This window comes from Pleurodeles waltl, chromosome 6 (assembly GCF_031143425.1).
Source record: "Pleurodeles waltl isolate 20211129_DDA chromosome 6, aPleWal1.hap1.20221129, whole genome shotgun sequence".
NCBI lineage: Eukaryota > Metazoa > Chordata > Amphibia > Caudata > Salamandridae > Pleurodeles > Pleurodeles waltl.
Window position 1 is genome coordinate 404887490 of NC_090445.1, and position 288358 is coordinate 405175847.

The 288358-nt window shown below is 46.7% G+C and overlaps 1 protein-coding gene across 1 annotated transcript in view; it reads left to right on the forward strand.

The window, feature by feature from the left end:
* The first annotated feature begins 287930 nt into the window (after positions 1–287930).
* The window catches only part of LOC138301603 (uncharacterized), a 51254-nt gene continuing 50826 nt past the window's right edge, over positions 287931–288358 (forward strand). The window contains exon 1 of the mRNA XM_069242120.1: positions 287931–288047. Within this exon, the coding sequence (XP_069098221.1) occupies positions 287931–288047 (117 nt within the window). The remainder of the gene's footprint in view (positions 288048–288358) is intronic.

Consider the following 288358-nt stretch of genomic DNA (forward strand, 5'->3'; position numbering starts at 1 on the left):
ATCTCCCTTACATGTTGTGCTGTAGCTTCCTGTCCCTCATGCAGCTTGGACATGGTGTGATTGAGAGACACCAAATACCTGTGCATTAATCTCATGTGTTTACATTGCAGGAGCTGCACTTTCAACATGGATGCCTCAAGATCATCGAACCTTCTCTGTGCTCTGTCTGCCTTCTTCACAATGCCTCCTGAGGGGAGTAGACTGATGCCGGAACAGGGACTGCTGTCTGTGGGTGCTTCTACCCTCTAAAGGTGGTGTGGGTACACCTTCCTGTAATTCATCGGAGTCCAGATTAAACTCAAGGAGGGGTTCCTCTCTTGCCCTGCGTCTGGTTGGTGCTGGTATGATGGACTCAATGGTGTTTGAATCAGAGGGTGGGTGACTTTCTTCATTCCCCCTTGTTCCAGTTTCTGCTGCATCAGGGCCCAGAACATCTGCAACAACAGTGTGCAACTTGTCATTCATGATGTTCTCCTTGCATGTGTAATTTCAGAGTTACTTTATTTCCCCTCGCATAGTGTCTCTAATTATCTGTTGTGCTGTTTCTCTGTTTGGTTTTACACTGTACTGCTATTTTTGTAGTAGATGCACTTTTGGGGTATAGACTTCCACTCCCATAAGGCATTGTTGTGTTGAATGGAAAATGTGGCATGGACTATTTATCATGGTGCCACTGCAATGTTCTAAGGGACATTTGTACATGCGCATATGGTGATTCAAATCATTACTGCCTTTTCCTTTGCTGGTGCCTGGTGTGCCTCAGGTGACTATGTTAGTGACCCCACCTATTGCTTCAGGCAGCAGTGTTGAATCCACCATGTCTTCCAAGGGGGTGGATTGTGTCTGGATGTGTGGTCCACCACCAGTGCTCCTTGCTTCCTTCAGCCTGCTTGCTACCCTCTCCTTGGCACGTGATCGCAAGTCGTACCAGCACTTGCGTCTCTCCTTAATTAAACGATGTGCAACACCTGTGCAAATTTTGGTCTGGATGTCAGTACACATTTTCCTTTTCTCACTTTCTGGGACATGTAGTGAGTGTTTGCCAAATAACTGGTCATGGTTCCTGACTATCTCTTCTGTGAGCACCTCAAATTCCTGCTCACTGAATTTCAATTTTCTTTTTCTCCCTCCTGTGTCCTGGCCATTTCCATCAGTGGCCATTGTCTTCACCTGGTCCTGGCTGACTCTCCTGAGTGCCTTCCTGGTGCTGTGCTGGGTTTCCTGCTCCTGTGGCTCAGGCTTCTGGAAACAACATGCACTGACTCACCTCGTGTTTGTGATGTCATCATGCTGCTCCAAAATACAAAAATCGCAATTTGCGATTTCCAAATACCTATTCTCTATTTTACCGAATCGCTGTTTGGTACTCACTATTTGCGATTGCGAATTTTAAGAAATCGCAAAAAAATCTGCAATGGTCTTGTCACATCTCATTTTGCGCATCCTGGTTAGCAATTCGGTAAAAATCTTTATACATCTGGCCCATAGTTCGTTAAAATATTCTCTATTTGTATGAATCAGAGTGGGATTTTTATTGTGTTGTGTATTTAACTTTATAACTGTCTTGGTACTTCTAAATGCTTTACACATTTTCTTAAGTTAAGCTCTGCACCAAACTACCAGGGATTGCGTTCAGGTTTAAATTGCTGAAACCTTTACTTGATCTAGCAAAAACAGTGACATTTTGAATTCTGGTAGACTACCATCCACCCCAACTAACAATCCACTTTCTCACAGTCTAGAAATGCGTTGAAGGCAATAGGGAAGGTGTTGACATCAGATATGATGGTGAGGGATGTGTTTGAGCTTTAGGCTGTAGTCAAGAATGATGTTAATATCACAGTTTTTGCAGTGTTGATTGGTTTATGTCATGTAACTGCCCCTGGTGCCAGTTCACACCATGCGAAGAGTGTGATTTTTACTCTTCTGAACCTATAAAATGTGTTATTTTTGGCATGTGCGCCAAAGCTTTTTCCCTGTTCTCCAGATGCAGACATTTCAGTCCTCTTTCTAACCTTATATTTAGACATTTATCTATTTTGAGATATTAATGCTAATTTCAATTGACTAACCATTTGCCTTTTGCAATGACTGTTAATTTTAAATAAGCCTTCATGGTTTGGACTTAGAATCTTGCCTTGTGGGGTGGTTCCTTTATTTGTCTTGGACCCAAATCCTGTGAAAAATTAAGCCTGTCAAGCAGTACCAACAAATTAAAATTGAAGAACACATCACAAAACAAATCCCAGAAGAATTTACAAAGAAAAGACACCAAGATTATTAAAATTAAAGTTCAGGAAAATGGAGATATGAGCTTTTAGAGTTTAGAGACAAAAACCACAAAGAAAAAGTAAGGTGCTAATCAAAAATAATAGTTCATGGATACCGGGACATAGGAGCAGTTTAAAGCCAACCACAATGCAGTGGAGGTTGATACACCAAGTGGGTTGTCTTGGTCAGAGTTTTTTCCTTGGAACTTGCCTCTAAATTGGAAGTCATAATTTTTTCAGCAGGGCAAGGCCCAGGACAAAAGCTGGTGATGATCCCTCAAAGTTGGATATGCTGTTATTGAGCACCAGAGGAAGCCATTGGTTTGGCGCCAGAAGCTCAGAGGGAGACAAACCTGGATTTTGTGGCACTGAGATTGCTTTGTGAGTCAAACAGACTTGCCACCTTCTTTGATTCTAATGTTTTACCTTCAGGCTTAGTCGCTTTTTTCGAAAGAACAATCTTCCAGCAGGGCAAGGCTGTAAGTTATAGCCAGACATGGCTCAAAGAGGACAGATAACTTTGCTGTAAGGTTTCACTAAATAACATTTCAGCACAGCAAAAAGCATTGGATAGGGTAAAAATGTTTTTTGCACACCTTGGTACAAACCTCCTGGGTACCTTCTCCTGGTCTGCCAGGACTGGAAAAAATGACTAAGGGGGTCATTCCAACCCTGGCGGTCGGTGTTAAAGCGGCGGCCAACCCGCCAACAGGCTGGCGGTCCAAAAAATGGAATTCTGACCCTGGCGGGAACCGCCAACACAGCCCGCCAACTTAACACTCCGACCGCCACGGCGGACAGACAAACAGCGCGGCGGTCACCGCCAACAGGCAGGCGGCAGACAATGTACCGCCCACCCTATCACAACTCACCAATCCGCCACCTTTTCCGGGGCGGGAGCCCGCCGATAAAAACACGGCGGAAACAGACTACGAACGGGAAAACGCTCACCTCTATGCACTCCACGAGGACAGAGAACAGCATGGAACCCAAATTAAACATCCTATCAGCTATTGTCTACCTGCTCATCTACCACGAGTACGAACTCCGGCGCAGAAGACAACGGTGAGTACTGCACCTACGACACAGGGGAGGGGGGAGGAGGAAAGGTTACGGGCACACACATATGTGCCCCCCCTCTCCCCCAAACTATCTACACACCAATGCAGAGCACCAAGTCACAGTGACACCACCCAAACCCACCGGAATAATGCAAAGACATAATTAAAGTGAGAAACAAAATTTATCTATAAAATAGGTTCTTTGAAGTCATGGTAAAATAGCAAAATGAAATGTAAAAAAATCAAGTAAGAACATTGCGAAACCGATAAATATAGGCAATAAGACCTGCACAGTCACTTAAATTTCCACTGTCCGTGGGCCAAAGTGTATCAACACACGGGCAAAGCCCACACAGGAGACCTGAGTCCGTTGGAGAGAACACTGCTGGGGCATCAGATGACAAAACTACAGGCACCTCAGGGGGAAGGGAAAGGGGGTCACCTCAGCCACATGAGTCCACGACGCCAGATCCACGAAGGGTCCACCATGCCCACTGTTCCATCCTGGGGAGTGCAAAGCCACAGTCTCTCAAGTCTGTACAGTGGGTGGACTGCCCACTGTGCCATCCTGGGGAGTGCAAAGCCACAGTCTCTCAAGTCTCTACAGTGGGTGGGCTGCCCACTGTGCCATCCTGGGGAGTACAAAGCCACAGTCTCCCAAGTCTCTACAGTGGGTGGGCTGCCCACTGTGCCATCCTGGGGAGTACAAAGCCACAGTCTCTCAAGTCTCTACAGTGGGTGGGCTGCCCACTGTGCCATCCTGGGGAGTACAAAGCCACAGTCTCTCAAGTCTCTACAGTGGGTGGGCTGCCCACTGTGCCATCCTGGGGAGTACAAAGCCACAGTCTCTCAAGTCTCTACAGTGGGTGGGCTGCCCACTGTGCCATCCTGGGGAGTACAAAGCCACAGTCTCTCAAGTCTCTACAGTGGGTGGGCTGCCCACTGTGCCATCCTGGGGAGTGCAGACACATAGGCCATCAGGTGGATTACAGACTCCACAGGTATTGGAGGAGGCATCGTGCCCAGAGTGCAGCGTGAACACTAGCTCGACACCGAACCGGCACTGTCAATGGGCCAGCAGTGCTTGACAGGAAGGGCCCAGCGGAGCGGTGCTTGAGACGGCGGGGCCCAGCGGAGCGGTGCTTGACAGGAAGGGCCCAGCGGAGCGGTGCTTGAGACGGCGGGGCCCAGCGGAGCGGTGCTTGACAGGAAGGGCCCAGCGGAGCGGTGCTTGACAGGAAGGGCCCAGCGGAGCGGGGCTTGACAGGAAGGGCCCAGCGGAGCGGGGCTTGAGACGGCGGGGCCCAGCGGAGCGGTGCTTGAGACGGCGGGGCCCAGCGGAGCGGTGCCTGACAGGAAGGGCCCAGCGGAGCGGTGCTTGACAGGAAGGGCCCAGCGGAGCGGTGCTTGACAGGAAGGGCCCAGCGGAGCGGGGCTTGACAGGAAGGGCCCAGCGGAGCGGTGCTTGAGACGGCGGGGCCCAGCGGAGCGGTGCTTAAGACGGCGGGGCCCAGCGGAGCGGTGCCTGACAGGAAGGGCCCAGCGGAGCGGTGCTTGAGACGGCGGGGCCCTCTTCAGCGGTGCCCTTCTGCACGACGGGGCCCTGTTCAGCGGTGCCTATCTTCACGGCGGGGCCCTCTTCAGCGGTGCCCTTCTGCACGGCGGGGCCCTGTTCAGCGGTGCCTATCTTCACGGCGGGGCCCTCTTCAGCGGTGCCTATCTTCACGGCGGGGCCCTCTTCAGCGGTGCCCTTCTGCACGGCGGGGCCCTCTTCAGCGGTGCCTATCTTCACGGCGGGGCCCTGTTCAGCGGTGCCTATCTTCACGGCGGGGCCCTGTTCAGCGGTGCCTATCTTCACGGCGGGGCCCTGTTCAGCGGTGCCTATCTTCACGGCGGGGCCCTGTTCAGCGGTGCCTATCTTCACGGCGGGGCCCTGTTCAGTGGTGCCTATCTTCACGGCGGGGCCCTCTTCAGCGGTGCCCTTCTGCACGGCGGGGCCCTGTTCAGCGGTGCCTATCTTCACGGTGGGGCCCTGTTCAGCGGTGCCTATCTTCACGGCGGGGCCCTCTTCAGCGGTGCCCTTTTGCACGGCGGGGCCCTGTTCAGCGGTGCCTATCTTCATGGCGGGGCCCTGTTCAGCAGTGCCTATCTTCACGGCGGGGCCCTGTTCAGTGGTGCCTATCTTCACGGCGGGGCCCTGTTCAGCGGTGCCTATCTTCACGGCGGGGCCCTCTTCAGCGGTGCCCTTCTGCACGGCGGGGCCCTGTTCAGCGGTGCCTATCTTCACGGCGGGGCCCTGTTCAGCGGTGCCTATCTTCACGGCGGGGCCCTCTTCAGCGGTGCCCTTTTGCACGGCGGGGCCCTGTTCAACGGTGCCTATCTTCACGGCGGGGCCCTGTTCAGCGGTGCCTATCTTCACGGCGGGCCCTCTTCAGCGGTGCCTATCTTCACGGCAGGGCCCTCTTCAGCGGTGCTTGTCGTGTCTTTCAAGGGAGCCAGACCTGGCCAGGACTCCCTGCTTAGTCGCCCTCCGACCGTGCAGTTGCTGGACCCTTCTGTGACGGAGTCCTGGGCCCGTGGGTGTCCTCCGTCACACCCGGGATGGGGCTTGTGGGGCCCTCCTGGTCCGCGCCCCTGCGGGCTGACTTCTCCGCCCTGCTGCCCTTGCCCTCCTTAAATGAGGCTCTCTGGCCCTTGCCTCCCCTGAATGTTGTGGCAGGTGATGGCCCAGGACTTTGCTCCTTGGGGGCAGCCGTGTCAGCCTTCTCGCAGCGGCCCTTGACTTTACGGGTCCTCTTACCAGGGGGGGGCTGGCTGTCCCCTTGCTGCTGGCCGATATGTCAGTGCTGGGAAAGGGTGGACTCCAAAACCCATGCACAATGTTGAGACTTGAAGCAGGGCTGGTGGTGGCTGAGGTGCTCTTGGGACTCTTCCCAGATGGAGGTGGTGGGTCAGGTGGGGCAAAGAGGTTAACTGTGGAGAGGTAAAGATTTTTAGGACCAAGGTAAAGGGTAGGTGTAGTGGTTATGGGAGTGGAGGAAGAGGATGTGGTTGTAGGAGAGTCAGGTGTGCTGTCTTTGGGTGCAGGTGCTTGTGACGTAGGCTGTGGTGAGGTGGTTGGCTGTTGGGTGGGTGGCGGCCTGCGTTTGTGTGTCTTGGAAGAGGGGGTAACAGACACAGTGGGAGAGGACACAGGGGACGTGTAAATGGCAGTGGGAGTGGTGACTGCACCTGTGCGGACTGTACTGGAGGGTGTGCTGGTGGTGGAAGTACTGGCTGATGGTGGTGTGCATGTAGGTGTGAGTGGAGACGTCACAGGGAGGGAGGAGGGAGACGAGGAGGAGGGGGACACAGAGGTGGTAGTGACTGTTGCCATGTCTGCATCTGGGTGTTGCTTGGGTGAATGCTTGTGGGATCTGTGGTGCTTATGTCTAGATGAGCTGCCCTTGGGTGTTGAGGTGTGTGCAGGCTGGTCAGATGGTGTGGATGGGATAGGCTGAGGAACAGGAGACAGAGACAGGGTGGAGGCAGTTAGTAGAGGGAGGCTGGAAACGGGGACAATGGCTGCCGTCAGTGCTGAAGCCAGAGCATTGAACGATCGTTGATGGGCAGCCTGACCCGAATGAATGCCCTCCAGGTATGCATTGCTCCAATGCACCTCCCTCTCTACCCCCTGGATGGCATTCAAAAGGGTAGACTGCCCAACAATGATGGTCTGTAGGAGGTCAATGACCTCCTCACTGAGGGCAGCAGGGGTAAGAGGGGCTGGGCCTGAGGTGCCTGGGGCGAAGGAGATGCCCGCCTTCTTGGGCGAGCGGGCACGGAGCGAAGGCTGAGGGGCTGCTAGGAGGGCGGAGCTGGTGCGCTGGGTGGCGGCTGTACCTGTTGAGGCGGGGGGCCCAGATTTTGCCGCCACCGCTAGGGAGCTCCCATCCGAGGACGTGTCGGTGTCGCTGGTGTCACCACGGGTCCCCATTGTGAAGCTCCCCTAGCCCTCCGTATCACTGGTGACCTCGGTGTCTGTACCATGGCCCACCGGGGCCTTGTGAGTTGCAGCTCCCTCGTGCTCCGATGCCAATTCTCCTCCGCCTGATGATGCTAACGCACACATGCACAAGAAGATAAAGAAAAAGGGTGGGGGGAGACATAAAAAAAGGTTGAGTGCATGCATTGTCAACACCGTTGGCGGAGAGGACAGATACAGTAGCCTCATGCACTACGCCGCGCAATCGGGGTACACTACTCAGTACTTGGGACTAGGCCAACAGGTCAATGGACAACAACTGCGCACATGGGTAATGCTGGACCATCGATTGCTGTACTTGCCACCCTACAGAGGTTGGGGGCGGGGGCACAGGGCCATGCCTAATGGAGGGGACTACACTACAGAAAGCGCCCTGGCCTAATGTCACCCACAGCCCTCCTCCCCCACCCGGATGCCTCCACTGCGTGTAAAGATAGCTGAATGTACTGGTGCTCACCCCCTTGTGTCTGCTGTGATGTCCTCACACGCCCATCCAAATCGGGGTAGGCCACCGCCAGGATCCGGGACATCAAGGGGGTCAATTGTCTGCTGGCACCCCTCCTACGTTGGGAGGCCATCCCCAGCAGAGACTCTGCGGTCTTCCTGGTCCCGCGGCGGATGTCCTCCCACGTCTTTCGGCAGTGGGTGCCCCGTCTGTTGTGGACCCCCAGGGCCCGGACGTCCTTGGCGATGGCACGCCAAATGTCGACTTTCTGATGGGCGCTGACCTATTTGACATGTACAGGGTGGAAAAGTAAATATCATTAATTCTCTGCATGTTAGATGTGATTGCCCCTCCCCCCAACCTTGCCATGTGGCACATGCTCTCATCTGTCGTGCCTTGCACTCCTCATTCTCTCCCCACCCCACCATCTTACATCCACCATACAAAACCCAGGCATAGCCCATTCAACGTGCACCCAGTGTACTTACCTGTTGGTCTGGAGGACCGTAGAGTAGCGCATACTGGGGCAGGACCCCATCCACAAGTTTCTCCAACTCTTCTGAAGTGAAGGCAGGGGCCCTTTCCCCAGTCGCAGCAGCCATTGTCTCTTCCAGACCGAGTTCACAGCAGCACTTGCAGTATAGGTCCTCTCCTGTGGATGATCAGGTCTCGAGTGATTAATCAGATAGAAAATGGCGGTCACGCCCGCGGCGGTGCGTACCGCCGCGGGGCGTACCGCGGCCGCCGGCGCACCTCGTCATTGGCTCCTGAAACCCATAGGGTTCAATGTTAACCAATGCGGCTTTGCGCCGCGGTCTTCGACCGCCTACCGCCACGGTGTGCCACGCCAGCGCATTGACCTCACATCCCACTGTCACACTTCTCAGGTCAGGCAGCCGCCATTTCAAGGGCCCACATGACTTAATTTCTACTTCGTCACACAGGCCTTGCATTGCCACTCATACAAGCCATTCAATGCATAGCGATTCGTGTACTGTGCAAGCTGTGGTTACGTACCTGTGGGTTGCTTGACTCTGTAGTCCATGTTGTCCTTCCTAGGCACCGTCCGCTGGGACTTGCGAGGAGAAGGAGGAATCCTCCCGTGTACCGACCGCTGGTGGACCTGTCGACAATGGAGGAACGTCATATAATACTGCGATACCGACTTGACAGAGCCACTATACATGAACTGTGTGCCCAGCTGGAGCCAGCCCTGATATCCCCCATCCGCCAACCCACTGGAATTCCCCCTCTGGTGCAGGTTCTGTCAGTCCTCCATTTTTTGGCAAGTGGGTCTTTTCAGACAACAGTGGCCATGTCATCAGGGATGTCTCAGCCTATGTTTTCAAAGATTTTGTCCAGAGTGTTGTCTGCCCTGATGAAATACATGCGGAGCTACATTGTTTTCCCTGAAGAGGGTGATTTGGCCACTGTGAAGGGTGATTTCTATGCCCTTGGACATATCCCCAACATCATTGGTGCCATTGATGGGACCCATGTGGCCTTAGTACCCCCAAAAGACGATGAGCAGGGGTACAGAAACAGAAAAAATTACCATTCTATGAATGTGCAGGTGGTCTGTTTGGCTGACCAGTATATATCCCATGTAAATGCCAAGTTCCCTGGGTCAGTGCATGACGCGTATGTGATGCGAAATAGCAGCATCCCCTATGTGATGGAACAGCTACAGAGACAACGTGTGTGGCTAATAGGTGACTCTGGTTACCCCAACCTGCCTTGGCTATTGACCCCAGTGAGAAATCCCCGGACCAGGGCAGAGGAACGGTACAATGAGGCCCATGGGCGATCTAGGAGGATCATAGAAAGGACCTTCGGCCTCCTGAAGGCCAGGTTTAGGTGCCTGCATATGACAGGTGGATCCCTAATGTACTCACCAAAGAAGGTGTGCCAGATCATCGTGGCCTGCTGTATGCTTCACAATCTTGCATTGCGACGCCAGGTGCCTTTCCTGCAGGAGGATGGTCCAGATGGTGGTGTTGTAGCAGCTGTGGAGCCTGTGGAGAGTGAAGAGGAGGAAGATGACGGGGACGACACGGACAACAGGGACACAGTTATACAACAGTATTTTCAGTAGCACACAGGTAAGAATCCCCCACGCCATTTTACATTTACTTCAGGCCTCCTGCATCTCTACTTTCTGTGTTTCCCCCCAGTTCCTTTAAACTGAATTGTGACTTTCCCTTCCCTTTACAGAGCTGTATGACCCACTGCGTGACTTCTGCTTTGTTTGCCCATGGAGTAAAGCACATTGACATTGGTATGTTGTCATCACAATGTAACTGAACATTTTTGAACCGTTATGTGTAATACATTTGTTAAGAATACAAGCAGACTCCTGAGTTTTTTAAGTGCAATTAGTGATTTATTTTAAGTGCTACATATAGGTCCATGATAGTAACACGGTGAGGGGTGGGGGTGGGGGTGGAGTAACTGGCAGAGTCCAGTTCTCAGTCGCACAGGTGCATTGTCCATATGCCTGTGGAAGGATGGAGCAGGGGCAGTTCAAGGTTGGACAGGGTGACAATGTGGGACAGTGGAATGACATCAGGGGGTATCTTATGCTGGCGGGGGTCTTGGCATCCTACTCTGTCTTCCTTTGTGATCTCAGGTTCCTCTTGCGGGGTGGTTGATCTTCAGCAGGAGGTGGGGTTCTGGTGGCCTGTCGTTGTGTGGGGGCCTCCTGTCCACTAGCGCCGGCGGAGGTGGTAGGCTGTTCCTGGTCCAGGCTGGTGACAGGGGCCCTTTGAGGTGCCACATGGTCCCGCAATGTGGTGACTATTTGGTTGAGGGCCAGGACGATGTTCCTGAGTTCGTTTCTGAACCCCATGTACCGTTCCTCCTGCTGTGCCTGGATCTCCTGGAACCTGGCCAGTACCGTCGCCATCGTCTCCTGGGAGTGGTGGTATGCTCCCATGATGGTGGTGAGGGCCTCTTGGAGAGTGGGTTCCCTGGGCCTGTCCTCCCCCCCCGTCGCACTGCAGCCCTCCCAGTTCCCCTGTTTCCCCGGGCCTCTGTCCCCTGGACGGTGTGCCCACTACCACTGCCCCCAGGTCCCTGTTGTTGTTGGGGTGTTGGGTCAGCCCGGGTGCCCTGTAGTGGCGGACACACCACTGATTGACGCGTCCTGGAGACAGAGGCATGGGCCCGCTGGGTGGGAGCTGTGCTGATATTCCCAGAGGGGGTTAGGTCTGCTGTGGCCTGTGTCTGTGTGTGGGGAACCGACTGTCCAGAGGTCCCCGATGGTCCGGGCTGGTCATCAGGTTGTAGGTCGACAGAGCTGCTGTCCTCACTGGGGGCCTGTTCTGGGGGTGGGATGGACAAATCTGGACCCTCCTGGCCGGTGTGTTGGCGTTCGGGCCCTGCAGGGGTAAAAGAGTATGGTTATTGCTTCTGTGTGTTCCATGGCGTGCGATTTGTGGGTGCCCTTGTCCCCCAGTGCTGGCATTCCCTTGTGGGAGGAGTTGTGAGGGTGGTTTGCGGGGGGGATGGGTCTGTGCAGTGGTCATGCATAGGTGATGGGTGTCCATGGTTTGTGTTGGCATTCAGGGTTTGGTTTTGGGTTGGGTGGGTTGTGCTGGTGAGACATTGGCAGGGAGGATGTGTGCTGGGGGGTTGGGGGTGGGGGTGTGGGTTGGCATGCTGGTGGTTGGGGGGGGGAAGTAGTTGAGATTACACTTACCAGAGTCCATTCCTCCGCCTACTCCAGCGAGGCCCGCAGGATGCAGGATGTTCAAGACCTCTTGCTCCCATGCTGTGAATTCGGGTGGAGTGGGTGGGGGTCCGCCGCCAGTCTTCTGCACAGCGATGTTGTGTCTTGAGACCATCGACCGTACCTTCCCCCGTAGGTCGTTCCAGTGCTTTCGGATGTCTTCCCGGTTTCTGGGATGCTGTCCCACAGCGTTGACCCTGTCGACGATCCTTTGCCATAGCTCCGCCTTCCTGGCTATTGTGGTGTGCTGCACCTGTGTGCCGAAGAGCTGGGGCTCTACCCTTATTATTTCCTCCACCATGACCCTGAGTTCTTGGTCCGAAAACCTGGGATGTCTTTGGGGTGCCATGGGGTGGTGTGGATGAGGTGTGGGGTGGTGTTTGTGGTGATGTGAGTGGTGGTGTGTGGTGATGTGTGCGTAGATGTGGTGTGGTTGATGATTTTGGGTTCCTGTGTGTGTTGTGGTTTGCGTTCCCTGTGCTCTCTATCTGTGTATTGCGCCTTCTCTCAGAATTTCGATTTGTGGGGGTTTGTGGGTGATGTGGGTGTGTGTTTTATATTGTCTTGGGTGTATGGGAGTGTTGTTTGTATGTGTATCAGGTGTGTGTATTTTGAATTGTCCAATGTGGCTGTGTTTTGTAAAGGTGTGTGTATTTTGAGCGCGGCGGTGTGTACCGCCAATGGAATACCGCGGTTGAAAGACCGCGTGGATTCGTGGGTCGTAATGGCATGGGCGTGTTTGTGTTGGCGTGGCGGTGGAGGTTTGGTCATCTCCAGTTTTTCGCTGCCCGCTGATGAGGCGGCCTTCCGTGGATGTCGGGTTTTTGGCGGTTTGGCAGTTGGAGGTCAGAATGACCGTGGCGGTTTACCGCGGCCGCAGCGGTATGTTGGCGGGCTTCTGACCGGCGGTAAGGGCCTTTTACCGCCGAGGTCAGAATGACCCCCATAGTCCCAACTTTTTCCAAGTGCTGGAAAAGCTTGCCTACTCAGACGAGGCATCAGGCACCTGGTCAGTCCAGACGCCAGGTATTTCTCTAGTCAGGTCTCCTGCAGGCTCCAGTACTGGGTCAGCTGAGCTCTCTTGGGTCGGAAGTCCTTCTGTTTTGTGTCTCTGAAGCAGGAAAATAGGAGGCCAAACACTTGACCCTTGGAGAACAGGTCCAGTCCCGGGCTGCCAAGAGGAGTTATGAGCCCCCTTCTTCCAACAGAACTCAAGAGTTAAGAGTCTTCTTCCAGCAAGACATTCGTCTTCAGATGGATCCTCCCCAGGTCCAGGAATGTTCTAAGAGGGATGTTGTTGAGGGGCTTGTTTTATCTTGTGGAAAAAACAGTGATTCTACCACCCAATTCTAAATATCTTCTCACAGTCCTTCCACCTCTTTTAGCAACACTTCCTCTTCGCTTTACTTTAAAATTACCCAGGAGTCCTTGATTTGAGATAAAGAACCCACCCATCAGCAGGCAGGCCTGATTTCAGCTCCACAACATATTTAAATGAGCTCGACTCACATCTGACAGTGTCAAAAATGTTCTCTCTCCCACTCTGACTGGAGCAGCTGTTTGGGTGGGGTCCTAGGAATGAACACAAGAAGCCCTCTTTGGCATCTACAAGTCAAAAGGTTGTACTAAGGTTGTCCTTTGTTCTGCCAACTGTTCCTGTCCACTCCAATATAGCTAATCCCTGCTAGGGTATCATCAATATATGCTTGTTTGCCCATCCTGAGCTCAGAGGTAAGCTACTCTCCCTTTACTCAGAGGTGTTAACTTTCTCAGACAAGAATGTGCATTCCAGCTCTGGAGGTTTAATGAGAGCAAAACCGGTTTAAGCCAGTTCTGTCTCAGGCATCCTAAAGTACAGTTTTACAAAGTTAATTTTCAATTTATGTAATCAAAATATGATTTCACAATTAAAACAATTTTCAAAAATTAAGTTGGAAATAACCTTGAAGCGAAGAACACAAATAAAGATTTTAATTCTATTTAGGGCCTGTTCAAGTAAAATCTAGAAAGGCCTACACCATGAAATACCTTTTGGATTCTATTTCACTGTGAGTGCACAGTAACCTAAATATGTAGTGTGCCTTATTTTCATATATTATCACCCTTTTTTGGGCTTGCAGGTTACATTTTAATGGTGACTTATGAATATATAAAAATACGATTTTCTTACATGGAAATGGTACTTTTCCTTGCCATGTGTCACTGCAGAGCACTTATACTTCAGACCAGCCAGAGCACAGTGGTACTCCTGGCAAACATATGTCATATGTGTGGTTGGTGTAAATACACACTGCATTGACATTTAACCCTGCAAGCCATAAGTGCCTTTTAGGTTCCATTTACAATGGACCTATAGGGAAGTTAAGTAGGCTAATCAGAGTGTTCTAATAAATAGCATGTGTTTTTGGGGGGTGCAGGCTCTTTTCTACTGTTTAACAGTGGTAAAGATCACAGTGTGCAAAAGGTGGCAAAATGAAAAAGGAAATAAATGGGGGAACCACAGAAAGACAGGTATCATTTCTCACATTTGTTGATGAAGAAGTCATCTATTAAAGATGGCAATTCTGAAGAACCACTTTTTCAAGTACACAACATTCATCTCCAGCACTTCAGATTCACCTGCCATTAGAACAGAAAACCAAGCAGAAAGAACCTGGGAGGCAAGCAATGAATTCCATCACCATCTTAATATGTTCTTCGCACCCTCTTATCACACAGGTGCATACACGTTTTGTAGTAGCTTTAACAGACCTTTTAATAAGCCTGCTTGTATTATGTTCACGGGAGAATCGAATATCCGCGGACAAACAGTACACCCAAAATACAGGCAAAAGTAACTAGTGGTGGCCAGTCAACCTTTCTGTAAGGCTTTCCACTGCACATCAACACATGCTGCTTCATGTTCAGTAACTCTTGATCCACTGGAGCGGCAAAATGTGGCAAATGCAAATCCATAATGATGCAAAAAAGGATGGGACAGTGGCACTACTTATTAGTGGGGACAGGCTGTTTTAAAAAATGGGCCCCCAGACAGCAGTCCAGATCAGAATGAGGAAAATGTCCCTGGCGTCCTGTTCTAGCTCATAAGTAAGGAGAGCTAAGGCCCAAGCACTGATGCTGCCTGTGGATCTGTCATTGAGCATTGGCTTCAGGGTAATAGCTCGGCAATAACATCATGTCAGACAGTTCTCTTACAGTCTATACTCAGGCAGTGGTGCAGAGCAGCCTGTCATTGTGTTCCTCTTCCTCATATTTGCTCTGTGGCTGCATTTGGCTAGAGCAGGATATGCACACTACAGAAGGGACACACATAAGGTGCATTATCCCCTATGCCTTTGACGGACAAGGAGTATTGGGTGCTAACCTCTCATAGCTCACTTCAGAGAAGGCCCTTGTGTGCCTGTTGCCCTGTGTGTTTAGTAGATGGACACGCAATAGACCAAAGAGGCAGTTCAGCTGAATCCAGATGAAGCAGACTTTAAGCACAGATGGAGCAGACGTCATATAAATATATTGTAGAGGTAATTTACAGACAGTTGATTTATTGCACCGAACTAGAGCTGATTCCGTGGTATACATAGAGAGTCAGTTCACATGCTGAGTTGAGCTATTTCATTATTCATTCCAACAAGGTAAAATCTGATCTCTGTGGGTATTGCGATATGTGGCACCAGCTCATTTAGTGGAAGTACCACAGACCTCTTTTCCAGGTAAGTCTCTAACATGAAAATAATAATAAGATATTCTTTTCGGGAATCAATTAACCAGGCTTCCAATTTAGAGGCCTGGAATGCTTCTGATTACCAGGAGCATAAGCTTGTAGAAGCAAGTGCCCTACCTGCCCTAAGGTGGCATGCTTCATTGTCGGGCCTGCTCCTCATTGGACTGGTGCTGCAATGCCCAAAGGGCCCTTCAAGGGGACCTTCTGCCGGAGCTCTTCGCTGTTTGCCAAAGTAATACTGGGGAGATGTCATATATCCTAGTATAATGGTGGGAAGATTGGAGAAAGGTGTTATCTAAAATTGATTACAGATATTTCTAAAGATGTTTTTATACAAAAGACAATTTCTATGTCAAGGTTAATAAGGTGGATGAAGCTTGGGGATATAAGGATCCCTGCTTCTCCTGGATGGAAATGGTGCAATCCAATGAACAGTTATTAGTGTGAGGTCAACATGTTTCATGCCTATATCATCAAGCTGGATCGAGTGGCATTTCTTCAGGACCAAAAACTATATAGTTGTACCTAATCTTCACTCCGGTAGAGCAAGGGTACTCTGCAATGATTTGTTACCCCGTTGCAGTGTTTGGTGTGTAGTGTAACTTACACCGAGATGTGTATGCTATTAAAATCGGTGACCCTCCTTTTGTAAGGTATAGGCCCCATGGTGATCGTGGTTGTTGTAGCTTGAGTGATTATGCTGAGGCAGAAACAGTGGCCTCTTCACCTACTCTATATACACAATCCTGACAGGAAGTGACGAGAAGGTGGGAAGGAGAATGAAAGTGAGAGAGAAGGGATTGATTGAAGAAATTGTGGAACAAGATGGAAGAGATATAGAATAGTGAAAAGAGAAGAGATATAGAATATTGAAAAGAAGAAAGTGAAAGTGTGAGGGAAAAGAGGAGAAAGAAATGAGAATGTGACTGAGACAGCAAAGGAGAGAAGAGTGTGAAATGGGAGATAGAGTGAGTGATGTGTGAACAAGCAGCACAACAATGATGCTAAGCAAATTATACAGCACATTTCACAAATTCCCTTTGCTCCCTACTTTACCGGAAATCTGGATCTCACCTTATGAGTGGGTGATGCCGGTGCTGGCAGTGAATGTCACAGGGACCAATTTCCAATTTAAAATGTTGTACACCAGCACCTTGACACTTGGAGATCTGGGTTTGAATCCAGATTGGCACTTGACTGAAAATTGTGCAGTTCTGGGCAAATCACTTAACCTCATTTTGCCTGAACTTTAAATTTGTGCAATGCTGTTAACATTTGTGAACAGGTATTCCACTTTCTCTGCTTTGTGAATCCCCCTATCACTTGAGTTCTTGGATACCTATCCTCATTTTTGACAGCCGGTATGAGCCCTCCATAATTTTATTAATCCCAGTACATGCTCCATATCATTAATGGAAATCAGATAAGTCTACCACTATGTCTGTCTGAGCATATTAATGTGCTTGTTGGGATTTCCTCCCACAAACATCTTCTTCTTCCATAGAAGCATTTGTTCATTATGTGGCTTATGTTGCTGTTGGTAAGAAAAGACACCTTTCCAATAAGGCTTGAGTGTTTTCAGTTCTGTTTGTCAGACATGAAGACCAGACACAAGATTTGCTTGGTACCATCTTGCAGACATCTGATGCTCGCAGGTCTGGTGGACACTCCTGAAGCTCCAGTGATGCTAAATGTCTCAGGAGAAAGCATGGGCAAAGCCAATGGATCTGGCTTTAAATTTAAAAACGGGCATGCGTAAATGCTGTTTGCATGCATTAGTACACAAAAGGCAAAACTGTTGGCTTTGCTTATGTGTGTTCGCATACTGGCTCTGAGGATGCCTCCACCCCCATTGCATAAAGTGGTAGGCATGACGTGAGTTAATCACTAGAGCGAGTGCAGTGACATGGTAACTAGTGAGTCATTTATACTGTCTTTTCCAGAAATGTTCTGATGTTAATTAATTCCTTCAGGGGTTATTGTTATTTTTTTTTTTTTTGTCCTCATATTCATCACCCCTGCTTTGGTTAAGTGAGAAAAGCATTGGCACGACAAACCACAGCAAGCCACCAAGTACATAGCCCAAGCCTCAGTAGCCTCAGTAGATCATCCCCTCTAATCTACTAATTCTACTTTCTCGTACGGGTGTCATTGATCCAAAGCTATCACTTTCAATCATAGCCAAAGCAGCTCCTCCAAAGAGCGAGGGAGAAATATTAATCATTGGACTTTTATAAATTCTAAAGTATGAGGAGCTTATATGACAAAGAAATAATATGTTATTGATATACATTTTCCCAATATAACCAAAAATTATCTTTTCTAGACAGGGGGCCCCGTTGTTCCAGTGTACAGATTCGATTTACAGCTGTCTGCCAATCCAACACACGAGGAGGAAGAGGATCAATCCATTTACGACAAATTTCTCGCCTAGCTAGAAGAATTAATATGAACAGCAAATGTTCCTGCTGAACTGACAATTTCTGATAGTTTGTATCCTGTTCCCACACCCCAAACACCACTAATGCTGGATTTACCACTAAGTTTACATTAAAGATTACTTTAAAAATACTCTCTATGTCCCCCCAATATTTCAACAACTTAGCGCAATGCCAAAACATATGGATATCATCCGCCTTATCATCCCCGCACCTTGGACAATTTTTCTGAGTTTTCCCAATAGCTGTTAATTTGGCCGGAGTCCAATAAACCCTATGGAGTGTGAACAAATGATTTTTCTTCAGCCCCGCAGGACTGGTAGTAAGCCACAATATTGAACAGGACTTTTGCCACAGTGTTGTAACATCTAAAGTCGGAAAAGTCGCTCCCCACTTCGACAAGGGGAGGGAAGCGCTATCATCTGATGTTTCTAACAAAGCGTGGTACCACAATGCAACCTCTTTATTGATGGTTCTCTGATTTAGCTTCCCTTCCCATATACTCCTCCCCATTTCTCCAATTCAACGGGACTTTACCCAACTAGATATTTGAAGATACTTAAATCTAGAAACTGTCCCACCAGTACCCTCCTGAAATGCGCCCCAACTTAACACTTCATCTCCTTCCATCAACTGGCCCCATCTTTCCACCCCACTTGTTCTCAAAGGAGTTGATAGTTTGTCTATAAAGCATTCCGGAGTGCCAGGCGAATCCCAAATAGGAGCTGAACTACAAAAATAAGGTATCTCTAACGCCCTCCGAAAATGCATCCAAACGTTACATGCATGTCTGGGGAGTTTCAAGCGAACTTTCTTGAAGTAACTGGGATGTCCAAATTTATATAAAAAATGATCTGCTCCTTCTTCAAGGTGAGCCGTTAATGCTCCCCAGACTGAATCATGCTCAGACTTTTTATTCAATAAAACTCTAATATTTTTTAGATGAAAAGCCAAATAATACTTCAAAAGGTCTGGAGACGCAATACCTCCCCATTCCTTCAGGGGTTATTGTGTGTATAGTCCTCTCTCCTCACGTAACGCAGAATTTTTGGCTGCTTTGCTGCACTTCGCGCGAATTCTCCAGGTTACTTAGCCAAACATTTCCCCTGAAACATCTACCAGATAAGCCTACGTGCTACGGACTGGGCTGGTATTCAGTACAAAAAATTTAGGGGTTAACGTCTCTTATTTTCTCCCTAAATGCTGCATCTAGTAGTACTGTAGTGGGAAAATACAAGACATGGTACCCTTCTTCTTAAGGACCGGGAATGTCGAGGGTCATTTTCACAGATAAGTCTTATGAGAAGGTCCTGGCCAAATACAGGACCTCCACAGTTGCAGAACTGACATCTTTGGGGTTCACCGTGCAGTAAGGATGCCGAAAGGGCATGCTGTGCGCTGCTGAACAGTGTGCAATCACGAGTGGCCGGATGCCACAGATTTATCAGTGCATTAGCAACTGATGCAGAGGGGAGCTGTGCAGCACTCATCTATTTAAAGCAGGCTCTGGAACTGCATTAGTCTCCATCCCAAGTTACAGAGCGCCTTCCTGCCAGAGTGAAGGTTGCTACTACATCTTGAAAGAAAGAGGGACAGACTACGTTTGGACTGTTCGTGTTGACTACCGTAGTGCGCTTACAGATCACTGCACCACCAAGTAACGCCCTACAGGGTCCATATGTATACTACGCGGATGGAAGTTAATCCCACATCCCAGGTTGGCAACCCCGTTACATGGTGCGCCCTCCCCCACCCACATAGGGCCAAGTGTTGTACAGACACACACAATCATATTCAAACAAACTCAATGTCCATTCCCAAAAGGTATAACCTCTCAAGAAACTCAAGTTTCCTCGCCTATAGAGCACGAGCCTAACATTTACTGGCATCACCTAATCAGGCATAATGAGAGAGTCAAATCTTTTAACCCCTTCGCTGCCAGGCCTTTTCCCCCTCAAGTGCCAGGCCTTTTTTTGGCTATTTGGGGCAGGGCGGGCTTAGGCCCTCATAACTTTTGATCCACATAAGCTACCCATGCCAAATTTGCGCCTTTTTTCCCCAACATCCTAGGGATTCTAGAGGTACCCAGACTTTGTGGGTTCCCCTGAAGGAGGCCAAGAAAATAGCCAAAATACAGTGAAATTTTCGTTTTTCTTTAAAAAAACAAAAGGGAAAAAAGGGCTGCAGAAGAAGACTTGTGGTTTTTTCCCTGAAAGTGGCATCAACAAAGGGTTTGCGGTGCTAAAATCACCAGATTCCCAACTTTCAGGAACAGGCAGACTTGAATCAGACAACCCAATTTTTCAACACAATTTTGGCATTTTACTGCGACATACCCCATTTTTACGATTTTTTGGGCTTTCAGCCTCCTTCCAGTCAGTGACAGAAATGGGTGTGAAACCAGTGCTGGATCCCAGAAACCCAAACAATTCTGAAAGCTAGACAAAATTCTGAATTCAGCAGTGGGTAATTTGTGCAGATCATACAAGGGGTTCCTACAGAAAACAACAACTGAAATAAAAAGATATTGAAATTGAGGAGAAAGAAACTGCAATTTTTCTCTATGTTTTACTCTGTAACTTTTTACTGCAATGTCAGAGTTTTGAAAGCAATATACCTTTACGTCTGCTGGACTCTTCTGGTTGCGGGGATATATAGGGCCTGTAGGGTCATCAAGAACCCTAGGTACCAAGAGCCAATAAATGAGCTGCGTCTAGCAGTGGGTTTTAATTCTATACCGGGTACACAGCAATTCATTTGCTGAAACGTAAAGAGTGAACAATAGGATTCAAGAAAACCTTTGTATTTCCAAAATGGGCACAAGATAAGGTGTTGAGGCATCAGTGGTTATTTGTACATCTCTGAATTCCGGGGTGCCCATACTAGCCTGTGAATTACAGGTCATTCTCAAACAGCCGTCTTTTTTACACACTCTCTTATATTTGGAAGGAAAAAATTTAGAGAAAGACAAGGGGCAATAACACTTGTTTCGCTATTCTATATTCCCCCAAGTCTCCCGATAAAAATTATACCTCACTTGTGTGGGTAGGCCAAGCACCCGCAACAGAAAATGCCCCAAAACACAACGTGGACACATCACATTTTCCCAAAGAAAACAGAGGTGTTTTTTGTAAAGTGCCTATCTGTGGATTTTGGCCTCTAGTTCAGCCGGCACCTAGGGAAATCTACCAAACCTGTGCATTTTTTAAAAGTAGAGACCGAGGGGAATACAAGATGGGGTGACGTGTGGGTTTCTCACCAGGTTCTGTTACCCAGAATCCTTTGCAAACCTCAAAATTTGGCTAAAAAACACTTTTTCCTCACATTTCGGTGACCGAGAGTTCTGGAATCTGAGAGGAGCCACAAATTTCCCTCCACCCAGCGTTCCCCCAAGTGTCCCGATAAAAATGGTACCTCACTTGTGTGGGTAGGCCTAGTGCCTGCGACAGGAAATGCCCCAAAACACAAAGTGGACACATCACATTTTCTCAAAGAAAACAGAGGTGTTTTTTGCAAAGTGCCTACGTGTGGATTTTGGCCTCTAGCTCAGCCGGCATCTAGGGAAACCTACCAAACCTGTGCATTTTTAAAAAATAGAGACCGAGGGGAATACAAGATGGGGTGACTTGTGGGGCTCTCACCAGGTTTTGTTATCCAGAATCCTTTGCAAACCTCCACATTGTGCTAAAAAACACTTTTTCCTCACATTTTGGTGACAGAGAGGTCTGGAATCTGAGAGGAGCTACAAATTTCCTTCCACCCAGCGTTGCCCCAAGTGTCTGGCTAAAAATGGTACCTCACTTGTGTGGGTAGGCCTAGTCCCCGCGACAGGAAATGTCCCAAAACACAAAGTGGAAACATCACATTTTATCAAAGAAAACAGGTGTTTTTTGCAAAGTGCCTACCTGTGGATTTTGGCCTCTAGCTCAGCCGGCACCTAGGAAAACATACCACACCTGTGCATTTTTTAAAACTAGAGACCGAGGGGAAGGCAAGATGGGGTGACTTGCGGGGCTCTCACCAGGTTCTGTTTCTGCCCAGGATCCTTTGCAAACCTCAAAAATTGGCTAAAAAAAAACGTTTTCCTCACATTTCGGTGACAGAGAGTTCTGGAATCTGAGAGGAGCCACTAATTTCCCTCCACGCAGCGTTCCCCCAAGTGTCCCGATAAAATGGTACCTCACTTGTGTGGGTAGGCCTAGTGCCCGCGACAGGAAATGCCCCAAAACACAAAGTGGACAAATCACATTTTTTCAAAGAAAACAGAGGTGTTTTTTGCAAAGTGCCTACCTGTGGATTTCGGCCTCTAGCTCAGCCTGCACCTAGGAAAACATACCAAACCTGTGCATTTTTTAAAACTAGAGACCTAGGGGAATCCAAGATGGCATGACTTGTGCGTCTCTTGCCTGGTTCTGTTACCCAGAATCCTTTGCTAACCTCAAAATGTTACTAAAAAACACTTTTTCCCAACATTTCGGTGACAGAGAGTTCTGGAATCTGGGAAGAGCCACAAATGTTCTTTCACCCAGCATTGCCCCAAGTGTCCCGATAAAAATGGTACCTCACTTGTGTGGGTACGCCTAGTGCCCGCAACAGGAAGTGCCACAAAACACAAAGTGGACACATCACATTTTCTCAAAGAAAACAGAGGTGTTTTTTACAAAGTGCCTACCAGTGGATTTTGGCCTCTAGCTCAGCTGGCACCTAGGGAAACCTACCAAACCTGTGCATTTTTTAAAACTACAGACCTAGGGGAATTCAAGATGGGGTGACTTCTGGGGCTCTCACCAGGTTCTGTTACCCAGAATCCTTTGCAAACCTCAACATTTGGCTAAAAAAACACTTTTTCCTCACATTTCGGTGACAGAGAGTTCTGGAATCTGGGAGGAGCCACAAATGTCCTTCCACCCAGCGTTCCCCCAAGTGTCCCAATAAAAATGATACCTCACTTGTGTGGGTAGGCCTAGTGCCCACAACAGGAAATACCCCAAAACACAAAGTGGACACATCACATTTTCTCACAGAAAACAGAGGTGTTTTTTTGCAAAGTGCCTACCTGTGGATTTCGGCCTCTAGCTCAGCCTGCACCTAGGGAAACCTACCAAACCTGTGCATTTTTTTAAACTACAGACCTAGGGGAATCCAAAATGGGGTGACTTATGGGACTCTCACCAGGTTCTGTTACCCAGAATCCTTTTCAAACCTCAAAATTTGCCTAAAAAAACACTTTTTCCTCAGATTTCGGTGACAGAGATTTCTGGAATCTGGGAGGAGCCACAAATGTACTTCCACCCAGCGTTCCCCCCAAGTGTCCCGATAAAAATGGTACCTCACTTGTGTGGGTAGGCCTAGTGCCCGCGACCGGAAATGCCCCAAAACACAAAGTGGACACATCACATTTTCTCACAGAAAACAGATGTGTTTTTTGCAAAGTGCATACCTGTGGATTTTGGCCTCTAGCTTAGCCTGCACCTAGGAAAACCTACCAAACCTGTGCATTTTTTAAAACTAGAGACATGGGAAATCCAAGATGCAGTGACTTGTGGGGCTCTCACCAGGTTCTGTTACCCAGGATCCTTTCCAAACCTAAAATATTTGGCAAAAAAAACACTTTTTCCCCACATTTTGGTGACGGAGCATTCTGGAATCTGAGAGGAGCCACAAATTTCCCTCCACCTAGCATTCCCCCAAGTGTCCCGATAAAAATGGTACCTCACTTGTGTGGGTAGGCCTAGTGCCCGCGACAGGAAATGCCCCAAAACACAAAGTGGACACATCACATTTTCTCACAGAAAACAGATGTGTTTTTTGCAAAGTGCCTACCTGTGGATTTTGGCCTCTAGCTCAGCCTGCACCTAGGAAAACCTACCAAACCTGTGCATTTTTTAAAACTAAAAACCTAGGGGAATCCAAGATGGGGTGACTTGTGGGGCTCTCACTAGGTTCTGTTACCCAGGATCCTTTCCAAACCTAAAATATTTGGCTAAAAAAAACACATTTTCCTCACATTTCGGTGACAGGTGAGTTCTGGAATCTGAGAGGAGCCACAAATTTCCCTCCACCCAGCGTTCCCTCAAGTGTCCCGATAAAAATGGTACCTCACTTGTGTGGGTAGGCCTAGTGCCCGTAACAGGAAATGCCCCAAAACACAAAGTGCACACATCACATTTTCTCAAAGAAAAGAGAGGTGTTTTTTGCAAAGTGCCTACCTTTGGATTTTGGCCTCTAGCTCAGCCGGCACCTAGGGAAACCTACCAAACCTGTGCATTTTTTAAAACTAGAGACCGAGGGGAATCCAAGATGGGGTGACTTGTGGGGCTCTAACCAGGTTCTGTTACCCAGAATCCTTTTCAAACCTCACAATTTGGCTAAAAAAACTCTTTTTCCTCACATTTCGGTGACAGAGATTTCTAGAATCTGGGAGGAGCCACAAATTTACTTCCACCCAGCGTTCCCACAAGTGTCCCGAGAAAAATGGTACCTCACTTGTGTTGGTAGGCCTGTTTCCCTGCGACAGGAAATGCCCCAAAACACAAAGTGGACACATCACATTTTCTCACAGAAAACAGATGTGTTTTTTGCAATGTGCCTACCTGTGGATTTTGGCCTCTAGCTCAGCCTGCACCTAGGAAAACCAACCAATTTTGAAAACTAGAGACATGGGGAATCCAAGATGGGGTGACTTGTGGGGCTCTCACCAGGTTCTGTTACCCAGGATCCTTTCCAAACCTAAAATATTTGGCTAAAAAACACTTTTTCCTCACATTTCGGTGACAGAGATTCTGGAATCTGAGAGGAGCCACAAATTACCCTCCACCTAGCGTTCCCCCAAGTGTCCCGATAAAAATGGTACCTCACTTGTGTGGGCAGGCCTAGTGCCCGCAACAGGAAATACCCCAAAACACAAAGTGGACACATCACATTTTCTGACAGAAAACAGAGGTGTTTTTTGAAAAGTGCCTACCTGTAGATTTCGGCCTCTAGCTCAGCCGGCACCTAGGAAAACCTACCAAACCTGTGCATTTTTTAAAACTAGAGACCTAGGGGAATCCAAGATGGCATGACTTGTGCGTCTCTCTCCTGGTTCAGTTACCCAGAATCCTCTGCTAACCTCAAAATTTGACTAAAAAACACTTTTTCCCAACATTTCGGTGACAGAGAGTTCTGGAATCTGGGAAGAGCCACAAATGTTCTTCCACCCAGCATTGCCCCAAGTGTCCCGATAAAAATGGTACCTCACTTGTGTGGTTACGCCTAGTGCCCGCAACAGGAAGTGCCACAAAACACAAAGTGGACACATCACATTTTCTCAAAGAAAACAGAGGTGTTTTTTACAAAGTGCCTACCAGTGGATTTTGGCCTCTAGCTCAGCCGGCACCTAGGGAAACCTACCAAACCTATGCATTTTTTTAAACTACAGACCTAGGGCAATTCAAGATGGGGTGACTTGTGGGGCTGTCACCAGGTTCTGTTACCGAAAATTCTTTGCAAACCTCAACATTTGGCTAAAAAAACAACTTTTTCCGCACATTTCGGTGACAGAGAGTTCTGGATTCTGAGAGGAGCCACAAATTCCCTTCCACCCAGCGTTCCCACAAGTGTCCTGATAAAAATGTTACCTCACTTGTGTGGGTACGCCTAGTGCCCGCAACAGGAAGTGCCCCAAAACACAAAGTGGACACATCACATATTCTCACAGAAAACAGAGCTGTTTTTTGCAAAGTGCCTACCGGTGGATTTCAGCCTCTACCTCAGCCGGCACCTAGGAACACCTACCAAACCTGTGCATTTTTTAAAACTAGAGACCGAGGGGAATCCAAGATGGGGTGACTTGTGGGACTTTCACCAGGTTCTGTTACCCAGAATCCTTTTCAAACCTCAAAATTTGGCTAAAAAAACACTTTTTCCTCAGCTTTCGGTGACAGAGATTTCTGGAATCTGGGAGGAGCCACAAATTTACTTCCACCCAGCGTTCCCCCAAGTGCCCCCGATAAAAATGGTACCTCACTTGTGTGGGTAGGCCTAGTGCCCGCGACAGGAAATGCCCCAAAACACAAAGTGGGCACATCACATTTTCTCACAGAAAACAGATGTGTTTTTTGTAAAGTGCCTACCTGTGGATTTTGGCCTCTAGCTCAGCCTGCACCTAGGAAAACCTACCAAACCTGTACATTTTTGAAAACTAGAGACATGGGAAATCCAAGATGTGGTGACTTGTGGGGCTCTCACCAGGTTCTGTTACCCAGGATCCTTTCCTAACCTAAAATATTTGGCTTAAAAAAACACTTTTTCCTCACATTTCGGTGACAGAGAGTTCTGGAATCTGGGAACAGCCACAAATGTTCTTCCACCCAGCGTTGCCCCAAGTGTCCCGATAAAAATGGTCCCCCACTTGTGTGGGTACGCCTAGTGCCCGCAACAGGAAGTGCCACAAAACACAAAGTGGACACATCACATTTTCTCAAAGAAAACAGAGGTGTTTTTTACAAAGTGCCTACCAGTGAATTTTGGCCTCTAGCTCAGCCGGCACCCAGGAAAACCTACCAAACCTGTGCATTTTTGAAAACTACAGACCTAGGGGAATTCAGGATGTGGTGACTTGTGGGGCTCTCACTAGGTTCTGTTACCCAGTAACCTTTGCAAACCTCAAAATTTGGCTAAAAAAACACTTTTTCCTCACATTTCGGTGAAAGAGATTTCTGGAATCTGAGAGGAGCCACAAATGTCCTTCCACCCAGCGTTCCCCCAAGTGTCCCGATAAAAATGATACCTCACTTGTGTGGGTAGGCCTAATGCCTGCAACAGGAAATACCCCAAAACACAAAGTTGACACATCATATTTTCTCACAGAAAACAGAGGTGTTTTTTGCAAAGTGCCTACCTGTGGATTTTGGCCTCTAGCTCAGCCAGCACCTAGGAAAACCTACCAAACCTGTGCATTTTTTAAAACTAGAGACATGGGAAATCCAAGATGGGGTGACTTGTGGGGCTCTCACCAGGTTCTGTTACCCAGAATCCTTTGCAAACCTCAACATTTGGCTAAAAAAACACTTTTTCCTCACATTTCGGTGACGGAGAGTTCTGGAATCTGAGAGCAGCCACAAATTTTCTACCACCCAGCGTTCCCCCAAGTGTCCCGATACAAATGGTACCTCACTTGTGTGGGTACGCCTAGTGCCCGGAACAGGAAGTGCCCCAAAACACAAAGTGGACACATCGCATTTTCTCAAAGAAAACGGAGGTGTTGTTTGCAAAGTGCCTACCAGTGGATTTTGGCCTCTAGCTCAGCCGGCACCTAGGGAAACCTACCAAACCTGTGCATTTTTTTAAAACTACAGACCTAGGAGAATCCAAGATGGGGTGACTTGTGGGGCTCTCACCAGGTCTGTTACCCAGAATCCTTTGCAAACCTCAACATTTGGCTAAAAAAACACTTTTTCCTAACATTTCGGTGACAGAGAGTTCTGGAATCTGGGAGGAGCCACAAATGTCCTTCCACCCAGCGTTCCCCCAAGTGTCCCGATACAAATGATACCTCACTTGTGTGGGTAGGCCTAGTGCCTGCGACAGAAAATGCCCCAAAACACAAAGTGGACACATCACATTTTCTCAAAGAAAACAGAGGTGTTTTTTGCAAAGTGCCTACCTGTGGATTTCGGCTTCTAGCTTAGCCGGCACCTAGGAAAACCTACCAAACCTGTGCATGTTTGGAAACTAGAGACCTAGGGGAATCCAAGATGGCATGACTTGTGTGTCACTCACCTGGTTCTCTTACCCAGAATCCTTTGCTAACCTCAAAATTTGACTAAAAAAACACTTTTTCCCAACATTTCGGTGACAGAGAGTTCTGGAATCTGGGAAGAGCCACAAATGTTCTTCCACCCAGCGTTGCCCCAAGTGTCCCGATAAAAATGGTACCTCACTTGTGTGGGTACGCCTACTTCCCGTAACAGGAAGTGCCACAAAACACAAAGTGGACACATCACATTTTCTCAAAGAAAACAGAGGTGTTTTTTACAAAGTGCCTACCAGTGGAATTTGGCCTTTAGCTCAGCCGGCACCTAGGAAACCTACCAAACCTGTGCATTTTTGAAAACTACAGACTTAGGGGAATTCAAGATGGGGTGATTTGTGGGGCTCTCACTAGGTTCTGTTACCCAGGATCCTTTGCAAACCTCAAAATATGGCTAAAAAAACACTTTTTCCTCACATTTCGGTGACAGAGATTTCTGGAATCTGAGAGGAGCCACACATGTCCTTCCACCCAGCGTTCCCCCAAGTGTCCCGATAAAAATGATACCTCACTTGTGTGGGTAGGCCTAATGCCTGCGACAGGAAATATCCCAAAACATAAAGTGGACACATCATATTTTCTCACAGAAAACAGAGGTGTTTTTTGCAAAGTGCCTTCCTGTGGATTTCGGCCTCTAGCTCAGCCAGCACCTAGGAAAACCTACCAAACCTGTGCATTTTTGAAAACTAGAGACTGAGGGGTATCCAAGATGGGGTGACTTGTGGGGCTCTCACCAGGTTCTGTTACCCAGAATCCTTTCACACCTCAACATTTGGCTAAAAAAACACTTTTTCCTCACATTTCGGTGACAGAGAGTTCTGGAATCTGAGAGCAGCCACAAATTTCCTACCACCCAGCGTTCCCCCAAGTGTCCCGATACAAATGGTGCCTCACTTGTGTGGGTAGGCCTAGTGCCCGCGACAGGAAATGCCCCAAAACACAAAGTGGACACATCACATTTTCTCACAGAAAACAGATGTGTTTTTTGCAAAGTGCCTACCTGTGGATTTTGGCCTCTAGCTCAGCCTGCACCTAGGAAAACCTACCAAACCTGTGCATTTTTTAAAACTAAAAACCTAGGGGAATCCAAGATGGGGTGACTTGTGGGGCTCTCACTAGGTTCTGTTACCCAGGATCCTTTCCAAACCTAAAATATTTGGCTAAAAAAACACATTTTCCTCACATTTCGGTGACAGGTGAGTTCTGGAATCTGAGAGGAGCCACAAATTTCCCTCAACCCAGCGTTCCCTCAAGTGTCCCAATAAAAATGGTACCTCACTTGTGTGGGTAGGCCTAGTGCCCACAACAGGAAATGCCCCAAACACAAAGTGGACACATCAAATTTTCTCACAGAAAACAGAGGTGTTTATTGCAAAGTGCCTACCAGTGGATTTCAGCCTCTACCTCAGCCAGCACCTAGGAACACCTACCAAACCTGTGCATTTTTTAAAACTAGAGACCTAGGGGAATCCAAGATGGGGTCACTTGTGGGACTCTCACCAGGTTCAGTTACCCAGAATCCTTTGCAAACTTCAAAATTTGACTAAAAAAACACTTTTTCCTAACATTTCGGTGACAGAGAGTTCTGGAATCGGAGAGGAGCTACAAATTTCCTTCCACCCAGCGTTTCCCCAAGTGTCCCGATAAAAATGGTACCTCACTTGTGTGGGTAGCCCTGTGCCCGCAACAGGAAATGCCCCAAAACACAAAGTGGACAGATCACATTTTCTCAAAGAAAACAGAGGTGTTTTTTGCAATGTGCCTACCTGTGGATTTTGGCCTCTAGCTAGGCCGGCACCTAGGGAAACCTACCACACCTGTGTAGTTTTGAAAACTGGAGACCTTGGGGAATCCAAGACGGGGGGATTTGTGGGGCTCTCACCACGTTCTGTTACCCAGAATCCTTTGCAAAGCTCAAAAAGTGGCTAAAAAAACACTTTTTCCTCACATTTCGTTGACAGAGATCTGTAATCTGAGAGAAGCCACAAATTTACTTCCACCCAGCGTTCCCCCAAGTGTCCCAATAAAAATGGTACCTCACTTGTGTGGGTAGGCCTAGTGCCCACGACAGGAAATGCCCAAAAACACAAAGTGGACACATCACGGTTTCTCAAAGAAAACCGAGGTGTTTTTTGAAAAGTGCATACCTGTGGATTTTGGCCTCTAGCTCAGCCGGCACCTAGGGAAACCTACCAAACCTGTGCATTTTTTTAAACTAGAGACCGAGGGGAATCCAAGATGGGGTGACTTTTGGGGCTTGCACCAGGTTCTGTTTCCCAGAATCCTTTGCAAACCTCAACATTTGGCTAAAAAAACACTTTTTACTCACATTTCGGTGACAGAGAGCTCTGGAATCTGAGAGGAGCCACAAATTTCCTTCCACCCAGCGTTCCCCCAAGTGTCCCGATAAAAATGGTACCTCACTAGTGTGGGTACACCTAGTTCCCGCAACAGGAAGTGCCCCCAAAACACAAAGTGGACATATCACATTTTCTCAAAGAAAACAGAGGTGTTTTTTGCAAAGTGCCTACCTGTGGATTTTGGCCTCTAGCGCGGCTGGCACCTTGGGAAACCTCCCAAACCTGTGCATTTTTTAAAACTAGAGACCTAGGGGAATCCAAGATGGCATGACTTGTGCGTCTCTCGCCTGGTTCAGTTACCCAGAATCCTTTGCTAACCTCAAAATTTGACTAAAAAACACTTTTTCCCAACATTTCGGTGACAGAGAGCTCTGGAATCTGAGAGGAGCCACAAATTTCCTTCCACCCAGCGTTCCCCCAAGTGTCCCGATAAAAATGGTACCTCACTAGTGTGGGTACACCTAGTTCCCGCAACAGGAATTGCCCCCAAAACACAAAGTGGACATATCACATTTTCTCAAAGAAAACAGAGGTGTTTTTTGCAAAGTGTCTACCTGTAGATTTCGGCCTCTAGCTCAGCCGGCACCTAGGAAAACCTACCAAACCTGTGCATTTTTTAAAACTAGAGACCTAGGGGAATCCAAGATGGCATGACTTGTGCGTCTCTCACCTGGTTCAGTTACCCAGAATCCTTTGCTAACCTCAAAATTTGACTAAAAAACACTTTTTCCCAACATTTCGGTGACAGAGAGTTCTGGAATCTGGGAAGAGCCACAAATGTTCTTCCACCCAGCATTGCCCCAAGTGTCCCGATAAAAATGGTACCTCACTTGTGTGGGTACGCCTAGTGCCCGCAACAGGAAGTGCCACAAAACACAAAGTGGACACATCACATTTTCTCAAAGAAAACAGAGTTTTTTTTTTACAAAGTGCCTACCAGTGGATTTTGGCCTCTAGCTCAGCCAGCACCTAAGGAAACCTACCAAACCTATGCATTTTTTAAAACTACAGACCTAGGGCAATTCAAGATGGGGTGACTTGTGGGGCTCTCACCAGGTTCTGTTACCGAAAATCCTTTGCAAACCTCAACATTTGGCTAAAAAAACAACTTTTTCCGCACATTTCGGTGACAGAGAGTTCTGGAATCTGAGAGGAGCCACGAATTCCCTTCCACCCAGCGTTCCCACAAGTGTCCTGATAAAAATTTTACCTCACTTGTGTGGGTACGCCTAGTGCCCGCAACAGGAAGTGCCCCAAAACACAAAGTGGACACATCACATTTTCTCACAGAAAACAGAGCTGTTTTTTGCAAAGTGCCTACCGGTGGATTTCAGCCTCTACCTCAGCCGGCACCTAGGAACACCTACCAAACCTGTGCATTTGTTAAAACTAGAGACCGAGGGGAATCCAAGATGGGGTGACTTGTGGGACTTTCACCAGGTTCTGTTACCCAGAATCCTTTTCAAACCTCAAAATTTGGCTAAAAAAACACTTTTTCCTCAGCTTTCGGTGACAGAGATTTCTGGAATCTGGGAGGAGCCACAAATTTACTTCCACCCAGCGTTCCCCCAAGTGCCCCCGATAAAAATGGTACCTCACTTGTGTGGGTAGGCCTAGTGCCCGCAACAGGAAATGCCCCAAAACACAAAGTGGGCACATCACATTTTCTCACAGAAAACAGATGTGTTTTTTGTAAAGTGCCTACCTGTGGATTTTGGCCTCTAGCTCAGCCTGCACCTAGGAAAACCTACCAAACCTGTACATTTTTGTAAACTAGAGACATGGGAAATCCAAGATGTGGTGACTTGTGGGGCTCTCACCAGGTTCTGTTACCCAGGATCCTTTCCTAACCTAAAATATTTGGCTTAAAAAAACACTTTTTCCTCACATTTCGGTGACAGAGAGTTCTGGAATCTGGGAAGAGCCACAAATGTTCTTCCACCCAGCGTTGCCCCAAGTGTCCCGATAAAAATGGTACCTCACTTGTGTGGGTACGCCTAGTGCCCGCAACAGGAAGTGCCACAAAACACAAAGTGGACACATCACATTTTCTCAAAGAAAACAGAGGTGTTTTTTACAAAGTGCCTACCAGTGAATTTTGGCCTCTAGCTCAGCCGGCACCTAGGGAAACCTACCAAACCTGTGCATTTTTGAAAACTACAGACCTAGGGGAATTCAGGATGGGGTGACTTGTGGGGCTCTCACTAGGTTCTGTAACCCAGTAACCTTTGCAAACCTCAAAATTTGGCTAAAAAAACACTTTTTCCTCACATTTCGGTGAAAGAGATTTCTGGAATCTAAGAGGAGCCACAAATTACCTTCCACCCAGCGTTCCCCCAAGTGTCCCGATAAAAATGATACCTCACTTGTGTGGGTAGGCCTAATGCCTGCACAGGAAATACCCCAAAACACAAAGTGGACACATCACATTTTCTCAAAGAAAACGGAGGTGTTGTTTGCAAAGTGCCTACCAGTGGATTTTGGCCTCTAGCTCAGCCGGCACCTAAGGAAACCTACCAAACCTGTGCATTTTGTTAAAACTACAGACCTAGGAGAATCCAAGATGGGGTGACTTGTGGGGCTCTCACCAGGTTCTGTTACCCAGAATCCTTTGCAAACCTCAACATTTGGCTAAAAAACACTTTTTCCTCACATTTCGGTGACAGAGAGAGCTGGAATCTTAGAGGAGCCACAAATTTCCTTCCACCCAGCGTTCCCCCAAGTGTATCGATAAAAATGGTACCTCATTTGTGAGGGTACGCCTAGTGCCCGCAACAGGAAGTGCCCCAAAACATAAAATGGACACATCACATTTTCTCAAAGAAAACAGAGGTGTTTTTTGCAAAGTGCCTACCTGTGGATTTGGGCCTCTAGCTCAGCCGACACCTCGGGAAACCTACCAAACCTGTGCATTTTTGAAAACTAGAGACCTAGGGGAATCCAGATGGGGTGACTTGTGGGGCTCTCACCAGGTTCTGTTACCCAGGATCCTTTGCAAACCTCAAAATTTGGCTAAAAAAACACTTTTTCCTCACATTTCGGTGGTGGAGATTTCTGGAATCTGGGACGAGTCACAAATTTCCTTCCACTCAGCATTCCCCCAAGTGTCCCAATAAAAATGGTACCTCACTTGTGTGGGTAGGCCTAGTGCCCACAACAGGAAATGCCCCAAACACAAAGTGGACACATCAAATTTTCTCACAGAAAACAGAGGTGTTAATTGCAAAGTGCCTACCGGTGGATTTCAGCCTCTACCTCAGCAAGCACCTAGGAACACCTACCAAACCTGTGCATTTTTTAAAACTAGAGACCTAGGGGAATCCAAGATGGGGTCACTTGTGGGACTCTCACCAGGTTCAGTTACCCAGAATCCTTTGCAAACCTCAAAATTTGACTAAAAAAACACTTTTTCCTAACATTTCGGTGACAGAGAGTTCTGGAATCGGAGAGGAGCTACAAATTTCCTTCCACCCAGCGTTTCCCCAAGTGTCCCGATAAAAATGGTACCTCACTTGTGTGGGTAGCCCTGTGCCCGCAACAGGAAGTGTCCCAAAACACAAAGTGGACACATCACATTTTCTCAAAGAAAACAGAGGTGTTTTTTGCAATGTGCCTACCTGTGGATTTTGGCCTCTAGCTAGGCCGGCACCTAGGGAAACCTACCACACCTGTATAGTTTTGAAAACTGGAGACCTTGGGGAATCCAAGACGGGGGGATTTGTGGGGCTCTCACCACGTTCTGTTACCCAGAATCCTTTGCAAAGCTCAAAAAGTGGCTAAAAAAACACTTTTTCCTCACATTTCGTTGACAGAGATCTGTAATCTGAGAGAAGCCACAAATTTACTTCCACCCAGCGTTCCCCCAAGTGTCCCAATAAAAATGGTACCTCACTTGTGTGGGTAGGCCTAGTGCCCACGACAGGAAATGCCCAAAAACACAAAGTGGACACATCACGGTTTCTCAAAGAAAACCGAGGTGTTTTTTGAAAAGTGCATACCTGTGGATTTTGGCCTCTAGCTCAGCCGGCACCTAGGGAAACCTACCAAACCTGTGCATTTTTTTAAACTAGAGACCGAGGGGAATCCAAGATGGGGTGACTTTTGGGGCTTGCACCAGGTTCTGTTTCCCAGAATCCTTTGCAAACCTCAACATTTGGCTAAAAAAACACTTTTTACTCACATTTCGGTGACAGAGAGCTCTGGAATCTGAGAGGAGCCACAAATTTCCTTCCACCCAGCGTTCCCCCAAGTGTCCCGATAAAAATGGTACCTCACTAGTGTGGGTACACCTAGTTCCCGCAACAGGAAGTGCCCCCAAAACACAAAGTGGACATATCACATTTTCTCAAAGAAAACAGAGGTGTTTTTTGCAAAGTGCCTACCTGTGGATTTTGGCCTCTAGCGCGGCTGGCACCTTGGGAAACCTCCCAAACCTGTGCATTTTTTTAAACTAGAGAGCTAGGGGAATCCAAGATGGGGTGACTTGTGGGGCTCTCACCAGGTTCTGTTACCCAGAATCCTTTTCAAACCTGAAAATTTGGATAAAAAAACACTTTTTCCTCACATTTCGGTGACAGAGAGTTCTGGAATCTGGGAGGAGCCACAAATTTCCTTTCACTCAGCGTTTCCCCCAAGTGTCCCGATAAAAATGGTACCTCACTTGTGTGGTTAGGCCTAGTGCCCGCGACAGGAAATGCCCCAAAACACAAAGTGGACACATCACATTTTCTCACAGAAAACAGAGGTGTTTTTTGCAAAGTGCCTACCTGTGGATTTCGGCCTCTAGCTCAGCCGGCACCTAGGGAAACCTACCAAACCTGTGCATTTTTTAAAACTAGAGACCTAGGGGAATCCAAGATGGGGTGACTTGTGGGGCTCTCACCGGGTTCTGTTACACAGAATCCTTTGCAAACCTCAAAATGTGGCTAAAAAAACACTGTTTACTCACATTTAGGTGACAGAGAGTTTTGGAATCTGGGAGGAGCCACAAATTTCCTTCCACCCAGCGTTCCCCCAAGAGCCCCGATAAAAAAAGTTCCTCACTTGTGTGGGTAGGCCTAGTGCCCGCGACAGGAAATGCCCCAAAACACAAAGTGGACACATCACATTTTCTCACAGAATACAGAGGTTTTTTTTGCAAAGTGCCTACCTGTGGATTACGGCCTCTAGCTCAGCCGGCAGCTAGGAAAACCTACCAAACCTGTGCATTTTTTAAAACTAGAGACTTAGGGGAATCCAAGATGGGGTGACTTGTGGGGCTCTCACCAGGTTCTGTTCCCCAGAATCCTTTGCGAACCTCAAAATGTGGCTAAAAAAACACTTTTTCCTCACATATCAGTGACAGAGAGTTCTGGAATCTGAGAGGAGCTATAAATTTCCTTCCACCCAGCGTTCCCCCAAGTCTCCCGATAAAAATGATACCTCACTTGTGTGGGTGTGCCAGGTTCCTGCAACAGAAAAAGGCCAAAACCTTGTAGAAATTTAGGGGATAGCACAGCGAGTTGATAAGCATATATTCTTCTTTTATCCATTTTTAGGTTGACTCTGCTTTGGGGACCCACACAAGTGAGGTGTCATTTTACTTGGGAGACTGAGGGGAACTCTGGGGAGTAGGAATTTTGTGCTGGATTCCTGATCCTGCAAAGAAAAGTCAAGAAAATATGCTTTTTTTAAGCACATTTTGGGGTTTGCAGAGTAGTCTGGGTAAGAAAATGTTGGGGGATCCACGCAAGCCACACCTCCCTGGACTCCTTGGGGAGTCTAGTTTAAGAAAATCTCTGGGTTTGGTAGGTTTCCCTAGATCATGGGTACTCACAAACTTTTTCTCGGGGGCCAAAATTGCAGTATGGTTTGCGGCCGAGGGCCGCACTGACGTGACAGCGGGGGGCGGGGCTTAGAGGGGGCGGGGCTTAGAGGGGGAACAACCACCCCACCCCCTTTTTCAAAACAATGCCCCTACCCCAGTAACACACACAGCGCACACACACAGCGCCATCTGCTCTCACGCCTACCCCAGTAACACACACAGCGCGCACACACACAGCGCCATCTGCTCTCACCCCTACCCCAGTAACACACACAGCGCGCACATATACAGCGCCATCTGCTCTCACCCCTACCCCAGTAACACACACAGCGCGCACACATACAGCGCCATCTGCTCTCACCCCTACCCCAGTAACACACACAGCGCGCACACACACAGCGCCATCTGCTCTCACCCCACCCCAGTAACACACACACACAGCGCACACACACAGCGCAATCTGCTCACACGCCTACCCCAGTAACACACACTACATTAAAAACAAATAAATAAATAACCAAAGAGCCTTACCTGACTCAAAGCACTGTAAAGATGCCACAAATCTGGAACAGCAGGCAGGCAGGCGGGCAGCAGACGTGGAGCCGGTGACAGCAAGCAGACGACCAAAGCCCCGTAAAAGTTAGCTGCAAGCGCTGACTTTTATGGGGCTTTGGCTTCCACGATCGTCAGGGCAACGCAATAAACAATGGCCGCCGTATGTAAACATAGAGGAGGGCCGCGGGAGCATGCTCCCGCGGCCCTCCTCTATGTTTACATACGGCGGCCATTGTTTATTGCGTTTGGTGTGCGTCTCGCGGGCCGCCAAGTTAGGTCCGTGGGGCCGCTGGCGGCCCGCGGGCCGTACTTTGAGTACCGTTGCCCTAGATGAAGGCCGCACCCAGGATCAAAAACGTAGGTGCCACCTCCCCCCGATACAGGTAGTTTTGCAGTATATCATTTTGATGTGTCCACGTATGTCCGTGATGTGCCAAACACTAAAATTGAGAAAAGAAACACACTTAGGTTATGTTAAAAAGACCCCTCACCCACCAACCAAGTTGGTGGCATGCTTTATCATCCGGGTCCCACCTGAGACACCTAGCGTGTCACAAGTGTGCTGCGACGCCTGATTACAGCGGAGCAGGTTTTGTCATTTGTACCACAAATACTGGTTGGCTTTGGCACGAGGGTGAGTGATGGTTCAGTAGGTCAAATTTTATTAACAAGAGATTTCACAAAAGTGAAATGCACTACTAATAACTGAAAGGCCAAAAACTGAACCAATGTCTCACAGCTCGTGAGCTGTAAAGCCGCGTCAAGGCACCAAACGTTTTACAGTCCATTCACCCACCTTTCATACATGACATGCACAAGACCATTCCTGCCGCCAGCCACGGGCTCAGCACATTACAACACTCGCATCGACAGACAGCGCCACTCAAAGGCTCATCTTTTACATACGCCCACATACCTGATACAGCAGTCACACTAGCTGATGGGTGTGTGTGGACTGACGTTTGGCTGGCACCGCCAGCCAAGCGCCACCCCACACACAGCACCAGCCAAGCGCCACACCAAGCACACTGCCAGCCAAGCGCCACCCCACACACACTGCCATCACTTTTTGTTGTTGTTTATAAACAACAAAGAAACCACTAACTAATTATAAAATAAGTACAACTCTACAAACACAAAAGCTCTAACTAAATACATGACAGTAATGCCAGCCATGAAACTGAGCATATGAAAATATAAAATAGGCAGTTTACGCTCACGGTATTTCCCCCAAAATTTTCTTTGTGTGGTTATTTCTGAAACAGCCGGCCACACATAGCCCAGGCTTTGAAGGGCAATCGGGAAGTACATCCGGCTCTCCCTCCGGATACCTCTTCGGGGACATACTCTACATTTCTTAGTGGGTAAGTCTTTTTTGGGAGTGGGAGGTGGGAGGAATGTGATCTCGAAAGTGGCGATCTTTCAATCTAGCAACATCCTCCACCATCGCTACTCTAGGAACTCATGCCTGTTCCATCACAATAAGGCTCTCTATCACTGACTCCTGAAATTTAACACATTTCATCCTTGACTCAGGTGAACAATCCTTGAGCACCATAAAAGCATTAAAAGTTGCCAAATGAAATAAATGTAGGGCCAACTTTTTATACCACACATAAGACTTATGAAGAGCAGTGTAAGGTTCCAACCTCTGATCTACTCTATCAACACCACCCATGTGCCCATTGTAGTCCAAAATGCACGCAGGTTAGCGCACTTTGGCAACCTGACCCCAAACAGTCACAGGGGAAGTACTCTCATCATGGATGGTAGATAGCATGTACACATCCCTCCTGTCTGAAAATTTCAGAGCTAGCAGCTCATTATTCCTCGAGGCACTGCACTGTACCATCTCAAGTTTTATGAGTATAACGTAGTTTACTCTCCAGTAACATAGCAAACATAGGAATGGAAATCTTAAATTCAAATATACAACATACAATATATTTCAATTTAGATATTTATTATAGCTAATTAAACATTCAGTTCGCACATAATATAATCAACATAGAATCAACCAAAAAAATTATAATACAACCCCCTACCCTAAATGAAACATACATATATGAAAACATAAATAACATACCAGTAAATACGCAAAAATAAACAAATAACACAGAACCAACAAAATCACAAAATAATATACATACAAATTTACAACCGCCTAATACATGAGAGGATATTTAAACCGCACAATAAAGTTACTGCTTTGATGCTACAATTATGCGTTGTAGTTTGGATTGTATAAATTTCAACATAATAACAGCCAATTCTAGGTTATAATTTCCTGATTCAAATTCTCGTGTTACAGGCCTGATGGTAGCCAATCCTGGTCAGGGCTTCAAATTTGCCAATTTCAAACACTTCATGCCAATGTTCAAGACATGCCAATTTACAAGCCGACGCGCGTTTCGGTGAGTGAAGAAAAATATAAATACACCTTCATCAGGACTTTATGATTCAGTATAATTGGCATACGTACATCTTGTAATCTGCCTATCAAAGAAACATCAAAATTATTCATTACAATTCTTTGCATAGGGGGAAGGCTCGAATCATGTCAGATTTGCAACCAGACCAACTCAAGTGACTTAATTAAGAAAAAACACTGATAAAGTCCCCAAGATCAAAATCTATAAAACCAATGCTTAATAAAGGTAAATAAATCTAAAGATCCAAGGAAAGCACCATTAGTGTCCAGCAAAATACTAGATAAAGTGCAGAAAAAGAATCACCTATAGCCTAAAAGTGTTGGATTACCACCGAGAGAATCTAGTCAAGAATAGTAAAAGACTAGTTTGTTTATATTAAAATAAGATAAAATACCTTAGATATGAAAGAACTTAGATATCCCTTACAGGCTGGATTAAACACTCTCCAACTTCAAATTTGTAGTCCAAAATGAAGGACTAACACATGGATATAGCTAAATGAAGCTATGCTTTCTCACTCTAAAAGCAAACATAATGAAATCATTAGCTTGCAAAGGGCATTATTCCTCGAGGCACTGCACTGTACCATCTCAAGTTTTTTACAGACAAGCTCCCTTGGATAGCCTTTCCAGTTAGAACGGATTGTGCCACAAGCAACAGTGTCCACTCCTTGAACAACTGCACTCCAGTGTAGAAATTATCTACGTACAAATGGTGACCTTTGTTAAACATTCGTCTACCAAGTTCCCATACAATTTTTTCGCTAACTCCAAAAGTGGCCGGACAACCAGGAGGGTCAATACTGGAATCACTACCAGTGTAGACCCGAAAATTATACACGTATTCTGTACTGCTTTCTTACAGCATATACAATTTAATCTCATACCATGCCCTCTTACTAGGAATGTACTGCTTAAAAACTAAACGCCCCTTGAAAAGGACCAAATACTCGTCCACACTTATCTCTTTGCCTGGAACATAAACCTCTGAAAACCGATCTACAAAATGATCAAGGAGAGGCCTAATCTTAAAAAGACGGTTACAATCAGGGTGATCTTGTGGCAAGGCTAAAGCATTGTCTACAAAATGCAGCAAACGAAGAAGAAGCAAATAGCTATTACCTGTCATAGGTGCAGGAAATATAGCCGTTGCCATCAAGGGACTAGTAGACCAATAAGAAGCCAGTGACGGCTTCCCTATCAACCCCATCAATGAAGTCAATCCTAAAAACGTTTTCATCTCTTCCAGATATGTGGGAACCCACTGAGTAGCTCTAGACTGAGGCCTAAGTCTGGCAGCGTTGTCGCTCAAATATTGCTCCGCATAAAAATTAGTCTGCTCCACAATCTCTTCCAAAAATACATCATGCATAAACAAGTGAAAGAAATTGACAGGCTAAGAGTTTTGCGTATTGACTCTACACCCTGGGAGACCAGTAAATGTAGGTAACTGTGGCTGCTCCATGTTTGGGGCAATCCAAGTGTCAGGTCTTCTAATGGGGAACCCTTCAGCCCCAGGCTCCTGCACTCTTGGCACATCAATGTCCTTCTCTAAAACAGGCCCTTCATTTGCACTGAGAGTGGCTTCCTCATCAGAAGAATCCTCTCGGATAGAAAACTCACTGCCAGAATCTCTCACTTCATCCTCTGCCTCAGATGCAGAGTCAATCTCGTAATCATGGTCTGAAGACGACTCAAAAAGCATGCCAACAACCTGCTGAGCGGTCACTCTGCGGCTAGCCATGATCCCCACTAACAACAAATGGATTGCCAACAACAACCAGCACTAAACTAAGTAACAAACAAAGTGTAGCTTTATCACAAAGAGTTATGTACTAAAAAACTATACCACTCACTTGCCTCAAAAAGCTACTCACCAGCAACTACTCTGCACAGACACAGCAATCACCAATGATATCCCACTAAAAAGAAAAATGAAAAAAGCAAATAAGACATATGACAACACAAATATCATTCGGCTCAAATCTAAGGACATTTTCACACACAATACTGCATTTAGTACACCACCTACAAACATGTCATTCATGCATGTCAACAATACTCTTCTGGAGTAAATTGCTTTCACTTACCTAAAGCATGCAACTATGCAAACCTCAGGACAACTACTGCCAAAACCGCAAGGATCCACAGCAAAGGAAGCAAAAGCTTTGAACTAGAACAAAAAGAAGAAATAAACTGTTACAATCACAAATACAAATACTTCGCCAGTTGACAAACACCCCGCCACCAAGAACTTAGAAATTGTCCCTTGTGCCTAAGTGGCTTCTGCCCCCCTTGGGGGCAGATCGGCCTAAAAGAAATAGGCCGATCTGCCTCCAAGGGGGGCAGAAATGGCCAACAGCTCTGTACCCTGTTTGGGGGGACGACCCTAGAAAGGGCCCCCCCCCCAGCACAAAAAAACTAAGGGGAGCAAAAAAAAAAAAAAAAAAATCCCTCATGTCTTGGTGGCTTCTGGCCTAAAAAAAATTGCCCAATCTGCCCCCAAGGGGAAGCAGAAATTGTCATCAGTAATGTGCTCCCCTTTGGGGAGCGATGCTTGCCAAAGAGGCAACCCCCCACCCACACAAAACACACACACTCACAAGATCCCTGGTGCCTAAGTGGATTCTGCCCCCCTTGGGGGCAGATTGGCCTACAAAATAGGCCAATCTGCCCCCAAGGGGGGGCAGAAATGGCCAACAGCTCTGTGCCCCCTTTCTCCTCATTATGCCTCCCTTACACCTCCCCTGGAGAGGCGTAGGCTTTTGACACATTTCCAGGTTTATGCAATCTTGTAAATCTGGGAATGTGCCAAATGCCCTGGGTGTTATGTGGGAACACCCACCGTAACACCCATGGCACCCCTCCATATTGCGGTGTGAGGAAAGGCAGTGACTTGTGCTGTGTTGCCTCAGTCCATATCTACAAGACCATGAAAAGCCATGCAGGGGGGCTTTAAGTGGCCTTCTAGACTCTGGCTCTGCAGTGTGCGTCATCAATTTCACAGATACAATGTTCACCTATGTCAATGCATGTGAATTGCTTATCCCCTCTCTTCTTCATTTGGTCCATGCAAATTACCAGACAGTCTATTTTGCTATCAACTGATGTAAGACTTTTTTCATACTAAGTTGCAAAGTTACAAGAATTGTTTCTTCTTCCATCTCCTGTTTCTCTTACATTTGCTCTCAATGGATAGCCTGATACCAGACCATTGCTTTTATGGTTCTCTTTGGGTCAAATGAGATCTCAGGATGTCCTGGTCCATCTTCCCCGGCGTGCCTGGGGCTGATCACGACATCTAACACTCACTGCCATTCAGTCCACACAGTTAAAATAGTGCACTGTGCCTGCTCCATGGTGTGGCTAGATGACTCTCTTTATATCTAGCTCACACACCCTCCCGTAAGCGTAGTACATCGATTGCCATCCACCTTTGCACAGTGTACCTCCACATCAAGTAACGGCGACAGGAACAGGTCCCAAACCAGTAAATCAACCAGTCCTCAAATGGGAAAAGGGTCACACCAATGCCATTCAGTCCTTTTTCACAGTGTTCATTAGGTTTGATTTATTAGTGTTTGGGATTCTGCAGGTCTCCCTCTTTCATCCCAGACTCACTTGCAGTGCAAGAGTTATGGCAGGATTAAAAGTAGTCCCTGACCTTGACAAGAAATGGCCACTTGATGAGCCTGATTTTGTCCCGGGGCTTGCTAGGTCACACTCTACATTGGCAGTCACCATTTGGCTACCACAGTTTTTTACCTGCTCCAGTTGCTGCACACATCCTACAGCAAGCCACTCCATTAGTGTAAGAGCGGAGTAGCAGAGGCCTCACATGCGCAGCCTGGCAGTAGGGGCCAGGGAGGGCCACGATCACCACACAGCAGAGGGCCTACAGCCAGATGCGAGTACCTCTGGGCACTGGCTAGCAGAGACCCTGTTTGCCGAGGATTAGTAAGGCCAATGGCTCCAATATCCTCACCTCCACACAATCCAATGCAGCCAGTCTCACTGTACAGCCCCCCATTAGGCTTCTATCTCACATTTGGCAACAAGCATGTAGTCTCAGCAAGTCAGCAGACAAAAGTGAGGAATCCACAACCTCTTTGAGCCACCCACTAACTTACACAGTGTGAAATATTCACAGTGGCAGCATCAAAAACGGATACTGCATCCCTGAGGCACAGCGAGTCCCTGTATTTCTAGTCAGGACGTTTATGGGGTCCAGGGGCTCCCCGCAGCAGGATTCTAACAGATGGTCACACAGAGAAGAGATAGAAAGGCTACTTGTAATCCTAGTTCTTCACCATGGGCTTGCTTTGAATTCCCTAACTGTGGAACACAGCACAGTGTGTCTGATATCCCAAAACACAACTTTTTAAAATAATGGTATCCAGTTAAAACAAAGAGAACATATGCTGCATTTAATGCTTTCTCTTCCTTGCCAAGTACCACAATATAAACATTGGTACTATAAATAATAAGCTGTTTTTAAGTTGTTGCTTGGTGAGCAGTTGTGCAATAGATATTACTGAAACTCTGTTAAAGTGTTATGACTTGTTTTATGAGGAAGGCAATATACTGTGCTGTTATTGGTCGTACTATAAAGTGATGAGTACTGGCCCATTTAAAGCACTGGCTACATCTAGACCTTTTCAAGTGATATTTCTACTAAACTCACAAGGAATTAGACACTTTGGCCCTCATTACGACCCTAGCGGATAAAGTGGCGCCAAATTATGACCATGGCCGTGATATCTCCCACATACAGCCAATATACCACACCAACCACAAGGGCGGAAACAACAGCCACCACGGCGGTAGCCGGCAACAGCCAGGCAGAAGTCAAAGTTCAACCCACCATAGTTTGACCCTGCAAACCGCCACCTTTTCTGGGGCAGTACCAATGCTAACAAAAGCCTGGGGGAAACAGAGCGCAGACGTGAAAGGATTCACCAGTGAAGACACAGGGAAGAACCACGCTGCCATGGAACCCGAAGTGCAAGTTTTCCCAATGATCTTCTACGTCATGCTCCACCATGAACACCAAAGCCGACGAAGACGAGGACAGTGAGTACAGCCGCCTAGTACACAAGGGAGAGTCGGAGGAAAACGAGATGGATACAACATTCACACACACCATACACACACCCAACTGCACTACAAAGAATTTGACCCTGAAAATCGGCAGAATTGTGCAAGGACAAAGGAATTGACTAAAGTGATTGTAATCAGTTCAACATCAAAATTAATAAAAAACAATTGGCAATGAAACAAATATGTACACATGTATAGAAAAGGGACACTGCCCAGTCCAAAGTTCAAAGGGCCCACATGGCCACAGGGCACGTCAAAGACCCAACTCGAATCCTGACCACATCCGGATAGAACACTGCAGGGGCATCAGTTTGCAAATAGGCAGACACCTCGGGGGGGCACCTCAGCTGGATGCGGGAACAAGTCCACTGGTTCTGGAGGGGGCAACATGCCCATTGCACTTTGTCCTGGGGAGTGAAAGGCCACAGTCTCTCGAGTGGGTTTTTTGGCCACTAGTTCTGGGGGGCGGGGTAACATGGCCATTGCTTTGTCCTGGGGAATGCAAGGCCACAGTCTCTCGAGTGGGTGTCTTGCCCACTGGATCTGGAGGGGGCAACATGCCCATTGCGCTTTGTGCTGGGGAGTGCAAGGCCACAGTCTCTCGAGTGGGTCTCTTGCCCACTGGTTCTGGAGGGGGCAACATGCCCATTTCTCTTTGTCCTGGGGAGTGCAAGGCCACAGTCTCTCGAGTGGGTGTCTTGCCCAACGGTTCTGGAGGGGGCAACATGCCTATTGCTCTTTGTCCTGGGGAGTGCAAGGCCACAGTCTCTCGAGTGGGTGTCTTTCCCACTGGTTCTTCGAGTGGGTGTCTTTCCCACTGGTTCTGGAGGGGGCAGCATGCCCATTGTTCTTTGTCCTGGGGAGTGCAAGGCCACAGTCTTTCGAATGGGTGACTTGCCCACTGGTTCTGGAGGGGGCAGCCCGCACAGTAGCCCCTGGAGGGTGGACTACATGGTGTCCGCCGACAGTGATGGCTGCATACTAGTGGTGGTTGGGGGAGGCTCCTGGGCAGCCCCTGCCCTCACTGATGGCTGCATGCTGGTGGTGGTTGGGGGAGGCTCCTGGGCAGCCCCTGCACTTACTGATGGCTGCATTCTGGTGGTGGTTGGGGAAGGCTCCTGGGCAGCCCCTGCACTCACTAATGGCTGCATGCTGGTGGTGGTTGGGGGAGACTCCTGGGCAGCCCCTTCACTCACTGATGGCTGGACATCCGCGGCTGGCGGTGGGGGCCGTGACAGCTGGTGGTGGTGGCGGTGTTTGCCTGACAGCTTCCGCTGGTGTAGAGAGCCTCTTGTCCCCTGGTCATGGGTTGGGGATCCCTTACCCTTCCTGGCAGGGGTGAATGGGCTCTTACCCTCTCTGCCTGGTGGTGCAGGCTCCTTCCCCTTCCTCACAGCTGGTCCCAAACTCTTCCCTTTCATCCCAGTTGGTGCAGGCTCCTTTCCCTTCCTCACAGCTGGTGCCAGACTCTTCCCTTTCATCCCAGGTGGTGCTGGCTCCTTCCCCTTCAGTGTTATTGGTCTGGTATCCCTACTACCACGAGTAGGTGGTGCTACCACTGTCCCTGTGGACTGTTTGGCTGAGGTGCTGGGCTGTGTCCTTGGTATCCTGCCCATATGTGCAGTACGGGGAGGGTAGGGAAGAGGTCAATCTGGGAAAGGAAAAGTCTTTTAGGGACGTTGGGGTGGGAGGAGGGAGGAGTAATGGGAGTGGGGGATGAGGGAGTGGTTGTTGGAGGAGTATGTCTGCTGAATTTTGGGGCAGGTGCATGGGCTGTATGCTGTTGTGAGGTGGATGGCTGTTGGGTGTCTGAGTGCTTGCGTTTGTGTCCTTTGGGGGGGACAGACACTGTGGGAGAGGACACAGGGGACGCATGCATGTATGTTGTGGAGGTGTCTGCCAGTGAGGTGTGTGTTCTGATTGGTGTGGTGATGATGCTGGTAGTGGATATTGATGTGGTGCATGCACGTGTAAGTGTGGACGTAACTGGGTGGGAGGTGGAGGAGGAGGGGCAGACAGTGTAGGCAGTGGATGTTGTCGTGTCTGCAACTGTATGGTGTTTATGTGAGTGCCTGTGGGATGAAGTGTGGTGCTTGTGTTTGCCTGTGGTACTCCTGTGTGTTGTCTTGTGTGCATGCTCGTCTACCTGTTTGCTTAGGATGGGTTGGGGTTGAGAAGAATGGGACTGGGAAGTGGAAGTTGGAGGGGAGACGGTTGAAACAGGGACAATGGCTGCCATCAGAGAGGAGGCCAGAGCCTGAATCTATCTCTGTTGGGCCGCCAATCCACCGTGAATGCCCTCCAGGAGTGCATTGCATTGCTGCATCTGGTATGCCAGCCCCTGGATGACATTCACAATGGTTGATTGCCCTACAGAGATGGATCTCAGGAGGTCAATAGCCTCCTCACTCAGGGCAGCAGGGCTTATTAGGGGTGGGCCTGAGGTGCCTGGGGCAGGGACTGGGGTGCCTGGGGCGAAGGAGATGCCCACCCTCCTGGGTGAGTGGGCACGTGCAACTCACTGAGGGGCTACTGGGAGGGCATTGCTGGTACGGGGTTGGAGGCTGTACCTGCAGCTGGGGTGGTCACAGAGGTGTCCGCCACCATCAGGGAGCTCCCATCGGGGGAGGTATCAGCGTCTGTGTTGTCCCCTCCAGTCTCCGCCATGGTGCTCCCCTCGCCCTCCGTCCCATTGGTTCCCTCGGCATCGGTGGACTCTGCCTCCAGGGTCCTGTGGGATGCAGCTCCCTTTGTCGCCGGCAGATGATGCTAATGCACATAAGGACAGGATGACAAAACAAGAAAGGGGAGAGAGAGATAAAGGATACACTGGGTCAATGACTGCACCAATACCACCGTTGGTGTGCACAGCACCCTCACACACAGGGAACAGGCCCACGCACTATGTATTGCACTACCAGTGAAATGGCTAGTCACCAAGGCATGAGGAGGGGCACACACCACTAACTGCAGCACACCTGGGACCCACGCAGCCCTACCTAGAAGTGAATACTAACAAGCTAGGTAACCAGTATTTTCCATTCAACCCTTAGCCTCCTGAGGACCTACGCTGCTATGTCTGGCCTGGTCTTAGGGGCACCCAGTAACACACAACCACCACGCGGATACGACTCCATCAGCCATAAGTTGTAATGATAGCCTCTGTACTCACCCCCTTGTGGCTGCTGTGATGCCCTCAAGCACCCATCCAGCTCAGGGTAGGCCACTTCCAATATGTGGCCCATCAGGTGAGTCAGGGTCCAACGGTCTCCGTTGGAAGGCCATCCCCAGCTGAGCCGCCGCAGTCTTCCATGCCCAGCATTTCAGGTCCTCCTACCGTTTCTGACAGTGGGTGCTCCTCCTGCCATAGACCCCCAGGGTCCACACGTCCTTGGCAATGGCACACCATATTCCCTTCTTTTGATGGGTGCTGACCTGCAGAGGCAATACAGTCCAATCTGTCACACAAATGGCCCACCATACCCATTTCCATCACCATTGGCACACACATAGCCCAGCGCACACCATGTACAACGCCAAGAGGAAATCCACCCCCTTACACAATGCCTTCACACACAGCTCCATGCATTCATGCCACATGCATTGTGCCCACAGTGTACTCACCTGTTGGTCTGGAGGCCCATACAGCTGTCCGTACTGTGGTAGGACCCCATCCACCAGTCGCTCCAATTCCTCCGAAGTGAAGGCTGAGGCCCATTCCCCAGTCACACGGGCCATGGTAGGTTCCAGATAAGAGGTCACAGCAGCACATGCAGTGTAGGTCCTCTCCTCTGGAAGGTCAGGAAACAAGTGAGGAATGTGAAATGAAATGTGAATGTGAAATAAAATGGTGGTCACGTCCGCGGCAGTGTATACCATCACTGCCGGCGTAGATCCCCATTGGCCACTGTACCCTCATAGGGCCCAATATAAACCAATGAGGAATTGCACAGCTGTTCACGGCCGCCTACCGCCACAGTGCACAACGTTGGTGTAATTACCTCACTTACACCTGTCCCCCCACACAGGACAGGTGGTTGCCATTTCAGGGGGGGTGAACAGGCCTATCGATAATTTCTGCATCACAGGATATATAGGCACATACTTTTAAATTACACTGTCCCAAAATATGATTGCACGATTTGGACTGCTTTTGTCGTATAGTTGTTCAAATTGTAGCAGCCTACTCACTCTTGTGTCCCTTAGATACCTACCGCTGCAGGTGAATAGGAGATGGAGACATACCCCCGTGTACAGACCCCTGGTGGACTTGGCTACTCTGGAGGACAGGCACATTATATTCACCTATAGACTGGACAGGGCCACAATCACAGAGCTGTGTGCCCAGTTGGAACCTGACCTGATCTCAGATATCCGTCATCCGACTGGGATCGCCGCTGTTGTGCAAGATCTATAGGTGCTCCATTTCCTGGCAACTGGTTCTTTCCAAATGATAGTGGGCTTGGCAGCAGGAATGTCACAGCCAATGTTCTCAATAGTGCTGGCAAGAGTCTTGTCTGCCCTGATAAAACACATGTGCATGTTAATTGCTTTCCACCAGGTGGAGGATTTGGCCACTGTGAAGGCCGGGTTTTATAGAATGGGACATATCCCCAAATTGGGGCGACTGATGGAACACAAATTGCGTTTGTCCCCACCCCTGCAAAATGAACAGGTCTACAGGAATCGTAAGAGTTTCCACTCCATGAATGTGCAGATGGTGTGCCTGGTGGACCAGTACATCTCTCACGTCAATGCTAAGTATCCTGGGTCGGTGCATGATGCCTTTGTCCTAAGGAATAGCAGCATCCCAAATGTGATGTCCCAGCTACAGAGGCACAGGCTGTGGCTAATAGGTGGGCTTTGGTCCACACCCAGTGTATGTTGGTGTATGCCTATGCTGTTGGCCAAATAGGATAGTGTGTGGCTAAGTGTTGTCCCTCAATATTTACAGGTGACTCTGGCTACTCAAACCTATCGTGGCTGCTGACCCCTGTGAGGAATGCCAGGACAAGGGTAGAAGAACATTATAAAGAGGCACATGGACAAACCAGAAGGATAATTTAGAGAACCTTCGGCCTCCTGAAGCCCAGGTTCAGGTGCCTCCATCTGAGAGGTGTATTCCTGTCCTACTCACCCAAGAAGGTCTGCCAGATAGTTGCACAACCTGGCCCACAGACGCCATGTACCCTTTCTGCAGGAGGAGGAGACTAGAGATGCCCCTGTGGCAGCAGTGGACCCTGAGGACAGTGAGGATGAGGAGGCAGAGGATGAGGATGTGGACAACAAAACAATAGTGATCCTTCAGTACTTCCAATGACACACAGGTGAGACAATGAAACTTTACATTTCTATGACTATTGGTGTATTCTGTGTGGCATTGGCATGCTGGCATTACCCACTTCTTTCCCCTACTTACTGTTACCTATGGATATCCATTTTACAGATGTTGGTGATATGACAACAGTGTCCTGATGTGATCACAACAGGTCATTCATTCTATGTTCACACTATATACAGTTCATTTGCAATGGTTGTAGCTGTTTCAATCAATACAAATTTGCAATACATAAAATACTAGCAGTCGAGCTTTAAAAAAGGGTGTTTATTGTTGTGCTAAAATATAGAGGGGAAAGTGAATGGAATGGGGTGATGATGGAGGAAAGTCCAGGGTATTGTTCCAGTCTGTTTGTAGCACAGGTGCAGTGTCCACGGGGAGCAATGGAAGTTCAAGGTGGACAAGGTGACTGAGTGGGACACAAGGGGGACAATCAGGAGAATCTCATTTCCTGGTGGTGGTCTTGGCAAGTGTCTCTGGCTTCTGTCTGGTTTGCAGGGAACATTTGCGGGGTGTTTCACCTTCTGCAGGGAGAGGGATGCTAGTGGCCTTTGGGTCCTGTGGGGCCTCCTGGCCACTAGCGGCAGCGGAAGTGGAGGGCTGTTCAGATGACTGGCTAGTGGTAGGTGCCCACGAGTGTGCTGTTGCCTCCCTCATGATGTTGGCCATGTCTGCCAGCACCCCTGCTATGGAAATTAGGGTGGTGTTGATGGCCTGCAAGTCCTCCCTGATCCCCTCATACTGTCCCTCCTGCAGCCGCCTGTATTCCTTTACGTTGTCTAGGATCTGGCCCATCGTGTCCTGGGAATGTTGATAGGCTCCCAGGATCTTGGCGAGTGCCTCCTGGAGAGTCAGTTCCCTGGGCCTGTCCTCCCACTGGTGCACAGCAGTCCTCCCAGTGTCCCTGTTGGCCTGTGCCTCTGTCCCCTGAATTGTGTGCCCACTGCCACTGATCTCAGGTCCCTGATTGTCTTGTGGGCGAGGTGTGGCCTAGGGTCCCTATACAGGTGGGCACACTGCTGATTGACGTGTCCTGGGGACAGAGGCGTGGGTACGCTGGGTGGGTGCTGTGGTGTTGGTTCCTGATGGGGGAGGCTCTGTGATGGTCTGTGAGTGGGCTTGGGTGACCGGCTGTCCAGTGGTCCCTGATGGGCCAGGTAGGTCTTCCAGGTCCAGAGTGCAGAGTTACTGTCATCACTGGGGGCCTCTTCTGTTGGGGGACTGGATTGTGGTGGCACCTCCTCTCCACTGACATTGGCTGGGGATGTAAATGATGTATTATGCTTCAAGTGTATGACATTTGTACTTCTGTAGCTTCCCCTCTATGGTTGGTGTTACCCTGCCAGCTTTTGCTTGTGTATGTTGGTGTATTGTGGGATTGTTAGTTTCTATATGTTGTGCATGCTTTAGTGATGGGTGTCCATGCAGGGCTGGGCGGGGTGTCCGTGCATTGGTACACCATGCAGGGCCTGGCATTGGGATTAGTGAGATGTGTTGGTGGAGTGTGTGGGATGTGGTGGAGTGATTTGAGTGAGGGTGAGGGTGTGTGATGGCATGCTAGTATGGGGGGGGTGATAATTGTTAAATGTTGACTTACCAGTGTCCAGTTCTCCGGCAACTACAGCAAGTCCCTCAGGATGCAGTATTGACAGTACCTGCTCCTCCCATGCTGTGAGCTGTGGGGAGGAGGTGGGGGTCCACCGCCAGTCCTCTGTATGGCCAGCTGGTGCCTTGCTGCTATAGAATGTACCTTCCCCCGTAGGTCGTTCCACCTCTTCCTGATGTCGTCCCTTGTTCTTGGGTGCTGTCCTACGGTGTTGACTCTGTCCACGATTCTCCGCCATATCTCCATCTTCCTTGCTATAGATATTTGCAGTACCTGTGCTCCAAAGAGCTATGGCTCTACCCTGACAATTTCCTCCACCATGACCCTTAACTCCTCCTCAGTGAAAAGGGGGTGCCTTTGTGGTGCCATGGGTGTTGTGTGATGTGTGTTGGTGAGGGTGTGTTGGGTAATGTGGTGGGGTGTGTGATGTGGAGTGCGTGGGGGGTGTATGTAGTGTGTGTCTAGTTGTCTCTGTGCTCTTCTTCTCAGTCTCCTGGTGGCAATTCTTGTTCATAAGGGGTTGTGGGTAATGTGGGTGTGTGTTTTATAGTGGTGTGGGTGTGGTGTGTGTATAAATATCAGGTGTGTGTATTTGGTATTGTCCAATATAGTGTTGTTTTGTATGGGGGTGTCCATTCTGAGCGCAGTGGTGTGTACCACCAATGGTTTACCAACGTTGATTCGTGAGTCATAATGTGATGGACGTTGTTTTGTTGGCATAACAGTATGGGCTTTGGGACCGCCACTTTATCACTGACCTTTGGTCTGGCGGATTTGTGTATGTGGCTGTATTCTGTCGGATTGATGTGTGTGTCATAATACGGTGAACGGATATTCGCCAGGCTGCGGTAAGTTGCCGGCCGTCCGCGTGGCGGTAAGCAGGATTTACTGCCAATGTCATAATGAGGGCCTTTATATTTAAACCCTAAGTATAACAGAAATGTGTCCTTCCATTATTTCTCACCAAGACAAACTAGACATGTTGCACAGTAGCGTGGGCTGCTGTGCAACATATCCTAAAGTTTTTTTTTAAAGTACAATGACGCAGCCAGCGGCACCTGATGTCACCTGAGACCACGCATCAGCCTGTGAGAGACACAGGAGGGTCATAAAGAGTGCCAGAAGTGAAAGGGTGCGATAGAAGGGAGCTTAAGAAGATAACCGGCGAAGGAGAGGTAGAAGACAGGAGAGAAGAAACATGAGTTAAGGCAGGAGAGAAAAGGAGAGTGAAAGACGAGCATGGGGAGACGAGTTAGGGAAGGAAGAGGGCATAAGAAGGACAAAAGATTAATGTTAAAAAATAGGAGAACTGAAGGAGAGCCAGGCGGATGGTTTAATTAATAAGGAAGAGAGGAAGGGAAAGAGGAACATAGGAGAACAAAACAGATTGATGGAGGCAAACAGGATGGAATAGAAAGAAGAAGAAGGGACAGACTAAAGGCAGACAGAAAGAAGAAATGTACAGGAGGGATGGGGAATGAGAAGGGAGGAGAAAAGAGTGGGATGAAGGAAAACGTCTGGTTTGGAAAAGTAAATTAATGAATCATTTTTTGAAAGGTGACATTTTTTATACACAGGTGCAGCACTGTTTCTTTCTTCAGGATGAAACACTTTACAATTTCACCTGGGCGCTTAGCAGTCATACTGTGTAGTGGAAGAAACCAAGCCCACATTGCAAGCCTGACCGTTATTTTTTTTAATAGAAACAAACCTGTTAATTACGATTTTAGAAATACATCTGAGCCAGAAATGTTCCTTATGCGCTGGTATGCCTCTGCGCACTGCTCAGTGTTAGTGCTGCCATAGTGTTCCCTGTTGGCCTGCCCTTCCTTCAAGAAGTCCCCAAAAGTGGTTATGGCTACCACAGACCAGACTTCTCTTGCCGACATCGATTCAAACTTGATGCTCTAGAAGAGGCAAACTCGATGCACCAGAGGAAGCAATCTCGATGCACCGGTTGACGCAATCTCGATGCACCGGTTGACGCAATCTCGATGCACCGGTTGACACAAACTCGATGCACCGGTTTATACAAACATTAGGCACCAGTTGATACAAACACGATGCACAAGCTTGAGACTCTGGTTAATGCACGTTGTATGTATCAGTTGGTTAATACAAGTTATATGTAATGAGATACAGTGAGGGGGAGAGTAAAGATGTGGTGCCAGAGGGTTAGCGACAACCAGTGTGGCAGAATAACAGTTATTAAAAGCAGAGTGTGCCAGTGTGACAAAGAGAAGAGAGAGAAAGAAACAAGCAAACGTAATATAGACAATTTTTGCTCTAAACTGAAATGTAGTAAAGTGATCTTAATATGACAGTCTAAATCAGCTGTGATTCGATATAGGGGTAATGTGAGTAAGCTTCCCTGAACTAATGCAGAGCAACAACAGCAACCAAAGAAGCTTTCCAGCACAACATACATGACTACTGTGAGGCATTATTCATTCATGTAAAACACAAATCCTTTCAGATCATCTCACGTTAAAAATGTAATACCTGTTCCTCGGGGGCTAACAAGTGTCCTTGCCTATCCTTTAATATTTTAGCCTCACTGGAATTGCTATTCATGCTTTCAATTTAGTTTTTCTTCATCGTAATGCACCCCATCACCATAATTGTGTAATAGCGCTATGTAAAAGGTTGAATGAATGATTAAAAAAGACTAGGGTATTAATTTAAAAAAGAGAATGAAAACCAATTTAAACTCTTTTTTGATGGTACAAAGCGTGAACCAACCCCAGTGAACACGTCCCAGGTGCTTCAAAGAGGCCCCCTCAATACCACCATTATTAGAAAGGAAGACACCTTCTTCACATTCCATGCCACCAGGAATAAGCCCTAGTCAGCCACAGTGTTACATAAAACACTCTGGGCTATATTTATACTTTTTGACGCAAAATTGTGCTGATGCAGTTTTGCGTAATTTTTTTTACCGCCGGTTAACGCCATTTCTTTGCACCGTGCGGGCGTCAACTTTATACTTTGATGCACGCGGCACAAACCACAGGTGTGAGTCTTTTTTTTTTTACTCAAACCAATGCGTCATGTTGTAAAGAAAAACAACATTAACGCAGCGAAAATGACTCTGAGCCGGTTTATAACGTTGCAGATCCGAAACGCACTGTTTTTTTGACGCAATAGCATCAAAAAGTGTCGCAAACACAGCAATATGTGCTAAGGAGAGCCAAAATGGATCCCAGATGCTTGCACAGACCCCAGGAAGATGACAACAGACCAGGAACCAGCCAGGAGTACCCACACAAGACCCAGGACAGGGAGAAGAAGAAAATAAAGTGTTGCTTCAGTGCAGAGGAGCAGGAAATTCTGGTGAAAGAGGTGACGGAACATCAGCACCAACTGTTTGTCACCTCAAAGTTGCCAATTAGTAGGAGAGAGGCAATATGGCAACAAATTGTTGACAAGATCAACAGTGTAGCAGAAGTACGGAGAACAGTCATCGAGTGCAAGAAACGCTGGCATGACTGCAAGCGCAGGACCAAGGAAAAGATGGCCATGAACAGGAAGGCAGCACTGCAGACTGGAGATGGGAGTCCAGCACCGCAGGAGGCCCTAGACACATGGAGGAGATGGTGGCAGCCGTCATCCCAGAGAAGAACGTCACAGGGATTTAAGGACAGGACAGCGCAGACTACCAGGATACAACACAGATGCAAGGTAAGTGTCATGGGGAACAAAAATGCCTAATTGTTAACTACAACGGGGGGGACATACCTACTACACAAAGCATATAAGCCATGATAATCAGGAAGTGGCAAGGGCAAAGGGGCATAGCACGGGGGCATGGGCTGTGCAGGGCAAACCAAGGGCACAACACTACACCAACAACCTTTCCATCAGGGTATGCTGCCATGCCAAGGATGTTGGAAAAGCAAAGCCAGTCCAGAGGGGTAGGGTACAACGTAAAACTGCCATGCTCTCACACAGCAGCTGGTATTGTCGCTACATGAACTAGGACTCAATTAACAGTCTCAGGCCATATCTGCAAGTGGTATTTAACATTGACAACAGTTGCCACTACCACCTCTGCTGTTTGTGCAGGTCAAGTAGCTAATGGCGTTGCGTTCCCATGGATCAAACACACCCAAATTAGAGGGTTCAGGATGACAACGTTATCAATCCCCTGTATTGAATAAAAATGTGCAAATCTTGTCAAATGCCCATGTCCATAGTCGCTACAAACATCAGCTATTGTCATAAACATTATAAGGTACACAGCAGTAATGTCATACCCATGCTGCACATGTCCGGGTCTACTCTGTGCCTGGGTCACAATAGCTGCAATGCCACCATGCAACATCTCAAGTGTCATAGTGCTAAGACAACAGCATTGAGGGGGAGGACTTATGTGTCTAGCTAGTGAAACACACCTGCACAGTGATAAGAGGAAATGGAACACTGCTAGGACCATCAGTGCAATCCAATGTAGCACACATTCCCCAACATCAGCAAAACACAATACCAACGCTGACACCCGTATCATGCCACGCCAATGCTATACATAGTATATGCTAGGTCTCAGCAACATATAGGTGGATGTGAAATATCTGAGACTGGGTCAGTTTCTGAATTTTAAGTGTGGTGCAAGTGCCATGAAAACTCCCACAGCCAGTACAAGGCCACACCATGATAATGGAAGTATACGGAGGGTTGAGTAGGACAAGATGGTGGCAACATACAATTTGGCCAGAACCTACACCTAGAGGATGTGATGCAGACAAGTCCCCAAACTGCCCACACTACATGTGACATGCAGGTGGGGCATAGGCCTGGGAGAATGCTAATCTTAATGACAGGAATAATGAACAGGAACCAAGATCACAATGTGCAACTAATAGGAAGTCATGCACGTCACATTACAAATGCCACAACACAGACCCACTAATTGTATAATATCTCATTGCAGAGGACAAAGGCTCTCCTGGGGATATGCCTGTCCTGGAATTCCCTGATGACATGGATGACGAGCTGACAAACATCAGCCAGCAGACCCTCCAAGATGTCCTTGGGACCCTCCAGACCCCACCTTCAGTCACAAGGAGGAGCACAGAAGTAGCAGCCATCACAGAGGACCCACAAACCACCCCAGTTGTACAACCTGCCAGCTCCAACCCAGCTGAGAACTCTGACGACACTGGCACCAGCTTTGAGAGGACTGAAGTTGGAGTACAGCTGGAGCTGGCCAAGGAGGTGCGGTGGGGATGTAAAATATGGCAGCCAGCCTTAAGGGTGTGCGTTCGTGCATGATGTCATCTGCAGAACAGGCAGAAGCCATTCAAGCGCGAACATCTATCCTGCAAAAACTTCAACAAAGTGTAAAGGAAATCAGCACTGCAGTAAGGGAGTTGCCACAGCACCTTGCACACCAAACCTTTCACTGCGTGCACAAATGCAACAATGACACCCTCAGGGCCGACCTGGCTGCCTACCACAGTGATATAGCTGCTATACTTAAGAACCAGCAGCTCCTCCTTGCTGCAGTATTGTCCTTAAAGCCCCACAGTTGGCAGCTACCGGGATTTCCGACTCCACGTCTTCAAACACTGAAGTGTGTGTTGCCCCTTCTAACCCTCCAACACCAAGGGCAGAGGAGACGACACACACATCAGAAGAAGAAGACGTGGAACAGATCACCTTCACCCGCAAGAGTACCCGGTAGCAGAAGTCCATGCCAAATGGGCAATTTGATCCTAGGTCCTGTGCTTGTTAACATGCCAGTTTTGCAACAGCTGCTCACATGCACTGTTCTCCAGCCCACTGTTTACTTTGACACTATGCTCTGTGATTGTCTCTCACTACCTCATTGGCAAATCATGCTCCTCTGCACTGCATGATACTTCACCCCAGCATGTCCAATGACATGTCCCATTGCACCTGTGTAGTATCACAATCAAATGAGTCACACTAGTGGACTCACAATCCTGGACTATTTAAATATTGCACTACAGCACTTTAAAATAAATAGCACTTACACAACCACTTTGTCTCTGTGTAATGTGGCACATCAAACGTTTAGGGGATTAGTGATGTATGTCACATGTCAATGGCCATAGAATGTCAAGACAACTGCCTTGAAAGATTGTGGGCTGAGAACTATGCACTGGGCTCTGGATTGTATCATCATCTGAGCTTCCTGAGGCTTATTTCTGAAGTAAATGGAAAACTAACAGTATAATGCTGTGTTGGACTGAAAAAGTCAGCTTCAAGGGATGTTTAAGCAGAAAATCAATGTGTTCAAAATTCCCTTCTAGACAATCTTTATGTATGTGGCATCTGACTATAAACTGTCATCACACACACACACCATACAGCAGGAATGGATGTGTACAAGTGTATGGACAAATATGTGACCTGGAAGTACAATGTAAGAAATGATAGCTGTGAGTTATGCATACAATACTACATAAGATTATAACATCACTCACTTTAGCACGGTTCACATGAACATCAGGCTGCAGGCAGACGTACCACAGTGCCCAAGATTCAAAATCAGGTCTCAGACTATGGCTGATTGAAAACACACATCCAAACTTAACAACACATTGGGAACCATAGTAACCTTGAGTGGTGGGTGTAATGGATGGCAGATGCATTGAGAAGTAGCTTTGGTGTAGCTGCCAATGTGACAGCTCAATTGGAAGTGAAAATAACCATGTCAATAATGGGATTTGGATGCAGGATGGAACACAAATACTAATACTAAATTGACACTGTTCACCCATGCCAAGGCCCTGATCCCCAAACATATGACAAATACTGTAAAGGAGTACCTAAATATTTATTTAACAGTAAAAAACAGATACTAAAACTAGGGGAAACACCTTAATTAACCTAACCTATCCTAACTACACATTACCCACAACTGTCCCTAACTACCCTAATCTAAACTTCTTATCACGTTTAACTAAACACTCTATACATCAATCCCCGCCCCCTTATATGATGGGACACATGTAGGACAACATATACTAACCTAAACACATACTCCTAAACAAATATATATTTTTTCTTTACATATATATATATATGTATATATATATATTTTATTCTTATACAGAAACACCCCAACATCATCCCCCACCCACCCACCCACCCACAAATAAAACACATGTAATAATATAACACCCTCCACCCCCAACCCACTTAAACTAACTAATATAACAGCCTATTCTAACCTAACACTAAGCCCCCTAAACCCAGTAAATATAAGAACCAGGAGGGAGGGGAGGGAATCATGACTGAGGGTCCAACAGTTACAAGTTTGCCCTCCTTAGGATCTTTTTTATCCCACGCAGTCTCCTGCTGTTGCGGGACACCTCCTGCTGCTGCCTGTCCATCCTGTGCAATATGCATTGCATGTCACGTTGCATGTTCCTAAATTCAGCATTGTCAATTACTGCAGCAGGGGTGGTCTGTGTGCAGGTGCTGGTGCCATGCTTGGAGGGGGAGGTGCAGGAGCTGATGTTAGTGGTCCAGGAGCGGATGATGTTGAGGGACCTGCAGCGGTGGCTGTCTTCCTTGGTGCCACTTGGGTCGGAGTGGTGGTGCTGGTGGTGGCAGCTGTTGTGGACACGGATGGCCCCCTTGGGCAAATGCCCTCCAGACCCCTGTGGCTCTCTCATGGCGATAACGACGTGCCATGTTGCGGAACCCAGACTCCACATCCAGAATGTAGCGGTAACGCATCGCCCTCCTCTGGAATTCTCTGATCTGATTGGCATCCATATTGGCAGGTGTGAAAAATAATTTAGCCAAACATTAGTTACATCATTGTGTGATACATCTACTGATAATATTCAAACACTTCCTCAAAATTAGCTTAAAAAGTCCAAATCACAGTACAGATGATAGATTGTCCCTGAGGAAGTACATGCCAACACAGCCTACACATCTCCTATCTAACAGCACAGCAATGCTAAAAAATGTGTGTACCTACTTAAATGATCTATGCATCATTGTTATGCCATTAGTCACATAACAAATGCTGCAAGTAGTCCACATGTGACAGGCCAACTAATGACTATCTTCTGGATGACAATCAAGGCCCACAAGAGCTGTGATTTGTAAATGGAATTGCCAGGATGGTATGCAGTTGCTAACCATGAGGGGGTATCCTAGGTCAGAACAAATGAATGTTGGAATTACATGTCTGTCTTCTACACTGGGATCCTCACACTTAGGTACACATATTTCATAACCCTAACACTGTGCCTCAGGGGGTGATGGACATGCAACACATACTTTCAAACATCAAGGACAGCCAGGAAGCTGTGGACAGCTGTCCATGGGTTTAGTCAGTCGACCACAGGTAAGGAGGGCTTCCAACTAGGATAGACACAAACATTGGACAATCACATCCACATTTATGTACCTAATTGCGGACAATTGTCCACACCATTTGCTACCACTAATAACCTTTCCAAAAACAAGCACATAGATGCAAGCACCCATCTGGGCTTGAGCTGCATGCACACCTATGATATTCTCCTCAAGTGCCACATAAACGTAGCACAACATGTGGAGCTAGATGCTGCTAGGAAGTCAAACATACAGTCCTACATGTTCATTTGTTAACAGGGAGGCTCAAGTCTGTGGGTAATACTTTGGCATCCCTGCTCTGTGTGAATCAAGGTATGACTTGCTGACTAAATATTGAAAATGGCTACCACCAAAATTTCAATTGGCATACATGTAGCAACTAATATCGCCCTGTTCACCTGCCCATGCCCACAGCGCAGCACTAGATTCCCAAAATATGACTCTACGCCACTGAATGTCCAACTCAAATATGGAAAAACAAGGCAAACGCCAGTCAAGTCACATATCATATCATGTGCCAGCACATCATACCTTGCTATGTGTCTGACACACAGGAGTCAATCACACAACAGCTGCAAACACAGCACAGAACTGACATATCAACACTTACTGGATATGTCTGGGTCCGCAAATCGAGCCACTTCTCCAATTGTGTAAGGGGTTGGTCCACCTGTAACACATTGAAATGTGCTCAATGTCTGCACTCTGTACAACACTTGGAACAAACAAAAAATTACTGTGTGTTACACATGGCCAGTGTACCCAGAGCCGGATATGCCCCCATGACACCATGATGGCAGGGATCATGTGTGTAACTTGATGACAATCTTACGCTAGACATGGATTGGCCATTTATATAAATCAAAACAACAAAGAAATATATGCTGACAGTGTCTATTTTGATCATCCGTGACAGAATGCATGGGCACATGTGTAGTCATTGCACCTGAAATGTGTCACTCATTGCCATGTTTACCTATATCAGGTGTTGTAAATGACAGTTAGCCACATTCATCATCTTACATTTGCCAAGTTGGGTGATCTGTGGGTATACAATGAACTGACACTGTCCCCTAATTGAAACATGGTTTAGCAAATGTCTTACTCTGGCAATCTTGATGTGGTAGGTCTCAATTTGTATGCACCTTGGGAAAGACAACAGTCACAGGAATGCTGGTCTGCTGATCGTAGCACACACCCATGTCTGTGATAGCCTTCATACTGGGAAGTTAACTATTGTACATATGTTGTACTAGATCAGTAGGGGTGTACTAAACGTAAACTAGCAAACTATTTTGTCACTTTATTTGTATGATGGAAGCGGTCAGGGGTCCCTTTCCCAACATCATGCAAGTAATGATTTGTGACCAAGCATTCACCAAGTTCAGGTATCCCATGATGACCATTACCTTATGAGAATTGCATGGCTATAAAGTGACACAGATGGCAAATGCATCAGCTCTGTTCCAGCAATTGTGCCCAAGGCAAATTAAAACACACAGGAACAATGATCAGAGGGCCAGATATGTTTTTTCTTCAATTTGTAGCATTTGCTTCATGTTTTACGCTACAGCTATGGAAAGTAGCACCAAACATTTAGATATTATCCTGTGTGTATTACTTTTGCATCCATTTCTAATTTAAATGCTGCACAAACCAAGTCAAAGTATCAGTCTAAGATATTACCAGAGGTTAGGAAGAACTTTGTACGTATGGCCATGAATACAGTTCAGACATGTATTCCAAATAATTGGGGACTACATTCATTCCTTGCTTTAGCATGTGAAATACATCTCATTCCTGGTACACTCACAGACCATGAATAAAACATAAAGTTGAGCAGCATTACCATCAATATATTGACGTCAAAGCTGCACTAATTTACAAGATCAAGTTGTGTTTTGTAAGTTTGTGCAGCTTTTGCGTCAACAAAGGACAGTAATGTGTAGCAAATATTGTATAAATCAGGGCCACAGTATATTTAACTCGCATTCCACATGTCCCCAAACATTGCATGCAGCATGTCAACAAATCTGCTACTGTCACTACAGAGCATTTAAATGTGCACATTAGTCTGAATTGTACTCACCAACAGAGCCACCAATCACCACACCCAGGTGGTCCAGTAGGTCTTGCTCTCTGTCAATAAGGTCAGCCCAGCGATGCTTGAGTTGGTGGTCATTGCGCTGTATGTTGAATATTTGCTTCAGATGGTACAACACCTTGGACCACCTAAGCCTCCTCGCCTCCGTGTGATACCCCTGTATCACCCTGCCACCAGCCTCTAACATCAGGGGAGGAAGTGGCACACCAGCCAAATGAATGCCCCCAGCTCCTCCTCACCCATTCTCCCCAGACGTGGCCTGCCCAACATGACCGAAATAATAGGGATAGGAAAGAGTAAAGAGGAAAATACAGGGAAAGGAGGGAGGAAAATGAAACTTAAATAACCCACAAACAGCCCAACAATACCCCAACTAACAATACCCACTACACACTCCCAACAGTACAAAGACAAAATTAGACACCAAAAAAGACAAAAACACACTTACACTGAATAACTGAGACAATTACAAAAACACCAGATGACAATTAGAATGGCACACAGGAGACAAAAGCACAATTTGGACAGACAAAACTCTCAGCACAGCCACACAGTCTAGAAGAATCACAGACTGCAAAGTGAAAGTGAAAGTACACCCACTGTACCATTTCTGTAAACAGGATATCCTATTACATCACTTCCTGTCTCAAATGTGGTGCGTTTTTATTATGATGCGTGAAAATTTTATGATGCTTACGGGCTTTGGGTGAATTTTTTTTTACGCAAATGCTTACAAATTCCCCCGCATTCAAAGTTCAATATATTTTTCATTGACAAACAATTTCATGGGGTGCAGTGTAGGAATTACCGCTAGGGACCAATGGATGTATAATGGCTGTGAGCGTCATTTTTCAATGCATATGCGGTAAAATTTGATGCATATGCGTCTTTTTTGAAGCGTTTGCATCAAAATATCTGTCTTTAACTGTGTTTGTGTCATTTCTCTCATTTTTAACGTACATGAAAGCTGTATCTATACAGAGATAGGCTGTTAGGGCCTGCATTGTGTGTTCCAGTGTTTGGGCACATGTGGCAGACCACACTACTGCAGACCGTAATACTCATGTTGTTGTGCCGGATGAGCTCTGTTAACTGACGCAACAGCAACCCAAACATTTGGAATATAAATTGGTATTTCCTAGTTTGAGCAGGTGGTGCGTCAATAGAGGATAGCAAGGCTGCGCAACTTAATACATTCACTCATTGCCTGTTTGTTTATGTCTGTGAATTGGCTATTTCAATTGTTGTTGTGTCTCTGTGTGAACGTCACAAGACGTGTTTTGAATAATGTGCTTGTATGCATGTGTTGTAAATGTGGATAACCATCAGATGCCATTCATTGTGGTATACCCGTCAGGATATGTGTTTGTCATACCCATAGCATCTAATGCTATGTGAACTTCCCTGACTTTGAGGACAAAACATCTCCCATGAAAAACTATGCACAGGATAGATAGAGGACGGTTGATAATGGCAATTTTACAAGGGTAAGCCATCACATGTACTGGAATGTTGGATACCACTTCCTGGTCACTTGTTTGTATACTACCCATGAGTCAGGCATTTGAAAATGCTAGGTAGGTACAGTATTCGTGACACAGAGTCCCAAAATTTAATGTTACACCACAGTTTGAGTCATATAAATGACCTATGTTTCTCCTGTTGCAGTGGAGGACCAGCAGACCATGCTGCATGTGTTCACATATTTCCAGTGGTTCATTGCACAAAGGTGTCTGGTTCAAGTGTGTCGACATGTGTACCCTGTGTCAGTATTGGCCTCCATGTTGTCACAGTTACGTGCAGGTCTAGTCATAAGTCTGTGGAGCCATTCCCTGCATCAACAGAGTATCCTTCAAAGCAGAATTGACTGAAAGCCAAAGAGAAATTGACGACACACATGGGGATAGTCCAGCTATTGCACTGCAGAACGTTTATGAGGCTGACAATAGAGCAACCTTGGTGTGCTCACAAAATTAATGGATCAGTAATATGAAACAGGCAGGTTTCATCACAAAATTTATACACAGGGCGGCCTCTAAAATTCCCACTGCACCAGGGAACATCAGTGCCTCTGTGCTAATTAATCTCACAGCTAGTCACCACGCAAGCCCCAACGAAAGGTGGCGGCAGAAGTGAATCTGTGTCTGGACCGTCAGGGCACAAGCATGTATTGTCCTTACATATACATTAGCAGCCTTTGTTTGTTGGGCTAGAGGCATAGTACCAAATCCAGGCATACAGCCATAGCACACTGTCACTGTTTGGCACTAATGAATACATGCAAAACCAGACAAGGGATAGGGACTGAACTGCCCCTTTGAAAACATGTCCCAGAACAAAATAAGATAAGAAAACAAATTAAACTATTCTATACATTTGAGGACTGATCGTAGACCTACCAGACACAATACCCCAAGAGGAAACGGAGGGCATGGAAACCAACTATGAGGCAAATGTAGCCACAGGGAAAGTCTCTGGTTAACGCAAAGACTGGAACCAGCTTGGCTAACAGGAGGCAGGCTCTGTCAGGAACAAACATGAACAAGGCAAATACACAGTGAGCAGAATCTGACTGGGTAAAGCAGGAACAACACTGTGGAAACAAAGAGCAGTTTCTCGTGTACTCTGCACTGTTACACAATTCCACAAGGGCTCTGGTACACAAGTGAATTGTACTCCAATGCACAACAAGGAGATTCAGGAAATGGCAGCTTCTAAGCAGTTCCAGGCAGCAGCAAGGCCAGGGCAGAGTGAAATGGCTGGGCTGCACGAGAGTGCTCACAGGTGTGTGCAGCTTCAGTCTCTCACAAGTACTGGAGTTGGGAATCCAGTATAAGGGGCCAGCGGAACTTTCACATGGGAAGCAATGGACAGCAGATTACAGGTCTTACCGACTACCAGGCATTTCATTATGGGACCTGAAGTCCATGCAGACTGATGAACTAGAACTATGGCATGCCATACTGAAGAGGGAAGCACATAGGAGTCAGAATGGGAGTCTGGGTGAGTGTAGGTGATGATTCTCAGGGTACAGATAGTCCATTTACAGCGCCCCCTAGAGAAGGGTAACCAGAGACTTAAAACATGGCAGTGGCAGGACTTATTACCTGGGATGGACTACGCAGGGCATGTCTTGTGAGCAATGCTTGTCATACCTGGGGCACTCGTGCTATCCATTTTCAGGTTTGATGCATTTCTTGTCACACATACTCCTTTCAGAGATAGCTGATGTCACACTTACTGCTGTCAAGGGTCTGGTCATATATTCCTGTTACCAATGCAATTGCACATCCACTGCCTCATGTATGATGCTCTTTTTTACCTTATGATTGATGATGTCTTAGTTGGGTGCCATATGCTGCAATGGACCATGTTGGCAACATGGATGTGTCTCATAGCTGTGGTCCTTTGTAATTGCCCTTCAAATGTGAAATAGACAGGATGTATTTTATAAAAATTGGTGTGTGATATTTGCTGTACATTCATACCCATCAAATGTGATGTGACATCTGAAGTATGCAAATTTGCCTTTTTGCAATGCTCCATGAGGCAATACTCTGATTAGGAATCATAGAGATCATGTGATGCATAAATAATTACCCAGAGCATGATTAAGTGATGAAGTGAGGTGTTTAATTTCATATCATAACAAAGTGGTAATAGTGACTATAGTTGGAAAAAAAATTGTACGATCTGTTGTCTGCAACGCATTCCTGCAGCTGTGTTAGGATGTTCCCCCTCATTTTCCCGGACATCATCCTCCTCCTCCTCCTCTTCAGGCAGGTGTTGTTCAGGTTCATATAGGGGAATGTTCCTCCTAACACAAGTGTTGTGCAGGTTGGCACATGTCAAAATTATCTTGCAGACCATTTCTGGGGAATATAGGAGGCTGTCTCAGTGATGTCCAGGCACCTGAATCTGGACTTCAGGATGCCAAAAGTCCGTTCAACTATGGTGTGTGTCCTACGATGTGCCTAATTATAGGCACACTCTGCTGCTGTGCTTGGGTTTGCAAATGGGGTCATGATCCATGGCTGGATCCCGTAACCCTGATCAGCTGAAAGAGAAAATGGGGGTAAGTATTTTGTTGTTGGTTGCACCAGGAATATTACTTTGCATGGCAGTTGTTATCTTGTGTCGTCTGTGATTCATATGTGTTTGTGGTATTGCGTGGGATCCTAGGCTTCTGTGAGGTTCTTTCTGCATTGGGTTGTTTGACTAGCAAAACTGGGGTTTGGCTAATTGACCTGATATCTCTGGTATATTTAGAAACTTGCAGTTCAGTGTGTATCTCCTATGTGTTATGTAGTGCGAAAGATGTGTCCGTGTGCATTCCCTGGAGGTGACATGATACTTCCACACACACAATAGATTCCACTGTGGTGGTAACATGGTTGCATTAGACATATGTAATTGCAGGTGAAATGCAACAGTGAGGCCCTTTGATTTGCCCTAGGTGACAATGCACAACACATCCCCATAAGTTGGCAACACTGACGTGTTCACAGTTGACAATGCACAATTATCCCATGTGTGACAAGTTCTATGCAAACCTATTTTTGTGCCCTCACCGAGTTGGCTCATGTGCAAACGTGTACCTACACTACTGAACTTCCTCCAGGTAAGATGGCTAAGTTGGTTGTGGGGGTGAAGGTTTTAGTGTCAAAAGGTCCATGTGCCTGTACATCTGTTATGTATATGGGGAATTGTCTCAATCTGTATGTGTAGCAGTGTGCACTTTGCATTAGTGTCACATCCACATGTTTTCATAGCACAGTCCACTTCCTTATTGCTAGCGGGCAATGTCACCCCAGGAGTGATGTGAGATGTTCCCACTTCAACAGGGAACATCAGTGCCTCTGTGCTAATTATTCTCACAGCTAGTCACCACGGAAGCACCATCAATGGGTTGCGGCCAATGTGAATCTGTGTGTGGACCGTCAGGGCACAAACATGTTTTGTCCTTTCATACACATTAGCAAACGTTGTTTGTTGTGCTGGAGGCACCGTACCAAATTCATGCACACAGCCATAGTACACTGTCACTGTTTGTCACTCATGCATACATGAAACCCAGACAAGGGATGGGGGGCCTGGATTAGGCTATTTGAATACGTGTCCCAGACTATGATACAATAAGTAAACTGATTACACTATACAATCTATTTGAGGATTCTTCGTAGACCTACCAGACACAATATCCCAGGAGGAAAGAGAGGGCATGGAAAGCAACTATGAGACAAATGTAGCCACAGGGAACCTCTATGGTAACACAAAGACAGGAACCAGTCAGGCTAACAGCATGCAGGCTCTGTCAGGAACAAACATGAGCAAGGAAAATACACAGTGAGCAGACTCTGACTGGGAAAAGCTGGAACAACACAGTGGGAACTAAAAACTGTATTTGCGCTGTGGGCTGCAACGTTACACAATAACCCAAAGTCTGTGTTACACAAGTGATTTATACGGCAATGCACAACAAGGATATACATAAAATGGCAGCTTCCAAGCAGTTCCAGGCAGCAGCAATGGCAGTGCAGGTTCAAATGGCTGGTGTGCATGGAAGTGCTCACAGGTGTGTGCAGCTTCAGTCTCTCACAAATCCTGTAGGTGAGAATCAGGTTCAAAGGGCCAACAGTACCTTTCACATGGGAAGCAATGGACAGGTGATTACAGGTCCTACAGACTACCAGGCAGTGCATTATCGGACCTGAAGTCCATGCAGACAGATGAACTATGACTATGGAACGCCATACTAAAGAGGGAAGCACACAGGAGTCAGAATGGAAGTCAGGGTGTGTGTAGATGAAGGTTATCAGGGTACAAATAGTCCATTTACAGGGTCCCCTAGAGAAGGGTGGGGAGAGACTGAAAACATGGCAGTGGCAGGACTTATAACCTGGGATGGCATGCGCAGGGCATGTCTTGTGAGCAATGCTTGTCGTACCTTGGGCACTCGTGCTATCCATTTTCAGCTTAGATGGACTTCTTGTCACACATGCTCCTTGCAGAGATAGCTGATGTCACACTTACTGCTGTCAAGGGTCTGGTCATACATTCCTGTTACCAATGCAACAGCACATCCACTGCCTCATGTATGAAGCACTTTTTTACCTTATGATTGATGGTGTCTTAGTTTTGTATCATATGCTGCAATGGACCATGTTGGCCACATGGATGTGTGTCATAGCTGTGCTCCTCTGATATTGCCCTTCAAATGTGAAATAGACAGGATATATGTCATTAACACTGTGTGTGATGTTGGGTGTACATTCACACCCATCAAATGCGATGTGGCTTTTTCAGTATCCTAATCTGTATTTCTGAAAGGCTCCATGAGGCTAAACTCTGATTATGATTCCTAGGGGTAAGGTGATGCATAAATAAATACCCAGAGCATGATTGAGTGATGAAGTGAGGTGTTTAATGACATGTGGTAAGAAAGTGGTGATGGTGACTAGAGTTAAAAGAAGTTTTGTACAATGTGTTGTCTCCGAAGCAATCCAGCTGCAGTGTTTGGAAGGTCCCCCTCATGTTGATGAACAGCATCCTGCTTTTCCTCCTCTTCAGGCATTTGTGGGTCTGGTTCATAGAGGGGAATGTTCCTCCTTACACAAATGTTGTGCAAGATGGCACAGGTCAAAATTATCTTGCAGACCATTTCAGGTGAATATAAGAGGCTGCCTCCGGTGATGTCGAGGCACCTGAATCTTGACTTCAGGAAGCCAATAGTCCCCTCTACTATGGTGTGTGTCCTCCAATGTGCCTCATTATAGGCACGCTCTGCTGCTGTGCTTGGGTTTGCAAATGGGGTCATGATCCATGGCTGGATCCCATACCCCTGATCAGCTGCAAGAGAAAATGAGTGTAAAAATGTGGATGTTGGTTGCACCTTGATTATCACTTTGCATGGCAGTTGTTATCTTGTGTCATCTGTGACTCATCTGTGTTTGTGTTATTGTGTGGGATCCTAGGCTTCTAGGATGTTCTATCAGCATTGGGTTGTTTATTTATCTAAACTGGTGTTTGGCTGATTGACAGGATTTCAGCAGTATATTTGTAAACTTGCAGTACATTGTGTATCTTCCATGCATTATGTCATGTGAAAGAAGTGTCCATGTGTCTTCACTGGAGGTGACATGATACTTCCACACACAGAATCGATTCCACTGTGGTGGTAACACAGTTGCACTATGTGGTCTGAAAATCCCATCCAATTCAACATATGTAATAGCATGTAAAAAACAACAGTGAGGCCCTATGATTTGGCTAGGTGACAATGTACAACACATCTCCATAAGTTTGCCGGACTGAAGTGTTGACAATTGACAATGCACAAATATCCCATGTGTGACAAGTTCTATGCAAACCTACTTTTTGTGCCCTCACTGAGTTGGCTCATGTGCTCACTGAACCTTCTCCAGGTAAGCTGGCTAACATGGTTGTGGGGGTGAAGGTTTAATTGTCAGAAGGTCCATGTGCCTGTATATCTGTTGTGTATATGTGTAATTGTCTGAATCCGTATGTGTAGCAATGTGCACTTTGCAATATTGTCACATCAATATGTGTTCTTAGCACAGTCCAATTCCTCATTGCTAGCTGGCAATGTCACCCCAGGGGTCATGTGAGATGTTGGTACTGCCTCAATGATTCCATGCCACCTTCATTAGAGTCATCATCATCATGCTATGTGTCTCATGGTGTTTGACCTGCAGCAAAACGCATTACACACCCCTTACACAGTACGTATTGCTTGGAAGGGTATGTGATTGAGTGTTATTGATGTGATATTGAAAGGTTCATCTTCCAAGTTGTACTGCCAGTTAAGTCCATGTCATTGTTGCTGTGTGGTTTTAAATTGGTCCCTTGTGGCTCTGGAGTGGCATCTGTTGTTATTTGCATCTGTCATTTGTCCATAGGTGTGTATCCCATTGGGTGAGGATATCAAACATGACTAGAAGTGTCACAACCTCAGTGTCTTCCTGGCCACGTGTCAATGTAGTGATGTATGTGTAGTGTGTCCTACAGGGTTGCTGTGCAGTGTGTATCTAACTAGGTTTCTGTACTTACCAACAAATAGGCCATTTCCATATCGTCCATCCTGGAAGTGTTGATTGATGGTGCAGTGGCGGAAGATGAATGAATCATGTACACTCCCAGGATACTTTGCCAAGATGTTGGTGATCAATCCCCGGTGATCTAAAATGGCCTGCACATTGATGGTGTGTGTGTGTTTCCTGTTGCGGTATAGATGCTCGGTTGCAGCAGGTGGCACAATCCGTACAATGGCACCAAGCATGTGTGGGAAGCCGTTGATTTGGTGGAAGCCCTTTTTGGTCTCCTGCTGCTTCTTCTGTGTGTTGGGGAAGCTGATGTGGTGGGGTGTGAGGGAGATGATGGCATCCAGTACCTTAGGTAGGAAGGCAGAGAATGATGGCTGTGAGATCCCGGCCACCAGGGCACCAGTGGTTTGAAAAGAGCCACTTGCCAACATGTGGAGGACAGCTAGCCGCTTGGTCTCTGGTGGAATGATGTGGGCTGTCTGCAAGCTAGGTGCCAACTGTGGCTCAATGTGGCGCAGCAGCTGCTGTATGGCTTGCCAGTTTAGTCGGTACCTCTGGATGATGTCATGTTCCCTAAGGCCCAGAAGGGTTGTCCTGGTCCGGAATATCCTCTCCTGCCTTCTGTGCTGCCTTTGGGGTCCCTGCTGGTGTGGTGGAAGCTGCTGCTGTTGCTCAGGGTGCTCTGCATCTTCGTGCAAGCTGGATGAATAGCACCTCCATGTCTTCCTTTTGGAGCTCTGATGTTGCTTCTGGTGTGTTTGCCCCATTTTAACGCCTGCCCTGACCGAGGTGTTAATTTTTTACGCAAATCGGGGTGTGCACCATTTTCCGCCTCCGCCTCCCAGTCGTGCGGCATTTTTGCGTGGTTGGATAAATATGGCACATGGGTGATCAAGTCATTTTTTGGACGGGAACGCCTTCCTTGCATGTCATTAACGCAAGGCGGTTTCACGCATCCAGAAAATGACGCACACGGAGATATTTTGACGTTAGCTAGCTCTAGCGTCAAAGTATAAATATGGTGTTAGATTTGCGCTGAATTTGCATAAAAAAATGACGCAAATCAGGCGAAAGCAGAGTATAAATATGCCCCTAAGTGGCACATTCATGTGCCATCACATATGCATGCATGCCATATGGACTTACCAAAGTTACAGACCAGAAAATCTGGATCGCAGACAACTAAAACTGAATGGATGAAGTCTAGCAACCACAAAAATATACCTACAACTAGGTGACCTCTCCATCCTCCAAGATCTGTCACATGCAGCAGACCCCAGTCAACTTGTAGCCAACAATGGTATCCCACTGTACCACTCTGCCATATTTCACACACAAGCAAATGCACACATCTAACTTGCACTTACATGATGTACCAACAATTATAGATGATGCCAATGACAACCAACTAACTCAGATTCCTATCTGGAAAATCCTGGAGTAGATGACATGGAAATACCCATGTCACAATGGACCCATACCAACAATGTACAGCCCAATAAGTTACACCTGAACAAAATGAGTCAAGGAGTTAGTAGCAAGCTTGCCCAGATAAGCCTCACATGTGGCATGAAAAGGACCAACATTTACGTCAATCCTAATATGTCAGGGAGACATGTCTTGAGAAAGCAAACAATGAATCAGCAAGCCACAGGTTAGCCTCCACTACACTGACATCAGCTGAGTGTGTTGTCTGTAGTAAACATCTGTTCCTTGCATGTTAGAGAGTGACATAACCTGCAATGGCAAATAGAAGGATCCCAACCCGTTGTCCAATGTGAATCTTCATCACTACCTACATTTCTGAAATGGCAAGCCTGCCATCTGTCTGTGGATGAATGCCTGAACCCAAACACGTGTGATGTCACCATCACTGCAAGTCACTCCATGATGCATGCTTACAGTCATGGCACAATCCCCAATCACAACACGGGTGCAGGTGCAGTGCACTTATCAACATGATTCCACATCAAGGGCATGGGAAACACAGAGTTATTCCACACTCTTGGTCTGCCTTCCATGTTCCTTAGTGTAACTGCAGTCCTACATGCCAAATGACATACTGTGATGCAAGAAGGTATCAGTCAGACGATAACCAAAGGTGGCACAATCCTGTCTGTGGCACAACAAGAAATGGACCACCTTTGTAATTGTACCAATCCTTTAAATGTTTTCCATGCACTTATATATTTGTGACTACATACATTATCCCATCTACATGGATAGAACAAGTATGACATTGCAGAAAGGAATGCTTCCCTAAGAGAAAACGACACTTGTTAACATGTAGGCACAATGGTTTGTTGGCTACAGTCATGGGACATAATTCTTGTCAATGAGCATTCCCCTTTTACGAAGGGAAAGCAGTTTGCTACACCTGCAGGTCCTTAGCCAGGTAAGCCATGTCACATCTATGCTGGTAACTAACATATCACAGACTGAAGTGAGGCACCAGCATCAATCATACTCTGAAGATCACTTGCTTGTGGGTGGCAGATATCTGCTTACACATATGCCCAGTCAGATAGCAAAGGACATTGATTCCTCACCCACTTACCTATTGTCTGTGACCTTCAGGAGAGGTCATCAGTGGATCAGAAATCACACCCATCCCAACTACAAATAGTATGTGATTGTTCATTGCACATAGCCATATGTTGTCCCTGCAGAGGAAGTGGCTTGGGGATTCGATACAGGTGTGTACTAGGTTACAGGTTCAGAAGGCAAGGTACCCCAGTTTGATACACATCCATGTCAAAACAAACAGTCTCCCATCAACTGTGTGACACATGGCTCAGTCCTCATTGTCAGGGGAGCAGTCTGTACACCACTCATTTACCTAGCAATGGAACAGGCAGGAATTTGCTGTGTACTCACCCCCTTGTGGCTGTTGTGCTGCCCTCAAATGCCCATGCCCATCCAAGTCCGGGTAGGCCACCACCAGAATGCGGGGCATTAGGGGGGGTCATGGTCCAATGGGCACCCCGCCCACGCTGGGAGGACAGCCTCAGCTAGGCCTCTGCATTCTTCCGGGCCCAGTGTCTCAGGGTCTCCCACCTCTTGCGACAGTGAGTGCTCCGCTGGCTGTGGACCCCCAGGGTCCACATCTCCTTAACAGTGGCTCTCCAAATGCCCTTCTTCTGATGGGTGTTGACCTGCATGGATGCAAAAGACAAAACAGGAAATCATTTCAAAAAGGTCCCATCTAAAATGGCAGAGCCACATACATGTATGTACACTAAGCTAAGCACATCATGTATTGCCCAGACTGGCCAGGTGTGGCACATACCAGTCAATGGGTACAGTGACATGACAACAAACACTACCTAATCAGCAGACCAACCCATCACCCTGCTCAGGCCCTCCTCTGACTAGGTAGGCCAACTGACATCTTGTGGGCCATACCCAGGCAGAGTGAGCTCAGAAGCACAATGGGACACATCACAACTCTGTGGCTTCTGAGAGGTGGATTCCATAGGCAAAGAGGTTTCAATTCACTAACACTCTGTGAGGATGGTCATCCACTAACGTTTACTCCAGCCTAGTGCCAGGGCACAAGACCCAACCCCATATATGGGTAACAATGAAGAGACTGACATGGTGGGTACAAGAGGTTCCTAACCTGTCCATGTGTTGACATGTGGATTCACAAATGCATACTCATTCCACCTCAGGGTGTGAGGTAATGTATCATCTACATGTGACACAGAACATGCTTCTGGAAATATGTTTCCATCCTACAGTGATGACATCCAACAAAGGCATGCTTCGACTGTTGTCAGCCATGTAATACAACAATTGGGCCAGATATTATGGCTTCACAGGATTCATTACACTGCCTGCACCGTGAGACCGACATGTATGCTATAAGCCTGCACGGGACAAATTTGACCTGTATAATGATGACAACAGGGCTGTGGGAGTAAGGGACCTGTCAGGTGTCAGTGTTTTGGGTACACTAGCACATCTAAGAGCTTTATTACAATAAGGTGTGTTGTATAGCCATTTTAGTGCTTCTTTTAGACACCCTTTTTTAGCATCTAGGCTTACCGCTTGAGCACAATGACATTTTATTCTGCTTTGTTTTATTATTTCAGCATCGGCACATTCGTGGTGCTGTTTTGTTTTCTTTATCTAGTTGCTCTTTTGCCTAGGAAAGTATTGCGTTCCTTTGCAAGACGTTCTTCTCACTTTGTGCTTTCCTCAAGGCTGCAATGAGATAGAGTTGCCGGTAAAGTGGTACACTGCTTCTCCAGCATTCACAGAAACACACACATCCTTATGTGGGGATATTTTCCTACAACCTTAGTTGTTTTATTATAAAAACACTTCTCAGTCCCATGCACGTTAGCGGGAGATTCCAGCCAGATGACCACGACTGCATGTTGAATGACTTTGCTACAGCTGTTTGCTGAGACTACCGGTTCCCTGGCCTACATGGGGATGGTGTCTCTTTAGATAACAGGTGGCCTTTCTCAGGTATGGGGGATGAGGTCTTCCCAAGGGGGAAACCTGAAGGGCAGATTAGGGCTTATCACGCTGTGCTCTAACATAGCGTGGGTAGGAACCACATATATTACGCACAGTGACAGTATGGTAGGACTTTTCTTGTGTTTCAGTTTCCGTCTCACTGTTTTGCTTTTAGGGTGTTTTATCACCCTAATTATTGCAATTCATACCATTTCATCTAAGACGAAGTTGCTTCAATATATTTTATTGAACCATTCTCTGCCTCAGTCTGTCTTTGCCTATGTGAGACTAATGTAACTGAGAGAAAAGTATGGGATATGATACATCACGATTTCCCTGAGAAGTTATTCTTGTTATGCGCCCAGTTGCCACAATCATCCCTGTTCTCGGACAGAGATGAGGGGCTGCTAGTTGGATGGAAATGGATTAGGCCCACAGTTGTCACATGGTCTGAGATTGGACTCAGTTCCCCACAATTCAGGTGATGCTGCCGCCAAATCCAGCAGCCTCATTAGGATAATGAAAGCCCATGCAACAGGTGCTGTTGCTTGCAACATTCAGACCTATTTGGGTATATTCATTACATCCTTGAATATCAAGTTTGCAATAACCAATGCTTGGTAAATGTCCCATTATACCCAATGCTTGTTGATTATACACTTTGGGGCATATTTATACTCCGTTTGCGCCGAATTTGCGTCGTTTTTTTCGACGCAAATTCGGCGCAAAACTAACTCCATATTTATACTTTGGCGTTAGACGCATCTAGCGCCAAAGTTCATGGAGTTAGCATCATTTTTTTGCGTGAACACCTTCCTTGCGTTAATGATATGCAAGGTAGGCGTTCCCGTCTTAAAAAATGACTCCGATGCATATGCGTCGTATTTATACTCCCGGGCAAAAATGACGCCCGGGAGTGGGCGGGTCTAAAAAACCCGCATTTGCGCCGGATTTTAGCGCCTAGGTCAGGGCAGGCGTTAAGGGACCTGTGGGCTCAGAATGAGCCCAGAGGTGCCCTCCCCTGCCCCCAGGGACACCCCCTGCCACCCTTGCCCACCCCAGGAGGACACCCAAGGATGGAGGGACCCACCCCAGGGACATTAAGGTAAGTTCAGGTAAGTATTTTTTTTTAAAAAAAATTGTGGCATAGGGGGGCCTGATTTGTGCCCCCCTACATGCCACTATGCCCAATGACCATGCCCAGGGGACAGAAGTCCCCTGGGCATGGCCATTGGGCAAGGGGGCATGACTCCTGTCTTTGCTAAGACAGGAGTCATTTCAATGGGGGTTGGGCGTCGTAAAAAAATGGCACAAATCGGGTTGAGGCGATTTTTTTGCCTCAGCCTGACTTGCACCATTTGTGGACGCCCATACGCCATTTTCCCCCTACGCCGGCGCTGCCTGGTGTAAGTCGTTTTTTTTAACGCACACCAGACAGCGCCGGTGGCTAACGCCGGCTAACGTCATTGAATAAATACGGCGCCCGCATGGCGCTTCAGAATGGCGTTAGCCGGCGCTAATCTTTTTGGCGCAAAACTGCGTTAGCGCAGTTTTGCGTCAAAAAGTATAAATATGGCCCTTTGTACTCCACCTGCGAAACTTGTGCCAATTGTAACTGCCAAAACATGAACTCTTCACAATGTGATCTGTATTGAACGTGTGCCACAATTAGGAGGATAATTGCTCATTTTCTTAGCAGGCAACCAAATGCCTTTCCACCTGCTCCAACTATAACTGCCAAAACATGTGCTCTTCACAATGTGATCTGTATTGAACATGTGCCACAATCAGGAGGATAATTACTAATTTCCTTAAAAAGCAATCAACTGCTAAAAAGCAAATGTGCACATTTGCTTATTTGAAGATGTTTGTGAGTCTGAGGCCTGCTTGGCTTCATACCTATTGCTCTGCTCACCTGTTTTAAGTGAAGTCAAGTTCCTTGTCCTCAAGCCTGCTTCCAGTGGGATTCCAGTGTTCCTCGTTCTCCAACCAGCTTCCAGTCAAGTTCCAGCATTTCTAGTCCTTGCCCTCTGGTGGGCTGCCTATGGAGTCCCGGCTCTCCTCTTCCAGCTTCTGCCTACGATCCCATATTTCCTGTAAAAGAGAGAAAATAAGAAAGGTGAAAAAACCCAGTTTGGGTTCTTCTGAAATTTTCAAGCAAGTAACTTCATTTCAAGGAAAAGAAAGATTAATCGCTTAAATGAAACAAAACAAAGCTCTGTCTTTTAAATAACATATGACAATAAGAACTAGCGTGATTTATCATTTGGGTGGGAAGCCAAGATAACACTAAACAGACATTAAGGAAAGACATATTTGCTGTAAGAAGCTCTCCCCTGAGAATTAGGAGATCGGAAATAGAGCAAGTTTATCAAAACTATTATCAGCAAGAGATTAGGCCAGAACTCAAAGAAGCCCTTTAGTCAAGTTGATTGTTTTGGAGTTTGGAGATTGCTTCAGAGACACTTAAAGTATTGTTAAAAAAAGGAAGAGACTTGTTCAGCGTTAAAGAAACGTATGCCCAATGTGTGAACAATAACTGACATTTTGCAATAGTTTATGCAAATTTAATGTATTAATAAAGTAATTCTTTTGTAACCCAGAATCGTAAAAACCAAGAACCCAGTATTTTGAGAAATCAGAAGCCTTGACTCCCAACAGGACACACAGTCTAGGGTACAGCAGTGCGATTCTGCAGTCCACGAAGCAGAAGCTTGTATTTTCTCTTTTTCTCTTCCCAAAACCCCCTTCCCCTTGAGGACTTGCAAGAGTGCAATGTACTCATCATCTCAGTCACGTTAGTCCTCACTGGGATTGGGGAATTGTCATTGGCCCATCGGAACACCTGGAACTCAGGTGAGTGGCTCACACAGAACAGTCAGAGACACACATTGACAGTGATGCTTAGTGCACATTGATCACAGAGCTTTGACTCTCCATCCAATACCATCTGCATACTCCTCAGTGAAAGAACCTCAGGAAGCTGCATCTTAGCACAGATACCAGAGTGGTCCACATGACAGGATGTCCTGCAAGGCAGGTAGTGGCACATTGTCACAGCTGCATAGTCAAAATGGCTCAACTCAGTCCTAGATTTGGACCCATACACTGAGGTACAGTTGACAGACACTGGTCTCTGGAGGGTGAGAAGACAGAACCTGCATGAAAATTGATTCCCATCAATTCCATGCACAACAGAACATCATGTTCATCAGTCAACTGCCATTTACCATGTGATGTGTATGTGGCAACCAGAAGGGCGGAGTGTGTCTGCATAAGCTTCCAAAATGACAGATTAGCACGGCCCGATGTGGTCTGAAGCTCAGTGGCAACATACACATGGTTCAGTTTACACACACCTCACACATACAACATACCCACACTGCCCATGCTGTCATGGATGTACATGTACTATCACATTTTCGACATCCATGTGTCAAGTCTTGTATGGACATGGCTCAGGAGTCCCCTCACCTACTTTAGTGCATCCCAACAACATGGTACACTCAAAACACACATACACACACACACACACACACACAAAACACATGGCTCAACATCTGGCACTGATTGAAGTTACATACAGAATCCGTCTCCCATTGACACCACACCAACAGCATTTCCATGGCGCTGACTTTACATACTGGTCACTATGGCCTCAATCTAGCCTGTGAGGAGTAGAAATATGGTGAGGTACAGGGTAACATTGTGAACATGAGACACTTCCCTGCTCCTATGGTGCATCATAAAGCTGTCCATACAGGGGCAGGACCTCCTAAACTAGCTTCTCAAGCTCACCTGCTGAACATGGCATGACTACTCCCAGAGGCGGTATACAGCAGCTCAGGTAGTGCAGGTCTTGCTGGCAGCAGTGTTAGGAGGGATGTTGTAGAACATGGTGGTCATGTTCGCCACATATGTGGCCGTCACTGATGGTGAACACAGCCATTGGCCCAAGACCGCCACTGGTAACAACGTTAGCCGATGGCAGTGTCCGCCACAGTAGCATCCGCCTACCACCATGACGACTTCCGCCGGCGGTCAAGGGCGGTTCACAATGTCCAGTGGAGTAGGTCAGGCAGTCGCCATTTTAGAGGCATAACATGCAGTTTATGGTCAAACAAAAAGTGTCACAAGTACACACATTTTGATAATGCTAGTGGTGAGTGCTGGTCTTCTCCTGGCATGTAGGTCCTTTGCCTTTTACAACCTTTTGGGCATATGCCATGCACATTTGGCCCCCTGCCAAAACTATGTTATGTGACATCAACTCACAGTCCGAGTGGCAAGTCTCTTGTGCAAATAGTTGCTGGACGGGTAGATGACGTGTACACAGTTGTGGAATGCAAGGGGTAAACATGTTACTTCTGAGCGATTGACAGTGGTGAAGTATACTGTGTATCATGTCCTCAACTTATGACTTGCCCTGTCACAGTTTGTCATTAACATGCATAATGTATGTTGCAATGGACACATTGAATGATGCCTATAGTCATTTTTTGTCCCACATAGGTATCCTGGGAGGAGAAGGATCAGACATTATCCTGTATACCGTCCATTGGCAGACCTTCAGCCCATGAAAGATAGACACGTCATCCTCATTTACTGCCTGAATAGGCAAACAATTGTGGATCTCTGTCGTCAGTTGGAGCCAGATCTGATGCCTGCCATTAGTCATCCAAATAGCATACCACTCATCACACAAGTCATGGCAGTGTTACACTTCCTCGCCACAGAGTCCTTCCAGAATACAGTGGCACTATATGCTGGGATGTCCCAGCCTATGTTCAGTTTAGTATTGACGGATGGACTCTCAGCAATGCTGAAACACCTGGACAGCTACATCTGATTTCCTCAATGTGAGGATTTTGTCCATGTGAAGGCTAACTTCTATAGTTTGGCACATATCCCACATGTGGTGGGTGCCATTGATGGTACACATGTAGCCTTGGTTCCACCACCTGGCAATGAACAAGTATATCGGAACAGTAAGAATTTCCATTCCATCAAATGTCCAGGTTGTTTGTTTGGCGGACCTCTACATTTCACAGGTCTGTGCCCGTTATTCGGGTTCAGTCCATGATGCCTTCATCATGCAGAACAGTGCAATTTCACAGCTGATGTCATGACTGTACTCAGAGAGGGCCTGGCTGGTTGGTAAGTCACATATGTCATGTAATTCTTCTAAGGCAATGTCTGCTGCTATGAAAATGATGCACATGTTGCATTCCCTTACAGGGGACTCTGCATACTCACACTGACCATGGTTGTTGAAACCGGTGAGAAACCCCAACTACATCAGGGGAAGTCCGCTTCAACAATGCCCTTGGAGGAACATGGTGTGTCAGGAAGCAGGCTTTTGGGCTCCTGAAAGCCAGATTTCACTGTCTGGACAACACAGGCAGAGCCCTCCTCTACTCACACGTACAAGTTTGTAAGATCATTGTGGCCTGCTGCATGCTCCACAACATTGCCCTGAGAAGGAACATCCCATATATAACAGATGAGGGGGAGCTAGCAGTGCCATCAGGTGAACCACCTGAAATGCCAAGTGAGGGTGACAGTGATGAAGAGGAAGGTGAAGACATATGGGCAGATCTCATCAATCACTACTTCACTTGAGTGTAAGTATGTCACATGATGTGATTTCTGTCACTGTCTGGGAAAGTGTAGGGGTCAGGATGTGTTCAGTGGGGTTAGTTCCAACTGAAGACAGGACATCCCATGCTATGCTGTATACAGCCAAGATTTGCTGCCTAAGACAGACTAGGACATGTAACTACCTTTACGATCTGCCTTCTTTGTGTAAGTCTCATTGCAATGTGAGTGGATCTACAGTACTTTGTGATGTGGTGTGGGTCATATGTATGAATTTTCAGGCCTTAACTCCCCGAATTCCAATTTGTCACCCAGGTCTCTTCATCGTGCCATCCTCATGTGGGCATTTCAGAGTTGTGACTTTGGCAGGTAGCTGTAGCTGTTCTGACATGTGAAGTGGACATGGATTGATCCAGGTAATGTTGGTCACAGAATTGGGGTGTATAGGTCCTGTGTCAAAAAAGCTTGAACAGTGGGTTGGGGGGATCTGAAGTGCACAATACACTTGTGAGTTGTGGTGTGATGGGCCAATTGTTTCATGTGTGTGAACATGTAACCTTGCTACATGTTATCCAGTGCAATCCATATATTCTTCCTTCACATTGTATGCACAGTGATCCTGTATGATCTTTTTGTGGCTGTCAATATGTTTCCACGTAGCAGGCCAGAGTGACTGTGCCTCAACACTGACACAGGTTAGCATCATACCACCAGATGCTTGGTCATTGTAATACGATGGATCAAGGACCAGGAAATTATGTACTGCCCTCTGGCTGTGCCCAGGTGTATGTAGAGTTGTCAGACCAGGTTTGGTATGTGTTAAGGCTCAAGGTGGTGAAAACATTCACTAATCAGTTGGCCTATTCTACGGGACAAGGTCTGACAAAGCACATTCTACTGTGGTCTGGGGGACAGTCTCTTTGGGATGTGGTTCAGACCTTCTTGGCTATGGCAGTCCAGACCTTTTAACAGCCTATGTACAGTGCAATAAAATGTTTGCTGCTTGTGACATTGTGTTGCTAGTCATCCTCAGCATGACACTACCTGAGACCTCTCCCTCCTTCCCTTACATGTCTTCCTTGTGTGTATTACACATTCGACATTTCAAAATTGTTTAAAAAAAGAGGTAGTAGGCAGTGTTTTAGTGATAGGTGTGTTTATTTCCATATGTACATGGAATAATTGGGAAACATCTGAAAAAAAGTAAGGTGAAGGGATCAGACATGGTGGATGTATTCAAAAGAGTAGATGCCAAAACATTTGAAGTCCAAAGTCCAGTGGCGTACTACCATGGCAAACAGAAAGTGGTAAAAGTTGAGTCGACAGAGTAAATTTGCAGCACACAAAGGAGTTCCATTAGAAAGAGGTCACTTCCTGGCAGTGGTTGGTGTCTTGCCAACCGTACCTCCTAGAGTCTTGGGGTGGATGTCCCTGTTTGCAGGGGGGGTTCAGTAGCTACAGAGGCAGGGGTGTCTGTGGCAGGTGCTTCCACTGACAGGGCCTCCCTTCCAGTGGCTGCCACAGATGTTGAAGGGGCTGGTGTTGTTGGGCCACAGGAAGGGGTATGTTGTTTTTCACAGTCCCAGATCAGGTTACTGCTGATATCCTTAAACACCCCTGTTAGGGAGGCCAAGATGGAGCTAGAGGCCTCTTACTTTTCCATGGCTTCCCAATGGAAGCCCCTCTGCAGTTGCTTCATCTCCCTGAGTTTGGTAAGTACCTGGCCCATCACGCCTTGGGATTGTTGGCAAGCTCCCAGGACTTGGCTGATGGTGTCCTGGCCAGGAGCATCACCAGCAGCTTCTTTCCACTGGGCCACACCATCCCTCCCATGCACCCTACTGCCCCCTTCTACTGGTTCCAGGTCCTTCATTGTCGGAGTTGACTTGCTGTGACTCAGGAACCTGGACTGGGAGGCATAAGATGTTAGTGACTGTTCTCGGACACAGGTTTGGGGTGACTGGCTACCTGAGATTTGAGGCCATGGGGCTGGAAGGAGTTAATGTGGTCAGGGTGAGGCTCACCAGTGTCATCTGACCAGGTTGCCCAGATGGGCCAGAACCGTCCTCAATGTCAACAAATCCAGGAGTGGTGTCCTCACTGAGGGCTTCATCCATGTGGGTTGTGGTTGTCTCTTCAGTGACGTCAGTAGTCGCAGTGACCCCTCAACCTGTTGATGTGAGTGATATGTTACAGGCTGTATTGTGACATCTACCTCCAATAGATGACAGTGACATTTGGCTAGGGCCACGTACACATCATTTGTAATGACCTGAGATTTGAGTACCATAGCTATTCCATTTTAGTCAACTGGCTAAGGAATGTCTGATTACCTTAGCAGTTGAAGGGATGGTTGTAGACTTATATTTTGCCAGAAGTGCAGGCAAAACAGTGGCTGGGCAGGATGTGGTTTGGGTCATCTTAAGACCTCGTTGGCTGGTATGCAGGCAGACCCCACGCCTTGCAGTTTTTGTGATAGTTGCCCCTATGTGGTCAGTGCATTGTGAATATGTCTGCTGCCAATACCATTCAGATGATGCATCTTGGGGCCTTTGATCTGTCCTAAAATTTTATAACCTACTGTTGTAACCAACTCAGGAGACACCAAAGTAAGCGTTTTGTGGTTTCTTTATTAAGCCATAAATCAATCCTGAAGAGCGCTGAACTCGCGTCTCCTCATTAGCTCCACCTCCGTTCTATCCTCCTTCCGTTAATCTTGCCCTGCTCGAGACGCCACACACGACCGAGACAGAATGGGTTTGGCACGCGGAAGCGCGCGCCGAACCTGAGCACAACATATTATCTCCTTTTTATTTTATTTTTTGAACAAAAAACAACTTACGTAAATAAGAACAAAAAACATAAGCGTATTGGACAAAAACCTAATAGCATCAGATAACCTATGCATTACATAACATTTAACAATCACATCAGTGTGTACATGAGATAAAAAAACGTAAAACATTCTTGCTAAATACTATGATGTTCTCTGAGTTTGATAGGAACCCATTTCTCACGGACAGACCTCCTCAAGGTGTCGGGTTCTAACAAATGATTGTCTAACACCTTGCGTTCCTGATGAATACCCTTTGACCCCGAAGAGTCACTTCCTTCCACTCCACGGTGCCCAACATCCTTAACCTTAACAACCTTCCCCATATTCCACCATTGACCACCCTCAACCATGATGGCGTTACCACATACTTTCTTTACCCTCACAGGAGTACCATAGCAGGCTTCCCCTTTCCTCACAAATGTCTGTAACTTGACGCGCACCAGATCTCCAGGTTGAAATGAGAGTTTTTTTGTAGAATTCTTCAGGTCATACCTAGCTTTTACCTTTTCTTGTTATTTTTTTACTTCACCCAACACCCCGTCCTTGTTCACAGAATCAGGAATTTTACCTGAAACCACTCTGGCTAACCACGCCGGAAACAGTCTTGAGGTGCTTCGTTTCCTTTAAGCAGTTCAAAAGGAGAAATTTTAGTCACAGAATGTGGAGTGGTGCGATAGAACCACAACATCGAATTCACAGCCTCTTCCACATCCAGGTTACTTGCTTTAGCCCATTTGATACACTCCACAGCAACCCTATTCATTCTCTCCACTAAACCATTCATTTGAGGATGGTATAGAGAACTTTTCAAATGTTTCACACCAGAATCTCTCAGAAACATTTCCATGTCATAACCCACAAACTGTACACCATTGTCCGAAATCAAGGTTTCCGGAAAACCTTCCCTCCAAAAAATCTCTTTGAGAAACTGAATCGCACTACCTGCAGTAGGCTTTGCAAAAAACCGCACTTCTGGCCACTTACTGTAATAATCCATTAAAACAAAAGCATAACGCATCTTGCTGGGGAGAAAATTGAAAGGTCCAAGCATATCGACCCCAACTTTGACCCAAGCCTTATCCGGTAACGATATGGGTTGTAATTGTGGTTTAGCAGTCTTCAACCCTTTTTCTGCACCATTACACACCACACACCCACCAACCACTCTTTCTACATCCTTGTCCATGGAAGGCCACCAATAGTGTGCTCTAATACATCTCTTAGTCATAGTGGCACCAAGATGACCCTCATGAGCATGGTCCACCAACCTTGTACGAATCTCACACGGGGGAACACATTTATCATTCCTCAAGATGATCCCATTTTCAATTGACAATTCTTCACCCACCTTGACATATGGCTGAACTTCAAGATTCACATTTCTTTCCTTAGGCCAACCGTTGATTATATGCTGCTTAACAATGGACAACACTTCATCACTGCTTTCAGCCTCCCTCCACACAGTCTCAGTGCACACCTTGGACTCATCAGCATCAATTGCAGCTATGAAACAATCTTCCACATCATCCTCCAAATCAAGATTACTTTCTTCACTTATAGGTAGACGAGATAGAAAATCTGCTGTGAAATTGTCTTTCCCCGGAATATACTTGACCTGAAAGTCATACTGCAACAATTTTGTGGTGAGGCGTGCGATACGAGGAGTCGTATAGTTAATTTTATCACCATTTAAAATGTAAACCAACAGTTTATGATCTGTTTGAATTACATATTTTCTGCCCCAAACATAACTCCTAAATTTTTCGCTAGCCCAACAGCATGCGAGCAACTCTTTTTCAATCACTGAATAATTCAGTTCAGGATCATGTAAGACTCTCTTCCTAGACCTTGCGACAAAACAGCCCCCAGCCCATAGCTACTAGCATCCACTGTAATAGTACACAGTTGACTGGGGTCGTAAGAACTCAGTGGTCTGGCATCTACCAACTCTTGCTTGACCCTTTCAAAAATGGTTTGACAATCACCGTCCCATTTAAACGGAACTTTGCTCTTGAGCATATTGGACAAAACTTTCATTTTGCAAGCATAGTTGCAAATGAACTTTGAGTAGTACTCACACATGCCAACAAAAGATCGTAACTCATCTTTATCTTTAGGGTTAGGGGAATCTACAATTGCCTTTACTAACCCAGGACGAGGTGTAATACCTTCCCCAGACACACAATGGCCCAAAAATTCTATTTCTTTTTTATAAAACTCACTTTTTCCCTTCTTTACACAGACGCCAAAGGACTGAAAATTTTTAAACACTGATCTAATTTTCTCATTGTGATCTTCTAGACCCCTTGTGTGAATCAACACATCATCCTGAAACATTAAAATACCTTGGATTTCCCCCAAAATTTTGTGCATGACGCGTTGGAAGGCTGACGCTGCAGAAGCCAACCCGAATGGCATCCTGCAAAACTGGAAAGTGCCAAAGGGTGAATTGAAAGCGGTGTAATGGCGCGAATCCTCATCCAGTTCAAACTGGTGATAAGCAGACGCCAGATCAATCTTTGAAAACCATACTGAGCCCCTGAGCCCATCAAGTAGATCACTAATCTTGGGTAAAGGATACGAGTCTATCCATATTTCCTTATTGAGACTCCTGAGATCCACACATAAACGAAGGTCTCCATTACGTTTACGGGCAACAACCAAAGGAGAAAGCCACAAACTGGACTCAATTGGCTCAATTACACCATTCTGTTGAAGCTTGTCCAATTCAGATTTAAGATCTTCTCTTAAACTAAATGGTACTGACCTGACTTTATGTCTTACAGGAATGGCCCTATCCTTAACCTTTATTCTATGCTTGAATCCTGTGATCTTCCCCAAAGCCTGGGCAAAAACACCAGGAAACTCATCCTCAAACGGTGTCTTTGAATCTGCACACTCCACCACCAGAACTTGCTCTTTAGTTCCAGGTTTAAGCACCATGCCAAACAACCCCTGATGATACCACCCCAAAATATTCAAACCCTTATATGCCACATATATTTTACCAAAAATCTTCCGACCCTTGAACACTAAACAGTCTTCTATGTAACATTCTAACTCAATTTTCCTGCCTTCATACGAGACCGGAGACCTATCGGGAGGGAACAACTTTCTGTCACCCCAGGTATTATGGAACAACTCTGATTAAATCATACTAATACGTGCACCTGAATCCACCAATAAACGAAGCATTTTGTCCCCAACCCAAATATCCACCATGGGATCTATGCATTGGTTATGTTCCTTGACTCCTAATACGTTATCTGTGACCACAACAATCATGTCTTGAAAGGCTTTTACAAAAGATTCTTCTCTATTTTCTTCCTCGTCCTCCACTATGCACGTGACATTAGCTTGCTTATTACTAGTGGATTGACAGACTCTAGAAAAGTGACCAACTTTACCACATTTTCTACACATAACGTTCTTTGCAGGACAAGACTTGCCATCTTTGACATGAGGCATGTTTCCACATCTAAAACAAATGTTCGACGATCTAAAAAAAGGATTGTCACTCTTCCTCATATCAGTATTCTTCACTGCACCCCTTTTTGTAACAACGCCAAACTACTAGACTAGGTAAAATGTCAAATCTTGTGGACAATTTTTTTGTAGTCATCAAATATTCATCTAGTTCTTCTTCCTCAAATTGGGGTGGCTCAGGTAAGTGTTTGAAAATCTCTCTCCCTTCATACCCCAAAGAATGTAAAAGAAAACATTTCTTTCTTTCAGGGTGAAACCGAGATGCTCCTATGGCACCCAGGTAGGTTTCAAAGCCATCAAACCACTGTCTCCATGGAATAGGAGGAGCCCCAGGAGTTTCCAAGAACGGTGGTGGTGGATTGACTGATTGCATCAGTTAAAACCAGTCAATGGGCATTGAACAACGTAACAATAAAATTCTCTTGGTGATATATCACAGGAAAGATTTAACCAAAAAGTACTTCCAAGATGGCACCTAAAAAGGCCATGTCCAGTACAAATCAGTACACGTACTATATCCCCAACACAACCTGCTGATTCACAAACCTCCGGAAGGAAATGCGCAGACTACGCCAGTATTCTTCAGAAAACTGATGTGTGGGATGCCTCCCACGAAGAACGTGCCAAGGAATATATTCCTAATCACCTCACGATCAACGCGTAGTGGGAAACCAGCTCGTCGCCACAAATGAGTTGTTGTAACCAACTCAGGAGACACCAAAGTAAGCGTTTTGTGGTTTCTTTATTAAGCCATAAATCAATCCTGAAGAGCGCTGAACTCGCGTCTCCTCATTAGCTTCACCTCTGTTTTATCCTCCTTCCGTTAATCTTGCCCTGCTCGAGACGCCACACGCGACCGAGACAGAACAGGTTCGGCACGCGGAAGCGCGCGCCGAACCTGAGCACAACACCTACATTTTGAGCTGTCTTTCCTGTCCACAACATTTCATCGTGGCATAACTGCTCAAGATGGTTTTGGGTGTGTAGCCACATCACAGGGTGTACCATGACCTATATCTTGGGCCCTCCCAAGTGGTTTGACTTCATTAGTGAGTTCACAGACAGATGCTCCATGTCACATGGCCACTAGCCTGGGGACAGGAATTGCACTGACTTGCCCTCCTCTGATTTATAGTGATGGTTCTCCAAATACTACACACAGTATACATGGGCCATCCTCGGAGTTGAGTACACTTCCATTGCAAGTTAACCTACAAGAATGTTTGAGCATATGCAGAGTGGGCAGGTGCTTAGAATTGGGTAAACCTAGCCTCCTGACTTAGCAATCATGTGACTCCCTGTTCCTCATGCACTTGTTATGTGTCATCCCCCCAGGTGAGTGCACTTCATGTGTGAATTTCTAGGAAAATTTTATTTTGGCAGGTGTTTATTGGACTGGTACTTGGAGTGACAGTTAGGGATCCTCCTGTGTAATGTAGCTATTTGACTCCATATACCACACACACCATACAGGTGTGATCCTTTCTAAATGAGTACAGTTCAATGGCTGAGTAGAGGTGGAAAGCTCATTATGGCAGAGAACACTGTGTTGACTGATTGGGGTAATACTACTAGTGCATTATGGCCTTTGCATTCCTGTCAGTGCCTGTCCTACACCAACACACTATACAGTTGTGATCCTTTCTAGGGGAGGACGGTTCAATGGCTGATTAGAGGTAGCAGGCTCATTGTAGCAGAGGACACTCTGTTGGCTGAGTGGGGTAACACCACTAGTGCCTCCTGGCCTTGGCAGTTCTGTCAGTGCTTGTGCTTTTTACACACACTGTACAGTTGAGCTCCTTTCTAGGTGAGTACCCTAGTTTGGGCTTTGCAGTACACAGTAACTTTGTATATGATAAATAGTTCTGGTTTTGAAAATTGTAGGACAGTGTCTGATGGGAATTATAGGGCCGTCAGCCCCTGTCCTACACCCAGTAAACACAGATGGGGTTCCCCCAGTTGAGTCTAGCTCACATGTGAGATAGCAGACAGTGTTCTTTGGACAGGTGGAGCCTGGGCTGGTGATTGGGATGCCGGTGAAGGTGTCAAAGGTGAGCAGTGAGCATGTATGCCAATACATTTAGGTGCAATATTTTTGTGTTGTGACTTACCCGACTCCATTCTTCCAGTTATTCCTGTCAAGCCCTCAGGATGCAGGTTGGCCAAGACCTTCTCCTCTCATGATGTGAGTTGTAAGGGAGGAGTTTGGGGACCACCGCCAGTCTTCTGGAGCTGCATCTGGTGCCTGAATGCCATGGAACGGACCTTCCCCCTGAAGTTGTTCCACCTCTTCCCGAGGCCGTCCCTTGTGCACGGGTTGGTGCCTATAGCATTCACTCTGTCGACAATCCTTTGCCACATTTCCATTTTCCATGCGATAGTAGTTTGCTGGACTTGGGCTCCAAATAAATGTGGCTCTACTCTAATGACTTCATCCACCATGACTCTAAACTCATCTTCAGTGAAACAGGGACTTTTCTTTTGTGACATGGTGGTGTTAAATATAGATAGGTGGGTGCTGGGAAAATGAACAGGTGACAGGGAGTAAATGGAGTAGGGAGGTGCAGATGGTTGTGATAGGGGTGTGTTGAGGTTGTGGGTGTGTGGTTGGTGTAAATTGGAGGGGTGCCTAATCTAGTGGATTTGGACTTTCGGGAATTTTGCACTGTCTTGCAGGATCTTGCTGTAAAAATGCAAAGGATTGTGGTGTGTAAAGGGTTGTGTTTTATGGTATGCTTTGCAGCTGTATCGGGTGTGGGAATGTGTGTCAGCTGAGTGTTTTCAAATCCATCTAATGTGGTGTTGTGTATTACTGTGGTTACTGTGAACTACCACGGTTCGGTCAGCCATTGGAAGTCTGCCATGGCTGAACTGCCTTTGTGATTTTGAACTTGTAATAGGATCAGTGGTTGGTTGACAGGCTGGCAGTGCTGGTAGTCGGACAGCCTATTTCCTTTCCTCATGAGTCCTGGCGGTGTTGATTTTTTGGCTGGCTTTTAGCGGACTTGGCTGTGTGACTTGTAATACGGCAGTCTGTGTGACGGCCAACATGGTGGTCTTTTGGTGGCCACCAGTATGGCGGTCATGCAGTCCGATCGCCAAACTCGTAATCAGGCCCTAAGTCTTTGATCAAGGAGGCTACAGACAAAGCCTTAGGGTTGGGGATTATTTCCACCAAGGAATATGCATACCGTAATAGTGCCCATCCATGCACGCCTGTTCTATACGTACTTCTGAAAATACATTAAAAATGTACAGAACCCTCCGGGTAGACCTATTGTATATGGATGTGGATTAGTTTTGGAGCCACTGGGTAAATACATTGATGCGGTTCTTAAGGAACTAGTCTCTGCTACTTCGACCTACATTAGGGACAGCATTAACTTAATCCAAAAGGTAGAGGAGATGCCTTTTGATCCTGAAGAGGAATTCCTGGTGGGCCTGGACATTGAGTCCCTATATACTAACATCCCCCAGTTAGAGGGATTAGAGGTTATAAAAACTTTTTTGGACTCACGCCCTTCTCCTACCAGAATACCCACAGAGTTTCTAGTTGATTTTTTACAAATTACATTGACTAATAACTACCTTCTGTATGAGGACACTTTTTACCTCCAAAAGGAGGTACTGATGGGAGCTTGCTATGATCCGAATTTTGCGAACTTGTATGTATAAAATTTGGAAGAAACAGGAATTATTTCATCAGAGAACCCCTTTTTGAATCATGCAATTTTTTGGCGGCGTTACATAGATGATGTTCCTATGATTTGGCATGGGGATAGATTTGACCCTTTTGAAAACCATTGTGGATTGGTTAAACTCTATGCAGGATCATTTGAAATGTACTTTTAAGGCTTGCAAGGATAATCCACCTTTTTGGATCTTAATCTCAATATAGAGGAGAATAAAATTGGTACAAGCTTGTATAGGAAACCCAATGACTGGAATACACTTTTGCCTTATACAAGTATTCATCCCAGAGGCCTACAAGATGGTCTAATTTATAGGCAATTTTTCTGGATAGGAAGGAACTGTAAGTGGAGGAGAGATTGTTTTCGTGAGGCAGCCATCCTGAGTGAGAAGTTGATCGCTAGGGGTTATCCCCATCGTTTAGTGAGTTCTCCAAAAAGATGTTCTGTCCTAGAGAGGTCTTGCTTACCCCTAAGACTCATGAGGATAACAATCATATTCCTTTTGTGTCTACCTTTTGCCCCGCAAGTAATCGTATCAGTAAAATGGTCAAGAAGAATTGGGGTGTGCTGGGCAATTTGTCAGTTTACTCTCTATTTTCTTACAGAAGAGGCCGAAATTAGTGATCATTTAGTACGGGCGGTTACATAGAATCCTAAATCCAGCATTGACCATACCATCCCCTCCAGTCTGGGTTTGCCACCTATTGTTGGACACTATAAATGCCAGAATTGTAGTGTATTTTCTTTGACTAAAAACACCAAGGAATTCAAAGTAGAGAACCAAGTATACCCAAGCATATATGCCATCCACTGTCCTAGTGATTTAGGCCCGTATTTATACTCCGTTTGCGCCGAATTAGCGTCGTTTTTTTCGACGCAAATTCGGCGCAAAACGAACGCCATATTTATACTTTGGCGTTAGACGCGTCTAGCGCCAAAGTATGGGCAAATAGCGTAATTTTTTTGCGTGAACGCCTTCCTTGCGTTAATGAGATGCAAGGAAGGCGTTCCCGTCTAAAAAAATGACGGCGACGCAAATGCGTCGTATTTATACTCCCGGGCAAAAATCACGCCCGGGAGGTGGCGGGTCAAAAAAACCCGCATTTGCGCCACTATTTAACGCCTGGGTCAGGGTAGGCGTTAAGGGGCCTGTGGGCTCAAAATGAGCCCACAGGTGCCCTCCCCTGCCCCCAGGGACCCCCCCTGCCACCGCTGCCCACCCCAGGAGGACACCCAAGGATGGAGGGACCCACCCCAGGGACATTCAGGTAAGTTCAGGTAAGTATAATTTTTTATTTTTTAAAAAAAAAATTGGGTGGCATAGGGGGGCCTTATTTGTGCCCCCCTACATGCCACTATGCCCAATGACCATGCCCAGGGGACAGAAGTCCCCTGGGCATGGCCATTGGGAAAGGGGGCATGACTCCTGTCTTTACTAAGACAGGAGTCATTTAAATGGCGTCTGGGCGTCGAAAATAATGGCGCAAATCGGGTTGAGGCGATTTTTTTGCCTCAACCAGACTTGCCCCATTTTAAGACGCCCTAACGCCATTTTCCCCCTACGCCGGCGCTGCCTGGTCTACGTAGTTTTTTTCCACGCACACCAGGCAGCGCCGGTCTGCTAGCGCCGGCTAACGCCATTCCATAAATACGGCGCCCGCATGGCGCTTCAGAATGGCGTTAGACGGCGCTACATTTTTTGACGCTAAACTGCGTTAGCGCAGTTTAGCGTCAAAAAGTATAAATATGGGCCTTAATCTATATAGGGCAAACCACAAAAAAGGTTAAGACCAGAATCATACAATACAAAAGTAGAATTAACTGCAAGGCGGAGAATGCACCACTGGTCTCTCACTCACTTCTAGTTATTTAACCATAATGAGAATGATCTGTCCTGGCAGGTTATGGGTATACCCACGCTTCCATTACGAGGCGGTGACTTGACACAATTGTTACAACAATGTGAATGTAGGTGGATTTCATTGTGTGACACTATTAATAATTGTTTAAACACTTTAGATGAATGGCATAATTTGAGTGTTTTATAACTATTGATGTGAATTGCTTTTATTTTATGAACTGTTCTGGGATTAATATTGATGCTGGTCTTTCTTTGTCCCTTCAAACCTATTTTTGTTTACGTTTTTTAGTGTTTTCCATATTATGTGATACGGTTTGTTGTAGTCTGAGCTGAATATAATTTGAATATTGTTTTTGATCTTTTTTTAATTTCTTATATTTTTGTGAAATTAAATTTGAGAGTATATTAATTAATTGTTGACTGTTGCTCTACAATCTCTGTTTATGTATATTAATGGACTCAATTTAGTTGTGATTTACTCTATGTAACATTTTTGCTTTATATCAAATCAGTTATCCACATGGGTTGACAATCATCAACTCACCATTAGCCGAAAGTTTTTTTCATCCCTTTGTGTGACAAGTGAGTTACATTCTCTCTTGCTATCCCAGGGGCACTTTTTTGGGGGAAAGGCGACTGGTCTTGTGTTCAAAGCTCTCCCCTTTTAACAGCTGGTGTTTGTGCTACACTTCACGTTCGCTGCACTTGGTGGAGTTGCCGACCACTGTAGCCTGTGTTATATTTATTTGGAATTGTCTTCTCAGAGGAACAATGGATTCAATATCTTTGTCAAGTTTTCTTTAGTGACTGGACATTGATTATTTGGATACTTTTAGTATTTATTGTATATTGTTGTGAGGAGCAAGTTAAAACCTTTCTTGATACCCCCAAGGGCACCGTTTGCCTATATGCAGCTTGTCTAGTGCTCAGAGTTCTCCCCCACCCTTTTTAGGTCGAGCATTCAAGACCTCTTGTATATACTTTAGCATATACATCTATAGTTCTTTGTGGGGTCTCTGCTTTTTCACTGGTTTGTTTCAGTGTCCATAAAAAGCCTTGCTTGCTAGTGGTGAATTCTTCCTCTTTGTCCTACCTTTTCCACAGCTGTACACTCCCCTGGAGCATGGCCCTAGTACTTGTACCCTTCCACTTGTGCCTATGTAGCATGTGCTTAGTGATTACTTTTTTCTTAGGCTAATAGCATTTGACCAGAGCGCTGGATGTTTCAATGGCATCCAGTCTGTTTCTGTTAACAGGGCTCTAAATTATGTTCTTCTCTGCTTACATGTGCTGTGCATTCAAAGACGGAGGTCAAATGTTGGAGGCTGTTTTATGAGGGCACCGGTTTCTGCCCCCTGCCGCAGCACTATAGTGCCATAACTATTTGCGGCAACGGGTGTCTCATTGTGCCCTTCAGACTGGGGGCTGGGCTTGAGGTGTCCTCTAAAGCTGAGCCTTCACTCCCTCGTTAGAACCTCCTGTCTACATTGAAAGAGCAAGAACCGTATTGCATTGAAAAAAACAAAGTAGATAAACTGCTGTTTTTTGCCTTGGAGCACTCGTGTTTTCACACACTCCGTCTCCTCCTCCCACTGCTGCAGGTCTGTGACTTATTTTTGTCTGCAATCATGAGTGACTTTGTTTATTCCATTTCTTACTCTTCCTCGCGCCTTTCCTGTTCTATTTTGTAACTTTAAAAAAAAATGTTTTGCTTCACTATTGAAGATAAATCTTAAACGGAAACCAAACACTGCACTGTTTTCACAATGTTCTTTTTCTGCCGCCCTCCCCCAAGCCTGTAAACTTCTTTCCGTCCACAGATCCATCATGCAGGAATGTGTGACTTTCTTTATTCCCTTCCTAACCCACCCTTGCGCTATTTCTGTATCATTTAATGTCCTTTTAAACATTTCAGAGTGTTTTATTGGTAAAAGTTCACCCACCCCGCCTCTCACTTTTAAACATAATTTCCAGACCTCAAGCTTCTGGAACGTAGGTCGCAATGGAGCACACACACTTCGGCTAAAGCAAACAAGCACAGGTCTGCTGTGAGGACTGGGTTGAGGCAGATGCTGCTCAGGTGCTTTTTTATTACAGAAATCACTGCTTTAGTCAGAGCCAAATCAAGTACATTTTATCAGATTTAAGTTAGCGAAAATCCCTCCTAAGTAGCGAGGATAGATTACAGTTTTCTCCCTCATGTATGAAACACTTTTTGCAAGGTTTCTGTGCAATTATCTTTATTTTGGGTTTGTTCTTGTTTAAGCAGCTTGACTGATTATGCTCGAGGGTGTCCTTGTGTTTACAGAGCTGCTGGCACAAGGAGTAGAACTCAGTTCTCTCGATCTGCAGGTTAATTGAAATGCTCTGTTCTTTTAAAACATTTTAAAAACAGCCATGTAGTTTCACATAACAATATTTGTGTAAGCTGCTGACACACAGTGCTAGAAATGGGGTCTTTGGTTGGCAGTCAGGTTACCTCCTGTCCAAGCAAGGAGCCTCACTCTAGTCAGGGTAAAAGAGAATCACCCTCAGCTAACCCCCGCTCAACCCCTTGGTAGCTTGGCATGAGCAGGCAGGCTTAACTTCAGAGTGCTAGGTGTAAAGTATTTGTACCAACACACACAGTAACTCAATGAAAACACTACAAAATGACACAACACAGGTTTAAAAAAATAGAAAATATTTATTTAAACAAAACAGATCAAAATGACAAAAATCCACCATACACAAGTCAGGTTATTAATTAAAATGCAAAAAGAGTCCATGTTTTTTTAAACACAACGCTAATGCTGTTAGTGGGAAAATGTACCTGGGTCACGTCAAAATAACTCGCATGGACAAAGGTGCGTCGAAAAAGGTAAGTGGTGCTTCGATTTCTCACCCGCAAGCGAGGTTGGGTGTAGTTTCTCCTTCTCCGGTCCGATTGGCTTGGGTCATTTCTTTCCTCGCAGGAGAGAGATGCGTCGATCCGGACAGAACACCTCGGGCCAGGCAGGCTTGCTTTGTTTTTTTCCACATCCAGCGATGTTGGTCATTGCAACCTCCGCCAGCGATGCCGAGTGTCGTTTCTCCAGCATACGTGAGTCAATTTCCCAGCCATGTTGCAAGGGCTGTGTTGATTTCAGCCGCGGAACTGGCGGTACATCATTTCTTTAGCCGCTCTCGGGGTTGCATCGAAAATTTCCCCGCACGGCGATCTGTGAGTGGATTTCCAACCTTGGTCCACCAGGTTCACCTGTCAAGGCCCCAGGAACTGGATAGGGTACAACTTGGCAGGGGAGGAGTCTCAGCAGAGGCTCCAGGTGCTGGCAGAGAAAAGTCTTTGCTGTCCCTGAGACTTCAACAACAGGATGCAAGCTCAGTTTTAAGCCCTTGGAGAGTTCTTCACAAGCAGGAAGGAACACATAGTTCAGTCTTTGTCCTCTTGCACAGGCAGAAGCAGCAACTGCAGTATAGCTCAACAAAGCACAGTCACAGGCAGGGCAGCTCTTCTTCCTCAGCTCTTCAGCTCTTCTCCAGGCAGAGGTTCCTCTTGATGTCCAAAAGTGATCTAAAGTCTGTGGTTTTGGGTGCCCTTCTTATACCCATTTTGGCCTTTGAAGTAGGCTTACTTCAAAGGAAAGTCTCTCTTGTTTGTGAAATCATGCCTTGCCCAGGCCAGGCCCACACCAGGGGGTTGGAGACTGCATTGTTTGAGGGCAGGCACAGCCCTTTCAGGTGTGAGTGACCATTCCTCCTCTCCCTCCTAGCACAGATTGCTCATCAGGATATGCAGGCTACACCCCAGCTCCCTTTGTGTCACTGTCTAGAGAGAGGTGCAAACAGCCCAACTGTCAAACTGACCCAGACTGAGAATCCACAAACAGGCAGAGTCACAGAATGGCTTAAGCAAGAAAATGCTCACTTTCTAAAAGTGGTATTTTCAAACACACAATCTTAAAATCAACTTTACTAAAAGATGTATTTTTAAATTGTGAGCTCAGAGACCCCAAACTCCACATGTCTATCCGCTCCCAAAGGGAATCTATGCTTTAATTAAAGGCAGCCCCGATGTTAACCTATGAGACGGATAGGCCTTGCAACAGTGAAAACCGAATTTGGTAGTATTTCACTGTTAGGACATATAAAACACATTACTATGGCCCTGATTCTAACCCGCGAGGGTCGGCGGGAGCACTGCCGACAGGCCGGCGGTGCCCCGCAGGGCATTCTGACCGCGGCGCTTTGGCCGCGGTCAGAAAGGGTAAACCGGCGGTCTCCCGCCGGTTTACCGCTGCCCTCAGAATCCCCCATGGCGGCGCAGCTTGCTGCGCCGCCATGGGGGATTCTGACCCCCCCTACCGCCATCCTGTTCATGGCGGGAAAGCCGCCATGAACAGGATGGCGGTAGGGGGGGTCGCGGGGCCCCTGGGGGCCCCTGCCGTGCCCATGCCAATGGCATGGGCACGGCAGGGGCCCCCGTAAGAGGGCCCCGCAAGGTATTTCAGTGTCTGCCTTGCAGACACTGAAATACGCGACGGGTACTACTGCACCCGTCGCACCTTCCCACTCCGCTGGCTCGATTACGAGCCGGCATCCTCGTGGGAAGGGAGTTTTTCCCTGGGCTGGCGGGCGGTCTTTTGGAGACCGCCCGCCAGCCCAGGGAAAAACTCATAATACCCTCCGCGGTCTTCTGACCGCGGAGCGGTATTATGGGGGCGGAATTCTGGCGGGCGGCCTCCGCCGCCCGCCAGGATTAGAATCACCCCCTATATGTCTTACCTTAGACATACACTGCACCCTGCCCATGGGGCTACCTAGGGCCTACTTTAGGGGTGTCTTACATGTAAGAAAAGGGAAGGTTTAGGCCTGGCAAGTGGGTACACTCGCCAAGTCGAATTGGCAGTTTAAAACTGCACACACAGACACTGCAGTGGCAGGTCTGAGCCATGTTTATAGAGCTACTATTGTGGGTGGCACAACCAGTGCTGCAGGCCCACTAGTAGCATTTCATTTACCAGCCCTGGGCACACACAGTGCACTTTACTAGGGACTTACCAGTAAATCAAATATGCCAATCATGGATAACCAATTATAATTACAAATTACACAGCAAGCACTTGTACTGATCAGCAGTGGGAGAGTGCCCAGAGTACAAAAACCAGCAAAAGTAACATCCAGCGTGCAGTCAAAGCTACAGGAGACAGAGGCAAAAAGACTGGGGAAACCACGCTAAGGATACCAGGTCTATTACATGTGTCCCCTAGCTGAAAGTGGGGAGACTACCCAACCCCCTAGAAGTACTCATCACTAAGGCGGAGAATCTGGACACACCATCAGCATTGGTGTGTTCTGTACCAGGGAGGTGTTCCACCATAAAGTCCATTCCCTGAAGGGAGATGGACCACCTCCACAGTTTAGGGTTCTCATCCCTCATCTGCATCAACCATTTGAGGGGCCTGTGGTCTGTCTAAACACGAAAGTGAGCCCCAAACAAGTAGGGTCTTACCTTCCTCAGTGCCCAGATCACAGCAAAAGCTTCCCTCTTAATTGTGCTCCACCTCTGTTACCGGGGGAGTAACCCCCTGCTAATGAATGCTACAGGTTGGTCCAGGCCCTCTTCGTTTAGCTGTGCTAGAAGTGCCCCCACACAAGGCTGCAAAGCGTTGGTCTACACAACTAATTCCTTGGAGAAGTGGGGTGCATTCAGCATGGGTGCGGTGCACATGGCTGCCTTTAGAGCTTCAAAAGCGGTCTGACAAGCCTCAGTCCAGATCACCTGTTTGGGCTGCTTCTTGGATGTCAGCTCTGTCAAGGGGGCAACAATGGTGCTATAACCCTTGACAAATCTGTAATAACCGGCGAGACCTAAAAAGGCTCTCACCTCTGTCTGGGTCTTGGGGGACTCCCAAGCCAGAATGGTGTCAATCTTGGGTTGTAGGGGCACCACCTGGCCGCTCCCCACCTGGTGTCCCAAGTACACCACAGACCTCTGACATAAATGGCACTTACTGGCCCTAATAGTGAGGCCTGCCTTCTGCAGAGCCATCAGCACTTCCCAGAGGTGATGCAAGTGATTCTCCCAGCTGGAGCTGAACACTGCAATGTCATCCATGTAGGCAGCGCTGAAATCCTCCAGCCCAGCCAAGACCTGGTTGACCAACCTCTGAAAGGTGGCAGGGGCATTTTTCAACCCAAGGGGCATAACCCAGAACTGGTAGAGCCCCTTAGGTGTTGAAAATGCTGACCTCCCTTTGGCCCAATCGGTCAAGGCAATCTGCCAGTACCCAGATGTTAAGTCAAATGTGCAGAGGAACTTGGCAGCTCCTAGCCGATCTATGAGCTCATCATCTCTGAGGATGGGATACTCAACACTCTTAGTGACGGCTTTGAGCCCACAGTAGTCACACAGAACCGCAGTTCAGGGTGGGACTTGGGACAGCTGCCTTTGGGACCAAGACCACTGGGTCAGCCCAAGGACTGCTGGAGAGCTCTTTCACCCCTAATTCTAGCATCTTGGAGACATCTTCCTTGATGCTGGCTTTGACCTTGTCAGTCACCCTGTAGATTTTATGTTTCACAGATGGACTGTCCTCAGTGTCCACATTGTGGGTACACAAATGGGTGACTCCTGGGTCAAGGAAAACAGAAAGTCAAACCGTCCCAGCAACTGGCGACAGTCACTCTGCTGTTCCAAGGTCAGTGTTGGGAAGAGGTTCACATCCTCCACAGATTTATCTTGCTCTTTGGCAGACAGGAGGTAAGCAAGAGGTTCACTCTTCTCCTCCATGCCATCATCTGTTGCCAGTAGCACAGTCAGTTCGGACCTCTTAAAATATGGTTTGAGGTGGTTCACATGTAGGACCCTCAAAGGGTTCCTTGGAGTCTGCAAGTTCATTAGGTAGGTGACATTACCCTTGCTCTCCACCACCTCAAAAGGCCCAGTCCACTTGTCCTGGAGAGCGCAAGGCTCCACTGGGGCCATGACCCATACTTTCCGTCCAGGCTGAAACTCAACCAGAGCGGCATTCTGGTCGTACGATCGCTTCATATCCCACTGGCTTCTTCCCAGGTTTACCTGAGCGAGTATCCTAAAGCATGCAGTCTGGTTTCCGAAGGCCAGCACGTAGGTAAATGCATCCTGGGGAGTCCTTTTGGGAGCTTTCTCCCATCCTTCTTTCACCAGGCTAAGAGGTCCTCTTAAAGGGTGCCCGTACAGCAGCTCAAAGGGGTTAACGCCAAGTCCCTTCTGAGGTACCTTCCACTATGCAAAGAGAAGGCATTGCTAGAGGACGTCCCATTTACGCCTCATGGAGTCTGAAAGACCCGTAATCATGCCCTTCAGGGTACGGTTGAACCTTTGAATCAACCCATTGCCTTGGGGGTGGTAAGGAGTTGCAAACTTGTAGGTCACCCCACGCTCCGCCCACAGAGACTCCATATATGTGGATATGAAGTTGGTACCCCGGTCAGATACCACCTCCTTGGGAAACCCCATGTGGGAAAAGATCCCCATCAATGCCTGGCCCACCACGGGTGCTGTCAGTGATCTCAGAAGGATGGCCTCTGAGTACTGGGGGGCATGGTCCACCAAGACCAGGTTGTGCCTGTTGCCCATGGCTGTCTTGGGGACCAAAGGTCCCACAATGTCGATCCCCACCCACTCAAAAGGGGTGCTCATGATGGGGAATGGTTGGAGAGGAGCCTTGCATCTCACCCCACTCTTGCCACTTGCCTCGCAAGTCTGGCAAGACCTACAATACGCATCAGAGTGACTTTGCATTTGGGACCAATAAAAGTGGGTGACAATCCTCTAAAATGTTTTGTCCTGCCCCAAATGTCCTGCCAAAGGCACATCTGAGCCAGACCCATTACGAAGGTTCTGAAGCGTTTGGGTACCACCAGCACTCAGGCTGCCCCAGACTCAGCAACCTTAGGCTCACTATACAGGAGATAATTCTCCCAGTAGATCCAATGTGAACCAGACTCTCTGCCAGCCACCTAGTCTGCAGCCTGTCACCCCAGACCTTCAAGAGAAGAGCATCTCCTCTGAGCCTCGGGGAACTCCTTGCTGCTAATGGGTCAGCTTAGGCATGTTTCCCTGTTCAGCCACTTGATCCCCTGTAGGTTCATGGGTAACCCCCTCAAGTTCTGCTTCCTCCCAGACTGTGGGAACGTCTCGGGCTGGTTTCCCACACTTCCTGCTCCTTTTCTTTCTGGCAGGCACCTGGGCCACTCTTTCAGGCTCCAGGTCCTCCTTATCACCCTTAATGGCTGCCATAGACCGAGTGGTCACGCACACCCACTCAGGCAGACCCACCATCTCCAGGTGTAGTCTGTGTTCCAACTAATGCCAAGGGGAATCTTCCAGTTCATTACCTAGCAGACAATCAACAGGCATGGTTGGACTCACAGCTACCCTCAAGGAACCTGAGACTCCCCCATATTCCAAAGCAACTACTACTTGATGAAACACGTTGGGGACAACCTGCTCTTCAAACACCTGGCAGTAGTCAGGCTGGCTCCTGTGTCTCTCAGAGCATCCACCCTCTGTCCATTGATGGTCACCCAATGCCTGTATTTATTAGTGTTCTCAGGCACGATAGTCCTCAGGACCATCTCACTGTCCCCTAGTAAGACAAGGGTCATCTTAGCTGGCTCCCACCCTTCTTCTGGAACCAACTCCTCCCCAAGCGCTACACTGGTCAACCCCCGTGACTGCGCACCAGTGGGTGCCGGTGTCCACTTGGGACACTTGGGCTCCCTGTTCATGTGATCCTCCTGATCAAATGCAAACACTTGCAGGGACACTTCTCTGCAGGCTTCACTATAGTGATCCAAGGCTTCTTCTTACCTGGGGTATGGAAATCCTTACTCTGGGAACTAGGTTGGGGCCCTTTAGAGAACTCCCCCTGTTTACCCATGCCCCCTCACTTCTTCTGATTGGGACCCTGCCCACCCTTGGCAGAGTCACTCCCATACCTTTTGTGGACCTGGTACTCTCCCATCGCTTCATGGGCAAGCTTCCTGGGGTCAGTTAGCTTCCTGTCAATCAACTATACAAGTGCTTCCATGCAATCAAATTGTACAGCCCCTCATAATATCTTACCTTGCTGCCTTTCACCCAACTATCTAGTACAAGAATCAACACATTCTAACCAAGTTCTAGGTTCAAAACCTTTCCTTGCACTTCTCTGGGGTGAGGCTATACCTAGTGAGTAGGGCGCCCTCCATTTTAGGGCAGGTGAGCCCTTTGGGATCCCCTAAGGTTGTCAAGGTGTCCCTACCCTCTCCCTCAAAGTGCTTCCACAGACAGTTCATGTGGAAAACTGACTCATACCCCTTAAACCTCAAGTGTATGTCATCCTCCCTTTTGTAGTCCTTCACTAAATCTTTAGGAATGTGTACCCTCCTCTCAGACTGCACTAGAATTATGCTGCCACCATTTGCGCTGGGTTCAGCCTTCTTGGCCCTGAGGTCCAGCTCCCTCATACTCACCTCATGAGCCAAAAGCAGTTTCTTTTCCTCCAGAGCAAGGGCCCTTTCTTTCAGTCAGTCATAAAACTTTATTCGGCAATTGCCAGAAAGTGCAAACAGAAACACATTTTACCAATCTATAAATAATGTAAAACACAAAAACTATAAGACAATTTCTAGAAACACCATATAAACATCCATAAAACCCCTTGACAGATAGCGGAAAAATATACTAAACATGATTAAGAAATAACAAAAACTCAAAGATACAGATATTATCTAAAATAGTAGACTTTCACTAAGATTTACGAATTTAAAAAAGAGTAGACCTTTTCCTAATACTTAAAGAAGCTGTAATAAAATCTAATACATGATGACAAGTTTGAATATCTGACAGTCTCTGGAAATGTAATAGAGCTTCCTTGTAGTGGATAGGTCTGAGGTAACATAAAATGGGTAGGATAAAAGCCTTTCTGGGAGCAGCATATAAAGGGCAAAAAAGAAAAAAATGCAAGGTACTCTGATTTGACTTGGAGTCACAGGGGCAGAATGGTAAATCTTTTTTCCAGAAACATGGTTAGGGGAAGGCTACCTTAAAATGAATTAAGTTAAATCTAAAAAGTGTTAAAAGAGAAGTTGTTCTAAAACTTGAAAACCAAGTCAAATAGGGCTCAAGGCATGAAGCAGACACAATCCGAGTATAGGGATCGAAGGATTTCAGTTTCAGGGAACTATAAAATCTCAACTCTGAGACGTGCACAGAATAAGTTGACTTCAAGACAGACCTAGAATTTGAAGTTAGCAAATGGGGTTCGTCAAACATATACCGGAGCCCTAGCTTCTCAAAGGAGTTTTGCAGAAACTTAAGCCAGGGAATCCTATTTGAGTTATCTAATTGTAGGCAGTCAGAAATGCAATCTTGAACAAGTTGTTCCGCGGGGTTTAACCAGCATCTAATCCAGAGTAGTAGAGGAGCAATAGAGACCCTATCCTCCAAAAAACGCTGACCCATTTCTTCATGGCAGATGAATTTTGCTGTACATTTTGGAATCATCAGTAATCTACGCAGAAATTTATTTTCAACACTCTGGAGAGAAGGAATTTTGTTATAGCCCCAAACTCCTGCCCCATATAGGACTGCTGCAGCGCACTTGGAGTTATAGAGTGTTTTCATCTGTTCAGGGGGTCTGTGGCCTAGTTTACTAGTAAAGCGAAAAATCGCTTCATTATTCCTTATTAGCTGTTGAAGCTTGAAATTGATATGTGTCTTCCAGGACAGAGAGGAACTCATATGCAAGCCTAAATAACAAAAATTATTCACCTTGTTTAAAATATTTCCTCCCATAATAAATTGTTTAGAGTTCGTGTTACGTGGGCCACATGTCATAACAAAAGTCTTTGGATAGTTTACTTTCAGATCAAGGTTCAACATAAAATTGTAGAAAAGGTCCAAAAGTCCCTGTAAGCCATTTGCGGTACGAGCAATTAAAACTGCATCATCAGCATATAATAAAACTGGGAGTGATCTCTGGCCCATCTTTGGTACATCCTTTGCATGTTTTACCAGCAAATCATAGAGCCCATTTATGTAGATCAAAAAAAGAATGGGCGCTAAGATACATCCCTGTCTTACACCCCTTGTTGACGGAATGGGAGAAGTTCTCTGCCCATGTGAACCAGTCTGAACAGCAACCGCTAGATCTGTATGTAGCCGTTTAATAAGCTCCAAAAGGGACGTATCACAGCCTAAAGCTCCTAAAGATTGCCATAGCTTCAACCTATTAACCATATCAAAGGCACTAGTTAGATCAATAAATGCCATATGAAAGGACTCTTTTTTGACTATCACAAATTTACTGAGAATCAGATGCAGATTTAAAACTTGCTCAACTGTACCTACACCGGGTCTAAAACCAAATTGGATAGGGGATAAAATCTGGGCCTCAGTCACCCAATCTTCTAATCAGGATAAGATCACACTTCCTAAAATCTTTGCCGTCGAATCAATAAGGGAAATTGCTCTGTAACAGGAAGGATCTTGTCTGTTGCCTTTTTTGAAAATGGGAACAATAATTGCCGATTTCCATGAGATGGGTACATTACTATTTACAGCGCTATTCAGCACATTTGTAACTAGCGGGCCCCAAAGGTCAGTTTCAGATTTAAAAAGATCAATGGGAACACCATCAGGGAGAACATCTTTCTCTTGTTGCTCTTGCTCCATTTCAAACCTTTCACTTTCTGCTTCCAACCTGAGCTTCTCAAGCCCCAGCTCATGCTCTCTGGCCTGTCACCTGTCCTCCAGCTCCTCTGGGGACAAACCTCTTCATGACACACTGCTGCCAGGCAGATCCTGCGCTCCAAAGTCTCCTTGTTGCTTCTGTACCTCCACATCCTCTTTCTCAGCCTCTCCAGCTTCTTTTGCTCCCCACCAGGCCATCAGCACCATGCGCAGTTCCTCTTTCCTAGAGGAACTCTTCACAGGGCAAATACGATTCTTGCAGATCTGTTTCAGTTGAGGTACTGTGTAGGATTTTAACTTTTCAATATCAAACACAACCACTACAACTTAATTTGTTGGTTCACCAAACAGAGACATGATTTGTGGATACCCTCAAGGGTTGTTAAAAACAGGAAAAATGCAGAAGCAGTATGTGGTTGTGTAATGGTCTGCACTATGCAGTCGCGTACACTAATCACTGTATGTCAGGTACAAGCACAAGTCCTATCCTCACAGCTGACCACCAATGTTAGAAATGGGGGTCTCTAGTTGGCATTGGCTTGCACCCTGTCCAAGTAGGGACCCTTTCTTCTAGGCAGGGTAAGAGAATTATACAGCTAAAATAGCACCTGCCCATCCCGTGGTAGCTTGGCACGAGCAGTCAGGCTTATCTCAGAGGCAATGTGTAAAGCAGTTGTACATAATACACACAGTAACACAGTGAAAACACTACAAATGGACACCACACCAGTTTAGAAAATAAATAAACTTTATCTAAACTAACCAAGACCAAAACAACAAAAATCTAACAAAAATAGCTCAAAATATGACATTTTAAATGTTTAAGCAATTCTGTACATGGATGCAGGGATGTTACACACAGTACCTTTGAGTGCGTAAAAATCCAAGGCAGAAACAACTGCAAAGGAAGAAAGCATTGGAAACACAGGGATGCATTGGTTCCTCAGCCCACAATTCATCAGTTCTGCAGCATGCAGGAGAAGTGTTGCGTCGAATCCGGACTGTAATGGGTGAGTTCAAAGCCAGTTCCTCTCAATGGCACTGTGTTGGAAACTCCGGACGCGCAGAAGGTCAATGAGATGGCGGCAAACAGCCGCTGCATCAATTTCCTCAGCCACAATCCAACGGGGCATTGATTCTTTCAGCCGCACAGCAGGGCCTGCATTAAAGTCAGTACAGGGGTCTTAGGCATCAGAGACACAGGGCGCTAAACTCGGGCAGCTAAGGGTCTTTGTGCCCCTCACAAGCACTGCATTGATTTCTTTGGTCACACAGTAGTGACGCATGGAAATTTCTCTGCCTGACAGTGTTTCGTCAGAAACACAGGCGCTGGAGGATCAGTGCATCGATTTTATAGATTTTTGCAGCAGAGACAACCACCAAGGGCCCAGAACTAGAATAGGCACCACTTAGCAGGTCAGAACTTCCAGCGGTGGAGTTCAGGGTGTTGAGGGTGAAGTCTTTTCTGGCCCTGAGACTTCCAACAGGAGGCAAGCACACACAAGCCCTTGGAGAACCTTCACAAGCAGGATACACAGCAAAGTCCAGTCCTTGTCCTCTCCAAACCAGAAGCAGCAACTGCAGGTCAAACCAACAAAGCAACACACAGCAAAGGGGAAGTATTCGTCCTTACAGCTTTTTAGCCATTCTCCTGGGCAGTTTCCTCTTGATCCAGAAGTGTTCTAAGAATCGGGGGTTTGGGGTCCAATAATTATACTCTTTATGGCCTTTGAAATAGGCATACTTCAGAGGAAAGTCTTTGTTGTTCACAAAACCCTGCCTTTCCCTGGCCTACCTACAGACGCACTCCAGGGGGATGGAGACCGCATTGTGCGAGGACAGACACAGCCCCAGCAGGATGTCAGTAACAACTCCTCCCACCACTCTAGCTCAGGAAGATCCATCAGCCAGTTGATGAGCCATCACGATATGCAGCACACACCTCAGCTCCCTTTGTGTGACTGTCTAGAGTGGATATACCACCAGCCCCTGTCAGTCTAAACCAGACATTGATTCCACAGGCAGGCAGAGACACAGAATGGCAAAGCAAGAAAATGCCCACTTTCCAAAAGTGGCATTTTCAAACACACAATCTAAAACCCACCTTCACTAAAAGATGTATCTTTAAATTCTGAGTTTGGGGACCCCAACCTCCAAAACTCTATCCCTTCTCAATGGAAAGCTACATTTATAAGGTGTTACAAGGTGGCTCCAATAAAACCTATGGGAAAGATAGGCCTTGCAAAAGTGAGACACAAAGTTTGCAGTATTTCACTATTAGGACTTGTCAAATACACCAACACATGTCCTTCTTTCACAAACACTGCACCCTGCCCATGGGGCTACATTGGGCCTACCTTATGGGTGCCTTACATGTTCTAAAAGGGAAGGTTCAGGCCTTGCAAGCGGGTGCACTTGCCAGGTCAACATGGCAGTTTAAAACTGAATTCACAGACACTGCAGTGCCAGGTCTGAGCCAGGTTTGCGGGGCTACTCAGGTGGGTGGCACAATCAGTGCTGCAGGCCCACTAGTAGCATTTGATATACCAGCACACACAGTGCACTTTACTAGGGACTTAGCAGTAGATCAAATATGCCAATCATGGATAACCAATCATAATCACAATGTATGCAGGGAGCACTTGCAGTTTAGCACTGATCAGCAATGGTACAAAACCCAGCAAAAGCGAAATCCAGTACACAATCAAAGATACAGGAGGCAGAAGCAAAAAGACAGGGGAAACCATGACAAGGATGCCAGGTATAACAGTGTCATTAGTGCAAAAAGAAAAAAGGAAATGGTACCCCAGTGCTAACAGTACACACATTAGGAATTAAAACACGTTGTTAAAGGAACATTACGTATAGTTCTTTGATCCACGGAGTCTGTAGCTAACTCCTATCCTTGGAAGATGTAATAGCCACTAAAAAAAAACAACCGTCGACAAATGGGGCTGTAAATCAGACTTGGTTCAAAGAGAGGACCCATCAATTTTGAGAGTACCATATTGAACTTCAAGGGAGCAGAAGGCCTCTAATAGGGGGAAACATTTTCCTAAGATGGTACAGGAAATATTATACTGGAGAAGCAGATTTACATTGATATCTGATAGCAGCCAAATGCACTCTAATCAAAGATTACTAAACACCATATTTAGCCAACCAAAAAGATAAAGGAATACCATCTCTCCATGGCATGTGTTTGGTCCACTTGTTTTGCTGAGGTACCGTAAGCAGAACCTCTACCGCCTGACCATAAGCAGAACCTCTACTGCCTGAGTCAATATGAATACCTCATGGAATGATGCTTCACCTATCTCAGAATGGCCATGCAATTGTCAAGAAGACTTCAGTTTCCATATTGCAAGCCCACAGGAGTAAGGCTAACAAGTTGAGCAATGGAAAACTGAGAGTACATGTTCTCCCTGACATCCTTGAAAGTAGATCTTTGTACAGTAAAAAGGTCACCGAAGAAGGTCAATGTACCATAACTGTTGTGGTCAATCCAGAGCGATAAGAATTGTCTTTGTTTTTCTGAGTCTCAACATGATGATCACCCTGGGGAGAAGTCCAATAATTGGAAAAACGTTTAAGCCAGAACAGCTCATCAAAAGTGTACTCACAAACCTTTATGTGTTAAAGAGTATTTTGTGTTTTCCTCAGATGTAAGCTGATGCCACCACCACATGAAGACGTCTGCCAGCACTGGTCATTAAAAGCCCATACATGCTACTGTGATAAGTGCAGATTCAGCTCATCTGGGTTTGTGTTTTTGTAAGCCCAGATAGTGCATTGCCATCAATAGAATGTCTCTTGTCAAGATCCAATACCAAATTGCTCGACCTTCCTGAGAAAGTCTCAGGACTCTGTACCCTTTTTGCTTACTTGCTCACATGGTACAAGATTGTTATATTGCTCTCCAGAAGAAAAAGAGGCCCCAGTCTGATCACCAGCAAGAAAAACTTCAGAGCAAATCTGTTAGGCATGATATCCTTGATGTGGTCATCCCACAAATTTCTGCCTTAACCTCTCCTATTTCTGAATATATTTTTGTTGGTGTTAAGACTCTGTGAGCTTTACTACTGCTAACCACTGATAAAGTGCTTGTGCTCTCTCCTTAAAACATGGTAAAAATTTCCTAACCTAATAGGCACATTTAATTTACTTATAAGTCCTTAGTATGTGGTACTATATGTACCCAGGGGTTGTACGACGGAATGCCGACTGACAAAACAACGGGTGCCTAAACAACGAGGTCAGAACACCGACCTCGTTGTTACTACTAATGCCTTTACCACGAATGCCTTAACAACGATATTTCGTTGTAAAGGCATTCCTGGTAAAGTCATTAGTAACAGGCACCCATTGATCCTGCATGCCTCACCCCACCCCCCCAACCCCACCCAAAACCTAAAACCCCGACCCCCCACCCCCTCCCCAAAACCAAAAACGCCCCACCCCCCCAACCCCAACCCCACCCCAAAACCTAAAACCCCGACCCCCCACCCCCTCCCCTCCCCAAAACCAAAAACGCCCCACCCCCCCAACCCCACCCCAAAACCTAAAACCCCGACCCCCACCCCCTCCCCAAAACCTAAAACGCCCCACCCCAAAACCTAAAACCCCCCACTTACCTGAGTCGTCGCCTCATCTGCGTCGTCCTCCTCAGCCGACTCCCTTGTTTGTACCTTAACCATGCATGTTGGTTGTTCAGGACATGCGTGGTTAAGGCACAAAATAACGAAGTCGTGGTTAAAGAAAGCGTTGTTCCGCTTTCGTTAACCAGGACTTCGTTATAAAAAAGTCGGCATAAAGGATGTTTCCCGTACCCAGGACCTGTAAAATAAATGCTACTACTAGTGCAGCACTCATTGTGCCATCCACTAAAGTAGCCTTTAAAATGTGTCTCATGCCTGCCATTGCAGAACATTTGTGTGCAGTTTATACTGCCAACTCACATGACCAGATACTCATGGCTGGCGCTTTGATCCTTTCGGTGCTAAATTTCACTGAAAACTTTATAAATTCATAACTCTGGTTCTACTGAGTGGATTTAATTCATTTTAGTGTCATTTTATTTATTAGCATTTTCTATATTGCTAAATTGGATTTAGATGTTGTTGTGTTTTGTTTCCACATAACACAACACAAAGGCTCTCATTATGACAATGGTGGTAAATCCCACTTACCACCATGCTGACGGCCTCCAACTTACCGCAGCGGATATCCGTTCACCATATCATGACACACACAACAATCCGACAGAATACATCCACATACACTAATCTGCCAGACCAAAGGTCAGTGATAAAAAAAACGGAATCAAAACCCACACCGTTACACTAACAGAGCAACACCCACCACATTATGACCCACGAATCACCACAGCAGACATTCAACAGCAGTAAACCATTGGCGGTACATACCGCTGTGCTCACAATGGACACCCACAGACAAAATGCCACCACATTGGACAATTCAAACAACACCCACCTGACACCCATACACACACCACACCCACCAATATAAAGCACACACCCACCGTACCCACAACCCTTTATGAATACAAAGCATTGCCACCAGAGAGACACCAAGACCACTGACACAACTAGAGCCACACACCACTCACACCTATACACCACTCACGCCATCCACATCACACACCCCAACACATTACCCAATACACCCTCACCAACACACCTCACATAACACCCATGGCACCACAAAGACACCCTGTTTCACAGAGAAGGAGCTAAGGGTCATGGTGGAGGAAATTGTCAGGGTTAAGCCACAGCTATTTGGAGCACAGGTGCAGCAGATATCAATAGCCAGGAAGATGGAGCTATGGCGGAGAATCATGGACAGGGTCAACCCCATGGGACAGCACCCCAGAATTAGGGATGACATCTGGAAGAGGTGGAACAACGTACGGGGGAAGGTATGTTCCATAACAGCAAGACACCAGCTCACTATCCAGAGGACTAGCGGTGGACCCCCACCTCCTCCCCCACAACTCACAGCATGGGAGGAGCAAGTCTTCGCAATACTGCATCCTGAGGGCTTGGCCGGAGTCGGAGGAGGACTGGACTGTGGTAAGTCAACTCTCTACTGTTATCACCCCCCCCCTACCTGTATGCCATCACATACCCTCACCCTGACCCTCACTCCCTTCATTCCACTACATCCCACACATCCCACCATCACATCACACTCATCCCAAAGCCAAGCCCTGCATGCTGTACCAATGCATGGACACCCCTCACAGCCCTGCATGGACACCCATCACTAAAGCATGCATGTCAGAGAGAACTAACAATCCCACCATTCACTAACATACACAAGTGAAAGCTGGCAGGGAAAATCCAACCATAGAGGGGAAGCCATGGATGTACAATATGCCAGACACATAAACCATAACGCATCATTTACATTCCCAGCCAATGTCAGCGGAGAAGAGGTGCCAGCACTATCCAGTCCCCAAACTGAAAAGGCCCACAGTGATGACAGCAACTCTGGTCTTCAGGATCTGGATGGCCTACCTGGCCCACCAGGGACCACTGGACAGCCGGCCACCCAGGCCCAGTCACACACCACCACCGAGCCTTCCCCATCTGGAAACACCACCACAGCACCCACCCAGCGTACCCACACCTCTGTTCCCAGCACATGTCAATCAGCAGTGTGTCCACCTCTACAGGGACCCCAGCACTCAGCTCGCACACAAGACAATCAGGGACCTGGGGTCAGTGGCAGAGGACACACGTTTCAGGGGACAGAGGCACCGGCCAACAGGGAAACTGGAAGGACTGCTGTGTGCCAGGGGGAGGACAGACCCAGGGAACCAACTCTCCAGGAGGCACTCTCCGAGATCCTGGGAGCCTATCAACATTCCCAGGACACGATAGGCCAGATCCTGGACAACGTAAAGGAGAACAGGCGGCTGCAGGAGGGACAGTACCAGGGGATCAGGGAGGACTTGCAGGCCATCAACAACACCCTGATCTCCATAGCAGGGTTGCTGGCAGACATGGCCGACATTATGAGGGAGGCAGGCTCACACCAGCGGGCCCCTGCCACTAGCCAGACATTTGAACAGCCTTCCACTTCCGCTGCTGCTAGTGCCCAGGAGGCCCCACCACAGGACTCACAGGCCACCAACAGCCCTCCCCCTGCAGAAGGTGAACCACCCCGCACACGTTCCCTGCGATCCAGACAGAAGCCAGAGACACTTGCCAAGACCCCCACCAGGAAATGAGACTCTCCTGACTGTCACCCTTGTGTCCCACTCGGTCACCCTGTCCAATCTGAACTGCCATTGCTTTCCTTCCTATGTCCCCTTGGACAATGCACCTGTGCTACAGACTGGAACAATACCCTGGACTTTCCTCCATCATCACCCCATCCCAATGCACTTCAATAAACACCCTTTGAAAAAAATCTATTTGGAATATGTCATGTATATCAAATTTGTATTGATTGAAACAGGTACAAACATAGAAAATTAACCGTACATAGAATGAGCATAGATTAATGACCTGTAGCTGGCTGTAGTGATCACACCAAGAGTATATGTCAAGTCACCAACATCTGCAAAATGAATTTCAAGAGGGAACAGTAAGTGGGCATAGAAGTGGGAAATATCAACATGCCATTGCCACACAGATTACAACCAAAGTCATTGAAATGTAAAGTTACACTATCCTACCTGTGTGTCATTGGAAGTATTGTTGAATAACTGATGTTCTGTTGTCCTCATCCTCTGTCTCCTCATCCTCACTGTCCACAGGGTCTACTGCTGCCACACGGGCATCTCCAGTCTCCTCCTCCTGCAGAAAAGGGACATCTCATCTGAGGGCCAGGTTGTGCAACATGCAGCATGCCACTACTATCTGGCAGACCTTCTTGGGTGAGTAGCACATGGATCGACCTGTTAGATGGAGGCACCGGAACCTGGCCTTTAGGAGGCCAAAGGTCCTTTCAATTATCCTTCTTGTTCGCGCATGTGCCTCATTATAACGTTCTTCTGCCCTTGTTCTAGCATTCCTCACAGGGGTCAGCATACATGATACGTTTGGGTAACCAGAGTCACCTGCAAATATTGAGGGACAACATTTAGCCACACACTATCCTATATGGCCAACACCATACCCATACACAACATCTACTGGGTGGGAACCTGGGCTCACCTATTAGCCACACCCTGTGCCTCTGTAGTTGGGCCATCACATTTGGGATGCTGCTATTCCTCAGGACAAAGGCATCATGCACCGACCCAGGATACTTAGCATTGACGTGGGAGATGTACTGGTCTGCCAAGCACACCATCTAAACATTCATGGAGTGGAAACTCTTACGATTCCTGAACACCTGTTCATTCTGCCAGTGGGGGGACAAATGCAATGTGTTCCATTAATAGCACCAATTATGTTGGGGATATGTCCCATTGCATAAAACTCGGCCTCCACTGTGGCCAAATCCTCAGCCTGGGGGAAAACAATGTAGCTGCACATGTGTTTTATTGGCTGTGAGACTCCTGCTGCCAAGCCCACTGTCACTTGGAGAGAACCAGTTGCCAGGAAATGGAGTATAGATAGCACTTGCACAAGAGGTGGAATCCCAGTGGGGTGACGGATAGCAGATATCAGGTCAGGCTCCAATTGGGCACACAGCTCTGTGATTGTGGCCCTGTCCAGTCTATAGGTGAATATAATGTGCCTGTCCTCCAGTGTTGCCAAGTCCACCAGGGGCCTGTACACTGGGTATGTCTCCTTCTCCTATCTATCCACAGCGGTAGGTATCTAAGGGACACAAGAGTGAGGAGGCTGTCACAAACTGAACATTGGAGCCACAACAGGAGTTTGCAATCTGTAAACTTGTAATGTGTCAGTGTGATTTGTCCAGTAAGTGCCTATTTCTCCTGTGACGCAGCATGAATCCATAGGGCTGCCCCCCCTGAAATGGCATCCGCTTGTCCTGTGTGGAGGGACAGGTGGAAGTGAGGTAATTCCGTTGACGTTGTGCGCCGTGGCAAGAGGGTGTTGGGAACCGCCGTGCAACTCCTCATTGTTTAACATTGGTCCCTATGGGGTACAGTGGCCAATGGTGATCTACGCCGGCAGTGACGGTATGCACCGCAGTAGACAAGACCGCCATTTTCTATCTGATTCTTCACTTGCTACCTGACCTTCCACAGGAGAGGGCCTACACTGCATGTGCTGCTGTGACCTGTGTCTGGAACCTACCATGGCCCGTGTGACCGGGGAGAGGGCCCCAGCCTTCACTTCAGAGGAGTTGGAGAGACTGGTGGATGAGGTCCAACCCCAGTATGGACTGCTGTATGAGCCTCCAGACCAAGAGGTGAGAACACTGTGGGGACGATGCATGTGGCATGGATGCATGGAGTGGTGTGTGTGAAGGCCTCGTGTAATGGGGGTGGGTGGATGTCCTGTTTGCAGTGTACAGCATGTGTGCTGGGCTATGTGTGTGCCAATGGTGATGGGAACGGGTATGGTGGGCCATATGTGTAACAGGCTGGACTGTTTGTATAATGGTATTTTCCTGTGTGTATTGCCTCTGCAGATCAGTGCCCATCAAAAGAAGGGTATATGGCGTGCCAACGCCAAGGAAGTGCATACCATGGGGGGCTATGGCAGGCGGAGCACCCACTGTCGCAAACGGTGGGAGGACCTGAGATGCTGGGCACGGAAGATGGCGGAGGCCCAGCTGGGGATCACCTCCCAATGAGGAAGGGGTGCCCGTCGAACTCTGACCCCCCTCTGATGGCCCGCATACTGGTGGTGGCCTATCCAGAGCTGGATGGGCACTTGAGGGCATCACAGCAGCCACGAGGGGGTGAGTACAGTGCCCATCCTTACAACTTACACCTGGTGGGGTGGAATCCAGGTGGTGGATATATGTCAGTGGGTGCCTCTAGGCCAGGCGTGACATAGAAGCATAGGCCCTCTGGTGGCTAGGGTTCTGAAGGGATAATCCTGCCTACCTAGCTTGTAAGCATCCACTACTGGTCAGGGCTGGGTGGGTCCCAGGTGTGCTGCAGTTGGTGGTGTGTGCCCCTCATCATCCCTTGGTGGCTAGCAATATCAGTGGTGGTGCAAATCATAGTGCGTAGGCCTGTTCCCTGAGGGTGCTTTATACGCCAACAGTGGTGTTGGTACAGTGATTGGCCCAGTGTATTCTTTGTCTCTCTCCCCCCCTTTTTTGTTTTGTCAACCTGTCCTTATGTGCATTAGCATCATCTGGAGGGGAGCACCACGGCGGAGACTGGAGGCGACACTTCAGCCACAGATACCTCCTCCGATGCAAGCTCCCTGGTGGTGGCGGACCTTTCTGTCACCACCCCAGCTACAGGTATAGCCGCCACCCCCGTAACCAGCACCGCCCTCCCAGCAAGCCCTCAGCGAGTTACGCGTGCCCGCTCACACAGGAGGGTGGGTATCTCCTTCACCCCAGGCACCTCAGGCCCTGCCCCAGTTAGCCTTGCTACCCTGAGTGAGTAGGCTATTGACCTCCTGAGATCTAGCTCTGTAGGGCAGTCAACCATTGTGAATCCCATCCAGGGGCTGGCAGCCCAGATGCAACAATCTAATGTATTCCTGGAGGGCATTCATACTGGATTAGCGGCCCAACAAAGGTCAATTCAGGCTCTGGCCTACTCTCTGATGGCAGACATTGTCCCTGTTTCTACCATCCCCCCTCCAACTTTCACCTCCCAGTCCATTCTCCTCAACCCCAACCCATCCCAGCCACACATACAGACAAGCATGCACACAAGACAACACCTAAGAGTGGCATAGGCAAACACAAGCACCAGACTTCATCCCACAGGCACTCACACAAACACCATTCATTTGCAGACACTACAACATCTACTATTTCCACTGTCTCCCCCTCCTCCCCCTCTACCACCTCCCTCCCAGCCACGTCCACACTCACACCTGCATGCACTACATCATCATCCACTACCAGCATCATCACCACACCAATGCAGAACACACACCTCACTAGCAGACACCTCCACAACATCCATGCAAACATCCCCTGTGTCCTTTCCCACTGTGTCTGTCCCCCCTCCTAAAGTACACAAACGCAAGCACTCAGACACTGAACAGCTATCCACCTCACAACAGCATACAGCCCATGCACCTGTACCCAAATCCAGCAGACAAACACCTCCAACAACTACTTCCTCATCCTCCACTCCCATTCCTGCTCCCTCTTCCCGCCCCAATGTCCCTAATAAACTTTTCCTATCCACCATTGACCTCTTCCCTACCCCTCCCCGCCGTCCTGCACGTATGGCCAGGGTAGGAAGAACCCAGATAAGCACCTTAGCCACACAGTCCACGGGCCCAGTTCCATCCGTACCGACTCGTGGTAGAAGGGAATCCAGGCCACATTTACTGAAGGGGATGGAGCCTGCACCAGCCAGCCTAAAGGGGAAGGAGCCTGCACCGGCAGGCAAGAAGGGCAAGGAGCCTGCACCTGCCACCCGAAAGGGCAAGGAGCCTGCCCCAGTAGGCAAAAAGGGGAAGGAGCCTGCACCAGCAGGCAAGATGGGCAAGGAGCCTGCACCTGCCACCCTAAAGGGCAAGGAGCCTGCACCAGCAGGTAAGAAGGGCAAGGAGCCTGCCCCAGCAGGCAAGAAGGGCAAGGAGCCCGTACCTGCCACCCGAAAGAGCAAGGAGCCTGCCCCAGCAAGCAAGAAGTGCCAGGAGCCTGCACAAGCAGCTGTCACAGAGTCTCCACCACCAACCATTGTTGTGCATACATCTGAGGGTGCAGAGGATGTGCAGGAGCCTACGACCACCACCAGCACCACCACAGTGCATCCATCTGAGGGTGCAGGAGAAGTGCAGGAGCCTCCCACCACCAGCAGCACAACAACAGTGCATCCACCCGAGGGTGCATGGGATGTGCAGGAGCCTCCCACCACCACCACCACCAACACAGTGCAGCCTCACCGCTGGTGGACGCACTGTAATCCTGCCTCCATGGGCTACTATGTGGCCTGTCCACTCCAGACCCAGTGGGCAAGACACCCACTACAGAGACTGTGGCCTATCACTCCCCAGGACCAATCACAGGGCATGTTGCCCCCTCCAGAACCAGTGGGCAAGTCACCTACTCCAGAGACCGTGACCGTGCACTCCCTAGGACCCAGCACAGGTCATGTTGCCCCCTCCAAAACAAGTGCGGAAGACACCCACCCGAGAGACTGTGGCCTATCACTCCCCAGGACCAGGCACAGGGCATGTACCCCACTCCAGAACCAGTGGGGTATTCACCCACTCCAGAGACTGTGGCCTATCACTCCCCAGGACCAAGCACAGGGCATGTAGCCCCCTCCAGAACCAGTGGGGTATTCACCCACTCAAGAGACTGTGGCCTTCCACTCCCCAGGACCAAGCACAGGGCATGCTGCCCCCTCCAGAACCAGTGGGCAAGTCGCCCACTCCAGAGACTGTGGCCTTGCACTCCCCAGGACCAAGCACAGGGCATGTTGCCCCCTACAGAACCAGTGGGCAAGTCACCCACTCCAGAGACTGTGGCCTTGCACTCCCTAGGACCAAGCACAGGGCATGTAGCCCCCTCCAGAACCAGTGGGCAAGTCGCCCACTCCAGAAACTGTGCCCTTGCACTCCCCAGGACCAAGCACAGGGCATGTTGCACCCTCCATAACCAGTGGTCTTGTTTCTGCTCCCGGCTGAGGTGCCCCCCCTTCCCCCGATGTGCCTGCCTATTTGCCAACTGATGCCCCTGTAGCGTTCTCTTCGTGTTGATGCAGGTGACAAGTGGGGCCTTGGACTTTGGCCTGTGGCCATGTGGCCCACGTGAACTGAGGACTGGGCAAGGTCCCTTGCTCTGTACATTTGTATATATCTGTTACATTGGCAATTTTTTTTTTTTTTTTACTGTGTTGATATTATTACACTCACTTTAGTAAATTTGTTTTGTCCTTGCATTATTCAGTCGATTTAGGGGGATTAACTTGCTTTCTTGTGCATCTGGTTGTGTGTATGGGGTGTGTGTTGTGTGTGTGTGTGTGTGTCACTCTCATTTTCCTCTCCCCCTCCCTTGTGTGGTAGGCGGCTGTACTCACCGTCGCCGGCATTGGTGTTCGTGGTGGAGCAGAACGTAGAATATCATCGAAAATACGTGCAGTTGTGGTTCCTTGGTGGTGTGGTTCTTCCCTGTGTCCCCAATGGTGAGTCCTTTCACTTCTGAGCTCAGTTTCTGCCAGGCCTTTGATGTCGTTGGTACCGCCTCTGAAAAGGTGACGGATTGTGTTGTAATATGTTGGGCGGAACTTTGACTTCCGCCTGGCTGTAGGCGGCTACCGCCGTGGTGCCTGTTGTTTCTGCCCTGGCGGTCAATGTGGTACATTGGCTGTCTTTCAGAGATCTTTCCACCATGGTCATAATTTGGCGGTAATTATCACGGGCCTGTTGGCGGTATTACCTCCACTTTATGACTGACCGCCAGGGTCGCAATGAGGGCCAAAGTGTGCTGCATACATACTATACACAGCGCCTCTAAGTTAATTCACTTGTCTGATTTTGTGCCAAGCTACCAGGGCTTTAAGCACAGGTTAATTTAATATTTTTTGTGGTTCACCTTGCATGGATTGTGGTTGTATTAGTTGAGTGAGGCTTCCATTCCCCTCAACTAATAACCCAGGTTTCTTACACAGTCAACTCCAACATTCTGTTGTGATACCCCTTCTCCAAAGGACTCCAAAGCAGATGAGTCATTAAATTGACCCTGTGCCCCTTCCCAACCCTCAAGAGAGGTCTAATTCTTGCAGTCTATGAGGTCAGTAAAGAATGGAGGAGTATGTCAAGGATGGAGGAGTACACCAGACAGATAGTTGTTCTCCATGTACCACTATCACAAGGACTGCAGGGCACTTTATGGCAGCTTCACGTTGTCATTTCAGTGTCGTGACTTGGGCCAACATTGATTGTCCAAACGTTCTTGCAGGGGTTTAATTGTCATCCTTGTGTCCTAAATCAGGGAGATGTATGATGCTCTTCATCTTAGAAGAGAAGACACCTGATGAACTGAAGACTACTGAACCAGTCAGAATATCAAAACAAACCTCTCCTGAGAAAGACACTTTTTGTGTTCTGGTATCCAGGCCTGCTCCCAATTACAGAGCAGTTTGTGTATGAACTAAGGATAATTTCTTTATATTAGCTAAAGAACCAGCTCTCTATCCTTTAGCATCCTCTACAACATTTTCTGGCAGATGCTAGAATCCTAGACGGAGTGAGTGTAAGAAAAACTCACCATGGCGATATTGCGGTCATCATTCCTTAACATCTTACCTTCACACGCTGGGGATTTATCAAAGAGGTGCTGGAATGGTATAATGGCCCTGCTCACCCATGGGTGAAACACCACTCAATAAAATCAAGGAAAATAAACACTATTTCCTCAAAAAATTAGTAAAAGCACAGAACATTTCTTAGACCAACCATGCAAAACAAAGCTGGTATTGGTAGCCAAAAACAACTTTAAAAAAGCAGAATTGTTTTCAGGAGCTTTCTCAAAGGGCTGAAGAAAGCAAACCACTTAACTGATGCCTTGCTGAGCATGATGGAAATGCAGTCATCTGGAGTTCTTAAAAGAGTGGGGTTTAATTCGTAAAGTGTTTTTAGTTTAATTACATTGTCTACTGGTGTTGCAGCCAAGTCTATTTGCTTGAGTTGCTTATTGCTGTGTTTGGGTGTTGAACTAGTGCTAATGATATGACACATTTGCCCAGATAGTATTAACTTAGGTACAAAACAAACTATTGAATTCATACTATCACAAAATGTACTGTGTTACACCACATAATTTGGCTTTTCTTGCCACACAATTTAGTTGACCCTGCTTTAAAATTTGGTTCTGCCTTGCCGCTTAATTCTGGTGGCCCAGGTCATACTTTTACTCGCTACATTTTTAATATATTTTTCTGAGTGTTTTAAAAATCATTGTATTTGTTTAAGTTAAAATACATATTTGTTATGTGTTTCATAATAAGAAGTGATACTGTACTCCTGTTCACATACAATGCATGTATGTATGTGAATTGGAAAAAAAGATGTTGCATCGCTTTGCATCACTAAATCTTAGCTAATATACCTTGGGGTGTCTAGGGCCATTCAAACGATTGTGACATCGCATGTGGCATCACAGGAAGTGACATCAGAGGAAGTGGCATCAAAGCCATGACTTTACAGGAAATTACATCACAAGAAGTGACATCCGAAAGCAAGGAGGGAAAGCAAGTGTGCCTGCCTCAAGAAGACTGTGGATATTATTTGTAAAAATAATACATGGGTGGGTTTATGGGGAACGCCCATGCACCACCCATGTGATGCCTACCCAACGCTCGCTAATGCAAGGCAGCACAATTTGCTGCCTTGCATACATTTTTTCATTCAAAGCCACACAAAAACGATCCTGTGAGGCTATTTCTTGTTTGTATGTGTGCTGCAGAATGGAGCATACACAGTGATACACTGTCCGGTATTGAGTACCTGCACTTTTGTAATTTGAAAGAGAGAGTACCTGCACTTTTCACCACTGCTGCAATATATTTAATATGAGAGTACTGGCACTTCTCAAGAGCAAACAGGTAGTCTAGAAGGCGAGTACCTGTACTTCTACAGTTCAATTTAAAGCACTAAACATACATACAAAGAGGAAATGACAAGGAGAAATAAAGATATTTCTCCTTGTTATGCCAGCCTTTGATAGACTCACCAGTTTGGTGCAAACCTATGTTTGCAAATCTTTATAAATATGGGTTTTCATCAAAAGACATGGGTGGATGCACAGGAACGCCCCAAGCACCACCCATGTAATGCCTACATGACCTGAGGTAACTCTAGGCAAGGCAATGTGCTGCGTTGTGTTAGTTTTTTTTTTTAATAAGAAAGCCACACGAAAGAGAATTGTGGAACACTATGGATCCCAAAATATATTTTTCATCTGATTAGGGCCACAAAAAGTGATGCAGGTCCAACACAAAATTTGGACCTCAAATTATACATTTATGTTTTAAAAGCTCTGCCACAATGAAATTGGCAGCAAAGCGAAACATGACAGTGAATTAGTTCTGCTTAACTGGTTGCAAAATCTGAATTGTAAAATACCTTATGAGGTTAAGGCACCTGCTGCAGGGCTTTTTGTGTGCTCAGTAAATCTGAGGAAATTATAATAATGGGGTAATAACGCTGATGGTTAACGCATTTACTGGAAAGATCTTTGTTTTGTATAGTCCTGGTTTTGAATAAGAGTAGCAGACAGGGTTAATACGTCTCCTGCAAAGCACATCATATAACATGCAGATAAAAGATTTTATTTAATGTAGATAGCTAAGTGGGTTACTGCTTTTAATACAGTGATTTTTTTGTTACTTGCAGTTGCATTTTAATCCTTCTTATATAGCACAGTGTGCTGTGAAAGATGATATGTGACGCTTACATCTCGTAACCCTCACTTCTTATGTAACATATCCTGTACATTGATTTACAAACGTGTATGATTTAATGTCAATATAATCTGTATATGTTGTGTAAAGTGTTGTGATAACCTGCATTGGGATGAATAGTACTATAAAAGAAACAAAAGATTGTGGTATTTAAATTGCTATTTTGTGTACATACTGGGGCAAAGCAACACAACTCACATTCTTACAGTGCATTCTTTGCTCTTATATACAGGGTCAGAACAAAGTCAAAATTATGCCTCGTTTAAGTAGCTCTGAAGTACTAACAAGCGAAGTGCTTTGGTTTCTCTTCCAATGCTTTTACATCAGTTGTTAAGCTCCAGACAGCTCCCAGCCCGGATACTCAAACAAAAGAAGGCCAAATGGCCCCTTAAATTTGGCTTTTGTTATGGGCCCAGCTGGAGCCTAAAATAAAAAAGGCACCCCGCTGTCTGCACGTTGTTGTTCAGATAGAAAGCAGACAAAGTGCAAGCGCTGCTGAATGTGACCCGTTGTTTGAAAATTACACCGAGGCAAACTCATCATATTTTACAGTGGAACCCAACGTTTGTCAGGGTGAAAATAGTGGGTGAACGCCATCCACCCACACGTTCCCCTGACGTGTGCCCTGCGCATTATAGAAAGTCTTCGACTCAGGGAATTACACATGGGGTATTGCGGGCTTTAATTCTACCTTGTTCACAGGCTTTTCAGCTGCAATCTGCCTTCACCTATCATCATAGTGGTACTCGACGGCGGCCTCACCCCAGTGGGCGCAGTCTTGATAATCCCAAAGTGATAACTAATTTAAACAAAGAAAGAAAGGCCATGTTAAAAATCAACACAGATGATTTTGCGTGGGTGATGTTTTAATGTAACTGGAGCATTGTGTTCTTTTTAGGGTTTTCTCCCCAGTACCATGGAGAGGACCAAGAGAACTAAGTCTCCCCTTCATTTAGTGCATCAAACACATCCACAACGGTCAATGGGCGAGACACTGCGGGCAGTCTCTGAAGGTCTATAGCCTAATCAGCGGAGACTGGACCAAAAATCTGATTTGGTGCTGTACCTAATATTCCTACCAGGTAGGGTGACCTGGCATCCTGGCATTGAGGCAAATTCTGGACAGGACTGTAAAAAAATTCAGACCAAAGGGTCAAAATTCACAACAAAAATTCAGGAAGAAGGGTCGTTTTTCAGGACAAAAATATTTTTTTACAGAGCACTGTTTATTTACTGTAGTCTTTTTGTGATTGCCTCCTGGTAGCTACATTAATGTATCACATTACGTCCTCGTTCAGTAGTAAATTAATGCCCTATAGTACTGTCAGGGCCATCATCCCTACCCATCCCTACTCTTGGAGAGAAAGCAAAACCCATGGCAAACAGTGTGGGAAACATTAAGGTAAGCAACCTTATGCTAGTTCAAATACGTTGAAAAAAATACATCTGGCTCACCTCAACCTCCAATGGATTTTCAACCCAACAAAAATGTAATGAGGCAGAGCAGATGGTGTGGGAGACAGTCTCACACCTAATTTCAGGATGAGAGGTACCCACAACTCGTCTGTAGTCTCACAGCCCTAGAGTGTATGTCCGGGACTCTACGTTTATCTCATAACTGAGAGCTCGGACTACCAATAAAAGATTATAAAAGAGGAGGAAGAAATCGAGATCAAATGGGAGATCCACAGCAACTGATTCAAAGGGTTGTTGTTGCTAAGAATTAGACAAGAGCGTTCCTGGAGAGTTGTTTCTGTAGACAGAAGAGAAACAAAAGCGGCACTGTCAAGTAGTTGAACAAGCAGCACCAACCCACAATGGCAAACTCTTCTGGTGCAATGGTCTGCTGTTCATGCTTGTGAAGGGTGAGCAGGGGCCAGACACTTTGCAAGGTTGTGCAAGGCAATTGCCCACTCTGTCCATGTCTCAAAATTATTTAGCAATAGAGCAAAAGCCAAACCAGTGATCTGGCTTATCCCTAGGTGTCAAGTGCACATAGACTCTTCGAAATATTTGGGATGTAAATTGCACAAACAAAATGTGAGAACATGAGAAATATTTTAAAATGTAATTAGTGTTTCTTTAACACATGTTACTGTTTTCCTCTTGATATGCAATTAGACTTCAGATTGAACTGGGAACTAGTTACCTTTCGATACCAAGGGATTAATATCTACTATTTCCTCACTGATTTGCAGGATGGAAATCTCGGCAGAGCGTCACGGTACCTCTGAGCCCAGTTTGCTTTTTGGTCTTCTGTTCTGCTGTCTGTAGTGGGCCACATGGCACTAGTGAAGATGGTGTGCTACCTGATTATTGTATTATATTGCAAACCTTCCCACGTTGATCCTTAATTTCTTCTTCAGAAACACCACACATCAGATTTGGTCACTGGGGAGCCGTCAGATAGCTCTTTCCAATCTAAAGCTACCTGTGACTGCGGGTGGATTAGGCTTCTGGACTTAGAAGGCTATTATTTAGCTGCACAGGTCCAACGGGTGGCTCGGTGGCTGTCTGCCCACCCTCCTGCATGAGAGGTGGTTTATCTGTAAAGACTTTAAGGACAGCTTGCTGCACTATTCATTGTTTCCTACTGGCCATTCTACAGAACACCATCAGGGGTTATCATGCACAGCTGTCACAAAGAAACCCTGTGCTCCTGCACTACCTTTGCTAGGCCTTCTAACTCGCACAGGATGGCTGTGCTCAGATCAACTCCATCAGTGGCATGCTGCAGGCATTTTAAAATTGAGGGATTTGTTTGTGGACGAGCTACTAGATTTCCAAACCCTTGTGGCAGACTACCATCTTCACCTCTGTCAACTCCTTACTTACAAATACTTCAAATAATCATTAAATGCCCATTTCATGTCTGCCTGTTGGAAAATGGGTTATTGGTAAGGGCAGGTAGGTACCTACACTTAGCAATAGGCCACTAACCTCCACTAAGGTCCAGTTAGGTCTCAGTAAATTAAACACAGGTCAACCCTTGGTAGCTTGGCAACGAGCGTCAAGGCTTAACTTAGGAGACAGAGTGTAAAGCATTCAAATATCACAAAACAGTAATTAAATAAAACACAGGAAACAGTTTAAAAATCCATAACCAATTTATAAAAATAGATTATATTTGTATCTTTAAAATGACACCAAAACGAATAAAATCGGATAAGGGGAACCGGAGATATGAATTTTTAAAGAATTATTATTTTTTTAGCGCCTAGAAACAAAAAGCGCCAATCGGGTCATCTGGTTGCACCTCGACCGGAGCAAAGTCAAAGTTTAAGGCCGACCGCGATGGAGCCCTGTTCGGCTACAGGCCGCGGGAGGCCTCGGTTAAAAGTTTACCCTCACACTTAGGGGGTCATTCTGACCCTGGCGGCCGGTGACCGCCAGGGTCACCGACCACGGGAGCACCGCCAACAGGCTGGTGGTGCTCCCAAGGGCATTCTGACCGCGGCGGTTCAGCCGCGGCCAGAAAGGGTAAACCGGCGGTCTCCCGCCGGTTTACCACTGCCCTACAGAATCCTCCATGGCGGCGGAGCGCGCTCCGCCGCCATGGGATTCTGACACCCCCTACCGCCATCCTGTTCCTGGCGGGTCTCCCGCCAGGAACAGGATGGCGGTAGGCGGTGCCGCGGGGCCCCCGTAAGAGGGCCCCACAAAGTATTTCAGTGTCTGCAGTGCAGACACTGAAATACGCGATGGGTGCAAACTGCATCCGTCGCACATACCCACTCCGCCGGCTCCATTCGGAGCCGGCTTCCTCGTGGGGAGGGGTTTCCCGCTGGGCTGGCGGGCGGCCTCCTGGCGGTCGCCCGCCAGCCCAGCGGGAAAGCCTGAATGGCCTCCGCGGTCTTTCGACCGCGGAGCGGCCATATGGCGGTTCCCACCAGGCGGGCGGCGACCGCAGCCCGCCGGCCTCGGAATCAGGCCCTTAGTCTTTTTTTAGAAGATTTTCTTCAGCGGGACGAACCTGCCAGTCCAATCCGACCTCCTGGAGCCCTTCTCCGGATACGCGATGCTGGAATCTTCGGTGGAGATTTTTACCTTCGGACTTCGTTGTTTTTTCGAGGTGAAAATCCTTCGACCGGGGTAAACCTGGATCTTGATCTGACGTCCATGGAGCCCTCCTCGGATACGCTGGCTGGGAGGTCCCGGTCAACTTTTTACCTTCGGACTTAGTCTCTTTTCCGGAGATTTTTCTTTACCGGGACGAACCAGCAAATCAGGCCGGGTCGCGGTTGAGGCAAGCCGGCTAGAGTTGCCGTGGCGGGTCGGTCCCTCTATGGAGCTTTTTTTTCAAAAGTTGTCCAAACTTCTCCAAACTTCTGGGGCTTCTCCCAGATGTCCTTTTAAGGTTCTTTTGAGGTCCACAGCTCACCCCAAGGGTCCAGAAGTTCTGAGATGGTGCTTGGGGGGTGCGGACTACAACTCCCAGAATGCACCTGGCGCAAACTCCTTTTTGGCCACTGGACAGTGGTCAGCTGGTCGCTTTCTTCAGGAGTTGGTGCAGGGGACTCTGGTTAGCAATTTTTCACCTGTAGCAAACAGGGTGTCCCTCCTTGAACCAGTTGAAGCCAGGCAAAGTCCTTCTTGTGGTGAAACCCAAGTGTGCAGCTGGTGCAGTCCTTCTGAGTGCAGGTTCCAGGTGCAGGCCAGGGGTCCAGCAGGGCAGTCCTTCTTCTTCTGTTGTTCTTTCTTGTTGGATGTGGTAGGGAACTGAGGTGTGGGTGCAGGTCTGCCAGTTTTATCCTTGCTCCTTAGTGAAAAGCATGGGGGTCCTGGTTCTCCAATCAGGTGCAGGGTCCTTCCCCCTGTGATGACCACTTCCTGGGAAGTGTGGCAAAAATCAATCCCAGGAGGCAACATTCTCCAAAAATCCATCATGGCTGAATCTGATTTTTGGAGGTTACATCTGGCTGAGCCCACCCACTGGTGTGGCTAAAAATCATAAACACACCCCTCTCCTGCCCTCTCCTAATCTAATCAAGGGGGCACCTAGTTGTCTGGGGTTGCAGGATGTGGGGGTGTTGCTGGTTGCTCCAAATGTCCTTCTCTGCCTTTGAAGACCAGTTTGGCAGCCCTCCCCTTTCCTGCCTCACCATCTGCTGAGGGGAGATTCCCTCCCACAGGCACATTCCTTTGTGTGAAGCCAGGCCACTTCACACCTCATCAAGGCAGCCAGGCCAGATTTGCTAGAGCCTGGCCAATCAGAGCACAGCAGCAAAAACAATGCAGGGCTGAGATTGGCAACTTTTCAGGTAAAGTTTAAAACTCTTTACCTGAACAAGTTATATTAAATCCCACAACTGGAAGTTGTGGGATTTATTACAACAATTAATTTGATACCAAATTCTTGGTATGCATCATTTAAGGAGACTTTAAAAATTAAAATAAAGTCTCCCCATTCTAGCCTATGAAGGCCATTTACTACAATGAGGAAAAAACGAATTTGGCTGTTTTTACCTCACCAGGGCTTATAAAACTATTTTTATAAAGTCCCTGCTTATAGTTACATGGCACCCAGCCCTAGGGGCACATAGGGCACACCTTAGGGGTGACGTATATGTAAAAATAAGGTAGTTTAAGACTTTGGAACTACTTTTAATTCCAAAGTCGAATTTGCATATAACTTTAATTTAAAAGCAGCCAGCAAGGCAGGCCTGCCTTTAAAATGACACTGGGCACCTCAGCAGTGCACCTATGGGGGCACCACCTATGCTGTGGTCCCTAAACCTACATGCCCTACCATATACTAGGGACTTATAGGTAGGTTAACTTAGCCAATTATAATTAGCCTAATTTGCATATATATTTTACACAGAGCACAGGCCCTGGGACTGGTTAGCAATACCCAGGGCACCATCAGAGTCAGGAGAACATCAGCAAAAAGTGGAAAATGGGGGCAAAAAGTTAGGGGGCCTCTGCAATCAGCCCTGTTGTTCCACACTGCCACCTAGCATTAACCCTACATGGGGTATGCCAGAAGCTCTACGCCATAGGGACTAATGGAAAACTGATAAGATGGATGTGCAGGCCTTTTCTGCAACATGGAGACAATTCCAGGGCTTCTTGTCATACTACCTGGGAGACTGATGTGGCCAAAACTCTGCAAGATACGGACTGGACTAAAATACTGGACTTTCCCCACAAAGTATCTCATGTCTGCCACTTTAAGTACATTCATAGAGCTTCCTCTGGAATGTATTTCGCCCATTGCTTGCTATGGCTTTGTAGTTTGCAACTCACAGTTCGCTATATTGTTTTAGGCTATCCAGCTGGGGTCCGTCTCTTCAATTGCCCAAACCTTATTTACAGTATCCTTCCAAATACTCCCTTTCTGTAAACAGGCCTGTAAATCTTGTTATTATATCATCACATTTGCTGTGCATTCAAAGACCAAGGTCAAACGTCAGGCTCTGTCTTCGGTGGGAACTCAGTGTTTACTTTTCTTTCTCTGACTTTAAAGTGAAAGGATTTATGCAAGACTCTTGCTGGATACTGAGGGTAGGAAAGAGTTGTTTCTATCACATGACATTTAAATGACCTGTGCAAGGATTTCAGAATAAATCAGAATTAGTAACACAAATGAAGCACATTTTTGTTAATTCTGAACTGTGCTGGAAACAAATACCTTTATATGATTAAAACAAATCATTACACCAGGTGACACAATTTTCACACATCATCGTCTGTGCACTGTATAGCTGTATTTCAAAACCTGTATGTCTGTGCAAATGTAATGTTCATTTCAATCAAAAACGTGTTATCTGTAATGGCAGTATACTACCACACCATGCATACTCCACTCTACTTTGCACACTCCCCACCATTTGCACCCTACTCTGCACCACTCCACTTTACACCACTCCATGTTACTGAACTCTGGGGCGCTCCACTCTTCTCCACTCTGAACCACTCCACTCTATGCCACTGCACTTTATGCCACTTCACACTATGCCTTTCTACTCTACTCTGTGTCCGCTATACCACTCCAGTCTAGGCCCCATCAATTGACTCCAGACAACTCCTCTCTACGCCACTCTGCAACACTGCACTGTACGCCATTGCACTCTATGCCAATACACTCTATACTAGTGCACTTTACCCTGTAATACTCAACTCTTTGCCCCAGCACTCTGCATCAATACACTGTATGTCACTCTAATCTACAATCCGCCACTGCACACTACACCACTTTACTCTATGCAATCACATTCTATGCCACCCTACGCAATTGCACTCTACCCTGCACCTCTCCACTCTACACCACTTCACTATACTGTGAAACTACCTACTTTACACCACTGCACTCTACACCACTGCACTCTATGCCACTGTACTCTACCCTGCACCTCTCCACTCTATGCCACTGCACTCTACTCTGAAACAATCTACTCTATGCCACTACACCACTGCACTTACTCTATGCCACTCTGCCCCACTGCATTCTAAACCTCTGCACTCTACTTCAATGTACTCTACGCCAATGCACTTTAAACAACTGCACTATACGACACTGCACTCTACTCTGCACCACTGTACTGTACGCCAATGCTCTCTATGCCTCTCTAGCCCACTATACACCACTTCACTCTATGACTCTCTACTCTGCAACACTACACTCTCCACCTCTGTACCCTACACCACTCTACTCTGTACTACTGGATTCTGCATCAATACACTCTATGCCACTGCACTCTGTGCCACGCTACTCTGCATAACTCCACTCTGTGCCACTGCACTCTACAGCACTATACTCTGCACTGCACCACTCCACACTACTCCACTCTGCACCACTCTATGCTACTGCACGCTGTGCCACTCGAGTCTACTCTGTAATCTATGCCACTGCGCCATTCTACACTACTGCACTCTCTGCCACTCTATTGTACGCCGCTCTATCCGCACCACTGCACTCTACTATGCACCACTCTAATCTATGTCTCTGCATTCTATGACACTACATTGTACTTCATTGAATTCTATGGTGCTGCATTCAATGCCACTTCACTCTACACCACCATACTCTGCAATACTCTACACCAGTCAACTGTACTGCATACCAACCCCACTTTATGTCACTCTACATGCCTCCAGAACATGCCACTCCTAAACAGGTCACTCTCTGCCACTCCTCTCTACAACACTCTACTCCACTCCTTGCCTTTCCACTTTACGACACTCAGCGACACTCTCCTCTAGATCACTAACTTTTAGCCATGTTGAACAGCAGCCACCTTGGTGTAAAACATGGCTAAAACACATTAGCAAAGCCAATAACTCTTGCCTAGACAAGACCTATTGCCTTTGCCAATGTTTGTTAGTACCATCAGGTGCTGAGGTCCCTGAAAGCACTGTGAATGTGTAAGTCCTTTGTGATAGGACATCACCACTTACAAGCAGAAGGAAGCACGGGCTGCTTTTTGAGTCCCCCAGGGGGACTCCAACTAGAATAACCTTAGCATGCCAGGAGGAGCGTGCAGACATCAGCAGGAACATTAAACCCTCCGGAGGGGAAGGAACGGCCGGCGAGGAACACTGGAGACAAAGAAGACGGCCGACCATAGGAGGAGAAGGTGAGAGAAGTTCCAGTGGAGACGGAGTCACGGAGAACCAGCCCCGGAACAGAGAACAAGACCCGAGGAGCAGCAGAGAGGATCGGGAGATGCCTAGAGGGACATGGCCACATCAGGTACGTGACCCCTTGCGCTGTCAGCTAACTCCGCTACTAAAACTGTTGGGGACGGTCGGGAGGGACCGGAGAACAAGAGGGCGGGCAGAAAATTTATGGGAAGCCCTGAGGCACATATTTTCTTCAACTTTAAGCACGGTGAAACCCACAACAATAAAGAAAAGCAACAGGAAGCCATGGGCACATATGTTTTCCAAATCTAAGCACGGTGAAACCCACAACAGTAAAGAAAAGAAAAGAATTTTAAAAATAAAGGAAAACACAACCAAACCAACCAGTATCCACGATTCCCCCCTCCCTTTGGCACATAGACAGCACTTAGCACATGTAAATGTAAAGGTACAGGCTTTTCTCTTGCTGATTTCCAAAAACTGTTAAACTTGCTGCTTTGCACTTTTCCTATATTTGTTAGTAGGCAGATTTTAGTTTTTAATATACTGCCTGCTGTGCTTTTTTGGTTTTATCAGCATTGGGGGCTGTGTTTTATATTGTTTTTAACTTTCATTAGGAAAGGCAACTTTTTTGTTTAAAATAATTCCATTTATTTCATTTTATTTTCTGTGCACTTTTAGAAATTGGGAGCCATGGGGGGGCTATTTTTAACCCAACTCGTTTTTCCAATGGGACTTTTACTCTGAGGCCTCATTCTGTAAGAGGCTTCCGGCGTTTTTTATCTGCTCTGACCGGCAGACATTAACTGGCCATTTTGCGGCAGCCATTTTGGTTTCCGCACTAGTTGTTTAGGCTGTGGAGCTAGGTCGGCCCGCCCACATGAAACATTTAAGCACGGGCGGGCGCCGGCGCGCCAAAGGCGCGCCAAAGGAAAGCCCGTCCGCGCCCGTCCGCGCCCATCCGCGCCCAGAGCCCAGGGATGCTGCCCTTTTTTCTACCAATAGGTTGAGCTACTCCTCTTATCAATTGAATGCCCTTAGAGGCAACCTCTCATGTCCTGCCATGGTAAACATGCATCATTCCCTTACCTACTTTTCCTGTCCTAATTGCTCTTGGACTCCTCCTATTGCCCGTCTGACTAACTCCCCTCCCCAACAGTTGGGCAGCATGTTGCTGCTCAACTGCCGCTCCTTATTAGCACATGCTTTACATATTCATACTCTTTTGGAAGAATCAGCACCTGATGCCCTGTTCCTGACGGAAACCTGGCTCAATAAAGATTCTTCAGTCGATATCTGTAAGTCCCTGCCCCCCTCTTTTTCTATAACCCATATAGACAGACCGCAGAATAGAGGTGGTGGTATAGCAATTATCTACAAAAGCACCATTAAGTGTCTGACACTGACACTTGGGATTCCAGACTGTGAAGGAATGTCCTTCTCCCTATATTTATCAGCCACTTTTACCTTTTCGGGAATTCTTCTTTATCGCCCACCTGGCCCTTGTTCCTCTTTTTTAGAAACGCTACCCGAGGCTGTGGCTAGTCTTTTAAGTAAGACCCCTAATCTAAGAGATATTTTAATATCCATCTTGATAATCCAGACTGCCCTTCGGCTAAATCCCTGTTAGCCTCCTTTACTGCGTTAGATAAGACCCAATCTGTCATTGGCCCCACTCATGTGAAAGGCCACACCCTAGATCTGATATTCAGCAATATCTCTGATCTTATCATCTCACTGTCACTGCCTTTAATATGGACAGATCATTCGCTCCTTTCATTTAATTTCTCATATGATGTCCCCAGAGACCCTCAGCCCAGGCTAACCACTTCAGGGCGTACATGGTCAAATCTGTTCCCTAGTCATTGGCACACTGCACTTTTCGCTTCTACTGTGTTATACGACGATCCCTCCTTGAACACTCCGGAACGGTTCGATAGCTGGATCTCTACCTCTTTGGATATAGTATTGCCCACCAAACTAAGAACAAAAAAACCCTACCACAAATCCAAGCCTTGGTACTCATCCTCATAATTAGAACTTAGAACTAACTGTAAAAAACTAGAAAGGACTTGGAGAAAAGACTACAGCTCGTTAGCCAAAGAAATTTACAAGCAAGCTATTAGAACCTATCATCAGAACATCAAGGCAGCTCAAACTACCTATTATAGCAGGAAAATAGAGAACCCCTCCAATTCCCAGAAGGAAATATTTCAGATTTGTAAAGAGCTCACTATTATTCCTATGCCGGCTTCTCCTATGGAAGCTTCTGTTATACATAGTAACTTTCTAGCAGCTCACTTTCAGGACAAGGTTACGAAGATATATACTGGCTTTTCGTTGCCCCCCCCCAGAAGCCATCTGATAAGCCGGTAGTGAACCCCCCCACCGGCTGGGCCCTCACTAACTATGTTTTTACCGCTCACAGATGTGCAGACTCTTAAATTACTTACTTCTATTAAAACCGGTTCCCCTTTGGATCCTGCCCCTGCGGCTATTCTGGCAAAAGCCGCAGACATCATTATTTCTCCTTTGACTAGAATACTTAATAACTCCCTTATCTCGGGCTCACTCCCTCAATCTCTTAAACGCGCCATAGTAAAGCCCCTTCTTAAAAAGCCCAAGCTCGACCCCTCTGTCCTGGACAACTACAGATCCATTGCTCTTCTCCCCATCTTAGCTAAGATATTGGAGAAACATGTAAATCTGCAACTGATGAGCTATCTCGAGAGTAATACGCTTCTCCACCCCACTCAAATGGGCTATAGAGCACAACACAGCACTGAGTCTGCGCTCCTAATAGTGACTGAGTCTGCCCGTCAATTATTAGACCAGGGTGGACATGCCGCCATCATTCTCCTTGATCTTAGCGCAGCCTTTGATACGGTGGACTGCTTTCTTCTCTCCGACAGACTTTCCAAGGCAGGCGTAGGAGGCATAGCGCTCTTCTGGCTTTCATCCTTTCTCACAGGAAGAACTTTCCAAGTTCTGGACCGTTCCTTCCTTTCGGATATTGTCCCCCTAACTTGTGGAGTCCCTCAGGGTTCTTCTTTAAGTCCTACTCTTTTTAATGTCTATTTATCCTCCTTGGCCAAAGTAGTCACTCCCCACAACCTTTCATTGGTCACCTACGCCGATGATACTCAACTAGTGGTTTCCCTTTCTAGCTCTGGGAATTCTCCCTCCGTCAACCTAGCTGGCTTTATGAGGGACATCAGCGACTGGATGAGTCAATCCAAACTTAAATTTAACGATGGCAAATCTGAGATACTCATTTTAGGTAATGGCTCTCCTGCTTCCCCTTTAACATGTTACTCAGAGGCATTTACCAGTCTGCCTCCTCCTAAAGGTCAGGTAAAAAGCCTAGGTTTTGTACTGGATTCCCGTCTTACGATGGAACCACAAGCTAAGAAAATTTCCTCGGTCTGTTTTGGCTTCATTAGATCTCTCAGGAAGATTCTCAATCTTCTTCCCATCTCATCTAGAAGAATCCTGGTCCAGGCACTGGTTCTTTCCAGACTGGATTATGGGAATTCTCTTTATCTTAGTTCCCCGGAATATGTATTAAGGAAACTGCAGACTGTACAGAACACGGCAGCTAGGCTCCTTATGAACTGTCCTAGACATCTATCTGCCAAGCCGGCTCTTGCAGCACTCCATTGGCTGCCGATTAAACAGCGTATACATTTTAAATCCATGTGTATCACCCATAGAGCCCTACACAACAAAGGTCCATATTTCCTCAGAAAATGTATTTCCATCTACGCCCCTTCGCGACACTTGAGATCTTCTTCTACCCAACAGATTCATATACCTTGCGTCAATCGATCATGGGCAGGAAACTCTTTCAGTATTAAGGCTGCTCGTCTTTGGAATGCCCTACCTCTTGAGCTCTGCCATGAATCTTCGGAATCTCTTTTTAGGAAGAAGCTGAAAACCATTCTCTTCTGTCGTTAACCTGTCCTCCTGCCTTCCTTATAATCTTTCCTGTACCCTTAGCGCTGGGATGCCCTAGGGTAGCTATGCGCTCTATAAATGCATAAAACTAAACTAAACTAAATAGTTGTGCTACACAGAGGGACTCACTCACAACTCCTCCCCTATCGCATGCAAATGAATAAAAACAAACAAGATAGAAAGACTTACCTGACAACAGCTTGTTGTTGTTTTTTCTCCTACTGTCGCTGGCTACCTAAGGGCCGGTTACAAGTGAAATCCTGACGACCTAAGAGGATAAAAGAACAAAAGAAACTGTAGCCCAGGAAAGAGAAGAAGAACAGAAGAACTAGACTCACAGAGTTATACAGACCACTATATCCACTGACTAGGATTCTGCTTGGAAATACAAATCAATACTGTTTGAATAGTCATTCCTGGTTTAGCCAAATTCTTAAGAATAAATAGAAGCCTGGAGACCTCCCTGGGAAAAAACCCTATGACAGTGGAGTAAGAAGTGGGATCTTTAGAAGACTTTTCCACAGGGGAGAGGGATAGCGCAGGTCCCAAAGGTTTTACATCCTCCTACAAACATTACGGGGTTCTCCATAGAGAAACCACTTACCACACGCTTCCCAGTTAAGGAACCCTTACAAACTCTTCAATGTTACAGTTGTGCTGAATTTGGACACCTAGCTCGACATTGTCCCCAGTAAACATCCCCAACCTGAACCAATGGAAATAGACCTGGCCAGAGGTAGAGTATTATGGGCTGAAGGAAAAACCCCACAGTATGTGACAACATTGTCCGTAAACCAAATTACCAGACAAGCTCTAATAGACTCAGGGTGTAGTCAGACCATAGTTAATTAAAAACTTATTGCCAGGGATCAATGGATAAGAGAAGAGAGTGGTCATCAGCTGCATACACGGGGACAGCAAGGAATATCCTGTAGCGTAGGCAACAATAAATTGGAGGGGATGGGAGGAGAAGATCCATGCTGGAGAAATTCCCAACCTAGTAGAAGACATTATTATAGGAACTGATTACCCTGCTTTCCAAACCCTGTTGGAAACTATGATCACCCAGAATCCCATGAAGTAGTGGTTGAGAGATGCCCCTTTTCTCAGGAATGAGATAGAGCCAGCTAAAGACAAGGAACAACTGACCAAAAGCCAAAAAAGGACTTAGAAGGCAGAATATCGACTGAACAACACAATAGGTGATTCGGTTTCTTACCCAGAAGAAAAAAGAGTACTGTCTAGTTCAGGGGAATTCAGAGTGTGTCAGAAGGATGATCATCCCTTTAAGCATGTGTAAGGAAATGCCTCCTTGGCATGGTTGCCCCCTGACTTTTTGCCTTTGCTGATGCTATGTTTACAATTGAAAGTGTGCTGAGGCCTGCTAACCAGGCCCCAGCACCAGTGTTCTTTCCCTAACCTGTACTTTTGTATCCACAATTGGCAGACCCTGGCATCCATATAAGTCCCTTGTAACTGGTACTTCTAGTACCAAGGGCCCTGATGCCAAGGAAGGTCTCTAAGGGCTGCAGCATGTCTTATGCCACCCTGGAGACCTCTCACTCAGCACAGACACACTGCTTGCCAGCTTGTGTGTGCTAGTGAGGACAAAACGAGTAAGTCGACATGGCACTCCCCTCAGGGTGCCATGCCAGCCTCTCACTGCCTATGCAGTATAGGTAAGACACCCCTCTAGCAGGCCTTACAGCCCTAAGGCAGGGTGCACTATACCATAGGTGAGGGTACCAGTGCATGAGCATGGTACCCCTACAGTGTCTAAACAAAACCTTAGACATTGTAAGTGCAGGGTAGCCATAAGATTATATGGTCTGGGAGTCTGTCAAACACGAACTCCACAGCACCATAATGGCTACACTGAAAACTGGGAAGTTTGGTATCAAACATCTCAGCACAATAAATGCACACTGATGCCAGTGTACATTTTATTGTAAAATACACCACAGAGGGCACCTTAGAGGTGCCCCCTGAAACTTAACCGACTGTCTGTGTAGGCTGACTAGTTCCAGCAGCCTGCCACACCAGAGACATGTTGCTGGCCCCATGGGGAGAGTGCCTTTGTCACTCTGAGGCCAGTAACAAAGCCTGCACTGGGTGGAGATGCTAACACCTCCTCCAGGCAGGAGCTGTGACACCTGGCGGTGAGCCTCAAAGGCTCACCCCTTTGTCACAGCCCAGCAGGGCACTCCAGCTTAGTGGAGTTGCCCGCCCCCTCCGGCCACGGCCCCCACTTTTGGCGGCAAGACTGGAGGGAACAAAGAAAGCAACAAGGAGGAGTCACTGGCCAGTCAGGACAGCCCCTAAGGTGTCCTGAGCTGAGGTGACTCTGACTTTTAGCAATCCTCCATCTTGCAGATGGAGGATTCCCCCAATAGGGTTAGGATTGTTACCCCCTCCCCTTGGGAGGAGGCACAAAGAGGGTGTACCCACCCTCAGGGCTAGTAGCCATTGGCTACTAACCCCCCAGACCTAAACACGCCCTTAAATTTAGTATTTAAGGGCTACCCTGAACCCTAGAAAATTAGATTCCTGCAACTACAAGAAGAAGGACTGCCTAGCTGAAAACCCCTGCAGAGGAAGACCAGAAGACGACAACTGCCTTGGCTCCAGAAACTCACCGGCCTGTCTCCTGCCTTCCAAAGATCCTGCTCCAGCGACGCCTTCCAAAGGGACCAGCGACCTCGACATCCTCTGAGGACTGCCCCTGCTTCGAAAAGACAAGAAACTCCCGAGGACAGCGGACCTGCTCCAAGAAAGGCTGCAACTTTGCTTCCAGCAGCCTTGAAAGAACCCTGCAAGCTCCCCGCAAGAAGCGTGAGACTTGCAACACTGCACCCGGCGACCCCGACTCGGCTGGTGGAGATCCAACACCTCAGGAGGGACCCCAGGACTACTCTGATACTGTGAGTACCAAAACCTGTCCCCCCTGAGCCCCCACAGCGCCGCCTGCAGAGGGAATCCCGAGGCTTCCCCTGACCGCGACTCTTTGAATCCTAAGTCCCGACGCCTGGGAGAGACCCTGCACCCGCAGCCCCCAGGACCTGAAGGACCGGACTTTCACTGGAGAAGTGACCCCCAGGAGTCCCTCTCCCTTGCCCAAGTGGAGGTTTCCCCGAGGAATCCCCCCCTTGCCTGCCTGCAGCGCTGAAGAGATCCCGAGATCTCTCATAGACTAACATTGCGAACCCGACGCTTGTTTCTACACTGCACCCGGCCGCCCCCGGGCTGCTGAGGGTGAAATTTCTGTGTGGGCTTGTGTCCCCCCCGGTGCCCTACAAAACCCCCCTGGTCTGCCCTCCGAAGACGTGGGTACTTACCTGCAAGCCGACCGGAACCGGGGCACCCCCTTCTCTCCATTCTAGCCTATGTGTTTTGGGGCACCACTTTGAACTCTGCACCTGACCGGCCCTGAGCTGCTGGTGTGGTAACTTTGGGGTTGCTCTGAACCCCCAACGGTGGGCTACCTTGGACCAAGAACTGAACCCTGTAAGTGTCTTACTTACCTGGTAAAACTAACAAAAACTTACCTCCCCTAGGAACTGTGAAAATTGCACTAAGTGTCCACTTTTAAAACAGCTATTTGTCAATAACTTGAAAAGTATACATGCAATTTTTATGATTTAAAGTTCCTAAAGTACTTACCTGCAATACCTTTCGAACAAGATATTACATGTTAAATTTGAACCTGTGGTTCTTAAAATAAACTAAGAAAAGATATTTTTCTATAACAAAACCTATTGGCTGGATTTGTCTCTGAGTGTGTGTACCTCATTTATTGTCTATGTGTATGTACAACAAATGCTTAACACTACTCCTTGGATAAGCCTACTGCTCGACCACACTACCACAAAATAGAGCATTAGTATTATCTATTTTTACCACTATTTTACCTCTAAGGGGAACCCTTGGACTCTGTGCATGCTATTCCTTACTTTGAAATAGCACATACAGAGCCAACTTCCTACATTGGTGGATCAGCGGTGGGGTACAAGACTTTGCATTTGCTGGACTACTCAGCCAATACCTGATCACACGACAAATTCCAAAATTGTCATTAGAACTTGATTTTTGCAATTTGAAAAGTTTTCTAAATTCTTAAAAGACCTGCTAGGGCCTTGTGTTAGATCCTGTTTAGCATTTCTTTTAGAGTTTAAAAGTTTGTAAAAGTTTGAATTAGATTCTAGAACCAGTTGTAGATTCTTAAAAAGTATTCCAACTTTTAGAAGCAAAATGTCTAGCACAGATGTGACTGTGGTGGAACTCGACACCACACCTTACCTCCATCTTAAGATGAGGGAGCTAAGGTCACTCTGTAAAATAAAGAAAATAACAATGGGCCCCAAACCTACCAAAATACAGCTCCAGGAGCTTTTGGCAGAGTTTGAAAAGGCCAACCCCTCTGAGGGTGGCAACTCAGAGGAAGAGGATAGTGACTTGGAGGAAAATTCCCCCCTACCAGTCCTATCTAGGGAGAACAGGGTCCCTCAAACCCTGACTCCAAAAATAATAGTCAGAGATGCTGGTTCCCTCACAGGAGAGACCAACACCTCTGAAATCACTGAGGATAACCCCAGTGAAGAGGACATCCAGTTAGCCAGGATGGCCAAAAGATTGGCTTTGGAAAGACAGATCCTAGCCATAGAGAGGGAAAGACAAGAGATGGGCCTAGGACCCATCAATGGTGGCAGCAACATAAATAGGGTCAGAGATTCTCCTGACATGTTGAAAATCCCTAAAGGGATTGTAACTAAATATGAAGATGGTGATGACATCACCAAATGGTTCACAGCTTTTGAGAGGGCTTGTGTAACCAGAAAAGTGAACAGATCTCACTGGGGTGCTCTCCTTTGGGAAATGTTCACAGGAAAGTGTAGGGATAGACTCCTCACACTCTCTGGACAAGATGCAGAATCTTATGACCTCATGAAGGGTACCCTGATTGAGGGCTTTGGATTCTCCACTGAGGAGTATAGGATTAGATTCAGGGGGGCTCAAAAATCCTCGAGCCAGACCTGGGTTGACTTTGTAGACTACTCAGTGAAAACACTAGATGGTTGGATTCAAGGCAGTGGTGTAAGTAATTATGATGGGCTGTACAATTTATTTGTGAAAGAACACCTGTTAAGTAATTGTTTCAATGATAAACTGCATCAGCATCTGGTAGACCTAGGACCAATTTCTCCCCAAGAATTGGGAAAGAAGGCGGACCATTGGGTCAAGACAAGGGTGTCCAAGACTTCAACAGGGGGTGACCAAAAGAAAGGGGTCACAAAGACTCCCCAGGGGAAGAGTGATGAGACAACCAAAACTAAAAATAGTAAAGAGTCTTCTACAGGCCCCCAAAAACCTGCACAGGAGGGTGGGCCCAGAGCCTCTTCACAAAACAATGGGTACAAGGGTAAAAACTTTGATCCCAAAAAGGCCTGGTGTCATAGCTGTAAACAGCATGGGCACCAAACTGGAGACAAGGCCTGTCCCAAGAAAGGTTCCACTCCAAACTCCCATCCAGGTAACACTGGTATGGCTAGTCTCCAAGTGGGATCAACAGTGTGCCCAGAGCAAATCAGGGTCCACACTGAAGCTACTCTAGTTTCTGAGGGAGGGTTGGATTTAGCCACACTAGCTGTCTGGCCGCCTAACATGCAAAAATACAGACAGCAACTCTTAATTAATGGGACTAGAATAGAGGGCCTGAGGGATACAGGTGCCAGTGTCACCATGGTGACAGAGAAACTGGTTTCCCCTGGCCAATACCTGACTGGAAAAACTTACACAGTCACCAACGCTGACAATCAGAGAAAAGTACATCCCATGGCAATGGTTACTTTAGAATGGGGAGGGGTCAATGGCCTGAAACAGGTGGTGGTCTCCTCAAATATCCCAGTGGACTGTCTGCTTGGAAATGACCTGGAGTCCTCAGCATGGGCTGAGGTAGAACTAAAAACCCATGCAGCAATGCTGGGTATCCCTGAACTGGTGTGTGTGAAAACGAGAGCACAATGCAAGGCACAGGGTGGACAAGTAGAGCTGGAGTCTGGAAGAATGGCCCAGCCTACCAAGAGGAAAGGAAAGTCAGTTGGGAAACCAACTGCAACACAGCCAAAGAAAGGGAACCTCTCTTCTCAGGAAAAAGTTCTGCCCTCTGAGGGAACTGAGCCTTTGGAGCTTGAACCTTATCAGGTTGAGCTCTTAGGCCCAGGGGGACCCTCAAGGGAGGAGCTGTGTAAGGGACAAGAAACCTGTCCCTCTCTTGAAGGCCTTAGGCAGCAAGCTGCTGAAGAGTCCAAGGGCAAGAAAAATGGAACACATAGGGTCTATTGGGAAGATGGACTCCTGTACACTGAGGCCAGAGACCCCAAACCTGGTGCCACTAGGAGAGTGGTAGTGCCTCAGCTGTTCAGAGAGTTCATCCTAACATTGGCCCATGACATTCCCCTTGCTGGACATTTGGGACAAACCAAGACGTGGGAGAGGCTAGTCAACCACTTCTACTGGCCCAATATGTCCAACATGGTTAAGGAGTTTTGCCTCTCCTGCCCCACCTGTCAAGCCAGTGGTAAGACAGGTGGGCACCCAAAGGCCCCCCTCATTCCACTTCCAGTGGTGGGGGTCCCCTTTGAAAGAGTGGGTGTGGACATAGTTGGTCCACTGGAACCTCCCACAGCCTCAGGAAATATGTATATCCTGGTAGTAGTGGATCATGCTACCAGGTATCCTGAAGCTATTCCCCTTAGGTCGACTACTGCCCCTGCAGTAGCCAAGGCCCTCATTGGTATCTTTACCAGAGTGGGTTTCCCTAAGGAGGTGGTGTCTGACAGAGGTACCAACTTCATGTCAGCATACCTAAAACACATGTGGAATGAGTGTGGAGTGACTTACAAATTCACTACACCATACCATCCACAAACTAATGGCTTGGTTGAGAGATTCAACAAGACATTAAAAGGCATGATCATGGGGCTCCCAGAAAAACTCAAAAGGAGATGGGATGTCCTCTTGCCATGTCTGCTTTTCGCTTACAGAGAGGTGCCACAGAAGGGAGTAGGATTCTCACCCTTTGAACTTCTGTTTGGTCATCCTGTAAGGGGACCACTTGCTCTTGTTAAAGAAGGCTGGGAGAGACCTCTCCATGAGCCTAAACAAGACATAGTGGACTATGTACTTGGCCTTCGCTCTAGAATGGCAGAGTACATGGAAAAGGCAACCAAAAACCTTGAGGCCAGCCAACAGCTCCAGAAGTTTTGGTATGACCAAAAGGCTGCACTGGTTGAGTTCCAACCAGGGCAGAAAGTCTGGGTTCTGGAGCCTGTGGCTCCCAGGGCACTCCAGGACAAATGGAGTGGCCCTTACCCAGTGCTAGAAAGGAAGAGTCAGGTCACCTACTTGGTGGACCTGGGCACAAGCAGGAGCCCCAAGAGGGTGATCCATGTGAACCGCCTTAAACTCTTCCATGACAGGGCTGATGTGAATCTGTTGATGGTAACAGATGAGGATCAGGAGGCAGAGAGTGAACCTCTCCCTGATCTTCTGTCATCAGACCCAAAAGATGGCACAGTAGATGGAGTGATCTACTCAGACACCCTCTCTGGCCAACAGCAAGCTGATTGTAGGAGAGTCCTACAACAGTTTCCTGACCTCTTCTCCTTAACCCCTGGTCAGACACACCTGTGTACCCATGATGTGGACACAGGAGACAGCATGCCTGTCAAAAACAAAATCTTTAGACAGTCTGACCATGTTAAGGAAAGCATCAAGGTGGAAGTCCACAAGATGCTGGAATTGGGAGTAATTGAGCGCTCTGACAGCCCCTGGGCTAGCCCAGTGGTCTTAGTCCCCAAACCTCACACCAAAGATGGAAAGAAAGAGATGAGGTTTTGTGTGGACTACAGAGGGCTCAATTCTGTCACCAAGACAGATGCTCATCCAATTCCAAGAGCTGATGAGCTCATAGACAAATTAGGTGCTGCCAAATTCTTAAGTACCTTTGACTTGACAGCAGGGTACTGGCAAATAAAAATGGCACCTGGATCAAAAGAGAAAACAGCATTCTCCACACCTGATGGGCATTATCAGTTTACTGTTATGCCCTTTGGTTTAAAGAATGCCCCTGCCACCTTCCAAAGGTTGGTGACTCAAGTCCTTGCTGGCTTGGAGTCCTTTAGCACAGCTTATCTTGATGATATTGCTGTCTTTAGCTCCACCTGGCAGGATCACCTGGTCCACCTGAAGAAGGTTTTGAAGGCTCTGCAATCTGCAGGCCTCTCTATCAAGGCATCCAAATGCCAGATAGGGCAGGGAACTGTGGTTTACTTGGGCCACCTTGTAGGTGGAGGCCAAGTTCAGCCACTCCAACCCAAGATACAGACTATTCTGGACTGGGTAGCTCCAAAAACCCAGACTCAAGTCAGGGCATTCCTTGGCTTGACTGGGTATTACAGGAGGTTTGTGAAGGGATATGGATCCATTGTGACAGCCCTCACTGAACTCACCTCCAAGAAAATGCCCAAGAAAGTGAACTGGACTGTGGAATGCCAACAGGCCTTTGACACCCTGAAACAAGCGATGTGCTCAGCACCAGTTCTAAAAGCTCCAGATTATTCTAAGCAGTTCATTGTGCAGACTGATGCCTCTGAACATGGGATAGGGGCAGTTTTGTCCCAAACAAATGATGATGGCCTTGACCAGCCTGTTGCTTTCATTAGCAGGAGGTTACTCCCCAGGGAGCAGCGTTGGAGTGCCATTGAGAGGGAGGCCTTTGCTGTGGTTTGGTCCCTGAAGAAGCTGAGACCATACCTCTTTGGGACTCACTTCCTAGTTCAAACTGACCACAGACCTCTCAAATGGCTGATGCAAATGAAAGGTGAAAACCCTAAACTGTTGAGGTGGTCCATCTCCCTACAGGGAATGGACTTTATAGTGGAACACAGACCTGGGACTGCCCATGCCAATGCAGATGGCCTTTCCAGGTTCTTCCACTTAGAAAATGAAGACTCTCTTGGGAAAGGTTAGTCTCATCCTCTTTCGTTTGGGGGGGGGTTGTGTAAGGAAATGCCTCCTTGGCATGGTTGCCCCCTGACTTTTTGCCTTTGCTGATGCTATGTTTACAATTGAAAGTGTGCTGAGGCACACTGCTTGCCAGCTTGTGTGTGCTAGTGAGGACAAAACGAGTAAGTCGACATGGCACTCCCCTCAGGGTGCCATGCCAGCCTCTCACTGCCTATGCAGTATAGGTAAGACACCCCTCTAGCAGGCCTTACAGCCCTAAGGCAGGGTGCACTATACCATAGGTGAGGGTACCAGTGCATGAGCATGGTACCCCTACAGTGTCTAAACAAAACCTTAGACATTGTAAGTGCAGGGTAGCCATAAGAGTATATGGTCTGGGAGTCTGTCAAACACGAACTCCACAGCACCATAATGGCTACACTGAAAACTGGGAAGTTTGGTATCAAACATCTCAGCACAATAAATGCACACTGATGCCAGTGTACATTTTATTGTAAAATACACCACAGAGGGCACCTTAGAGGTGCCCCCTGAAACTTAACCGACTGTCTGTGTAGGCTGACTAGTTCCAGCAGCCTGCCACACCAGAGACATGTTGCTGGCCCCATGGGGAGAGTGCCTTTGTCACTCTGAGGCCAGTAACAAAGCCTGCACTGGGTGGAGATGCTAACACCTCCTCCAGGCAGGAGCTGTGACACCTGGCGGTGAGCCTCAAAGGCTCACCCCTTTGTCACAGCCCAGCAGGGCACTCCAGCTTAGTGGAGTTGCCCGCCCCCTCCGGCCACGGCCCCCACTTTTGGCGGCAAGACTGGAGGGAACAAAGAAAGCAACAAGGAGGAGTCACTGGCCAGTCAGGACAGCCCCTAAGGTGTCCTGAGCTGAGGTGACTCTGACTTTTAGCAATCCTCCATCTTGCAGATGGAGGATTCCCCCAATAGGGTTAGGATTGTTACCCCCTCCCCTTGGGAGGAGGCACAAAGAGGGTGTACCCACCCTCAGGGCTAGTAGCCATTGGCTACTAACCCCCCAGACCTAAACACGCCCTTAAATTTAGTATTTAAGGGCTACCCTGAACCCTAGAAAATTAGATTCCTGCAACTACAAGAAGAAGGACTGCCTAGCTGAAAACCCCTGCAGAGGAAGACCAGAAGACGACAACTGCCTTGGCTCCAGAAACTCACCGGCCTGTCTCCTGCCTTCCAAAGATCCTGCTCCAGCGACGCCTTCCAAAGGGACCAGCGACCTCGACATCCTCTGAGGACTGCCCCTGCTTCGAAAAGACAAGAAACTCCCGAGGACAGCGGACCTGCTCCAAGAAAGGCTGCAACTTTGCTTCCAGCAGCCTTGAAAGAACCCTGCAAGCTCCCCGCAAGAAGCGTGAGACTTGCAACACTGCACCCGGCGACCCCGACTCGGCTGGTGGAGATCCAACACCTCAGGAGGGACCCCAGGACTACTCTGATACTGTGAGTACCAAAACCTGTCCCCCCTGAGCCCCCACAGCGCCGCCTGCAGAGGGAATCCCGAGGCTTCCCCTGACCGCGACTCTTTGAATCCTAAGTCCCGACGCCTGGGAGAGACCCTGCACCCGCAGCCCCCAGGACCTGAAGGACCGGACTTTCACTGGAGAAGTGACCCCCAGGAGTCCCTCTCCCTTGCCCAAGTGGAGGTTTCCCCGAGGAATCCCCCCCTTGCCTGCCTGCAGCGCTGAAGAGATCCCGAGATCTCTCATAGACTAACATTGCGAACCCGACGCTTGTTTCTACACTGCACCCGGCCGCCCCCGGGCTGCTGAGGGTGAAATTTCTGTGTGGGCTTGTGTCCCCCCCGGTGCCCTACAAAACCCCCCTGGTCTGCCCTCCGAAGACGTGGGTACTTACCTGCAAGCCGACCGGAACCGGGGCACCCCCTTCTCTCCATTCTAGCCTATGTGTTTTGGGGCACCACTTTGAACTCTGCACCTGACCGGCCCTGAGCTGCTGGTGTGGTAACTTTGGGGTTGCTCTGAACCCCCAACGGTGGGCTACCTTGGACCAAGAACTGAACCCTGTAAGTGTCTTACTTACCTGGTAAAACTAACAAAAACTTACCTCCCCTAGGAACTGTGAAAATTGCACTAAGTGTCCACTTTTAAAACAGCTATTTGTCAATAACTTGAAAAGTATACATGCAATTTTTATGATTTAAAGTTCCTAAAGTACTTACCTGCAATACCTTTCGAACAAGATATTACATGTTAAATTTGAACCTGTGGTTCTTAAAATAAACTAAGAAAAGATATTTTTCTATAACAAAACCTATTGGCTGGATTTGTCTCTGAGTGTGTGTACCTCATTTATTGTCTATGTGTATGTACAACAAATGCTTAACACTACTCCTTGGATAAGCCTACTGCTCGACCACACTACCACAAAATAGAGCATTAGTATTATCTATTTTTACCACTATTTTACCTCTAAGGGGAACCCTTGGACTCTGTGCATGCTATTCCTTACTTTGAAATAGCACATACAGAGCCAACTTCCTACATTGGTGGATCAGCGGTGGGGTACAAGACTTTGCATTTGCTGGACTACTCAGCCAATACCTGATCACACGACAAATTCCAAAATTGTCATTAGAACTTGATTTTTGCAATTTGAAAAGTTTTCTAAATTCTTAAAAGACCTGCTAGGGCCTTGTGTTAGATCCTGTTTAGCATTTCTTTTAGAGTTTAAAAGTTTGTAAAAGTTTGAATTAGATTCTAGAACCAGTTGTAGATTCTTAAAAAGTATTCCAACTTTTAGAAGCAAAATGTCTAGCACAGATGTGACTGTGGTGGAACTCGACACCACACCTTACCTCCATCTTAAGATGAGGGAGCTAAGGTCACTCTGTAAAATAAAGAAAATAACAATGGGCCCCAAACCTACCAAAATACAGCTCCAGGAGCTTTTGGCAGAGTTTGAAAAGGCCAACCCCTCTGAGGGTGGCAACTCAGAGGAAGAGGATAGTGACTTGGAGGAAAATTCCCCCCTACCAGTCCTATCTAGGGAGAACAGGGTCCCTCAAACCCTGACTCCAAAAATAATAGTCAGAGATGCTGGTTCCCTCACAGGAGAGACCAACACCTCTGAAATCACTGAGGATAACCCCAGTGAAGAGGACATCCAGTTAGCCAGGATGGCCAAAAGATTGGCTTTGGAAAGACAGATCCTAGCCATAGAGAGGGAAAGACAAGAGATGGGCCTAGGACCCATCAATGGTGGCAGCAACATAAATAGGGTCAGAGATTCTCCTGACATGTTGAAAATCCCTAAAGGGATTGTAACTAAATATGAAGATGGTGATGACATCACCAAATGGTTCACAGCTTTTGAGAGGGCTTGTGTAACCAGAAAAGTGAACAGATCTCACTGGGGTGCTCTCCTTTGGGAAATGTTCACAGGAAAGTGTAGGGATAGACTCCTCACACTCTCTGGACAAGATGCAGAATCTTATGACCTCATGAAGGGTACCCTGATTGAGGGCTTTGGATTCTCCACTGAGGAGTATAGGATTAGATTCAGGGGGGCTCAAAAATCCTCGAGCCAGACCTGGGTTGACTTTGTAGACTACTCAGTGAAAACACTAGATGGTTGGATTCAAGGCAGTGGTGTAAGTAATTATGATGGGCTGTACAATTTATTTGTGAAAGAACACCTGTTAAGTAATTGTTTCAATGATAAACTGCATCAGCATCTGGTAGACCTAGGACCAATTTCTCCCCAAGAATTGGGAAAGAAGGCGGACCATTGGGTCAAGACAAGGGTGTCCAAGACTTCAACAGGGGGTGACCAAAAGAAAGGGGTCACAAAGACTCCCCAGGGGAAGAGTGATGAGACAACCAAAACTAAAAATAGTAAAGAGTCTTCTACAGGCCCCCAAAAACCTGCACAGGAGGGTGGGCCCAGAGCCTCTTCACAAAACAATGGGTACAAGGGTAAAAACTTTGATCCCAAAAAGGCCTGGTGTCATAGCTGTAAACAGCATGGGCACCAAACTGGAGACAAGGCCTGTCCCAAGAAAGGTTCCACTCCAAACTCCCATCCAGGTAACACTGGTATGGCTAGTCTCCAAGTGGGATCAACAGTGTGCCCAGAGCAAATCAGGGTCCACACTGAAGCTACTCTAGTTTCTGAGGGTGGGGTGGATTTAGCCACACTAGCTGTCTGGCCGCCTAACATGCAAAAATACAGACAGCAACTCTTAATTAATGGGACTAGAATAGAGGGCCTGAGGGATACAGGTGCCAGTGTCACCATGGTGACAGAGAAACTGGTTTCCCCTGGCCAATACCTGACTGGAAAAACTTACACAGTCACCAACGCTGACAATCAGAGAAAAGTACATCCCATGGCAATGGTTACTTTAGAATGGGGAGGGGTCAATGGCCTGAAACAGGTGGTGGTCTCCTCAAATATCCCAGTGGTCTGTCTGCTTGGAAATGACCTGGAGTCCTCAGCATGGGCTGAGGTAGAACTAAAAACCCATGCAGCAATGCTGGGTATCCCTGAACTGGTGTGTGTGAAAACGAGAGCACAATGCAAGGCACAGGGTGGACAAGTAGAGCTGGAGTCTGGAAGAATGGCCCAGCCTACCAAGAGGAAAGGAAAGTCAGTTGGGAAACCAACTGCAACACAGCCAAAGAAAGGGAACCTCTCTTCTCAGGAAGAAGTTCTGCCCTCTGAGGGAACTGAGCCTTTGGAGCTTGAACCTTATCAGGTTGAGCTCTTAGGCCCAGGGGGACCCTCAAGGGAGGAGCTGTGTAAGGGACAAGAAACCTGTCCCTCTCTTGAAGGCCTTAGGCAGCAAGCTGCTGAAGAGTCCAAGGGCAAGAAAAATGGAACACATAGGGTCTATTGGGAAGATGGACTCCTGTACACTGAGGCCAGAGACCCCAAACCTGGTGCCACTAGGAGAGTGGTAGTGCCTCAGCTGTTCAGAGAGTTCATCCTAACATTGGCCCATGACATTCCCCTTGCTGGACATTTGGGACAAACCAAGACGTGGGAGAGGCTAGTCAACCACTTCTACTGGCCCAATATGTCCAACATGGTTAAGGAGTTTTGCCTCTCCTGCCCCACCTGTCAAGCCAGTGGTAAGACAGGTGGGCACCCAAAGGCCCCCCTCATTCCACTTCCAGTGGTGGGGGTCCCCTTTGAAAGAGTGGGTGTGGACATAGTTGGTCCACTGGAACCTCCCACAGCCTCAGGAAATATGTATATCCTGGTAGTAGTGGATCATGCTACCAGGTATCCTGAAGCTATTCCCCTTAGGTCGACTACTGCCCCTGCAGTAGCCAAGGCCCTCATTGGTATCTTTACCAGAGTGGGTTTCCCTAAGGAGGTGGTGTCTGACAGAGGTACCAACTTCATGTCAGCATACCTAAAACACATGTGGAATGAGTGTGGAGTGACTTACAAATTCACTACACCATACCATCCACAAACTAATGGCTTGGTTGAGAGATTCAACAAGACATTAAAAGGCATGATCATGGGGCTCCCAGAAAAACTCAAAAGGAGATGTCCTCTTGCCATGTCTGCTTTTCGCTTACAGAGAGGTGCCACAGAAGGGAGTAGGATTCTCACCCTTTGAACTTCTGTTTGGTCATCCTGTAAGGGGACCACTTGCTCTTGTTAAAGAAGGCTGGGAGAGACCTCTCCATGAGCCTAAACAAGACATAGTGGACTATGTACTTGGCCTTCGCTCTAGAATGGCAGAGTACATGGAAAAGGCAACCAAAAACCTTGAGGCCAGCCAACAGCTCCAGAAGTTTTGGTATGACCAAAAGGCTGCACTGGTTGAGTTCCAACCAGGGCAGAAAGTCTGGGTTCTGGAGCCTGTGGCTCCCAGGGCACTCCAGGACAAATGGAGTGGCCCTTACCCAGTGCTAGAAAGGAAGAGTCAGGTCACCTACTTGGTGGACCTGGGCACAAGCAGGAGCCCCAAGAGGGTGATCCATGTGAACCGCCTTAAACTCTTCCATGACAGGGCTGATGTGAATCTGTTGATGGTAACAGATGAGGATCAGGAGGCAGAGAGTGAACCTCTCCCTGATCTTCTGTCATCAGACCCAAAAGATGGCACAGTAGATGGAGTGATCTACTCAGACACCCTCTCTGGCCAACAGCAAGCTGATTGTAGGAGAGTCCTACAACAGTTTCCTGACCTCTTCTCCTTAACCCCTGGTCAGACACACCTGTGTACCCATGATGTGGACACAGGAGACAGCATGCCGGTCAAAAACAAAATCTTTAGACAGTCTGACCATGTTAAGGAAAGCATCAAGGTGGAAGTCCACAAGATGCTGGAATTGGGAGTAATTGAGCGCTCTGACAGCCCCTGGGCTAGCCCAGTGGTCTTAGTCCCCAAACCTCACACCAAAGATGGAAAGAAAGAGATGAGGTTTTGTGTGGACTACAGAGGGCTCAATTCTGTCACCAAGACAGATGCTCATCCAATTCCAAGAGCTGATGAGCTCATAGACAAATTAGGTGCTGCCAAATTCTTAAGTACCTTTGACTTGACAGCAGGGTACTGGCAAATAAAAATGGCACCTGGATCAAAAGAGAAAACAGCATTCTCCACACCTGATGGGCATTATCAGTTTACTGTTATGCCCTTTGGTTTAAAGAATGCCCCTGCCACCTTCCAAAGGTTGGTGAATCAAGTCCTTGCTGGCTTGGAGTCCTTTAGCACAGCTTATCTTGATGATATTGCTGTCTTTAGCTCCACCTGGCAGGATCACCTGGTCCACCTGAAGAAGGTTTTGAAGGCTCTGCAATCTGCAGGCCTCTCTATCAAGGCATCCAAATGCCAGATAGGGCAGGGAACTGTGGTTTACTTGGGCCACCTTGTAGGTGGAGGCCAAGTTCAGCCACTCCAACCCAAGATACAGACTATTCTGGACTGGGTAGCTCCAAAAACCCAGGCTCAAGTCAGGGCATTCCTTGGCTTGACTGGGTATTACAGGAGGTTTGTGAAGGGATATGGATCCATTGTGACAGCCCTCACTGAACTCACCTCCAAGAAAATGCCCAAGAAAGTGAACTGGACTGTGGAATGCCAACAGGCCTTTGACACCCTGAAACAAGCGATGTGCTCAGCACCAGTTCTAAAAGCTCCAGATTATTCTAAGCAGTTCATTGTGCAGACTGATGCCTCTGAACATGGGATAGGGGCAGTTTTGTCCCAAACAAATGATGATGGCCTTGACCAGCCTGTTGCTTTCATTAGCAGGAGGTTACTCCCCAGGGAGCAGCGTTGGAGTGCCATTGAGAGGGAGGCCTTTGCTGTGGTTTGGTCCCTGAAGAAGCTGAGACCATACCTCTTTGGGACTCACTTCCTAGTTCAAACTGACCACAGACCTCTCAAATGGCTGATGCAAATGAAAGGTGAAAACCCTAAACTGTTGAGGTGGTCCATCTCCCTACAGGGAATGGACTTTATAGTGGAACACAGACCTGGGACTGCCCATGCCAATGCAGATGGCCTTTCCAGGTTCTTCCACTTAGAAAATGAAGACTCTCTTGGGAAAGGTTAGTCTCATCCTCTTTCGTTTGGGGGGGGGTTGTGTAAGGAAATGCCTCCTTGGCATGGTTGCCCCCTGACTTTTTGCCTTTGCTGATGCTATGTTTACAATTGAAAGTGTGCTGAGGCCTGCTAACCAGGCCCCAGCACCAGTGTTCTTTCCCTAACCTGTACTTTTGTATCCACAATTGGCAGACCCTGGCATCCAGATAAGTCCCTTGTAACTGGTACTTCTAGTACCAAGGGCCCTGATGCCAAGGAAGGTCTCTAAGGGCTGCAGCATGTCTTATGCCACCCTGGAGACCTCTCACTCAGCACAGACACACTGCTTGCCAGCTTGTGTGTGCTAGTGAGGACAAAACGAGTAAGTCGACATGGCACTCCCCTCAGGGTGCCATGCCAGCCTCTCACTGCCTATGCAGTATAGGTAAGACACCCCTCTAGCAGGCCTTACAGCCCTAAGGCAGGGTGCACTATACCATAGGTGAGGGTACCAGTGCATGAGCATGGTACCCCTACAGTGTCTAAACAAAACCTTAGACATTGTAAGTGCAGGGTAGCCATAAGAGTATATGGTCTGGGAGTCTGTCAAACACGAACTCCACAGCACCATAATGGCTACACTGAAAACTGGGAAGTTTGGTATCAAACTTCTCAGCACAATAAATGCACACTGATGCCAGTGTACATTTTATTGTAAAATACACCACAGAGGGCACCTTAGAGGTGCCCCCTGAAACTTAACCGACTGTCTGTGTAGGCTGACTAGTTCCAGCAGCCTGCCACACCAGAGACATGTTGCTGGCCCCATGGGGAGAGTGCCTTTGTCACTCTGAGGCCAGTAACAAAGCCTGCACTGGGTGGAGATGCTAACACCTCCTCCAGGCAGGAGCTGTGACACCTGGCGGTGAGCCTCAAAGGCTCACCCCTTTGTCACAGCCCAGCAGGGCACTCCAGCTTAGTGGAGTTGCCCGCCCCCTCCGGCCACGGCCCCCACTTTTGGCGGCAAGACTGGAGGGAACAAAGAAAGCAACAAGGAGGAGTCACTGGCCAGTCAGGACAGCCCCTAAGGTGTCCTGAGCTGAGGTGACTCTGACTTTTAGCAATCCTCCATCTTGCAGATGGAGGATTCCCCCAATAGGGTTAGGATTGTGACCCCCTCCCCTTGGGAGGAGGCACAAAGAGGGTGTACCCACCCTCAGGGCTAGTAGCCATTGGCTACTAACCCCCCAGACCTAAACACGCCCTTAAATTTAGTATTTAAGGGCTACCCTGAACCCTAGAAAATTAGATTCCTGCAACTACAAGAAGAAGGACTGCCTAGCTGAAAACCCCTGCAGAAGAAGACCAGAAGACGACAACTGCCTTGGCTCCAGAAACTCACCGGCCTGTCTCCTGCCTTCCAAAGATCCTGCTCCAGCGACGCCTTCCAAAGGGACCAGCGACCTCGACATCCTCTGAGGACTGCCCCTGCTTCGAAAAGACAAGAAACTCCCGAGGACAGCGGACCTGCTCCAAGAAAGGCTGCAACTTTGCTTCCAGCAGCCTTGAAAGAACCCTGCAAGCTCCCCGCAAGAAGCGTGAGACTTGCAACACTGCACCCGGCGACCCCGACTCGGCTGGTGGAGATCCAACACCTCAGGAGGGACCCCAGGACTACTCTGATACTGTGAGTACCAAAACCTGTCCCCCCTGAGCCCCCACAGCGCCGCCTGCAGAGGGAATCCCGAGGCTTCCCCTGACCGCGACTCTTTGAATCCTAAGTCCCGACGCCTGGGAGAGACCCTGCACCCGCAGCCCCCAGGACCTGAAGGACCGGACTTTCACTGGAGAAGTGACCCCCAGGAGTCCCTCTCCCTTGCCCAAGTGGAGGTTTCCCCGAGGAATCCCCCCCTTGCCTGCCTGCAGCGCTGAAGAGATCCCGAGATCTCTCATAGACTAACATTGCGAACCCGACGCTTGTTTCTACACTGCACCCGGCCGCCCCCGCGCTGCTGAGGGTGAAATTTCTGTGTAGGCTTGTGTCCCCCCCGGTGCCCTACAAAACCCCCCTGGTCTGCCCTCCGAAGACGTGGGTACTTACCTGCAAGCAGACCGGAACCGGGGCACCCCCTTCTCTCCATTCTAGCCTATGTGTTTTGGGGCACCACTTTGAACTCTGCACCTGATCGGCCCTGAGCTGCTGGTGTGGTAACTTTGGGGTTGCTCTGAACCCCCAACGGTGGGCTACCTTGGACCAAGAACTGAACCCTGTAAGTGTCTTACTTACCTGGTAAAACTAACAAAAACTTACCTCCCCTAGGAACTGTGAAAATTGCACTGTGTCCACTTTTAAAACAGCTATTTGTCAATAACTTGAAAAGTATACATGCAATTTTTATGATTTAAAGTTCCTAAAGTACTTACCTGCAATACCTTTCGAACAAGATATTACATGTTAAATTTGAACCTGTGGTTCTTAAAATAAACTAAGAAAAGATATTTTTCTATAACAAAACCTATTGGCTGGATTTGTCTCTGAGTGTGTGTACCTCATTTATTGTCTATGTGTATGTACAACAAATGCTTAACACTACTCCTTGGATAAGCCTACTGCTCGACCACACTACCACAAAATAGAGCATTAGTATTATCTATTTTTACCACTATTTTACCTCTAAGGGGAACCCTTGGACTCTGTGCATGCTATTCCTTACTTTGAAATAGCACATACAGAGCCAACTTCCTACAGCATGCTTGGACTTCGGCTGTCTTTAACCCGACAGGACAGGTGGGTCCTTATTTTCTTGTTAAAAATGGGTTGTTATATAGGAGTGTTCAACAGCAGGGGTCCCTGAAATTGCAGTTGGTTGTTCCCCGATTATACGGGGAACAGGTCTTACATTTGGCACATGGTCAGGTGAGAGGGGGTCACTTTGGTAGAGATAAGTCCGAGGAATATTTACTCTGCTGTTTCTATTGGCCAGGGGCTTTTGGCGATATCAGGAGACACTGCTGTGCATGTCCTACATTTCAACTGGTTTATCCCAGTAATGAGCCACAGGCTCCACTGTTCCCTTTACCCATTATTGAAACCCCTTTTCCCAGAGTAGGGATGGACCTAGCGTGTCCACTGGTAAACTCCTCTAAAGGATACCAATGCATACTGGTATTGGTAGATCATGCTACTAGGTATCCCAAAACTATACCACTCACTTTTATGACTACCAAGAGCATAGCCCAGGCCATGATTGTTTTTTTTCTAGGGTCGGTTTTCCTACAGAAATTCTTGCTGATCAAGGAACTCCGTTCATGTTGCGCTTGATGGCTGATATCTGACAGTTACTAAGAGTAAAGCAAATACGTACCTCTGTTTATCATCCACGAACAGACGTGCTGGCAGAGAGATATAATAAAAGAATCAAAACCCTGTTAAGAAAAATCATAACAGAGACAGGGAGAGACTGGTAAAAAGAAACCTCTAGTATTGTATGCAATTTGGACGCATGTTCCATTTGATTTGAACTACTTTTCGGGAGACAACCAAGAACACTGTTGGACATGGCCGCTGAGCAGTGGGTGGGGACAGAAGAACAGTCCCGGGACATACTAACCTATGCACGACAATTAAAAGAAAACCTCCACACAGTATGGGAGGATGTAAGGTCCCATTTAGAAGACAGTCCGGAAAGACAAAAGAGATAATAGGACATCGGGCAAAAACTAAGGGGCATATTTATACTCCGTCTGCGCCGATTGTGCGTCAAAAAATTTGCCCGTATTTAAACTTTGACGCCCGAGCCCGTGGATGCGCCAATCCGCCTTGCGTTAATGATATACAAGGTAGGCGTTCCCGTCCAAAATATAGATTAAACGGCCACGCGTCGTATTTATGCTTTCCGGCAAAAATGACGCACAGCCCGATTTGCGTAAAAAATTAATGCCTGGGTCAGGGCAGGTGTTAAAATGGGGCAAACACACCTGTATTTAATCAGAAAACACAGAACAAACAGCAGAGCAGGAGAGCAGCAACAGGGAGCCATGGAGGTGATTCTAATCCAGCGTGCACGCAGATGCAGAGCCCAGCAGCAACAACAGCAGCTACAACAACACCAGCAGGGACCCCAAAGGCAGCGCAGAAGGCAGGAGAGGATATTCCGCCCAAGAACCACCCTGCAGGGCCTCAGGGAACACGACATCATACAGAGGTACCGGTTGAACTGGCAGGCCATTCAGCAGCTGCTGCACAACATTGAACAGCAGTTGGCCCCCACTTTGATGACACCCCGTACCATCCCAACAGAAACAAAGCTGCTTGCCGTACTTCATATGCTGGCAAGTGGCTCTTTTCAAACAACTGGTGCCCTGGTTGGCGGAATATCACAACCATCATTCTCCGCCTTTTTGCCCAAAATACTGGATGCCATCATTTGACTGACACCCGCCACATCTGCTTCCCTAACACACTGCAGAAGCAGCAGGAAACAAAACAGGGGTTCTACCTCATCAGTGGCTTCCCACACGTCCTTGGTGCAATCAACTGCACACATGTACGCCTTGTGCCACCTGCTGCAACTGAACACCTCTACCGCAACAGGAAGCACACACATTCCATCAACGTGCAGGCCATAGTCGATCACCAACATCGTGGCTAAATATCCTGGGAGTGTACATGACTCATACATCTTCCGTCACTGCACCATCAATGAACACTTCCAGGATGGACGGTATGGCAATGGACTAATTGTTGGTAAGTACAAAAACCTACTTATATACACACTGCACAGCAACCCTCTAGGACACACACCACATACACCACAACAGCAACATGTCAACAGGAACATACTGTGGTCGTGACATCGCTAGCCATGTTTCTGAAGTCACCATTGAACCTGTCACACATTGGAAATTACTGTACAGCCTAATGTTAAGACGTTAATGAGTGTGGTTGCCTAAATGTCACCTTGCAAATTGTAAGTGTCCCAATGACCTTTACATTGATACATTGCATAAGTTTCAAGGTATGAGATGTCCAGGGTACATTGATATGAACGTGTTAACAACACTTTCAATTTTAACTGTGCATGGAACTATCATCTCACCCCCAGTGAAGACACACGGACACCTGTATCACAAGTCACAATGCTAGGGAGGGCACACTGTACTGTAAATCCCAAAACATACTGCTGACAAACGGTCAGCAGGCAAACACTCGTTCAGCCAAGGAAACTACACAATGCAGATGGTACAGCCATACAAGCATAGGATGCCACATTAGTACACAAAAGAGTCACAGACAACACAAGACAACTACTGCCATGAAAGGTCTTTTCAGGGAATCCAAGATGGCGGCCGGATTTCCCGGCTGATCGCCACTGCCGTTCTAGCCCATCCCCAGACTACACGCGGCTCCCTCTCACCCGCGAAAGCCGCGGATGCCGCGGACGCCGCAAGCCTGCAGCACGGCTTGCTGCAGGCGCTTTACGGCCTTCTGGCGGCTCTCCCAAGGATTGCGGCCGCGAGAGCAAGCACCGGAGGGCGCCGCAAGAGGAGGTGAGTGCGGCGCCCGCTCCAGAACCAGAACCGCGGTCCTTCTCCTCTCGTCCGAGCGTGATCCCCGCCGTTTCCTGGCAGTAGCAGTTGGTGTCTGGGGCGTGTGGGACGCCCGGATGGTGCCAAAGTTGAACAGGACCCCTCGCTCCCTACGGGCACGGCAAAACCAAGACCCAGGAGGAACCAGAAAGGACAAAAAGCTACCGGGTCCTGGATCGAAGGAGCACAGCAGTCTTTACGTGAAACGGGGCCTACAGAAAACAACTGACATGGAAAAAGACGCAAGGAACTCAGTTCCGACAATGTTTACCAGTATTATGCAAATTTCGCAAATATCCACAGAAAAGACAGAACGTGACCCGCAATCCAGTGTGCCAGGAGCCGATGGTGAGCAGGTACCTGCAGCAGCTATATCTCTTGAAGTGCTTACCCCTATATGTGATGTAGGGGGGAGGGAGACACTCAGCCTAGAGACTATTAGCATCAGTCCAGGAAACAGCGGGGAGGTTGTGGTCCCCCCCCTGGTGGGGAGCGAGAACCTATTTTAACAGGAACCCAAAGAGTCAAATCAGGGGCCTCAGGAGTCTAATCCAGAGAAATGGGAAGTACAATCCCGTGCCTTAAGCAGCAAGTCATGCTTGCAACAGGCTGAGGGTATGGCCAAGCACTCAACGGCATGTGAGACTATTGCACCACCCGCAGCCCAGAGGGGGAAGAGGAGAAATCAGCAAACATTGATCCGGGGCCAGTTGATACAGTAGAAAGTTTTTTTTCTCTCTCCGATCAGTCCAGAGACTCAGACTTAGATGAGGAAATTCCTTTAACAGACTCAGATATTGAGAGCAGCTCGGCGGCAAGTGTCTGGGTATCTAACTACTCAACATGCAGAAGAAAATCAGCTGGGCAGACTGATGTTAGAGGCATTTCAGGGGCCAAGCCCAGGAGAGATCCGCTTATGTCTCGAGAGGAGGATGGGGAAATGCAGTGGGATTGCACGGCTTCCCAACAGACCTTTCTGAAAAGAGACTCGGCCTGCAACACTCTAGTGCCCCCCTCTACGGGTGGTCCTGTAGAGCCCCCCTCGTTGGATCTTATTTATCAGACAATGGTTCAGAATCATGAACAGGCCCAGAGGGAGAGCAGGAAGATGAAAGCAGCAAATAGACAGTTACAACTATCCATTAAAAAAGTGGGTAAATCCTGCCAGGACATTGGTGCACGCATCGCCACCATGGAGACTCGAACCGAGGAGTTGGAGACTGAAGTCAGAGCAGCAACTGTACAGACGACGGCACAAGGGCAGCAGATCTCTGATATTCAATGGAAACTGGAAGATGCGGAAAACCGCCAGCGGCGGAATAATTTGAGGATTTTGGGTATAGCAGAGGACCTCGAGGGGCAGGATACCAGGGCCTTCATAGTTTCACTTTTTAAGAAAGCATTCCCAGATCTGATTGGGTGGGATTGGGAAAAGGAGATCCAGAGAGCACACCGTTTCCCGTTAATGAGGAAAAAACAAGCATTGACTCCCACTGGTAGAGACCAGAGTTATCCACAGGCTATCATAGTGTATTTTGGCAATTTTTTATTGAGACAGGCTGTGTTTGAAAAGACCCGCCCCAATTCAAAGGTGATGGTGGAAAGTGTGTCATTCTTTAGTAGGCCAGACTTTGCGCATGCCACCGTAGAGAGACGGTGGCGACTCAGGCAGATGATTGCTCAATTCCAAGAGCTGGGGGCGGAAGCCTACTTGTTAAGCCCTGCGCGTCTAAAAGTTATCTATAAAACAACCACAAGATTTTTTTTCTCTGAAATTAAGGCAGGGGAATATGTACAGCAACTGAAAACCAGTCAAGCGCAGGGGGTACGCGAGAAGGGGGGGATGGTTTGCCTTAAATGGCCATGTATTTGTAAGCATATGTGATACTGATTGAGGGTAGGCAAACTCCCCCCTCTCTTCGAGCTCTTTTCCCCTTCCTTTTTTTTTTTTTTCTTTCTCCGTATCTATCTATTTTTTTTTATTTTCCTTTCGTTTCTGGCCGAGGGTATTGATTGGGAGGGTGATTGGGAGGGTGAAGAGGAGGGGCCGCGTGTAAGGATTGGAAAGCTATAGATGTATGAAGATGTTTTATGTATGGATGGGCTAAAGGGACTGGCAATACCATCTTACAGGGTCAGGAGCCTGGCGATTCCATTTGTAGGGGTAAGGATTGGGGGGTGGGCTAGAGGAGGGCGGACCCTTCTTTCTTTTCTTTTAGGGGTGGGGGCGTTAAAGGGGGTCAGGGGTACAGGGACAAAAAGGACAAGGGGACACACAGCAGGGAGAGTGGGTATGGTTCTCTTCAGTGGGAATGGGGACAGGTCGTGAAAGCAGCAAAGCTGAACGAGGCATATAAGGGAGTCAGAAGGATCAACATCCATAAAAATGGGGCAGGAAAGTGAAATACGTATTGCCACAGTAAATGTCTGTGGGCTTAATAACAATAAAAAGCGCCAGCTTGTAGGAGAGGTGTTCAAGTCATGGAACGCTGATATTATTTGTATGCAGGAAACACATATTCCAGGCACACAAAAGCAGCTAATGGAGCTTCATGGGTGGAATCTAGCGACTTTCACACATCAACACACAACCACTAGAGGGGTTGCGATATTAACTTGGATCGGAACCTTGGTTACACATAAACAATTTGCTGATAAACTCTGCAGATTGGCTCTGGTGGAATGCTCAGTTAAGGGACTAAGGTTCACTATATGCTCCATTTACGGATCCAACACAGACGATCCAGAGATACTGGAATCGCTTAACTTAGAACTTACGACTTGGGCAGCGCCTGTTATAATGTGTGGAGATTTTAATATACATTTAGATAATAAAGAACCCATTCACGAACAAACACTCTACCTGGGTAGAAAGCATAAAGTTTTTAGGGCACTCCAGTCATTGGCCATTAATTTTGGCTTGATCGACGCTTGGTGGCTGTGCTGCCCGCAGGATCCAGGGTTCACCTTTTTCTCTGCCCCACACAAGAAGTTAGTCAGGTTAGACTACTTTTTTGTGACAACCTCTCTACAAAATCAAATAAGGGTCAACAGACTTCCTAGAATTATATCAGATCATAATCCACTGGTTCTGACTATAGAGATTGGGGGAAAGGGTTCGCAGCCCAGATCTTGGACATTTGACAGGGCATTATTAACTGATCCAGGGTATATCCAGAAAATGAAGGAATGGATCCCAGAATTCTTCAAGATAAATCAGGGCTCTGCTTCTTGCCAGACAGTTTGGGATACATTTAAAGCTGCTGTCAGAGGAGAAACCTTGAGCTATTGGTTAAGAAAGGAGAAAACACGAAGGGATCAGTTAAAATTAATCCAGACAAAGCTGGCTATAGCAGAGCAGCGACTAGGGGAGGTGATCCGTAGTGGAACAGAGATCTCAGGCATTCTGTGTGAGGTAAATATCATTAAGGCAGAAGCCACTAAGATTATTATGGATAAGGTCGCTGCAAAAGTTTTTGTATATCGCCAGAAATGCTATGAGTATAGTGGGAAAGTTGGCCAACAATTGGCCTTAAGAATAAGACAAAAGCAGGTATTTGGGAACTTTAAAAGTTTAATGAATGAAGAGGGGCGGCTGGTATACAATGCCCCAGAGATTATGGAAGTCTTCAGACGATTCTATCAAAAATTATATACCCAGGAAGAACAGCCCCTAGAAGAGGAAGGGATCGACGCTACGGGTAATGAGATATTAAATCAGCTGAGAGATGAAGACAAGGCAGCTTTAGAAGTACCCATGACATTGGAAGAACTGGATATAGCAACCCGTGCCCTGGCAAGCGGGAAGGCGGCAGGGGGGGATCTAATTCCACTAGAATTTTATAAAGTTTTTTTTTGTGGAGATACGTAAACAGCTGCTTAGCCTATTTATCGAAGTACAGTCAGGGGCCCCTTAACCGGCCTCCTGGGGGGAAGCCAAGATAGTAGTCTTTCTGAAAAAGGACAAGGAACCCACCCAGCCTGGTTCTTATCGCCCAATTTTGTTAATTAACAACAACACCAAAATCTATGCTAAAATACTTGCTAGCTGCCTGAGTCTGGTAATCTCAGGTCTAGTATCTCCATGGCAGCATGGCTTTATCCCGGGGAAGGGCACGGCAGATCATATAAGACGGGTTATCACGCTATTTGATGCTAGTGCAACAACCAAGCTTCCCATGGCAGTAAACTTGCTAGATGCAGAAAAAGCCTTCGATCGGGTTTGTTGGACCTATCTATGGGCTGTCCTGCGTAAAAACAACATTGGTTCTGGGTTTGTTAAAGCAATTCAACAGCTGTATCATAAACCAACGGCTATGATACAAGTTGCCGGGCTAAAATCGACTTCGATCAGTATTCAGAGAGGTACACGACAAGGCTGCCCGTGCTCACCACTGCTTTTCGCGTTATATATTGACCCCTTGATCAGGAGATTGATCAGGAATGATCAGATCATTCCAGTCTCATTGAGAGGGGGGTGTACTAAGATCTTAGCATATGCAGACGATATTGCGGTGGTCACCACGGACCCCAGGACTGCTATGCTGGAAATAGAGCAGGAAACTCTACAGTTTGGGAAAAGATCTGGCTATCTGTTGAACAAATGTAAATGCCAAATGCTGGTGAATGAATCAATAGATTTTAAGGATGAGGGGGTACAGACACAGGTTCAATATTTAGGGCTTAAACTTACAGCAAACCTTCGAAGAGGTGGTGAAAATAAACATAGCCCCGATTTTATCGAAGACTAGGAAAGATCTCGTGCGCATTAATAACCTACACCTATCCCTTATGGGACGGTGCAACGTGATTAAAATGGTGTTTCTACACAAAATACTTTATCTTTTTAGAACAATCCCGTTAGAGATTGGGCAGGAATGGTTCAAACTAATAGAGGGATTGGTTAATAGCTTTATTTGGTCCTATACAAAGCCGCGCCGGGCTTTCCACTACATGACACTCCCAAGAGAGAAAGGGGGGTGGGCACTCCCCAATTTTAAACTTTATTATCTGGCAGCAGTGCTGCAGTATGCACAGGCACTTTATACTACGGATAGATCCAGGCAAGATGCTCTCCCCTCGATATACACCCTGATTCTGGGCAAAGAAGCAGATGCAGTCTTTTTGCGGATCTTGGAACCCAGCTACTACAAAAAGGTCAAATTTAAGGTAATCTATGCTGCATTTAAGGCATGGACTCAAGTTAAGCGCAAGATAGGTATAGGAAGAATCTGTTATTACACTCCCCTGTGGAATACCCCATTGTTTCCAGCGATATTTAAAGACCACTACTGCCTGAGGTGGAGTAATCAGGGCATTTATAAAGTCAGTGACCTTCTCCATTCTGGCAGCCACTTTAAATCCTTTGAGGAATTGAGTGTGGAATTTGCGCTGGAAAAAAGAGATTTTTTAAAGTTTCTACAGATTAGAGCCTTTTTACTAACCAATATGACCCAAGGCTGGCGCAGAGACAAGATCAAGTTAATGGAAGCTTTACGATACCCCACTAGATGTGGCATTAAACATTTGTATCCACTGCTTTTAAACACTATACAGGATGATATCGCTTTACTTGTCAAAAAATGGGAAGGACGGGTTGGAGCTAAAGAGGCAGAGGTTTGTGAGTCCATGGAAATGGCACGGACAGTTTTACTGTCCGCAGGCCCGCAAGCCCAACATTTTATGGTATTTTATAATCTGAATTACACACCGGCTAAGATTGCAAATTGGGGTAAAATGGTGGGAATCATCTGTCCACGATGTGGCTGCCCGAAAGCAGATCTCTGTCATATGTTTTTTTAATGTGAAAAATTGGAAGGTTTGATTACCGGGATATCCGATATATTGAAGAAAATTTTGAAACAGGCAATCTGTCTGACACCTCAAGTGGTTTTGTTGGAAGTTGATCATTCAGTTTGTAATAGCCAAGATAGATAATTCCTGTTTATAACAATGTCGGTATTTTGCAGCTGCATAGCATCTTTGTGGGGGACTCAGACCCCCCATGATTTAATCAATGGCTTTCACGACTCTTATCTATGTATCACCTGGAGAATAGCTTGTATGAACTAAAAGGAGGCTCGGCCGGCAAAAGACTCACTAGGGTTTGGGCACCCTTTCCTGCATGGCTCATAGGCCCCGAGAATATGTAAGCTGTATAATGAATTCTATATGAGACCTCAAAAAACTATAAATCATGATAATTGATTAGAATCCGCCTTTCTTCTGTATGACAATATTGAAGTTTTTATGTCTCTGAGCTGCAAACATGTACCTCGCTGTGTGTTCTAATAAAAAAAAAAAAAAAAAAAAAAAAGAAAGGTCTTTTCAATAGTGGCAGCTACACCAACATGATCCCATTAATTTTCTCTTGCAGCTGATCAGGGGTATGGCATCCAGCCATGGATTATGACACCTTTTGGCAACCCAAGTACTGCTGCAGAGCGTTCATACAACGACGCCCATAGGAGGACACGCAGCATTGTCGAGCGGACCTTCGGCATCCTCAAGTCAAGGTTCAGCTGCCTCGACATCACTGGTGGTAGCCTCCTATATTCCCCCGAGATAGTCTGTAGGATCATCCTCACATGTGCAATATTGCACTTTTGTATCAAAAGAAACATTCCCCTCCTGGAACCAGAGCCAGACATGCCTGAAGAGGAGGAAGAGGAGGATGTAGGCCTGCAACAGGAGGGGGAACTACAGAACACAGCTGCTGGTATACGCAGGCGGCAACAGATTGTAAATAATTTCTTCTGAATATGATCACCGTCACCACTTTAGTTAACTAATTTAAATAAACACCTATTATAATCACCATATCATGGTCTGGCTATTCCTTTTTGCACACCTTCATCTCTACTTATCAAAATAAGATTGTTGCCTCATGGAGCATTGCTGAGATACTGAGTAGGACACGGAACATCCCAGACCTAATGTGATGCCTAACATACAATGGTCACATACACACACACTCTTAATGACATATATCATGTACATATCTCCTTTGAAGGCCAATGGCAGAGGACCACAACTATTTCACACATACATGTTGAAAGCAAGGTCCAACGCAGCATATGGCACACAACTATGACACCATCACTCAATAAGGGGAAAACAAGCCTCATACATGAGGCTGTCAATGTGCTTTGGCATCAGTAACAGGAATGCCTGACCAGACCCTTGACAGCAGTAAGTCCAACTGCATCCAATATTTGCAAGAACTATCTGTGACTAGAGTTCCATAGAAGCAGAACATAGACAGCACAAGTGCCACACATATGACATGCATTGCGCACATGACATTCCATGTACATGTCAGGCCATTTACTAACTCATTACACACCCATGCACCTGGTCACAACCCACCTGTTGGAAGACGTCCCTGGAATACTAAGATGTGTTCCCTGATAATACCTCCTCTACACACACAGACCAACATTAGCAAACCAGTGTGCTACACCCTTTCCTATGGTATGCCATTGTCATAGAACATCTGACTGCAAGGAGGTCAGGTCAATTTATACACTGTCTTCTAGTTTCAAAGCCCTGTTAGCACATGTAGATTGCTTCCCCTCATGAAAATGTCTGTTGGCCCTTAGAATGCAAGTCTCACCTACAGGACTGGTGAGAAACAGATGCAGCCCACACCTATGATCACCTCCATGCACACCATACATTTCAAAAAGCACTGCCCCTGATGATGCCTGGAACAGCATAGGAGTTGCTATTATGTCAAATACACCGTCAACCATTGATACTAATTAAGCTGTGTAACACAACCACTGGGTTCATTTGTCACCTTCAACAACACAGGACGTACACAGTTTGACATGTCAACTGTATACTTTGTCCTCAAAACAGTCTCAGTCAGACCACTGATTACGTAACTTGTCAAGTAACTGGATCCTGAATCACCTTGCATTCTGTCAGCCTGACTGACAACTGTCTGTGCGTCACACTAAAGTATCCCTGTGTCTACATATGTACCACACTTGCGTTAGCAAACCTGCCATTCATCAGGGGATATTGGGCATGGGCTTCTGCCATGCATACCCAAATACCTTGTATAGCATCATCTGCCTTTTAACTGTACCTTTTGAAATACATCCTCTTGGAAAAGCAAAATTCATGGCCCATCCCTTGTCTAGGTTGCATTTATGCATGAATGACAAAGTGTGACAGTGTCCCAGGGCCGTAGGCAGGGATTGGGTACGGGGCTTTCAGCACAACCAGCAACCTCTGATAAGGTCCATGAATAATACACACGTCAGGACCATGACAGTTCACACACAGCATCACAGTGCGCACAACATAGTGATGGGCCGTGTGTGGTGAATAGCTGTGAGAATAATCAGCACAGAGGCTATGATGTTCCCAGATGCAGTGGGAAGTGCAGAGGCCAACCTGTGTACAAATGTTGTAATGACATCAGCCGGAACATGACACCTGAGACATTATCTCACTCAGCACACCAAGGTTGCCCTGTTGACTGTCTCATTACACGTCTTTAGTGACAGGGTGGGACCATCCACATGTTGGTTCACATGTCCACATCTACTTTACTCACATTGATCAACCAAGGACACTCAGTAGTTACAGGAATAGCTGCCACTGACTCACGATGAGTCCTGGACCCAACTGTGACAAATTACACCCCAAACAATCTACAGGATCATCATTGCACCACACACATGAACAAGACACCTATGTGCAATTGATCACTGGAAATATGTGGACACGTGCTGTTTTGTATGCTGGTCCACCACAGCCACTTGATAGTTGGGGTTCACTTCTATGGCCTCAACTGTGGTGTCATCACACATATGAGATTCACCCTTGTCTGTCTGTGCAAACAACATGGTACCCACTTCCTCAATGCATGTGTATGACTCACTGTGGGATTCACCAACTAGTGCCTAGGAAGCTCTTACCAATACTCTAGGACATAGGATGTAGAAAATGTGGACCATTGACATGAACAAGCGTCTGCCATCCATCTGGTGCATGCTATGTCACATGTGGTGTCTACATGACCCTAAAACTTGGAAGTACACTTTACGGGTGTTGTTACATGTATGACTAACACATGCCCTTGCTCATTTTCAATTTGACTTGCATCTAAGGATTGGACACATGGACGTCACATTCATACAACCATATGTACAAGTATGATTCATGTGATATACACACATTTGGTCAACCAACACATTAGTTGTCAAAGCACACACTTTGAGCCAAAGGCATTTAGGTATTGTACATACGTGCGTCACATTGCTATCCTCTCGTTATGCCAAACATGCACAATTTGTGCAACATATATATGTAGTCCACACTTATGACCATCTATTGCGTCAGCCAACTGTAAAAATACTGTGAAGGGTGTAGTGGATGATGTTCCGCTGCAGTATGATGTCACATATGTGAACATACACAAATCAACACCATACTGTCTTCAATTAGCCAATCTCTGATGTGTTCCAAATGTAAAATAACCAAAAAACAAATAAAAATGGCCCAAACCAGTTAATGCACTGTAATTTTGACATCCCTAGCGGTGTGCGTCATTTTTTGTTTACCAAAACTGTATTTGCGTCATTTTTTTTGATGCACAGGAGTGAAATTTAGCCCGCATCCAGATATTTGTACAGTCCATGTATCATTATGTGGATGCGGGTTAATATTCACGTCTGTGCGTAAAATAAAATGACGCAAATACAGTATTGATAAACAAAAATTGACGCATAACGCGAAAAAGGCGGGACTTTTCATACAGGAAGTGATGTAATAGGATATCCTGTTTACAGATCATGTACAGTGGGTGTACTTTCACTTTCACTTTGCAGTCTATGATCCTTCTAGACTGTGTGGCTGTGTAGAAAGTGTTGTCCTGAGATTTTGTGCTGTTTTTGTCCTGTGTGTTATCTGTAAAGTCCTTTTGTGAAATAAATATTGTTTCTGTATACTGTAGTACTGTGTTTTGTCTACATTTGTCCATTTATCTTGTGTTTTTCTTGTTTGTGGGAGTCTGTTGTGGGTAGTGATAGTTTGGGGATAGTTGGGCTCTTTTAGTGTTTAGGTTTACTTTTTTTCTGTCTTTGTAACCCTACTTTCACCCTTTTCCCCTTTCTATTTCTTGTACCCCTATTCCTTATCTTCATTTATAAGAATGTCTGGTAGGCCACGTCTTGCCAGGATGGGGGAAGAGGAGTTGGGGGGCTTCATCTGGCTGGTGACACATTTTTTGCCGCTCATGATCCAGGCAGGGGGCAGGGTCATACAGGGGTATCCGACAGAGGCATGCAGAATCCGGTGGGGAAAGGTGCTGCATCACCTGCAGCGTGTGTATGCCAGCCAGAGGAGTGACCACCAGCTGAAGCACCGGTTGGCTGACCTCATCACCAGGGAGCAGGATCTCTTGGACCACCTGGGAATCATGATTGTTGGCACTGTTGGTGAGTACGACTTATGTTAATGTGCACGATTAAATGCTCTGTAGTGACATCAGGGGATTAGTGCAATGTCTGCCAACTAACTTGGTGACTGTGTGTAATGCTGGGGATATATAAGGGGATCATTGATGCACTATGGCAAGGATCACAATTGCTAGCTGTCAGGTAGCACGTGCTCAGCAAACTTACAGGTTACTTTTCCATGAAGGAAATTGGTGCAGCCTTTTTGTCAGAACAGCTAACAAAATAGGAGCCAATCATGTATATATAGGGTACTATTGACAGAGAAGTACAGATGTACCAACATTTAGGCCAACTATGTTGACGCAATTGCTAGACTGACTTTAGAATCGCTACATGATGCAGAAAATGAGTGCTACCTTCACGTCAATTGATAATAGCAAAGTGGCTCAGACATTTGTCTCATGTGAGTCTGGTGAGTGTGGAAGGAAAGCATTCACAGAAGTACTATGAATGTGTGGGATTATTGTGTTCCTTGATCTTTTTTGATACATGTCAGTTCTTGATTTGAAAACATCGTGAAAAGGTGTAAGGTGCCCTCAGTTAACATCTTAAGATGTTTGTTGGAATTAGTTGAGCCACAATCCAAATATGGATGGCAGTCCAAGTGTATGCACATGGCTTCACATCTCCATTGTTGGTGCAAATCACCATAGCTGGGCCACATCACTTGACTATACTGTAACAACAGGATGGCTTACAAGAGTCCCTGCCCCTCCCTCTGTAAATTGGGCCTATGTGCAATAAATGTGTCATGGCCACAAGGCATGTTTGACTGGTAATGCAGTCCTCAAGTAACCAGGCTTTGGATGTCTCTCTTGGATGCACATGATGAGACGATTACACTCCATGTTTCTTAGTGCTCACCAATTATGGGGCATGTTTGCAACCACATGATAGTTAGGGCCAATGTATGTGTGCAGACATGTGTGTGTAACTGTCACAGGAGACCCATGCTATGTACAAGTTGCCCGTGATATATCAGATGCAGTACCATCATGTCTGAAAGGCTGCCATTTCCTTATTCAGCCTACACATTGTATATGTTTATGAAATTGTTGCACTGTGCACAGATTTTGAGCACATTTCTTCCTTCCATACCTTACAGGTGGACCGGCACCCTACACTGTGGGAGAGGTAGTGACATTTGAGGACCCGACCACTCCAGTAAGTGTTGATATGTCTGTTATGTGTTGTGTTTGCTGGTTATGGACTCATGTGAGTTGGACGCATAGCAAGGTGTGATGCGTTGGGCAAGCTTTTCACTTGTTCCATGAGTGGGAATGCAGTTCTCACATGTTTTGAGTTTGCCAATGCGTATCCAATGTTATCATGTAGGGACTGTAGGACATCCCTGTAGGCCCCACTGTGAGCACAGGGGGTAGTCATGTGTAGGACACTTGCATCACCAAGAGTCGCAATGGAAGTAAGCCCCAATTTAGTCAGCCTGTCAGACCCACATTCTCTAAGATTGGTGGAGCTAATAGCTTTCCAATAGACATCTGTTTCCCTATTTAACTACGTAAGTTTGAAACAGTAGGTAGAACCTCCTAGCAGCATGTACTTCCACATGTAGTGCATCAAGTCTGTGGAACCTGAGTGCAATGGCCTAGGTGTGCATGCAATTCATGATCATGGGTGTTCCAGCAACTCTGTGTCTGATGTAAGTCAGGCCTCACTGGAAGTATATGTTGTGTACTAAGTTCTGCATTTCCTGACATGTCTGACCCTATGAGTGCTCTAGGGTTTGCTGACTCCTAATTGGAGATAGACCTTACCAGTGGTGTGTCTGTAGAGACAAACATGTGTGGAGTTTCCTATACACTCCTCGGTGTACATGTTGTTGGCAAATTATAGTTGTGTATCCACCGCCCCCCCTCAAACACGGCCATGGGTTTGTGAATGGGGTACCTAGTACTGATGCTACCAGTATGTTACACATACATGTGAATAAGTGACGGTTTGGTTGCATACTAGTATACACACTCAGTTTGGCACTTGGTACTATACTGGCAAGTCCAGTTGCTACTTGCAGACCATGTGGCTTTAGTTTTGCTTTCCGTACACTGACATTTGTAGCCCAGCTCTTGGCGGAGGATATGCAGCATGATTCTTAGATGATAACTGTCAGAACTCAGATTGCAAGTCAAAGCCAGTTGTTACCCATATTGTGGGTTATGGATGTGCTTTGTGTGATGTGACCTTTGTTGTCTGGCCTGCCATATACTTCCTCGAGGAAATTAAATCCTCTGTATCGTGATATAAGATGTTACAAGTACAGTAGATGTAATGTCTGATTAACTTGCTGTGCCATTTCACACAATGCAGTTACTAATGTAGCATATCTGCATTTGTCTTCACAGCAGCTAACAGGACTCCAGACCAGGTCCGTGAATTTCAGCACCGGGCCATGCGATACCAGCACATCCTGCTGGTGGAGTCAGGGTTCCGGAGGATGGCCTGGCGATATCGCCATGAACGTGCCTCCGGGGCATGGCGAGCCTTCCCACAGGGTGGGCCTACTTTGCCCACCACAGCCACCACAAGCACAACCACCAATCAGAGCCAGGTGGCCCCACCCACAGCTGCCACTGTTGGTCCAACATCTGCAGGACTTCCTGGCCCCAGCATTGCCACCGGTGCAGGACAGCCCACACAGACCTCCTCCACCGGTACCCAGACTGCCACTGCTCCATCTGTTGACCCTGCAGCCTTCAACAGACTTGAACATAAGATGGACAAAGTACTGTGCAAGGTGAGCCACCTGAGCCGGGACGTGCAGCACATTAAACGGCGGATCAAGGATATTAAGAGGACCCTCCGGAGGGCCAACCTATAGACACTTTATTTGATGGACATGATACCCTCCCCTCCCTCCTCTTTCCTTGTTCTTATAGTTAGTGGGCTTAGGGGGCTTAGTGTTAGGTTAGTATAGGCTGTTAGTTTAGTTAGTGTTAGTGGGTGTGGGGTGGGGGGCCTGCTTGTTTCTATTTTTTACTTATTACATGTGTGGGTGGGTGGGTGGAGGGCTATGTTGGGGTTCTTGTGTGTAAAAAAAAAAAAAAAAAAAATATATATATATATTTGTTTAGGATAGAATAGTATGTGTTTAGGTTAGTATGTGTTGTCCTCCATGTGTCCCGTCTCATAAGGGGGGTGGGAGGTAGATGTTTAGAACATTTCGTTACATGTGATAAATAAGTGTAGCTTAGGTTAGTTAGGGACAGTTGTGGGTAATGAGTAGTCAGGGTAGATTAGGGTAGGTAAGACTTTTCCCTCAGTTTCCTCTTCTGTGATTAGCATTTAATAAATATATAGTTAACCCTTAACAGTATGTGTTAAATGCTACTTGATCATGGGCTTGGAATTAGTGTACATGAATGTTGTTCTATTACATTTGTGTCCTATGCTACAAACAAATCCCAACTGAGCTGTAAGATTGGCAGCTACCCCAGAGCTACCTTGCAAAGTTTCCACCATTTGTTGCAACCACCAATCACAGTTAATATGGATCCCAATGTGTTTCTGTCAATAAGTATGTTTTCTAAGTCACAAACAGTGCTTCCAGACTTGGTATTGGGGGAACAGTTTTAGGTCTGACTGCAGTGTGATGATCAAGGACACCCTTATAAGATGAGTTCTCGTAGGCACTCTTGTATTCTTGTCTTCATGACTCACATATGTCATTTGTGACACAGTTCAGCATGAGTACCTGTTAGTATGTAAACTCAGACAGCTTCATTCATGCAGTTTTTGTAGTGTTTGCTTAGATTTGTGTGCACTGTTATATGTGTTAGTATTGCATGGTGACAACATTTTGCAGCCACTATTTGAGGACTTAGATATCCCCTGACGAAGCATTATTCTGTCCAACACAGCATGATGTTGTATGGTTTCTCCCTTCATCAGATATGTCCCTCAGGATGGGCAGAGTATGATGCAATCATGGGCAATGTGCAGAATTATCAGACTACATAATATAAGGACAGTTGTATTGACAAGCCATGTAATTTGACAGTAGGCACATTTCAGTTATCTACTGTACAGCTGATATGTCACATTACCCAGAGACAGATTTGTTGTGTAAGTGCTATTTATTGAAAAGTGATGTAGTGCTATACTGTATGTACATTGTTTGTGATTGTGAGTCCATTATAATGACATTTTACATTGTGATCCTACACAAGGGGTTAAGGAAATGCTTTTGACATGCTGTGGTGATGTTTCAGACAGTGCAGAGGGACAGGATTTGCCAATGAGTAAGAGAGAGACAATCACTGGGCAGGCTGACAAGATTAACAGTGGTAAGCAGAACAGTCATTAAGTAAAGTTGCTGTAAGACTGGTATGTTACAAAGCGCAGGACCTTGGTAATAGTTGGCCATGTGGCAGGTACTACTGCTTCCGGGTACTTTTCCGTGTGAAAGTGATCTGTTCCATGTCTTCTTCTTCTGATGTGTGTGTTGCCTCCTCTGTCCTTGTTGGTGGTGGTTGTGAAGGGGCAACACACACCTCAGTGTTGGAAGACGTGGAGTCAGACATCCCGGTCGCTGCTCCCTGTGAAGGTCTTAAGGGCAGTACTGCAGCAAGGAGGGCCTGCTGGTTCTTGAGAATAGCAGCCATATCACAATGGTAGACAGCCAGGTCGGCCCTGAGGGGTTCAATGTTGCATTCGTGCACGCGTTGACAGGATTGCTGTTGTAGGTGTTGGGTCAACTGTATTACAGCTGTGCTGATTTCCTTCTGGGTTTTCTGCAGTTCCTGCAAGATAGATGTTAGGGCTTGCATAGCTGCAGCCTGATCTGCAAATGACATCATGCACGAACGCACCCCCTCAAGGCTGGCTGCCATAGTTTGCATCCCCACCCGCACCTCCTTGGCCATCTCCCGCTGTACTCCAACTACAGTTCTCTCAAAGCTGGTGCCAGTGTCGTCTGAGTCCTCAGCTGTATTGGAGCTGGCAGGTCTTACAATTGGGGTGTTGGGTGGTTCCTCTGCGATGGCTGCTTGTTCTGTGCTCCTCCTTGTGACAGAAGGTGGGGTCTGGAGGGTTTCAAGGACCTTTTGGATGGTCTCCTGGGGAATGTTTATCGGCTCGTCATCCATGTCATCAGGGAAATCTGGGACAGGCATATCGGCAGGAGATCCATGTTCCTCTGCAATGAAACAGGGTACAATTAGTGTGTCTGTGTTGTGGCAATTTTGATGTGACGTGCCTGCCTTTTGATGAATTCACTTTGTGATCTTGTTTTGTGTTAATTTCTCCAGTCCTTCAGATGGGCATTCTTCCAGGCCTACGGCCCACCTGAGTGTCAAATGTATGTTATTGAGTTATCAGACTTGTCAGCCTCATCGCCTCTAGGGGTTGATTTTTGCCAAATAGTGAATTGCCACCTTCTTGTCCTACTCGACCCTCCTTGTACATCCATTCTCATGGTGAGACCTTCCACTGGCTGTGGGTGTTCTGATGGCCCTGGCAGAACACTTAACAATCTGGACCTGCCCCAATCTCTGATCTTTCACATCGACTTTAATGTAATTGACATGTGGCATATCCTATGCATGGCAATGTTATGATCCAATATGGATGTTGACATTGGTAATGTGTACAGCTGATGTTGGGGAATGTGTGTTACAATGGATTGCCCTGATAATCGTATCAGTGTCCTATTTCCTCCTCTGACCGTGCAGGTGTATTTCAGTCCCCTCCTCAATGCTTTTGTCTGAGCAGTATGACAATTGGGATGTTGCCTTGTTACCCAGGCACAGGACGGACCCATACATATGCAGCATGGGTGTGTCCTTAGTGCTGTGTAGCTCCTATTGTTGTTTACATTGGCGGATGCTTGTGACAACTATGGGCATTGACATTTGAGAGTACTGGGGCCTTTTTCTTATTTCTGGGGATTGTTGCAGTTGTCATCCTCACCCCTTAATTTAGGTGTGTATGATCCATGGGGAGGTTACTGCCATTGGCTACTTGAGCTGCACACAGAGCAGAGGTGGTAGTGGCAACTGTTGTTGCAGTTACATTGCAGTTGTCGGTATGGCTAGAGTAGGGACCTAGTTAATGTAGGGGGTATGTTGGCTGACATGTGCCAGGATGTCAGTTTGACGTAGTGGCCTTCCCTCCTGTCGTGGCTTTCCCTTTGCTCCATCGTTGGCATGACAGCATGCCCCCATGGGACTGTTGTTGGTGTAGTGTAATGGTGTGCCCCAGCTTCTGTCTGTGCAGGCCATGCCCCCATGCCGTGTCCCTTTACCCATGCCACTCCATGTATGTGATGACTTACATGCAATGTGTAGTAGGTATTCCCCCCCTCAGTTGCAGTTGACATAAGTGCATTATAATTCCCCATGCGATTTACCCTGCATGTGCGTTGTCTCCTGGTAGTCTGCACTGTCCTGTCCTTGAATCCCTGTGACGATCTCCTCAGTGATGACGGCTGCGACCATCGCCTCCATGTGGTCCAGGGCCTCCTGGTGTGCTGGACTCCCACCTCCAGTCTGCAGTGCTGCCTTCCTGTCCCTGGCCATCTTTTCCTTGGTCTTGCGCTTGTAGTCATGCCAGCGTTTCTTGCACTTGATGACTGTTCTGCGTGCTTCAGCCAGACTGTTAATCTTGTTGACAATTTGTTGCCATATGGCCTCTCTCCTACTGATTGGCAACTTTGATGTGACAAACAGTTGGTGCTGGTGTTTCGTCACCTCTTTAACCAGAATTTCCTGTTCCTCTGCACTAAAGCGACACTTTCTTTTCTTCTTAAATGTGTCCTGGTTCTTGTGTGGGTCTTCCTGGCTGGTTCCTGGTCTGCTGTCATCTTCCTGGGATCTGTAGTGGCACCGGGGATCCATTTTGGCCCTCCTCTGGTGAAATGGCTGTGTTCGCTGGGTTTTTTGACGCTAATGCGTAAAAAAAAATGGCGCATATCCGGTTTGCGGTGTCGTAAATCGACCCACAGTCATTTCCACTGCGTTAACATAGTTTTCCTTTACGACTTGACGCTGCGGTGTGCGTCAAAAATAATGACTCCCACTTGTTGTTTGCGCCGCCGTGCGTCAAAGTATAAATATGACGCCCTCACGGCGCACCAAAATGGCATTAGCTGGCGGTAATATTTTGACGCAAAACTGCGCTGGCGCAGTTTTGCGTCAAAAAGTATAAATATGGGCCTAAGAGACCTACCAATGGAGAGTAAAGTTCTGGTTCTCTTACCTACAACCAAAACCAAGCTTCTGTCCAAACGGCAGGGACCACATAGAGTTCAATCAATCAATCAATCACAGCATTTATAGAGCGCACTACGTACCCGTCAGGGTTTCAAGGCGCTGAGAAGGGGGGGGGCGCTGCTACTGGTCGAAGAGCCAGGTCTTGAGGAGTCTCCTGAAGGTGAGAAGGTCCTGGCTCTGCCGCAGGGAGGTCAGGAGGGTGTTCCAGGTCTTGGCGGCAAGGTAGGAGAAGGATCTGCCACCGGAGGTCTTGCGTTGGATGCAGGGAACGATGGCGAGGGCGAGGTTGGCGGAGCGGAGTTGGCGGGGGGGACGTAGAAGTTGAGTCTGTTGTTCAGGTAGGCTGGTCCGGCATTGTGGAGTGCCTTGTGAGCGTGGGTGAGGAGCTTGAAGGTGATCCTCTTGTCCATGGGGAGCCAGTGGAGGTCTTTCAGGTGGTGGGAGATGTGGCATCAGCGGGGTACGTCGAGGACCAGTCGGGCGGAGACGTTTTGGATGCGTTGGAGGCGTCGGATGTCTTTTGCTGGGATGCTTGTGTAGAGTGCGTTGCCGTAGTCTAGTCTACTGCTGACGAGGGCCTGGGTCACCGTTCTTCTGGTTTCCGTTGGGATCCATTTGTAGATTCTCCGGAGCATGCTGAGGGTGTTGTAACAGGAGGAGGAGACTGCGTTGACCTGTTTGGACATGGTGAGGGCGGAGTCGAGGACGAAACCCAGGTTGCTTGCGTGGTTGGCTGGCGTTGGTGGGGGTCCCAGAGCGGTGGGCCACCAGGAGTCGTCCCAGGCCGAGGGGGTGCGTCCGGGGATGAGGACCTCTGTCTTGTCGGAGTTCAACTTCAGGCGGCTATTTCTCATCCACTCGGCGATGGACTTCATTCCCTCATGGAGGTTTGCTTTGGCGGTGTGTGGGTCTTTGGTGAAGGAGAGGATGAGCTGGGTGTCGTCGGCGTAAGAGAGAATGTTGAGGTTGTGCTGACGGGCCAGTTGTGCGAGGGGGGCCATGTAGACGTTGAACAGCGTTCGGCTTAGAGAGGAGCCTTGGGGTACGCCGCAAATGATGTTGGTGGCTTCAGAGCGGAAGGGTGGGAGTCGGACTCTCTGGGTTCTGCCGGAGAGAAAAGAGGAGATCCAGTTGAGGGCTTTTTCTTGTATACCGGCTTCGTGGAGGCGAGTTATTAGGGTGCGATGGCAAACCGTGTCGAAGGCTGCGGAAAGGTCCAGGAGGATGAGGGCTGATGTTTCGCCATTTTCCATTTGCTGTCTGATGTCATCTGTGGCGGCGATGAGAGCAGTCTCAGTGCTGTGGTTACGTCTGAAACCGGACTGTGAGGGGTCTAGGATGGAGTTGTTCTCGAGGTGGAGGGTAAGCTGAGCGTTGACGATCTTCTCGGTGACCTTCGCCGGGAAGGGGAGGAGGGAGATCAGATGGAAGTTTTTGAGGTCGTTGGGGTCTGCCTTGGGTTCCTTGAGGAGGGCGTGGATTTCGGGGTGCTTCCAGCTTTCCTGGAAAGTTGCGGTTTCGAAGGATAAGTTGATGACCTTTCGAAGTTGGGGGGCGATGGCAGAGCCGGCTTTGTTGTAAACGTGGTGGGGGCATGGGTCTGAAGGGGATCCTGAGTGGATGGAGTTCATGATCTTGCAGGTTTCAGCGTCGTTTACGGAGGTCCAGGTGATCAGGCGGTTGGTGTAGGTGGAGTTGTCGGGGGTGGGGTCTGGCGGAGGCGTGGCGTTGAAGCTGTCGTGGATGTCGGCGATCTTCTGATAGAAGAAGGTGGACAGGGCGTCCAAGAGTTCTTGGGATGGTGGGATGTCGTTGACATTGGAGCTGGGGTTGGAGAGTTCTTTCACGATGCAGAAGAGTTCTTTGCTGTTGTGTGCGTTGTTGTTCAGGCGTTCTGTGAAGTGGGATCGTTTGGCGAGCCTGATTAACTGGTGGTGCTTGCGGGTGGCCTCCTTGTGGGCTGCGAGGCTGTCGGGTGTGTGTTCGAGGAGCCATTTCTTCTTTAGTTTCTGGCAGACGCGTTTGGAGGTGAGGAGTTCGTCAGTGAACCAGGCGGCTTTTTTCTTTCCTTGGTTGTCGGTGGGCCTCTTGAGTGGTGCGAGGGTGTTGGCGCAGTCGTTGATCCACTGTCGTAGGTTGAGTGCGGCGGTGTCTTGGTCGGTGGAGTCGGTGGGCTGGTTCTGGGCGAGGGTGCTGGTCAGCTGGTCTTCGGTGACTTTGCTCCAGCGTAGGTGTGGTGGTAGTTGGGTGTGGTGGTGTTCGATGTGCTTCTTGAATGTGAAGTGGATGCAGTGGTGGTCGGTCCAGTGAAGTTCGGTGGTGTGGTTAAAGGTGACGTGGTTGCTTGTGGAGAAGATCAGATCAAGTGTGTGGCCGGCGATGTGGGTGGGTGTGTTGACCAGTTGTCTGAGGCCGAGGTTGGAGAGGTTGTCGATCAGAGATGTGGTGTTGGCGTCGTTGTTGTTTTCCAAGTGGAAATTGAGGTCTCCAAGGAGGATGTAGTCCGTGGAGGTGAGCGCGTGGGTGCTCGTGAGGTCGGCGATGGAGTCGCAGAAGGGTGCTCGTGGTCCTGGGGGATGGTAGATGAGTGTTCCCCTGAGAGTGGTGTTGGGGTCAGTGTGGATCCGGAAGTGTAGGTGTTCGGCGGTCTTGAGGGTGTCGTCCGAGTGGGTGTGGATTTTGAGGGTGGATTTGTGGGCGATGGCTATTCCTCCTCTGATTCCGTTGGGGCGATCCCTCCTGGTGATCTTGTAGCCGTCCGGGATGGCTATGGCGATGTTGGGTGCTGAGAAGTCGTTCCACCAGGTTTCGGTCAGGAAGGCTACGTCTGGGGCGGTGGTGTCGAGCAGGTCCCAGAGCTTGATGGCGTGCTTGCGTGCGGAGCGTGTGTTGAGGAGTATGCTGTGAAGGTGGTTAGTTGCGGTTGTTGCAGGTTTCCTTGTTCTGTCGCAGGTGAAGTTGCAGACGTGGCAGGAGAATGGTCCCTTGGTGTTGTTTGGGGATGACTGGAAACATGTTGTGGAGCGGCCAGCGTTGAGGGCGATGAGCTGGTTGGTCGAGTAGCGGCGTCTTGTGGTGCGAGGGTTGTGCGGACCAGGGGGGGTGGCGCTGGGCGCGGTCCAGGCGCGGACGGGCGCAGACGGGCTTGCCTCTGCGCGGATGCGCAGCACCAGCCATTAAGAAGGGAGGGGGAGGAGGAGCAGCTGGGAGGTGGGAGGGAGCGGCGAATGAGGGCACGAGGGGGGGCGGGGCCGCAGGGAGGCAGCGGCAGGGGAAAGCGGCAGGGGGAGCGCACAAGGGGGCGAAAAAGCGGAAACAACAATCTAAAAAGGCACAAATGGAAGCAAAAGCACAAAAGGAAGCAAAATGGAGCAAAAGGCACAATAATGCAAGGCACAGAATACAGTCACAAATACGGCGAAAACGGCACAATGCACACGAGTCTAGCAATGCTTACCAGAAGCCCACTAGACACCAGGGATGAGGCGCAGGAGGATGCCTGCGGGTGGAGGAGGGCCTCGAACACGCTAGCAGCAGCGTGGGCAGGGGTCAGGGACACGGACACAGCAAGGTGGTGCTGCGGACACGGGGCCGAACTCTTGACCGAAAACAGGTCAGAGGTCGCTCACCCTCGACGCGCAGCGCCAGCCATTAAGAAGGGAGGGGGAGGGAGGAGCAGCTGGGAGGCAGGAGGGAGCGGCGAATGGGGGCGCGAGGGGGGCGGGCCGCAGGGAGGCAGCGGCAGGGGAAAGCGGCAGGGGGAGCGCACAAGGGGCGAAAAAGCGGAAACAACAATCTAAAAAGGCACAAATGGAAGCAAAAGCACAAAAGGAAGCAAAATGGAGCAAAAGGCACAATAAAGCAAGGCACAGAATACAGTCACAAATACGGCGAAAACGGCACAATGCACACGAGTCTAGCGATGCTTACCAGAAGCCCACTAGACACCAGGGATGAGGCGCAGGAGGATGCCTGCGGGTGGAGGAGGGCCTCGAACATGCTAGCAGCAGCGTGGGCGGGGGTCAGGGACACGGACACAGCAAGGTGGTGCTGCAGACGCGGGGGGGCGAGCTCTTGACCGAAAACAGGTCAGAGGTCCACATGTGACCACATAGAGTTATGGAAAAAGTAACCCCAGTGACATATAGGATAGAAATCCCAGAAAACTCTAGGAAAAGTCAGATATACCACGTTAATCTGCTTAAAACTTGGGAAACGGATGATACTCCAACCCCTAAGAAGAACTCGACCCTGCTCATTATGAAAACGAAACCCCTAGAAATAACTTTACTACATTTATCAGAAGAAGATAAGGAAATACAACCCACCCCTAGCTCAGAGTTAACTGAAGAACAAAGAACTCAAATATTGTCTATAGTTGCGAGAAACAAAAGACTATTTTCAAAAACACCCGGTAAAAGTAGGTTAATTCAACACCAAATCAGAACAGAGGAAGGTAAAATAGTAAGACTTACTAAAGCCCAACGACATTTGGTAGACAAAGAAGTAAGGGACATGTTATTTCAGGTATTATAGAACCATCCAACAGTCCTTGGTTTTCCCAAGTGGTTTTGGTTCCAAAACAAAATGGAAGTATAAGATTTTGCATTGACTTTCGCCTACTCAAAGCTGTTTATTGTTTTAACACTAATCCCATGCCCCGGTTGGACAAACTAATCGAACAATAAGGCCAGGCCCACCACCTAACCACCCTAGATTTAACAAAAGGTTACTGGCAGATACCTCTGAGCCCACCTGATAAGGAGAAAACAGCATTCTCTACTCCTTCCGGGCTTTATCAGTTCAGTGTTGCCTTTCGGACTTAATGGAGCACCTGCTACATTTCAACGTCTAATGGACGTAATATTGAGATCTCATCAGGAATACGTAGCGGCCTATCTTGATGACATTGTTATATAAAGTCACACCTGGCCCAACACTTAGAACAAGTATCCAAGGTTCTACAAGCATTACAAGAGGCAGGGTTGATCGCGAATGCAGAAAAGTGTAACATACCCAGGAGCTCCATCAAATAGCTTGGCTACGTCAATGACAGAGGGCAGATAAAACCCCAAATGGATAAAGTCAAAGCAATTAGAAAAATACCTGTCCCTAAAAACAAACACAACATATGGGCCTTTTTTGTGGATGGTGGGATATTATAGGCAGTTCATACCACACTATTCCACCCATCCCGCACCCTTGACAGACATTTTAGAGAAGAACCGACCAAACAAAATAACCCAATTAACGGAAAAACAATATCGCAGCTATCAGATACTAAAGGAGCTCTTGTCCACTAAGCCCGTGTTACAGTGTCCTAACTTCAACAAATCTTTTACACTACAGACAGATGCCTCTGACCAAGGATTAGGGGCTGTCCTTTCACAGGATGATGAGGAAGGACACCCTAGACTGGTCTAGCGTCAAAATATTGGAGTTAGCACCGTTTTCTGTATGCATGCACGGACCTTGCATAAATGAGATGCAAGGTAGGCGCTCCCATCGGAAAAATGGTGCTAACCCCATATTTATCCCCCTGTGCAAAATTGACGCACGGGTGGGAGGAGGAGCTCAATAATGGTGTAAAGCTTGCTTTGCACCATTGTCCAACGCCTGGGTCAGACCAGGCATTAGGGGACCTGTGGACCCATTTCCATGGTGAAACACCATGGAATGGGCCCACAGGTGCCCACCCCAAGCCTCAGGAACACCCACACCCACACCAGAGGTACACCGGAGGATGGGGACCCCATCCCAGATAAGTATGGTAAGTATAGGTAAGTATTTTATTTTTTAAATTAAAGGGCCATCGGGGGCCCTACCTGGGGCCCGTGCATGGCACAGGGTGCAATGGCCATGCCCAGGGGACAGTGGTCCCCTGTGCTGTCCATTGGGGTGGTGAGCATGAATCCTGTCTTTTCACAGACAGGAGTCATGTGGTATGGATTGTTTTGTGTCAGAAAATGACGTTAGCCTGGTTAGAGGCATTTTGTTTGCCTCTAACCAGCATAACGGAATTATTTGGTGCAAAACCCCCTTCTCCTATCCCGCCACCCCCACCCGGCTAATGTCAATTTTTTTTTACGCTAGCCCACCCTTTGCGCCGGCTTGCGGCATTCCAAAAATGTGCCACCCTGCTGCCCCTCTGGAATGACACAAGCCGGCACTATACTTTTTGACGCAAAACTGCGTATGCGCAGTTTTGCATCAAAAAGTATAAATATGGACCTAAGTACCAGTCCCATTGGATAGCACATAATTATTAGTCTGTGCTACTCTGTTGGATAAGGATCCATTGGTTCTAGTTGATAGGTTTCTTAGCAATGCAGAACAGAATTTCTTTCCGCTTTGCTGTACAACATTCCATTATTACAATAACAGTCTGTGGATTCATCTGTCTGAATCTGTGTAGGTGTTTAGTCACTTCTATGCCTCACTACTACTCACTTCATCTAATTGTGTCCCTCGCCAGATGATCATACTGGTGTTTTAACATGTGCTTCCAAAGAAACAGTGCTGTGGGTTACACAGAGCAAACCTGCTTTTATCTTGTTAAGATTACGGGTCTTCTCAATTCACTGGACATGTAGGCACTCACAGAAGTAGTGACATACTATACTGGTAATTTCCATCAAAAGTGGGCTCATGATTACTAGACTCAATCTACTAAAGCACACATTGATACTTTTAATTTAAAATGTAAATGTGATGCTTTTCTTCCAGGTCCTAAACAAAAGCCAGACCGTTTTCCTGTTACAATAACAGCCCTCCTGCACAAATTTGCCTAATCACACTAAGAGGCACCAAAACACATCTAGGAGTTTGAGACTAATACCACATAAAATAATAAATAATATGCAAACTCTGTCTGAAAAAATACATTAAGGCCCTTATTACGAGTCTGGCGGTCCAGGAACAGCATATTCGCGGTGGCTGTCTGACTACCGCCAAAGTGGTGTTCGGAAAGCCACATTATGACCGTGGCAGTTTGGCCATGGTTTGACTGCCAGTATCGCCACTTTTTGGGCCGCCCAACGGCCTGGCGGTGCTGATGGTCCTAATCCGCCAGGGCAGTGCTGCATGCACTGCTACCCTGGTGTTAGAGGACGGTTCTGACCATCAGGTCTGCCCTGATTTTTCGCTTTTTGACCACCCGGTTTTTGACCTTTTACTGTGAGGGAGCCTCCTATGAGGAGACTCACACACAGTAAACTCATAGTAAAATGGACTGCGCGTGTTTGCCGCCGTGCTAAGGAAAGGCTGCTGTGGTGCAGCAATGGCAGGAGGCCCCGGGTGGGTTACATGTGATCATGTGTGCACATGGATGTGCACCCATGTGAGGGCTGTGGGAGGAGGATTCCTGGTGTGCGCAGCCCAAGAACTGCGCTTAGGTAAGACTGGTGCAGGAGGAACTATGCAGAGTGGGTGGTGAAGTGGAGTAGGTCTTATGAGAGGGGAGTACACATGTGAGGGAGAGTCAGTGTGCTTACTGTCTTTTCACTGTAGGCACACTCAGTTAAATGCCAATGTCAGTGTGCTTAAGGTATTTGCATTGTGAGGATACTCCATTAAATGTCAGTGGGAAAGGAGGGCCTAGGGTGCAACTCCAGTTCTCTGGGGTCCACCGAGACCAGAGTCACACCAAAGTACACTGTAACCTGTAAGAAAAGAATGATGCAGTAGGTTACAAGAGCAAGGTTGTACAACTTATGGGTCATCCATGGATGTCATCTTTCTCTGACTCAGCTCAGGATTAGGGCCAATTACTGCTCTGTCCAGTTGCTTGAGCAGGGCCTGGCATCAATCAGCCAGCTTTCATCCCGTGCCAGGAGCAGGCTGGAGAGGCCCTGTGAGGAATGTCAGTGAGGAGGGGCTGAGACTTTCAGAGCACATGTGGCAACTAACTCCTGGAGGATGCCATTTTTAGCTATCCCACAAAAAAGTGCAAGAAGGAGGGGACTGGGCAAGGAAGTGATGTGGCACATCTGGATAGGCCAGAGGTGCAGGCATGCTGGACACTTTCGCCCCCACTTAAAAGGTCCTGCACAGGGGAGAGATCTCTCTCGTGGCTGTGCTTCACTGCTGGACACTGGGACTGCAGACGGGCGTCATGGACAACTGGAAAGAAGAACCTCCTGACTGCCCTTGGGGCAGGGACTCTGCCCCTGAATGACTCCAGGCCAGTGTGGTGAATGCCAGGGCCAGGCAAGCTGGCCCCCTTACCCCCCCAGAGGACTAGTTGGGGGAAGGACTGGGCTAGCTCAACGAGAGCCCGCTGCCCAGAAGGAAAAGAGGGAACCCAGAGGAAAGGCTGGTGCAGGGAGTCAATGGGACTGGCTCATTATGATCTAGGACCCCTAGAGGCCAGGAGGCCTGAGGAGAGTGCTCCTGGTGGCAAGGACTTGTCACCAGGAGCAAAACGACACAAGAATGATGAAAATCGGCCCTTTGGGGACCGAGATATCCAAGGAAAAAGGATGGAGACCTTTGACCTCTGGAGAAGCAGCTACGAAGCGCGTGGGCCTCTGCAGCTGCTCGAGACTGTGCCCCCGGGGTGGGCCAGGGCCCGGGGGCTGCCCCAGGAGGAAGAGGAGAGAGGGGAGTGCCGTCAAACTCCCTCTATGGACAAGGAAGGTGCCCCGGACCCCATACCAGGGCCCCGTGAAGCCTGACCTGATTTGAGTCGATGGGGGGGGGGGGCCGTCGCGCACCCCCCCCTGCTGCGGTGGGTAGGTACCCCGGACCCCATCCCGGGGCCCCCTGCGGGCGAAGTAAAGTTGGGGAGTGCCATCGGGCTCCCCGTGAAGATTTGAGGTGGGGGCCCCGGACCCCTTGAAGAATGAGGAGTGTGGGGGCGCAGTCGCACAGCCCCGCCAGATGGCTGCCAGCTGTGAATGAGCCGGCGGCGAAGCAGAAGCCGGGGAGCGCCATCGCGCTCCATGTGAAAGTTGACAGGGGGGGGGCCCAGACCCCTTAACGCCTGCCCCCTCCTGTGCGTCAAAATGATGCTGGGGTATAAATAAGGCGCACAGGCCTTAAAGCTTTTTTTTATGGCGGGAACGCCTACCTTGCATGTCATTTATGCATGGCAGTTTCCCGCAACCACAAAATGACACACACGGAGAAATTTTTACGCCCGAGGGCTCGGGCGTTAAAGTTTAAATATGATGCACATTTGGCACAAACAGAGTATAAATATGCCCCTATGTGTGAGAAGAAGCATTCTCCACTGTTGCTTCTGTGGATCCGGGGGGTTGCCAGCGAGGCAGAGGGTAGTGGATCTTAGATGTCTGTTTGGTTGATGGAAGGTGATGCGTTTTTGATGATGTATGTTGGTCCTTCATTGTGCAAGATATTATATGCATGGGTGACCATCTTTAACTAACATCTCTGCTGGATCGGATGCCAGTGTATCTTTTTGAGGTGGGGTGTGATGTGGGTCTATCTGGTGAGGTCGAGGCTGAGTATTGTCACTGAGTTTTGTATTGTCTATAGTCTCTTCAGAAGGTGTGCCGTGATCCCTACATAGTGTGTGTTCCTGTAGCCATCTGAAGATCTTGCGGAGCAAGTGTAGGGTGTGGAAGCAGATGGATGAGACAGCATTAACCTGTTTCTTCATTGATAGCTTTCTTTTTCCTGGCACTTATTCTCCTAAATTGCTAAACATAAGTATTTCTGGTGGGAAACGTCTTAACCGCTTAAGTGCGGGCGTCGGCCACTGGCCGACGCCCACACTACCGCCCTGGTGCGTGTCACGACCAGTGGCCGACACCAGGGAGGGGGTTAATAAATCCTCGGGTTCGTCGCACCCGAGGATATATATTTATTTATTTTTATCCCTGGGAGACATGGAACCTCTTCCGTGTCTCCCCCCCCCCCCCCCCCCCACCTGCCCCTTTTGCGCGCTGACGTTACAATGTTGATTTCCCCATCGGAGCAGGAAGCAGCCTTGCGGCCGCTTCATGCTCCGATGGGGAAAACTGCCACAAACGGCCTTCCCCACGTTCGGGAAGGCCTCGTAAGAAAGGGGAGAGTCTCCCCTTTCTTACGAGGCCTTCCTGAAAGTGTTTCCTGGCCAGCTGCGATCGGGGGCCAGGAAACACTTTTCAGGTTTCCTGGCCCCCGACCGCAGCACAGCTGCGATCAGGGGCCAGGAAACACTTTCAGGAAGGCCTCGTAAGAAAGGGGAGAGTCTCCCCTTTCTTACGAGACCTTCTGAAAGTGTTTCTGGTGCCAGGAAACACCACTACACACCAGGGATTTTACTTGGGGGGGTCGGCCCCCTTGGAAAACAGGCCACCCCCCCCACCCCCAGGGGCATATATATATATTTTTTAAAAGGTAGGTGCCCCCTGGAGGGGGGGCGCGATCGCGTCCCCCCCCCCCTCCCACTCCCCCCAGGGCAAAATCTTTTTTTTTTTCAAAAAAATTTAAAATTAAAAAATAAATGGACAGGGGGTCGCCCGTGGGCAGGGCGGCCCCCTATGGGGGCAATATTTTTTGGCCCCCAAGGAAACCATACAAAAAAAAAAAAAAGGTCTATATATATATATATAGATCTATATATGTAGATATATCTATGTACATGGATATATCTATAGATAGATCTATAGATATATATAGATATATGTATATGTATATATATATATATATATATATATATATAACTATCTATAGATATATCTATGTAGATAGATAGATATATAGAGATAGATCTATATATATATATATATATATATACATATATATATATATATATATATATATAGATATCACTTTTGTCAATATGTGTGTGGTTTCCCTGGGGGCTGCTATCAGCCCCCAGGAAAACCAGACCCACATATAAAAGTGATATATATATATATTTATATATAAATTTGCCACCCGTTGTCTTGCAGTTGCAGCTTGCGTCTTCAAAGCAATGCACATACTTCAACTGACGGTGTTCAACTGTAGCTTTTAGGCAGCAATAAAAAAAAAGTAAGTATTGTGATTATGTTTCTGCTACAAAAGGGTCAGACTTGTCTAGTGGCAGTTTTAGTGCCATAAAGAAGCGCAGAAGGTTTATATGCCTACTGCAAAGAGCAAATCTGTATTTTATGTAAATAGCTGAGTACATTAGTAAAGTCAGCCATTACCTGCGCTATAATACAAATGAAATGTATGTGCGGGGTGGAGGGCGGCTATGGAGAGATGAAGGGCACTTTTGAGGAGGGAGTGGGAGCACCAATAAAGATTGTTGGACTGAGCACAGGAGGTGCTAAAGACTGTGACGAATGGTATGTGACAAGGTGTTTTTTGAGTGTCTTGAAAGAACGTGCTGATTGAGGGAAGAAGCGCAGGTAAGGTGGCCTCTACTGTTGCACGTATCTCACACACACCATCGATTTTGTGACTGTCTACGTAGGCTAGTGTTTTAGAGCAACACTTTAGCCAATAGCAGAGATGGCATCTTGATGGATGACTGCTGCCGTCACTCGGGTTATAGAGGACAGCTCTGACATAGGATCAGAGACTGAGACATCAGATACTGAGGCAGCATCTGAGGGATAGGACAATGGCACAGACTCTGGGAGTGATTTTTCAGTCGGAGGAGTCCCGTTCGATAACTCCTCTTCCAGTACATTATGAGGGAGGTAATGAGGACAGTCCTGCTGTCCCTTCGCAAGCAGTCTGTGCAACTGGGTAACAGTGGGTTAGCCCAACCCAGAGAGCAGGTGAATGTGGCGGCAAGCAGAGAGAGAGAGGGAGTGCTCTCTTGGAAGCTCCCCAATTTAGTTCAGCCCCAAATTCCACCGCCCAAATCATATTGTGGAGACATCAAAATTATCTATCGCAAAACAAACTGGTTTTGTAAGGCAGGCACCTGTGTTTTTGGTCCTGGGTTCGGCGGCCATATAGAGAAACACACTAAACCCAAACATTTCTGGAAACTAGACATTCGGGGGAGTCCACAGAGGTGTGACTTGTGTGGATTCCCCAAAGTTTTCTTACCCAGAATATCCTGCAAAGCTGAAATGTTGAATAAAAACTCAATTTTTCTCGCATTTCTGTCACACAAACTACAGGAATATGCTGGGATCCACAAAATTCCTACCACCCAGTGATTCCTCACCTGTCCTGATAAAAACACTACCCCACTTGAGTGCCTACACCTAGTGCCTGCGTCAGGAATGAATCACCCCAGGGTCAACAGCTGCCTCATGTAAGGACCAACATTGACCGTTGTGTGATCTATTCCTGTCGCGGGCACAAGTGTAGTACCATTTTTATCGGGAGACTTGGGAGAACGCTGGGTGGAAGGAAATTTGTGACTCCTCTCAGATTCCAGAACTTTCTGTCACCGAAATGAGAGGAAAAAGTGTTTTTTTGGCCAAATTGTGATGTTTGCAAAGGATTCTGGGTAACAGAACCTGGTCAGAGCCCCACAAGTCACCCCATCATGGATTCCCCTGGGTTTCTAGTTTTCAAAAATGCGCGGGTTTGCTAGGTTTCCCCAGGTGCCGGGTGAGCTAGAGGCGAAAATCCACAGTTAGGCACTGTTTTTTATGAAAAAATGTGATGTGTCCACGTTGTGTTTTGGGGCATTTCCCGTCGCGGGCACTAGGCCTACCCACACAAGTGAGGTATCATTTTTATCGGGAGACTTGGGGGAACGCTGGGTGGAAGGAAATTTGTGACTCCTCTCAGATTCCAGAACTTTCTATCACCGAAATGTGAGGAAAACATGTTATTTTAGCCACATTTTGAGGTTTGCAAAGGATTCTGGGTAACAGAACCTGGCCAGAGCCCCACAAGTCACCCCATCTTGGATTCCCCTAGGTCTCTAGTTTTCAAAAATGCACAGGCTTGGTAGGTTTCCCTAGGTGCCGGCTGAGCTAGAGGCCAAAATCTACAGGTAGGCACTTTGCAAAAAACAGCTCTGTTTTCTGTAAAAAAATGGGATGTGTCCACGTTGCGTTTTGGGGCGTTTCCTGTCGCGGGCGCTAGGCCTACCCACACAAGTGAGGTATCATTTGTATCGGGAGACTTGGGGGAACGCTTGGTGGAAGGAAATTTGTGGCTCCTCTCAGATTCCAGAACTTTCTGTCACCGAAATGTGAGGAAAACGTGTTTTTTTAGCCACATTTTGAGGTTTGCAGATGATTCTGGGTAACAGAACCTGGTCCGAGCCCGACAAGTCACCCCATCTTGGATTCCCCTAGGTCTCTAGTTTTAAAAAAAGCACAGGTTTGGTAGGTTTTCCTAGGTGCCGGCTGAGCTAGAGGCCAAAATCTACAGGTAGACATGTTGCAAAAAACAGCTCTGTTTTCTGTCAAAAAATGGGATGTGTCCATGTTGTGTTTTGGGGCATTTCCTGTCACGGGCGCTAGGCCTACCCACACAAGTTAGGTATCATTTTTATCGGGAGACTTGGGGGAACGCTGGGTGGAAGGAAATTTGTGGCTCCTCTCAGATTCCAGAACTTTCTGTCACCGAAATGTGAGGAAAACGTGTTTTTTAGCCACATTTTGAGGTTTGCAAAGGATTCTGGGTAACAGAACCTGGTCAGAGCCCCACAAGTCACCCCATCTTGGATTCCCCTAGGTCTCTAGTTTTAAAAAATGCACAGGTTTGGTAGAGTTTCCCTAGGTGCTGGTTGAGCTAGAGGCCAAAATCTACAGGTAGGCACTTTGCAAAAAACACCTCTGTTTTCTGTCAAAAAATGGGATGTGTCCACGTTGTGTTTTGGGGCATTTCCTGTCGCGGGCGCAAAGCCTACCCAGACAAGTGAGGTATCATTTTTATCGGGAGACTTGGGGGAACATAGAATAGCAAAACAAGTGTTATTGCCCCTTATATTTCTCCACATTTGTTCCTTCCAAATATAAGAGAGTGTGTAAAAAAGACTTCTATTTGAGAAATGCCCTGCAATTCACATGCTAGTATGGGCACCCCGGAATTCAGAGATGTGCAAATAACCACTGCTCCTCAAAACCTTATCTTGAGCCCATTTTGTAAATGCAAAGGTTTTCTTGATACCTATTTTTCACTCTTCATATTTCAGCAAATGAATTGCTGTATACCCAGTATAGAATGAAAACCAACTGCAGGGTGCAGCTCATTTATTGGCTCTGGGTACCTAGGGTTCTTGATGAACCTACATGCCCTTTATATCCCCGCAACCAGAAGAGTCCAGCAGACATAACGGTATATTGCTTTAAAAAATCTGACATCGCAGGAAAAGTTACATAGTAAAACATAAAGAAAAATGGCTGTTGTTTTCAGCTCAATTTCAATATTCTTTTATTTCAGCTGTTATTTTCTGTAGGAAAACCTTGTAGGATCTACACAAATGACCCCTTGCTGAATTCAGAATTTTATCTAGTTTTCAGAAATGTTTAGGTTTTTCCGGGATCCAGCATTGGGTTCACACCCATTCCTGTCACTAACTGGAAGGAGGCTGAAAGCACCAAAAATAGTAAAAATGGGGTATGTCCCAGTAAAATGCCAAATTTGTGTTGAAAAATGTGGTTTTCTGATTCAAGTCTGCCCGTCCCTGAAAGGTGGGAGATGGTGATTTTAGCACCAGAAACCCTTTGTTGATGCCATTTTCAGGGAAAAAAACACAAGCCTTCTTCGGCAGCCCTTTTTTCCAATTTTTTTGGAAAAAACTAAATTTTCACTGCATTTTGGCTAATTTCTTGGTCTCCTCCAGGGGAAACCACAAACTCTGGGTACCATTAGAATCCCTAGGATGTTGGAAAAAAAGGATGCAAATTTGGCGTGGATAGCTTATGTGGACAAAAAGTTATGAAGGCCTAAGCGCGAACTACCCCAAATAGCCAAAAAAGGGCTCAGCACTGGGGGGGGGAACGTCCCAGCAGCTAAGGGGGTAAAAAAGCATTGTAAACAATGCAGATGTTCACCACGCAAGTGTAACAACGCTTGCTGGAACAATAACTGCCTTTTTCGGTGCCTTAATCATGCATGTGCCAAAGTATGCATATGCGTGGTTAAGGCAGAGAAAAAGGCAGAGAGCAGTCTAGTGGAGCAGGAGAGGACGCAGTGAGGTAAGTGGGCCTGGGGCAGGGTTAGGGGTTGTTTTTAGGGGTGGGGTGGATTAAGGATTTGGGGTGGGTGGGGAGGTCGGGCTATTTTTTTTTTAGAGCCGGGTTGGGCATGTTTGGGAAAATTTTGTTTTTAGGGCTTAGGGTTGGTGGGGGACTGAGTAGTTTATTTTTTAGGGCCGGGGTGGGGAGTTTGGGGTATTTGTTTTTAGGGCTTAGGGTGCGGACTGGGTAGTTTATTTTGTAGGGGCAGGGGAAGGTTTAAAGAAGGGCGGAGACATGAGGAAGAGTCTGGTGAAGACATTCTGAGGTAAGTGAGGCATTTAGAAGTAAAAAAAAAGTTGAAAAAAAATCAAAACCACAACACAATAAAAATGTCACTCCAATTTATAAAAATTGAGTAAAATGCAATCAACAAAATGACACCAAAAGAACAAAAATCCAATAAAGGGAACCAGAAATGGTTGTACGAAAGAACCATGCATGTTGGAACCACGCATTCCTTAACAGCGTGGTCGAAACCACGACTGCGTCTTTTCCACGCATGCCCTTACCAGGCATGCCTTTACAACGAATGTTGTTGCGTGGTGAATGTCTGCATTGTTTCCAATGCTTTTTTAAGATGTTTCCCACCAGAAATACTTATGTTTAGCAATTTAGGAGAATAAGTGCCAGGAAAAAGAAAGCTATCAATGAAGAAACAGGTTAATGCTGTCTCATCCATCTGCTTCCACACCCTACACTTGCTCCGCAAGATCTTCAGATGGCTTCAGGAACACACACTATGTAGGGATCACCGCACACCTTCTGAAGAGACTATAGACAATACAAAACTCAGTGACAATACTCAGCCTCGACCTCACCAGACAGACCCACATCACACCCCACCTCAAAAAGATACACTGGCATCCGATCCAGCAGAGATGTCAGTTAAAGATGGTCACTCACGCATATAATATCTTGCACAATGAAGGACCAGCATACATCATCAAAAACGCATCACCTTCCATCAACCAACCAGACATCTAAGATCCACTACCCTCTGCCTCGCTTGCACCCCCTTGGATCCGCAGAAGCAACAGTGGAGAATGCTTCTTCTCACACATAGGAGCATATTTATACTCTGTTTGCGCCGAATGTGCGTAAAAAAAATTGACGCACATATGGCGCAAAACGTGCATCATATTTAAACTTTGACGCCTGAGCCCGCGGACGTCAAAATTTCTCTGTGTGCGTAATTTTTTTGATGCGGGAAACTGCCTTGCATTAATGACATGCAAGGTAGGCGTTCCCGCCCAAAAAATGACTTTAAGGCCTGTGCGCCTTATTTATACTCCAGCGTCATTTTGAAGCACAGGAGGGGGAGGGCCTTAAAAAAACGGCACACAGCCTGATGTGCGCCGTTTTTTAACGCCTGGGTCAGGGCAGGCGTTAAGGGGCCTGTGGGCTCATGTCCATGGTCTCTGACCATGGAAGGAGTCCAGAGGTGCCTTTACCTGCCCCCAGGGACACCTCCTGCCATCCTCGCCCACCCCTAGTAGACACCCATGGATGGGGGACCCATCCCAGGTAAGTACAGGTAAGTTGAGGTAAGTATTTTTTTTGTATTTTTTTTAAGTGGCATAGGGGAGCCTAATTTGGGCCCCCCTACGTGCCACTGTGCCCAATGGCCATGCCCAGGGGACAAAAGTCCCCTGGGCATGGCCATTGGGCAAGGGGGCATGACTCCTGTCTTTGCTAAGACAGGAGTCATTTCTATGGAGGTTGTGCATCAAAAAATGGCGCAAGTCCGGTTTGAGGCATGATTTTTGCCTCAAACCTGACTTGCACCATTTTTTGATGCACAACCCCCATTTTCCCCTATGACGGCGCTGCCTGGTTTGAGTCATTTTTTTTTACTCAGACCAATCCGCAGCGCCGGCTAATGTCATTCCTTAAATAAGGCGCCCGCATGACGCGTAGGAATGGCATTAGCCGTCGGTAAAATCTTTGGCGCAAACCAGCGCCGGCGCTGGATTGCGTCAAAAACTATAAATATGGGCCATAGCATCCAAAGCTTCAAACAACCTGCCCCTTCACCTCACGACCATCTCTTTGCTCTGGCAATTCAGAAATGGACTCAAGACCTGGCTATTTGAATGTGCAGATCACCACCAAGCACTTAGCATCTCTAGCGACTTGAGACCCTCAAGGGTGATTTGCAGTGCTTTATAAATCCTTCACTGATTAATTGACAGTGCCAACAGAAAGTGCTATTGATGTGTAACCTAGGTGTGCGTTACATGATGACTGTGATGGGGCACTGGTTAGACTTGTCAAGCAGGTTCATCCCAGTTGAAGTTTTTACCTTTTGATTTAGGGTCTGATTACAAGTCTGGCAGTCCAAGGACTGTCAGACTCGCAGTGACAGTCGGACCACATCACTCCAGGTGGTCCGACCACCACATTATGACCCTGGTGGTCAGACCGACAGGGGACCGACATCACCGATGCAAACATGGTTCCCGACGGGCTGACGGCAGGCAGGCTCGTGGTCAGCCACGGCAATGCTGAACTCAGCGCCACCGTGCTGATTGCAACTTCTGTTTTCGCCAGTCTTTTAATGGCAGGGATCCCGCCATGGAAAGGCTGGCGAAAACACAGTGCAGGGAGCTACAGGGGGGCACCTGCACTGCCCATGCGATGGCATGGGCTGTGCCCCTCCTGCCCAGCACCCTCAGAACAGGCACTGTCTGCTTTGCAGACAGTGCACATTCCGAGGGTGCTGGTGTGCTACACTACCGCAGCAATGTTCCCACCTGTCTTACCGGTGGGAAAGTCATAATACGATGCTCCCGCCGGTCAGCCTAATGGGAACACTGTAATACAACTGGGGGGGAGGCAGCCGGTATGACGGCTGCCTCCTCCATGCAGTTGTGGAGGTTGGAGATTTCTGACCGCCAAAATCATAATGAGCCCTTTAGTCTCTGAAATAGAAATCAGAATCCTCCAGCAGGTTGTACTCCGTAAAAGTCCCTTCGAAGTGGCACAGGCACTGACCGAAGTTCTGCTGATGCTGTTCAGCAATAAAGGTCCAGAGAGAGAAAAGCCAAACTTCACACCAACGGAAATCCTCTTGTCAGCTGCATACTTTTGGCTCCTTTGCCCGGTCAAGAATTTCCATGTTTTTTTAAATTCTATTTCCTAACTATAACATCTCTGTAACCTTTGTTTTCTTCAATGAAGTTCTATGGATTTTTTAACGTAAAGTCATTGTCGTTACTATACGTTAATCCAACCACCACTAAGCACAACAGTGTCTCTGCGACCCACCCCCCTGAACAACACAACCCAATGTTGTGCAGGGCCTTTGGCCATGTGCAGTGGGAGTTGGCTGCAGGTCAGCAGGGCCCTCCTCCGTTGGGTGATTTCTGTCCCTGGGGCCCCATACTCTGGGGCCCAGATGTCACAGTTAGACTCTCGCTCCCTAGAGAGACTGCTGGTTTAGGTGTGACAGCACTTTTGTTTATAAGCGACTGAGTCACTCTGACAACAAGTCGCAACTGTCGATCAAACCCTCCCAGCTCAGAAGCAGTACCTCACCAAAACTCAGACAATAAAGGTGATTTCTCACAGCCTTATGCATGGACTCTAGACAAGACCTCTCAGGGAAGTCGTAGTGGAACGGAAGTTACCCTATTCTCTCGTTAGCAATTAGTCTCATAGACACAAAGGCAAGGAAGGAGAAGCAGGAGAGTTTTCAATATATTTATTGAAAAGACTGCAACCTATAGTAAAAGGCATGGGCTGCAATTATTAGGATAATGAACAGTAATAAAACCAGAATGGTGAAAATGAGAGTTGTGAATATGAAAACCCCCACCATCTTACAGTAAACATTAGATCTAAAATACCTAACTAAGAAAGCCTAATCTATCTTAGTGAGAGCTAGGTCTGATAAACCTAATCTGCCAGTACCATGTTAATGAGAAGCACCCCCAAACTCTTGTTACCTTGGAATGAGGTCTCTAGGTTAGACTCTGTGGTGGCACAAAGGCTGAGTTCTGCAACGAGATGATGTGCAGCATAGATGGCATCTGGAAGGAACCCCTCTGATGACCTTGTCCATTTGAGGTGTATTTATACAGATCATGTAGGACCCCTGACGTAGGTATGTTATTAAACAACTGATAATGTGGCAGAAATGTGTTGGCAATTGCATAAACAATCCCTAACAAGTGTGCATAATGTTCCTGTCACACTTAAGTGAGAAAGTGACATGATAACAATACCTACATGTATCACTGATAGTGGTGACACTGTTAATGACACCTTCTCAGAATGGCACTGATAATGAAATCAAAACATTACTTACAAAATGTAAGCAATTGCAGCAAGCTAAAAGAAATAATAAAATAAATGCAATAAAAGAGAGCATACTAAATAGTAAAAGGTCACTAGGTTATAGGGGAAAAGGCCTGCAAGCCAAAGGCTAAGCTAACTCCTGGGTTCAGTGGGAGACTAAAATGGATTCACCACAGCCTCCCCATTGCCGAAACAAGGATGCTAACTCACTAGCGGGAATGCATGAGTCCAAAAATAAAAATGCTCTGAGCTAAAACTCTAAAATCTAATTAAAACTAAGCTGAAAACATACAACAGAAATATAATGTCAACCATGACAAGCAAGGCAAGCCAAATGCGAATCGAATTAATAAGGCAATTTAGCATCATACTTTCTACTTTTGAAAAGGCCAATGGTCAAATTTATTCAACAATAGGTATAATCGTTTAGAAGGTCTCCAAAGTCATAAAATTGGAGTGCGTTCAGGAAATACTACACATCAGCAGATGTTAGATCAGTCACAGGATTGGCAGAGGATTAATGGAGCAGAAGTGCGCAGAAGCCTCAGGCACAGAACCACCCGCGTAGGCAGCACCATTGATTGTGCCTAATGTCATTGGAGCCAAGTACTTCACAAGCGGTGGCTCATAAGTGGCCTCGCGAATCAGCCTCAGACTCATGGTGCATGACCGTGAATGAACCCTCATCGGGAACATTAACGGTTCCTTGTCCACAGGAGGCACTGGTTGTACAGCAAGACACACCAACGGAATACACTCGAAGGGGCACCAGGTGCAATGAAAGACAGATTGCACGCACCATGGGACTGGTCGGAATGACAATGACCAATCATGCTCCAGTTCTTCCAGCAACAGAGCACCAATACACTGTATCATGCGATCATGACGCAGCTGGACTGGTAGTAGCTCCATTACTCTGCTTAGCTGTGAAAGCACAACCACTGTGTATTAGAAATAGCAGCAGCAGTATTCCACCAATCAGCGCTGAAGTTATAGGAAGTCTGCCAAACACACTCATAAAGAGTGAATAGATAGCTGAAGGAATGACCCCAAAGACAAATCTAGACCAACAGCCTTAAAAAAGTGCACAATCCCTGCAGTGCTCGAGGCACTGAATATTCTGCAGACCAGCTCTCCAAAGTGCTTCAGGAAGTTGGTATTTAATAAGGACTGTTTCTCGGCTGATGATTTCGCTATCTGGAGAGTGTACGTCTCCTTGGCCAATGTGAGTATCACTTGTTTTTGGAACAGTAGTGCCTTTAGTCTCCTCAGCTTGTCGGTAACGACTCGCAAAATGCATTTCTGCAATGGGATACGCGTTTAGCGAGTCGCAAACGGCAAATTTTGCCGTTTGCGACTCGCTAAACGTTTGCTACATCTGGCCCATGGTGTTAAAACTGGCTTAACAGAAGACCGTTCAGGAAAATAATGACCATTTATCAGGAGAAAACTGTCACAAAACCAATCAATAGCAGAAAGGCAAGCAATGTCAGTAGTATCCACAGATAATACCATGGATAAATCAAATAGTTATTTTTAAGCCATATGTACAACTTATGTATCTTTGAAACAGCTTCACTTGCAGATGGAGATGAAGCTGAAGAAAAATCATCTTGGTCGATGAAGTAACCAGAAGCAGTCTGTGAAAACAGAGGAACTGGTGCATTGTTGGTGGATGGATCCACTTCAGGTGGAGGTTCATAGTAGACAATAACGCCAGCTTGTGTTGCACAGGAGTAATAGACACACATCTTGGACAATTCTTGTCGGTAAAGTGATAACAGGAATTAGCAGAAGCTCATTCTCTTCCCTCCCCATACTTGAGGAGGCTTTTGCAGCATTGTTGTACATGCTGGTATATTCAGAAGAGTTGCTATGTCTTCTTTGAAGAGGTATATCCTGTTGGGTAGTGAGAGGGGACCGGGAACTACCCAAGGGACCTCGCTTTCTACTGTGCAAGATCGGCCAGATGGTGCAACTTGATGTTGTCAATGGCGACAAATCTGTTCCCTTTGGAACATTGCAGCGGGGGTAGAATGACAGTTCTGGTGCTTTGAATCCCCAGAACTGGAACCGGTGCTCTGTAAGATGGGCTGAATTACTTCTTCACAGCAGTCTTCTCACGAACCAGATCCCCAACTTTAGGAATCCAGCCTGTGGATGTTGTTGGTAAATCGTTTATTTCTAAGGTAGCAGCACTGGTGGATGAATTGTCATCACAAAATTATTGCAGCTCCTGTAAGACAGTGAGACGTTCATTTATGTCAAATGGTGTGTCTGCCACCACCACACCAGGGCCATCTAGATCTGGGACATACATAGGTATCCTAAAGAGGACCTCATAAGGTGTGCGACCCACCCAAGGACCGTTTTGGCAGATTATTCAGTGCTCTCTGGACCTCATATAGGTGATGAAGCCAACTGCGGCCTGAACCTAATACTCTTGCTGTTAAGAACTGCTTTAGGTCAGGATTCCTCCTTCCCACAACGCTATTACCCTCAGGATGATATGGAGAGGATTAATGGAGTTCAACACCTACTGTCCTCCTTGCGTCCCTGAATGCCATAGAGGCCAAAGCAGGGCCCTGGTTCGAGTGGACTGCTGCAACCGCATATGTACCGATAAAGACCAGCAAGCCTTTTATAACAGTTTGAGCGTTAGCCCGCCGCTGTGGCCATACCCACAGGAATCTATAACAAGAATCAACAGTGACTAAGATGTATTGGTATGCACCATCAGATTGTAAGGAATCACAGTGGTCCAGACCACACACTGTAGTGGCCTATTGTACACTAAGCCGTTTGAAGTTGGAGCCCTTTACTTGCTTGCAAATGTCATAATAAAGGATATATTAGTTTGGCTGTTTGTTTAGATCTGGCTACCAGAAGCATGTCTATAAAAGTGATATTGTGGCCGCCACACCAGCATGAGTAGATGCAACACCCTCATGCGCTGATTTAATGAGATCTAATCTCTGGTCTTGGATGATCATCGATCTCCCACACCAGGAATTGTCGCAAAGGCAAAATTCTGTGCACTGCTATGGTAGGAATATTTTGCAGGGTATGCTTTTGGAAGCCTGCATTTGAAACTTTCAGGGCAGCCTGAATCTTATTATCCAATCTAATCTTGTGTGAGAACGAGTAACTGCAGCTACCGAAGCTGTAGCTACTGCACATTTGGCAGGTTCAACAGCCAAAATATTTCCTACAATGTGTACTTCTACACATTGATGGCCCAGTGTGTATACTACATGAGCATCTGGTAGCTCATCCTTTAGATCAGCCACCCTCCCCACAGAGTTCTGTGTTTTAAGGTGTTCTCTTATGAGTCTATGAACCTGTTCAACCACCAGTGATTGAGATAATCATTGTAGGATTGGACACAGTAGTAACAATGTACACAATCAATGTGAGGTGTTCTGGATCTGTATTTTCCAGTGCCAAGATAAGAGCTTTAAGCCCCTCCAATTGAGAAATGCAGTCCCTCAGGGTCTGCATGTAGGTTTGTTGAGGGTAGAATACACCATCCTTCATCATAACGCTCACAGCTGCGCAAGCGGCTGAGTATTGATGCTTTATACCGGTACAGCTGGTTGTGCTGAACCATCAGTGTAAATTACAGTTTGGCATCTGTCAAGTGGCAAGATGTTAGAAGGTCTGGGTACTCCTGTTCATATTGGCGAAATCTTGTGTTTGAATTTTTGGGTCAAAAATGTGGTCAACATCAGTGCCAGTCAGGGAGGTTGCCCATTGAATCCAACGTGGATGTAAGGCTTTAGAGTTAAGAACGTTTACTTTAGTGATAGCTTCTAAGGCCGGCACCATGGTAGCAACAATAATGTGTTTCCCTTGGGAAAGTGGACTCTCCTTAATGACAGCCATCTGTACAGCAGTCAGATTTTTTTCTGTGGGTGCAAAGCGTTGTTCAGCGTATGAGTACAAATGTGATTTGTTTGCTATGGGTACTGTGTTTCCTTCATTAAAAGTGACAAAGGTGAACCCAATTGCACTAGCGATTATTCTGATGTCCAAATTTGTTTTGTTGTCACATGTGTGTAAGTGTTTTGCTTCTAGCATATCTTGCTGCAGTCCTCTAAATATGCATTGGTGTTCCACTGTCCAGTGTTTACTTGAATAATCTGGGTGAATCAAATCACAGAGTGTTTTTTTGCGTTGTGCATAATCTGCCCAAGTTAAAGAAACCAAGTAGTGATTGTAGCTTTTTAGGGTATTTGGTGGTTGAAGTTGAGCACATTTTTCTAAAAAGTGCAGGGCCAGGCTCTTGCCTTCATCTGATAGCTCGTATCCCAGGAACAATACACTGAGAAAGGCTATTTTAATTTTTTTTAATTGATTTTGTAACCCAAGGCAGTAAATTCTAGATGATGTAATCGACCCTGGCATGATGAATATTGAGGTTGTCATCAGTGAGATAAATGTCATCCACATAGGACAGCACCTCAGGATCAATATCATGCAATATTGATGTTACACAGGCAGAGAACAAACCTGGGCTATTCTTTTAGCCCTGTGGCAAACAGCAAAACAGTTTTTGTGAGATAAATGAGACTTCACGCAGATCCTGAGTTTCATGCACTAAGTTTTGGCAGAAAAAAACATTGGAAATATCCAAGGGTTTACGCACTATGTTGTTAATTAGTGTGGTGCTGTGTGCATTTTGTATCACGTATGATCATGTTTAGTTGTTTAAGTGTCTGTAATCTAAGACTATTCTATATGAAAAGTCTGGTTTTTCACAGGGAATAACCGGTTATTCACTGCAGAGACACAGGGCTCTAATACTCCCTGGTACTCAAGTTGAGTGAGGATCTCCCTCACTGCGGCTTTAGCCTCATGTTTGACAGGATATTGGGGTGTGGCTGAGGTGTAGACCTAATAGGTATTACATGGTAGGGGGAATCCATGTCCCACCCTACATGGTTGAGGTACACCACAAGTGCTTGCGCCAAAATCGAGTCAACAGCGTAGGCATCCTTCACAGCATGTGAAAAAATCTGAGAAAAAAGGCAAAATTACATCTTCCCCAAGTGGGAGTTTGCAGACGTGCTCGGGTGGCGGTCTTTTCTGCCAATAGGATATCACAATTAAATTCTTCCCAAAAGATTACACTAATAGTGCGTTCTATGTCTCCCTCAATTTGGATATTTAAATCATAAACCCTTTCAGATGGGAGAACGTGCCTATTCGCAGGCTCGACTACAAGAAAGTTGTTAGTTGCTGTCACATCCAGATGATCTTTCAGATCATTCATATCAAGACTACTGTCGCTCTGTCCAGCAGGGTCACTTTCTATGTCTTGTTCCTCAGCAATGTTCTCAAGTTTGCTGGCATGTTTTATAGAAATCGTTGCCAACTTTAAATTTTTGAATTGTGGCTTTTGTTGTGAGGATTTGTCCTCTTTCTTGTCTGAGGAACGCTGTCAATCTTTCTTCTGTTTTACATAGTCAGTGTGTTGCTCTGACCAGCCCACTCTCACTCTCCGTCTATCTGGCTTTTCCTGATATGAACGAGAGGGACGAGTATCCTTATATCTGTCAGAAGCCTTTAAAGTTTCTCTACTTCTAAGATTATGGGGGTCATTCCGACCCTGGCGGTCCATGACCGCCAGGGCCGGGGACCACGGAAGCACCGCCAACAGGCTGGCGGTGCTTCCAGGGCCATTCTGACCGCGGCGGTAAAGCCGCGGTCAGAAAAGGGGATCCAGCGGTTTCCCGCCGGTTTTCCCCTGGCCCAGGGAATCCTCCATGGCGGCGCTGCTTGCAGCGCCGCCATGGGGATTCTGACCCCCTTCCCGCCAGCCTGTTTCTGGCGGTTTACACTGCCAGAACCAGGATGGCGGGAACGGGTGTCGTGGGGCCCCTGGGGGCCCCGGCACTGCCCATGCCACTGGCATGGGCAGAGCAGGGGCCCCCTAACAGGGCCCCATGAAGATTTTCACTGTCTGCTTTGCAGACAGTGAAAATCGCGACGGGTGCTACTGCACCCGTCGCACCCCTGCAACACCGCCGGCTCCATTCGGAGCCGGCTTCTATGTTGCAGGGGCTTTCCCGCTGGGCCGGCGGGCGGCCTTTTGGCGGTCGCCCGCCGGCCCAGCGGGAAAGCCAAAATGGCATCCGCGGTCTCCTGACCGCGGAGCTGGCATTTGGCGGTGACCGCATGGCGGGCGGCGACCGCCGCCCGCCGCGGTCAGAATGACCGCCTATATCTCCTTTCTGAGCGCTCTGGATGCAGAGTCTGCTCTCTGACTTCTTCTGTCTTTATTTTGTTTTTATTTATCCCAGCGTTTTTTAGAACACTCTTGTGCTTGTTTAGTACCTTCCTATGTTTCCTTACGGGTGGTACTCTGAATTTTTGCCTTCTTTGGCTTGACTCCCAAATTATCCCATCCTAAACTAGTATAGGTGTCAGAAATAATTTTCAGTAGTTGATGCTCCTGTTCCAACTGTGGAATCAACCAGAACACCTGGTGTATAGCCAATGCTACTGCTTCCCTTTTAATGTTACTCAGTATTATTGAGGAGACTGTGTCAAAGTTGCACATCAGTTTCATCCTCAAATCTAGGGCTGGAGGAGCCTCATGTTCATTTTCAATTTTATTTTACCACTTTCGGTTAGTTGGAAAGTGTCTGGGTACCATGCGTGGTAATGTAAATTGTAGCAAAGACTGTACCACATGTGGCACAGTCATCCACTGAGGGAACCATTGCAAATGGAAAGCACATTGTAAGAATTCCATGTTTATCTTGGGATCCCATATGGAGAAACACTGCTTCCAGCTGGTTAGTTTTTTGTGCTATCCAGGATGGAATCTTCGCATGTTCCGTGGGCGCCCATGATAGAATGTAGTGTTTGTGGGTTAATCCCAGTAATGGCCAATTGGTGACCAGCTGGTGCAGTCCGTGCTGGGGCAGTATTCAAGGACCACACAGCGAATTGCACCAGTCATCTGTAAAGAGCTACTAGCTTGTTATAAAGTGTGTGTACATCAACTATTTGCATTGCCTGTATGCCAGTATGTGGTGTCTATGTACTAAACAAGGGCCACATTGATCCGTCAATACTTAAGGGACCTAGGCCCATATTTATACATTTTTAGTGCCACATTTGCGGCATTTTTTGAAGGAAAAAGTGGTGCAAACGTACAAAATCTAATTGTATTTTGTACGTTTGCGCTACTTTTGCATTAAAAAAATGACGCAAATGCAGCGCTAAAAAAGTATAAATATGGGCCCTAATCTCACAGGTTGCATTACATGTGGTGGGGCGCCACTGAACCAATTTGATGTTCTTGGTAAGAAAGCAGTATCTCTAAATATCGGTAAGCCTGGTACTGTTGCGGTATGTTTGCTATTTGATATGTGTGTAATGTATGTTTTGCATCGTCTTCTTCAGGAAAGGTGACCCATGAATAGAATGTTTCAGATTGGCAAACTTCATGAGCTTCCACGATAAAGGGGACATCCCCTCTTCATCTGTTAAGCCATGGGCTACTAGATGCTTATTAATTTGTGTCTAACATTTTCTGGAATGTTTATTGCGTTAACCATGTTGTGAAAAGGTTACAGAGAAGGAACACCGAATGGGGAAAAATCCTTTTGAAGGGTTCAAGCTTGAGCAGCCAATAGCCTACTTAGGTGCTCCTAATTCAGCTGAGAAGGATTACCCCTAAAATCACAGACATCTCCGTATAATGGTACTTAGGGTAACTGCTGTGTGCGAGACAGAGATACTCAGGATACCCGTAAATTAGTGCCAAAACACCAATCTTTGGTGGCGCCATGTCACAGTTGGACTCCCACTCCCTAGCTGTTGGTTTAGGGGCGACAGCGCTTCTGTTTTTAGGCAACTGAGTCACTCCTACAACAAGTCACAACTGTCTGCTCAACACTCCCTGCTAACAAGCAGTACCTCACCAAAACTCAGACAGCCTTACGCATGGACTCTAGATTAAACCTCTCAGGGAAGTGGTGGTGGAATTAAGTTACCCTTTTCCTTTGCTACCAATAACTCTCATACAAACAAAGGCAATGAAGGAGATGCAGGAGTTTTCAACATATTTATTGGGAAGACTTCAAGCTACGGTAAAACGATTGTGCTGCAATGATTAGGATAATGGACAGTAATAAAAGCAGAATGGTGAAAATGAGCATTATGAATATGGAACACCCCACCATTTTACAATAAACATTAGATATAAAATTCCTAACCAAGAAAGCCTAATCTCTACCCTGGTGAGAACTATCTATGATAAACCTAATCTGCCAGTACTATGTCCATGAGAAGTGCCCCCCAACCCTTGTTACCTTGGAATGAGGTCTCTAGGTCAGGCTCTGTGGTGGCACAAAGGCTAAGTTCTGCAACGAGATGACGCGCAGCGTAGATGGTATCTGGAAGGAACCCCTCTGATGACCTTGTCTGTTTGCAGTGTATTTATACAGATCATGTAGGATCCCTCACGCAGGTATGTTACTAAACAACTGATAATGTGGCAAACTTGTGTCAGCAATTGCATAAACAATCCATAATCAGGGTGCATGAAGTTTCTGTCACACGTTAGTGAGAAAGGGACATGATGACAATACCTATGTGTTTCACTGATAGTGACGCCGATAATGATGCCTTCTCAGAATGGCACTGATAATGAAAATCAAAACATTTCTTATGAAATGCAAGCAATGGCAACAAGCTAAAAGAAACAATAAACTAAAAGGAATAAAACAGAGCATACTAAATATGTAAAAGGTCATTAGGTGACGGGGGCAACAGGCCTGGATGCCAAAGGCTAAGCTAAATCCTGTGTCCCAGTGGAAGACAAAAATGGATCACCACAGCCTTCTAATTTATTTTTTTAAGGGGGGCATGCGGCCCCCCCTTCTCTGGCCAGTTTCAGTCCCAGCGACCCCATCAATTGTTAATATATTTATTTTTGGGGGGGGAGTGTGGCCAAGTGGCACCCTCTCCAGGCCAGCTTTGGCCCTGGGTACCCTATCCCCTGGGGCCCAGTCTTATAAAAACTTTTTTTGAGGGGGGGGAGGGTGCAAGGCAGACCCTTCCCCTGGCTGATTAAGGCCCTGGGGACCCTATTCCCCAGGGCCCGGCCTTAATGTCTTCTTTTTGTAGAAGCGTGCTGCATAGCTCCCTACCCGGGCCAATCTTGGCCCCAGGGACCCAATCCCCTGCGGTGTGACCTAAACATTTTATTTTATTTGCGGGGGAGACAGCGTGACCACCTCCCCAGGATGATCTCAGCCCCAGGGACCCCATACACCAGAGCCCGACCATGTCACCTGATTGCCCCCCAGGGCACCCAGTCAAAATGGTTGGTGACCGCGGGGAGAGCTTGAAGGCCTCATCGGTCCCAGCCAGCTCTCGCCTCCTGAGGCAGCCAGCATAGTTGTCACAGAGAGGTAGCTGCTAAAGATGTACAGCCCCTCCGCATTTAATACTATCTTTTGCCCTGGGAGGTGGCTGTCCCCAGGGCTGCAGGAGGCCAGGCTTCTAAATCAATGTTAGCCCCAGGGAGATGGCAGTCCCTGGGCTACGGGGGTGAGGTGGCAGCAGGCCCCCTGAATTCAATACTAGCCTTGGCCCCAGGGAAGTTATGATCCCCAGGGTTTGTGGGGGGAGGCAGGCACCCCTCCATGCGTTTCATTCTATGTTAGCCCCAGGGAGGTGGCAGTCCCCTAGGCTGCCGGGGGACTGGATGGCCTCCCTCATTTAAATCTACGTTAGCTCCAGGGAGGTGGTGGTCTTTGGGGCTGTAGGAGGTCGGGTGCCCCCCCATATTTAATTCTATGTTTCCCCCAGGGAGGTGACGGTCCCTGAGGCTGCGGGAGGGCCAGGCGCCCCCTGCATTTAAATCTATGTTAACCTCGGGGAGGTGGAGGTCCCTGGGGTTGCGGGGGTTCCGAGTGGCCCCCCATATTTAATACTATCTTTTGTCCCAGGGTGGTGGTGGTCCCTGGGGCTGCAGGGAGGTTAGGCACCCCCCAACATTTAATACTATCTTTGGTCCCGGAGAGGTGTAGGTCCCAGGGGCTGCACGGGGGCCAGGCAGCCTCCCCACATTCCATTCTATCTTTGACCCCATCGGTCACTGGGACTTGCAGGTGGGCCGGGTGGCCCCCTGCATTTAATTCTATGCTTGCCCCGGGGTGGTGGTGGTCCCTGGGGCTTCAGTGAGCCCAGAAGGGGGGGCGCGCCCCCTCCTTATTTTTAACATACCCCCTGAACCTGGCCTACCTGGGGGCTTCATTGAAACAAGTAGGAGAGCCCATGCCAGTTTTTTGGGGGGGAATTCTCGGTGGATCTGCAGTGACTCACACCAAAATGTTTTTTTAGAAAATGCTTTTTTGCTCTGAGGTGTCCCTCTGGGATCCCAGCACCAGAGCAAAGTGGGGGTCAGGGTGTCTCTACCCTGGCCCTTTTTCCTTTTTTAATAATTTTTTCTGGGGCTCGGCTGAAGCTGAGTCCCAACATGGCTGCCAATACTTCCTTGTTGAAGTGTTGGCAGCCAATCAGATCTCAGAACGAGATCAGGGGTGGGGGGGTTTGCAGACCTTGCGTGTCCCTATATATGCAAATTCGTTTTTTTCTTTAATTTCTCAAAAACTACTGAACTGACTTAACACCAAATAACAAAAAGGTCGCTTCTGGACCAAGAGCTACCTTTCTGATAAAATTTGGTATAATTCCGTCCAGTGGTTCAGGCGCTATTCCTGTTCAAAATTGCTTTGGAAAAATGCATTGGGAAAAAGACTGTTTGGGACCCCCCTTTTTCTCAGCCCCTGCTCGATGGATAACCCCGAAACTTTCCAGACAGACGCTGAAGTGAGCATCATATTGTTTTAGGAGATTTTGTGAAGATTCATCAAACAGCGCCAAAGTTATTAGCAAAACAAACAATGCTTTTTCTATAAAAACTAGATCCTAGCTATAACTACATAGTGGTGACCGCCACACATATATATATGCACTTCAGATGTATTAACAGTGATGTACTTTCTTCTATAAACATAGAATATGCAACCCCAACATATATTACTTATATTTTCCTTGTCGCGTAGGCTCTCATTTTCCTAATGAGACTACTGGATTTTTGGGTGGCAGGATCGTTCGCAGTGTGGGGGACTAAGTCTAAACCACGGCGAAGGATCCTTGTCACCCCAAATCCGGGTTGATCTCCGGCTAACTAGCAGTGCCTCATCTCTCCCTAAGGGAAGAGACAATTGGGCAGCCGAGCGCATGACCTCTTAGTGCTTCCCAGAGAAGTCGTGGTCACTCAGATCCTAACCAGTTCTCTCATACACAGTGTGGTCTCATATATAAATGACAAAGGCAGTTTGAGTTTTATGGATTGGTTTAATAAAACAACTGCATTTTAGATAACAAGGCGTGAGCCGCAATAACCAGAACCATATAACACAGTGGAATGGAAATAGTAACGAGGAGAGTGAAACATAAGAGTAACGCTATCATTATGCAACTAGATTACGTTCTCTTTCCTAAGTTCTATTTTGAGCACAGCATGTTAAGCTCTATGCCTGCCTTTCAGGTTCCCCTGGGAGGACATCGACCCTCATACCTGAGCAAAGGCCTGTGATCGGGATCAGTATCTGCAACAGGGCAGTCAGCGTCGAGTTGTGGGTTCCTGGTCGGAATCTCCCTCTTACGTGTATCAGGACTAGGAAGTGTTTTTATAACTAACACACCAATGTTCTAAGAAACGTCCCTACGTAAGAATGTGTATTTTCTACGAACCCTAGAGACTAAACTTCTACCACGTCTATCGGCAATGTACCAGACTGTATCCTTGACTGAAGAACAGAGCGAGCAAGAATGTATTGTTTGAGAACTTCAGTGCTGAAGTAAGCTAAACAGTGTGATAGAAGAAAATAAAACAAGACCGTGAAACTGGTTATTGTAAAATAACAGTGCGAGGCTAAATAAAATGCATCTAGGACAAAGTGCACAGAGGTCTAATACTTTAAGTCAACGCGCAAAGGCTACATTAAAATATGGCTACACTACACCCTCCCCTTGTCGGTAGAAAGTGGTTTAAGCCGAAGCTAAAAAATGCCCTAAGCTAAAAAATAATTAAAACTCTATAGAATTTCAACAAGTTATGAGGACATCAAGACACATCAGTCCTCAATTTAAAAATAAGCATGCAGCAAGAGCCAAATTCATGTAAGAGTGTCAATTTAGATGATCCAAGTCAATTAGTGGTCATGGAAAGCAGGAGGTTCTCCACTTCGGCAGATGACAAAAACGGAAAATCCACGCCAAAGACTATCAAGGAGCAGGTGTGTTCCAAAGCCCCAGAATCAACCAAGGCGGAATCTCGGACACGGTCCGTGAACAAGTTAATATCAACTTCCTCCAGGAAGGGTAACTCGTAATCAGCCTCACGAAGCAATCGCAGCCGCAGCGCGAATGTCTGGGAATGAGCCCTCATTGGGAACATCAACAGAGCAGCATCAACCACTGGGGGGCATTGCTGTGAGAGACAGACGACTAGTGCATGTTCAAAAAAGCACAAACAGCACCGAAACACGGGCTGCACACAATCCAAAACCGGTTGGAATGACAGAGACCAGTCACACCCCAAATGTTCCAGGAGTTTTGCTCCAAAGTGCTGCACCATACGTTCACGACACAGCTGCGCTGATGGTAGCGCCCACATTCGTCCTTGTTGCGGTGGGACAGCCATTGCGGAAAAACAATAGTAACAGCAAATCCCCCAAAAATGCTTCCGAAAATCGAATGAATAGCCGAAGGTATCAAACCAAATATGAAAGAGAAGGTATGAACGAAACCAACACCAACAGCTTTGAAAAAATTTGCTAATCCAGCTATGCTGGACGCATTAAATATACGTCCCACGAGTTCACTAAAGTGGCTTGGAAAGTTGGTATTTAACAGGGACTGTATTTCTGCTGACGACCTTGCCACCTGAAGTGCGTAGGTCTCGCGTGCAGATGTAAGGGCCACATGCTTCTGAACCAATAAAGCCTTTAGTCTACTTAAGTTGTCGAAATTCACCTTGGAAGTAGCAATATGTGGCCAAATATCCGCTACCTCCCTTAATTTAGTGGGGGAAAACAACAGATTCCCGCAGCAAGTAACGACCTTGGTGACCGAAAGAACGTAAACAATTCCAGTTCGCATACCACAACAGTCTTCACAATTGAGGAGGACATAGCTGCTGTTTGAAAGCACCTAGTGTGAGAAAGTAGCCTCTTTCTAGCCTTGTTACCCCCACTTTTGGCCTGTTTGTGAGTGTATGTCAGGGTGTTTTCACTGTCTCACTGGGATCCTGCTAGCCAGGGCCCAGTGCTCATAGTGAAAACCCTATGTTTTCAGTATGTTTGTTATGTGTCACTGGGACCCTGCTAGTCAGGACCCCAGTGCTCATAAGTTTGTGGCCTATATGTATGTGTTCCCTGTGTGGTGCCTAACTGTCTCACTGAGGCTCTGCTAACCAGAACCTCAGTGGTTATGCTCTCTCTGTACAAATTGTCACTAACAGGCTAGTGACCAATTTTACCAATTCACATTGGCATACTGGAACACCCTTATAATTCCCTAGTATATGGTACTGAGGTACCCAGGGTATTGGGGTCCCAGGAAATCCCTATGGGCTGCAGCATTTCTTTTGCCACCCATAGGGAGCTCTGACAATTCTTACACAGGCCTGCCACTGCAGCCTGAGTGAAATAACGTCCACGTTATTTCACAGCCATTTTACACTGCACTTAAGTAACTTATAAGTCACCTAAGTTACTTAGTGTGAGGGCACCCTGGCACTAGCCAAGGTGCCCCCACATTGTTCAGGGCCAATTCCCCGGACTTTGTGAGTGCGGGGACACCATTACACGCGTGCACTACATATAGGTCACTACCTATATGTAGCTTCACAATGGTAACTCCGAATATGGCCATGTAACATGTCTATGATCATGGAATTGCCCCCTCTATACCATCCTGGCATAGTTGGCACAATCCCATGATCCCAGTGGTCTGTAGCACAGACCCTGGTACTGCCAAACTGCCTTTTCAGGGGTTTCACTGCAGCTGCTGCTGCTGCCAACCCCTCAGACAGGCTTCTGCCCTCCTGGGGTCCAGCCAGGCCTGGCCCAGGATGGCAGAACAAAGGACTTCCTCTGAGAGAGGGTGTTACACCCTCTCCCTTTGGAAAATGGTGTGAAGGCAGGGGAGGAGTAGCCTCCCCCAGCCCCTGGAAATGCTTTCATGGGCACTTTTGGTGCCCATTTCTGCATAAGCCAGTCTACACCGGTTCAGGGACCCCTTAGCCCTGCTCTGGCACGAAACTGGACAAAGGAAAGGGGAGTGACCACTCCCCTGACCTGCACCTCCCCTGGGAGGTGTCCAGAGCTCCTCCAGTGTGCTCCAGACCTCTGCCATCTTGGAAACAGAGGTGCTGCTGGCACACTGGACTGCTCTGAGTGGCCAGTGCCACCAGGTGACGTCAGAGACTCCTTCTGATAGGCTCCTTCAGGTGTTACTAGCCTATCCTCTCTCCTAGGTAGCCAAACCCTCTTTTCTGGCTATTTAGGGTCTCTGTCTCTGGGGAAACTTTAGATAACGAATGCAAGAGCTCATCCGAGTTCCTCTGCATCTCTCTCTTCACCTTCTGCCAAGGAATCGACTGCTGACCGCGCTGGAAGCCTGCAAAACTGCAACATAGTAGCAAAGACGACTACTGCAACTCTGTAACGCTGATCCTGCCGCCTTCTCGACTGTTTTCCTGGTGGTGCATGCTGTGGGGGTAGTCTGCCTCCTCTCTGCACTAGAAGCTCCGAAGAAATCTCCCGTGGGTCGACGGAATCTTCCCCCTGCAACCACAGGCACCAAAGAACTGCATCACCGGTACCTTGGATCTCCTCTCAGCACGACGAGCGAGGTCCCTTGAATCCAGCAACTCTGTCCAAGTGACTCCCACAGTCCAGTGACTCTTCAGTCCAAGTTTGGTGGAGGTAAGTCCTTGCCTCCCCACGCCAGACTGCATTGCTTGGAACCGCGACTTTTGCAGCTACTCCGGCCTCCGTGCACTTCCGGCGGAAATCCTTTGTGCACAGTCCAGCCTGGGTCCACGGCACTCTAACCTGCATTGCACGACCTCCTAAGTTGTTCTCCGGCGACGTAGGACTCCTTTGTGCGACTTCGGGTGAGCACCGTTTCACGCATCCTCGTAGTGCCTGTTTCTGGCACTTCTCCGGGTGCTACCTGCTACTGAGAGGGCTCCTTGTCTTGCTCGACGTCCCATCTGTCTCCTGACGCAAGTTGCGACATCCTGGTCCCTCCTGGGCCACAGCAGCATCCAAAAACGCTTACCGCACGATTTGCAGCTAGCAAGGCTTGTTGGCGGTCTTTCAGCAGGAAAATACTTCTGCACGACTCTCCACGGCGTGAGGGATCCGTCCTCCAAAGGGGAAGTCTCTAGCCCTTGTCGTTCCTGCAGAAACCTAAGCTTCTTCTGTCCAGTAGAAGCTTCTTGGCACCCACAGCTGGCATTTCTTGGGCATCTGCCCATCTCCGACTTGCTTGTGACTTTTGGACTTGGTCCCCTTGTTCCACAGGTACCCTCGACTGGAAATCCATCATTGTTGCATTGCTGGTTTGTGTCTTTCCTGCAGAATTCCCCTTTCACGACTTCTATGTCCTTTGGGGAACTTTAGTGCACTTTGCACTCACTTTTCAGGGTCTTGTGGTGGGCTATTTTCCTAACCCTTACTATTTTCTAATAGTCCCAGCGACCCTCTACAAGGTCACATAGGTTTGGGGTCCATTCTTGGTTCGCATTCCACTTTTGGAGTATATGGTTTGTGTTGCCCCTATCCCTATGTGTCCCCATTGCATCCTATTGTAACTATACATTGTTTGCACTGTTTTCTAAGACTATACTGCATATTTTTGGTATTGTGTACATATATCTTGTGTATATTTCCTATCCTCTCACTGAGGGTACACTCTGAGATACTTTGGCATATTGTCATAAAAATAAAGTACCTTTATTTTTAGTATAACTGTGTATTGTGTTTTCTTATGATATTGTGCATATGACACTAAGTGGTACTGTAGGAGCTTCACTCGTCTCCTAGTTCAGCCTAAGCTGCTCTGCTATGCTAACATTATCTATCAGCCTATGCTGCTAGACACCCTATACACTAATAAGGGATAACTGGGCCTGGTGCAAGGTGCAAGTACCCCTTGGTACTCACTACAAGCCAGTCCAGCCTCCTACACCTAGAACGTGTGTTTAATCAAGGGGACTGGAACTCCCTTCAGATAGCAAGCCAAATTTGCAACCGAGGCATTACATGCCCCATGCAAGGACAGCTGCTTACAAATCATCGAATGGCTGACTGAAGTCTCACATTCTCTACTGCTAAGAAAGACCTCTTTCATGCCATTGAGGCGTTTGTACAAGAAGGGAAGATCGCACACCTCATGGATATAACTATCTCCCAGCCTTTCATATCTGCCGAACATGTTTCAAACAAGATGTGAATTGTAACATCGAAATAGGCAGATTAATAACCCCGTGTATCAACCACTCTGCAGACGGTATTTCGGCCACAGTAAAAGGCAATCTTTCTAATTTTTCAATGTTGACCATGACATAAGTCGCCTCCTTCTTAGCCATTAGTTGTTGTCGCGTTAAATTAAAGGGAAAAAATATCTCCCTGGCACTGATGTGCTGCCACGGAACGCGACCCGCCTTCAGTGTCTGAAGCGTCCAACCCAACTGCATAATGGAAATGGTCTGACTTTGTCCATGATATAAAGAAGACATATCAGATCGTATAGTGTCTATAGCAGAAGAAACAATGTTGTTAATCGTATATATTCGGTCGGACAAGGTGTGAATCCCATTATCCACAACAGCTAATGCCTTTTTCAAATTTTCCTGATCTATCTGCCTTAACCGGGCTCCAGCCTCCTGCTGGGAAAGTTTCCATATTTCATTATACACTTCGTACAAAAAACGGAGTGTGAGATGTGTCTTAACTGCATCTAGTGAGGATGATGTTAACTACTGTTGGCACAATTTTCCCACACTATATGTAGTAATAATTTCAGCATGTTCTGGTGATATATAGCGAGGGTCTGCCCGATTCGCCCTGAAACCCCCCAAGGAGGTGACAAAACATTGATGACATTGATTGGTGTCTATAGGCCACAATAACCACCCGCCCGGACGTGTCAATGAAGTGTTAAATGTACCATTCTGGACCCAGTCTGTAAGTTCAACAAAAGTGGCATTTATGTATTTCTGCCAGTTGCTAATTTTTGCCGGGACTGGTATACTAGGCACGTTCAATTCTCTAATTGTTGCTAAACCCAAACAGCTAGTCTGTTGTACTGTTTCATTCAAGAAAATCATTTGGACGTGAATGAGACATGCTCTAAACAACGTTTCTCTACCCTTTGTGTGCCAATGTTTTGTTCCCCAAACACTTTTCAAATCAACATTATTTGACCAATATTCATAACCTTCAATCGACAGTCGGGAAACAAAAGAATCTGAATATATGAATTTCGTATTAGTCAACATGATTTGCTTACCTTTAAACGGAGTTACCTTAAAATAATACGACTTAGCATTCATTTGATTATGCCCAGAAAAATACGGAAATTTTTCATAATAAGTTTTGGAACTCCCTTGCGGGGGAGTTGGGCAATGCTCCCATTGCGTATAGTCAAATATTGTTTTTGGACTACTTGCTTTATGTATAAAATGGTGCCCATAATAATTATAACAAAACATGTCACCATAATTCTCTTTAAACTGGAAAACATCTTCATTTTCATAGACAGTATAGTATTGTAAGTCAGTCATCATAGAATCAACTTTCTTCACATCCCAATCATCAGATACAATGCCTGGTGTAACAATATCATTCATAGATAACTTTAGGACATAAGGTATTTTAATTATCTCAGTGGGACCGTATATATCAAACATTACTTTATCCCACACAATCCCATCAGGAATTGGCACAGCAGAAATGCTCACAAAGGACAAGTCCCTTCGAACCTTATGTGATGAAAAATGTGGCTTCAACACCTCCTCCACCTGTTTAACCGCTGATCTCTCAGGAAGAAAATTACCATGTATCAACAGAAAAAAGGTAATAACAAACCCTATCCAAAGAAAGAATGCTGACATGGTCAATAAGAGCCGCAGATAGTTCCAAGGGAAAACAAAATATGTATCTTTAAACCAAGACATCAGCTTACGTGGACCTGGGTCAGTAGTAGAAGAGGCAAACGAGTCAGATAGACCATCGTTGTTGTTGGCAAAGTAGCAGAGGCAGTTCGTGCAAAAGGTGTTGTTGTATTCAATGGAGGAGTTGGTGTTTCTCGCTGTGGCACACTGTAGATAGCCCCACCTGCCACATCAGTAGTCATGGTGACTCGATCAAATGTTTCTAAGTTATTTGTTGTCAGTGGAACTAAAGCAAGATCATCGTCCACCCTCCCCAAGCTCGGAGAGGCAACAGTGTTGGTATAGATAACTTGAAGCAGAACATCTTCCCCAGTAGTGAGAGGGATTCGGGAACTACTGGACGTTCCTCTTTGTCTGCTGTGCAGAATCGGCCACATGCTGTAAATTGACATTATCAATAGAAACAAAGCGATTTTCTTTGGCCCCCGGCAACGGTGGTAAAACAACAGTTCTCGTTACGTGTATTCCCAACACAGGGACAGGTGCTCGATAAGAAGGGCCAAATTCTTTTTTCACTGCGACCTTTTCAAGCACAAGATCCCCGACTCTGGGAATCCAACCAGTAGGTGTTACTGGCACATTCGTAATTCCTGTGGAGGCAGCACTTAAGGAAGAGTTATCTTCACGGAACTGTTGTAATTCCTGCAAAACAGTGACACAATCATTTATGTCAAAGGGCGTTTCCGCCGCCTCCACACCAGGACCATCAAGATCCGGAACAAACATGTGTGTACCGAACAGGCACTCATATGAAGTACGACCCCCCAGGGACCTTCTAGGCAGGTTATTTAGTGCTCTCTGAACTCCATACAGGTGGATTAGCCAACTACGACTCGTACCTAATACTCTGGCTATTAAGGATTGCTTTAAATGGCGATTTAATCGCTCCACGGCAGAATTTACCTCGGGATGAAATGGAGACGAGAACTGGAGCTGGACCCCCAACTAAGCCATGGTGTCCCTGAACGCCCTTGAGGCAAAAGCAGGGCCGCGGTCCGAATGGAATGACGCAACTGCATGTGCACCGACAAAGATACGCAAATCTTTAATAACAGTTCAAGCGTCAGCCGAGCGCTGTGGCCACACCCACACAAATCTGGAGCAAGAATCTACAGCGACTAGTATATATTTATATGCACTGTCCGGTGTGAGTGGACCACAATGATCCAAATACACACATTGTAATGGTCTGTTAGATATTAAGAGGGGTGTCTGTGGCGGGCGCTTGGCTGTTGAAACTTTAATCTGTTGACAGACGTCACAACAAAGGACATACTACTTAGTCTCTTTATAAAGACCAGGCCACCAGTAACGGGCCTGTAATAGCGAAATTGTGCCCGCTACGCCAGCATGTGCAGATGCCACTCCCTCATGCGCTGCATTAATCAATTGTGGTCTTACAACTTTATTGGGGATCTCGCATAAGCCTACATTAGGGGGCATATTTATATTCTGTTTGCGCCGGATTTGCATCGTTTTTTTTTACGCAAATCCGACGCAAAACTAACTCCATATTTATACTTTGACGTTAGACCCGTCTAGCGCCAAAGATCTTGGAGTTTGCGTCATTTTTTAGCGTGGACACCTTCCTTGCGTTAATGATATGCAAGGTAGGCGTTCCCTTCTAAAAAATGACTCCGAGTCATGTGTGCCGTATTTATACTCCCGGGCAAAAATGACGCCCGGCAGTGGGCGGGTCAAAAAAAATGACGTCCAGCCGCTTTTGCGTCATTTCTTAACGCCTGGTCAGGGCAGGTGTTAAGGGACCTGTGGGCTCGGAAGGAGCCCAGAGGTGCCCTCCCATGCCCCCAGGGACACCCCCTGCCACCCTTGCCCACCCCAGGAGGACGCCCAAGGATGGATGGACCCATCCCAGGGAACTTAAGGTAAGTTCAGGTAAGTATTTTTTTTTCTTCTTTTTTTTGTGGCATAGGGGGGCCTGATTTGTGCCCCCCTACATGCCACTATGCCCAATGACCATGCCCAGGGGACAGAAGTCCCCTGGGCATGGCCATTGGGCAAGGGGGCATGACTCCTTTCTTTGCTAAGACAGGAGTCATGTCAATGGAGGGTGGGAGTAAAACAAAATGGCGCTAATCGGGTTGAGGCAGATTTTTTGCCTCAGACCGACTTGCCCCATTCTTTGACGCCCAAGCTCCATTTTCCCCTACGCCAGCGCTGCCTGGTGTGGGTCATTTTTTTTGACGCACACCAGTCAGCTCCGCCGGCTAACGTCATTCCATAAATAAGGCGCCTGCATGGCGCTTTGGAATGGCGTTAGCCGCCGTTAAATTTTTTGACGCTCAACTGCGTTGGCGCAGTTGTGCGCCAAAAAGTATAAATACGGCCCTAGGTATTTTAACCTCAGCGTTGAGCATACTTCCCATGGAGTATTGATATTTGTTAGGAAATCCTTTAGGAAAAGGCGTGCCATCAACCGTAGCTTTTATGGCAGCCAGAATCTCTGTGTCTGGTTTGGAAGTCGAACGAGTCACTGCGGCCACAGTGGCAACTGCCACTGCCAACTTGGCGGCTTCATCAGCCAAAGTATTCCCAGCAACGTGTATTCCAACGCGCTGGTGTCCAAGAGTATGTACAACATGGACTTTGGGTAGCGTCTCCTTCAGATCCGCTACCCTCCCCCACAGCAGTCTGTGTTTTATGGTGTTACCCTTTGGATCTCAGAAGCCATTCAAGCGCCAGTAATGTAGGTATTCATTAAAAGACTGGACACAATAATACGAATCACAAACAATCAGTGTGAACTGTGTCAGATTTGTATGTTCCAATGCCATTAGTAGAGCTTTCAGCTCAGTCAATTGTGCTGTACAATCCCCTAATGTTTGTGTATAAGTATGTTGGGGGCTGAATTCTTCCCCCTCCATATGGCCACTTACTACAGCACATGCAGCAGAATATTGTTGTTTTGTCCCCACCGCCGGTTGCACAGAGCCATCGGTGTACATGACTACTTGATATTGATCAATAGGCAACGTGTCAGCCGGAACTGGATATTCTACTTCATATTGCAGAAACTCCTGAGTTTGTAATTTTGGGTCAAAAATGTAATCTACATCAGTGGCTGTTAAAGACGTAGCCCATTGTATCCATCGCGGGTGTAGTGCTTTTGCGTTAGGAACGCTCGCTTTTGTAACGGCATCCAGGGCCGGAATAGGGGAAACGACTATAATGCGTTTACCCTGGGCAAGAGGTCGTTCCTTAATAGCAGCCATCTGTACTGCAGTGAGAATTTTCTCTGTCGGTGCGAATTGTTGTTCAGCAGCCGCATACAAGTGGGACTTGTATCCAATCGGGACTGTCTCACCTTCATTAAATGTGACATACGTAAACCCAATGGCCCCAGCTATCACCCTGATGACCAAATGTGTCTTATTGTCCTGTGTATGTAAATGTTTTGCAGCAATGAGATCTTGTCTGTAACTCCCGAAGAGTTTGTGTATGTTCAATTGTCCAAAATTTGCTTGAAAAATCAGGATGTATTAATTCGTATAAAGGTTTTATGCGCGTAGCATAATCAGGAATGTATGTTCTGCCAAAATTTAGAAAGCCCAACAATGATTGGAGTTTCTTAATCGTATTAGGTGGTTGCAATTGTGCACATTTTTCTAAAAATTGTGGCGCTAGGCTCTTACCTTCATTCGACACCTCATATCCCAGGAATATGATGCTGAGGAAGGCAATTTTAGATTTTTTGAAGTTAAATTTGTAGCCAATATTGGCAAACCCTACCACATTGCGGGCTACCCGTCTTAAATGTTGTAGTAACTCGTCTTCCATGATATATATATCATCTACATATGACGATGCTTCAGGGTCCAACTCGTGTAAAATAGCGGTCACACGAGCCGCAAACAGTCCCGGGCTATTCTTATACCCCTGAGGTAAACGAGAGAATTCTTTCTGAGAGCCTAACGCGCTAAAGCTTGTCAAATCCCTGCTTTCGGGTGCTATATTCTGGCAGAAGAAACCATTTGAGATGTCTAAAGTCGTTTTGTATTTTTTCCGCACAATGTTATTCATCAGTGCGGCACTATGTGAATTTTGTATAGCATATGTACGTGTATGTCCGTTCAAATGTCTGTAGTCTAAGTCTATCCTATATGAATGGTCCAGTTTAGCTACAGGGAATAAGGGATTATTCATTGGTGAGACACAGCGTTCAATTACTCCCTGGTATTCTAGTTGTGTAAGTATTTCCCTCACTGGTGCCCTTGCTTCATGTTTTATACGATACTGCGGTTGTGGCTGAGGTTCACCTTTCATCGGAATTACATGATATGGAGAATCCCTATCCCACCCTACGTGATTTCTATATAAGGCAGGTGCTTGTGCTAGAGCCCATTTGATGCAATAGGACTCAGCGAGTTCCCCTGGAACAAGTGGTGAGAACTAAGGTTTAATAACCTCCTCCCCAACTGGGCAAGTGCGAACAAAGTCAGGCGGCCAATCCTGCTCCGCCAGGAAAATGTCATATATCTTGACTACACGATCCCAAAAGATCGCGTTTATAGTGCGTTCAATGACTCCTTCCAATTGTAATGTCACTGTATACACCCTATCGGGTTCAGAGACACGCATATCTGCTGTTTCAACTTGTATGAAGTCATCAGTTGCTTTCACCTCCAGATGCTCTAGAAGATTCCGGCAAACTATTGTGACCTCTGCTTCTCTGTCTAGCAGTGCTAGTGCCCAAGTCTTGCTCTTCAAGAGAACTCTCTTCCTGAGTGGCATGTCTAACTGAGACTGCCGCCACTTTTTCTTTTTAAACTGTTGTTTTTGTTGTATCGGTTTCTCTTCCTTCTTGACAGAAACCTCAGAATTCCTGTCTCGGTTTCACGTACTCTGTTCTCCACTCTGACCGCCCACCTCTCTCATTTCTCTTTTCCGACGAGTCCTGAAAGGAATGAGATTGGCGTGTATCAGTGTATTGATATCTATCAGGCATTTTCAAATTATCCCTATTTCCGAGATTATACCTAGTCTACGGGGTCTCCGTATGTGGAGATTCTCCCCTTTCTTTTTAAGGTGTCTGTTGTTTTTTCTCCCAGCGCTTCTTATTACCCTCAGGTTGTTGTTTAGCATTGTCTTACAAAATTTTCCCTGAAACTGTGTTTTTTTGCGGTCTAGCCCCTAGGCTATCGCGACCAATACTGGAATATGTTTCCGTTATTATTTTAGGCAGTTCCCGCTCCTGATCTAGTTGTGGGACGTCACAAAGACGCATACGCACCGCAAGTGCAACTGCCTCCCCTTTAAGATTACTTAGTATTATTGAAGAAACCGTGGCAAAGTTCATCAGTTGCATTCCTAAATCTAGGGTTGGGGCAGCCCCATATTCATCCTGAATCTGTTTAAGCACTTCCGGTAGGTTCGCTAATGTCTGTGTACCGTGTGCCGTTGTGTATAGCGCGGGAAACACCGCGCCCCATGTATTACAATGTTCCACTGGGGGAACCATGCCAAATGGTAAACACACAGTTAATATTTTATGTTTATCCTGAGGTCCCGTATGGGGAAATACTGTCTCCAGCATATTAATTTTCTGTGCCAGCCAAAATGGAGTCTCCTCCCGCTTTGCTGGAACTTTACCCATAATAGAGTGTACAGTCGCCGGGTTTATACTTGGAGCTACTGCATGTTGTTGTGCTGGAGCAGCACGCGCTAGGTTTGTATTTAGTGTCTGCATCACAAATTGTACTAAGCGTCTATATGTAGCCGTTAAGTCTGTATATAAACAACGAACTTCAGACACCGGCATATTTGCAACCGCAGGATGTGGTGTATATGTGGCCAATAAAGGCCAGGTCGGACCATCATTACTCAGTGGACCTAACCTTACTGGCAATATATTATGGGGTTGGGCGCCATCAAGCCAATTATTATGTTCTTGATAAGATAGAGGTATCTCTAGGTATGCGTACGCCCTGTACTGGGCAGGCACGTTCGCAACCGTATATGTGTGAAATGCATTTGTATTCCCATCAACTGCTGGGAATGTGACTCAAGAGTAAAAAAGTTCTGTTATATAAGCTGCATTGGCGGCCACCACAAACGTAACTGGACCACCCTGGATCGTAAGACCATGTGCAAGCAAATGTGCCGTGAGCGGCTGTCTCATATTAAGAGCTATTTGTATTACCTGGGGATTCGCCATTGGAAAAACAGCACTGGTTCAGAGAGGGCACACCAATACGGGGTCCTTCCTTTTAAGGTTCAAGCTTGAACAACCATCTGCTATATTTAGGGTTACCTATATCGCGGTGGTGGAAGTCCTCAGTGCCACGGATGTCTCAGTTAAAGGAACTGAGGGATCATTATCATATATGAGACCGAGAGAGACTGGTGGACCCGAAAATTAGAGCCAGACCAAACGTTGGCGGCGCCATGTTGCATAGGCTCTCATTATCCTAATGAGACTACTGGATTTTTGGGCGGCAGGATCGTTCGCAGTGTGGGGGACTACGTCTAACCCACGGCGGAGGACCCTTGTCACCCCAAATACGGGTTGAGCTCCAGCTAACTAGCAGTGCCTCATCTCTCCCTAAGGGAAGAGACAATTGGGCAGCCGAGCGCATGACATCTTAGTGCTTCCCAGGGAAGTCGTGGTCACTCAGATCCCAACCAGTTCCCTCATACACAGTGTGGTCTCATATATAAATGACAAAGACAGTTTGAATTTTATAGATTGTTTTAATAAAACGACTGCATTTTAGATAACAAGGCGTAAGCTGCAATAACCAGAACCATATAACACAGTAGAATGGAAATAGTAACGAGGAGAGTGAAACATAAGAATAACGCTATCATTATGCAACTAGATTACGTTCTCTCTCCTAAATTCTATTTTGAGCACAGCATGTTAAGCTCTAAGCCTGCCTTTCAGGTTCCCCTGGGAGGACATCGACCCTCATACTTGAGCAAAGGCCTGTGATCGGGATCAGCATCTACAACAGGGCAGTCAGTGTCTAGTTGTGGGTTCCTGTTCGGAATCTCCCTCTTACGTGTATCAGGACTAGGAAGTGTTTTTATAACTAACACACCAATGGCCTAAGAAACGTCCCTACGTAAGAATGTGTACTTTCTACGAACCCTAGAGACTAAACTTCTACCACGTCTATCGGCAATGTACCAGACTGTATCCTTGACTGAAGCACAGAGCGAGCAAGAATGTATTGTTTGAGAACTTCAGTGCTGAAGTAAGCTAAACAGTGTGATAGAAGAAAATAAAACAAGACCGTGAAACTGGTTATTGTAAAATAACAATGCGAGGCTAAATAAAATGCATCTAGGACAAAGTACACAGAGGCCTAATACTTTAAGCAAACGCGCAAAGGTTACATTAAAATATGGCTACACTACATCCTGAATCATCAAGGTCAACATATTTGCATTGTCTTATTACTCAATGTGTAAGAGAAATGTGTGTCTCATTATTGTGTTCTATGCTCTCACACGTGATATTGTGCTTTACAAGTGCACATAATATATTGTTGTACAGCATTCCTTTGCTATAACATTCAGACCTACTGAGGTTTTTAGATATGTGGTTGAGTTACTCTTTTAGTGAACTAACCTTTTAACCAAACTACCCCTTACTGTAATGGTCTATTGCTCAACTGATTTGTAAGTCTGTGTTGCCTATTCTGTTATTGCTGTAGTCCACCTAGCTACATGAGGCGCCAGAGGGGATTTCCATGTCATAGCTGGAGCTCTTTTCGCCAGAAGCTGTGTTAGGTTCAACAAACTATTCCCCACTATGCTAAATCATGAACTGGGAAGAGCTATACAGGTAATTGCATTGTGAAAGCATGTTTTCTTTGTTCAATACTATAGTTAGGTGATCAGTGTCCTCTGTTAAGTATTTTCTTTGGGATTCCTCTAGATACTGAGAGGAATCTGTACCTGGAACCTTAAGGATGGAAAGGGATCGGCAAGACTAGCCAGGTTTGCATCTAGATTACAAGAATATAGATACAAGATTGAATACATTCCTAGTTGGCGTAATGCTCAGACTGACTGTCTTTCACAACTGTCTTTAGATTGGTTTGAGGTTGACGAATAAACTGTCTTAGCCAAAGAACAAGAAGGAGCAGTGGCATGGTTGGCGCAAGTGCAGGAGAGCTGTTGAGGTGCTTTTTTCTCTAGAGAATGGAGTCACTGTATGGAAACTGATGGGAACTTGGCAGCTGTGAAACAGATGACAGTTGAGGGGGGGCACAGAGAGAGCATTGTGCCTCTTTCAATGAGTCCTTTTGTAAAGATTTTGCATGAACTATTGTTTTGTGGCCAGAATGTCATCATGCACAACAATAAATTTGTTCCACCTGTGGCCCTTAAAAGTAAGATCATTGGTACAGCACGAGGGACATTTGGGACAGATTTTGACTAAGAAAAGAGTAAAAGAACATTTCTGGTGGCCATAGATGGATGATGGAGGCACTGAGTGGGTGGAAAAGTGTGAAGCTTGTATGGAAAGGGATGTCACTGCCGAGATTACCATTGCTGTCTTGGAGAAAGTGTTCATGGAGGAGGGCTTTCCTCGGACACTCATAACAGACATGGTACTTAACTCACTTCACTCGAGACAAAATCTTTCTTTAAACGATATGGGATTAAACATCGCTGCACAACACGTTATGATCCCTAAGCAAATTATTTTGTGGAAAGGGATGATCGTTTGGTCAAGGCGTGATGGTTTCGGTGGCTATATAAGGTGGATGCAATGTCGAAGAGATGGTGAACAAGATGATCTGGGCTCATTGCATCACAGAGACTAGAGCAGCAAAGGTGTCGCCTTTGAAAGCATGAGCAGGAGGAGGCCAAACATGAAGCTCACACCTGTCTGGCTGTTAAATTATGATGGCATAGTGAAGAAAGTAAAATCTGGGGTGGAAACCAAAGGAGTCATTGATGTGGGAGATTTGGTGAAACTGAAACACGGAAGGGTGTGTGTCGGTTTGTCAAAGTTTTAGGGACCTTTGAAAGTGAAGAAGGTGTGTGAAGAGTACTTAGGCCCCTATTTATACTTTTTTAGCGCCGCATATGTGCTGCTTTTTGATACAAAAACAGCGTAAATTTACAAAATACAATTGTATTTTGCAATTTTGCGCTGTTTTTGAGTCACAAAATGTCACAAATGCGGCGCTAAAAAAGTATAAATATGGGCCTTAGTGTTAGAAAATGGAGACAAATGCAGAGAGAACTCAGCAAGTTAAGAATAACTAGGCATGCATTCAGAGATTTCACAAACTGCCTTGTTACTTGGAAGACTATGTTCAAGGTACGTGAAGCCTTTTCCTGCTACTGTCGTTTTGTACTGTGGTGTTTTTTCTTTTAAGATCAACTTATTTGGTAAGCCACCCCCTTTGCATCAAATGTTGATATGGTGGACAAGGGGCCAAGGCGCTACATTGCAGGCACTGGAGACAGGTGTGTGCCGGATCGGACCGGTCAGGTGCAGCCAATGGTGGCCACTTTCTGAATTTCACTCTCTGTCACAGTGAGCAACCTTTGGTTGCCCCATCACTGGCAGGGTCATCCAGGCAGTTGTCAAGGGCAAGGTTACCTGGATTACACATCACCGCCTGGTTGCCCCGACGACGATTGCTGATGCGGTCCTTGCCCTTCCAAGCACCGGAGTTCTTCTTTTCCTGGAGTTCTTCTTTTCCCTGTTCAGGTGATTCTTTTTTTTGAGGGGGGGCATCTATGCTACTCGCTGGTTGGATCTCTCTGTCGGTCTGCTGCAAAGGTGCCTCCAGGAGGCTTCGGCGGCAGCGACCAAAAATCCTCCCCACCGGTTGTGTTGTATATATATATATGCAGTGCTTGAAATGGAAAAATTAAAGTGCCGGTACTCTGTACCAGAGTACCTGCTTGTTCCCGAGAAGTGCCGGTACTCTCCTATTAAAAGTATTACGTTTTTCTTGAAATGTGCCGGTACTCTCCCTCTCAAAATAAAAAAGTGCCGGTACTCAGTACCGGCCCATTTAAAGCACTGTATATATGTTACTGGGGAATGTGGAATGGTAAGTTGTAGAATGCAGAGAGAGTATTTAGGGAGAGAATGTAGAATGTTAAGCATTCTGTTCTGGGGCAACGCTGGAGCTGGATCGATGTATTTTCATTTAATGTCATCATGATTTGGAATAAACAAAAGGCCTACAATTATTCCAGTTGCAGTATGAATCTTTTCTCCACAACAGGTTGCCGCCTGTAGAGATGCGGCCGATGCAGGAACAGAGGTGAGGTTGGGATGGTGTAGGTAGTGGCCGTGTGGATTTACAGCTGACTTCAGGATCAAGCCGCTGCTTTTTCGGGGGCATATCGATTTGTTTTCTCGTTGGTCAGTGTTTTGCTATACAATTGCTCATTTAATTGAAATTGCTTTTAAAGGGCAGTAGGTGGCGTTACTATATAACTGTTAGAGCTCTTTCCGTTTGCAGTTGTGTATTCCAGGAAGGGCTGTGTACTGTCTTCTCTCGTAACACAATTAGATGGGCTTCTGTTCTTTAATTGAAAGCAATAGAAGCCTGTCAGGTATTCAAATTTTTAAATCATTGTTTTGCTGCTATTTTCTGGTGTAGTAATCTTCACCATGCTTTAAATGTGTGCATTGCCAGCCTCATGCCGGCATATGCTGTTAGCTCCACAATTGCCAAGTTTTAGGAAGTTGTTTTCTTCTCCAGCTGAACAATTCCCTTTCACCCCTAAGACCTTTCGGAATATCACCAAGTATTCAGTGGCACAAAATCAGTGAGGAGTGTGAAGCTTGCATTCAATGCGACTACAGAGGCAGAGTCAGTACAATATTGTATGATACCTGCAGAAAGTAGGCTTCACTTACAGTGTCCAAAGATAGGGTCCTGTTTCTAGGTGTGCAGGTTTTGCAGGATAAAATGTCTGCACTATCATGCGCAAGTAGCATAATTAGTGATTTGGAAACAAGTCTGGTGGCGCTTGGCTACCAGTAAAAATTAGCGAAACCAGCAGCTTCATAAAGGGGCAGAGTTTTAGCTTCAATGGTTGTCTTTTCGTCGCATTGGCGTACGTCGTTCTTTCATGTCATTGACACCACCACCATAAACTTGCGCCTGTAGCAATCCTTTTGAGGAAGATTGAGACTGAGGGGCTAATTACGACTTTGGCAGGTGGCGGAGGCCACATGGCAAAGTCCTGTGTCGGGATATCCACCAATGCGGCCGCCTCTCTCCAGGCCCTATTACGAGTTTCCCGCTGGGCTAGCGGGCAGAAACAGTGCTTCCGCCCGCCAGCCCAGCTGGAAACTCACCACAACATTGACGCCGGCTCGTACTCAAGCCGGCAGCAATGTTGCGGTGCGCCAGGTGCCATAATTCGGGCAGTGAAGAGCGTGATGGACAGTCCATGGGGGGCCAAGTGCATGAGCAGTGCAGGTGCCCCCATGGGGAGCCCTGACACCCCCTTTCCAACAGCCTTTTCTGGCTGCCCTAGAAGCTGATACACTGCAATATTCAGCCAAAAGCCACTTCATGAGACAGCTTTTGACACAACCCTCCTTGATGATGTTGCTTTGTTTGTGTCAGTTTCATTTCAATGTACTTTGTTTTCCTGTTGCTTGCACAGTTATTTGGCCATAGGTATGTTTGTCTTTGTACAGGTCCCTTCACCATGACATGCCCATGTGGGCATTTCAGAGTTGTGACATTGGCAGGTATGTGATGCTGTTCTGACATACAAAGTGGACATGGATTGTTCCAGGTAACGTAGGTCACAGAGTTTGGGTGTATGAGACCTGTGCCAAGACAGTTTACACAGTGTTTGAATGGAAGATCAGAAGTGCCTATTGGGCTTGTTTTGTGTGTTGTGGTGGACCGATTAAATCATATGTGTCAAGTGGGTATGAAATATGTAGTGATAGATTAAGACCACGTCATTTTACCTTCACATTGGCTACACACCTTTTGTGTGACAATTACGTAGCTGCAGATGCGTTACATTACTGCAGGCCACTATGCTTGTGCCGCAACACTGACATATGTTTGTGTCATACCGCCAGATGCATGGGAATTGGATTAAGATGGGCCTCTGATCAGAGACTTTTGTACTACCATCTGTCTGCATCTTGGATTATGTGATGTTGGATTACTTTGGTGTGGTATGTGATAAGGTTCAAGCTGGAGACATCATCTACTTTAATGTTTGCCTATTCTACAGGACAATGTCTGACAAATCCCCTCCTTCCGTGGTCTGGGAGACTGTACCTTGGAATATGTACTTTGACTCACTATGAGTCACGCATTCTTGTTTCTAAAAGTCCAGACATATGGACAGCCTATGTGCTGTACCTTAGAATTACATCTTTGGTTTGACCAGACACTTGTACTAATGTGTTTGTGTGTAATGGTTGTGATCCTGAGCAGGACACTGTGTACCTGTAAAATATTGCTGCTTCCACAAGAAGCTTGTGTCTTCATCATATGGTTCACATGGTCTTACATCTCTACATAACTGTTGGAAAATGGGTTATTGGTAGGGCAGGTAGGTACCTACACCTAGCAACAAGCCACTAACCTCCACATAGGTACAGTTAGGTCTCAGTAAATTAATCCCAGCTCAACCCTTGGTAGCTTGGCAACGAGCGTCAAGGCTTAACTTAGGAGACAAAGTGTAAAGCATTCAAATATCACAAAACAGTAATTAAATAAAACACAGGAAACAGTTTAAAAATCCAAAACCAATTTATAAAAATAGTTTATATTTTTATCTTTAAAATGACACAAAAACGATTAAAATCGGTTCAGGGGAACCGGAGATATGAATTTTTAAAGAATTATTACTTTTCTAGCGCTTAGAAACAAAAAGCGCCAATCGGGTCATCTGGTTGCACCTCGACCGGGGCAAAGTCAAACTTTCAGGCCGACCGCGATGGAGCCCTGCTCGGCTACAGGTCGCGGGAGGCCTCGGTTAAAAAGTTACCTTCTGACTTAGTCTTTATTTTGAAGTTTTTCTTCACCGGGACGAACCTGCCAGTTGAATCCGACCTCCTGGAGCCCTTGTCCGGATACGCGATGTGGGTTTCCTCGGTGGAGACTTTTACCTTCGGACTTAGTCGTTTTTTCGAGATGAAAATCCTTCGACCGGGGTAAACCTGGATCTTGATCAGACGTCCATGGAGCCCTTCTCGGATACGATGGCTGGGAGGTCCCGGTCAACTTTTTACGTTCGGACTTAGTCTCTTTTTTGGATGTTTTTCTTTACCGGGACGAACCACGAAGTCAGGCCGGGTCGCGGTTGAGGCAAGCCGGTCCCTCTCTGGAGCTTTTTTCCAAAAATTCTCAAATCTTTTCCAAACTGCTGGGGCTTCACCCAGATGTTCTTTTAAGGTTCTTGTGGGGTCCACAGCTCACCCCAAGGGTCCAGAAGTTCTGTGATGGTCCTTGGGGGGTGCGGACTTCAACTCCCAGAATGCACCTGGCGCAAACTCCTTTTTGGCCACTGGACAGTGGTCAGCTGGTCGCTTTCTTCAGGAGTTGGTGCAGGGGACTCTGGTTAGCAATTTTTCACCTGTAGCAAACAGGGAGTCCCTCCTTGAACCAGTTGAAGCCAGGCAAAGTCCTTCTTGTGGTGAAGCCCAAGTGTGCAGCTGGTGCAGTCCTTCTGAGTGCAGGGTCCAGGTGCAGGCCAGGGGTCCAGCAGGGCAGTCCTCCTTCTCCTTAAGTTCTTTCTTCTTGAAATTTGGTGGGGATCTGAGGCGTGGGTGCAGGTCTGCCAGTTTTATCCTTGCTCCTGGGTGAAAAGCAGGGGGGCCCTGGTTCTCCAATCAGGGACAGGGTCGTCCCCCTGTGATGACCACTTCCTGGGAAGTGTGGCAAAAATCCATCCCAGAAGGCAACAGTCTCTAAAAATCCAACATGGATGAATCTGATTTTTGGAGGTTACATCTGGCTGAGCCCACCCACTGGTGTGGCTAAAAATCATAAACACACCCCTCTCCTGCCCTCTCCTATCTAATCAAGGGGGCACCTAATTGTCTGGGGTTGCAGGATGTGGGGGTGTTGCTGGGTGCTGCAAATGTCCTTCTCTGCCTTTGAAGACCAGTTTGGCAGCCCTCCCCATTCCTGCCTCACCATCTGCTGAGGGGAGATTCTCTCCCCCAAGCACATTCCTTTGTGTGAAGCCTGGCCACTTCACACCTCATCAAGGCAGCCTGGCAGAAGCTGCTGCAGGCTGGCCAATCAGAGCACAGCAGCAAAAACAATGCAGAGCTGAAATTGGCAACTTTTTAGGTAAAGTCTAAGCTTTTTACCTGAACAAGTTATATTAAATCCAACAACTGGAAGTTGTGGGATTTATTACAACAATTAATTTGATACCAAATTCTTGGTATGTAACATTTAAGGAGACATTAAAATTTAAAATAAAGTCTGCCCATTCTAGCCTATGAAGGCCATTTACTTCAATAAGGGAAAAACGAATTTGGCTGTTTTTACCTCACCAGGGCTTATAAATCTATTTTTATAAAGTCCCTGCTTATAGTTACATGGCACCCAGCCCTAGGGGCACATAGGGCACACCTTAGGGGTGACTTATATGTAAAAATAAGGTAGTTTAAGACTTTGGAAGTACCTTTAATTCCAAAGTCGAATTTGCATATAACTTTAATTTAAAAGCAGCCAGCAAGGCAGGCTTGCTTTTAAAATGACACTGGGCACCTCAGCAGTGCACCTAGGTGTGCACCACCTATGCTGTGGTCCCTAAACCTACATGCCCTACCATATACTAGGAACTTATAGGTAGGTTAACTTAGCCAATTATAATTAGCCTAATTTGCATATCCATTTTACACAGAGCACAGGCCCTGGGACTGGTTAGCAGTACCCAGGGCACCATCAAAGTCAGGAAAACACCAGCAAAAAGAGGAAAATGGGGGCAAAAAGTTATGGGGCCTCTGCAATCAGCCCTGTTTTCTCACAATAACATAATGTGGAAATTAAGCAAGCAGACAACAAGTTTGTGATGGATGAATTTATTCCACTGCTAATGCAGAAAATTTAATTTGGACCTAAAGGAACAAAAATGAAAAGTGAAGGGATCAGTCATGGTGAAGGAAATCATTGGAGTAGATGCCACACCACTGGGAGTCCAAAGCCCAGAGTACTCCTCCCATTGGAATTGATAGGTGGTTGAGGATTATTCAACAGAGTTACACACAGAGGTCCTTTAGGAAGAGGTCACTTGCTGGCAGTAGTGGGTGTTGTGCCATCTGTGCCTCCTGGATTTTTTGCTGGCTTCCCCATTTTGTGTGCGGGAGGGGATCTGCTGCTACAGAGGCAGGGGTATCCGGGGCAGGTTCGTCCTCTGGCAAAGACTCCCTTCCAGTGGCTGGCACCAAAGTTGATGGGCCTTCGGTCGATGAGCCAAAAGAAAGGGGAAGATTGTTTTTTAAAAGCCCTGTTCAGGGCTGTGTGAATTTCCCTCAGCACCTCTGTTAGAGAGGCCATGTTGGTATTGTGGGCCTCCCTCTGTTCTGGCATGTCCCTCTGTAGCTGCATGATTTTACGGAATTCAGTCAAGACCTGGCCCATCACGCCTTGGGACTCCTGATAGAGACGTGACTGATGGTGTCCTGGCCAGAAGCAGCCCCAGTGGCCTCACCCCACTGGGCCACAGCATCACTCCCCAAAAAGGCCTGTGCCCTTGCAATAGGGTGCCCTCTCCAAATGGGTTCTGGAACCTAATTTTCTGAAGTGTTACGCTGTAACTCAGGATCCACCACTGGGGGGGCACGAGTTGGTATACACTGTGCTTGGTACACAGGTTGGGGGGCGAAAGGCTATCTGTGATGTTGAGGCTACCGGGCTGGGAGGTGTTGTTGTGGCCACAGAGAGGCTCACTGCTGGTGTCTGACCAGGTTGCCCAGATGGGCCAGAAGCATCCTCCACATCCAGGAATGTCTTCTTCACTGAGTGCTTCATCTAGGGGGGTAGTAGCAGTCTCTTCTGAGGCCTGAGTGTGCCCAGTGGCTGCTCGACCTGTTGATGTGAAACGTACAACATTACTGGTTGTAAGGTGACAACTACCTCCAACAGTTTAGTGTTACAGTAAGCAGCAACCTTGTACAAAGTTAAGTTGCAGTTAATCCGACTATGGCAAATACCCATGTTTTTGCTTGTATGGACATGATATTTGTGCAGCATGCCAGATCTTTTTGACTGAAGCAGCTGCTACAATGTGCAGGTCATTAATACTTGGGAGGATCGGCTGAGAATTACATATTGCCACATGCCATAACAGTGGCTAGGCAAGATATGGCTTTGATAATTTTGGGGTCTAGTTGAGTGTGATGCAGGCGGCCCAGGACCTTGTTGTATATCAGACTGGAGTCATCATGTGCATAGTGCAGTGTGAATGTGTCTGCTGCTGCTACCAATCTGGTTATGCATCTTGAGGCCTTAGGAATACTTGTTATACACACTGGTAAAGTGTCATTCCTATTCTCAATACTTTCATCTTGGGTTAGGTCAAGATAGAGCTAACAGACGAATCTCTCAATTGGGCATGATCTGTATATTTGTCATTCCCAGGTGAGTAACTTCAATTGAGAGTTGGCAAGCTAGGGTCTTTGGACAAATAAACACTAGTCTGGTATTTGGAGTTAGAGAAACAGTGCCCCATGTCACTCTCTATACTACATACACTTGACACATGTTATCCTCCCAGGTAAGTAAACTTCATTTGAGAGTTCACTAATAGATGAATTTGGGCAAGTAAACAATGGGCTTGTGGTTGGAGTAAGAGAAACAAGGCCTACTGGGCTTTACATTCAGGTCACTCCCTTTACTTCCCACCACTATACAAACGGTATCCTCCCATGTGAGTAAACTTCAATTGAGAGTTAACAAATGTGGGTATTTGGGCTAGTGAACACTGGGCTTGTGTTTGGAGTTACAGAAACTGAGCCTCCTGGCCTTAGCAGTCATGTCCCTCCCTCAACTTCACACACTTGATAAATGTTATCCACCCGGTGAGTACACATCCTTTGTGAATTCCCAAACAAGGGTATTTGGAGAAGAGAACATTGTACTGGTGGTTCTCCTGGGAGTTGCATTCATGCAACACCATGTGCTACACACACTACACAAATATTATCCCCCCCCAGGTGAGTACACTTCATGTGTGATTTACCAAACAGGGGTCTTTGAAGGTGAGGACACTGGGCTGGTGAGTGGAGAAACAGTAACAGAGCCTTCTGGCCTTGGCAGTCATGTCACTCCCTGTACTACACACATTATTCAAATGGTGTCCCCACCCACCCCCTAGGTGAGCATATTTCATTTGAGAGTTGACAAATAGGTGTATATGGGCAAGTGACCAATGGGCTGGTGTTTGGAGTTACAGATGCAAGGCCTGCTTGGAGTTGCAGTTGGGTCACTCTCTCTACTAACCACACTGTACAAATGGTATCCTCCCAGGTGAGTACACTTCAATTGACAGTTACCAAACAATGGTATTTGGACAAGAAAACACTGGGCTGGAGGTTGGTTTTACAGACACAGGGCCTTCCTGGCATTAGTAGTCATGTCACTCCCTCTTCTTCCCACATTTGACAAATGGTATCTTCCCAGCTGAGGAAACTTACCTGGGTCAGGGCCGGCGTTAAAATGGGGCAAACACACCTGTATTTAATCAGAACACACAGAAGCAAAAGCAGAGCAGCAAAAGGGAGACATGGAGGTGCTTCTCATCCAGCGTGCACGCAGACGTAGACGCAGAGCCAAGCAACAACAACAGCAGCTTCCACAACACCAGCAGGGACCCCAAAGGCAGAGCAGAAGGCAGGAGAGGATATTCCGCACCAGAACAACCCTTCATGGCCTCAGGGAACATGACATCATCCAGAGATACAGGTTGAACTGGCAGGCCATTCAGCAGCTGCTGCGAAACATAGAGCCACAGTTGGCACCCACCTTGCTGACACTCCGCACCATCCCAACAGAAACCAAGCTGCTAGCTGTACTTCACATGCTGGCAAGTGGCTCTTTTCAAACAACTGCTGCCCTGGTTGCCGGAATATCACAGCCATCATTTTCTGCCTTTTTGCCCAAAGTACTGGATGCCACCATTGGACTCACACCCCGCCACATCCACTTCCCAAACACACTGCAGAAGCAGCAGGAGACAAAACAGGTGTTTTACCTCATTAGTTGCTTCCCATATGTCCTTGGTGCCATCGATTGCACACATGTACGCCTTGTGCCACCTGCTGCAACTGAACACCTCTACCGCAACAGGAAGCACACACATTCCATCAATGTGCAGGCCATTGTCGATCACCAAGGATTGATCACCAACATCGCAGCAAAATATCCTGGGAGTGTCCATGACTCATTCATCTTCCGACACTCTACCAGCAATCAGCACTTCCAGGATGGACGGTCTGGCAATGGACTACTTGTTGGTAAGTTCAGAAACCTACTTATATACACACTGCACAGCAACCCTCTAGGACACACAACCCATACACCACAACAGCAACATGTGGGCAGGAACACACTGAGGTCGTGACATCACTAGCCATGTTTCATAGGTCTGCATTTAACCTGTCACACATCTGAAATTAGTGTACAGTCTAATGTTAAGACGTCAATGATCACAACGTTTGGAGTGGTTTGCCTAGTTGTCACCTTGCCAAATGTAAGCGTCTCACTGATGTTCAAATTAATCCATTGCATAAGTCTAAAGGTATGGGAGGTCCAGGGTACGTTGATGTGAACGTGTTAACAACACTGTCAAAATTAATCTGTGTATGGAACTATCATCTCAACCCCAGTGAAGACACAGGGACACCTGTATCACAAGTCACAATGCTAGGGAGTGCACACTGTATTGCAAATCCCAAAACATACTGCTGACAACCGGTCAGCAGCCAAACACTTGTTCAGCCAAGGAAACAACACAATGCAGATGGTACATCCTACAAGCCTAAGAAGGAACACTATAATACAAAAGAGTCACAGACAACACAAGACAACTACTGCCATGCAAGGTGATTTCAATGGGGCAAGCTACATCAACATGATCCCATTCATTTTCTTTTTCAGTTGATTAGGGTCATGGGATCCACCCATGGATAATAACACCATTTGGCAACCCAAGCACTGCAGCAGAGCATGCCTACAATGATGCACATAGAAGGACATGCAGCATTGTCGAGAGGACCTTCGGCATCCTCAAGTCGAGATTCAGGTGCCTCATCATCACTGGTGGTAGCCCCCTATATTCTCCTGAAATGGTCTGTAAGATCATTCTAACATGTGCCGTCCTGCACAACATTTGCATAAGAAGGAACATTCCCCTCTTGGAACCAGAGCCACACATGCCTGAAGAGGAGGAAGAGGAGGATGGTGGCCTGCAACATGAGGGGGAACAACAAAACACGGCTGCTGGATTGCGTAGGCACCAACATATCGTGAACAATTTCTTTTAAAAATAATCAGCATCACCACTGTATTGACTAATGTAAATAAACACCGATAATAATCACCATATCATGGTCTGGCTATTCATTTTTGGTCACCTTTAGCTCTAACTATCAGAATAAGAGTGTAGCCTCATGGAGCATTGCTGATATACCGATCAGGACACAGAAAATCCAAGAGCAATTGTGAAGCGTATCATACAACAGTCACATACACACACACAGTAAATGACATATATCCTGTACATTTCACCTTTGAAGGGCAATAGCAGAGTACCACACCTATTTCACACATACATGTTGGTAACATGGTTCATCGCAGCATATGGCACAGAACTAAGACACCATCACTCAATAAGGGGAAAATAAGCCTCATACATGAGGCAGTTGATGTGCTATTTGATGTGCTGGTTTGTAGTGAGTACCAAGGGGTACTTACACTCTGCACCAGGTCCAGGTATCCCTTATTAGTGTAGAAGAGGTGTCTAGCAGCTTAGGCTGATAGAAAAGGTAGCTTAGCAGAGCATCTTAGGCTGAACTAGGAGACATGCAAAGCTCCTACTATACCACTGGTGTCATATGCACAATATCATAAGAAAACACAATACACAGATATACTAAAAATAAAGGTACTTTATTTTTATGACAATATGCCAAAAGTATCTCAGTGAGTACCCTCAGTATGAGGATAGCAAATATACACAAGATATATGTACACAATACCAAAAATATGCAGTAATAGCAATAGAAATCAATGCAAGCAATGTACAGTCACAATAGATTGCAATGAGAGCACATAGGCATAGGGGCAACACAAACCATATACTCCAAAAGTGGAATGCGAACCACGAATGGACCCCAAACCTATGTGAGCTTGTAGAGGGTCGCTGGGACTGTAAGAAAACATGGAGGGTTAGAAAAATAGCCCACCCCAAGACCCTGAAAAGTAGGTGTAAAGTGCACCTAAGTATCCCAGAGAGCACAGAAGTCGTGATAGGGGAATTCTGCAAGGAAGACCAACACCAGCAATGCAACAACAATGGATTTCCGGACTAGAGTACCTGTGGAACAAGGGGACCAAGTCCAAGAGTCGCAACAAAGTCGAGATTGGGCAGATGCCCAGGAAATGCCAGCTGAGGGTGCAAAGCAGCTGCCACCGGATGGTAGAAGCTGTGGATTCTGCAAGAACGAAGAGGACTAGGAACTTCCCCTTTGGAGGATGGATGTCCCACGTTTTGAAGAAGCTTGCAGAGGTGTTCCCACGCAGAAAGACCACAAACAAGCCTTGCTAGCTGCAAGGGTTGCGGTTAGGGTTTTTGGATGCTGCTGTGGCTCAGGAGGGACCAGGATGTCGCCAATTGCGTGAGGAGACAGAGGGGGCACCCAGCAAGACAAGGAGCCCTCTCAGAAGCAGGCAGCACCCGCAGAAGTGCCGGAAAAGGCACTACGAAGAAGAGTGAACCGGAGCTCACCCGAAGTCACAAAAGAAGATCCCACGACGCCGGAGGACAACTCAGGAGGTCGTGCACTGCAGGTTAGAGTGTCGGGGACCCAGGCTTGGCTGTGCACAAAGGAAATCCTGGAAGAGTGCACAGGAGCCGGAGCAGCTGCAAATCACGCGGTACCCAGCAATGCAGTCTAGCGTGGTGAGGCAAGGACTTACCTCCACCAAACTTGGACTGAAGAGTCACTGGACTGTGGGAGTCACTTGGACAGAGTTGCTGAGTTCCAGGGACCACGCTCGTCGTGCTGAGAGGGGACCCAGAGGACCGGTGATGCAGTTTTTTGGTGCCTGCGGTTGCAGGGGGAAGATTCCGTCGACCCACTGGAGATTTCTTCGGAGCTTCTAGTGCAGAGGGGAGGCAGACTACCCCCACAGCATGCACCACCAGGAAAACAGTCGAGAAGGCGGCCGGATCAGTGATACAAGGTTGCAGTAGTCGTCTTTGCTACTTTGTTGCGGTTTTGCAGGAGTCCAGAGCAGTCAGCGGTCGATTCCTTGGCAGAAGGTGAAGAGAGAGATGCAGAGGAACTCTGATGAGCTCTTGCATTCGTTATCTAAAGAATTCCCCAAAGCAGAGACCCTAAATAGCCAGAAAAGGAGGTTTGGCTACTTAGGAAGGCGGATAGGCTAACAACACAGGTAAGAGCCTATCAGGAGTCTCTGACGTCACCTGCTGGCACTGGCCACTCAGAGCAGTCCAGTGTGCCAGCAGCACCTCTGTTTCCAAGATGGCAGAGGTCTGGAGCACACTGGAGGAGCTCTGGGCACCTCCCAGGGGAGGTGCAGGTCAGGGGAGTGGTCACTCCCCTTTCCTTTGTCCAGTTTCGCACCAGAGCAGGGCTGGGGGATCCCTGAACCGGTGTAGAATGGCTTATGCAGAGATGGGCACCATCTGTGCCCATCAAAGCATTTCCAGAGGCTGGGGGAGGCTACTCCTCCCCAGCCCTGACACCTTTTTCCAAAGGGAGAGGGTGTAACAAGCTCTCTCTGAGGAAGTCCTTTGTTCTGCCTTCCTGGGCCAAGCCTGGCTGGACCCCAGGAGGGCAGAAACCTGTCTGAGGGGTTGGCAGCAGCAGCAGCTGCAGTGAAACCCCGGGAAAGGTAGTTTGCCAGTACCCGGGTCTGTGCTAGAGACTCGGGGGATCATGGAATTGTCACCCCAATGCCAGAATGGCATTGGGGTGACAATTCCATGATCTTAGACATGTTACATGGCCACGTTCGGAGTTACCATTGTGACGCTGTACATAGGTAGTGACCTATGTACAGTGCACGCGTGTAATGGTGTCCCCGCACTCACAAAGTCCGGGGAATTTGCCCTGAACAATGTGGGGGCACCTTGGCTAGTGCCAGGGTGCCCACACACTAAGTAACTTAGCACCCAACCTTTACCAGGTAAAGGTTAGACATATAGGTGACTTGTAAGTTACTTAAGTGCAGTGGTAAATGGCTGTGAAATAACATGGACGTTATTTCACTCAGGCTGCAGTGGCAGGCCTGTGTAAGAATTGTCAGAGCTCCCTATGGGTGGCAAAAGAAATGCTGCAGCCCGTAGGGATCTCCTGGAACCCCAATACCCTGGGTACCTAGGTACCATATACTAGGGAAATATAAGGGTGTTCCAGTATGCCAATGTGAATTGGTGAAATTGGTCACTAGCCTGTTAGTGACAATTTGGAAAGCAAAGAAAGAGCATAACCACTGAGGTTCTGGTTAGCAGAGCCTCAGTGAGACAGTTAGTCATCACACAGGGAACACATATAGGGCACACTTATGAGCACTGGGGCCCTGGCTGGCAGGGTCCCAGTGACACGTACAACTAAAACAACATATATACAGTGAAATATGGGGGTAACATGCCAGGCAAGATGGTACTTTCCTACACTATTGCATTGGTAACAGGAATGTATGACCAGACCCTTGACAGCAGTAAGTCCAACTGCACTGATCTTTGCAAGGACTATCTGTGACTAGATTTCCATATAAGCAGAACATAGACAGCACAAGTGCCACACCTATGACTAGCATTGCGCACATGACATTCCATGTACATGTCAGCCCATTTCCTAACTCCTGACACACCCATGCTCCTGGTCTCACCCCACCTGTCTGAAGAGGTCCCTGGAATGGTAATATGTGTACCCATATATTCCCTCCTCTACACACACAGACAAACAATACTAATCCTGTGTGCTACACCCTTTCCTATGTTATGCCATTGTCATAGTACATTTGACTGCATAGACGTCAGGTCAATTAATACATTGGCTTGTAGTTTGTAAGCCCTGGTATCACCTGTAGATTGCTTCCCGTGTGAAAGGTACTGTTGGATATTTGAATTCAAATCTCACATACAGGACTTGTGAGAAACTGATGCAGCACACACCTGTGATCACCTCCATGCACACCACCCATTAGAACATGCACTGCCCCTGCTGATGCCTGGAAAGCATAGAAGTTTCCATTTTGTCAAATACACCGTTATGCATTGCTACTAATTAAGCTGTGTAACACAGCCCTTGGGTTTATGTGTCACCTTCAAAAACACAGGACATACACAGTTTTCCATGTCAACTGTCTAGTTCTTCCTCCGACCAGTCTTAGTCAGACCACTGATTATGTACCTTGTGAAATTGCTGCATCCAGATTGACCCTGCATCCTGTAAGCCTGACTGGCACCTGTCTGTGCGTTACCCTAAAGGTTCCTTGTGGCTACATATGTTCCACACTTGCGTTAGCAAACCTCTCATTCCTCAGAGGGTATTTTGTCATGTGCTTCATCAATGTATACCCAAATACATTGTATAGGATCATCTGCTTTTTAATTGTACCATATTAGTAAAATTGTCTTTGAATACCAAAATCAAGGCCCATCCCTTGTCTGGGTCTCATGTATGCATGAATGACAAAGTGTGACAGTGTACCAGGGCTGTATGCAGGGATTGGGTATGGTGCCTCCAGCAGAACCAGCTACCTCTGATAATGTGCATGAAAAGTCCACACATATTGGGACCCTGACAGTTCACACGCTGAATCACATTGCTCACAACATATTGATGACCTGTGCATGCTGAATAGCTGCTACATTAATCAACACAGAGGCTATGATGTTCCCAGATTCAGTGGGAACTTCACAAGCCAACCTGTGTACAAATGTTGTAATGACACCTGCCGGAACATGACAACTGAGACATTATCCCACTCAGCACACCAAGGTTGTCCTGTTGACAGTCTCATTACAGTGACATGGTGGGACCATCCCCATGTAGGTTCTCATGTCCTCATCCACTTTACTCACATTGATCTCCGAAGGTTACTCAGTAGATACAGGAATAGCTGCCACTGACAAATAATGAGACCTGGACGTAACTGTGACAACATACACCCTTAAAAATATATAGGATCAACATTGGACCACACACATGAAAAAGACACCTCTGTGCAATCGATCACTGGAAATATGTGGACATGTGCTGCCTCGTCTGCTGGTCCACCATTGCCACTGGATAGTTGTGGCTCAGTCATATGACCACAACTGTGGCGTCATATTACATTTGTGGTTCACCTTTGGCGGTCTGGGCCAATGACATAGTACCCACTTCGTCTATGCATGTGCCTGACTCACTGTGGGTTCACTAACAAGTGCCTAGGAAGCAGTTCCCAATATTCTAGGACATGGGATGGCCAACTTGTGGACCATTGACATGAACAAGCGTCTGCCCTCTATCCGGTGCATGCTTTGTCATTTGTGGTGTCTACGTTACCCAAAATCTTGGACGTGCACACAACAGATGTTGCTACATGTATGACTAACACATGTCCTCTCTCATTTCCACAATGACTTGCATCTAAGGTTTGGACACATTGACTTCACATTCTTACAAGCATATTTGCAATAATGCATCTTGGGATGCACACACACTGGGTCGACTAATACATTAGTAGCCACTGCACACACATTGAGCCATAGGCATTGAGGTATTGTACTCATGTGCGTCACCTTGCTATCCTCTCCAGATGCCAAACATGCCCAAATTGTACAATGCATATATGTAGGCTACACACATGGCCATCTAGTGCGCCAGCCAAGCGTGAATATCCTGTTAAGGGGGTAGCGGGTCATGGTCCGCAGCAGTATGATGTCTCACATGTGAACGTACACCATCAACACCAAAGTGGGTGCAATCAGCCTATTTCAGCTGTGTCCCAAATGTAACATTACAATAAAATGGAAAGAATACCCAAAATCAGTTAATGCCCTAAAATTTTGACGCATATGCATCAAAAAATTATGCACAAGCGTAAAAAAATGACGCTTATCCCCGAAAAACGACTCATAATGCCCAGAAAATTGGTTAAGTGTTAAGACTATTTACAAATATATGGATGTGGCCTAATTTTTACTCCTGGGTGCCGGAAAAAATGACACACATACTGAATGCGTGAATAAATATGATGCAGAACGATAAAAACGGAGGCCATTTTATGCAGGAAGTGATGTAATAGGATATCCTGTTTACAGATTATGTACAGTGGGTGTACTTTCACTTTCACTTTGCAGTCTGTGATTCTTCTACAGTGTGGCTGTGTTCTGAGCGTTGTCCAGTGAAATTGTGCTTTTGACTCCTGTGTGCTCCATTACTGGTTAGTTTGTGAAATAAATATTGTTGTTGTATACTGTCTGAGTGTGTTTTGTGTACAATTGTCCAGTATTGTATTGTATTTGTTGTTTGTGGGAGTCTGTTGTGGGTAGTGCTAGTTTGGGGATAGTTGGGCTCTTTTAGTTGTTAAGTTTACTTTTTTGTACTTCTACTTTCCCCTTTTTCTCCTTTGTCCTTCTTTATCCCCTATTCCCCTTTTTGGTCCTAAGATGTGGGTAGGCCACGTCTTGGCAGGATGGGTGAGGAGGAGCTTGGGGGGTTTATATGGCTGGTGTGCCATTTCCTCCCACTGATGATCGAGGCAGGGGGCAGGGTGATACAGGGGTATCACACCGAGGGGCGACAAATCCGGTGGGGAAAGATCCTGCATCACTTGCAGCGCATGTATGGGAGTCAGAGGAATGACCATCAGCTAAAGCACCGCTGGGCTGACCTCATCACCAGGGAGCAAGATCTGATGGACCATCTGGGAATAGTGATTGGTGGCCCTGTTGGGTCATGTAAAGGTGCACAATTAAAAGCTCTGTAGTGACATCAGATGATTTGTACAATATCTGCCGGCTAAGTTGCTGTCTGTGTGAATGCTTCGGAAACATACAGAGTCATTGATGGACTATGTGAAGGACGACAATTGCTAGCTGTCAGGAAGCACGTGCTCTGCAAACTTACAGAATACTTTTGCTTAATGTAATTTGGTGCCGCCTTTGTGTCAGAACCCAACACAAATTAGGAGCCAATCATGTCTATATAGGTCACATTTGGCAGTGAAGTATAGATTTTCTAAAATATTGGCAACCTTTGTAGACGCAATAGCTATACTGACTTTCTAAACACTACATTTGTTTTTTTAATCTGTTTATTAAACAAGGTATAGAAACTGACAGTGCAATACAATTGTTTCAAAGGAGTTTGCTGCTTCTTAGCTCATGTAGCTTCACCCACATCTTCGAGCTTTAAGCCGCATAGTCAACAAAAGCTTTTACTGGTATGCATCGAATAGGAAGAAAGAACAGAGAAGAGAAGAAAGAAAAACTGTATAATATATAACTATAGTCACTCTGGTTGTAGTTTGTATGCATATATATGTAATGGCGTTTCAAACATGGAGAATATCGTTTGGGTGCATGGAAGGAGGAGGCGCACGTCTAATGTAGGTCCGGACTTTAACCAAAGGAGCAAGTTTTTAAGTGGGTCTGGCATGTGTGTGTTAGTTTAGAGGAGTGTATGACAATTCTGTCTTGGGGCATGTTAATAATTGCTTGGCTTATGTGCTAATTGGGTGTTCTAGTGTCAGCGCTATTGATGAGGGGTATGTAAGGAGTCATGGGGGGAACATATCATCTCTGGTTTCTATTTTAACCAAGAAGCTGTCCCATATTTCAACTCCTTCTTGTGGCTGGTCCGTCTGTTGTAATTGTTTTAATGTGTGGGCTTCTGCTTGTGTTCGGTTGTGTAGGTCGCGCAGCCAGGCAGAGTAAGGGGGGGTTTGGGGCAACTTCCAATATATAGCTATCAACTGTTTGTACACCACAAATGCCAGATCTATGAATTTGTGTTGATGTTGGTCTCCTTTGGAACGGTGGTGGATTCCCAGGAGACACGATTCTTGGGAGGGAGTGAGTGCGTAGTCAACGATTTCTGAAAGTAGTTTCTGTGATTCTCTGCCAGCTTGCATTTATTGAGGGGCATTCCCAGACCATGTGGCAAAAATTGGCTGTGGGTGTGGCACATCTAGGGCATTCCGACTTAGCACTAGGATAGATTCTGTTGATGCGGGCAGGGGATAAGTAGGTCTGATGAATATAATTAAACTGAGTGTATCTTAGTCTAGTGTTACGTGACACCGTTTTGATCGTGGCAAGGGTGACTTCCCAGATATGTGTGTAATTGTCACAGGAGACCTATGCTATGTACATGTTAGCCATGCTATATCAGATGCAGTATCATCATGTCTGAGAGGATTTACTTACTTATGTCGTCTTACACATAGTTAATGTCTTTGGAATTGTTGGTCAGTGCACAGATTTTGAGCACATTTCTTCCTTCATGCCTTGCAGGTGGACCGGCACCCTACACTGTGGACGAGGTGGCTTCATTTCAGGACCCCGACAACTCCAGTAAGTGTTGATATGTCAGTTATGTGTTGTGTTTGCTGGTGATGTGTGATGGACTCCTGTGTGTTGAACACGTAGCAAGGTATGATGTGCTGGCTCATCATTTGTCTTGTTCCATGAGTGGGATTTAATTTTCTAAGCATTTTGGAGTTTGCCAATGCTTATCCTATTGTCTTATCTAGGGATTCTAGGTCATTCCTGTAGGCCCCGCAATGTGAACTGGGGAGAGTCATGTGGGTAACACTCGTTTCAACATGAGTCGCACTGGAACTAATCTCAGATTTAGTCTGCCTGTCAGACCCACATTCTCCCAGAATGGGGCTGCAAAATGCTTACCCAAAGACTTCTGCTTCCCTATTCCCCAAAGTACTTATGAAACTCTAGGGTGAACTTCCTAGCAGCATGTAGCTCCACATGTAGGGCTACAAGTATGTGGCACTTGAGTGCAATGGCCTAGGTGTGCATGCAAATCATGACCATGGGTGTGCTTGCAACTCTGTGTCTGTTGTAAGTCATGCCTTACTGGAAGTATATGATGTGGACAAAGGTCTGCATTTCCAGCATGTGTGGCGCTGGGATTGGTCAAGGGTTTGCTGTCTCCTATTTGCTGACAGACCTTACCTGTGGTGTGTGTGTAGAGCCAAACACATGTCCAGCTTTCTATAGCTTCCTGGGTGTCAATGTTTTTTTAAATTGTTAGTTGTTTATCCACCTCCCCACCCTCAAACACAGGCATGGGTTTGTGAATAGTGTACCTAGGACTGATGATACAAGTATGTTACACAGACATGTCAATCAGTGAATGTTTGGTCGGAACCTAGTATACACACTCAGGTATAGCACATGAGTACTATAATAGCAAGTCCATTTACAACTTGCAGATCATGTGGCCCTATATTTTCATCCCGTACACTGACATTTGTAGCCCTGGCATTGGTGCAGGATGTGCTGCATAATTGTTAGCTGACAACTGTCAGAACTCTGATGCCAAATTAATGCCAGTTGTTACCCATCTTGTAGGGTTTGGATGTGCTATGTGTGATACAACCTTTGTAGGCTGGCCTGCCATGTACTTCCTCAGGGACATTCAATGATCCGTATGATGATAGGAGCTGTTACAAGTACAGTAGATGTACTGTCTGATTTACTTCTTGTGCCATTTCACACAATACAGTTCCTAATGTAATTTTTTTGCCTTTGTCTTCACAGCTGCGAACATGATACCCATCCAGGTCCGTGAGTTCCAGAGGCGGGCAATGCGTTACCAGCATATCCTGCTGGTAGAGTCGGGGTTCAGACGGATGGCCCAAAGATACCGGAACGAACGGGCCTCCGGAGCATGGAGGGCTTTCCCACAGGGTGGCCCTACTTTGCCCACCACAGCCACCACCAGCACAACCACCACTTCCACCCAGGTGGCACCACCCAGAGCTGGGACTGTTGTCCCAACAACGTCTGCAGTTGCTCCAGGCCCTAGCAGTGGAACACCTTCAGGGCAGCTTACAGGCATAGATTCTACACACCCACACATGTCCTCAGCTGGTACCTAGACCGCCCCAGCTGCTACAGTTGTCCCTGAAGCTTTTCAGGAAATGGAATGCAAAATGGACCGTGTCCTATGGAAAATTAGTCACCTGCAGCGGGATGTTCGCCATATGAACAGGCATGTGCGGTCCATAAAGCGAACCCTCCGGAGGGCCAACTTCTAGACTTTTAAAATGGACAGGATTCCCTCCCCTCCCTCCTCTTTCCTTGTTCTTATACTTAGTGGGCTTAGTGTTAGGTTAGTACTGGCTGTTAGTTTAGTTAGTGTTAGTGGGTGGGGGGTCCTGATTATTTCTATTTTTTCTTTTTGAGTCTCTGGGTGGTTGGGGGGGCTATGTTGGGGTTCTTGTGTGTTTACAAATATATATATAAAAAAAAATAAAAAAAAAATATATGTGTTTAGTATAGAATAGTATGTGTTTAGGTTAGTATCTGTTGTCCTTCATGTGTCCCGTCTCATAAGGGGTGTGGGGGTTGATGTTTAGAATGTCTCATTACATGTGATAAGCAAGTTTAGCTTAGGTTAGTTAGGGACAGTTGTGGGTAATGAGTAGTTAGGGTAGATTAGGGTAGGTAAGACTTTTCCCCGAGTTTCCTCTTCTGTTTTTACAGTTTAATAAATATATAGTGAACCCTTTACAGTATGTGTTAAATGCTTGTTGATCAGGGCCTTGGCATACGTGTACATGAATTTTGTTCTATTACATTTGTGTCCTATGCTACGAACAAATCCCAACTGAGCTGTAAGATTGGCAGCTACCCCAGAGCTACCTTGCAAAGATTCCACCATTCATTGCAACCACCAATCACAGTTAATATGGATCCCAACGTGTTTTTTTCAATAAGTATGTTTTCAAAGTCACAAACAGTGCTTCCAGATTTGGTATTGGGGGAACTGTTTTAGGTCTGGCTGCAGTGTGATGTTCAAGGAAACCCTTATAAGGTGAGTGGTCGTAAGCACTCTTGTAGTATTATCTTCATGACTCACAGACATAATTTGTGACACTGTTCAGCATGATTACTTATTTCGATGGAAACTCAGACACCTTCATTTATGCATTTTTTGGAGTGTTTGCTTAGATTTGTGGGCACTGTTATATGTGTTAGTATTGCATAGTGACAACATTTAGCTGCCACTATTTGATGACTTAGATATCCCTTGAGGAAGCATTATTCTGTCCAACACAGCATGATGGTGTATGTTTTCTCTCTTCATCAGATATTACCCTTAGGAAGGGCAGAGTATGATGCAATCCAGGCCACTGTGCAAAGTTATCTGACTACATAATTTCAGGACAGTTGTATTGACAAACTACGTAATTTGAGAGGAGGCAAATTTCAGTTGTCTACTGCACAGTTGATAAGTCACATTACACAGAGACAAAGTGGTTGTGTAAGTGCTATTTATTGAAAAGTGCTGTAGTGCTATATGTACATTGTCCATGATTGTGAGTCCATTATAGTGACATCTTCCATTGTGATCCTACACAAGTGGTAAAGGAAATAGCTTTTGACATGCTGGGGTGATGTGTCAGACAGTGCAGAGGGACAGGATTTGCCAATGAGTAAGTGAGAGACAATCACTGGGCAGGATGACAAGATTAACAGTGGTTTGCAGAACAGTCATTGAGTACAGTTGTTGTGAGACTGGCATGTTACAAAGCGCTGGACCTTGGTAATAGTTGGAAATGTGGCAGGGACTAGTGCTTCCGGGTACTTTTCTGTGTGAAGGTGATCTGTTCCATGTCTTATTCTTCTGATGTGTGTGTTGCCTCCTCTGTTCTTGGTGGTGGTCGTTGTGAAGGGGCATCACACACCTCAGTGTTAGAAGACGTGGAGTCAAAAATCCTGGTCGCTGCTACCTGTGAAGGTCTTAAGGGCAGTACTGCTGCAAGGAGGATCTTCTGATTCTTAAGAATTGCTGTTGTAGGTGTTGAGTCAACTGTATTACAGCTGTGCTGATTTCCTTCAGCCTTTTTTCTACTTCCTGCAAGATAGGTGTTCGCCTTTGCATAGCTGCTGCCTGATCTGCAGATGACATCATGCACGAACGCACCCCCTCTAGGCTGGCTGCCATAGTTTGCATCCCCACCCGCACCTCATTGGCCAGTTCCCGCTGTACTCCGACTACAGTTCTCTCAAAGCTGGTGCCTGTGTCGTCTGAGTCCTCAGCTGTATTGGAGCTGGCAGGTCTTACAATTGGGGTGGTGGGTGGGTCCTCTGTGATGGTTGCTTGTTCTGAGCTCCTCCTAGTGACTGAAGGTGGGGTCTGGAGGGTTCCAAGGACATCTTGGATGGTCTGCTGGGTGATGTTTGTCAGCTCGTCATCCATGTTATCAGGGTATTCCTGGACAGGCATATCCACAGGAGATCCATCATCCTCTGCAATGAAATAGGGTACAGTTAGTGTGTCTGTGTTGTGGCATTGGTGTGTGACATGCCTGCCTTGTAATGAATTCACATTGTCATCTTGTTTCCTGTTCATTGCTCCAGTCTTTCAGATCGGCATTCTCCCAGGCCTATGGCCCACCTTCATGTCACATGTATTGTATTAAGTTATTAGACTTGTCAGCATCACCTCCTCTAGTATTGTTTTACGCCAAATAGTGAATTGCCACCTTCTTGTCCTACTCAAGCCTCCGTCTACCTCCATTCTCATGGTGAGGCCTCTCACTGGCTGTGGGTGCTATGATGGCACTAGCAGCACACTTAACAATCTGGACCTGCCCCAGTCTCTGATCTTTCACATCCACTTATATGTAGTTGACATGTAGCGTATCCCATGCATAGCATTGTTATGGCACGATATGGATGTTAGCATTGGTAATGTGTACAGCTGATGTTGGGGAATGTGTGGAGATTGGATTGCCCTGATAGTTGTAGCAGTGTCCTATTTCCTCCTCTGACTGTGCAGGTGTATGTCAGTGACCAGTAACATGTGTCCTCCCCATCAATGCTGTTGTCTGAGCAGTATGACATTTGGGATGTTGCACTGTGACCCAGGCACAGGATGGACCCTGGCATATGCAGCATGGATGTGTCCTTAGTGCTGTGTAACTCCTAGTGTTGATGACATTGGCTGATATTTGCGGCAACTATGGGCATTCACATTTGACAGGACTGGAGCCTTTGTCTAGTTTCAGGGGATTGTTGAAGTTGTCATCATCAACCCTCTAATTTAGGTGTGTATGATCCATGGGGACGTTACTGCCCTTGGCTACTAGACCAGCACACAGAGCGGAGGTGGTAGTGGCAACTGTTGTCACTGTTACATTCCAGTTGTCGGTATCGCTAGAGGTTGTTAATTGGGCCCTAGTTATGTCACGAACTGCGCTGGACTTCTCACCTCTGGATTTCGGATTGGCGAATACACCAAGTCTTCTACAGGTCCTGGATACTCCCAGATAAGGGCAACCCCTTCTAGTAGCCACGGTGCCGCTTGACAGGCTACGCCAAAGCAGACCGTACCCTCCAGAAGGAGTCCCAGAGGGAAAAAACCTCTAACAGGAACTCCTGAAGGAAAACAAGAAAAAACAGGACTTGACAACAGGAAACAAAAATAGGCAGTATCCAGGGTAAAAGGCAGGAAAAAAGGAACAGGTAAAAATATCCCAAGGCAAAAGCAGGAACAAAGACAGGCAAAAATCTCCCAAGGCATAAGCAGGAACAAGGAACAGGCAAAAATCTCCCAAGGCAAAAAGCAGGAACAAAAGAACAGGAGCGAACAGCACAAACAGAAGGAAGTGTTTGCAACGCAAGGAGGAACAAGACTGACTGACTTATATACTGGGAAAAGGGAAGTGACATCACAGGAAAGGGAAGTAACACCATCTTGGATTGGGAAAAGCCCATAGACCAGTATAGGAAAAAGGAAGTAGTATAAAAGAAAAACAGAGCATGCTGGGACAAAAACACGAAGAAGACAAGATGGACACAACATGGATAGAGACAGGCAAAAGGACCAACAAAAAACCCACCACCAAGAAGAAAAAAGGCTACAAGTAAGTATTGTGTCCGGAAGTGAAATATATGGTTCCCAGAAAGCATAGTCCAAAAACGCGGGGAACGGCGCTACGAATATCGGTAGCGCATTCCACCCGCGAAGACAGACAGAGACGCCGCGTCAGAGCGCGGCGTTACAGTAGGTCCCCTCCCCGAGGCACCAGGTTTGTCAGGATGATTGTCAAAAAACAGGCGAACCAAACGGGGAGCATGGACGGAGGAAGCATCCTCCCAAGAACAGTCACTGAGGGGGTATCCTTTCCAAGGGACCAAAAACTGTAGCTGGACTTCATACTCAGGCTGTCCGTTGATAGACAGAGGAGGTGGAAGTTGGAACTGACGATGGTAAGGATCAGGAACAAAGGGTTTTAACTGGGACACATGGAAAACAGGATGAATCCTCCAGGTATGAGGTAAGCGGAGACGCACAACTACAGGATTCAGGATGTGCGAAATTCGAAAGGGTCCATAAAAACGTGGTTTGAACTTATTGGTGGAAAACCGGGATGGTAGAAATCTGGAAGAAAGCCATACCTTGTGGCACACTTGATACAAAGGTGTGGCTTGCGATAACGATCCACCTTTCGCTTCATAGCTTGTTTCGAAGCTAGGAGAGTTGTGTGAAGTAGGCCCTGGATTCGACGGATCTGTCGCGAAAAAGAAGTGACTGCAGGCACAGAAGAGGATGTTCGAGAAACAGTAGTGAAAGTCCTCGGATGAAATCCATAAGTACAATAAAAGGGCGTGGTCTTGGTCGCACTATGTATTGTGTTGTTATAGGAGAACTCGGCAAGAGCAAGATATTCCGACCAATTGCTTTGTGTGGCATTACAGTAACATCTCAGATACTGCTGAAGTTCTTGATTCACTCGTTCAGTTTGCCCATTCGTTTGTGGATGGAAACCCGAGGATAAAGAAATCTCAATGTTAAAGAAGGCACAGAAGGCTCTCCAGAAACGTGATACATATTGAGGCCCTCTGTCCAAAATGACCTCTTGAGGAATACCATGGAGGCGAAAAATATCCCATATAAAAATGCGACTCATTTCTGGGGCCGTTGGTAGTTTCTTCAAGGCTGAAAAATGGGCCATCTTGGTGAATGAATCTACGGTCACCATGATTACTTGGTTACCAGAGGAGGTAGGTAGAGAGCATATGAAATCCGTGGATAGAGTACACCAAGGAGCGGAAGGAACCGGTAAAGGTCTTAATAAACCTGCCACCTTAGTTCGGGGTGTCTTAGTCTGGGCACAGACTGGGCATGCTGACACATAGGTTTCAGTGTCTGTCTTTAGCGAAGGCCACCAAAAAGATCGCTGAAGCAGCTCCTGGGTCTTCCTGATACCCCGATGACCGGCTATAGGAGAATCATGGCACATTTTCAGGGCTTCTGTCTGCACTTTCTTGGTAGGTAGGAAAAGAGCATGTGGATGATAGAAGTAGTTGTCCTTCTTCTGCAAAAAAGGAGTCACTTTATCCCATTCTGAAGCAGACAGAAACTGGTACTCAGATTGAATGCGTTCTTGAAAAGATTGAGTAGCTCCGATGATCCTGCTAGCCTCAATAAGATGTGGAGAGGAGTTCTGGGCTATGTCAGGATATCTGCGGGATAAGGCATCTGCCATTAAATTCTGGGAACCAGGTATGTACGTGATCACGAAATCGTACTAGCTAAAGAAGAAAGCCCATCGAGCCTGACGACTGTTGTGACACTGAAAGCTCCGAAGACACTGGAGATTACAGTGATCAGTCCTAGCTTCAAAAGGCTCTCTGGAACCCATCAGGAAATGCCTCCATTCCTTACAAGCTACTTTGAGAGCGAGTAGTTTACGTTCCAGTACAGAATATTTTCGTTCAGCCTCTGATAGAATATGAGACAGATAAAAGATAGGATGTTCCAATCCATCATTGTCTTGCTTCTGCAGCAGAACTGCTCCAATAGCTCTGTCTGAGGCATCAGTCTCGCCGATAAATTTCTTGGTATTGTCAGGATGACGCAACACGGGTGCTTGGGTAAAGGCTGTCTTTAATTCTTGAAACGCGCGTTCAGCCTCCTTGGTCCAAATGAAACCCTTCTTCAGGTTGTCTTTCTTAATTGTTTGTGTTATGAAACTTTGTAGGTGGGCAAAGTTATGAATAAACTGACGATAAAAGTTTGATAAACCAAGAAAACATTGCGTTTCTTTAATAGACGTTGGAGAAGGCCAATCTAATATGGCACTGACCTTGTCAGGATCCATGGATATTCCGTGTTGATTAATACAAAACCCGAGATACCTTACTTCAGATTTATGGAACTCACACTTCTCAGGTTTACAAAACAATTGGTTCTTCTTGAGTCTTTCCAGGACTTGCAGGACATGATCTACATGGTGCTCAGGATCACGGGAATATATCAAGATATCATCCAAATAAATGACTACATATTGATTGAGTACATCAGAGAACACTGAATCCATAAATCGTTGAAAAACAGAAGGGGCATTGGTCAGTCCAAAGGGCATAACACGATACTCATAGTGCCCAAAAGGGGTACGGAACGCAGTCTTCCATTCATCTCCTTCCTTGATCCGAAGGAGATGATAGGCACCCCGTAAGTCTCAACTCCTACTCTTTGTTTGTCATTTGGGGGGGCATCAAGAACACATTGCCTTTGATCTCATAGCCTCACCAAATCACATCATGATTTTGGGAATTCCCTGGTTAGCCCGACACAACCCCTATATCAATTGGGAAACACAAACTATATCCCTAACTTGTTCATTTTGACAACAGAATTGTTATTCCACTACTTCTTATTGGACTCCAAAAAGGTCCTGTCAGTCAACTAAGGATAACACTAACTCTATCAATATTATCCAGGGGGTTCCAGATTGTTATCAGGAATATATCAGGATTTTTCAGAAACCTAGTAATCCGATTTTGCCCCTGTTCCTGGCCATCTTTTCCGTGGTTCTGCGCTTGCAGTCATGCCAGCATTTCTTGCACTCGATGAGTGTTCTGAGTACTTCTGCCACACTGTTAATCTTGTCAACAATTTGTTGCCATATTGCCTCTCTCCTACTGATTGGCAACTTTGAGGTGACAAACAGCTGGTGCTGGTGTTCCGTCACCTCTTTAACCAGAATTTCCTGCTCCTCTGCACTGAAGCGACACTTTCTTTTCTTCTTAAAATTGTCCTGGGTCTTGTGTGGGTCCTCCTGACTGGTTCCTGGTCTGTTGTCATCTTCCTGGGGTCTGTACAGGCATCTGGGATCCATTTAGGCTCTCCTCTGCTGAAATGGCTGTGTTCGCGGGGAATTTTGACGCAATTGCGTCAAAAAACGCGGGCATATCCGGTTTGCAGTGTCGTAAATCGACCCACAGTCATTTCTGCTGCCTAATGTCATTTTGCTTTATGACTTAATGCTGCGGTGTGCGTAAAAAAAAATGACTCACACCTGTGGTTTGCGCCGCCGGGCATCAAAGTGTAAATTTGATGCCCGCACGGCACACAGAAATGTCGTTAGACGGCGGTACGCAGTTTTGAGTCAAAAAGTATAAATATGGGCTTTTATTTGGGAGTTAAGAAACAGGATTGTTTGGACAAGAGAACATTGGGCTATTGTGTAGAGTTGCTGAAACAGTGCCTCCTGGCCTTAGCAGTCATTTCACTCTCTCTACTACACACTCTGTACAAATGTTATCCCCCGACTCCCCAGGTCAGTCCACTCCAATTGATAATTGTGAAACACATGTGTTGGGGCATGTGACCATTTGGCTGGTTTTTGGAGTTGCTGAAATAGTGCCTTCTGTGAGTTGCAGTCAGGTCACTCTCTACTACACATGCTTGACCACTCTTCTCCTCCCAGGTGAGTGCACTTCAATTGAGAGTTCACTAACAGATGTATTGTAGCATGTGACCACTGTGCTAGTGTTTGTAGGTACAGGAACAGTGCCTTCTGGGAGTTGTAGTCATGTCAGTGCCTGTACTACACACACTTGACAAATGTAATCTCCCTGGTGTGTACCCTTAAATTGATAAGATAACAAACAGGGTTATTTGGACACGTGAATATTGATCTGGTGTTTGGAGTGATAGAAACAGTGCCTACTGGGAGTTGTAGTAATCTCAGTCCCTGTATTACACACTAAACAAATGTAATCTCCCCAGGTGAGTACACTTCACTTGAGAGTTGCCAAATAGAGGTCTATGGACAGGTGAAAACTTGTCTGGTGAGTGGAGTAACTGTAAATGAGGCGAAAGTTGAGCTGTGCACATGCATAACTGCATTTTGGTGCCATTTTTGTGTTGTGCCTTTCCAGACTCCACTCCCCAGGTATTCCTGTCAAGCCCTCAGAATGCAGGATGGCCAAGACCTTCTCCTTCCAGAGAAAGTGATGTAATGGAGCACAGGGAGGGCCACAGCTAGTCTTCTTGGCCTGCAGCGGGTGCCTGGAGACCAGGGAAGAGACCTTGCCCCTGGGGTTGTTCCACCTCTTCCTGATGTCCTCCTTTGTGCACAGGGTCATGCCTACAGTATTCACTCTGTCACCTATCCTGCCTACATTTCCATCTTCCTACTGAGAGAAGTATGCTGGACTTGTGTTCCCAACAATTGTGGCTCTACTCTTCTGATTTCATCCACCATGACTCTTAACTAATCTCTGAAAAACGGGGATTTTTTTAAAACGTGATATTGTGAGAAAAAACTATGGGTGATAGTGACCTAAACAGGGGAAGTACAAAAGGGTGTGAATGTACAAGTGTGTGTGCAGGGGTTTCTGTGGGATGGTGAAAAAAAAAGGGGTGCCTAACCCATGAAGTGTTTTGGAAATAAGGTGCACTGGCTTCAGTGTTTGGCATTGATAATGCAAAGGATTGTGGTCTCTGAAGGGGTGTGTTATATAGTGTCCTTTGCAGGTGTGGCAATGTGTGTCAGCTGTGTTGTTTTCAAATTCATCCAATGTGCAGTTGTGTATTACTTTGCTGACCGCGAACTGCTGTAGGTCCGACCGCCAACGGTGACCGCAATGGCGACTGTATGCTTATAATAAGGTTGGTCGTGGTGTTTTCGGTCGGACCACCTAATTCTAGGCCGCCGTGATGCTGTTAGTCTGCCTTTTTTGGTTGGCGGTCAGTGGTCCTGCCTGTACAACTCGTAACAGGGTAGTCTGAAAGACCACCAACATGGCAGTCATTTCAGAGCTGCCAACATGGCGGTCTGCCGATCCAACCGCCAAACTTGTAACGAGTCCTTTATTTATCTTATTCTGTGTGTGTCCAATGCTACCAATTCATTTTCTAATCTCAGTTATCAGTATGTTTCCATGTTGGGAATTAAGTTACTATTCTAGGAAGGTTCAGCTTAACCCCCCCTCTATTTGGGCTCTTACTACGTAATCACTGAGTTGATGCAACACAGCCTCTCTAACGTTTCTGCTATTTCTTTTTTTTTTTTTTTGCGGGTAGACCTTGTTTTGTATGGGATCACATACCACTAGATTTTTGAGGCTGTGTATGCTACTATGTAGTTTTATTAATTCACTTTCCAATACCTTCCTGACCCTAACAGTTTCTTTAGTACACTCTCATCTAAGTACTATTTGAATGCTTCCCATTCCATCGAGAGGTAATTCGCAGTACCCTCCTTTAACTTTATATCTTCTGTCAGAGATTCTATGAGCTGGTGAGCCCCTAGCACAGTGCTTTTTAATTTCTAGGAGGGGTTTTCTGTATGCTGCTTGCCCCCATGTTATTGTTAACTTTAGTGGATTTTGGTTTACTAATGTATGTCATAAATTATCATAGCGTGACACCAATGGCTGAAGAGAATTGGTGCATATTACATGGTCCTATTGGACCTGCAAGTCATGCAAGATGAATAAAAGGAGTATTGACGGGTTGCCTGCAAACGTCTCCATGACCAGTGAATTCCCAGTTATCCATCCACAATTTTAATCCTTTGTATGATGCTGCTATGCAAACAGGGTATGGTCAATGTCCAGTAACCTGTTATAGTCTCTGTTTAGTATTTATGGAGTTTTTACTAATTAGCTATAACTTTTAATAGGACATCAATGAAGGTCTGTTGTTCTTCATAGGGAACAAACGCTACCTATGATGAACTCTTACAAGTTTACTCTAGACTAGGATGTATCTCCTTTTATATGTGTGTTTTTCAGAAGATTTGAACAGGATCACAGGTTTTATTGAGATCAGTGTGCCTCTGGCCTAGGCTGAATATCCTGTAGTGACAAGTTGGCCCCACTTCAGCAGTGCAGTTTAATTTTATAAAAGTATTATGAGTTTTTGCAGGTGTATCACTTGTGCAACACTGTTTAAGGTAGTAGCGTCTTGGGCAGTAAGTCCATGCCTCCAATATTCCATGCAACACGCTTGTAATTATTTAGTTCTCGCCTTTGCTTGACATGAGGCTATCTAGAGCTCAGTGCCCCTCAATCATTTTTATGCCCACTTACTTGGTTGTAAGTAAAAGGTATGTCATAGTTAATATCCACCAAAATTCATCCTTTCCGCGACCTGCAATAGTAGCGTAATTCTCACCTGCACTAAAGAATACGTTACTTACCTTTGGTAATGCCTTATCCGGTAAAGGCTCTGTCTAGTCACATATTCCTTACCTTAGAACATTCCCCAGGCCTTTGGCTGGATCCAGAAAATCTTGAGCAGTACCCTTGCACGTCAGTAGCTGGCCTCAAACGCCTTCATGTTGGCGGCATCTGCACCAGATATGACGTGTGCTAAGCAGCCAACATCAGTTTCTTTATGAGACTATTTCTGAACAGGAAGCCCGGAGCCACGTCAGAAGGCTGATTCACCAGTGAGCAGATACTAAGGGCCTTCAGGGGCCTTTTTATGTTGAGAAACCAGTTCACAAAACTGGGAGGATGGGCGGATAGGTAAGGCCCCCTACGGCTAGTCTCTGCTAGATAAGCAATTACTAAGGTAAGTAACATGTTCATCTGACAGAGACTTTTAGCTGCAGATTCCTTACCTTAGAATGGATATCAATCCAATATTTTCCCAGAGGGTCTGCGAACTAAGTCAGACCAAAAAGAGCTGAAGAACCAAATGGGCAAAGTGCCCGTCACAACAGTCCTGACTGTTCAGGAAGTAGTGTTTGGTAAATGTGTGTAGGGGTGCCCACGTAGCAGCCTGACAAATATCCAGTACAGGAACTCCACAAGTTAATTCAGTAGTCACAGCTTTGGCTCTGCTGGGTTCAGCCCGCAAATCCCTCAGGGAGTTGTTTCTTGGCTAACAAGTGGCAGATCGTAATGCAAACTAAACTCCATCTGGAGATGGTCCATTTCTGTACTGCTTTTTTTTTTTAACACACTTTGAGTTTTATAACTGCTCCCTCTAGCACTTTATATTCTAAACTCAAGCAAGCAAATGTTCATGTTACATCACTTATTCAAGCAATGAAAAGGAGGGTAACCACAGTACATAAGCTAACCCATGTCCCAACGTACAAAGTTTAATCTTCTAAGGAAGAATGTTGGTGGGAGTCCTCCCTCAAACCTGCAGGGGTTCAGGTCCTTCACACTTCTCGTGCCAGCGCCTCTGCTGGGGAGTCCAGTGGCAAATCAGGCTCTGGGACCATAAGACACTCCACAAGTGCCTCCCAGGCTCGGGCTGCCTCCATTGTATCGATCTCCCCACTTTACCTCCCTTGTCAGCACTCTCCCCTCACAACCCACCCATTTTACCAGTTCCCTGCATCAGGTAGGTATTCGGCTCCCTCTAGGAGACTTACAATTTCTGTTGATTTCCTTCTTGGCTAATAAATAGGCCAAATCTTGGAACTTGCTTGTGACCTTTGTTTAGGGGGTGTTAGGGAACCAAACCAGGAGACAGTGACCGGGAGTGCATAGTATCTCCTTTTCTATGAGCGTCCCAATCATGTTATTTCTTCCAGGTATTCGTGCAAGTGTGGGCAGGATGATAGCATGTGTAAGAGGTCGGGCCCCAACCTCTCCACACCTTGGGCATACCGCCTCTGCCACGGGGAAATATTGCCAGTGTAAAGTACGCTCTATGAAGAACATAGTAAGTTAGGAGTTTAAAGCAAGCATTTCTGGATAACCTTGCAGCCCTCTCTAGTATACTATCCCAGTCCCTCTCAAGGCCAGGGAAACTCAAATCTTCCTCCTTGGTGGTCCTCTACCGCTCCAATGGCCTATGAAGACCTTTCCCTGGCACCCTGTACAGGCATGTGACAGCTTTGATAGTGCCTGTGGAAAGAGTTATGTATTGGCAAGCTGTAGTGTTGTTGGCTCTGTCAATCTCACCCCCCACAATGTTTGAGGCGTGCTGTCATGACAGCCCGGCAGACCAACTGGACTCCCCTGTGGGAGCCCTGTCTTTCCTAGTTAGGTTGGGGGGGTCATCTTCCTGATTCCTAACTTCTTTCCCATCTGAGAGGAGGTATTCCTCATCAGTAGTGTGTTCATTGGTATAGCCAAGAGCTCCTGGAGCTTCACATTGGTAGGGATGGAACCAGTTCTGATGTTTTTCAGTCTGAAGAGGGGCAGAGGTTGAGCTCCACGACTATTTCCTCTGAGCTCCTCATTTTGTTACCAAAGTTGGGGATTACTTTTAAGAACTAAAAACTACTTCTAATTACTTCCCCCTAACTTCTAATAACTTTCAAATTTAAAAAGAAATGCTAAAGGGGACTTAACCAAGGCCCTACCAGGACTTTTAAAAATTTAGAAAAAAAAATATCAATTCAAAAATCAATTGAACCTAAATGCAATTTTAGAATTCAGCTGTGTGAGCAGGTATTGGCTGAGTAGTGCAGCAAATTCAAAGTCGTAGACCCACCGCTGATGCACCAATATAGGAAACTGACTCTGTATATACTATATCAAAATGAGATATAGTGTGTACCGACTCCAGGGGTTCCCGAGAGGCTTAACAGAGGCTAAAGTAGATAGTAATATGGCTTTCTCTAGTGGTAGTGTGGTTGAACAGTTAGGCTTATCAGAGTGTAGCGCAAAGCATTCGTTGTACAGACACAGTAAATAAATGAGGCACACACTCGATGACCGTGTTAGTGCAGTCCTGAGGAAAGTACTCGACTTACAGTTCCAGTCTCCGAGGGTTAGGATGTCCACTGGTCGGGATTGAGGACAACCCAAACTTACAGCAACACAGGGCCAGCAGGGTGCAGAGGTAAAAGTTGAAGTTAGATTTAGAAAGGGATCCTATGGAGACTGGGGACACTCAGAAACAGATCTGCTAGCAGGTAAGTACCCATGACTTAGGAGGGCAGATCTGGGGAGGTTTAGGTGAGCACTGTGCGGGGCCACAGGTCAGCACCACACACATCCCCTCAGCGGCACAGGGGCAGCCGGGTGAAAACAATGCATTGGGCTCCCAATGCTTTTCAATAGGGGGGGCCCCAGGGGTCACAAAGATGATGTATTTTTTGTCCAGGAGATCAGTTCTGGGGAAACTACAGGCTGGGCAAGGAGGATGGCCACCTGCTGAACCGTAGGTCAGATTCCCCGAGGCCAGGGGGCTGCAGATGCAGGGGTACCTTTAAGCACTGGGTGTAGGAAAGTACCATCTTGCCTGGCATGTTACCCCCATATTTCACTGTATATATGTTGTTTTAGTTGTATGTGTCACTGGGACCCTGCCAGCTAGGGCCCCAGTGCTCATAAGTGTGCCCTGTATGTGTTACCTGTGTGATGACTAACTGTTTCACTGAGGCTCTGCCAACCAGAACCTCAGTGGTTATGCGCTCTCATTTCTTTCCAAATTGTCACTAACAGGCTAGTGACCAATTTCACCAATTTACATTGGCATACTGGAACACCCTTATAATTCCCTAGTATATGGTACTGAGGTACCCAGGGTATTGGGGTTCCAGGAGATCCCTATGGGCTGCAGCATTTCCTTTACCACCCATTGGGAGCTCAGACAATTCTTACACAGGACTGCCACTGCAGCCTGAGTGAAAAAACGTCCACCTTATTTCACAGCCATTTTACACTGCACGTAAGTAACTTATAAGTCACCTATATGTCTAACCCTCACTAAGTGAAGGTTAGGTGCAAAGTTAATAATTGTGAGGGAACCCTTGCACTAGCAAAGGTGCCCTCACATTGTTCAGGGCAAATTCCCCAGACTTTGTGAGTGCGGGGACAGCATTACACACGTGTGAACTACGTATAGGTCAATACCTATGTGTAGCATCACCATGGTAACTCCAAACATGGCCATGTAACATGCCTAGGATCAGTGAATCGTCACCCCCCAATACCATTCTGGTATTAGGAGGTGACAATTCCATGCATCCCCGGGTCTCCAGCACAGAGCCCAGGTACTGCCAAACTAACTTTCCAGGGTCTCCACTGCAGCTACTGCTGCTGCCAACCCCTCAGACAGGTTTCTGCCCCCCTGGGACATGGGCAGCCTGGTCCCAGGAAGGCAGAACAAAGGATTTCCTCTGAGAGAGGGTGTTACACCCTCTCCCTTTGGAAATAGGTGTGAAGGGCCTGAGAGGGGTAGCCTCTCCTGGCCTCTGGAAATGCTTTGATTGGCACAGATGGTGCCCTCTCTGCATAAGCCAGTCTACACCGGTTCAGGGATCCCCCAGCCCTGCTCTGGCGCAAAACTGGACAAAGGAAAGGGGAGTGACCACTCCCCTGACCAGAGCTCCTCCAGTGTGTTCCAGACCTCTGCCATCTTGGATGCAGAGGTGTGAGGGCACAATGGAGGCATCTGAGTGGCCAGTGCCAGAAGGTGACGTCAGAGAACACTCCTGATAGGTGCTTACTATTCTCATCTCAGTAGCCAATCCTCCTCTGTGCGCTATTTAGGGTCTCTCCTGTGGGCTATTCCTCAGATAACGAATGCAAGAGCTCACCAGAGTTCCTCTGCACTTCCCTCTTCGACTTCTGCCAAGGATCGACCGCTGACTGCTCCAGGACGCCTGCATAACCGCAACAAAGTAGCAGGAAGACTAGCAGCAACATTGTAGCGGCTCATCCGGAAGGCTTTCTCGACTATTTCCTGGTGGTGCATGCTCAGAGGGCTGTCTGCCTTCACCCTGCACTGGAAGCCAAGAAGAAATCTCCTGTGGGTCGCAAGAATCTTCCCCCTGCCAACGCAGGCACCAAACTTCTGCATCACCGGTCCTCTGGGTCCCCTCTCATCCTGACAAGCGTGGTCCCTGGAACACAGGAGCTGGGTCCAAGTATCTCCCACAGTCCAGTGGCCCTTCTGTCCAAATTTGGTGGAGGTAAGTCCCTGCCTCCCCACGCCAGACAGTAACCCTGTGTACTGCGTGAACTGCAGCTGCTTGGGCTTCTGTGCAATTTTGCAAGACTTCCTTTATGCACAGCCTAGCCCAGGTCCCCAGTACTACGTCCTGCATTGCCCAACTCGCTGAGTTTGACTCTGACGTCATGGGGCCCTCCTTTGTGACTGAGTCAACCGCTGTCCTCAGATCTTCTAAGAGCCTGTTCAGGTACTTCTGCGGGTGATGCCTGCTTCTGCATGGCTTCTGTGTTGCTGGGTGCCCCCTCTGTCTCTTCTTCTAAGGGGCGACCTCCTGGTCCTTACTGGGACCTAGCAGCACCCAAAATCCTCAACCGCGACTCTTGCAGCTAGCAAAGCTTGTTTGCGGTCTTTCTGCGTGGAAACAACTGCATCCTCCAGCACGCCGTGGGACATCTTCTGACCAAAGGAGAAGCTCCTGGCACCTTCAGTTGCAGAATCTTCGGCTTCTTCCACCCAGAGGCAGTACTTTTGCACCTTCATCCGGGGTTTAGTGGGCTCCTGCCCCACCCCGGACACTTGCGTGACTCTTGGACTTGGTCCCCTTCCTTTACAGGTCCAGGAATCCGTCTTCACTGTATTGCAGTCAGTTGTTGTCCTTGCAGAATCGCTTATCTCAACTTTACTGTCTGCCTGGGGTAGTAGGGTAACTTTACTCCTACTTTTCAGGGTCTTGGGGTGGGGTATCTTGGACACCCTTAGTGTTTTCTTACACTCCCAGCGACCCTCTACACACTACACTAGGCCTGGGGTCCATTCGTGATTCGCATTCCACTTTTGTGGTGCCCCTAGGCCTATTTCTCCCTATTGCATTCTACTGTGTTCTACATTGTTTGCACTACTTTTCTAACTGTTACTTACCTTATTTTGGTTTGTGTACATATAATTTGTGCATATTACTTACCTCCTAAGGGAGTATATCTTCTGAGTAAATGATGCAAAGGAGTCCTGGTGAAATCTTGCACGTCGAATCTGAAGACCCACCATGAAGGAAGAACTCAAATAGCCCTAAAAGGGGGATTGGTCACCTTGCAGGGTGGCCACCTATTGGGAGAGGCCGTGACGTCACCTGCCTGACCGGGCCACTTAGATGCTCCCAGGGGCCTCTGTTCACCTTGGATTCAAGATGGCAGAATCAGCTGGCCACCCCTGGGGTAGTGATGGACAGGGGAGTGGTCACTCCCCTTTGCATTGTCCAGTTTCATGGGGGGGGGGGTGGGGGACGGGTTTAGTGGTCCCCGGACTGGTCCAAACCAGTTTATGCAAGGAGGGCACCAAATGTGCGCTTCAAAGCATACCGGGGGCTTGGGGATGCTACCCCTGCAAAGCCATATAACACCTATTTTCAAAGGGAGCGGGTGTTGCCTCCCACTCACAAAGGAAATACTTTGTTCTGCCTTCCTGGGCTTGAGCTGGTCAAGCCACAGGAGGGCAGAAACCTGTCTGTAGGGTGGCAGCAACGCGGGCTGCCCGGAAAAACCCTGCAAATTGGTAGGAGCAAAGCCAGGCATCCTCTAAGGAGCCGCTAGAGTGCATGGAATCATACTTCCAATACTGGCAACTGTATTGCGGTATGATTCCGACATGTTTGATACTAAACATGCCCAGGTTCGGAGTTACAATTATGTAGCTGGACGCAGGTAGTGATCAGCTACATATTGGTAACTTCGAAATGGAAAATGGAGCTGAAGTTAGTAGGGGCACTTCTGCTCATGGAGGGACGCCCCCACACACAGGTACTTGCACCCTGCCAGGAGAGTCTGCCATAGGGGTGACTTAGTGACCTGGTGCAGTGACTTATAGTGAAAGGGTGCATGCACAGACCGTGAGGGAAGGCTTTTACTATGGTTACAGAAACTTAAAACCAAGACACTCGTAGTTTTTGAGGAAGAAAGTAGTGTTTCATCTCCTCACAGACTTTCAGAAAGAGGAAGCGGTCTTGCCATGATTCCCCTCAACAGTGTAAAAAAAAAAAAAAAAAAACATTGAAAAAGACCCACCATGGATCTGCAGAAGGCTCCTCTGTAGGAGGCTGGCCTGGCTTATAGTGGGTACCTGATGGTACTTACACCTTGTGCCAGGTCCAGTTATCCCTTATTAGTAGATTAGTAGTGTTGTAGCAGCTTAGGCTGATAGAGGTAGCTATAGCAGAGCAGCTTAGGCTGAACTAGGAAACATGCAAAGCTCCTACTATACCACTTATATCATATAGCACTATATCATAAGCACAATACTCAAGTTACTAAAAATAAAGGTACTTTATTTTAGTGACAATGTGCCAAAAATATCTCAGAGGATATACTCCCTTAGGAGGTAAGTATAATAAACAAAATATAAACACAAAACAAAATCAGGTAAGTAAACAGTTAGAAAAGTAGTGCAAACACTGTAGAATACAATAAGGGTTGCAATAGGCCTAGGGGCAACACAAACCATATACTAAGAAAGTGGAATGCGAACCACTTAGGGACCCCAGGCCTAGTGTAGTGTGTAGAGGGTCGCTGGAAGTGTCAGAAAACACTAAGGGTGTCCAAGATACCCCACCCCAAGACCCTGAAATGTAGGAGTAAAGTGAATAAACTATGAAAGGCACACGCCTCAACCCAAAAAATGCAGAATATATCAATAAATACTCACAGTCCTTAAATCAAAAACGCTCGATAATTTGACTCATGATCTTCTTAATTCTTCTTTAAATTCTTTCATCCAGAATTGCTCTTGTTCCAGTCCCAGTCTACATGTGTTTCGTCTGGGTATTACCCCTAGACTTCCTCAGGCCTTTCTACAACAAACAGTATCCAACATACATTTTTTTAAATTACATCTACCATTTATAATTTCACATTTTCCATCACCTAATGCCATGCAAAGTGACTCAACAAAATGTTACAAAAACGTGATTGAGACAACCTATACAGATATCACACCTCCTATTAATACAAAGCACCCTATAGCTGTGTCTTTATACACCTGAGTATCTATTGGAACCCCTGTGAGGCTCTCAGAATTACAGCAGCTTAATGATAGCACCCTTTCTTATCAAAATTACCACGTGAAAGACTCATGCTAAATGGTGATCTGATCATAATGTGAATCTCTCCTTATTGTGTCAATATGGAAGAGCTGTACCTGATCTCTCAATGTCAATCATAAATCTGAAGTCTGTCGCCCTTATAGTTCAATTGTTGCTATTAGTCATCTGTAATTATAAAATGCACAATATACCATCATCTCTATCCCGTAGCACTGATAACTATTTGGTGAAGGCAATGTTTGCTTATTAACGCTTACCTGACCGTCTGCGTGTAATTAATGTATGTATTTGATTTCTTTAATCTTGACCCGGATGCCCCATTGAAATTTTGCAAAGAGGCGTATCCTGTAATGTGAGTTAGGAGTTAGTATTTGCCTTATACGCCCACCTGTTCACTAAATCCCTCTACATAGCAATGCAACCCTGTACCTGTGTTAGGCTTCCCTAAAGTCAGCGTGTACGCCGTTTCTCACCAAAGAGTCCATCCTCTCTTCCTGCGAATATAATCCCATCCTCTCTGAACTCAAAATAGAAGACGGACTAATCCTTAACATTATCGCGCATCAGTGCGCACGCTCCAATACATCATACGCTATTCTCTCTGCTAGAGTGCAGACCGGATCGATAACAATCCTTTCTAATAATATTCATACATTATGTTGACATGCATAACACTTATCCAGTAAATTGAGTGTTAAACTACTCATATTATGCTCTACATTAATCCATCCTATGCTCAATATATTGTATTGAGTAACTAATAGCAAATGATACATCCCTTACAAATACTCCATCAGGTTAATAAATGCCCATTATACAACTAACATATATTTTAAAATCAGTAATCCAATTCTTTTAGTTCGAAAAACCAGGGATAATACTCTAATCATATTATTGGTCTATAACAAATAACTCATAGCCAGATATCATGGCTACCACTTTAAATATCTACTAGAAAATATTCTAATTCGTAATCAGAGTTCAATCCTTGTTCCACTGCACCTAACCGCGTTATCCATCTGGATTCCTTCCTTCTTAATGCTATTTCTCTATTGCCCCCACGTGGGTTTCTCTATATGCACAAATCCAACAAACTTAAAATCCTTATGGGGTCCCTGTGCCTTACATGATCTCATGTGTAAGGCAACAGGGTAAAATCTCTTTTTGCATGCCATGCCCATCTGCACATCGCACAATTACCACATTTGAAAAAACCCTTATTATGAGTATTTAGCCAGTTAGGTATAGTCTTAACATTCTTAGTCCAAGTTACTTGAAGACTAAGTGTCAGTCCTCTCCCATATGATACTTCTGGCATGTCACTGATATACTTTCTCAATGCTTGATCCTGCAATAAAATTCCCCAGTGCTTTCTCATACTTTTTGGTAGTGTAGCAGAATTATTAGTATAATCCAAAATATACTGTCTTTATTGTTATTCCTTTTGTGGTTTTTCATCGTTTTATGAGGTTGTAACGTATATGAGCGTGAAATTGTAGAAGCTTTAAGCTGAGACTTCTTAACAATTTCTTCCCGGTATCCTCTAGCTATCAATCTTTTCCCCATATCTTCTATACCATTGTAAAAGTCTGTATCTTTGCAACAAATTCGTCTTGCTCTAACCATTTCTCCAAACGGTATTGCATCTATCTGGTGTTTTGGGTGTACACTTGTTGAGTGTAATAACGTATTACAGGCTGTTGGTTTGCGATGTAGTCTGCTCTCAGTCATATTATTTTCCACATACAATTCCACATCCAAAAAGTCAATATAGGTTGAACTATATCTGTATGTGAACTTAATGTTTACCTCATTGCTATTTAGGTAGTCACATAATTTCTTCAAATTCTCTTCATTTCCTGTCCATATCATAAAGCAATCATCTATATATCTGCCCCAGTACAAAATGTGTCTCCCAATCTGCTGCTCCAAGACCCCACACCTATCTTTCCTCAAACCACCCCATAAACAGGTTTGCATATGAGGGAGAAAATCTCGACCCCATTGCCACTCCTTGTTTCTGCTTAAACTAGTCATTTTTAAAAAGAAAGTAGTTATGGATAAGTATGAGATCTATCATTTGCAACAACATTTCGGTGTGTTCCATTAAACTGGCTGATCTCTTATTCAAACATATATTTGATTGCTCGAACACCTGATTCAGGTCCGATACTGCTGTATAGAGCCACCACATCCAATGTCACAATCAACATGTTAGGTTCCCATTGAATATCTGATAAACTTTATATATGTTTCGTATCCCTGATATACGAAGGAAGATTGATGACAAACGGTTGTAAAAATGTGTCTACAAACTCCAAAATCCTCCCTGTGGGACCTCCTTTGCCCGACATGATCGGCCTTCCTGGAGGAAACTCACATTTTTTTTTTTTTTTTTTAAGTATCTTAGGTAACGTGTACAAACATGGAAATCTCGGGCAATTCACCAGTAGATATGTATACTCATCATCTAATAAGCATTTTTCATGCCAAATTTTCAACAACCCATTGATACTTACTTGATAACAACATCATAGGGTTATATCTCACTTTCTCATAACAGTTAATATCAGAGTTGTGCATATATTTTTCATAATCCACTCGATTCATTACCACAATATTTCCACCTTTATCTGCTCGTTTAATCATCAACCCATCATCCTGCATCAAAGTCTTCAGTGCTTGATATTCCTTAAATTGCAAATTATGTCATTGTTAGTTTCCTGTTCAACTCCTATTTCTCCAAATCTTTCCATTCCAATTTGAAAAATACATCAACATTACTATCCATGACCTGTCTTGGTGTCCAAGTGGATTTCCGCCTGAGCCCTCTAAATGTGCAAATCTGATACCACATTTAATTCTTGTAACACTCTGGATATGGTGGTTGGATATGCCTCATAATCAGTAATAGACATTAAAGCAACTGTATCACATGTCCTGTATTGAAAATTTACTATTTGATATCTTGTGAGATGACATTGGCTCAACATCAACAGATTTTATATTTGTTTCAAAGTTTTTTTTTAAACGTTTTAGCCTCCTTATAAATTTGGACAAATCCACTTTCGACTTACAAATGTCTCCCTTGCTAGTGGGGCAAAAACCTAGTCCCTTGTTCAAAAGTGTAGGAAGTTGGCTCTGTACATACTATTTCAAAGTAAGAAACAGTGTGCACAGAATCCAAGGGTTCCCCTTAGAGGTAAGGTAGAGGCAACAGTAGATAATTCTAATGCTCAATTTTGTGGTAGAGTGGTCGAGCAGTAGGCTTATCAGAGGGTAGTGTTAAGCATTTGTTGTACACACACAGGCAATAAATGAGGACCACACACTCAAAGACTTACTCCAGGCCAATAGGTTTTTATATTGAAAAATATATTTTCTTAGTTTATTTTAAGAACCAAAGGTTCAAGACTTACAAACAATACTTTAAATGAAAGGCATTTCACTTAGGTATTTTAGGAACTTTGAATGAAAACAATATCATGTAGAGTCTTTGTAAAAAGGGCAATAAGCTATTTTCAAAGTGGACACAGTGCAAAAATCAACAGTCCCTGGGGGAGGTAAGTAAAGGTTAGATTAGGAGGTAAGTAAAACACTTACAAGTCTCAGTCCTGGGGCATAGTCAGCCCACCATTGGGGGTTCAAGGCAACCTCAAAGTTACCTCACCAGCAGCTCAGGGCCAGAGGTCAAAGAGGTACACAAAACACATAGGCACCTATGGAGAACAGGGGTGCTCCGGTTCCAGTCTGCCAGCAGGTAAGTACCTGCGTCCTCGGGGGCAGACCAGGGGGGTTTTGTAGAGCACTGGGGGGGCAGGGGGCACACAAAACACACCCTCAGCAGCACAGGGGCGTCCGGGTGCAGTGTGCAAAGCAGGCGTCGGGTTTCAGATAGAAAACAATGGAGAGACCCGTGGGTCTCTCTACCGGTGCAGGCAGGCACGGGGGGGGGGGGGGGGGGGAGGCTTCTCTGGACAGCCACCACCTGGGCTAGGCAGAGGGTCGTCTGGGGGGTCACTCCTGCATTGAAGTTCGGTTCCTTCAGGTCCTGGGGGCTTCGGGTGCAGTGTTTCCAGGCGTCGGGTCCCTTGTTACAGGCAGTCGCGGTCAGGGGGAGCTTCTGGATTCTCTGCAGGTGTTGCTGTGGGGGCTCAGGAGGGTCGTCTCTGGTTACTCATGGGCTCGCAGTTACTGGGGAGTCCTCCCTGAGGTGTTTGTTCTCTGGATCTCGAGCCGGGCCCGTCTGGTGCAAAGTGTGAAGTCTCACGCTTCCGACGGGAAACGTGCAGTCTTTGAAAGTTGCTTCTTTGTTGCAAAGAAGTAGCTGGTTTTGAACAGGGCTGCTGTTCACAGGAGTTTCTTGGTCCTTTAGTCCAGGGAAGTCCTCTGAGGCTTTAGAGGTCGCTGGTCCCTGTTGGATGCGTCCCTAGAGCAGGTTTTCGAAGTTGGAAGCAGGCCGGTAGGACTGGGGCCAAAGCAGTTGTCTTCCTCCTTCTCGGCAGGCTTGTAGGCCAGCAGTCCTTGTTTCTTCAGGTTGCAGGAATCTTATTTCCTGGGATCTGGGGAGCCCCTAAATACAGCATTTAGGGGGGTGTTTAGGTCCTGGAGGGCAGTAGCCACATCCCTAATCCTATTGGGGGAATCCTCCATAACTAAGATGGAGGATTTCTCAAGGCAGGGGTCACCTCAGCTCAGGACACCCTAGGGGCTGTCCTGACTGGTCTGTGACTACTCCTCGTTTTTCTCATTATCTCCTCCAGCCTTGCAGCCAAAAGTGGGGGCAGTGGCCGGAGGGGCAAGCATCTCCACTAGCTGGGATGCCCTGGGGCACTGTAACAAAAATGGTGAGCCTTTGAGGCTCGCCGCCAGGTGTTAGTTCCTGCAGGAGGTGGTGAGAAGCACCTCCACCCAGTGCAGGCTTTGTTCCTGGCCACAGATTGACAAAGGCACTCTCCCCATGTGGCCAGCAACGTGTCTGCTGTGTGTGGCAGGCTGACAGAAACTGGTCAGCCTACACTAGAAGTCGAGTATGTATTCAGGGAGCATCTCTAAGATGCCCTCTAGGTGTATGTTACAATAAATTGCACACTGGCATCAGTGTGCATTTATTGTGCTGAGAAGTTTGATACCAAACTTCCCAGTTTTCAAAATGGCTGCCTTCAGGTGGAAGAAGCTGAAGATGCTGCAACAACGGCAGATGCCAGGAACTTCTCCTTTGCACAAAAGATGTCCCACGGCGTGCTGGAGGATGCAGTGTTGTTTCTTTGGAGAAAGATCGCAAACAAGCCTTGCTAGCTGCAAAGGTTGCGGTTGAAGAAAAAGGGTGCTGCCCAGGCCCAGGCAGGACTAGGAGGTCGCCATTTAGAAGAGGAGACAGAGGGGGCGCTCAGCAACACAGAGCCCACGCAGAAGCAGGCAGCACCCGCAGAAGTACTTGAACACAGGTTCAAGAAAACTTAGCACTGCGGTCGTCTCAACACTACAAAGGAGGGTCCCACGAAGCCGGTGGTCAACTCAGCGAGTTGAGCAATGCAGGACTGAGTGCTGGGGACCTAGGCTACGCTGTGCACAAAGGATTCCTTGCAAAGGTGCACAGAAGACCTAGCAACTGTAGTTCACGCAGTACACAGGATTACTGTCTGGCGAGGCAAGGACTTACCTCTGCCAAATTTGGACAGATAGACCACTGGACTTTCGGGGTCACTTGGATACAGCTCCTGTGTTCCAGGGACCACACTCGTCATGATGAGGAGACCCAGAGGACCGGTGAAGCAGAAGTTTGGTGCCTGTGTTAGCAGGGGGAAGATTCAGTCGACCCATGGAAGATTTCTTCTTGGCTTCTCGTGCAGGATGAAGGCAGACAGCCCCCATAGCATGCACCACCAGGAAACAGTTGAGAAAGCCGGCAGGATTAGGCGCTACAATGTCGCTGGTAGTCTTCTTGCTACTTTGTTGCAGTTTTGCAGGTGTCTTGGAGCAGTCAGTGGTCAATACTTGGCAGAAGTCGAAGAGGGAGATGCAGAGGAACTCTGGTGAGCTCTTGCATTCGTTATCTGAAGAGAAGCCCACAGGAGAGACCCTAAATAGCCCTCAGAGGAGGATTGGCCACCTAGTCAGGTAAGCACCTATCAGGAGGGGTCTCCGACATCACCTGCTGGCAGTGGCCACTCAGAGGCCTCCATTGTGCCCTCACACCTCTGCATTCAAGATGGCAGAGGTCTGGGACACACTGGAGGAGCTCTGGGCACCACCCTTGGGGTGGTGATGGACAAGGGAGTGATCACTCCCCTTTCCTTTGTCCAGTTTTGCGCCAGAGCAGGGGCTGGGGGATCCCTGAACTGGTGTAGACTGGTTTATGCAAGGAGGGCACTATCTGTGTCCTTCGAAGCATTCCCAGAGGCCAGGAGAGGCTACTCCTCTCAGGCCCTTAACACCTATTTCCAAAGGGAGAGGGTGTAACACCCTCTCTCAGAGGAAATACTTTGTTCTGCCTTCCTGGGACTGGGCTGCCCAGACCCCAGGAGGGCAGAAGCCTGTCTGTGGGTTGGCAGCAGCGGTAGCTGCAGGGAAAACCCCAGAGAGCTGGTTTGGCAGCCGGTCCATGCTGGAGCCCCGGGGATGCATGGGATTGGCACCCCAATACCAGATTTGTCATGGGGGACAATTCCATGATCTGAGACATGTTACAAGGCCATGTTCGGAGTTACCATTGTGAAGCTACATATAGGTATGGACCTATATGTAGTGCACGTGTGTAATGGTGTCCCTGCACTCTTAAAGTCTGGGGAAATTGCCCTGAACTATGTGGGGGCACCTTGGCTAGTGCAAGGGTGCCCTCACACTTAGTAACTTTGCACCTAACCTTCACTAAGTGAGGGTTAGATATATAGGTGACTTATAAGTTACTTAAGTGCAGTGTAAAATGGATGTGAAATAACGTGGATGTTATTTCACTCAGGCTGCAGTGGCAGTCCTGTGTAAGAATTGTCTGAGCTACCTCTGGGTGGCAAAAGAAATGCTGCAGCCTATAGGGATCTCCTGGAACCCCAATACCCTGGGTACCCAGGTACCATATACAAGGGAATTATAAGGGTGTTCCAGAGTGCCAATTAGAATTGGTAAAAATGGTCACTAGCCTGCAGTGACAATTTTAAAGGCAGAGAGCATAAGCACTGAGGTTCTGATTAGCAGAGCCTCAGTTAGGCATCACACAGGGAACACACATTCAGGCCACAACTATGAGCACTGGGGTCCTGGCTAGCATGATCCCAGTGAGACAGGCAAAAACAAACTGACACAAGTAAAAATGGGGTTAACGTGCCAGGCAAGATGGTACTTTCCTACAGTCTCCTTGAAAATACTGTGGAGGAGGAGTTTGTGGCAGTGAAGTGGTAGGTGGAGGAGAATAGGGCAGAGGTGAATGAACCTCTTTCACGTCCTTATCCATTCGCCTGTGTTTAAATGGAGGCATAGGTTTAAGGCCTCCTCAAAAGTGAGCTGTCACTTGGAGGGAGTCGAAACAGTTTTAGCCAGAAATCTCCCCGTTTTATGCTGGATATGAAGCTGCGACTGCTTACCTTGGAGCTGTTGCTTCATCTTGTGAAGAATTAGCTCTGTTGGTGTTTTCGGCTCTGAGAGATGGGGTTTGATGTTTTTCTGTGCAGAAGCGCTTTTATTTTTCAGTGCCAAAGTTGTTGGAGCTGAGGCAGGCAATCTTTTCGGTGCCGAAACAGTGGGCACCGAGTGGGATGTAGAAGGTTTCGGTACCGATTGCATTCGCTCCAGAATGGAAGAGGTTTTCGGTTTAGGTTTCAGTGCCGAGCCTGAGGGAATCCAAAAAAAAAAAAATAATAATAATAATCTTTTGATGCTAACCATGGCCAGAAGGCAGTGGCGGCTCAATCATGTTTGCTTCCAACTGGTGAGTTTTTCGGGTGGAGCAGGGGATTGTTTACTCACAGTTTGTTGACCTGGAGGGATTTCCTGCATTTCAAGAGTCATTTCAGCCTCTGAGTCGGAGTCCTGAATGGAAACCGCCTCCTCTTCGGCAGAGGAAGCCTCCTGGATGTCCTACACTTGTTTTATTTCCAACATGATGTCTTGCACACTGAAGATGTTGGGCATGTACTCAATGTCTTGCCTCTGCATTTCTCAGCGACGGGTACTTCTGTCTCGCAAATTATTTTTCAAACAGAACGACTGGCAGACCTTAGTCTTCAGGCAGAAATGGAAAGACATCCATTCAATCAGGCTTTGACTCTCCAAGGTATGGAATGGAGAAAATTGCTAACTAAAGGGCGCGGCCCTGAGGGCCTCAAACTGAAGAGTTCAATACAACAAAGATTTTGTTGATCCTGAAATGTAAAGGGATGAAGAAAGATGCGATCCGTAACAATACAGATGGGTTGGAGAGGTTTTCCCAAACGGAAGGAATGTAATAAAGGAGGAGTTATTATACCTCATGACTCGAAAGACTTTTAAAACAAATACATCTTGGAACCTTCCAGACCCAACATTAGATGGCAGAAGTATGCAGAGCATGTGTATTTATAGCCACACATGCTATCAACCATGTGTATGCAATAATACACTAAAAACAAAAGGTTAAAGTAATTTTCTACTTAGGCAAATATGTCAGTCACATTAACGTAGTGCACTTTAAAAAAACAAAAACAAAAAAACCACAATATTTATAACTAGCAGAGCTAACTAGAACTTGCGCCTCCACCATGCATTGATTAGGACTTCACATTTACTCATGACATGCCTTCTCAAATGACACGAATGACGACATCAGTGATGATATCATCCAATAAATGTGTTAGTTTGATTTATACTTAACATAGTGGTGTAAAACTACCATAGTACTTCTTTACCTACTTTTGTACAATCTGTGTACAGCTAATGGATGTGTCTACAAAACACGTGTTCCTAATACATCGTATTATTGTACAGGTATTGAACACATTATTGATAAATGTATGCCCTTAGGTGTCTTGGCGCTGGTGTCCATAAATACAGAATAAGAATTATACAAAAAAAAAAAAAAAAAAAGCCATGTTTTAAGTTGTTTCCTAAATTGCAAAAGGATGGATGAAGCTTTGAGGTACAGGGGAAGCATATTCCACAATTTAATGGTGACATCTGAAATACTTCTGCCTTCCGAATCTGCTTCTAGGTTTAGATCTAGCCATTGATATGGTAGAGCAAGAACAGAGGTTTCTTCTGGTAGTGTACCAGCAGAAAACACCTTCTTGGGTAGAGAGCCTGAACTGGGAACCGCATGGTAGGCCAAACAGCTCATTAAAAGCCACCCTTTTCCTAGCTGAAAGTCAATGAAGCTGCTCAATGGTTTGGGAGACTGATGTGTTTTGGGATTTTCATCAGAAGAGCTGCTGCATTTTGGAGTATCTGCAGTTTATTCATGTGCCTTTTGTGAATGCCTATATTAAGGGCATTACAGTAAACAATCTTAGAAAGGACTAAAATGGTGATTGCTGATTTTTGCAAATCGAAGGGGATGAACTGCCGAATATTTCAGTGTTCTTAAAAGATCAAAACATAATGTAGTTTGATTTTTCTGGTCTGAAAAAGTAAGTTTATTATCAAAAATGACTCCTAGATTTCTAACCTTAGAGACTACAGAAGGAAGAGGGCCCAAGTCCTGAGGCCAACAAGTAGAATTCCAGAAGATTTGTCTTTTCCAAATAGTCAGACCTCAGTCTTTCCAGAGTTTTACTTAAAACAGTTGTTTCCATTCTGGTGCCGCGATCCATATCCCAGATGTGGCGGGGGATGGGGCACTGCAGGCATAAAGTCGCCCTCGCCTGCCAAGAAGCTGCCTGGCGATCTAGTGTTCGTGTCTGTCGTTTCCTGCCAGAGTTCACTTGCCTTCCGATTCCGGGCCACTACACACCGCGTTTGGAGTCTACTGCAGTTCTCAGTCTGCCTTCTCCTTTCCTTCGGGGTATTCCCAGCTCAGCTTCCAAAATATTCCTGCAGAGACAAAGAAGGAAAAAAAGGACACAAAGAATCATATTCCTCAAGCCTACTGGTGGTATCACGCGCTGCGCTTTCAGATAGTTTTACTGCATTAAACTATACTTATCTGATCACAGCACTCAGTCTCAGAAATCCACTATTCTGACACATGGGCAGATAAACCTATGGACAAAAGTGACAGATATAAGTACTTGGTCCTGAATGCTAAAGTACTAAGTACAAAGAACTTATCAAGGCTCTATATATTTCTGTTTTGAGCCCTCTACAGTCTCCCAGAACAGAGAATTACGAGGTACGCTTAACCCTCACACAAGTATATAGGGTCTGTTGTGTTCTTAATTCGTTACCACATAAATCTATACTCCCTATTATATTTAATTAGTTGCATAATACTTTTTTTAAATTAAAAATTTTTTATTCCAATTTTTTTTTTTTTTGAGAAAAATCAGCAAAAAGTAAGCACTACTGCAAGCTGTATCATAAAAACAAAGCACAATCTTGTGCACAGATTTTCTCAGGTCACGCAGTATGGGGATTTACAGTAAACGGCAGACAGAGGGAGTGAACAAATACAGTGAGTAAAGGATAGAGAAGAAACGAGATAAAGATACAAAAATTGCTGGGGTAAAGACTTTTATAAACTTCCACGGGTATTCTGTCTTTGTCACAGGCTTTAGCACTGGGTGAAGAGTTAATGGCCGGCAGCACTTAGGCCATCATTACTGGAGAGGTCATAATGTCATTCTGATCTGTGGATAGTGTTAACACGTGGATGCGATCAAGCCAGCTTTTAACTATCACCGAGGAGCGATTATGAGAATCCAAATAAAGCTTTGATTAATGATCCCTGAAAACGTCAGCTACTTCCTGAGGTTAAGAGATTGTTGTAACTGTCTAAGAATATACATTATTACTGCTTTGGCACTTTGCTAACCAGGCTAGATATAGTCCCATATGCTCATTCTCTTCATATCTTTTTATTTTTTGTGTTGTAATTATTTTATTAGCAATAAAAGAGAGATACAGAAAGCAGATAAGCACGAGTCACCCTTTGTGGGCTATACAACATTACAGAAAAAGAAAAGGCGTATATTTATGCATATTACATATCTCTAGTATCTATGCATTAGAAGAATAACTCAACTTGTACTGACTATAGCCTTGATAAAACACCATCAATCGTGATCTCGTGGGTATTAGGCCTGAGCAAAATCGAGGAAACAGTGGTCAGAAAGGGGGGGGGGGGGGGGGAATAAGGAAGGAGCGGGTTGGGGAATTTATAGGCCTCGCCACAAAACATTGTAGAACGTAATTGCGGGCAAGCCGGCCGGCTCAGTGTTAGTAGGACTGTGCGAGAGGTACGAAGGGATGTACAATATAGAACGTGTCACTTAGGCATTTGTACGGTAATACAATAGGCCATGAGGAGGGAGTGGGTGAGTGTTGAAGAAAAGTATGGAGGAGGGAGGGAAGGGGGAGAGGGAAAGTAGGGGAATATGTCTGAGAGGTCCAGAGTGAGAGGTCATGGATTAGCGGGAAGAAAGTAAGGGGAGAGAATGGGGCAAGGCGAGAAGAGAGAACGAGGGGAAAGAGAGAAGAAAGAAGAGGCGGGGGAGGGGAGAAGGAGGGAAGCAGAGAGGGAATGAAAAAGGGAGAGAAAAAGAAAGAAAAAGGAGTGACGGCTGTCCAGGAACATGAAGGCGCCTACTGGAGATGAAATACAATGTGTGGAGTGTGAAATTGGAGGGGGGGGGGGGGGGTAAGTGGGGGATGGGGGTAAGTGGGGGATGGGGAGAGATGGGAATAATGGAAAACTGGGAGGAAGGACAGGGGGGAGGGCGAGTCATAGTATGCAGGGAAGAGAGATAGAGAACAGCTGCAGGAAGATGCACAATGAGTAGGGACACTAGGATGTATGCATGGATGGGAACGTCGAGATGATGATAGTGATGATCGTGATAATTGTACAAGTGGAGGGGAGAGAGGGGGGTGGGGTGGGTGAATGTGGGTTCTGAATTGTGGACGGTGCCATTGAGAGGTCAGACGATAAAGAACCACGGTTGGGGGATTAATATTTACAGACCAGTGTCTGCAGTATTTATAGTGTTTGGGTGGCAAAGGATCGGTAAGGAACAAGGCCCATATTCTGTGGAACATGGCAGCCTGGTCTTGAAGGTTATAAATGATCTTCTTGCATGCAGCTATCCAGGTCATCGCCGTTATCCATTCTCCCGGTGTGCATAATACTTTATTATACGCAGCCTTTTGCCAACTAAAGAGAGGCTTCACTCTGGCTCAAACACCAGTAATAGCAGTTTCTCTTCCAGGGGATCCTCATCAATAGTCATAAACATTGAATATTCCCGCCCTTGTGCGGGGACCCCGGAGCATATATATATAAAATACATACATATTATCATGTGTAAAACAGCAATGCAGGCTATAATCATAAATAGGCTAAAATGCTTTATTTCTATGCAAGTTTTTTTTTTTTTTTTATATTATAAAATCACAATAGATCATAAATATCTACCTAAGCCCCCAAAAACTGGACTTAGGGAAGTAAACGGCAGTAAATAGCAGAGAAAAATAGAAAAAACTACATTGAAAAACAATGAAGCATTCTTAGCCAATAGGCTGCATGCAGGTTAACACAGGAGAACCATAAAAACTTTGGCACCGTGCCTTTAAGACCCTGAGCACCTCCAGTATCCCACCATGCCTCAGGGGTGAAGGGAAGGTGACAGTTGGTTCACAGTTAGGTCAGTTCTTTTTTCCGGCTTCTTCTGAGAGGATCCTGGAGCATTGAGCTCTCAGTTTTTCTGAGTTTTTCTTCAGAAAAATCCTTAAAAAATAGTGTTTTTCCTGTTTACTCGACAGATAACATCTTTTGTCTGAGTTGGGAAGTTTTTTTGACAGAAAATGCCATCTCTTTTTGTAAAATGTCCTTCTTGTGGGAAGAAGAAAGCCCAGTCAGACCCACACTCTGTGTATTGTCTGCCTGCCACAGAGTCACTGTCCTGACACCTGCAAGTATTGTAAGAACATGTCAAGGAGGACTCTCAAAGACAGAGAGAAGATCAGGCTACATGGGCTTCAGGAGAGGAAAAAGTCAACATCCTCTTCACTTCCCAGACCTACAACAGAAGAAATGGCCCGATCGACGTCGACAGGTAGGATTGTGCCTGTTTGTTCTCCATCGACGTCAGCGGCACCACCGTCTCACCGGCATAGATCGCCGTCGACGATGACCAGACCGACGTCGAAGGACAAAGCGTCGAAGCATGGTCACAGGGGTACATCTCCGTCGACGGCAGGCCGCCGTTCGGCGTCGAGTCATCTCCGGCGCTCCCGTTCGCCGTCGAGAACGTCTCACCCCTTGGCGTCGAAGGACACGACACCAAAACCACCACGACGGCATGAACATCCGCCGTCGACCACTCGCCACTCAACGTCGAGACACACGACGGCGAGTAGGTCCAGGTCCCGCGATCGGCGTCAAGACATTCAACGTCAAGGCCTTCGACGTCAAGACCTTCGACGTCGAGAACAGACCAGCCATCGCAACCTTCGACGTCGAGGATACAATCGACGTCGACACAACCTTCAGCTGTGTCACAGGCAGTAGAGCCAGCGGACAAAGCTCCCTCACCGGTGGTCTCTATAAGGAGTGCATCATCCCATTCCAGAGCGGTCTCATCGGGGCATGTTTCTCCCATCACTCTATCACCCAGATGGTTAGAGAGCCTGAATAGACCGGCAGCATCCCCGGATTCCCAATAGTCTAGGATGTATTCTCCCACTGCCTCATTACCGAGAACGCCATCGCCTACAGCTAGAGCAGGACGGGCTCGTTCTGCTTCGCGTCAGCCGACCACAAGACCTGCACACTCTGCTACAGCCTCTCGGAGCAGGTCCCGTTCCCGAAGGAGAACCAGGTCGCGAACACCACGCAGAAGATCACCTTCTTGGTCTTCTTCAGGATCGTCTGTTGGGCGCTACTCCCCCACACTCACAGATTCTCCACCTGCTAGGATTTCCCCGGTGGATGATATCACCACTTTTAATGAGGTTCTTCTAAGGGGAGCGCAGAAGCTAAATATTGAGGTACCGGAACCGGCCACCTCATCCTCAGTTATCTTTGAGACCCTACAACACAGATCAGTCTCGAGAAAACTGCTGCCACTAGTACCGGGTTTGCTGCAACCTACTATGGACACTTTTCTGTCTCCAGCCACTCTCAAGTCTGCCCCGGCTAGGATTCAGAAGAAATACAAAGCTCCGGAACAAGATCCTTTATTCCTGCGGAAGGATCCGCCACCGGACTCTGTGATCTTAGCCGCAGCCAGAAAAACACACTCTGTGGCATCATCTTCCACAGTCCCCCCGGATAAGGAGAGCAGACACCTAGACTCCCTGGGGAGAAAGATGTGCGGTACGGCGGCATCTGCTATGAAGGTCTCCAGCGCCTCAGCACTTCTGGGCAGATATGACCGCTCTCTGTGGGACTCACTCCACAGATTTACAGAAAAGTTGCCCAGGGAAGATAGACAGGACTTCCAGGAAATCTTGCAGGAAGGAGGCCTAGTATCTAACCAGGTCATCAGCGCGGCGGCGGACGGGGCGGATTTGGCTGCGCATGGATATGCGCACGGAATCTGCGCTAGGAGGTCTTCCTGGCTACGGCTCACGGGTCTGAAGCAGGAAGCACAGCAACGCATTTTAAACCTCCCATTCAGCGGCAATTCGTTGTTCGGTACCCACGCGGATGAAGAGATGGCCCGAATGAAAACGGAAGTGGACACGATGAGGGCAGTGGGCCTGGAACGTAAGAAAGACTTCAGGCGGAGGTACAGGCCGTACGACAGACGACCATTCCAGCAGAGGGTTCAAACCCCTCACTGGTCTCAGAGGCCACAACAACGACAGGGACGTCCCCTGTTTCAGGCACGTAGACCCACAAGAGACCGAGGGTCAAGTAGACCTCAGTCTACAGCAAAGACACCAACAAAGCAATGAGGCATTGCTTCCCTCAGCACTGTGCACCACTCCGGTGGGGGGAAGTGTTACGCATCATCTTCACGAGTGGCACTCCATCACAAAAGACAAGTGGGTGCTCAATATTGTCGAACATGGCTATTCTCTCCTTTTAAAAAAACACAAAAAGGAAAAGGGGTGTACTCCCGTTACTTTCTGGTGGCGAAAAAAGGTCAACAGGGCCTCTTCAGGCCAATTCTGGACTTACGGCTCCTGAACAAGTACATAAGAAAACAGAAGTTCAGGATGCTAGCCCTTCACCAGATTGTCCCGCAACTGCATCAGGGAGACTGGATGTGCTCCATCGACCTACAGGATGCATATTTTCACATCCCAATAGCATCCAAACATCGGAAATTTTTACGTTTCCAGATAGCGTCACAGCACTACCAATTCAGAGTCCTTCCATTCGGCCTGAAGTCTGCACCCAGAGTCTTTTCAAAATGTGTAGCAGTGGTAGCGGCACATCTTCGAAGACAAAAAATATTCGTCTACCCCTACCTGGACGACTGGCTAGTGAAGGCCTCCTCTCCGGATCAGGCGAGAGAACATCGAGACATCGTACTAAGAACTTTCGAGTCTCTAGGTCTTCAAATCAACCACAACAAGTCAACCCTGATTCCAACACAAAACCTCCACTACCTGGGAGCGATACTAAACACAGAGCTCCAAAGAGTGTATCCTTCGGAGGAACGACTTTTATCAATCCACAGGAAGTGTCAACAACTATTAACAGCCGATGCACCTACTGCTCGTCAGGTGACAACGCTTCTGGGCTCCATGGCTTCATGCATCTTCATTGTCCCGAATGCCAGGCTACGCATGAGGCCCCTTCAGGAGGCATTAGAGAACAATTGGAGCCAAAAGACGGGTCACTGGGAGGACAGAGTTCGACTACCAGCAGTGGCTTTTCAATCACTACAATGGTGGATGCACAGACCTCACCTGTCGATAGGTTCTCCGTTTCACCAGAAAATTCCAGCCGACATTCTGGTAACGGATGCGTCTCTTCAGGGTTGGGGTGCTCATCTGGGTTCCTTCCAAGCTCAGGGTCTGTGGTCCGACAAGGAAAAGAACTATCACATAAATCTACTGGAGCTCAGAGCAGTCCATCTGGCTCTCAAATCTTTCTCTCCATTGGTTCAGGGGAAATCTCTCCTAATCCAGACAGACAATACAACCACAATGTATTACCTGAACAAACAGGGAGGAACAAGATCACTACCTCTGTCTCGAGAATCCCAAACGATATGGCATTGGCTCATGGCCAGGGGAATGTCTATCACAGCGGTACACCTGCCAGGTCAGCAAAACGTAGAGGCAGATTTCCTGAGCAGACATCTAGAAGACGCGCACGACTGGGTCCTACACGACGAAGTAGTCGAGGACATCTTCGGTCAATGGGGTCGACCCCAGTTGGATCTCTTTGCAGACGAAACAAACAAGAAATGCCCAGACTTCGCATCCAGGTTCTGCCGTCCGTGATCTCAAGGGAATGCCCTGTTGATCAACTGGTCAGGGACATTTCTCTACGCCTTTCCACCGATTCCCCTCATACCGGCAGTAATCAACAAATTTTACAATTCCAGAGCCAGAATGATTCTGATAGCGCCACAATGGCCCCGCCAATTCTGGTACACGGACCTACTCAACTTATCGGAAAAACCTCACAGGAGGTTGCCGTGCAGACCGGATCTCCTGAGCAGAATGGAAGGCAGAATCCTACATCCCAACCTTCCCTCTCTGAGCTTGACAGCATGGCTCCTGAATTCCTACAGTATGGGCACCTAGGGCTCTCACAGGAGTGCATGAACATCTTGAAAGAGTCAAAACGACCTTCCACGCGGCGTTCTTACGCTTTTAAGTGGAAGAGATTTTACATCTGGTGCTCTCAACAAGGTATAAATCCCATACGAGCTCAGGAGGACGTCATACTGTCCTATTTGCTTCATCTGGCGAAGTCTGGTCTGCAGGTATCTTCTATTAAGGTTCATTTGTCTGCAATTACAGCGTATCGTAAGTCGCCTTCTCAGGAATCCTTCTTTACGATACCTGTAGTCAAGGATTTTTTAGAAGGCTTGAAAAAGGTTTTTCCTCCCATTCGGAGACCTTCTCCTCCATGGGAACTGAATGTAGTCCTGTCAAAGCTTATGGGCCCTCCCTTTGAACCTAACCACAAGGCCTCTTTACAGCACCTTACGTGGAAGACGGCTTTTTTGGTGGCCATTACTTCAGCGAGGAGGGTCAGCGAAATTCAGGCTCTGTCTTGCAGAGAACCGTACACGGTTTTTCACGATAATAGAGTGGTTCTGCGAACTCACCCATCTTTCCTTCCGAAGGTGGTGTCAGAATTCCATATCAATCAGACTATATCTTTACCGACTTTCTTTCCCAATCCGGAGACTCCGGCTGAGAAAGCATTACATTCTTTAAACTTGAAAAGAGTGCTGAAATTCTATTTGGACAAAACAAAACCGATTAGACATTCTAACCATTTGTTTCTAAATTATGGTCATTTAAGAACAGGAGAGGCAGCGTCTAAACGAACGATATCAAGATGGATTGTGTCTTGTATTGTTAACTCTTACCAACTGGCTAATAAGCGATTACTGGCTAGGCCAAAAGCGCATTCCACAAGGGGAAAAGCAGCTACTGCTGCCCTCCTTAACAATGTACCAATTTCCGAGATTTGTAAGGCTGCTACATGGAAGTCTGTGCATACCTTTACTAAGCATTACTGTTTAGACTCGGATGCAAGAGCGGATGCCCAGGTGGGGCAGGCCTCTCTTAGAAATCTATTTGCATGAATATATATTCTTTCCTGCACTTCTTTCAGACAGTCCGCAGAGTTTAGGGATGGGCTTGCTAATCTATTCAATGTTTATGACTATTGATGAGGATCCCCTGGAAGAGAAGGATAAGTTACTTACCTGTAAATCCTAGTTCTCTTCCAGGGGTATCCTCATCAAAGTCATAAACAACCCACCCTCCTCCCCGGACTCAAGTCTCCTAGAAGTGCAGGACAGATTATTTTTCTAATCAGTTACACAGATTGTCACCGTAAAAAAGTACTGACCTAACTGTGAACCAACTGTCACCTTCCCTTCACCCCTGAGGCATGGTGGGATACTGGAGGTGCTCAGGGTCTTAAAGGCACGGTGCCAAAGTTTTTATGGTTCTCCTGTGTTAACCTGCATGCAGCCTATTGGCTAAGAATGCTTCATTGTTTTTCAATGTTGTTTTTTCTATTTTTCTCTGCTATTTACTGCTGTTTACTTCCCTAAGTCCAGTTTTTGGGGGCTTAGGTAGATATTTATGATCTATTGTGATTTTATAATATATAAAAAAAAAAAAAAAAAAAAAAAAAAAAAACTTGCATAGAAATAAAGCATTTTAGCCTATTTATGATTATAGCCTGCATTGCTGTTTTACACATGATAATATGTATGTATTTTATATATATATATGCTCCGGGGTCCCCGCACAAGGGCGGGAATATTCAATGTTTATGACTTTGATGAGGATACCCCTGGAAGAGAACTAGGATTTACAGGTAAGTAACTTATCCATCTACACACTCTGTACCATTTCTATCTTCCTAGCTGATTTGCTGACTCCCATTTTCTTTTGTATTTTACTCAGGAAGCCGTACCGAACAAACCTGGGTAACACAAATCTCTGCACTGACTCTGTGGGACCTGTTTTTCTTTCTCTTCCACCCCCCCCTTTCCCCATTTAATTTAGATCGACTTTCACTAGTGTTGGGCTGTCTCGGTGGTGGGTGAAGATGGGAACTTGCCTTGTGAAATTTCTATTGCTCTTGCAGAAACTAATGTGAGATCTGACAGATTTCCATTATCTTACTTCACACATGCACGTTCTGAAACTTGGTACCTTCAGATCGATCTCCTGAGATTGAAACTACAATCTGCGTTTCATCTGCATATAATATGGTAGAGAAACCAAATGATCTGATCAATTTGGCTAATGGTGCCACATATAAATTAAAGCGACGGACTCAGGGAAGCTCCCTGAGGACCCTGCAAGGCAGCTTACAGGATGTACATGTAAAGGCTCCAAATGCAACTGTTTGTTCTCTATTTGAGAGGAAAGACATCAACAATTTGCATGCCGAACCTCTAACACATGCTTTCCAGCCGTTTGGTAAACACTTTATGGGAGAGTGCGGAAAGCATAAGATAGATCGAATAAGATCAATGCCGCTTTCCCTCCGCTGACCATGGTCATTCTGATTTCTTCCACAGCCGCGACCCTGTACTGTGATTTTTCCTAAAACCATACTGTTCAGAATTTAAGGTCTCATTTGCATCCCAAACAGACAAGAGTTAGGAGTTGGTGTTTTTCCAGTATTTTTACTGGAAAGAGATGCCAAGAAATGGGCTTATAGTTTTTTTTACCTTACTGGGGTCGAGTGAGGGCTTTTTTCAGTAGAGGAAGGTTGGATGCTTTGCTCTAATCAGCCGGAAAGTATAGTGACATGACCTGAAATTGTATTAGTTTCCAATTGTAAAATTGGTGGACAGGGATCAGACGGGGAGCCAGATTTGTAGATTTAATAAGCAGCTTAACGTTATCCTCAGTCAACAAGGTTAATGCCTGTAGCATATTGTGAAATGTCCGATCTATCCAGACAGTCACCTCAAGAATTTACGTTCTGGCCAGGGGTAAATTTACAATATATTTCCTGGATCTTTCCTTGAAAAAGAACTGCTATCTTGTTGCACAAATGTGATTAGGTACTAGCGTATTGGGGTATCCAAGCTAGCAAGTATTTTGACTATATTAACTCCTTAGCAGAGTTATTGGCAATTTAATTTTATCTGTGAAATATTTTGATGTATTCTCTAGGATTAACTGCTTGAATGCCAGTATATATTGTTTTAATTTTGATTTTTCTACCTCACAATAATTTTCCCTCCTTGTCCTTTCTTGGCTCTTGCACTTTTGCTTGAAGTCTTACATCTGTTAAAAACCAGGGGGCAATGGGATTACTTCTATGTATACTTTAAAAAACAAATTGGGGGTGGAGGGGGCAGGTCTTCTAGCACCTTCCAGTGTATGTGCTCCCGCTTGCTCAATATAGGTGTTAGTAAACTACTGAGAAAGCACTAGACTGCAAAACCCTGAAAAGGCAGTGTGGTATGTGCTACAAATTCAACCAGGAAGTGGCATGACAATAAATGTACTCCCTCCACACAAACCGTGAGCTGTGACGGACCAAAGGACTGAAAACACAAGTAAGAACCAACAAACAAAATCCTTGTTTAAAAAAAAAAAAAGTAAAAAAAAAAAAATCAATAAACTGATGCTTTACTTGCAGCTACGGACACAGCTAGCCATAGATGCAGCTATAAATGTTTGCACTGAAAAGTAATCGTAATCTTGTGTGCAAGGTGACAGTTTGCGTTGGGCATGTTCCCCGCAAGTCTTTAGGTTTTGCAACAGGGCAAATATTCTACATAAAGCAAACTTTCTACATAAAGCATAGTAAGTATTGTAAGCAGTCTTAAGTTCTTAGACAATCATCTCAGCATAACACTTTCTACGTAACAGACTGTGTGCACTAGGTATTAACGCTTTGTACATGTGCTTGTTTGCTTCAGAAGATAGTCCATCTGTAAAGTTCATCACAGTATGAAGGCTGCAAGTAGTTGAATCTTATTTTAAGAAAAGTGTCTTTTTGCCATTAGTTGCATAGTGTACATGATTTTTAGTAGATACTTTAATACTATGTAGTGTATTTCTCATGAAAGGTTCGATGTCTGCAAACAGTGTGGTACAGGGTAAATGCTCTCCATATAGAGTGAATACTGTTTACAGTAACTACTTCTCTACTCATATCAACTTCATTTCTCAATCTAGGTACGGTGACTGTCAGGGGTTTGATATAGATAAAAGCAGTCCATAGTAGGGCATCAGTTTTGGAACAGACGTTCAGTATTTTTAGGAATCTGGCATCTCTGAACAGCTGTACAAGGCCTGAATACCATATGCAATGAGGGTCTCCCATAGATCTGGGGTGGATTGTTATTGTGAACTATGCTACCATGTAGCCTATGGTATACGGTGAATGCTGCACATAGCCCATGCTTTCTACAGGCGACACTGATGATGCATCATTCTTCTGAGCTATTTTGTACTTCCTTTCAGGCATCTAATGCATACAGATTTATAGAGCAATATCTGCAAAAAACAAAGCTTGGATAATGTAATGTGATGTCAATGTCATTTGATATGCCATCAGTGATGTCAAAGAACATGTCATGAGTGATGTAATATGTGAGGTTATAAACAGTGCGTGGGTGCACGGTATAGTTAACACTGCTAATAAGTGTTTTTTTTTTTTACTTAAAAAAAAAAAAATGTTGTCTTGTCTTTGATATGCTAACCGAACTATAACTTTACCCTTTGTTTTTCTTCTTCAGTGAATTTGTAGTTTTTTTTTTTTAAAGCCACCCCCTGCCCTTTTATTGAAGTGGAGGGAGACCGCGTGGCCTCACTCTATAAGTCTTGTTAGGCCCTGGGGAGCAAAAACCCCTTGGGGCCACTACCTAAAATAAAAAGGAGGGTGAGGGGGGTGCGCCACCTCCCTCCTCGAGCTTTTTCTGACCCTGGGAACCCCACCTCAAAGGGTCTGCACTATTAAAGGTAGGTGCTTTAGTGACCACCCAGGGCACCCACTACACAATTGTTGGGGGAGCAGCTACATATGCTGCTCCCTGTGGGTGGGAGCAATATTGTGATCTGTTTCGCTGTCAGCATCACTACAGGCAGGGAAACCGATCAAAAATCTGCTCCCAGCTGGAGGGAGCATTTTTAAAGCTCACGCCGGCTGGAAGCAGACTGTTTGCTCCCACATGACAGGAGATTCAAAAATGCTCCTGCCAAGCAGAAGCAAAAACAGGCTTCCCTGCCCACGTCTGTGCAAGCTTCCAAACCACTATGTTCACAGGTTAGCCTCCCCAGAACATAGCTAAAGAGCTGGGCTCGGGGGATGGAGTCCCCAGATCCACTGATGGCTCAGGGAAGGGGTGCTGCGTGGACCCCTCAATTTGTATTAGTTTAGGAGCCCCACATCTTTTAGAGGGTGAGGGAAGTCATCCTCTCCTTTTTGGCAGACTTCAGCCCAGGGGCTGGTCTCCTCTGGGCCTTTGATGGCTTTGGGTTGGTGGTGGTGTGTGGAGAAATAAAATAGTCCCTCTCCTCATATTGATTAATTTCAGCCCCAAGGGTAGGCTCCCCAGATCCTGAGATGGCTCAGCAAGAGGCCGCACAGCAACACTCCTAAATGAATAATTTCAGCCCTTGTGGTGGACTCCTCAGGGCCTATAACTGCACAGGGAGGGACCTCCATGCCCCATCCACTCACTAATAAATACATTCTTAAAAAAAAAAAAAAAAAAAAAAAAAAAAAAAAAAAACATGCACCCCCAGCCACCATTTTATTGTTTTTTTCCTCCCGATCTCACGGGAGTCCTGCAGGGTTGATGCAGAAACTGCCATTTTTTGTGGACCTTTTCCCTCTGGGTCGACCCCCACCCATTACCCTATAGGACCAGGGAGTCAGCGTATCACTACCCTGCCCCCTTAAATGGCTGCCAGCAACAGTTTTCTTATGTTGCGTGACAGCCAATCAGAATGCTTGCTCCCACAAGAGTTCGATGGCCCAAGGGAAGTAAAGCTCTCTGGGCCAATGAGAGCTTTAATCCTAAACGGGTGCTCCCGGAAAGAGTCTCAAGAGGCTTGTGTACCCACCCATCCAGAAATATGTTTTGAAACTTAATTTCTCAACAAAAAAAAAACTGAACATATTTGCACCAAATCACAAAAAAGCACTTGCAGTGGACCAATATCTAGCGTCCTGCTAAATGTGGTGTAATTCCACTCAGTAGGTTTTGCTGTAACCCTCCTTGAAGAAGTCTATGGAAAATGCAGAGGGATATTGTGTTTTTGGGACTTCCGGTTCTTTTCCTCAGTCCCTGCTTCACAGATCACCCCAAAACTTTCCATGCACAAACTAGTCAAAAAGTAGGACCTTTTTTCAAACGTTTTGTGGGGATTTCTCAAATGGGCCCCCTGTTATTAGCAACAAACGCGTTTTTCCCTCAGAACAGCTGACCAAACTATAACTTGCATGACATATGCAAATCAACTGTCTGGACAGTCATCTTTAATGTCCATGCCTCAATATCACCTTGAGTTAAGCCTCAACTGCTCATCCAAAGTTATAGAGAAAGTCAAAAGGCTTGGCAGGTTTCTCTATAAATTAACAGAAACGGATATTCTGATCAAGTGAGTGGTCTGAGAAGAAACAAACACTTGAATATGCCACTACGAAAAGTGTGCCGCCCTTTTAATTTCACTAGGTGGAGCACTATCAGAAAGACACACAGCTCAAGCAACCCAGGGCAACCACTAAACAACCATGGAAAACACTTGTCTTCCACTACATAGGTGGTAAAGGAGTGTTTTAATGTCATCTTGTTCACCTCCATTCGCCAGCTGTGAGAAGTAGTGCAGATACTGTAACAGACGCTCTGCACTTTGAAACAATATAGAGCATCCCTGTGCCCAGCTAAAAATCCACATTTTTAAAAACTCAAGGCTTCGATCAAAAACTTGGGAGGAAGAAAGCAGTCATGAGAAGGAAGTGTTTCTACTTGTATTCCAAGTTCTGTATCATAGGGATTTTCAATGAAGTCATAAACGCTACAATAATTTACATCTGTATGCAGCTAGTCTAAAACACTATTTTTCACAACCGAAACATTGTACTGTACATCTGGTATCATATATGGCAGATAACCACACCACAGGCTATCTGATACTTATTTTTCCAGAACAATTTGAAGCAGTATGTAATCCAAATAAAAGCAACATTGCAAAGTATAACCTAAAACTGAAAGCCGCACACTGTTCCTTTAAGCAACTGCCCAAACCCAGCACGTCTTGCACTAGCACTTGGCTAAGAGCTGGTTCTTCCCGAAAGGCTTAAAACCGACCTATACATGATGACTTTATACTACAAACGCAAGTTAATCTTTAGGTCTAGAGAATAAAGGCCTTCAAAAATCTACTCGCCCACTCACTATGGCGAGTCATTTTATCAGAGCGAGCCATTTTTAGGACCTACACACCCGTTCTGGCAAGTTGACAAGGTACATGTGTTCTATTCACTCAGTCTGAGTGAGCAATAAGGAACAAGTTACTTACCTATAACTGTAGTTCTCCAGTATTGGAAACTTTCATAGATTCACATGCTTGAATCATTCCCCGTCGTCGAGATGGAGTCCCCGGTGCAGTACAAAAAGCCATGCTCAATTGCATATAAAGCTCTAAAAGCACTAGGCCTCTAATTTAGTAACATATCATAGTCGTTTTATAAAAAGTACCAAACGTAAGACAACGAATCCGCTCACACCAGCTTCTAGAACCCTCCAGTGATGAGCTGATTTCCCTCAGATTTTCCAAGCACAAATGTAGCAATACAGCTAGTACTGAGGAAATGAAGGTGAGCTCCCTAGGGGAGGTGGCTGGGTCACATGTGAATCTATGAAAGTTTCCAATAAAAGTAACTTGTTCCTTACTCCAGTACTGGAACTTTCATAGATTCACATGCTTGAATCAAAATAGTAAGCAGTGAATAACACATTTGACATGCAGCTAGTGTAGGAAGTTGGCTCTGTATATACTATCTCAAAGTGACAGATAGAATGCACAGAGTCCAAGGGTTCCCCTTAGAGGTTGATAGTGGCAAAGTTAGATAATTCTAACGCTCTATTTTGCGGTAGTGTGGTCAAGCAGTAGGCTTATCAGAGGGTAGTGTTAAGCATTTGTTGTACACACAGGCAATAAATAAGGAACACACACTCAGATTTAACTGCAGGCCAATAGTTTTTATATAGAAAAATATATTTTCTTAATTTATTTTAGAACCTCAAAATTTGAAGTAAATACATAGAATGCAAGGTACTCCACACAGGTAAGTAAGCAACTCTGAATTAGAGCAGTGACATACAGTTTTAGTTAAAATGGCAATAAGCTATTTTAAAAGTGGACACAGTGCAAAAAAATCAACAGTTCCTGGGGGAGGTAAGTATTGGTTAGTTTTTCAGGTAAGTAAGGCACTTACATGTTCAGCTTCCTGGGCATAGGCAGCCCACAGTTGGGGGTTCAGGGCAACCCCAAAGTCACTTCACCAGCAACACAGGGCTGGTCAGGTGCAGAGGTCAAAGGAGGGCCCAAAACACATTGGAACTGGAGCACCCCTGTTCTCCATAGGCGCCTGTCTGCCAACAGGTAAGTACCTGCGTCTTTGGAGGGCAGACCAGGGGGGGTTTCAACAGAAGTCAATGGAGGGACCCAGGGGGCACTCTAGCAGTGCAGGCAGGGCACGGGGGCTTCTTGGGCTAGCCACTGACTGGGCTAGGCAGAGGGCCCGCCTGATAGTCACTCCTGCACTGGAGTTCAGTTCCTTTTGATCCTGGGGGCTGCGGGTGCAGTGCTTGGTCCAGGCGGAGCCTCTGGATCCTCTCTGCATGCATCGCTGTGGAGGTGCGGGGGTCATCTCAGGTTACTCACGGAGTTAGTGTCGCCTGGGAGTCCTCTCTACGGTGTTAGTTCTCTGGAGCTTGAGCCCAGGGCGTCGGGTGCAGAGGGTGAAGTCTCACGCTTCCGGCGGGAAGAGTGAGGTCTTTGAAAGTTGCTAAAACGTTGCAAGGTTGTTGCTGTTTTTGAACAGTGCCGCTGTTGTTGGGTGTTTCTTGGTCCTTCGGTTCAGGGCAGTCCTTTGAGGCTTTAGAGGTCGCTGGTCCCTGTTGGATGCATCAATATACAGGTTCTTTGAGTCTGGAGACAGGCCGGCAGGGCTGGGGCCATGTCAGTTGTCTCCATCGCCTCTGCAGGGCTTTCAGGTCAGCGGGCCTTTTGTGTAGGTTGCAGGAACCTGGATTTCCTGGGTTCTGGGTCGCCCCTAAATACTAAATTTAGGGGCGTGTTTAGGTCAGGAGGGCAGTAGCCAATGGCTACTGTCCTGGAGGGTGGCTACACCCTCTTTGTGCCTCCTCCCTGAGGGGTGGGGGGCACATCCCTAATCCTATTGGGGAAATCCTACAATCTCAAGATGGAGGATTTCTAAAGGCAGGGGTCACCTCAGCTCAGGACACCTTAGGGGCTGTCCTGACAGGTGGGTGACTCCTCCTTGCTTTTCTCATCTCCTCCAGCCTTGCCGCCAAAAGTGGGGGCAGAGGCCGGAGGGGCGGGCATCTCCACTAGCTGGGATGCCCTGGGGTGCTGTAACAAAAGGAATCAGTCTTTGAGGCTCACCGCCAGGTCTGACATTTTCTGCAGGGGGAGGTGAGAAGCACCTCCACCCAGTACAGGCTTTGTTCCCGGCCAGAGTGTGACAAAGGCACTCTCCCCATGTGGCCAGAAACTGGTCTGGTTGCGGCAGGCTGGCAGAAACTGGTCAGCCTAGCACTAGGAGTCAGACTGGTATTCAGGGGGCATCTCTAAGATGCTCTCTGGGTGCATTTTACAATAAATTCCACACTGGCATCAGTGTGCATTTATTGTGCTGAAAAGTTTGATATCAAACTTCCCAGATTTCAGTGTAGCCATTATGGAACTGTGGAGTTCGTGTTTGACAAACTCCCAGACCATATGCTCTTTATGGCTACCCTGCACTTACAATGTCTAAAGTTTTGCTTAGACACTGTAGGGGCATAGTGCTCATGCACATATGCCCTCACCTGTGGTATAGTGCACCCTGCCTTAGGGCTGTAAGGCCTGCTAGAGGGGTGACTTACCTATGCCACAGGCAGTGTGAGGTGGGCATAGCACTCTGAGGGGAGTGCCATGTCGACTTAGTCATTAGAGACTAGAGACCTTCCCTGGCATCAGGGCCCTTGGTACCAGGGGTACCATTTACAAGGGATTTATTTGGGTGCAAGGGCTGTGCCAATTGTAGGAACAAAGGTACAGTTTAGGGAAAGAACACTGGTGCTGGGGCCTGGTTAGTAGGGTCCCAGCACACTTTCAATCATAACTGGCATCAACAAAAGGCAAAAAGTCAGGGAGGTAACCATGCCAAAGGAGGCATTTCCTTACAGATAGTAACATGGCACTCTGAAATGCGAACCAGTATGACAATATGTACATACACTTAGATTATGATCTAGAGAATTACTTTCAAAGAAAATTTGAGATAATACAGAATAAGCGGATGGAGGGAAGGAATCGTTTAGCTCACCTTCATTGGAACAGGTTTCTAAGGACCATTTGCCCGGCAGCTGCATCCCGAAGTGACTGTGTCCAAGAAGTAATACTGCGTGAAGGTGTGAGTTGTCCGCCATGTCGCAGCCCAACAGATGTCTTGAATTGACACCTGCACACAGGACGCAGATATAGCTCTTGAAGAACGCGCTCTCACACCTTTTTTGCAATGGTCTACTAGCTTTCGAATGGCAGAAGATGATTGGGTCTTTAATCCATCTGGAAATAGTCTGTTTAGTCAGTGTCCTTTCCTCGCGGCACTGAAAGCTATAAGTAACTGATTGAACTGTCGGAATGACTTTGTTCTGTCCAGATAGAATTTTATGCACCTCTTAAGGGCGAGTGAAAGCAGGATCCTTTCTGCAGTAGTTTGTGGGTTTGGGAAACAGGATTTTAGCACCACTGGTTCATTGATATGGAATTCCGAAGGCACCTTAGGCATGAATTTGGGATTGGTGCGTAGAATCACTATCTTGTTTGACTTGCAAAAAAGGTTCTTGTATAGTGAAAGCTTGAATTTCACTAACTCTGCGTGCCAAAATAAGGGCAAGAAGGAGAACCACCTTCCAAGTGAGGTATTTGATGTCCGCCATGTGGATAGGCTCAAAGGGCTTCTTCATGAGCTGGCCAAGGACGACGTTAAGTTGCCATGTCGGAGGTGGAGGTTTTACTGGAGGAAAGGCTCTGAAGAGAACCTTCAAGAATTGCTTGACTAATCTCAGAGAACATAAGGACGGTTTAACCTGGCATTCTTCTGTATCGCGCCAGCTGCAAGAAGTATGGCAACACCACCTCCGGTGCAGAGGAGAGAGGATGTATATTCTGATTCTGGGTTTCACACGACAAACAAAATCGTTTTCACTTTAGGCTGTATGATTTGATGGTTCTAGCTGCGCGAGCTTTAGCTAGCACTTCCTTGCACTCATCTGGTAGATCTAAATGTCCGAATTCATTTAATTCAGGCGCTATGCACACAAACTCAGAGACGTGGTATCTGGGTGCCTCACTTGTCCCCGGTTGATGGTATGCAGCTCCAGAATTGGTCTGACTCTGATGGGTGGACAAGCAGACAGGAGAAGGAACTCCATGTACCACGGTTGACGAGGCCATGCTGAAGCTACTAGGATCATCTGGCAGGGCTCTGACTTCATCTTCCTGATCACCCTTGCGAGGAGAGGGATCAGAGGAAAAGCCTATGCATAGATCCCTGACCATGCGATCGAAAATACATCCACCCATGACCCCTGTTGGTGATGCCAACTTGCATAATGTTGGCATTTGGCCTTCTGGGAGGATGCGAATAGGTCCAGATTCGGTTTCTCCATTGGTTAAGTATTCCACCTAATGTCCACTGGTCTAATTCCCACTCATGGGGGTGATGTTGCCAACCTGCTTATCTGAGATGGTATTTTGTAGGCCTGGGACATGTTCCGCTGTGATGTGGACTGAGTGGTGAATGGAACATTTTCAGATGGTTTGCACTTAAAGAGAGTAGGTGGGAACGTGTTCCTCCTTGCTTGTTGAGGTAGTGCATTGTGGTGGTATGGTCTGTTCTGACAAGCACTGCTGACCCACGTATCCTCGGAAGGAAGGCTTGCAAGGCATAATAGACCACTCTCAGCTCGAGAAGGTTTATGTGGGAAAGATGGTGAGAAGGGGGCCACTTGCCACTCAACCGAAGGTCTTGCAGGCATGCACCCAATCATGAGACCTTTTGAAATGTTCTCGGGAATTGCCCACCAATTGAGAGAGTGGACCATGTGTGGTGTTATGAGGACCGTGTCCTCGAAGGATCCTCGTTCCTGCGTCCATTGTTTGTCCAGCTCCTCTTGAATTAGACGCATGCGCAGCTGCCAGTATGGAATGAGGCTTATGTATGACGACATCATGCCTAGTAAGGACTTGTACTGCAGAACTGAAAGACACCTTTTTCTTTGGAGTTGCTTTGCTAGGGAGATTAACCTGGTTTGTCTGCCCGGCGCTGGATATGCTTTGGCCTGTTGCGTGTCTAAAATAGCCCCTAGGTTGGAGGAACGATTTTTCCTTGTTTATTTTCAGGCCTAAGTCCTTGAAAAGGTACAGAGTCGCCCTGACTGAGTTTCGTGCTGACTGGACATCTGGAGCTTTCACTAGCCAGTCGTCAAGATAAGGAAAAACCTGGTGCTTCTTTCTCCTTAGGTGGGCTGCCACTGGTGACAGACATTTGGGGAAGATTCGTGGTGCTGAACGTAACCCAAAGGGGAGGACCTTGAACTGGAAGTGTTTGCCACTGACCACATACTTTGTGTAGTGGATGAATGGAAATGTGAAAGTACACGTCCTGAAGGTCTAGAGAGGCCATGTAGTCTGCTCTGTTTAAAAGCTGGAAGACGTCTTGCAGGGTGACCATCCAAAATGTTTGTTTCTTGAGGTACTTGTTCAGCTTCCGCAAATCCAGGATTGGCCTCCATAAGCGAGATCTTTCAGATGAGGAAAAAAGCAGGAGTAGAAACCCTTAACACTCTGGTAATATGGAACGGCATCTATGGCCCCTTTCTTTAGCATGGTTGTTACCTCCAAGCGGAACAGACAGAGATGTTTTTGTTGGGTCTGGGATGGAGGCATTGATGGAGAAATCTGAATTAATTCCAACAGGTGCCTGAATCGGATTACACCAGCACCCATTTGTCTTTCCTAATTTGTCGCCAGCATTGGATAGGATTAAGATTCTGTGAAAAATTGTCGTAGAAGAGTGCAGAGGAAGTGAGGGTAGGCTGTCGTTGCCTACGTACAGACTCCTTAGATTGTCGCCCGACTTGTTCCTTGTGGCCTAGAAGGCTGTAATGTAGAGGAGTGGGATGGATACTTATAATGCTGGTATCCTCCGCGAAAGGCTGACCTCTGCCCCTGGCACCACGAAAGGGCACCTTCCTGTATTTGTAGAGTGCCTAATGATCTTGCCCTCTCCATATCCAATTTAATAGTTTGAAGAGCGTCAACGTGTTTCCCAAAAAGCGCTTCCCCGTCACATGGAAGATCGAGAATCCATGTCTGCACTTCGGGACAAAAGTTGGTGGCTTTGAGCCAACCTCAACGTCTTAAAACAGCTGACCCGAAGAGTAATTTGTAGCCCATTGCTGCTATATCAAGTGCACAATCAATGATCTCTGCTGAAGATAGTTGGCCCTCCATGAGCACCTTTCTTGCTTCAGTTTTGGTATCCTCCGAAAGCTCTTCTAAAGATTGAGACATGTCTGACCAGAGCTGTCGATCATATCTGGCAAGCAGAGCAAGGGAATTGGCCACCCTTACCACAATAGTGGACATTGAGGAAAAACGCTTGCCGATGTTATCTAAGCATCTCCCATCATTATCCGGCGGGGGTGTGTGTGAGTGTGTGTGTGTGTTTCTGGAGCAACATTGGGCAGCTTGTAAAATCACAGAGTATGGTTTCGGGTGGACTGAGAGGCAAGCAGGAGCATTATCCGTGGGTTTATAATTTTTGTCCAGCCTTGGCAGCACTGCAGGGACCGTTGCCAGATTCTGCATTATCTTCAAGCCCTGGCTCCAAACATGGTCTATTATGGGTATAGCCCTGACCATCTTTCTGTGGGGTTCTTTAAAATCATAGAGGAAGCAATCCTGCTGAGTTGCGGGCATCGGAAGAACAAAGAGTGGCTGCACACTCAAGTAAGTTATAGAAGCCACCTATGTCTTCAGGTGGGGACTCTACCACAGGTGCGGTAGGAGATGCAGGCGATGGTATGATATAATCATCCCACTCGTTATTCCCAGTTTGTATTTCACCTTCCTCCAAATCCTCATTGGAGGAGACTTAATGCATTGGTGTAGAAAGTACAGAATGCTGTGGCCTTGGCGGAAGTGCATGATGCGTCTGCTGAAACTGGGGAGTTGTTGGCAGAGGCAGAAGTATTGGTTGTCGAACCGATGAAGGCTTTGCCGGAAAACGTTCCTCAAAGTCCACCAATGTTACTTGCAAG